This window comes from Rhamphochromis sp. 'chilingali' (genome assembly GCF_963969265.1).
Source record: "Rhamphochromis sp. 'chilingali' genome assembly, chromosome: 7".
NCBI classification, from domain to species: Eukaryota; Metazoa; Chordata; class Actinopteri; order Cichliformes; family Cichlidae; genus Rhamphochromis; species Rhamphochromis sp. 'chilingali'.
This window is the reverse complement of record NC_137934.1, coordinates 38,963,980-39,225,358: the sequence shown is the minus strand read 5'-3', so window position 1 is coordinate 39,225,358 and position 261,379 is coordinate 38,963,980. Positions and strand designations below refer to the sequence as shown.

Sequence of the window (261,379 nt, the reverse complement as noted above, 5' to 3'; positions counted from 1 at the left end):
TACTCACCATGACATTTTTCTGGTGGCTGTGGAGGTCAGTCATGCATGACACAAGATGATTTCCTAATGAAAATAACCAATAGAAGCTGGGTAAAACATAAAGGCATTGATTAGTATTTGGTGCAAAACTGGTCATCCACCACATGATTAGAACTCCATCCACTAACTGAACTATTCGTACAGCACAAATTAAGATGTATCAGACCAGGCTGGTACATTTGTCCAGTCTTCCATTATCTGGTGTTGCTGACTTTATAGCAACTGTACCTTCAGTTTCCTGTTCATATCTGACAGGAGTGGCACCTGCTGCTGTTGCCTACCTCCTTAAGGGTTAAATGTGTTGTACATCCAGGTAGGCTCATTGGCATCAATTGACTGTAATGAGTGTAGCCTTTCTGTCAGCATAAATGTGTCTCACCATTCCTCTTTCACCTCCACCACCAACAAAGAGAACCACCACTCAGTGGATATTAATCTGTAAGCCTTAAGTCCACTAAATGCATGCTGATTGGCTGTTTAAATATTTGCTGCCACAAGTAATTAATAAACTGTCTGGTGCAAGCATATTTCATTTAAAACATTTTTAACTCATTGCAATTATCTGAGATCTGTAGTTACTTTAAATGATTAGTTCAAGTACAAAACTTCTGCATTAGATTACCCAAACAGCACAGAGACCGTTTAACTGTGCTTACACTCATTCTCATGGACACAGGTGTATAAAAATCAAGCAAACTGTTTAGCAAATATCTGTGAAAGAACGGGTCGCTGTCAGGAACTCAGTGAATTCCAGTGTTATAGGATGCCACCTGTGCAACAAGTCCATTCATGACTTCTTTTGGACTCCCAAATTTGTGGGAACAGTGTGGGGCTGGCCCCTTCCTCTTCCAATATGTTCCTAATACACATCAGTGTAAAAAGCAAATGTCCTTAAAGACATGGATAAGAGAGTTTGGTGTGATGTGGAAGAACTTGACTGGTCTGCACAGAGTCCTTGTCCTAAATCCGATACAGAATAACTTTGGGGATGAATTAGAGCAGAGACTGTAAGCCAGGCTTTTTTTGTCCTCATAACTTCATTATTTAAAGTTTCTGGATGCCTTCTTGACCTCATTAATAGGCTTCTGGATGAATGGTCAAAGATTCCCACAAACACACTCCTAAACCTTGTGGAAAGCTTTCCCAGAATACTAGAACCTGTTATAGCTACAAAGGGTGGCTGGCATCATGCTAAACATTATGGATTAACAATGGGACTCAAATTCTGCCACAAGCACACTTAAAATATAGAACTTGGGCTATTACTCGAATCTAGAGGAAGATAGTACAAAAGCACTGTCATAGCCTGGCTGTAGTGCAGCTTTATAATATATTTATTAATGCTAATTAGATGACATCATTATCAGAGGCAGAATTTGTAATTGTGTCCAAAGTGCAGCCTGATATTAACCTCTCAGACTAAACATTGTTCCCAAATGCTAACTGTGAAGGCTTCATCAGGAGGAGAAATGCCATCAACTTCTCAAGGTCACCTGGTAGAGCAGCGCAGGAACGCACCCCATGGCCATCAGACTGCAAATTGCCACGAAAAGTCTCCTGTCCGCATAGCAAGGCTTCCTAATGGGCTGTTTAATGAGACCATCAAATGCAAATGGGACCTTAGTTGTGAGTCTTGAGCACCCAGGCAAAGCATTCTGCTTGAGAGTGTGTGGGGGTGAATATTCCACCTCTGCAATTTTCCATTCAGCTAGTAGACATAACACTTGGCTCCAGAGTGATTACTGTGGGAAGCACAGACTGGTGTTATTGCACAATGATAAGCACTGCTGTCACAGTAATCATAAAGGAAGACTCAAATCCCAGCTGATCAATAGATAGCATCTTTCTCAGTAGCCTATTTGCGAGAGTGTGTGTGTGTTGACTCTCATTTGTAATATTTAGCAGTGCTAATTCTTGACACAGTAATCCACCATCTGCTCACAGTCTGTTTAGAGTCAGCCTTCTATTTTTCTTACCTGGGGAAAAAATGCCTCATCGAGTCTGTATAGATAACCTCCCCACTGGAAGCTTTGCCAGGCCAGAAGCACTTGTTCACTTCCATCATGTATGAAGACACAGACATGTATATTAATTTATTATGTTAATTATTTTTATGTTCATTATATCACTGTATATAGTGAGAGATGGCAACAACTGCTGTTCATAAAAATCAAACAAATAAAATAAAAGTTTGATTTTATTAATCTGCTGAGATGATGGTCTGTACTTGTCATGATGCCTTAGACCATGGGGGCCCCGGCAGTACCCATCTAGTACTGAAGGTTGCCTCTTGGTGTACTGGCATGCTAACACTTGCTTATTAGCTCTATTAACCCAATGTTCAATTCCATTAAATAACATTTTATCTATACAGCACCAAATCACAACAACAATTGGCTCAATGACCTTTATATTGTAAGGTAGACCCTAAAATAATACATACAGAGAAAAACCCAACAATCATATGACCCCCTATGAGCAAGCACTTTGGCGACAGTGGGAAGGAAAAACTCCCTTTTAACAGGAAGAAACCTCCGGCAGAACCAGGCTCAGGGAGGGGCGGGGCCATCTGCTGTGATTGGTTGGGGGGAGAGAAGGAAGACAGGATAAAGACATGCCGTGGAAGCATACACGTGTACAGATGATAAAGCTCAGAAGATCTCTTGACGTTAGGTAAATGGGTAAAATAACACAATAACAGCTATATCCATTAAATATCGAAGCAATATTATCTTAACCTGACTTGTTATCAGCATTGCTGCTAATAATGACCTCTTATTACTTATTTAGGTCGCTCTAAATGAACAGCAGCTAATGGTTAAAACACAACTCTACTTTACAAATAACTGTGGGCAAATAAACTGATATAAAATGTATGCATTTCCAACATTTCTCCACAGTTTGTAACTATAAGCCAAAAATTGACTTTGTATGCCATGTTTCTGTCTGTATATCGACGTCTTGGCAAGTAGTGAACAAAAATGAGGTATTTGAATTAGGTTTGTACCCAGAAAACAACCTTAACTGCATGTTAATTATTGTTACCATGGCATCAAGGTAAGCTAAGTCCAACATGTTTTAGTGCATTTTCACAATTATAATTTCAGGACGTTTCAGGATACAAACCCTGACACAGGGTTATGCACAGGTCAGTCTTGGTAAACAGAACTTATTTTTAGATGTTGTAATTCTCAGTTTCAATGGTTCTTGGTCTGCAGGATGGAACTGATGACACCACTGTCATCAAGTGCAAAGATGTCACTCGACGTCTTCATGGATGCTGTAAGGAGAGATGGCCTTCGACGAGGCATATTTAAATATTAATGGCAATTAAAAGCTCCCTTTTCCCCAGCTTTCAACGTCCTCTCTTTCCCACAGCAATAATAGATATTACTGGCCTGGTGAAAACCTGTTATTTGCTGAATGAACAAGCAGGAGGTAATGAAGATGGTGCTATGTTATCAGCCTATATCAGCAGCCCTATAGTTCATTAATGGATGCTAAAAAAACAAAAAAAACAAATGGACTCTTGGAAAAATGAAATAGATTTTCTATATAATATCTGGACAAAGTATCTGCAAACTTATTCAGATGGATACCAAAAACCACAAGGCACAGCCAAGCTGACTGAACACTTATCTCATTAAGATGAGTGACAAGCATCCACCACAAGAATTCCACCCACTAAGGGCAGGAAAGGTTGAATTGTAGGACATGCAGATTTTTTATTATATTAAGGTTTGCCTTGAAAACTACATATTGAAATATGTAGATATGGCCAAAGTTGAACTTTTAAAAGCTTCATAGACAATAAATTAACTTCATTTTATTCTTAGTAATTAACTTTATTTGGTTCATTAATGGAGATTAAGACTCAACCTTACAAGTTTAACAATGGAATTGTGCCTGAACTAAAAAACCAACAAAGAAACTTACACACAGATCAGAGTGTGACCACAGGGTGCAGAGGCTCACCTAAAAGGCAACAAGCACATCTCCCCCAAATCCAAAATCTCAACAATAGCAGGGTGGTATCACAGTCTAAAACCTAAAAACGACATAATTTGGTAGTGTTATAATAAGCCAAGAGGTCACCAAAGTCAGAGATAGTTCATCTCAGGACTTCACTAAGTTCTAGAGCTATTAGGACTAGTGATAAAGTGAGTGACAAACTCACTCACTATGTTGGGGTGGGGGTGGATGAATGGGTCAACAAAACATTGAACTTCAACAGAGAAGGTGTTTGGTCTCCCATTTAATCATGAAAGCCTGTAACCTTAACCACATCGTGGTAAATATGACAACACGTGTTCAGTATCTTAACCCAAACCTTGACTGATCCTTCATTTTCTTCCATTTATTTAGGGTTATAAATTGAACAGGTGGAACATATGCCAGCTATCATGAGGCGAAAGGCAGGGTAAACCCTCAACAGGTCAGGAGTCTGTGACAAGCAGGCAACCAGTCACACGTTTATATCTATGGTCAATTTAAACTCCAATTAACCAAACTTTGATCTTTCCTTCATCAGTAACCAGGTTGCTTTTGTGCCTACAGTACTGTGCAAAACTGGACCCATCCCTCATTTTTTGATATTTTGCTAGGAAATGGGAAATACAGGGAGTGCAGAATTATTAGGCAAATGAGTATTTTGTCCACATCATCCTCTTCATGCATGTTGTCTTACTCCAAGCTGTATAGGCTCGAAAGCCTACTACCAATTAAGCATATTAGGTGATGTGCGTCTCTGTAATGAGAAGGGGTGTGGTCTAATGACATCAACACCCTATATCAGGTGTGCATAATTATTAGGCAACGTCCTTTCCTTTGGCAAAATGGGTCAAAAGAAGGACTTGACAGGCTCAGAAAAGTCAAAAATAGTGAGATATCTTGCAGAGGGATGCAGCAGTCTCAAAATTGCAAAGCTTCTGAAGCGTGATCATCGAACAATCAAGCGTTTCATTCAAAATAGTCAACAGGGTCGCAAGAAGCGTGTGGAAAAACCAAGGTGCAAAATAACTGCCCATGAACTGAGAAAAGTCAAGCGTGCAGCTGCCAAGATGCCACTTGCCACCAGTTTGGCCATATTTCAGAGCTGCAACATCACTGGAGTGCCCAAAAGCACAAGGTGTGCAATACTCAGAGACATGGCCAAGGTAAGAAAGGCTGAAAGACGACCACCACTGAACAAGACACACAAGCTGAAACGTCAAGACTGGGCCAAGAAATATCTCAAGACTGGTTTTTCTAAGGTTTTATGGACTGATGAAATGAGAGTGAGTCTTGATGGGCCAGATGGATGGGCCCGTGGCTGGATTGGTAAAGGGCAGAGAGCTCCAGTCCGACTCAGACGCCAGCAAGGTGGAGGTGGAGTACTGGTTTGGGCTGGTATCATCAAAGATGAGCTTGTGGGGCCTTTTCGGGTTGAGGATGGAGTCAAGCTCAACTCCCAGTCCTACTGCCAGTTTCTGGAAGACACCTTCTTCAAGCAGTGGTACAGGAAGAAGTCTGCATCCTTCAAGAAAAACATGATTTTCATGCAGGACAATGCTCCATCACACGTGTCCAAGTACTCCACAGCGTGGCTGCAAGAAAGGGTATAAAAGAAGAAAACCTAATGACATGGCCTCCTTGTTCACCTGATCTGAACCCCATTGAGAACCTGTGGTCCATCATCAAATGTGAGATTTACAAGGAGGGAAAACAGTACACCTCTCTGAACAGTGTCTGGGAGGCTGTGGTTGCTGCTGCACGCAATGTTGATGGTGAACAGATCAAAACACTGACAGAATCCATGGATGGCAGGCTTTTGAGTGTCCTTGCAAAGAAAGGTGGCTATATTGGTCGCTGATTTGTTTTTGTTTTGTTTTTGAATGTCAGAAATGTATATTTGTGAATGTGGAGATGTTATATTGGTTTCACTGGTAAAAATAAATAATTGAAATGGGTATATATTTGTTTTTTGTTAAGTTGCCTAATAATTATGCACAGTAATAGTCACCTGCACACACAGATATCCCCCTAAAATAGCTAAAACTACAAACAAACTAAAAACTACTTCCAAAAACATTCAGCTTTGATATTAATGAGTTTTTTGGGTTCATTGAGAACATGGTTGTTGTTCAATAATAACATTATTGAACTTGCCTAATAATTCTGCACTCCCTGTAGGTGGACCTATTTATTGAAACATGTTCAAACATACATGCAAACACAGATTATCAAGCAGAAACTTCATTTAGCAGTTACTTTTCTCGGCTCCCCTAATCACAAACAGGTAGGTCTGCATGTTTCATCTGGCTGCACTTACCCTTCATGGCACAACCCCAAAGTCAACATTTGGTTTGACCACCTTTATTCTTCAACACAGCCTGAACTCTCTTAAGCAAGTAACGTGTAATTCTGTCTTGACTTTACAAAACTCTTCTTTGGATGTTGGCTTTGGTTCTGTTACCTCACAAGATGATCCAATCCTGTTTCAGTAATGTTGAGCCCCGGTCTCTGGGGTGGCCAATCCATGACTGATGTTCCATTATCCAAGTATGTGTTTACTCCATTGCCAGTGTGTTTGGAATCATTGTCAAGCCATGGACAAACAGACACTTTCCAGATGGTATTCCACAGTGGATCAAAATCTGACTGTACTCTGTGTTCCCAACTCTATTTAGAAAGGCAGCCCCAAACCATGATAGAGCCTCTACCATGCTTTACACACAGCTGTAGACTCTAACTGTTGTACCTCTCTTCAGACCTCCTCTGTACATATTGATGATAATTTAAACCAAAAAGTTACATTTGGATTGATCACTTTCTGTTACCACTGATTTTTAGTCCAGTTGCCTTTCTTAACAATTGCTTCTTGACAGCTACTTGACCACTGAGACCATCACTGATGTGGCTTTAGCAAAAAGCAGATGGATGAGTGGAAGGGCCAGAATCATCTCTTAGGTCCTGTGTCAGGTCTTTGCTGTTTTTTTCCTATTTCTCTCAGATATTGTTCTTCTGCTATAGATGTTTTATTACAGCTATCTGTTCTTCACACTGAAGACCGTGTTGACATACATTAGGTTTTCAAATAAATACTATTTAGTGGCTGTCAGACTGTGGTATCGTTGGCATATTTTATAGATACAATGAAAGAAATGGGAAACATTAGAAATTCTATTTATTTATTTATTTATTGGCAGGCTGCTAGTAACAATGTTCCTAAAGATAGTAGACAGAACATTGGTCCATCCCTTGATTAAGGTGCCCTTTTAAATACTTGAATCAAGGTGGAGGGGTGGTCTTAAACCAAGTAAAGAAGGTGTTTAGCTTCTCAGTGAGTTTGAGGCTGCTTTGGAGGATGCATGGCTTTGGCCTTTGCAGTTGGTGAATGCTTGGATGCCACTCCACACTTGGTGGGGGTTGTTATCAGTGAAGAACCCCCCTGTCCTCCTCCTGTAGGCTTCCTTTGCCTGTTTAATGCCCTCCTCAGGTTGGTTCTGGAAGTGCTATACAGAGAAGTACAGTGTTTTTGCAAATAAATGTGGCATGACTCAAAACTTGCACAGTAATGTGCTAGATGAATTATAGCCACATCATTCTCCAATAGTCTTATTTTGCAGGTACGGACACACAGTCGTTCATGATTACCTAATTCTGATTGATGCACAGAGGTATGAGAGTTATAAAGTGAGTGAAAACACTGAGTAGAGCCTTAAACTAGCCCATTAACAACTTAGTTCTGTTTTTTTTCTCTTCTTTGGTCAACCAGGCTGCCCACATCTTTACAAGACAGTTTTAATTCCTCTACAAATGCTCCTATAGGACAACCTTAGTCCTCACCTTGCTCATACTGCATCAATAAGACAAAGCCGAACCCTGGGGATGAGTTTTACCTTCTCACTCACTGCTCTGCCCCTTCTCCAAATGGCTCTGCTGACAGGACTTGTGATGGGTATAATCCACTGATCTCTTGACAGACTGGATCCTGGCCTGCTCTCCCCATCTACCACCACAGAGCACAATGGGAATTTCAGTTTGATCTGCCAGCCGAGATTTTCATCACAAACCAGCGCTATAAAAACCACCTTGACTTGTGGCAGCAGAGGAGCTCAATCACTACTTGTTAGATTTTCTGTCTCGGCTTCTACTTGTCCCGTGGTGATTTACAGCTGGGCTTAAGCTCACATTATGAGGAACGTGGCACATCCCTCAGAGGATGGCAGGTTAAAGTTATGATGCTGCAGCAGAATCAAGCATTATCATGATATATCACATCTTGAGTTCAACACATGCGGCGGCACACACCGCAGCTGAATTGGAAGATCTGGTGGTGACATCTGGGTATCCTGTAAACACACACATAGTCAGCAAATAAGAAGAAAAATAGATCGAGCTTGGCAGGAGATATAGAAGAGAGAGAAGCAACTGGCAGGTGCATGCCATCCGGAGCTTACACAAGAAGCTTGATAAATACTTAACTAGCTTGTAGCACATGGCATAAACCCCTGTTGGGTAACAATCAGTGAATAAGGCACGGGAGGCTGACAGCATGGTGCAGGTCAGGGACGAGGAAGAGGGGGTAATGTTCTGAGAGGTTACATCTACTGTGTCACATCCTCTGCCTGTTTGTGTCTGTGCAGAGCTTCCAGCTGTGATCTTCAGGACATTATTCTGATGTTGCATCACAGCCTCATGCCTGCACCACGATAATCACCAGATTCTCTGCAGCAGCACAAACAAACCTAACAGGTACAGAAACTAAATAAGAAAAGCCACATGTAATGATCATGTAATGTCCACTTAAAACCAAATTCCCAAAAGTATCTATCTATCTATCTATCTATCTATCTATCTATCTATCTATCTATCTATCTATCTATCTATCTATCTATCTATCTATCTATCTATCTATCTATCTATCTATCTATCTATCTATCTGATCATGAGGCCTGTTGGAAATCACACATCACTCATGTGAGGGGAAAGTTAGCTCGGGGCATTGCTGTCTTGGGGAAAGCAAAACAATTCCTGGATAGGAAAACATTGTACATGTGATATTGTGCTTTACTATTACCATACATGAGTTATTGTGTAGAGGTTTGGGGAAATACATATAAAAGTAATATTCAGACTATAATCATAATGCAGAAAAGGGCTATTAGAATAAATCAGGAGGGGTATAGGGCTCACACAAATGCACTCTTTCTTAAGACGCAAGCTACAAAATTCCAGGATCTGGTGAAGTTTAAAACAGTGCAAATAATATATAAGGCAAGGAAAGGGATGCTCCCAATCGAAATAAGTAAATGGTTCTTAGAGTGAGAAGGGTGGTATAATTTAAGAGTGAAGTGGAATTTAAAACTACAAAGAGTAAGAACAACATTGAAAAGGATGTCTGTTTCAATAGCGGGAGTTAAATTCTGGAACGAGTTAGAAGAAGAAATAAAGGTCAGTAGTGATATAAACTAGTTTAAAATAAAACTCAAAAAAGAAATTTCAAATAAGTATAAGAATGAAGAAAATGCAATTAACGCAACACAGCAGTCAAAGTGATGTTTATTTTCTTTTGCAAATCAGTAAATCAAACATATTTTTATTTGAATATGAGGAAATATTTTTGTGATGTTATGTTCTAAGTTGAAACCATTGTTTTAGTTTTGTTGTTCAAATTTAGATGATGAGGAAATAATTAAGATGTAAACAGGAAGTAGGGCTAAACACTTCTGCCTTTTCAAACAACTGCATGGAATGATATTATGAAATGTTGGTGAATGTATATGTTTGAAATAAAAATGAACTCTGTCAGGGGCTGGATCTGTGACCCAGTGTTTTGTGTTATTTTGTGTTGTTGATCTCTTGTGTTAATATTATGTTAAAATCATGTGCTAGTATTCTTATTCCTATTATTAGTTTGTCTTGGCTGAGTTTTAGACTGGTTTGTTTTTTCTATGCTTCCTCATCTATATAGGTTCCCCTTGTGCCGCTCTCCTGTGTCCCTCTGTCTCTTGTGTCAAGCTTGCGTGTCCCAGTTCATGTCTCTTCATGTTTCCTGTTTTATTTTGAAAGTCTTGTTTCTATGTTCTTTGTGCTTAGTTTTACTTTTCCCTGTGACGTCATGATTATTTGTGTCAGCTGTGTTTTCCCAGGTGTTTCCACTTCCCTTATTACCCTTCGGTGTATTTAAGTCCTCTGTCTTCCTCTGTTCAGTGTTGGTCTGTCTGCTTATCTCAGGTCACAGTAGGTTTCAGGATTGTTTTCATGCGTTTGTTCAAGTGTCATGGTCCTGGGCCATGGTGGCCCAGTATTCTTAGTTTTCATGTATTTGTGTATTGTTCCTTATTTAGGCCATGCTTCCTGGGTTTCTCTGTTACGTTGTTCCTTATGTGTTTTCCCCTTGTGACTCTTACCCCCTGTGTGCCCCTCTGTGTATATGTGAGCCCTCGTCTCTCCTTGTGTTTTATTCCATGTTTTCCCCAGCCCGTTATGTCTGTGTTCTCCCCGTGCTCTCTCCTCCTGTCTGAACCTGTGTACTTCCTGTTTTACTTTGACAGTCTCCCGTCAGTGTTGCATTTACTCCTGCCGTGTCTTGTTATGATTATAAGTGTCACCTGTGTTCCCCGTGTGTTCCCACTTCCCTCGTTAACCCTCTGTGTATTTATGTCTGCGTCTCCCTCAGTTCGGTGTCGCGTTCTCCCTCATGACTGTGTGCCCCTCCGTGTGTTTCCTCGTAAGTCAGTTCCTTAGTACATCCCAGTTTAGTTTCATGTTATTTTGTATCGCTGTCATCTTTTGTCAGCAATAAAGCTGTATTTTGAGTTCAGTCCCGTTTTCCCGTGAGTTTGCGTTTGGGTCCTATTTCCTGCCTGCCACACAGCCTGATCATGACATCAAGTCCTTGCTCATATTTCGAATCACAGTTTTCATAGGTGCCCGTTCAGATTGACATCACGGTCATGTCAATGTGTTCATGTTGAGTTTAGTTTATCCCAGTTCAGGTTTTAGTCTTGCCTTTGCTTTAAACTTCAGTTCATCTTTCTAGTGTCTGCTTTTGGGTCTGTATCACAAACACACCGGTGTACCCCACCGTGACAAATTCAGTCTATGATCTATATTTCTTGTGTATACTACTGCTTCCAAGGAAACTGACTTTCTTGTGTTTCATGTTTACAGTGGTGTTGAGCAATAGTTCTCCAGGCTTTTATTGGCTTCTTTTTCACTCATTTTCAGTGAAAAAGTGTTTGTTTGTGTGCTTGTTTACTAAAGTGCTTAACACTGACATATGAATCATTGAAGCATTAAAAAAAATCCACTTAACTAAAATGATAAACCAGTGTTATATCTACATGCACTACAAGGATGACAGCTTAACACAGAAACAAATTGTGTCACAAAACACATCTTTTGGTTGTTGTTTTGTGGTTTTTGTTTAGCTGAATCTATAACAAATGCTGAGGGTAACACAGTTTGACAGGCAACTAACGTTTTTGCACCAACGGTGTTATTCATACATTATTGTTGTTGTATAAAGCACTTCGAATGCTCAGAGTAGAAAAGCGTTACATAAGAACTGGTCCTTTTACCACTTTTCTCCCCAAAAGCGTCTTATAACCCCACTGAGACACCGAAATAGCAGTAAAGATAATGACTAACTGATGAACATAGTCTAACATTTAGCAGCTAAAGACCTAAATTCTTTCAGGGGTTAAAAGGAAATAAAATATTGATCTACCTAGAAGCCTTACCTTCTGTATACTACATCTCCAGCACTGAAATATATGCAGAAAGTTAACAATTACTGAATGAATAATAAAGAAATTAGCATTTAATTAGAATCTGTTGTTGGCAACAGGTAATAAACTTCACAGTATAGGTCAGAGCTGTAGTACATTTGATGATTGTACCGGACACAAGTGCAAGAAATGCTGATGTTGCTTTGTTCCTGCCTAACGATAATAAGCAAATGTTGGCTGATATTATCTGCTAACACTGTACCAGTTTGATCTCACTGCTCTTTTGTGCATACTGGCATGACTTTATCAGACACTAGATGCCATTATGTCCAATGTTTCCAATCCAATGTTTCTGAGTTTATAAGAAAGAAAAATTGACTAATGGCAACAGAAAAAATCCCTTTTTTTTCACTGTCATCTCTACAAAAACACAGCTTTCATAATCATCAAAGGACTGCGCTCTTTGCAGGCAGGTTTGACAACACTTAAAAATAGCTCTTCAGTGAAATGAAAAAGCCTCTCTTCCAGAGCTCTGGTTTGTGCCATGAAGCTCCTCTGTAATCCCATTCACCACTGTCACTACAATAAGTTGCCACCATCATCGCTGGCCAGCGGAATAAGAGGCCGGCGTCACTCCTGTAAGCCCTGCTCCACTGACATTAATCTGTGAAGCCGACAAGGATGACTGAGAATATTAAAATGACCTTATGGATGTTGCTATTTTAAAATGTCAAGCTATGATTGAAGTGTGTGTGCGTGTGTGTGTGCGCGCGCATATGCATATTATGTACTTGAGAAGGGTTTAAGCCATTTCAGCTCGGTTATTTTCAGCTGCAGTGTGAAGACAGACAAACCAGTAAGAAGAAAACATGATTGATTTGAAAAGCAATGGAGGGTGTGGTGACTGATACTTGCTAAAAGCCCTCATATATCAGTGTAAATAATAAAAGAAGACAGTAAAGCGAAGAATCATTTGATGATGGCAAAATGTATCTGGCATTTTTAACAAGAACATGAAAATACTTTGGACAAAAATCTAAATATTTTTTAACTCTTATATAAACATTAAAAGTTCTGCCTCTTTACTTCTTCAAAAGCAGTGTTTCAGTAAAAACCTTGAAGCCGGAAGTCATTTTTGAATCTACCTCCATGCATTATTCATGGCCTGGCTGCTGCCATTGGACTGCTCGTGTGCCATGGCCTATTTAGAGCCACTCGTGAATCCATTAGCCGTGAACGGTGAAGTGCCAAGGCTCATCTATAAGCCGCCTCACAGGCACATGAATCCATTCATAGCCTCTTACACAATAACAACAATGAAGAACAGCTGGGCTTTTTTTAACCTGGCTGTGGCTGATTAATGGATCGTGTAATTATAGTGTTGATAAAAATATAAGCAAAACTCATACCAAGATTAGATCATTACATTTGGATTGCTTTTTAACAAGCAATAACCTCGGGATGAAGAAAACGTCAGTGAAACTGTAGTTCCTCAACAATTAAAACAAAACTGACACAAAAAATATAAAATTTATGCTAAAGTTTGTTCCCACAGCCAAGATGTTAAAATAATCTTTACAGTAAAAGAACAACAAAAAAAACAAAACAAAATATGCAATCTGATACAAAACCTAAAAAATCTATTTTCCCCTTCTTACAAACTGTATGTAAAATTAAGTGTAGCTGCTGCTTTTAGTCACACGTCAGCTACCCAGAACTAGCGCTACTTGATACCATCTTATCCAAATATAGTCACATTTGGTTATAAAAAACAAACAAGCATGAAAAATAACCCCAAAAAACGATGGCAGCTCCCAAAGCAGCAAGCTGAACAATAGTAGTAGTAGTAGTAGTAGTAGTAGTGTATATACATAGATATATATGTGTGTGTGTGTGTAAATTTCCCACTCGCCCTGTGGACGCTCGTTATCCTTCAAGCGTGTGCACTACCAGAAGCCTAATTTTATGCATACACTACCAGTCAAAAGTTTGGACACACATTCTCATTTAATGGCTTTTCTTTATTTTCATGATTATTTACATTGCAGATTCTCACTGCAATTCTTCAAAACTATGAGCAGATATGAAAGTATGTAGTAAGCAAAAAAGTGTGAAATCACGCAAAACATTTTTATATTGATATCTGTATCACACAAAGACACCTCAGGTGGAACCAAAGATCTCAAATTTGGACTCATCAGACCAAAGCACAGATTTCCACCAATCTAAACAAATCTCTTCTGCTTGTTGCTTTTCCTTAGTATTTAGCAGCTATTTGACCATGAAGACCACATTCGTCTCCTCTGAACAGTTGGTGTAGAGATGTGTCTGCTACTGGAACTGTGTGTGGCATTTATCTGGACTCTAATCTGAGGTGCAGATATGGAAAGATGGAGCGCCCCTTCCAGTTCGGGAACTAATTGCTATCCAAAGCGGAAAAGTTAAAGTATATTGAGGTCTTGTTCAAGGAATGAGGGGAAAGTGAAAAAAGAGTTTGACAGATAGAACCTGCCATTTCTGAGGCTGGTGACTTGGATGAATTTATCCTCAGCAGGAAAGGTCGACTCTTGGTCGTCCTTTCCTGGAGCGGTCCTCGTGTGAGCCAGTTTGATGGTTTTTGCAACTTCACATGAGGACACGTTCAAAGTTGTAGCAATTTTCCGACTGACTGACCTTCAGTTCTTAAAGTAATGATGGACTGTCGTTTGTCTTGACTTAGCTGACTGGTTCTAGGTCATCATATGAATTCTAACAGTTGTCAAATAGGACTGTCAGCTGTTTACCAACCTGACTTCTGCACAACACAACTGATGGTCCCAACCCCATTAAGAAGACAAGAAATGCCACAAATGAACCCTGACAGGTGACTACAACATGAAGCTCATTGAGAGAAGGCCGAAGGTTTGCAGCACTATCAACAAAGCAAAGAGTCGCTACCTTGTGGAATCTAAAATATAAGACTTAGAGTTATTTATGAATTTGTTTTTGCTACATAATTCCATATATCTTGCTTTATATATTTGATGATATATTGTTAGCGAATTGTAAATATTCTAACTACAATTCTTGAGCCCAGAAGGTGCGGAAAAAATGAAGATATCCATGCAGTGCAGCACAAAATCAGGACAAGTTTTGTTTTCATCTGGTCCAGTTTGTCTTGTTAATCAGTGGAGGAAGATTTGTTTTTCTTCTTCTGCAGCAGAAAATCCAATCTCTGCATGCTACTACTGCACTACTACTACATTAATACTGGGATGTTAACTTGTTAGCAAGCATTTAGCTGTACCTAATACTACACACAATTCTGTCACAATAGAAGGAACAGAAATATATCCAAACATTCTGACTTGGAAGTCAATTTTACCCTCTTTAGAAACGTTAAGCCAAATAAAATACACAGCAACACTGTATCCGTCTACGGCTTTTCCACTGATCTTATGTGATGTTATGTGTGTTGTGTGAGTTGGATGGGCCTCTGAGGAAGCGAGGGACCACTGGATTCTAATCCTCATGTTCAATGAAAAGCGCTTCATCGGCTGGTTCGGGCAGAGCGATGTCATTGTCAGTGGCATGTGGGTTGTGGTTGGTTGGGAGAGAGTATTCTCACGCTACATCCAGAGCTGCTGCTGAACACTGCAAACATGCAGGCCGTTGTGTGCGCCATCAGGCTAAGTAAAGTACACAAAAAGGCTCCTGAAAAAGGATCTGAAAAATGCATAAGTATAGGTGCAATTTTTGAATCAACACAAAAAAGAATAAACTTCAAGGCAAAGTATAAAGCTGTGTAATGCAGGAAGTGAGTGAGGTCAGTGTCAAACAGGGAAAAATGAGTCACTGTTTTCACACAGATGGCACAGCTGCCCACCAAGGCCTTTTCTTTTATGAAAAACATCACTTATCGTTTCAGAGATAACACCTGAGAGCACATTTATCACTGTTATTACTGCTACAAACAAAGGCTAATGATGTTCTCTGATATATTCAACGTTCAACAAAGCAGCTTGCAACATGTGCTCTCACTGACACGTGATGCCCATGGTTTGTTTTTCACTTTTAGCCATCACTGTGGTGTAAATATTGTACGAAATGGCAGTGAGTGGTGGAGGCTGTTGTGCTTACATGTCCACAATGACCGATTCAGACTGGCCTAAAGTACAGAATTCTTGTGGACTACATTTTTGACCTGAGAAAGACCAGGATCCTGTGTCTGCTTTTTTGAGGATAGTGTGGTTCTGTTGGGTTCATCTAGCCACAATGTCCAGCTGCGTGAGAAGTGTTTGGGATAAGAATTAGCACCTGGCTTGGAGATAGCGAGAGAAGCTGCGTCATTTATAAGGAACTCAGAGTCATTTCTCCACATCCAAGGTAGGTAGTTCAGGCATCTTACTTGGATGCCTTCTGGGACCTCCTAGGGTGAGGTGTTTCAGGGATGTCCTACCAGGAGAAAGTCCAGGTCAGACCCAAGCCACACTGGAAAGATTATATCTCTTGACTAGTGTTACGCCCCTCTGCAGCCCCTAATCTCCTCAGTGTGTTCAGATGGTGCTAATTGATCACACCTAGTCAGGTGTGGATAAAAGCATACCTGAAGCAGGCTTTCAAGAAGGCTCGCTGGTCTTTGCCTTGGTGGGACCAGCCATTTTAGCCAACCTGCTATGCATTTTAAGATAAAACCTCTTCTCACAGATACGCTGGTATTCGTCTCCTTATTTGTGTTGCAGCTTTTGAGCCAGGTTGTAACAACTAGCTTGGAAATGCTTAAGTGTTCCCCCAGAAGAGACTGATGAGGTGGCCTGCGTTTCTGCTTAGACTGCTGCTCCCGCAAACTAGACCCAGATAAACAGCAGCAGATGGATGAAAGTGTATTATAGTGTCCTTTAAAAGAAATCTTTTGGGATAAAATGATTCTTCTTCCCTGTATATGTACTATACACAGCAGTAATATGTGGTGCTGATATTTCAGTAATGCGAAGTTGTTAAATTTATTTTTGCAGCCTTTAAGCCAAGCACCTACATATTCAGCTGCTAACGATGGATTTGTATCTGTTTCCACAACACCCACCACGTTAAAAATAGTTCCTGCTATTCCAAACCAACACTTCTTTTTTCCCTTCTTTTAGAGTTGCTGTTATCTTTCCCTCAACCTGTGAGATAAGTGCCCATCATCAGTCACCACATACTGCATAGCGTACCACCCAAACGAGACACACGGATAGTTTAGGGGTCTGGAACTTCTCTCTATTGTATCGACACCCACCTTCTGAAACTCTCTGCCCTCCACTGCCTAAAAAAGGCTAAAATTAATCAAAAATAATATTCAGATTCTTAAATTCTAACACTGATACTGCTGAAACATGCTGCTGTTTGCTGCAGGACTGTAGAAGCGTCTGGAGCTTTGGTAATGAAAAGCTTCCCTGGTCCACAAGCTCTCAGGAGTGTCCTCTCCCAACCTTTCCTCCCACATGGATTTCCTCCACTCTGACTGAGTCATCCTGCCATTGAGCTTACAGTGTTCCACCTACAATGGCAGATCTCTATATCTTTTTAATGCAAGTAACAAACATACACTCATTCAACTGAGAATTCTGCAAAGAAAACTGTTAAAAATGGTGGGAAAATGTATAGGTTCTTGTTAATCAAGGTAACAGATGCCATAACTGTGCATAGTGCATATGTGCATAGTCAACCACCAAAGGCCCATTTTGAGCCAGGAAAAGCCTGAACACGATGTGTTGGGAAATGACCACCAGGAAACACAAAAAGACCAAAAGAGATTCACAACCTTTCAAGTGCATGCTGTGATTAATCTGCACAGATCCTATCAGCTTTTTCATCACGAGATGTAATCACAAACCTAGACTTTAAACATGGGAATCTATGCAGACTCACTTGGTTTTGGCCTTCTTGAAATCAGAACTGGATTGGCTGGATGATCCTGCGAGCCTGTGCTCTGAGGGAAGTGGTGCAAAGTACAGAAAATACAGTGGGGTTAGTTTAACTGGTAATTTTGAGTTGTGCATAAGTGTGAATGTGGGTGCGAGTGGTTGTCTGTCTCTCTGTAGACCTGCGACAGACTGGTAACCTGTCCCGGGTGTACCCCACCTCTCACCCTATGGAAGCTGGGATGGGCTTGAGCCTATCTGGAGGAGTGGAACAAAAGGAGGGATGGATGGATAGAAAAGTATGTTTGCTAAATTCGCTATATTCTGGTTCAGACAGCAGAGTCACTCAGAGTGTCACTTTAAATTTGCATTCTCTCTTTTGTGTCTTAATCTCACCACTACACCTTACAGGTCACTGTCTCAGGTGTTTTCATCATTTGTGGAAAAGGACCTTGTGGTCAGAGTGCAAAAATTGCATTTGTTGAACCCACTTCTAATGTAATCCAAATTTTAATCAAAGAAAAGTTAACTGAACACTTGTGTCTTACACCTGGGACATTCCTGGTGTAGCACTGTCTGGCTCCTTGCTGTCAGCACCTCCCTCATGGACACCTGTACAGTAGTTTCATGGAATTCTACCACCTGCATTGTGCCTGTCGTTAACAGGCACAAAAAAACACCATTCTTGCAACAAGTCCACGTCTTTAGCAGTCTTTTCTCTCCTTGTATCAAACATGAAGTAATAATGATTTCACAGCCTGACAGGTGGCACCTCGCTGTTGAATATCTTAGACAGGAGAGTAGACTGAAAAGCTCACACCATCTTCTTCTTTCACAGGTTGTCAGCTTGGTGAGAAAAAGAAAGGTGGTTATGTAAACATAACTCTGTTAGTAACCATGGCACCTGGGAAATAACACTGTGCACAGAAAATATGCTCTGTGTGTATGATATGTGATATTTTTCATTCTGAAGCCAGCCAAAGCAGAACCTAAATATAAAAACATAGATACTGCATACACAGACATTGTAGTGGAATCTGGATTACATAACTGATCATAGTTCATGTTTCCGTTAAATAGACTCAAATGAAAGGAAAACACATGTTGTATATGAAGGCGTCAATTACTTTGTAGCTACTATGAGGATATTAAATACTATGAGGAGTACTACACTGCATTTCTACTGACATTTCTGCTAAAACAAGATGTTTTGCCAGTGTAGTGGGTCAGACAAAACCTTTAAGTTAAAACTTTAACTTTATTGTGTTGTGTTGGAAGTAAATTAATTCCAAAGAACAAGAAATACTTGAAACAATTACTTGAAAAGTAAGTACTTGAAAAGATTATCCATGTAATTATTAAATAAAAAGCTAAGTTTAGCATTTCATGCAAGGCACACAGCTCTGGCTGTGAGCACAGAAACCCAACCCACCTGTTGTTTAAATCTTCTGTTTCCGAGGAGTGACTTAAGCCAACTTTCGTATTAGATGAAAGTTGGCTTAAGTCAGCAATTAATTCCTCAGGCAAAACTCACCCACAGTTTGCATGGGAGACGCTAACTTGTTGGCACACTCTCCAAGCTGTAGTGAAATTTGTAAAAGTGTGACAAAAACAGAAATCGAGCAAGTTCGCCTTCAAAGTAAAGCTTGTGCCTTACCATTACAACCAAAACATTTCAAAAGGTACAAGCTTTATTTTGAAGGTTCCCTGTTTCTGGTTTATGCCACACTTTTCACAGTTTCAGTACCAATTGGGGATTAATTAGTGAGTATCTGCAGACAATTCATTGTCTTGCATGCATTCTGCTGGTGACCAAAGGAATCACAAGGAAGTTTTCTGTGCACCACTGTATACTTTTTTGGAACCAATTTCATCCAAGCAAATGGAAGTCTCAGTTAACTGCAGGTTTCCCCAATCTTATAAAAAGTACATTTGCATAATGATTGAAACTAGCACTGCTGAAGGAACAGTGTACTGGGAGGTCAGTTCCTTGATCATTAATATGCAAATTCTCTGAAAACGCTACATCCAGATGAACAGAATCAACTTTTGAGCATTTACTTACCTGGATGATTGAGCGTGCATCAAGACGTTTGTAAGGAAGCTGGAGCATCCAAAGGAAACTCTCGCAGAATGGCCACAGGCAAAGAGGAGGTTAGAACCCAGAAGCTTCACATGCCAAGGTCACAGTGCTAACCCCTGCACCACTGTGCTGGTCCAGTTTAAGTTTATATAATATGGATTATTTTCAATGGTACATAATGAAGAGAATAAAAAGTTCAGACCTCTAAAGTTGACCACCTGCAGTTCTTTCAAACTTCCCAGGACTGAGTGTTTAAAAGATAGGTCATGAAAGAACACTTTGATATTTTCACCACCCCGCTGAGGATTCCTTAAAAAGATCAATACCACTCTAGAAAAAAAGTAGAAAGACAGGGTATGTTAGCATAAAAAGCATAATGGAGTAGCCTGGCCTTATTACCACATTAGTGAACATTTACATTGTACAAAATGCCAGTATGTGATTTTGTCCCCACAGCATTTCTTAGCTGATGACAAACAGTCATTTTTAGTGTTAGTGTTAGTGTGTGAGTTATACACAGAAGACTCAGTGTTTGAAATAGCGAGTTTAAAGGTGCTAGCAGGTGTACTGTTGATCTATGGAAAAGCCAAGCTAGCTGTTCCTAGCTAGCTCCGTTTATTATGCTAAGATAAGCTAAGATAATTACCTTAAAGATCCATCTCTTTGTGCTTAGATGGGAGAGCAATCTTTTCATCTAACTTACTGCAAGAAATGTAATCACATTGTTTTTTACAAAAGGAACTTAAATATTGCTAGCCTAACAATGTTTGACACCAAACTAAACACACAGATAGATGCACCGATACTTAATGATAACATGCTGTGTAATGTCTGGACAGCAGTGACAGATGTAGCTTAGAAATTTCCTTTTAGGGTCAGCCTAAACTTTATATGAGCATATGCAGACGATAACATACATCATATATTCCTGTATTTATAGCAACACAGTTGGCCCCTAAATTGGTCCAAAATGTGAGCATGCAAGAAAGGACTGTCTGGGTCGGGACAGAGCGTAACCAAACCGAGCCGAGACCAACCAGGGTATCCGATAAGGTGGCGAGGAGTCAGCATATTGTCAGCCACACAGACAGGCAGGCTGGCAACCAGAGAAGGCTGCGCTTCAAAATCTCTGAGTCATCGCCTGGCCTCCTTTGATTGCCACCCCATACACACACAGACACACACACTTCCAAACAGTACCACCACCTCCCCTCCTCCCGATCCCTCTCTGTTGTGTCAGCCATCAGTCTCACTGACAGCGCATGCAGATAGAGCTGTTAGGAGTCAGGCAGCAGCCATGAACATCAGCTAACTGGGAGAAGATTTCAGCGCGCATGAGTAGAGGAGAGGAACAGAGACAACTCTGACAGTTCAGGCAGTTCATTAGCAAGTGCAGAGTGGGCACGGGGTGAGAGGTTTGAAAGGGCACAGCAAGGATTTAACGGGCGCAAGCGTGTAGTGATCTTTATATCCTTGGTCATATGAGAGAACAGCACTCTGCAGAGAAAAGAAAGTCCAAAAGTACAGTGGAAAAATACTTGAAGCTGAATGGGAATCAGAATATTGGTGAAAAAGAGCAAGCTGACCTTTCTGTCATTAAGTAGTTCTCGACAGGTCTGCATTAAGAAATGATATGGGAGATACAAATCTGAGCAGATTCCACTTTTCTCACAGGCTGGGGCAGAAACGATGTGCAAACCCACACAAAATATGTCAACAACTCAAACACAGACGAAATCACCAGCGACGTGAAAGCGATTGGTCTATTTATAGCAGCATGCTCCATTAATGCAGCCACTGACTGCCAGCCAGGAGAAAGACGAGATAAAGAGGGAGACAAAGAAAGTGTTTACTTGGGCTAAGATTTCCCCTGTGAGAGAGTCAGACTCATATTTGTATAAGGCAAGAACCTCCAGCTTACATACCATGGAATACTTTTTATCACAGGAAATTACACATAGTTGTCAAAAGGAATGTTGCAGACGATGACAAAGCATTTGATTTTAGTGTTGTGTGACATTATGTTGCATTATGGGAATTGTCGGAGCCAGTGTTTTGGGGGGGGGAAACGAAATTCAGGATATCGTGATCTCTAATGATTTGATTTCTGACACTTTTTTTACTCCAATGAGCTTCATTCCAAATGTGTTTGCAAACAGTAGCAAAGTAATCTTTCTTTTCACTCATCACAGTCACATGTTTAATATTAGACAAACGCGACACGAGTAAATGATGTTTTCAAACTATCCAAATCTGCCCGGCGCTGTGTGAAAAAGCAATTGAGCATCTGTGTCTTTATGCATTCTCCAGCATCCTCAGAGGTTAAAATTCACCAGCCAGGCAAAATCCCATCCCGGTTGTGGACATGCAGATCAGGTGTAACACACCGTCCAAGGCCTCTGCTAAAATGCTGGAGCAGTGAAACCCAATCTGAGCAAACTGTGCAGCGTTGATGATCTCTGCCTTTACGCCAACATTAAGTCAGCTTTTGTTCTTATGCAAAGCTAAATGATGGAAACCTGAGAAAGGAGCCAGGAGTCTATTAATGAAACAGAGAGGATGACGATGTATGCAAAGATTTTGTCTTCGGTGATGTTTCTGTTTCAGCACAGGAATGACAGATGTAGTTCACGACACAATAATTATAGATTCCCTGCCGAAATGGAAGTAAAATGTCAGTTTCCAAATAGATGGCCGTTTGGCAGTGCTAGCAGCATTGATCTAGGCCTGATTAAATTCTAATAACTTGGGCATCCCTTCACTTCTTAACCATCACAACCAACAGGTCAATGCTGAACGTTTAGAGACCTATAACTTGATGGATTAGCACAGAATTAAATTCATTTTTACGCACTAATGCCCAAGACCATGGAGTTGGTGATGGGTTATAAATTTACTTCAGCTTTTTAAAGAAGTACATTGACCAGGGTTCCTGTGTCGCTGACCCAGTGTTTTCAGTTTAGTCATGTTCAGTTTATTTCTCACTCATTCACATTTCCTGTTTTGCTGTTCCAGTTGCTTCCATGTGTCATTTCATGTCAAGTTCAGCTGTTCACTCACTGGTCTCTAAACACCAATCATTCTGTGTATTTAAGTTCCTCGGTTTCATCAGTTCATTGTCTTGTCATTGATGTCGTTGTTGCCGTCGTCTCTCCTGCATGTGTGCTCTCAGTTCATTGTGTCATTATAATAAATTAAATAATGTTACATTGAAGTGTAATGAATGAATGATAATCAAATACTGTAATGCAGGTAAGTAATTTATTTATATAGCACATTTCAAATAGAACAGTCACAGTGTTTCGCATTATAAAATAAGATTTTAAGCAATTAAAAAAGTTTAAATATAATCTTACATATGAATCTGCGTAATATCTATATCATTCTTTGCCATTTCTCACCAGTGTATTTACTGTGTGTACTATTTCCATCATCTGCTATTTTGCAGACAAACTTTTTTTGTGAGCAGCGTAATGTTTTGCAGCTTCACAGCAGCTGGTGTGTGTTCATCAGCAGCCCTGTGCCAAGCAGAAACGTCTGAGTAACTTATTAGCCCGACAGCTTTCTCAGCTACTGTCAGTCCAACACGTCCCTTTCAGCAGGATAAACCTCGTCTGTGCTTTGGAGCAGACGGTCCTCAGGTGATGCATATGTTTCGCCAAACATTGTACAGTGTTGCCAAATGTCAAAGAATACATTGCATTTTGCAGGTTTAACAAACCTTTTTATTAGGTGGTGTGAGCTTAGTATGTTTTTTATGCTGCATAAAGTAAGAAATCCCAGGAAGGGTTTTGCTCGAGAGTATACTTTGTGTTCAGGGAGGGAGAGGGGAGACAGAGAGGAAGGCAGCTGTACTTACAGGGGTTCCCCAAAGCAATTCCTCTTTCTAAAAATAGCTGCAGCTCTGCCAACCTGGACAAGAGGGGGGAAATCATCATCCGAAGCATGCATTCAAATGAGAGAGAGAGGGACAGAAGCAGGACCTGAACTCAGCTTTCATAATATTTGTCAATGAAAAATGTATATATAATATTAATCTACAAAAAAGTTCTACAAAAATGACTTTCAAACATACATATATATATATTTTTTTATATATATGTATATATATTTGGAATGTCACATTTTCTTATCTTTGCCCCAGATGTTACAGGAGGAGATGTGAAAGCTGGGATGGAGCATACAGAGGTGGTGTTATGGACAGCACTGCCTCTAGTTGCCTAGGTCACTCATGTATTCATCTGTGTGCTGTCAAGGCACGCAGGGTAAAGAAAAAAAAGAAAGAAGGAAAAAATCATAATAAAAAGACGACTAAACGCTCCACTAATCCGGCCGTGAATGAGAGCGGCTCGCTGCAGCAGTTCTTTTATGCTCTGTCGACAGCACAGGGGGATAAACACAACGCTGAGCCAGCACCCATCGCAACCTCACCAACCCCGCTGCACTGCAAACACTGCAGATTACCTCATTTTATGTCTGTTAACCCATTTAAGCCTACTGACTAGTACAGCTGCCAAAGTGGGCAGAGGGGGCTCGGGTGATGGAAAACACCCTCTGGCGGCCATGCTTGATGTCTCCCACCGCTCACCGCTTTTATTTTAGCCGTTTACACTAACTGCCTGTGTGCTGTGATACAGAGCACATCTTGTTCCAGAATGACATGAGAAAGCTGCATAAAGACTACAACTACAACTTTTTAATACTATTATTTGTGGTGTTCTTGTATTTTGAATTCTTAGTTAACTCATGAGCTTTGAGTTTCTGTTGGTTCCAGTATTATTTTTGAATTGTGCTTCTATTAGGCTTCTGCTCTTACTATTATATTATATAGATTTTTGAAATACAGTATTGGGGCAAAGACGTCTTGCTCTTGATTCCACAACACTCCAGTCGCTTATCAGCTAGCTACTAAGCTTCTTTTCATTTCTAATTTGCACTGATACTATTTGCTGAACAGGTGTTTAGAGAGTTTCTACCTCCGTGCTTGACTGTGTTGTACTGTGTCATTCTCAGCATTTTTCTTCCTCCAAACAGGAGGAGTTGCTGACATCAAAGACCTCAAATTTAGTTTCATTTGACCAGAACAGATCAACGCCTTCCCTGAATCATTAAATGCTTACTGTCAAACTTAAGATGGGCTTGTAGATGGGTCTTTTTGAGCATGAGGACCGTGCAGTCCAATGCGGTGAAATGTGTTACCAATGTGGTTCCATCTGCCATCAGATCATTAACCATTTCCTCCTATGTAGTTCTCATGATCTTTCTCACCTCACGAGAGAAGATCTTGCATGTTGCTCCATACCAAGAGCATGATTTCTAAATAATTGTACCAGCAGTTGTGACCTTCTCACCAATAATCTTGCTTGGTCATGTAGCCCATTCTAGCCTTGTGCAGGTCTGCAGTCTTGTCCCTGTTGTCCATGGACAGCTCTTTGGTCTTGTCCTGTGGTGTGGAGAGTCTACAGTGGGAGAAATAGATTCTGTTGACAGGTTTGATTTAAATACATAATGGGCTGAGATCAGGAATGTCTGTAATTGATTGACGGGTTGATTGTAATCAGTAGTTCTTTCTCAGTGGCGTGTCCAACCAGACTGGCCACCCCAGGTGCCACCCCGAAGCTAAAACAATAAAATTCAATCAAATATCAAATGTACGATCATGTTTTCACAGCGATGCTCAGATATCCGAGTGTAAGTGAATGCAGCATCGGCTTCTGCACTATGAGCATCACCTTAGCAAAGGTAGGAGAGCCAAGCACGAAAGACGGTGTTCTGGGAATCCATCCTACCTGGCAAACCATCCTACCTGTGGTTTCTGCGCATGCGCACAACACGAAATTCAGTGGCAAACCATCCTACCTTTGTGAATATTAGCTAGAAAAATACTCTGACGGGTAAAATTAACTGCCAAACCATCCTACCTTTGTGAATGTCACCTACAAGCAAACTTAAACGGCTAAAATTTATTGGCAAATCGTCCTACTTTTGTTAATCTGAGCTAGAAGCATACTTTAATAGCTACATTTAAGTGGCGAACCATCCTACCTTTGTGAATATGAGCTACAAGCATACTTTAACAGCTAAAATTCAGTGGCAAATCATCCTACCTTTGTTAATAACAGCTAGACACATACTCTGACGGGTAAAATTAAGTGCCAAACCATGCTGGCTGTATGAATATGAGCTACAAGTATACTCTGATGGGCAAAGTTAGGTGACAAACCGTCATACCTCCTTAGTTGAGTTATAAGATATAATCTAAGTCGTAACATTGCTGTATGGAGCTGCAGATTTGGTTGCAGGTTAACATAGCTGGACTGACCATCGGGCATACCGGTGGGCTGATGACTTTTTTTTTTTTGTAACGGCATGAACAATGAGAGGTGGTGGATTGGCCAGATGCAGGTTGATGTGTAAAAATAACTCAGTTGTTTGGTGGTGGCATCACGGAGCTTCCACAGAGGCCAGCAGGTGGATGAGGGAAGGGGAGGCAGGAGGAGAGACCCGAGGCGGCCACCAGTCCGAGTGTCAGGTGAACTGAACTTCAGGTAAGAAGTTATGACCTGCAGTCTATCTGGGTCAGATATAAACCAAGTTTAGGTGGAGTTTATTTTCATGTTGCTGACTTTTTACAGTCAGTTACAACAACTCGTACTGCTACTAGCTAGCATGACGGAGTTTCTATACAGCTGGGTGGTGCTATGACGTTACTGATAGTGAACTTTATTCATAAGGTTAGTTAGTAGAGTTGCCAACGGCTCCTTAAAAATGGAATGGTCCCTCATTCAGAGAAAATAGGACTTCAGCTACAATGAAAAAGACACAAAGCTGGATTTATTCTGTCGTTACGCTTCAGCTGCTTCTTCTCTCATTCTCTCCCCCTCTATCTCCTGTTGCTACTTCAATCATGAAACTGATCAGTGATCAGCTGATCGGCTTTTCTCTCTTGTTTGTTTATCGCCTACTTTAGCCCTGCAGGTTAATACTGGCAGTGTCACCATGCCAGCTGACTGGATTTCATCATCAGCCAGTGTTGTTCTTTATACATCAATATTACCAAAGTTTACCATAAGGCAGCATAGAAAGTATTTACTTTTCTTTCAGGTTTCATTCAAATGTTAGTCTTTTCAGTTGTTTCCCCACTTTTTTCCTGTTTCAAAATCAAACACCAGTTTGTGAGAAGATTATCTTCTTTTTTAAATAGGCAGATAAAGTTAACATAATAGTAAACACTGACAAAGCACTGATTGTATCTCTTGTACTTTATCAACGCAGTATCTAAAAACTTTGCACCGTAGTGGTTAAAATCTCATTCTAATAAGAGTTAAAAGCGCATTTGGTTATCAGGTTTATAGGATTATTGAATTATGGTTAACGGTTGGTAGATTTTTTTTTTTTAACATTATCTGCCAATTACATCTGCCACCCTTCTCCAAATCTGTGCCCCTACCTGGCCCCCCCAACAAAAATTTTCTAGACACACCACTGTTCTTTCTAGGTTAAAATACTGGGTTCTCATACTTAATGAGATGCAAATCAATATCTGACTTTTATGCAATGTGTTTTTTCAAGATTGTTGGACCCCAGTAGGACCCCAGTAACCCTATCCTGGGCGGGGTGAACTGCTCCTTTGGTGTTCTACTCATTGGGGTATTCTGAATCGCTCTTTGTCTGTTCCCTCACTCAGGACCAGTTTGCCATGGGAAACCCTACACGAAACAACGTAACCAATGGAATTCCTGGGACAAGAAAACCCTTTCACCACGATAAGGAAGCGAATTGCAGAGGGGATGAGTCGGGCATCTCACAAGGATGCCTCCTGGGTGAGGTGTTCTGGGCATGTCCCACTGGGAGGAGGCCCAAGGGCAGACCCAGGACACATGGAGAGATTATATCTCTCGGCTGTTCTGGAAATTACTTAGTGTTCCCCAAACTGGAGGAAGTGGCTGGGGAGAGGGAGGTCTGGGCTTCTGTTCTCTTAGGCTGCTGCCCCCGCGACCCGGCCCCGGAAAAGCTGAAGAAGATGGATGGATGGATTTCTTTGTAAGTAAGAAAATTTACACATTCATTACAGCATCAATTAATTCTTTTCCCCGCTGTACCTATTTTAGTGGTATTCTAATCTCAATCCAGCTAGCCAGCATTTCTACCTGACCTGTTTCACAGCACTTAGCAATGCAAAATATTACTGTTGAGTCACTCTCAGCAGCATCAGTCTGACAGCCAGTTGCCAGGAAAATGCCAAAGGGGAGGATTCTGTGCAAAGGACAAGGATGATGACTACACAAAGGCAGATTGCATAATGATAAAACAAACACAAGTTGTTTCCATTATTATTTATCACATCCCCCTCTTTCCACTTTGTTCTTTTCCCTGCTTCTGATATCACTTTACTATTTAATCACTCCTTTTTTTCCCTCCTTCTCTTTTTTGTCCTTTTGTCCTGCTCCACCTCTTACCTCTCACTCTCAAACAGGTGATGCCAAAGCATCATAATGCACGTGCTTTTTAAGACTCTTTATGCCCTCCTTCCTTTCCGATTACTCCTTCTGTTAGGTCATTTGTTCTTTCCCACGATCTTCCTTACTTTCTCTTTGTTGCTTTTACCCCTCATCTCCTTTAAACAATTATTTTTACTGCTGTCCTCCTTGCTTCTTTTCCGCCTGCAATCATTATCTGCCCTTTCTTATTCCCTCCTCTCTTATTCCTCTGAGCCTCCAAGGAAAGCACCCAGTTGCCAGAATGATGTATCCTAGCAACAGTGACATCCCACCCATTCAGCATCAAGATGAGACGAATTTAATTTTTGGATGAAGAGGGAAGAGATTGTGATTGGACAGAGTGGAAAGGAGAGTAGAGGAGGGGGGTGAAGGGATACCCATCAGCTGATAATGGATCAGCTTTTAATGTCAGTACCCCATCTTCAATCTTAGCATTCAACAGCACTGCATGGGTGGCAGCTTTACTCAGATGCTTTCATTAAACCTAGTCCATGAATCCCTTGTTCAGTATTTTGCATAAGACAGTAACCACTAAGCAAAGAAATAATTAGCTCAGAAGCATAATACCCAAAGATACTTTTTGTTTGTTTGGTTTTGCATGAACAGGAACTCCTACTGGCAAATAAACAGCTCTTTCCAAAGATGCTGAAAAGAAATTCTCACTAGCTTGAATGAGCATTAAAAATGTCCCCTGGTTGGGAAGAAAACAGAAAGGCTGTGCTAATAGAGACTGAAAGCAGTGGTGGTTCCTTACTCTAGGACTACTCTGTAGTCCAGATGTCAGTGTACTGGTAAAAGTAAAATCCATTTGAAGAAGGTCAGCAGCTTGTTTGTACATATGTGATTGTCAGTTTGTTCAATCCTAGAACAAAGAACTCTCCTTAAAAATATACAGTATATCAAACTTAACACAACATAAACATGAGCAGCAGAACTTTAGTTAGTGGTGAAGGAGGGCTTTCCTTGTTTTCCCATATAAAAAATATAGTTGGTAGGATCCAAAGACCACTACAATGCTTATTCTCTTTTTTATTTCAATTGCTAGACTCGTAAATGTATTTTGATACATGAAAAGGATAAGCGGAAGCGAATGGATGGATGGATGGATGGATATTGATATTATCCAGACACATAAAGGATTTATGCATTTAAAAAACAAAAGCAAGGTCTGCCTCACAAAGCACTGGATCATCAGTGTCTGGTGTGAGTTAGTTATAACTGTCTATCTGCTCTCAGACATGGGCTTTTGGGCGACCGTGGCTCAGGGGGTTGGGAATCGCATCTGTAACCGGAAGGTCGCCGGTTCGATCCCTGGGCTCTCCGTCCTGGTCGTTGTGTCCTTGGGCAAGACACTTTACCCTACTTGCCTACTGGTGTTGGCCAGAGGGGCCGATGGCGCGATATGGCAGCCTCGCCTCTGTCAGTCTGCCCCAGGGCAGCTGTGGCTACAACTGTAGCTGCCTCCACCAGTGTGTGAATGTGAGAGTGAATGAATAGTGGTGTTGTAAAGCGCTTTGGGTGCCTTGAAAAGCGCTATATAAATCCAATCCATTATTATTATTATTTTGGGTCCTGTTGAGAACTTTGAAAATGGTAAATGGACTAGTTCTTATACAGCGCTTTTCCACTCTTCTGAGCACTCAAAGCGCTTTACACAACTTGTGCATTCACCCATTCACACAAGCACAACTGACATTCACACACATTCATACTCCGATGGATGCATCGGAGAGCAATTTGGGGTTAGTATCTTGCCCAAGGATATTTGGCATGCAGACTAGGGGAAGCCGGGAATCGAACCACCAACCTTCCGATCAGTAGATGACCTGCTCTACCACCTGAGCTACAGCCACCCAAGAAAGCACAAGAAGAAAAGTAAGAAGCACATCCCATCTTTGCTTTGAAAGATGAGGTAAAGAAGAAACTTAAGAATTTGAGGAGAAAACCGTTAAAATTCAGTAGATCCTGAAGAGAAGAGAAGAGAAGAGAAGAGTGTTCTGGAGGTACTTCCTAGAATATATAAACACAGTGTGCAGAAGGTAAATTTTTAAGGTAAATTGTAAATGGACTGTTACTTATATAATGCCTTTTTGCTCTAACAGAGCATGCAAAGTGCTTTTCCCCACTAGCCTCATACAACCAAACACACACACACACATTTATGCAGGTGCTTGTTTCTACCCCTCAGCCCCTTGTCTAACATTTGTGCACAGATTCACACTCCGACTCTGGGTTTAGTATCTTGCCCAAGGATACTATGGCATGCAGCTAGAAGACTCAATCCACTGACCGGGGTCAGAAGGTAAAACAGGCTGACACTGGCTCTTTTGTTGCATGTAAAAAACATAACTCCTCTAATTATCTCTGCCAATAACAATACATAGCTGGCTAATGTGTCGATCTCTTGAAGGACAGATCAAGATGCCAGAAATAATTACTTTGATAGTATTCAATATAACTTGATCAAATACGCCAAGAGGAGAGCCTTATTATGTAAAAAGTGAAGATACTGGTTGTGGTCTAATCTTGAGTCGTATTGTATCATTATATCAAGAAGCCTGTAGCTTTGTTCCACAACAGGAAGTTAGCATGGTGCTAGTAAAGCTTGGACACAAGCCTCTGATTTTAAAAGGGTGCGTCTGTTTTGCATATGTTAACAGGGAGATTGGGCTGGACAGCTGAGCATTGCAGTGAAGACTGAAGGCAGGAGGAGGGGAGCTGTGACACTGAAATGCCAAAGCCATGAATGAATGAAAGAGCTAAAGATTAGGGAAACAGTACAGATTCCATCTTCAGCTTAATATAGGTTCATATATAATATATATTGTAGAACTGATCTCAACCAGGGTTTTTTTTTTTTTGTTTCATTGCCTGATTTTGACCCAAAACATTTGATTGTTTGGTTGCTTCGTTTATTGTCTCGTTCTCTATATTCTTGTCTTTTGGGTAAGAAGACAACTCAAAATCTACAGCTAGGAGTGAGAAACTCCTGGTGCTGGCAGCAGGGCTGTTATGTAATTCATCTGAAATAATATTATTCACATTGTGTCAAAGAGCACTATGTCTTTAAAATGATGACAGTTTACCTGCAGTGAGAGGCGGAGCTTCACTGGAAAGAAGGAAACATGAGAACATGACTGAAGCAAAAATGAAAGTAAACACAAGACTCATCTGAACCCAAGGTGAGGCTGATCCTTACAACTCTCTGAAAAACTTCCAGCAAAGTGTCGCTGACACGACTAAATCTTCGACAAGTACGCGCAAGTAGAGATTTTTTTTAATCCAAAGAGCTGTTTAAACAGCCAGCATTCACACATATTCAGCATATTACAAGATGTGAATCTGTCTCCTGAATAGTTTTGCTTTTAAATAATTTCCCCCAGGGATAAATAAAGTATTCTGATTCTGATTCTGATTTCATTCTTAATTCAAAGAAATAAACTCATAGAATTCTTTGAAAATTATTCAACAAAATGTTGGTGCATACTTTAAAACGTTTTAAATTTACTGCTGCCAGTCACACTTTCACTTTTGCTCTCAGCGTGACACCATGGCAACCAGCTATCTGTCTGAAGATCAGTTTCTGTGCTCCATCTGTCTGGAGGTCTTCACTGATCCAGTCACCATCCCGTGTGGACACAACTTCTGCAAGACCTGCATCACAGAAAACTGGAATATTAGTCTCTGCTGTCAGTGTCCACTGTGTGTTAAGGTTTTCCACAGCAGACCAGAGCTGTGCGTCAACACCATCTTATCTGAGATGGTGGATATGTTCAAACAGTCCACCGTAAAGAAAAATGGCAGAGCAGAGGAACAGCAAGCCGAATCAGGAGAAGTTTCATGTGAGGTGTGCAGTGAAACCAAGATGAAGGCTGTGAAGTCCTGCCTGCAGTGTCTGACTTCCTACTGTAGGACTCACCTGGAGCCTCATCACAGAGTCACAGGCCTGAAAAGGCATCAGCTGATTGATCCTGTAAAGAACCTTGAAGACAGAATGTGTAAGGAGCATAACAGACCTTTAGAGCTCTTCTGCAAGACTGACCGGATGCCAGTGTGTGAATTTTGCAAGCAGTCCAATCACAAGGGACATCTCACCATTCCTTTGAAAACAGAATATGAGCAAAAGAAGGCCGAAGTGGAAGCAAGAGAGGGTAAAATTCATCAGATGATCAGAGAAAGACAAAAGAAAATAAACAACTTCAGAGAATTGTTAACATGCAGCAAGGAAGCTGCAGAGAGAGAGAAAACAGTAAGTGAGCAAATATTTGACAGTCTGATCAAGTGTATAGAAGAAAGTCGGAATCAGCTCGATGGTGTGATCGAAGGGATGCAGAAAACAACAGAGAGCCAGGCTCAAGGCTTCATCAAAGAGCTGGAGAAAGAAGTGTCTGAGCTGAGGATGAACATCTCTGAGCTGGAGCAGCTCTCACACACTGGAGACCACCTCCAGTTTCTCCAGAGTTTACCATCCCTGAACCCTGTTCCACCCACCAAAGACTGGACCGAGGTCACAGTTCACTCGTCATACGAGGGGACTGTGAAGAAAGCTGTTGCTCAGCTGGAGCAGACACTCAGTAAAGAGATGAAGAAGCTGCACGATGATGTGGAGCTGAAGAGGGTTCAGCAGTACGCAGTGGATGTGACTCTGGATCCCGACACAGCACATCCTAACCTCGTCCTGTCCGATGATGGGAAACAAGTATCTAGTTGTAACAAAAGGCAGAATTTCCCCGAGACCCCCAAGAGATGCATTTATTATGCAAATGTTCTGGGAAAGCAGGGGTTTTCCTCAGGAAGATTTTACTATGAAGTTCAGGTCAATGAAAAAACTCAGTGGGATTTAGGAGTGGCCAACGAGTCAATAAACAGGAAAGAGAAAAAGCCACTGTGTCCCAAAAATGGCTACTGGACCATTCGGCTGAGAAATGGAAATCAGTACAAAGTTGTTGTTGGCCCCTCAATCTGTCTCAGTCTGCAAGCAGAACCACAGAAAGTGGGCGTGTTTGTGGACTATGAAGAGGGTCTGGTGTCTTTTTATGATGTAGGAGCAGCAGCTCTCATCTACTCCTTTACTGGCTGTAACTTCACTGAGAAACTCTACCCATTATTCAGTCCTTGTTTTGATGAAGGTGGTGCAAACTCCACCCCTCTGATTATCTCTTCTGTTCTTCCAAAACATTAGACGCAGTATTTATTTCTTTTTAGACAAACTACTGGTCAAAATATGTTCGTATGGCAAAAGAAGTCTGTGTGAATGAAATGACTTGGTGTGGTGGTGGGAATGTTGTGTTTGCTTCAGTGGAGTGGGCAACTTTAAATTCTGTGTTCTGTGTTTGTTTTAAAGCTGAAGCTGAACTCTTAAGTTCTGTACTAACTTATTTGTTTTCATATATTTTTGTTCAATAAATTATTCAAATATACAGTTTGCTTATCCTTGTCAGTATGCAGTATTTCAACTCAAAATGGGGAAAAGAAAAATCAACTTGTAGATCAGACAATTGAAGACACGAGAAAAGAAAAGTGTCATGGTCCGTTGGAGTGTCTGGAGGTTTTCCATCTGTGGCTGCGGGTCCTCCCCTTTTGGATGGGACCTCCCCTGCCTCACCTGCAATCCAATCTGCAAGCAATCAGCGGGAGAGCGATTTAAACCTGTGCAACCTGCCTTTCCTCGCCAGTTTATTATGCTCACTAAGGCAGTTTTAAGTTAGCACTCATAAGCCGGGAGGTCTCTTTAGCCTGGAGGCTGTAGTATCCATGTTTTCCAAGAGCAATTTTACATTTGAATTACTCTGAGCACATAACGATTTTTCACTTTGCCTCAGTCCATTTTTAAATTAACTCTGACCCAGTTAAGACATCCTACATTTTTTACCCAAATCATAAAATATGTTTCATAAAATGTGAGAATGTCTCAGTTTAAGCTTTTGATATGATTTCTATGTTGTACTTTGAAAACAAATGTTTTATAAAATCAGTGCATTCTTCTTTTATTTACATTTGACATTGCCTCCCAGCATTTTCTCACTTAGGTCTCTAACGCGATGCTTGGAAGGAAAAGTTATCTGCAACTTAGTCTATCAGTCTGGGAAGGTTTTAAAGCCATTTTCTTATAATTTAAAGTCCATCATACAGGGACAAAGATACAAGTGGAGAAGCATGTTAAATGTTAGAACTGACAACAAAATACATCTTCATACCTCCACAGGTATGTTATGTGGACCAAATGCCTTTTTCTCTAGATCCTCTATATAGCTGTTCTCACTTCCTCCTTCTAATTTCCTGCACTTCCTGATTCACCATCCTCCATCTGTCCTCTCATTTTCATCTTTTACCAGCCTCTCAAAGTACTCCTCCCACCTTCCCAGCACACACTCTCCACTCGTTAGTGCATTTCCATCTCCATCCTTGATCATCCTAACCTGCTGGACATCCTTTCCAGCCTGATCTCTATCAATGCAAGTTCCGTTCTCCTCCCTTATGGTCCAGCCTCACATATAACTCGCTTTTCTTTGCCTCCTCTCTTTGCAGAACACCTAGCCTTCCAGTACTCCCCTCTATCCTTTCCCATCTCTTTGCTTATCCTTCATATTCTTTGGCAACCTTTCTTTGAATGCTTTTCTGTTCTTCCCCATTGCCCCACCATGTCTCCTTGCCTTCTTTCCTCTGTCCAGAGGATACATCTTGGCAGTTTACCTCTCACCTTTGTGAGGAGATTTAAATCTTCATTCCTTTTTAAAATCTGAACTCCTTTTAGTCCCGGTTTCTTAGTGACTCCCTGCTTCACTCTGACCTCCCTCCTTCCCTTCATCGACTGATCAGTGATGATGCAAAAGAACAGAGCAGAGCAGCACAGGTACAGGTTGGGGATTGATATCAGATGTTTTGCCGTTATCTGAGAGGGACAGGAAGGACAGCCCTTCTCTGTCAACCCTCACCAACGTCCTTGGAAGAGGAAATGATAGAACGGATGACTACTCAATGGAAGCGTGCAACTTGGAAGTCACTTTCAAAGATGAGGCATCTTTTTAATGAACTAAAATAAGTAGCAATCTCACACACCATTACAGAAACTTGCAAAAAGGCTTAATATAAAGCTGCTGCGTTATTCACAAGCTGTCATCACAGGAAGCAGATCTGCATTTTGGTTTGGCAGCTGACGCAAACCCCAATGATGCGCTTCATCTCTCAGAAATGAACCGAGGACCTTTCGCTTGTTAGGCGAACGTGTAAACCACTACAGTAAAAACCCAAAACACTGCAATGAAATGACTGTTATATGTTTATGTGCCCTGTGACACATGTAGTGGCATACAGGTGCAATAGTGTAATCATCGTGATTCATTTGTTATAGCCGTGGCTTATGTTCTTTGTGATGAAATGAAACAGCCCGGTGTCAGTTCATACCTTAAAACTACTGTTGGGTAGGTGGGGTGGTTGGCTTAGGGGTTGGAGTTATGCTGGAAGGCTTTACACTGCCCTCTAATGGAAGTCCAGCTGACTTACACTGAACTAAATGCTTTCAAATCACTCATGGTAGTTTTATAGTGGCATTGTAAAGCGCTTTGGGTGCCTTGAAAAGCGCTATATAAATCCAATCCATTATTATTATTATTATTATTATTTATATTATTATCAGCTGAAATATAAACCTGTGCAGACAAATCAAATAACCAGGGGATGATTTAAAAATGGGAATAAACAGAATGAATGAGGGCTGCATTCACAAATATTTATTCGTAATATTTGGACATTGTTGTCCTCGGGTGTGTGGATGAAAGGAGCATGACAGCTGAAATGACAGACTTTATTGGGCTTGTCCAGACTGGAGTCACTCAGTCCATCATGACCATATAAAAATACATGTAAACCAGTCCTCTTTGGTTTTTTTTTTGCTTTGCTGATGTTATTTCGATTATTTTCTCTAAGCTAGCCGCTCAGCATCGGCCTGCATTTGGATGTCTTCGACCACACCTTCACTTCGGAGCGTTCTACATGACACATTATTCCCATTGTGAACTTCTATGCAGTAACCAAAACACACACAACATGTGATGATCTCATTAAATTCAGTATAAACACGTAAACGTCACAACATTCGGTTTTGATAATAATGTGTCTTTGCAGCAAATACAAACACCTTACGTCACTTGTCCATTTGTCTTTATTTTGTGTTATGTTACATGTGAACATAAACTTCCAAGAAGTTATAGTTGCCATGGAGAAACAGTAAATATATTCAGGTACTCGGATATGAAAAAAAACAAAACAACCCAAAGTGTGTGAGTATTCGGGGTGAGGAACAGTGGGAGCTGACCATGTGTACGCTGATGTAACGAAGAGTAAAACAAAACCAACTGTGTGTGAATTTAAAATCAATCAAAAAAAACAAAAACATCATAGAACAAGGAAGAAGAACAGTGACCTAAAGCTATGAGCAAGAAAAAAAGGTAAACATGAATCCAAATATAAAAGAGGAATAAATAAAATGTATTAATTTACAGACACGGCGACAACAACTGACAGCACAGATGTTTATTTCCCTCTGAATTTGGTGCGTTACAGAGCGAGAGAGACGAGGACGACAGTGAAGAGGAGGGCTCTCGCTCCCTCGCTCCCTCTCTCTCCTGTGGCAGGAATCGGCATCCGGAAACTGAAAGGGTGCGTTTCTATGGCAACGCTTCAGGAGGGGAGGCAGGAGAAGCCAGGTGGGGTGGCGACCTGTGGAGCTCATTTCTAAGGCTAAGTATGGCACATCCACTCAAACAACAGAGTCCCATTTCACCCCAACTGCACCGCTCCCTTCATTATTACATCACCTTAAAGGGGACCTATTACACCTCCTCCCAATAACAGACGCTCATTTTAAACACGACCAATGTTTACGTAAGTGTGAGTCCACAGCTCAGACTTGAGACTGCTCTGAACACTCCCAAGTTTTCTTGAGGAGGAGGTGGGGCTTACAAACACAATGTTAGTCTGTAGAAGACAGGCGTAGCCAATCAGAATTAAATGGATGTTCAGGGAAAGTCCCAAGAGCTAAAACCAGCAGTTTCACACACACAGCAGGAAGTGAGGGACAGAGTTAAGTAGGAATTATGAAATAATTCCATTAATAATTACTAAATGTAACTATAAAATACCAGAATAGGTCCCCTTTAATACTCTGGCTATATCTGTGCCCCTTCCCCCCCAAAAAACCCCCACTGCTTATCCTCTTTTACCTCCACTGCCTACACTTAATCCCCCCTCCACAGTCCCACTCTAAAAGGCACTGGTATATACTTATTTCTCCAAACTCTAACATCTAGATTCTCGATTTAAGATGAGCGATTGAGGCAATGACGATGCACAAAAACACAGATACGCACACGGGCCAGCCGGGTAACTCGGGGGGGGGGGGGGGGGGGGGGGGGGGGGTAGCTGGCTCTTGCCAATGCTACCATTCCTTCTTCATACCTGTGTGGGAGTTACAAAGTTTAAATCGCTTAACAGTCTGCTGACGGCGGAGGCAATCAAATATGTAAACTTCAACAAGGCTAACATCATGACAGGCGAAGAGATTTACAAAATGTTCAGCTATGGTCCACAAAGCGGTCTGGATCTTTCTGAATGGCCTAGACTGGTCTTACTTACTAGCACCTGATACGCTGTTTGTCAGAAGGTCAGGTAGCAGGGTTCTTCATCCTCGAATCAATCACATATGACTACACCACTGCTACTGCTAGCAGATTGCTGGGAGTTGTTTTTATGTGCGGTAATGCTAAACGCAGTCCTCACAGGGCTGTAACTTTTTAAACTGTAAAGCTGGATGAGTGCGGGGGTCATTCGAACCATCTCTGAGACTAATTTCAGCATCCGCACGTCCAAAGACAAAGGCAACAGACTAGAACCGCAATGTAACTTCTACACCTCTGTAACATCGAGGTCCCTGGGATCCTTTTCTCTCTCTCTTTTTTTAAATGGGAGTTCTAATTGTGCATCCCAATATTAACTTCTTTTTTGTATCGACCTACATGCCTGTGTATCTACAGAGCAGTGGAGAGACTGACACACAAGGTTAAAAGCAATGGTTTGTGCACAGAGCGAGTGTCTGTATTGCAAACCTCGGTGTTGAAATGCCGTCAGATATTTACACAGTGAAAAGGATCGACTCCTACGCTACACACTGAGCTTGGCTGGTACTTGCGTACGTTTGGAATGGTTTACTATGAAGACGGTTTAGGAGTCTACATCCTCCTCTTACTAGTAACTTACTAAAGAGTCTACTGTAGTTGTCCTGGTTAGTATTTGGGGCTCAAAAGCACTGGAACGAGGTGACTGATGTTCTCAACTGGACTCGTCATGAAGGCGCTGCACGAAGTGGCAACTTTGCTCAACTGTAGCCTGATCTGGAGGCTGTATTCACATATAGAGACCATTAGGCCAGCTCATGTATGCAATTTTAATATTTTCTCTGAAGGAGTAGTCCCAGCTCAGTTTGGGAAATATACCCGCTCAGTTTTTTGCTGTATGTTAGATAAGAAGATCAAATACCACCAAAGGGGGCTCTAAAGAGCTGACCAGCTCTTTGAAGGCTGGTGGATTATTACCAATTCTGAGCCACAGAAGGGAACCGCTCAGGTCCCCTGCTGGTTTTATGGACTCTTATACACTTTGGTTTTTGTGCAAAAGCAATAAGATAAAACATGTTGACTAGTGAGCTTTTCTGGTCAGACCATTACCCACGCTAGCTCTTTTTACCAAGCAGCTGCTGGCCAATCCCGTCGCTTATCTCGGCAAAGAAAGTCAAGTTAATTCCTGCGCTCTTCCATTGAGAGGAGCGACTACATCATTCAGCCTGGCTGACTCATTAGAGTTGCTAAATCCAGCTTCTTACAGTGAGCTCTCAGATAAAAACATGTCACCTGCTTTTACCTGAAATCTAGGGCAGTGATCACTGAAACGGCCAAAAGAAATGCATCTTTTTTTCCTCCTGTTGATGAGAAAGAAGTGTAAAAGCATTTTCATGTCCACAGATAAAAAGTGTATAAATCATACAAACATCTGACATTTCCAGTGCATTTGTGCCTTAAAACAAAATACAAAATACATAGGGCTAGTGTCCTAACCTTGCTCCTGTCTGTACATGCTACCTACAGTATACAATGACATTGTGTCAAATGTCTGACTTTTCTTTTAAACACTGACTTTGTATGCAAAATGTGGAGTTTTATTATACAGCAGAAATTATAGCTTTAATTCCTTACGACAATGTCCCTTGTGAGTTTTCTGTCGCGGTTGCCACTTCCGCGTGTGGAATCTCCAGCCGTTACAATAAAAAAAGTCCCACAGACTGGACTGCGTCCCCCAGCCCCGTCACCCTCATCGCTAGTTTTCTGCTCTGAGCAGACATCAACTCACAAAGGATACGCGAAGTGAAGACGCAAAAGAATAAAAACAAAAACATTAAAATCAGAGATCTATTTGTCCTCTGTTACGATCTGAGTTGTGGTCCTTGATTGTGTGGTAAACGATTACCTGTTTGAGGTGAAATGTGAACCGACAGAGTGATTTCACTCCATCAGAAAAACAAACAAACAACAGGTTAAAAATGGCTGCTGTCTCTGCCGCTTACATCAAGGCAAATCAACACGCCTCCAGGTGGCAGTCAACATTTATTCACACCAAACTCTCGCCTTTGACTTCTCCTTACCGCTGCTCCTCTCCACTTTGAAATCTGAGGATCTCTCCAGATTTTCCAAAAGACTGGTTCCAAATAAATATGTTTTTAAAAAGTCTCTCTTTGTGTTGAAGAGTCTGCTTTTCTGGATACATGTAAGTGAGTCTAATAAAGACAGAGGAGAAGAGAGTTGGAGAGGACTGTTGAAGTCACTAACTGTGAGAGGTCAAAGTCTGAGTCCGCCCCCATGAAGCTCAGAGGGCGTGTTTGTGTGAGGACATCACTGTCTCTGGGGGTATGGCTGCTACTTGAAGATGTAGTTGATCAGGACCTGAAGGAAGATGAGAAAAATGATGATGATGTAGTCACGCTGCTGGAGGAAGGAGCTGCCCTCCACCCGACTCGCGGCACGACTCCGCAGCACGGTGATGGTCCTGCAAACACACAGATGCTACGTGTGAGTGCTAAAAGGTCCAGCGTATTACCACAGTCGCCTCACAGTGTGACTTATACTTCCCACCTGTTAATGTCCTCCTGCGTCTGCTTTATGGATTCAATGGCACTTTGAAGTTCGCTGAGGTCTGCTCCTTTTTTCCTCAGCCGATTGTTATGCTTGCTTTTGTGTCCTGCGATAAAGTAGAGCAAAACAAGTTTAAAACCATAGACGCATGGGCACTTACATAATGCAGATGTATGTATTTAAGTCAGACTGCTTCTAAGCATTTGTACACATGAGTCATATGATTCATGGGTGTGTCACAAAGTCTAATTTCTCATCAGTAGCAACATCTACATATGCAAAGCTGTTGTCATCAAGACCCTTTATTACCTGTATCACAAATTCCTCATCTAACAAGAGCAACAACAGACATTTAGATGAATAAATTCACAGCTGTAGGTATAAATTTTGTCAATGAACATTGTTGACTGACTATATTGACTGTTCAGCCTGCGTATGTGCGTATTGAGATGTGAGTTTTAGTGTGTGTGGCTCACGTTCGCTGCCGGATGAGTCCTGGTGGTCGGGTTCAGGTGAGGAGCAGCCGCTCTCTGGACTCTTGGGCTTGTCACTCTTGTGTTTCCTCTTTGGCACCGTTACCTGTCGGCACATGTGTGGATAAATACACAAGCGTGTCAGAAAAGAAGGCAAATTTCAGCATCTTGGACTGACAAATCCAAAATAAACACACAGACAAACATGCTATTTAGTGTTGATGCAAACGGCGGTTGTGCGAGGCATGCTGTTAGGCTAATTTCAACTGGTCAACAAAAAACACATACTCAGCATCCCAAATGAACAAACCTGCCTTGAGCTTGTTTATTCAAATCATTTCTTCCACAGATGTTTAACTCTGCCAGGTAAAGATCTGGGCCATAGAAAAGCATGTCAAAGTTTGCCTAACAGAAGCGTGACTGACTCCAACCGGGGGACAGCGTCAGCCCTGTTGGACAACATTTGGCAACAGTTAAGCAAAAGCCTGAAAGCACTGATGGTGACTGATTTATCCACCAGGGACAAACTTCAGATCCTGGCAGGTGGTTACTCTGAACACATGTGGATGCAAAGAGGCCAGACTGACTGGTCCACAGAAACCTTTAGCCTCTTCTTACGACTAACTAGCGAATTTAAGAGTCCAACAAACACTGCACAAAAACAGAATGGAGTTGGGTGAGGAAGGCGTGACGATCAGGATTAGACTGATGAGGGTGAAATGGTTCTTGCTTTTGGGTGTAATGTAGGAAATGACCACTTTCACGTTTTGCAAATTTTAGAAAACTAAAAAAGTTTTTTCTCCTTTTATCTCTGTTTTGGTCTCCTCCACATCCTAAAATAAATAATTAGCCACGAATTATTACGTTAAGTTAAATGAGATTCTAACTTTTTGAGTGTTATTTGGTGCTGATAGGTTGTGCACAACGTAGCTATCAGGAGAAGTAGCCACCTACTGAAACAAAACAAAGAGCTAAATAACAGTAAAAGTTCCAGTCTGAGCTCCAGCAGTGATGTTTTGTTCATGTGGAAGAATTTTGCTGCTTTCTGTTGAACTTTTTAATACTATTCTGAAATTTCACAACGTGTGGAAGAGCCTGCAGCCAAACAATGTTTCCAAATACTGCTCGTGCACTCCTTCATGCTGAACAATGCTCGTCTCTTCAGAGTGAACAAAGGAAGAATGCCTTGTCATCCAGTTACTACAGCATGCAGTCTGACAAGACCTTCCGTCGCATTGAGAGCGAACAGCAAGAAAGGTAAAAATAAAGGTGGTGGCACTAAGAAAAAAAACATCACAATAAAGTGGAGCAGAAGCGACGATGGTGGTGGCAGCACCGCGAAGACAACACAGAGAAGTCACAATGAAGGTGGTGCGCAGGGTGCTTTGAGATGCATGGATGGAAGATGGCTGAGACGGCGAGATGCATTGCTTCACAGCGGTTTTCGATTTGGACAACCTACCTGGCATTTGCAATTGTCCCTCCGCGGCCCCTGGTTACTCAGACTAATAAGACTGCCAGAACGTACCATAGGGGTGCGGTGTCGGACCTTGGTCTGGATACAGCCATCTTTCTCGAACTGGATCAGGTCATTGAGTGGATCCCAAGGCCTTGTGCTGAGGAAGAAAAGGATGATAGAGACGAAGAAACACAGTAAGGATGAAAAAGAAGAGGGACAAATATAACTTTTCTGATATAAATACCGCTCACAGTTTTTCTCTTTCTCATCTAGCATACTGTATCTTACACACAAAAACATTCTCATTATAACAGTAAATAACTGTAAACTGGACATCATCTATGCATATAGGGGATCACCACTAGATGGCAGCCTGCCACACTAAAAAATTCTGAGACTGAGGCAAAAAATAAAATGTGCCTTTAGAGGGAAATCTATTTAAAACCAGCTGACTGCAAATACGCTTGTAAAAGACTTCCGGAAGTGACGTCCAGTGCATGCAAATTCTGTCTCCAATGACGCCAGCAGAAGGTGAACACATCAGAACACAAGCTTAACTGTTTTTTGTCATTTTTACTACAGTTTCACCAGCTCTGCTTTGTCGGTATCTCCCAGCAGAGACATGCATGAAGCTCATACCTCAGCGCTTTCTTATCTCCATTAAACACACAGTTGAATTTAATGTGATTTCAAACCACACCCGCTTACGAGCAACAGAGGAGTCACTCACTCGGCATATTTGTAATGCCACTCTCCGGTGATGGGGTCCTGCTCGAACAGGGCAGGACTCCACTCCTCACATTTGGCTTTCCGCTCACGCGCCGACTTCCTCTGAGCTTCCTCCAGCATGAACTTCTCATTGGTGGCTTCGGTCTGGTCCTTGTTGTTGATGGCTCGTGTCACGTGTTGCCACAGTCTGCCGGATTGAGAAGGAAAAACAAAGCATTAATGAAAGACTAAAAGATAAGACTCTTTGTTTCAATCAGGACCACTACAGCTGAAACAAAGCTACAGTTCCATGTGCAGTAACATGGATTTGGCTATGTAGCTCTGATCCAGAAGCAGCAGCAATACTCCGGCAAAAGGGGTTGCAAAGTGGTTTGCAGAAGCATCAAACCTTTGCACAATGTAGTAAGTGCATTTCAGATAATCTATTACATTTGACAGTCAATACTCTGATAATAGTCGAATCAAAGCTCACCTTTCTGACTCAGACTCTCCCTGCTCCTCTAGTGGGACGGTGCAACGAGTCAGTCGGCTCTGCCTCAGCTCCGTCGTGGGGTTCCAGAAAGTGTCCACTATCCCAGTCTTCTTATCATTAATGAAGATCTCACTATCCTGAGGGGGAAAGTACAAAAATAGCTTTTAACATGGTAGTTTTGAAACATTACCCAACTAACAAAGGGAAGGTTTTACTAAGAAGTTAATTTTTTCTGTGGGTATAAAGTCGTGTCTAGTTTGATAAAATCTGCCAGCTTTTCTTAAACCAGAAGAAAACACAGCAACTTGTATTACTGGTTATATATTTCATTTCTGTATAAGGAATTAATATTAGCAAAATGTCAACACATCAATCCAATAATGATTTTAAAGACACAATACAAAATATACACAGATACATGTTGTATCTGTGTTTTTTATGAAACAGGCAGTGATTACAGTAACACAGACACACGTCTTACCCAGTGTCCTTCTAGTGTAGCTAACACCTCCTTTCCCAGCTTGATCTTTCCAGAGATTTGATTAACACAGTCACTGCTGCCCAGGAAAGGCTGCAGGAAAAACGGAAACAACAGGGCGGGAAATGGAGGAATGAGAAGGAAGAGGAGGCAGAGAGGAAGGGATGGGAGAGGAGAGAGGAGAAGAAATAGGAAAGGATATAAAGCAGTTTACTTGCTGCAGTTACTGTACGAGAAAAAGATCCTGTGACTTACTATTACTCAGAGAATTTACTAATACGACCGCTTTTCATTGAAGACCAATTAAAAGAAAACAACATTGTAGAAACTGCCAATGGCAATCGCTTACATGTTTAAGGTACCAGAAGGTACACAAAACCCAAGGTTCTGTTTGCCTACTTTAGGGATATAAAACTGAGGGGCAGCAATTACTAAATAAATGGATTTCTTAAACTTTTACTATCTTTACAAATTCGCTACCCTGTTTGCTTTATCATAAAAGTACCTGTCGCTAGTTGGTAAATGATGATGGAGCGAGGCGTGGTTGGAGGGGGTGGGATGTTTTTTCAGGAAGGGTGGAGGAGATATTCAGAAAAATCATGTGAGTCTGAGTTTTTTTCAAAGTCTTAAACAGTTACTACAAAATCTAGGACTTCACAAGCCTAAAGGCCTCCCCTTACACACTATTTACTACTATTAAATAAGTACTTTAGTTAAGTATTTTTTAAGTTTTTTAAACTACAGAACAAAGCCATACCTTCAGTTTGAACTCCAGCTGTGCACTGTAGCCTGTTTTCTCACAAGCAATGGTGACATGACCACCCAGCTCCAGAGTCATGGTTCCATATAGGATACCTAGCAGATTGTTTTTATAAAAGAACGCACAGGTTACAGGTAAACTCAAACATATCTAAAATAGATCAGCACCTACAAAGCAAAGTTAATTTGGCAGGTTTTTGCAAGCTAATGTGGTAAATGGACTGATTCTTATATAGCGCCTTTCTACTCTCCCGGAGTACTCAAAGCGCTCTATACAACACGCCACATTCACCCAGTCACACCCATTCTCACAAGCACTACCTCTATACTGAGCGCTTTCTAACTACACTCACACACATTCATACTCCGATGGATGCATCGGAGAGCAACTTGGAGTTAGTATCTTGCCCAAGGATACTTGGCATGCTGGAGGAGCCTGGGATCGAACCTCCAACCTTCCGATCAGCAGGTGACCTGCTCTACCTCCTGAGCTACAGCCACCCCTGTGCTTTGGATGTCCAACAGAACAGTGATGTTACAGCACTGTTCACACAGCATGAGTGACATGTGAAAGGAAAAAGATTCATTCGAACCTTTACAGTGAGCATAGGGCATGTTCATCACATAGTCCTCCCCTCGGTTGAGAAAAGTGAGGCGAGCCTCCCCGTCCAGTATAGCCGACAGAGAGTTTCCTAAAACAATGAAACAGTACTGATAGTCAAAAGTAGATAATAGACCAAAGAGCTAAAATGTCAAAGTAATATTAGAGCAGCACTAAACAGTGAGTGTGCTGTGCGTGTTTGTACCATAGAACTTGGACTTGGCGAGGATGCTTCCACTGAGGCAGAATCCGTCCTTCCTGTTACTGACATAGAAGGCCGATACTGGAGGGTGATGAGATACCTATAAAATAAATAATGTAAACTGTCAGTCATCGATTTACCCTGTCAACATTATCTGATATGTACTCCTCATATAGCCAAATTCAGTGTAACAGATGAACCTATCAGGCAGCTCTCGGTAGCAGTATTGTTGTTACCTGTTCTGCCATGTAGAAGGTCTTGCTATTGGTCTTCTGATGGAGCCACATGCAGCGGAACGTCTCTCCAATAATGGGATTGTAGGGCTTCTTCAACCCCTGTGAATTCAAAAGCACCATAAAACATGATTTTAGGGTCATGTACATACAAAACATGTGACCAACAGCTGACGCAGAAAAGCTATGCTGACCTTTGGCTTTTTGTAAAATCCAGAGATGTACCACTTTACCACCTTCTTCATCCGGTTATAGGCATTCTCTTCAATTGCAGCCCTGAGAATGAAGCAAAAGCTTGAACTGATGCTCCTCCATCACACAAACACTCTTTTTTCTCTCTTTTGAAAGTCAAAGCCAGGCCAACTTGTTTACAGTCTAATGCCACTATCTGCAGGCTGAAGTCCGATTACCATTGATTCACATCAAATTACTCCCAATTGATAAGCCTGTTTCACAAAGGTCAAGGTAAATGGAATGTCTTACTCTGACAGGAAGTCTGCATGGAAGTAGTAATCAGAGAGTTTGTCCAGAAAGGATCTTGGCTCCAGGATAAAAGTGGGTAACACAACCTTGGACAGGTCCATGCCAGGTCGAACCTGCTTCAGCAGGGTCCAGATCAGAGACTTGTTCTCCTCTGATACGGTTTCTGTCTGAGCAGCTTCACCAGCCTGAGGACACAGTCAGAAAACAGCAGACAGGTTAAGTAATTGCACGTGTCCTGTTGTAACATATATGACAGATTGACACTTGTCACTTTTTTTTTACTTTTGTTAACGCTACTTTCAAATTTTATGCATGTCCACAAGCTTCAAAGTTCACATGGCTTTTTGTGCAAATGGTGCTTTCATTAGCTCGAGTGTAAACATTTTGCTTCAGTCAGTGTTTAATTATTGAGTTGTCTCGTTTAGATTTCATCAGGACGGAAATCTGTGTTTTCACTCTCACACTTATCCTCACATCCCTCGCAGACACCCACGCACACTGCGATCAAAGCTCGTCCATGTTACAGGCTGAATAGCCCTGCAGAGGAACATGCTAATTTCTCCTCATTATGTGAGAAACTTTATTAAAAACAAGCCTTCAGATGAAGTTTTAAAGATGAAAATTGCTGCTACAAATCCTAGGAGATTGTATCCTAGTGGTACAATCACATCTCATCTGCAATGCTTTTTCTTGTTGACGTTCAAAGGAGAGCAAAATTGCAGCCTCCCACCCCCACCCCCTGTTCCATACCTCTCCTAACTCTTCCTGGGACTGTTCCAGGTATGGGGTTTCCCGCAGATGCTCATTTGGGTCCAGGTCAATGTACGAGTCGTCCTGACGCTCTGATGTGTCGCTGTCACTCTCCTCACTTTTCTCCAGCCCCTCTGGATCTGACTCCTCGTGGTCCTGCTCTCCTTCCCGATCTGACTTGTCTGAGTACAGGTCCGGGTCTTTCAAATGGTCGCTGTCATTGAACCTGTAAGAAGCAGGGGAATATCATAGAAATAATTTTTAAATCCATAAAATCAGTAATAGCTGAGCTCTACAATCTAATGTAAATGACATTTCCTACTCACTGGAAACCGTGTATGTTGTGGGCTCTGAGGAGGCTGTAGAAATTAATGGAGTGTTCCCCACCAGTGCCTACAGTGCTCATGTCATCCTTCCCCTCACGGATCATGGTCCTCTTCAGCAGGCTGGAGCACTTCAGGGCCAGCTCCAAGGCATCCATCCAGCATCGGCCTGGAAACAGGAATTAAGCTGATAAACAAGACGCAGAAACCATTTTGTGAATTATTGTTTTCATGAAATCTATTCATGGTGAATCACAACAGCCCCTCACCACACATCAGAATCAACTCTGGGTGAGTTAAAAAGCTTTTTCACTTTGGAAGTCTTCCTAAAACAGGAGTTATTTCAGCACCATGGAGAGGGACCGAGTGGATGATGGAGAAGCTGGAATGGATGTTTCAGCACCACGGACAGAGACACAGAGGACACGCTTGCTGTGTCTCCGAACAGCCTTCGATTTATCACAAAGTCTCCTTACTGAGATTCACATATACACACATCCGCCCTCATAACAAACAGCCATTCCAGCCTTTCCACATCCCACCTTATTCAACGTTCAACCCGCAGTTAAAGTCTCCTATGTTGGCATTAAAGCAAACAGAGCATTTAACCATATTTCTTATTGCTTCTTTATCACTACCTGGAAACTACATTACAAATTATTCTAACAGCCTGATTCAGATAATAAAGGTTAATGTACCTTTGATTAGATTGTGGCCAGAAACGCTAACGTTGTTAGGCCACGATTGCCCGGTTCCTGTTTAAAGTGGGCCCATTATGCTTTTCCTTTCTGTCACATGTACACACATTTAAATGTTGTTTTATGTTAAACTTTTTAAATAACAAAGTGAGTGTATGTACAAGAAATCACTGTAAGCTGAAAAGAGTAAAAGGAATAAAATTCTGTCTACCAGCACATAAGCCTTTCCCACCTTTTAAGAACAAAACAATGACGAAAGATCACAGGACTCGAAGGCAAACAGCTACAGACGCTTGTTTCAGACAGAGGCACCTTGACCCAATATAAGATAAATAATGATTCATTTGCACTGTGAGTCATACACATCTACTGTAGTTAAGACAAAAAGAAATATGAGGCTGGAAATGAGCAGAACAGGTCTCCTTTATCAGCGTGCCGGAGACAAAACATAGCAGATGGTTTATAAAACAAAGATGATCAGTGCCTCTTCCAATGAAGGCCACTCACTGTCAGATCATCTGCTATTCATCTGATACTAATACAGCTTTGTTAATGCCAATATTATGCAAATTGATAGTTTATCTCAATCAGTCAGTGTAAGCGGCTGCTGACAAAAGTCAGAGAAATGGCTTTAAATGACAGCCTGTCTCCTACCATCAGACTCAGAGGCAGCACGGAAAATGAGGTGGCTGCTGGGTAACGGCTGCGTGATGGAGCCGACTGCTTCTCCTTTAGGACCCTGATAACAATAAGACACAAAGAAAGGACGGGAATGCACGTTAAAAACATTCACCTAGTTACTCAGTTTCTTGATCTGTGTTTTACTTCTTCTTTTAAAAAGTCTTTCATTGTGATTTCTTTATTTTATCTCAAGTTTTTTATATTTTCTCTTTTCGTTTTACATCATTTCATGCGCAAACAGAAACAATCCAGCATTACAGATATGTAATTATGCAAATGAGAGAGCATAGAGGGCACAGAAACAGAGCCGGTGAAGTGCTTATTTCAATAGTGGAGAGCAGGAACGCTGTAATGCAAAACAAACTGGTAATTTTGATTCAAGGTTTTGTTTTTTTATAATACAAACAAACGAAAAATGAGGCTTGAAATGCAAGGTCAGCGATGAATACTAAATTACTGGAGTGGACCGAAAGCAGGGCGAGCTGAAAACGGGGACAATGGAAAATGAGAACTGCCAAAACTGAAATAGGCTGGCTGGAGGTATAATTTTCTCTGTGTGTGTCCTAAATGAAACAAAGACATGGCTTTCATTATACAGTTAACATCCACATCTGCTTCGCTATTGTAACTGCAGGGGACAAATGAGTGTTTTTAACTGAAGGGCCCTTTCAGTCCTAATTATGTGTAAGAGTTTATTCTGCTTTGCTCATCGATGGACAGCAAGCAAAACTCTGTCTGCATAATGAACCAGTCTGGCTTTGCATTCATGATTACACTGTTATAAACAATGCGAAACAATTTCTAAGAAAATTAAGCCAAAACCAGCAGACACTGGTTTAAAAACACAAGTGTGCTGTAGTGGCACTGCTGTGGTACCACTTTCTAAGGTAAAATGATCATATGCCTGCTGTTTGACATGATAGAAAGTAGCTTATGAACTCGCTAGATGCCTGAAAATACCAGCAATTGATGACTAGCAAACAAACACATGCAGGCTTCTATGTAAAAATATATATTGAGAAAAATCATGTCATAATCAAATGCTATATGTCAACTGTTTTCATGGTGATTTTTTCATTGAGTACACGAATCCCTGTAGACCTCCATATGAAGTAGAATGCAGTCTAAGAGATGATTCCAAACGGAGCCATTTTTGAGCAAATAACTGTTTTGTAGCGTTTTTGTTAACTGTGCACTTGCTGCATACTTTAAACTAATTGTTACAATGTGTTTAACAGTGAACATGCGCTGTCAGTCTTGCCTGCTGCACAATAACATTCAATATTTAGTGTTTACTATTATTTACACTTAGCTAGATTATTGTGATGGTGTTGCGTTTATTATGTTGCTCTCTTAGTTATTTGTTAGTTTTCTAAAAAGGTGTCTGAAAATCATAATTTAATTAAAAAGATGCTACATTAGGATCATTTACATAACTGACTTAATGCTTTTTAAAGGTCCACTCTGACCTTGACAGCCCAGATGGACTGCTCCAGGGGGTGAAAGAGTTTGAAGCAGAAGCCGTCTTTCTTGGAGGGCCTCTCGATGAGCTCGCAGGCATTGAGCAGCACCGTTCCCACCCACTGCCCGTTTTTGTGAGTTTTGTAGATGAGCAGGACGCCCGGCTTCAGCACACACCACAGCTTGGTCCAGCTTTTCAGAGTGCCACGGATCTGCAGACAGTTGCAGGAAAAAGTCAGGTACTCAAAAACGCTACCAAAACCTGAAGGGATTCTTTTATTCTTTGTCTTACTGTTACAGCTGGGAACACTATTTTTCCTAATGCAAAAGTAATGTTATATTTTATGCCGGCCTAAGGGCAAGTTGTCAATGCAAATATATAGAGCACAAGGCAGACACTGAATGTGGGATGCGCCACCTTTAGCCAGTCGGCCATGACGATGACAGAAGGATCAGTGATGGTGCTGAGCAGCTCCTTGGTTGCCCTCTTCTTTTCTTCCCTGTAGTTCTTCTTCTGCACCTACAGGGAACGCAGAGGGCGGGACAATGCAAAGACATCATTATGTGGACATGGCTTCCCACTGAATTCCATTTGGCAACAAAAACTATGAGTGAAATCACACTCCTCTGTGTCCCTGTCACATTAACACCAGGGTGCTGTTCGACTGTCGAGTACACTCTTTTACATTTAATGGCTCCCTTTAAGCCTGCACATGTGCATGACACCAGTGCACCACAGGTTTAAAAATCTGTGTTTTCTATACATCATCAGGTAGAGTGTGGCCCAACATACACAACTTCCCGAAAGAAAACATTTGTACCGACTGGATTTTGATTAAAACAAACAAACCCCCCAAAAATGAAATTGATTAGAAATATTCGTCGGAAAGAAATCAATTATTAGGATCTAAAGCATCATCTTAAAAGACTGATTCTAATTAGACTGTATTTTTCCAATTAAATTAGTGCTGCAGTACACTACTGAGTAAAGAAAAAAAGACCAAGCACACATACTTTGCAATATGTTCTCACAAAATTCAGTTCCAAGCAATAATTCCTAAAGCACTTTTGCAAAAGCAATGTTTTTATGATTAAAGAAGCAATCCGTCTGACTAATGTCTACAGCTCAGCTTACAGGGAAGTAATCCGTTTCCAGAAATGAAAGCTACTACAGGTCTTTAAAGGTAGAGTTTGAGTTGCATCCACTCCATTTTCCAGTGTTGTGCTATAATCCTGTGGATAACCGATATTCTGTGTGCCAGAACAGTCAGCTGATCTCAACCGTATTGGCCTGTTGTGAGTACAGCTGTAACCTCCTAGGACCTGGCGTCCACATATGTGGACATCACATTTTTGGGTTATTTAGACCAAAATACTCAATTTTGCTCTACAAGGGCCTGATATCCACTCACGAGGACATTATGCTGCTACTGTTCTATTGAAATTTCAAACGAATATGTGGCTCTCATTATTGTTAGAAACAAAAATTAGGTAAAAAAAATAACTAAATAAAAAAATCTGGTAAATCTTTATTTTTACATTCATCAGGTCCCAATCAGCCCAAATATCAAAGAGAAATTAAAAATGCATGCCGTGGAAGAGTTCGGGTCTTAGGAGGTTAAAGTGTGGAAAAAGCGCACATCAAATTAATGCAAGCTGTGGGAGCTGAAACGCATTTATATTCGGAGGTCTGCAAGACTGTGCCTGCGGCAGGTGGACTAAAGTAAAGTTTGAAGGACAAAATCATCACCTCTGAGTTTTTTTCAACATGTTTGACTACACTGTGTCCTACTCACTCTAACATTTGTTACATGAAGAAAAGTATGAGCTTTTAACGAAAAACATGACCTCTAATGGCACGCAGTTTGAATACAAACACTTTAAATCGTCATGTTGACAAGCATCAGTGATTGAGCTATACGTAACACTCTCCATGAAAGAGCCTCATTAAGACTCGTTATGCCTGCCCTTAGAATTAAGCGTCTGGATATGCAAGACTTAAGCCGCTTTGAGCTCACTTACCTTGAGGGACTCCTTTTTGGTGAGCTTCCCCCCAGACGCCGACACATCCTTGTCTGAACCATTGTACAGCTTTGTTTCAGACTGAGAACACAGGAGAGAAAAGGCAGATCTTGGAGATGTCACATCAAGATCTTTATTCTTCATTTTTATACTCAAATGAGAAAAATCTGTTCTTAAGCCACATGTTTGTTCATTCTAACGGTTAACACACCCTTGAAAGGTTGGAGACTTCAAAGGGGTCACCTTAAAGACCCTTAGTAATACTAATGCTGGTAATCTGGGAATTTCTGTTCCAGGCAACTAAAAGAAAAATCGGTAAAATGCCTAATGTAGTCTGTAAAGTGCAAACGTAAATGTCAGCAAAGTTTTGCCTCTTAATGACAAATTGGTTACCTGAAATCACACAACCAACACAGTCTACTAAAACACGGGGACATTATTTGAGGTTAGCAGATCTTTTTCCGACCAAGCTCATGCGTTTCCATGGTAGAACCCAACTTAGCTCTGCTACTAGGACAAAGCTTAAAATTGCTGGTGTGTCTCTGCCAGATCCCGTCACATGCCAGCCGGAGCGACCTATAGTGGCCACATAGGTGTGTGTGTGTGAGCTATTTAAAGCTGTAAACACACACACAAGCAGTGTAGGTGACAGGATGGAGGTTACGTGATAGTAAGCAACAAAGCTAAAACCCTCCTTCCAAATCTTTTGTACTTTTCACAAACGTTCAGATTTATTTTGCTGAGAGTACGACTCCTGTGAGGACTGCTGTAAACCACAGCTTGGGCTTGATTCTGCATCTGAACTAGTCATCTAAGATGTCATCTGGATGTTTTTAATACACACACACATTATTTTAACTCTTGTTTTCCTCCTGGCAAGCCTCTGTGAGAGATTCTTTTAATCTCTAAATTAACCATCATGCATGGATCATCATCTCTTCATACTTCATGAAAACAATTTCATAGTGTCTGTGCAGTGACTCAGAGGAAGTCTCGAGACACCCACGTTTGCACTGACATATTTGATGAGGACCTCGACAGATAAACTAGACGAGCCTCCACGCTGAGCTCGCTTGAAAGACGGGTCGAGTCCGAATTTTAGTTGATAAATGTTTGATGTTTAGCAGCGTATGCGATGTATGATTCATCTCAATGTAGGCTCTCTCACGCCTTAGGCTAGACTCGGAAAAGGAAAGGAGATGTGCAGTAATTCCCTTATTCTCTGGTCTCATTACACACTGAAGCAACCCATCATTCCTTCTTAGCCTTTACGGTGCATCAGCTCAGTGGAGTGAGTTTTCTTACCTTGCTCTTAGATATGGAATGAGAGTCCTCTTTCAAAGGCAGTGGCAAGAGGTCCTCCTTCCCTCTCTCAAAACCTGTAACCATAAAGAAAGTCCTAAGTTCATCTGGTTCCAGCAGCACCTCCTTATTCTCTATTCCTGTTATTTTAAAACACTATCCAGGTGCACGAACCGTGGGCAGGTATGCTTGATTGCTGTCATATGAATGAATACTGAAGACTTCTCCAAATCTTATAAGGGGCTTCTGATTCCCAAAAAAGAACCAATCTAATAGTAAATACTACCAATGCCTATCAAATCACTTTCATACACATGATATCAAAATGACAAAGTCAGAATTATAGCCATGATGATGTTGTGATACAGAAATTCTGTCACAGACTTGCAGTCAGTCATCAACAATACGTCCAGTTCCAGTTGGCTTCACTCTGTATGGCATTTTCCAAATCTGTCATGTATGTTGTGCTGGTTCTTTCGGAGCATTGTTGGTGCAGCTATCTAACAAATAATATCACTTTCTTAGTGGTTAATATTCTAACAGTGTGTTCAATAAGTCTGTGCTTCAGTTCTGCTGAGTGCAGTTTTAGTGTTTTATGTGTATAATATTAGAGTTTGACAGTACTGACCGCGATTTGCCTAAAATTCCAAAATTTTGGAAATCTGTTTATGTGTAGTTATCCATTGGCTGGTGGATTATGGCATTCAAAAGATGTCACGACAACAGGACAAGCTGCACTCTGGTGGACAAACTATGCAACGTCAACATTGATAACATGGAAGGCTGATTCTCCCATCCTCTTCATTTACCAGCAAATAATAAGTCTATAATATCAGCCCGCTGATAAATGTGTTGGACTCTACTTAGTACAAATTAACAGTTGTTTGTGTCTCACACTGCATGTCTACAGTTTACGGATGATTATAACCTGGCACTCAGCCCTCTCATCCCAGTATGGTCACTACTGGCTCCAAAGAAACAACATGACAGCAGACAAAACGCTAACAGTGAAAATAAGCTAAACAAGCTGTCGTAAAACACTGTGAGTAACACAAATCTCTAAATACACTGATAGAAATAAGTTTGGTTCAACTAATCGCTGGACGAATCAATTTAGAGCCTGTATGTTCAGACAAAGTACTGATATCGAGTGTGTTAATGACGTATCACAATAAGAGGCATTAATCTTTATCCTCTATCCAGAATGTGCTTCTTATTCAAAAACAGACGTTTAAAGTATTTGTTACACTGCTTGTTTTAGAAATCCTAACTAACCAACAAACTTGTCTTAGCTAATAATTATGAGTTGCAGCTCTTTTTGCTCTCTTTTCCAGTTTTGTGACATGGTGACGATTTCAAGTCCAAATGTCTGCCTTCCTAACTGGAATCCCATTACATAATGTCACAGGAGCACACTGTCCTTTGAAGCCACTGGAGGAAAGCCAGAGAAGCTGGATGGCAACAAGCTAGCACCGGTGACAAGAGCTTAATCTGAACTGAGCTCAAATCTGCAATAAATTAGTTGCTGAAAGGAGCTAAAAGGAGGTTCCCCGTTTCAGTCTCAGACAGTGTAGCTTTGAAAAGTGGACACAGAAAAAGTAGTAAGTTGTTGAAAGGAATGTGAGTTCACTACAGAGCTAGTGTGTCTTAAACCTACGCAGAAGGAAATTTTCTGTTTTTTATTTCAGCTCTGCTTTAGCATTTCTAATCCTAATTGCTGAGCCAGCTTCTAAACAATAAGCCAAACCTCATCAACAGATTCCCCACTAAGATCACTGCAGTGTGTGGCACACGAGGTCTCAAGGTGACAGTGAGCCTGTAAATATTTTATGCTTTCCTATCTTCAGGTCATCAGTATTCAGCTGTGAGAAGGAACAACTGCAGAGCTTCATTTCTAAGTGAGACATTCATCATGTGAACAGAAGTCAGATTCTATTTGAGCATCCATTCCCTTTAATAAAAAAAAAAGTGGGCGCGTGTCTTGCTGCAGCGAAACAGGACTGTATTCTTACTGCATGCCTCATAAGGTTTTTGTCAAACCTACTTTTTATCAGCCAGCTTTATTTGCTCTGTGTCTTCCATTTCCAGTAAAGCTTTTTAGCAGCTGCTTCCATGCTGCTGGTGCTTTTACGTGGACATAGAATACTCATGACAGCAGCAGCAGGCAAACTCCAAACCAGCATGTACCTTGAGATGGAACGTGCAGGAGTGCCTTTGTGTCTTGGGGGTGGGGAAGGGGGGTCTACTTAGAAATGTATGGCTTGGAAGGCTTTTTCTCAAACAATACATTCAGGGTACGGAAAAGGGTACATCCACAGGTCAACAAGCATGCTGCTTGTGTAAGATTAATTCAGAATCAGCAATCACAAGCAAAATTTCCCTGCATAAATCATATCCATTCAACTTGATCTCCAGTTTTCTCCTGCATTAGACATCCAGACTGAGAACCTGCAAACATGACAGGTTGTACTTGCCTTCTCTCTCAGCCTGCGGACATGAACTGAAAACTAAACTACAAACATAAATCTTTTAGCTTATTTGTTTCGATCGGTGCAGTACCAGCAGAAGATGCGGCTGAGAGGAAAGTGGAAGATGATGAAAGAATGATAAAAGGGATTCAAACAGTGAAGTTTGAATGAGGATGTTAGTCACTCAATTTGCAATCACTGATGAACAGAATCACCGTGGGCCACTGGGATGAAGTGCCTAATTTCAATTTAAGACACCTTAATGTGCCACTTCTCCACTCACACAACTGCGTCACCATGGAGCAGCAGCAAACAGAAAGCAGAGAGGATGATTTCATTGTATTACGGCAGCTTATTTAACGATTGTGACTAAAGACAAATTAAATATTAGAGGGAAATGTGTGAAGTTTACTCCATTTTTACCTGAAAATCAGACTTTCATTTTTGAAACTTGACACTTTGAGTTAAAAAAGCAAAGATCAGCCGGAAAACAGTTGACATGCTTGTTACCATGTCACAAATGTGACAGTGACACTGCTGACAGTGAGCTCATGTAAAATCAACACCTTCCAGTGTTTGTGTGTTTCTTCATTAATGTCATATCATGAAGGCACGGAGCGTTGTCTGTGACATGTCCTCTGCTTTTAATCTAGACAATCTCAGAAATAGAAATTCACCCTTGGGGGAAAGGTTTTAGCCTTTTTAAAATAAACTCAGATGAGCTTTATTTTAATATAAGACACTGCAAGAAGAAAAACCTCATGATAGTCAAAACTTTTTCAAGCAGATTGCTTCAAAAGAGCTCATAAACAAAACGACTACAAATGAGAAACATGTAGAATTGATTACAGAAGTGAGATGCAAAGACAATAACATGGGAATCCCTGTTATGTATGTGGCTGGAAATCAGTGACTGTGTGTTTGTGTGTCTGGCTGAGAGTGTTGGAGACTAACACACCACTGCAGACTGAAAGGAGCTCCAAAGATCTCAGTGTGCATCAAACATCATAGACTGAAGAGATAAAGAGACAGAGCGAGTGAGAGAAAAGGGAATTAAACAGCAAAGAGACAGAAAGAGCTGCATCCTGCTAAATCCAAAGCCTTTACACTTTTCTAAAATCCCTCACTGAATGAAATGAGACTGCATCATTAGAAGCACAGTGTACGTCAGACAGCAGACGCATTAGTAAAGGGTGAGCACGACAAAAACACAGTACTTTAACCTCCCTGGTTTTGTAGTTTGCTGCTTAAATGAGGCGTTACGTCAGCATTCTTTGATATCCTCCAACCTATAAAAAGTCACTAGGAATTTGACATAAGCAAACCACTCATTTTCAACTTACATCCATAGAGATACAGGTCTGGCCCTGAAAGGTCCCTTCACTTCTAAGAATCATCTGCAGTGTTGGTATTCAGCACCTCAACTTGGAGCTACACCTCTGTTTAATGCAACCCTGAAGCTGCTTCTCCCACCAGAAGATGTTTTTATTGCAAGCACTTGGATTCCTACAACGTCACATTCATTAAATCAAGTTCATTTAAAGCTCATAAAACCAGATTGATCCAGGGAGTTAATCAATGCAGTCTCTAGGTTTCTTCAAAATCGGCTTACGCGCAGCTTTCTATGATGCTGCTCTATTATTCTGGTAGGAAATATGAACGCTGCCATGGCAACAGGTGAGCTAAGAACAACAAATCGAGAGGGGGGGGGGGGGGGGGAGCCTGTGAGCAGAGTGACTTTTCAATTTCAGGGAAGCAAACTGCCTGAGTGTTTGCTACTGTGGGAAACCTGCCATAGCAACAGCATCTCTATGGTACTGGTGACACATCATAAAAAATTGAAAGACGTCTGGTTCACTGAAAGGGAAAGAAACACCAGCTGGAAAAAGTCATGGATACTGTTTTAGTGTAATTTAGTATGCGTGGACAAATCTGTAGAGTAGCTCAAAGCAGTGCATGAATTCACGTAACTGGCAAGGTGCTTTCAGCTGCTCCCTTATTTCCCAAGGGGTCACCACAGCAGATGGATGCACAACTTTGATTTGGCACAGATTTTACTTCCTGACGCAACACTCCCATTTGTCCGAGCTTGGGACTGGGACTAGGAGCACACTAAGGTTGTGACCTCTTGATTTCTTTCCTGATCTTAGACATGTAAGGCAAATGTGTTAACCACTACAAATTTAATTTCAAATGCTCTCTGTTCCTCCACAAAGACGTTTTTGCTGCATGTAGCTGCAATTGCTTTGCGAGGAGAGGTGAGGATGATATGCAGAACCAGCTAGCGTGGATTTGAATCACTCGATGCGTGCATTCATTCAGGTTGTGTTTGATGTTGACAGAAACTGTTTTATTCCCACAGTTACTGGACCACAGATGACATTGTTCAAATGTTTTCTTAGGCCAGGTCATCTTTCCCGTGACAACTGAACTAATCCCTTCATGTTTCGAAAGGAACTCCCGTTTAAACTAAAACAAATCGGCATAACTATGCATAGACACTGTAATGTGCCACTTCCTCTTGATAATCTAAAAAGAGTATCCTATCCACCATACAATGTGCTAGGTCATGCTGACCTGAAGATGAGCAGGGACTATCTAATTATGGACCGCAGGCATCCAGCTTTTTCCACTCTCTTATTAGTTTTGCCAAAGCCAAGTTTCAACCTCTAAATCAATTTCCGCTGCACTCAATCTCTGACTACCGAGGAACTAAGGGCGTGCTCTCTCACTTAGTGATGGGCTGATGAACAATACAACGTTTCAATACAAGGTTAGAGCATTAGGTGCAGCTGAGCCCAGGTTTCTTTTAAATCTCCAGGCCTGGTTGGTGGCCTTCAAACCTGCTTATTATGCAGCCTTAGCTTACCACTGCAAAAGCAGGCACATAAACCTCTGATCCACAGTGCTGTACTTTTATCCTGATGTGAGGAGACAACAGCATATTATCTTTTAAAAAAGGTTGGTATTTCAAACAGGATGTGTATGGATGACAGAGAGGGCATTAGGCTGGTTGTATTACCACAGCTGCTGTTTTTTGTCTTGGTCTATTTATATTTCACCTGAGCTTATGTACACTGGCAGATGCTGGTACTGTTCCCCAGACCGCAGGTAATGACATTTTGGCTTGTCAGCTGATAAAGTGGGAGGAAGGTTTAGGCAGATCCAAATGTGGAACTCAGGATGGTGTCACAACTTCTAGTTTTATTTTTACTTTTTTATTTTATTTATTTTTGGGTTTTTTTTCGAGGCTTCCAAAACAACCAGTGGATATCTGACCCAAGATTTCCTGTTCCACCCACTAGCCATCGTTTACAAATAGAGATACATTAAGGAAGATAAGAAAAGTTGAAGGTTTTCTCTTAGTCACTATTCAGAGAGTTTACCTTCAGTTTCAATGAATCTATCGCCCCTTTTTAAGGTCGTGTTCTTTTCTGCTTCTAGGAAACTTCCAGAGTGTTTTTATGCTTGCCATGCATGCTGGGTTCCTCCCAGTCTGCCTCTTTCATTTTGTTTCAATTAGTGGAAGAGGACACAAAATTACAAGTATTCTCCGGATCTTCGTCCTCGCCTCAGGCACTGTGGACACCTCCACTTATAACTGCTGCTTGGTGACTCTGCCTTCATCAGCACTGATTGCCTTCAGAGTTTTGGGACAGCAGCTAACTATTTGTTTTAGCACCTGTTGTGTCTCACAAACACAAGTGTAAAGACAAAGCAGAGAAGAAAAATCTTCTATTTGACAGATTGAAACAAAGAAAGAATATTCATTAGTAATTTCGCCCTTATCGGTTTTGTTAAACAAAGTGTTTGTCATTGAAGTGGTACGGCTGCTCCTAGTAATGAAAATACAGAGCCCCAACCTCAAAAGGAAGTGAAAAGACTAAAAACACCAAGTCAGCTGGCAAGCATGTATTTCAGTGTACAAGGAATAACACACAACAAGGAAAAGTGTCTCAGAGGGTCATGTCAACTGGCAACTGGAGGAATGTGGGTGTAAAAAACAAAACAAAAAAAACATGTAGATATATTAAGAGATTGTCAAAAACACAGAAAATGAATGAGTCTACCCGTCTGCACCACATGTCTCCTGCAGCAGAATGTCTAAAATAAAGATGAATGGAGCTAAGGCTGGGAGCTGACTGTGAGAAACAGAGTATGACTCAGACGATGTCTCGTAGCTCCAAATATACACGTAGCTGCAGAAGCTGCTGTTTTAAAGGGGAAAGAAGCAGACACAGAGCGACCGAGGAGAGCAAGACCACCACTGTGACCATGGTACTGACATGGCTCAAAGTGCTGAACTGCGAGAGCTGCACACTAAAAAAAAACAGTAGAGGACTGAGGTCGTTGTGAAAGTCTGAATCACAGTATGATGCTGAAAAGAGTTTGTGCACAGTAGGGCCGGGCTATATCGTACCGTTCACGGTAATACCGGTGTAATTTTGGGCAACGATAGGAAAATGAAATATCGCGATAGAATATGTGCAGTGCCTATGTTTACATACGCACATGGCGGCGACTGAGAAGAGCGAAAGCGGATCGTTGAATGAAACGGATGAACCAGAACTGGTTTGTAAAAATGCTGCAGCTTCACTGGTGTGGAACTGGTTTAGCTTTCGTCCATCAGATACACAACAAAGCACTATTTTTGGTAGCGCATGCTAGCGGGCCGTCGTTATTACCGTGTTGTTTGGAAAATACGGCACACTTCAAATCAATCCTTTGATTTTTCTGAAAGTCGACAGAGCCCCTTATAATCCCGTGTGCCTTATGTATGAACTCTGGTTGTGTTACTGACCTCGAAATGATTTTATGTGCACGGCACTCGAAAATCTGTCAAATGTTTCAGTACGACTTTGCTAAGCTACGAAGCCGCACCGCTTGATGGATTGTTGGAGCATTACGGCTATCGTAGGCGGAGCCTCGCGGAGTGATACGTACTGTGCTTCAACATAATGTTACCGTATTGTGTGTGTAGAACCTCTTTTTAAGTTTTGTGGATATTATACAAGGTTATGCTGAGGATATGTCGGCCAGTTTCCACTGGAAATGCCTTTTGGTTAAACTGTCAGCGAGGAATTTGCATTTGCACTGTTACATTTTTATATAACTTTAATGCACATAAAAAACAGCTGCTTGTTTCAGTGAAAATACATTGATGGGGTTTTTTGCACTAATAAAGTTGTGGAGTTGTAAAGTATTTTGTCTAGCGTCAATTATATCATCAGTTATATCGTCATCGCAAATTTTCAAATGTATATAGTGATAAATATTTTTGGTCATATCGCCCTGCTCTAGTGCACAGTCAGCCTTTCCTGAATTCATAAAGGTTAAAACGGTTACTTGTGAAAGTGGAACAGAGGACGTTCACTCTCTGAAAGCTCTTGCGCCTGCCAGCTGTCTGCCTCCAGGTTTACATCATTTTCAGCAGGATAAACAAAAGGAAGTGAACACAAAACTGATTTAATCCTAAATGTTCTCTGGGATTAAGTGTACTTTCAAAAATAAGGATTATCACTGCACTCTAATAGAGGTATCACAGGAACCCGCGTAAAGCTAAACCAGTTGAAGGGAAGGCTATCTCCTGACTCTGTAAATGGTTGTGTGTGTGGCTCTGAAAGAGGGGAGAGCAGGAAAAGTCCTCTAAGACAAGCATCATCTCTCAACAATGACCAAGCAAAAAAGAAATGCATACGTAGGATAAAGCCCAGTGCTGCACTCTTCAAAGAGAAACAATGCCTGTTGCGTTGCCTCTAATCTTTTGACAGCTCTGTTGTTGACAGCAACAGTGTCCTCTGCTCTCGTTGCTAGTTGATTCAATGTGCCTCAGAGCTGAGGCAAGTTTAAGTTACAAGCAATCAAAGTGAGTGGCATGGTGTTTGATAATGACTTATCTTTCAACTTTGTAATCCCCTGCTTTGAACATGAAGCAGAATGATTTGAGTCTTCATATGTTTCAATTCATGTATTTGCTGAATGTTAAAAATGACTTTTTCACTGAGTCAACTGACACACTTATGCAGTGATTGTCTGGGTGTGAGAATAAAAGCAGTCGACACTATAAATGCCTTTGAGGAAAACCTAAAAGCATCAAATAATGTACCCATTTTAAGAATTCTGGTGTTTTACCCCATCCAAAAGTTTGTCTCTGCCTTCACACGTATCCCTTCGAAACACCTACAAACAAATCCTTTTTTGATGCAGTCGACAGAATCGGTTCCTTTCATGAATACATCCCATTGCACAGAATTTAAGGTGGTTCTCGAAACTCTCAGGACCACAGTAAACCAATACCAACAGTACAACTACTGTATTTAGGACACAAGGCCAAAAAGTAGCAGAGGTCAGAAGTCAATCATCTGCAAACCTACTAATAAGCCTGCATCACTTCCCAGCGTTGAGCTTTGCGAGACGTTCCACGCCATTGTGCACCCACCTGGCAGCGAGATGGGTGACAGCTCGTTATAGCCCCCGAACGAGGCATTGCGGATGAGTTTGCGTCCGTCCGGGTGTGGAGGTCGAAGCGATGCCGTCCCGCCGCACGTGGAGAAACGGCGACGACTAAGCAGGCCTTCCTCCTTCATCATGGGGCCGGCAGGAGCTCCCCCGACGGGAGGGGAGGAGTGAGGGGTGGGTAAGGAAAACTTAAAGGTGGAAGGTCGAAGGGTATCGGGATACAATCCGATCTTCCCCACACAGCTAGTGTGCAAGCGAATATCCCAACCAGCAACACATACACACACAAACAGAAACACAGAGCGGTTCAGATAGCAGGCATTGGACCGGTGCAGTCGCTGCTTTCCTTTACGCTTCCTTCAGCCGACTGCTTTCTTCCTCCCTCTCTCTCTCTGCCTCCCTCTCTCTCACTCAATCTGTGCCCTGTGAGTGTGTATGAAAGCAGCAGCCTGTAAGTACTTAATAACGAATAAGCTGAGCCCCTCCCACTCCCTCTCCTCGGGATGGGTAGGGGAGCCGCATCTTAGCTTGAAAACAGCCCTTATGTTCCGCATCTCATCTTTCACTTCAGCTCAATCTCTTGCTGCGTCTCTTAGTCATTATTTCAGATTCAAAGGGACACTTCACCGCTTTTCAACCTTACTCTGGATTAGTCACTGGGGTGGCATGTCTCTGACGTCTACCATACTTATTATTGTCAAAATATTTCTCCAGCTGAATTTAGTGTCGTCGTTCAATCCTTTGACATCAGCAGATGACGGTAAATTACAGGAAGAAATATGAGGATAAGGATCCCTTCATGCCCTCACAACAACTAATGAAGACACAGAAACAAATTAAAAGGATTAAAAATAAATGTAGTTAACATGGCAAATAATAGACTTTTATAAGGCACAGATGCCAGATGATAAGCTCAACCTCTTACCAATACTCCTGGCTAACGCAGCAAAGTAGAAAGTCTTGCTGTGGAAGCAGCTGTGGCATCACTGCTGTTAGCCAGCATGACAGCCACTGCGAATGAAAAGGTGGGATTGCCAGATAATAGTTTGATTCATCTACTCTGCCAGCACTGAGGCAGGGTTGGGAAAATATTTAAACTGTTGAGTGTTTATGTTTGCCAAATTCTGAGAAGGTCAAAGCTGCATTAAAACATTTAACAGTAATTTAGAAAATTTGGGTATAAACATAGGACTCATATTCAGCTTCAGTCCATTATAAACGTATTACATGATTGCCACGTGGTCAGCAGACATCTTAGTCTGAACGTTAGAAAGTAAGAAATCAATCAGTAGCTGTTATTTTTTCAGCAAATGTCGATTAGCCAGTTATCAAAGTTTTAATTTTTGATTTTCCTTTTGCACTGAAGCAAGTTTTGTTCACAAATGTATAAGGTCTAGAGTTTGTTCATGACCTTCAGAATAAAAAGTAAAAAAATGATGACCACGTTACTTAATCAAACTCTCCTGAAGCTGCTGCAGAGTCAGTGGCTTCTAGGATGGTTTTTTTCACCATTGCCCTTTTCTGTTTACATTTAATATGATGGGCAAATGTGAATCCAAAAAATATCTTCTTTGTTAATACTGTGATTATTCAGGCTGATTAATCATTATTCAGATGTTCTAATTCACTAACTGACCTAGCTGTGTTCCCCCCCCCCCGATCCATGGGGGGGCTAACGATTACTAAGTCACTCAGGGTACAACAGTGATGTTTTAATCACTCAGTTCTTGGTTGTTTTGATGGAGACACATGCTGAACCATTCTTTGAATGCTCCGCTATGCTGGTCTTCAAAGATTAGTAAAAGAATATTCAATTCCCTTCTCCATAGCCATCAGAGAAGAGGCAGTGTTAGACTGAAGATGGGAACGGTGATAATTCAGTCCAGCATCGAGCTAATGACTTCAAATTACTCGAAGCATTCACAGCAGTAAGCAGGCAGGGTTAATAAGAGCATGTCTGTACAGTCGATGTACACCGTGTTGTCCGGATTTGTTTAGTATGACTGAGTCAGAAAAGCTTCCTTGCTGGCTGCTGCTGCTTTAAATGGCCAAATTAATTTGCAGTGAAATGTCCCTTTTTCATTCCCTATTCTGTCTGACAACACAAATAACTACAGCTTGTAAACCATACCTGCTATGCTATAACGAGTCATCAGATTGCAAATATGTACACACACACACACACACACACACACACACACACACACACACACACACACACACACACCAGATGCTCTGAGGACAGAAGGAAGTTTGTTGTCACACCACTGCTCAGACCACCCTTTTATTCCCACATTGCACAGGGAAATAAGAAAGCCTGTCAGCACTGCCGGGTTAAGCTTTAGTGTTCAAAGGCACAGAAGGCTCCGGGCTGCAGCGCGGCCACTGAATGCCGCATTGAAACATGTGCTTCTCCTGGACACAGGTACAGTAAATAGAGCTAAAACCAGGTGCATTGTCTGTGCCTGTAGGTGACACTGACTGTGAAGTGCTTTGTTGGCACACATCTGTGACACACTGAGCACTTTCTATAAATGGTACCTCTGCACCATGAATCTAGCTGACCTCTGGTCTCGTCTGAAATCCGACAGAAGCTGATACATGTGGATTATTTTAGATTTAGTTCTCTTATACACGCAGTGAATGTGTTCAGGATTTTTTAAAGGATAAACTTTTTAGGTTCAAAGCTGAAGGCCAATGAAAGATAAGTGTCATCAGTATGGTTCATATAAACACAGTCACTGATAACTCGTTTATTTATGTAAGAGCGAAGGAACACATTTGGCCTGGTCTTAGATTTGAAACCCAACACTGAAGAACATTATCAGCTCTTGTTCCTTGCAGTCTTCTGCCACATTTAATCTCACCCGTCCTATTCATTCTTTCATTCTAGACCTTTGCAAGGAATCTAGAAATCTGCTGGCATCTCGCAAAGCCTTGCCTGCCAGCTGTCCATGGACATTTCAGCCGAGATAACTTGTGAAGTACTTGTGAGTGTAATCCCTTCCAAAACATCTGTCCCCAACGTAGCTAATCAATCTACAGCTGATAAATGTGAGCGCTGCCTGCCTCAACCGTGCTTTAATTAATACAGCTAATTAGATGGTCTGCGTGTATAATTCACATCCTAGACCTCATTAACCTGCTTGCAGAGGAGGAAATGCCCATTTTGGTTACTCCAAAGGCATTCTGAGTCACATGATAGTCTTTTTCTAAATTTAGTCATCATCTGGGTCATTTTCCCAGCTATATCCAGGCTACCCAGGGCGGACTCTTCATACATTCAAAAGAAAAGAACAAAAGCCCCACCTTTAATTAACAAGATGTTTCTGTTTTATAATCACATGACAGCCTGGGCTATTAGCTAACAGAAGCTTTTCAGTAATTTTACACATTTGTTTCTTATAATTTAAGCCTGACACTACACTTCTGTTTCCTTAAATATCTAACGGATTAAATGTGTATTTAAACTTCTTTATGTCTGTGAAGGTTCTCAGTCATCCAGGTCATCGTAGTCAAAGGAGCTTGCAAAGACTTCTTTAAGTTGCTTGAAGACGTTTCACCTCTCATCCGAGAAGCTTCTTCAGTTCTAAGGTCAAATGGTGGAGAGTCCCAGATATAAACCTAGTGGGAGTGACCCCCCACAGAGGGACAAAAGGACCCCCTGATGATCCTCTAATCGCCTGAGCCAAGGTGGGAAACTGGGCGTGGGTCCCAATCAGCCAGAGTTTCGGGTGTGTTCATTGTGAAACCTGGCCCCACCTTATCATGTGAATTCCTGAGGTCAGATGGCCCAGGATGTGAGTGGGCGTTAAGGCGTCTGGGGAGGGATCTCAAAACTGGATTATAGATGGCAGACAGTTGGTGTCGTAAACCACCGCCTCTGTTCAAAGATGGTTGCTCACAGTGGACATAGATGCTTCTTTCACTCCTCTTTCAAACCATCTGTCCTCTCTGTCCAAAATGTGAACATTGGCATCCTCGAAAGAGTGACCTTTATCCTTAAGATGCAGATGGACTGCTGAGTCTTGTCCTGTGGAGGTGGCTCTTCTGTGTTGTGCCATGCGCTTGTGAAGTGGCTGTTTGGTCTCTCCAATGTAGAGGTCTGAGCATTCCTCGCTGCACTGTACAGCATACACCACATTGTTAAGTCTGTGTTTTGGCGTTTTGTCTTCTAAACTTCTTTACACTGACAAAGAGGAGTTTCACTGGTAAGGCCTACTCACACTTTTGCACTGAGGTGACAGCTGCTTTTGAGTTAGTGCTATACAAGTGACACTGAATTGAATGAAGATCAAAGTGTTCATGACACTGTACGTGGCCCACAACGTAAAATCGGTATGATGTCCTTGTTCTGTTTCGTCATCAGGAGAACTGAACATAAACCGTCTTGAAAGCCACTGAATGCTGCTTTAAATTTGGAGATAAGGATCCAGTGCAACCAATACAACCATGTATGTGACATTTACTTAAAAAAAAACAGAAAAGATATTCTTGTCACGCTCTGGGATGTTTTTGATGATTACTTGGCACGTTATGATAGGCCATCATTGAGGCACAACTTTACATTTGATCAATACTGTTTCTATTAGCTGCACATGAACTTCAGCTGAAGATGGTGAATATTCTGCATTGTGATGATAGCAATAGCACACCACTGTTAGCATGTCAGCTCGAGATGTTCCTATGGCTAAATATGGCCTCAAAGAGCCACTAAGACTCTTAGTCTTATTTGTCCAGAGCAAAGTTGCTATTACATTAAGTTGATCTGACCACTGTTGATGCTTTACATGGTGTCACGGTTCAAAACAAAGCAAAGTTCATTAACTCTCCTGTTATTCTTCACTATGTTTGCAATAAATACAGCTGTTTGTTGAGTTATTGAAAAAATAAAAGTCAGAAGTTATTATCATGTTTTGTAGTCAATCACAAAAGTGAACAAAAACCTATTGATAGAATAGTAAGACTCAAACACCTTCAAGAGTCACACGCAGTAAAACGTCTATAGTCTTAGACCCTGTAAGCCTGAGATTAGCTGTGGAGCACGGAGGCTTTTTAAATCATTCTTCTGCTGTACTCCTCCTTCCTACAGTAGATCAAACAACATGCATATCTCTTGTTTCAGTCCACATTCATACTCTGATGAGTAAAAGTGGTTTTATGTTGGTGTGAGCTCCCTTCTGTCCTCGTGAGAGCAACCTTACATGGAGTATATAAGCACAAAAGCACACAAGACAGCACAAATCACTAAACAGGCTAGCGCTGGAAGTCAGGTGAGCGGCTTCAAACTACGTTACTCTTCTGCCTTCACTGTCTCCAATTCCACCAAGCACTACTTCAACTGCTGTGACAGCTTGTACTACTTAATACTATACCTTGGACTCCTTAAGGTTAAGTCTTAAAAGAAAATGTTCCAACGTTAAGTACTGCCGGCAGTTTAAGATCCCAAATCATGCTTTACACCCAAGTCATGTCAGTCCAGACAAGCCTTCAGCCGTCCGAGCAGAGCTCAGGCTGCAAGCAGACATATTCTCCATCATGTCTTCGTGTCCTCCAGCTCTCTACAGACAAACCTTGGTCAAACTCGCTCAGTGCTCTTGCCTTTCAGGGTCAGGCACTCATTGGATGAGAGCGTAGGCGGAAGAAGGGACACTGGATTGGCAGTGGCTGTTAACCCTGTCTGACGCCATAATCCCTGCGGCTGAGCTTAAATCCGCACCGACTCCACCTGCTCTGGCACTGTAGCTTAACTTCCTGCCTTTCCTCTTTTTTCCTTCTTCTACAATTCCTCTTCATTTCTTTATCAAATCTTTATCAAATTCTCTCACCATCTTATCCTCTTCATTATCCGCCCCCTCGTATGATTCACACATGCATCTCTTTCAAACTTTCCCAGTAGCAGTCTGGCAAGAGGAGCAAGTGAAAGTGGCTGTGTGAAGTTTCCTTTAGTGATGAGTTTATTTCTTTAGGGAACACACCGAGTTTGTGCGCCTGTTTTTATGCTCTGTCTCTCACTAATTAAACTAAATAATCCAAACAGCACACAGAGTCATGAAAGCAATCTGAACTAAACACAAAATTAAAACTTGCAGGTATAGTTGGATTTTTTGTCCATCTTTCTTCGATCAACAAGATTGTTGAGGTGACCCTGAATCCTCCCTTAGTTATGCTGCAATAGGTGTAGGCTGCTGAGGGATTCCCATGATGCATTGAGTGTTTCTTCTTCAGTCACCTTTCTCACTCACTATGTGTTAAGAGACCTCTGCACTGAATCACACTTGTTATTAACCTCTGTCTCTCTTCCACAGCATGTCTTTATCCTGTGTTCCTTCTCTCACCCCAACCAATCACAGCAGATGGCCCCGCCCCTCCCTGAGCCTGGTTCTGCTGGAGGTTTCTTCCTGTTAAAAGGGAGTTTTTCCTTCCCACTGTCGCCAAAGTGCTTGCTCATAGGGGGTCATATGATTGTTGGGTTTTTCTCTATTTGTAGTGTTGTAGGGTCTACATCACAATATAAAGTGTCTTAAGGCGACTGTTGTTGTGATTTGGTGCTGTGTAAATAAAATTGAACTGAACTGACTTGAAAGATTATTACAATCTATAAAGTCAAAAATCATCCTTTGAAAATTCAAAATTTTAGAATTCATATTTAGAGAGCACACATGATAGTTTATGGGAAAATCCCACTTTCAAAGTGAGCTGAAACTATCCAATCAGTGATAGGAAATACATACTCTAGGTGGTAAATCAAACATCTAGTCACTTTTTCTGCAGATGCTGCAGTAATCTGGTTACCTCCAACCGTTCTAGCAGTAATTAGATTTCCAAAAAGTCAATTTTGCAGTCAAATTGGATTCCCTTTGTGTAGAAATGTAAATACACTACATGCTCACGCATATATTTGGATCAATTCATGCATCTACAACTAAATGTGGGGATAGCCGTTTAAGCACTGATCTCCCCAGCCACCTGCTCCAACACCTCCATGGGGACACCATTATGTTCCCAGATATAATCCCTCCAGTGTGTCCAGCATCTGTCCCAGGCAGGACAGAAATGCAGAACTGCGTGATCAATTACAATACAATACACTTAATTAACTTCAATGATGAAAGGTTGACAAAAGCAATGAGGAGGAGGAGCAGAAGACAGCAAAGAAGATGTAGAAGAAGATTATTGACTAGGTTGTAGCATCTAAGCAACGTATGAGGACCAATTTAATCTAGACATTCTCTGCTTTCAGATAATGTGGATATGCATGGACTGCTTTCAGTGCTGCATATCTACAGTTTTAGTAAGGAAATCAACTTCAGTGTCAAACTGACCCAATTGTTTTCAGGATCTTCACCAGTGATGAAAATCAAGCCTCAAGCTCCATACCAGAGATCTGAAAGTGGTGCATCACATCAGGAGATCAAGCACATAAGCTTTCGACAACAGAGGGGACTTCAACTAAAAACTAGAAGCCACACTGAAACGCTGAAACTTCCAGGACTATGCAAGGAGGTGCTTTTGTGCACATTTCTTTATAAAAACAATCAAATGGTTGCTAATGAGGTCAGAATCTGCTATGAGGAGGATAAGAGGGATTTCATCCATCATGAACATGTAAACATGGAGCTTTAAGCTCTAGCCTTTTAAAACGATTACTATGTATGCAAATGTATCACGAGGGTTAGTCAGCACATCGCAGCTGGGGTACAATCAAATGTGATTATGTTTCAACACAAGTTGTTATCCTCCAGAAATCCTGCTCTGCAGCAGCGACACACCAACACAGCAATTCAAAATCACATTCCATCTTCACACCTTAGATGTGAATGTTCTCACAACTCCTACAGAATATTCTTCCAGAAAGATCTGTACCACAGCAGCAGTCGTGCCCTCGTGTATGGGGTGGATTCATTCCTGAACTCCAATATTAAGAAACTGCCTATTTTAACCCAAGGACATCAGGCAGAATCTATGTTAACACTGGCAAGAGAAAACACGTCAAAGCAAACACTGTCATCACTTTGACACAAGACCATCGGCTAGACGTTGAAGTCAAATCGGTTGCCATGGATACCCATTCTGGACTGCAGGGACTTGAGGGTCATATTGGGTATATATTCTTACAGACTCTTGTTTCTCTGAAGCAGTGAGGACTAGAATGTGAAGTAAGTTGACTGCTTTTATTCTGTATGCTTACACCAGGAAATGAGAAATATTAGCCAAGGGCTGACTAAGCACTTCTTACTCCAGTATGTATACTAATACATTTCAGCTATACCATAAACACAAAACATGTATCTCATTGAACGTCTGACAAAGATTTTAATGGACCGATCCCAAAAGGCTGCTGATGTGTTGAGCCTATATCCACACAGCAACACACAGATCACACTCTTCAGCGATCACTGCATACACCTAGGCTGATAAGCCTGACACAGAGAGCGTTTCTGCAATAACAACACAGTCATTAGATTCTCTGTACCGCTTGCTCTCTCTTGTGGTAAGAAAGTGAGTTCCACCCTAGAATAATGTAGGAAACACTGACACAGAGATTCAGTTTTTCTTGTATACTATAAGCAAGATTTGCCAGAAAATATTTTTCATTTAAAAATAAAAATCCCACATTGGAACATTTTTCACTCACAGCAATAAAAACAAAGGATCTGTCACAGTTTACAGTCTCAAAATCAAAACTATCAGCTTCCGCTTCTTTGTCCTTCATGCTCTCTGTGATCTTAAGAGGAATCAAACTAAATTTTCTGATACTAAGAACACACACTGAGAACAAGGAAATCTAACAACACTCTAGTAATTTTCTAATCACAGTAAGGTGTCCACAAGAGGGCGCTGTAATACAAGAATAAGGCATGAGCAATGATGTAAGACCAATTTCCTCAAAGCTATAGAACCCCCTCTTTGATTTGTTCCTATTCTGCTGCATGGGAACTTCCATCCCTGAGCCCATCAACAGTCCTGAATGAGATGGTTTCCAGAAAGGAAGCTCAAATCTCGAGTGGAACAGGATGAGCAGGTTTGAAGTTGGGATCTCCTAAAAAGGTCTGCAGTTGGCTGGAGAGAAAAAAGAGAGAGACTAAGCAAAACCCTGATAGCTATCCTGAGGCTACAAATGGCCATTGCTTCAATGTCTTAAAGTGTCAACATAACACGCAACAGAATAAAAGAAGACAAAGGAAACAGGATTATAAGAGTTAAGAGGCTCAGCGTGTACAGTATGCAGCTCTATTTAGAACTCAACAGCAACTACAATGATTGTAATGGTCAGAGTGTGTGTGTGTGTGTGTGTGTGTGTGTGTGTGTGTGTGTGTGTGTGTGTGTGTGTGTGTGTGTGTGTGTGTGTGTGTTTGGACCTATAGTGTACAGTATATGAAGTATATGGTGTTTTTCAAGCATGTTGTGTAGCGATTGAGCCGGTGATATTTTAACGCTCCCGTCTGGGACAGCCATTCTGGATATCTAACAAACAATTAATAGGCTACGTTCACACTGCAGGTCTTAATGCTCAATTCTGATTTTTTGATCAAATCCGATTTTTTTGTCTCCTCGTTCACACTACAAATAAAATGCGACAGCAAACGCGCTCTAGTGTGAACGCTCAAAGCGGCCCGCATGCGCAAAAGAAGATGTCACACACAACGCGCTCTGTTTAGACCAAGAACAAACAGTATTGTTTGACTGATGGCCGTTAATATAAAGACTTCGGACTTTACGTTTCCCAATTTTTGCTTTAAGTTATTTTGTTATTTACATAATAATGTAGATAACCTAATAATGATCCTTATTGCTGTTTAAGAGAGGAGCGGTGCTTCAAAGGATAGCTGCAGATTTCTGTCAGAATCTGCAGATTATACAGTACAAATAAAATGTTTACGTTGTCTTCCCAACAGTTTCACTGACATCTACACTGGATGGCTAGGAAGCGTTCGCGATGTCTTCTCGGGTGCTGATAATTGGCTTCAGTCTTGTGTCGGTGACGTAAAAGGCGGATTTAATGCGACTTGACCGTTCAAACAGCAGTCGCTTTCTAAAACATCGGATATGTATCGGATTCAGTACCACATACGAAAGTGACCCAGATCAGATTTGAAAATATCGGATTTGCGCCGTTCACACTGTCATAGCATGATCGGATATGGGTCGCATAGGGTCAAAAAAATCGGATTTGATGCGCTTTCGCCTGCAGTGTGAACGTAGCCATAGTCATGTGCTTTATCAGAGCAACTGCTGCAGAGGAGCTCAGTTCTGCATTCAGCCTCATTACACAGAGCTGGTTAGTGAAGAAAATGGTCAAATTTGAGGAATCACATGAAAGACATCTTATCATTTCATGCCATGTGATGCTGCCCAGAAACAAACCTCCTCTCTTTGACTTGCTGGTTGATTTTCAAAGAAATTCTTTGCTCCATCTGTTAAACAGGCGCATCAGACGGCAATCACGAGCGCCACCGCACAGTCAAAACCACGACACAATGTTTGCTACTTTGCTAATATTATCACAGGCAATATGTCATGTCAGGAGCACAAAAGTCCTGGTTGTACTGAAGAGCATATTTTATCCCTTATAGACACGATTTCTAAAAATACTGGAGAGAGAGGAATGCGTCTGATTAGTATAACTTTTCATTTAAAGGAAACAGAGAGCTGATTTTTCCAATTATAAACATGTACTTCCAAACAAATCTGAATAACTTAAACCAAAGACACACAAATGAAAAGGTCTGCTATAAACAGATATGACTAAAAACCTGCTCAATATACTGGTTAGTCAGTAGGAGTTACCATCTTTCCTGTGATGGATCTCTTATTTTTGGAATTAAACTTCTCTTATTGGTTCTTTCCTGCAGTAAAAACACATGTAGGAAAATGATAATATACTTGAACACATACACCAGACTTTAAAATGTACTTATTAGGGTGGTACAGTGACGCAGTGCTTACAGGCACACTAAGATAACTGCTGTTTTTAACTTGGCAGTGGATGTAACATTTGACGTAATCTATTTAAATGAAAATGACTTGATTGGTATAGTTTCAGTTTATATAATGCACACCTTTGAATTCATATATTTCAGTTGTATTTCTCTCAGAACCGTTGCTTAATGTGATTATTGAGGGTAAAGAATCTTCTGTTTGAGTCAGTCTTTAGTTAGTTTCGAGTTTGTAAGTTCGCTTGCTTCTTTTTTCCAGGTGAGCGTGCAGTTCAGCATTTGTTATGATGGCTGTTCTCCCCCTTGGAGACCGCGGGAGTCTCCAAAAATGTTTTTAAGATTAAATAATATACCATGTTCTGACTGAGGGATTTCTGAAAAATTAAAACGTACAGCTCTGTTATCACTTCCAACATAAATGAAGACAGAAAACTAAACAGCAGTGACTTTTGCAGGGTTACTGAAGTTGGGCTAGCTGGTATATAATGATGTGCTACATGACTGGGCTGGGCTGTAGTTACATCGTAAGGGTTTAAAAACTGAGCTTTAAAATGAACTCAGAGAAGATACAAAACATTAAAACATGTTAAAAACACAAAAGCCTTATTAAATGCAGAGTAGTTTTTTTCATATGTAATCAGTTAAAGATTGGATATCCCACCTGCTGTGAATGTTTTAATGCAGAACAGTTGTTATTATTATCACTCGTCACATCCTGTTTATGACAGTTAAAATTAATAAGAGTGCCTCATGTAAACTGTGTGTAGTGTTAAATAGGCCTATACTACTGTACTTTAATGTCGGTCATAAGGGTGGTACTTCAAGAGTATTTTATGTATTTTATGCTACAGGCTACAGGAGGTCTAAGACAGAATTTCACTACAGAAATCCCACAAAGACTGGAGGAAGCACTGATTTTAGAAACTGATGTAAAGTTACTGTGGATTCCTGTGATGGCTGAAAAACAAATTTATATAAAAAAAAAACATTTAGAAGCACAAAGCAGAACATGTTTGTGCAGGATTAACTGTCTGCCAGTCGTTATCAAATTTCTTGGCATAACACATCTGCTTAGAAAGTACATGTAGCAATGCATCAACAATCTGCTCAGAGTTTAAATTCAGTATTATACAGATATTTACTGCACTAGCATTAAGTACAACAGCAATAATCAGGAAAGTGCTGCATGATGACTCTGAGAGGCTGAATGGGAAAAAAAATCATGACTTGTTCAAATAGGCAGCACAGGTTGCTTTTATTATGATTGAGGACATGTAGTGATGTGAGGGGGTGTGGAGTGGGGGTGGTGTTAGTAATTTACTTTATCCTGTCATTACCATAGCAGCCAAAAAATAAGGAGGAGGTCAAACGTTTGCATAAACAGTGAGCAGCATGAAGGGGTTAGGGTTTGAAAAGTACACGTTTCTGCACTTTTACAACATTTGAACCAACTAAAATATCCTGACTAATTTTTTAGTGTGAATGTGATCTGAGAGCACGTCATAAAGCACTTTTTGGGAGAATGCGTTACTACTATGACATAACGTACAGTAATGGAGACACGCTAAATCATGACCGAACGCGCTGATCTATAATAACCATGATGGACATGATTTCATTTCAGCTGCGTGCCATAACCCTCTCTCTCTCGCTCACTGTGCACTCAGCTCTCGAACAAGAACAAAGTGCAAACTAATGACAATAATAACAAACCAGTGTTTTGGAAAGCAGATCTTACCGTGGCTGTAGCTGACTCCTGGGCTGAGGGTAGAGGGGCTGGCAAGCTGCTCCCTGTTGGGTGTTTGGAGGCCTACTTCCTTCTCCCTCTCCTTGTCCCGCTCCTTCACCTGGCGCTGGCTCATCCTGCTCGGGGTCTGTGTCAGAAGGACGGTGTCATCACCGCACACTATGGCAGCTACATAAAAGGAGAAGGAAGAAGAGGTGAGAGATGAAAAGGGAAGACATCAGAAGAAAAATCTGACATGTTGCCACCTTTCTTGAAATCAGAGCACATCCACACACAACCCTCTTGTGGAGCATCTGATAGCTGCAGCCTTCTGTTTCATAACCTATTTTGATAACTTACATAATATTTGTTTTCAACATTATCATCATGACGGTTTTCATGAGAGCTGATAACCTGAAGATGTGAGCCTCTCCCCTATTACTCCACCTTGTTTACTGAGCCCTAATGAAGCAGGCAGGCAAGTTATTGCTTAGCAATGGGAGCCCATCTCGGATGAAGTGTGACCAATCCCATTGCATTAAAAAAAACAAAACAGGACTCATGCATAAGTATGAAAACACTTCTACCATTTATGGTTCTAAAAATATTTGTAACAAGAAAAAACAACAACTGCTCTGGTCTTACTGGGGTCAGCAGCTAAATGTCTCTTGTTATCCCATCTCTATTTAAATAATGTGTTTACTCATTTATCTTTACACACACCATCTTGCAACAGCAGAAGTTATTGTTTTAGTTAAAATGGTTTCAGTTGCCAGTCTTGGGCAAGATATTAAACACCTAATGGCTCCACAATTCATTCATCAGAGTAGGAAGGTGTGGGAATGTTACACAGAAAGCACCTGGGTGTAGACAAAAGTGCTTTATGGGACATTTTGTATAAAGCTCTTCGAGTTCTCAAGAAGAGTAGAAAAGCACAATATGTGAACCAGTCCATATGGCTCTGTGCTATATTTGAAAGTGGAATTTACATATTAGACAAAGGAAAGAGCAACACAATCACATCGTTTTGCTTTAACATCTGAAGTTAAGGGTGAGCGTTCTTAATATCAGTTTATATACTACATAGAAAAAGTTCATCTTTGCACTCTGTTCAAAAGAATGGACTTTGTTTGCTTTTCCAAATGCAGATACATTTTGTTGTGAAGCCATATATGAAGTGGACAGTGACACACTTTCCCAAAATACATAATTAACTAACCACTAAAACTGACTTTAAATGCTCAATACTTGGGAAAAGCAAGAGCACATGCATTCTTTTCTAATCAATTTCAGCCTAAATATCAGTCCTGGCCAGTTTGCTGACTGGGTACACTGGCCTTAGCCCTTCGTCTGAAAGGTCACTGGCTTACCGGAGGTGGCATGCTGCTCTCTCAACTCTGCGTGTTGCTAGCAGGGCGAAAGGGTGGAGATGAGGGGGAAGGGCAAGACAGTGATAGCAGATAAAAACAGAGGGAAAGACAGAAAATGAAAGGGATTGGAAAATGTGTCAGAGGATTTTGGATAGAGATTAAAGGGGACGAAGGGGTGTCCGCCATGTGTTGTTCACCAGATGTTGGCAGTGGTGGGTTTGCGGGCAGTGGGGTTGGTGTATAGTGGGCAGCATCAGCATCAGCAGCAGCATCAGCAGCAACAGCAGCAGGTGAAGCCGCAGCCGCACAGGACGACAACACACACACACACACACACACACACACACACACACACACACACACACACACACACACACACACACACACACACACACACACACCAAAAAACAGAGGAGACAAGAGACAGAAAAAAAACACATTAGTTTAACCAAAATGTGGATGGAAGACAACTTAACATAAATCTGTTGGGTGATGGAGGCAGTGGGAGGGAGACTTGGTGATACACAGCAATGGATAAAGTTACAGCGCACACACAAACATGATGGAGAATAAATGGTCACATTCCCAATGACTACCAATCAGCGGCCCATTAATTACAACAGCTGCTGCCGGAGAATCCCAAAATAATAATTAAGGGCCATCTCAGTGGTTGATCCCACACTGCAACTAACAACTGCTTTGCATTTAAAATGTCACTGAACGGTTGTAGCTCTTTAACATTTCCCAGAGGTCGTGTCTACCAATTAGTCAAACTCAAAAGACACAGTTTTATTGATCATCTGGGTTTCAGTTAGTGTCACATCTGATATTGACTATATACCTCAAGGCAACGTGACAGTGGGAACTGATTTTGATTAATGATGAATGAAACTGGTTTTACAAGATGAGTTTAGAAATCTTCAGCAAACCGAGTGAGTGCACATTCATTTTGAAAACTTAAAAATCAAATGTAAAATTAAAAAAAAAACATGATTTTAATAAACCCAACGCTGCTTTGTGCAATGTGATAATGTCCTCATGCTAACCTGCTCTTAGAAATATTATGCACCAGCTTATTCTTACAGATTATAGTTAGCAGCTTCTGTCATTGCTAGGATATGCTAGCTGGCTAGCTATATGACTAAACCACACATCATATAAGGAGGAGACCTGACTCCTGAGCAGAAATCTATAGGAGATGGGGCAAAGAAGACAACTGTCATGTCTAAGCTCCCCAAAGAGCCAAACAACAGCCAAAGAAGCTATGTTAGCAAACATTGCGCATGCATAGTAGAAGTATAGAGCTGTGATCAGATGTTTACATACACTTATCATGAGCATGTTATGGTAATTTGAGCTTTGAGCTGCTCTTTTTCCAGGGTTGAATGATTGATTTAGCACCATACAACTTTAATAAGTGGTGCTGAAGGTTCTTCGATGTCTTTTAAGGGACAAACTCCAAACTCCAAAATTAATTCAAACTTGTGCACCCAATTCTTCAAAGAAATCATTAAAAGCCACAAATTATTTAATTAAGCAGGAACGTCTAAATAAGTGCTGGAGTAGTTTCAAAGGTTCCTGCCAAGTGACAAGAATCACTTTTAAAAGAACTTTGGCCAAATGAAACTTTCGGGATTATTCACTGGTTGCATGACATGTCATCCCTGCAGCATCAGCCTCAGAATAGCACAGGAGAAAAATATTAATGATTTGTGGATGCATCCTCTGGGTACAATAAATATCCATGTAACAGCACAACCACTTTGTTACTCAAGTGTTTTATATTTTCAGTACAGTACACCATTTACTTTGCAGGTAGTTATTAATGTAATGTCTCATAAACAGGAAGTTAATCATTACAATCAACTTAAATATTTCAACCATTGGTTTATATTTCTTATTAAGTCCTATCCGCAGAGCAATAAACATTACAGTGTAATTGGTAAGCAGCTCTGACCACAAACAACAGACACTCACCCACATGACTCCCTCCACCTGTGCACAGCGGAGAGTGGAAGCATTTAACAGCTGACCAAAAGCAACAAACAGGCTCTGATTAGGTTTGCTCACCATGGCCTCTCTTTATCTTAAAAGTAACAGCTCTGCAACAGTAAGGGCGCTGTTTCTGTTCAGTCATAACTCTGACACAGCAAATATCAACACGACTGCAGAAGATTCTTAATTTCACTACCTCCAAGATACCGTCTGGCTCAGGTTTACAGAAACCCATCATATTAGTCCAGGCAGCTGCAGTGAATAGATCTGGTGTCATGGTCACCGCCGGAGTGAAGCAGGATCCTATATAATCTCTAGTCAGACAAAACAACCATAGGCAGCTCAGTGAGAAGGAAGACGGGGAAAACAGGGCCACTGATTGGTTATTGCTCAGATAATCCTACAGATGAAATCAAATCACAAAGTTCTGATTGGTTAGAACCCAGAGACCTACTGGCTGAGAGGGCAGACGATACTGAGAGCTGCTCACAACAATAAGGGATTAGCAAACTGTCACTGAACGCCAGAGATCTATTAACGAGGCTTTGTGAAGAGGCACCAACAGAGTGCTTTCCTAATTTAATCTTGGCTCAGTGTGCTGTCTTACCATTACACTGAGGCCACTCCCACCAAGTTGCAAACAGATGACCCTCAGTCATTGGGGCAAAGAGGTCAGAGGAATTTGTTCCTGGAAGGCTGGTAGTTTTCTCTAAATACAGCACACAGTCTGATCCCAAAATAAACCACTTTTCCTCAAACTGTCTGTTCAATAAACTCACAGCAACTGTCAGCAGCTTCCGTGACTGACAGTCTTTGTGAACCCGGGGTGAATGCTGTTTATAACAACCTCACCTGGTGATTAGTGCTGATTAATTATGCAGATGAGAGTGTGGGTGGTGGTGAAGAGGCTGACAGAGACACAAAGTGAAGGGCCAGCAACAATCTCCAAGTGATACTAATAGAAAACAGAAACTGCGACAGGCAGCCCGAGAAAGAGTTTTAACAATAAAGCGCACTTGCTGGACCACAGCAAGTGGCAAGAGCACATTAGCATTTGAAAAGCTTTTGTCACTATAAATTGATCATCAAAAAAAGGGTGGTGGGAGGTTTGCATGCACTAAGCTGACCTAAAGCATGAATCATTCAAACTCAAACTTTTTGTGACCAGGTTTTAATATTCTATAAATCCTCAAAAATAATGTCTGTTGTCAAGTTGTCTGTGAGATTTGTACAGTCTGCTGTTTTCCCAGCACAAACATTTGTGTGGAGAATGAGAATCAACAGTGTACAACCCACATCCTCACAGCTGAACTTTTAGTGTCATGAATAATCTAACACGTTCATCTTTTTGGGGTTTCTACATGGAAAACAAAGTGAGGTAGAGATGGAGGAGCACTGACTCAAGTTCAGAGAGATAAAGGATGGAGGGGATTTCACCACACATGAGCCCATTCTGAAAACTCGCAGTTTTAAAGCCAGCAGGATTTTTAGCATTTGTCTGTATTTTGCAGTGCACTGCAATTATTTTACAGATAATCCTCTGTAAAATAATATTCTCACAATCATCATAATTAATATTACACTATTACACTGCTCAAAAAACATCCCAAAACTAAAGGGACACGTTAAAACCACATCAGATCTCAATGGCGACGTGCTGAATACTGATTTGGACTGAGTAATGTGAGTAATCTTGAGACTACGGTGAGAAGCAACAAATCCTCCAGCCATGGCACATTCTGATGTGCCTGGAGGAGTTGGACTACCTGTGCTGGAGTCCAGGTATCACCTCATGCTGCCAGTAGTAACACTGATATGATCCAAATGCAAAACTGATGAGGAGGGAAAAATGTCCTCCACCTGTGAAACCGTTAGTGCTTTGGGAGTAATCTCGTTGTTGCTCCTCTAGTGCCCCTGCTGTTCATTTCTTTAACACCACAAAGCAGCTTTTTTTTTCTACAGTGTATATTAGCAACCTAAAAATCACCTTCAGTGAAGCTATGAGTGACTGTAGTTGCTGAAACACACACACACGCACACACACGCACACGCACAACTTGTATTAGACTTTGGGAAAGCTAGCAGCTGACAACCATGTTTGGTTTGGAAACTTTTGATACTAAATTCCATTCCCAGTCTCGTACACGTACTGTGCTCTAATGCAGCGACCCCCAACCTTTTTTTTGCACCACGGACCGTGTGTCCGACAATATTTTCACAGACCGGCCTTTAAGGAGTTGCAGATTAATACAAGAAAATAAAACCAATACCGGTATCAAAAAAAGAAGATTTATTCATAACACACGGGAAAAGACCCAGGGAAATGGAGTTAACGATTAAAAAAATAACGCTAAAAAACCGATAAAAACCCTAAATTTCACACCCAAGCCTCAACTCTCGCGGTCCGGTACCAAACGACTCACGGACCTGTACCGATCCGTGGCCCGGGGGTTGGGGACCGCTGCTCTAATGCACATTGGATTTTTGAAGCTCATACAGATATCTACATTTGTATGCTGGATATATATCATACCATATCATATATAGCCAGCAATATTTCCTCAACATAAACTTACATTAATGTAAAAAAATATATAATAAAACAATGCATACTATCCAGCTATTTACAGGAGCTCCAGTAAGAGCTCTCTGATGAGCAAACCAAGCAATGTCTGCTGCACCTCCACTGCAGTGACTCTACTCACAGGCCTGAGGAGGAACGTACTGCATATCCACTGACAACAAGATCTGCAATGAGCCTGTGCTGGTGTATTAATGTATGCATTAACATGTGCATCATAAGATGTCTAAAATCCTTCACTAAAGTAGATGGATCTTAAAAGCATGGACATAGATATGTGTACATTTTACTGTCAGTGATATTTCCCATCATTAGAGAGAATAAGTTTCGAACCCATCAGCCTTATATTGCAAGAGAAAAATCATCATCATAATATTTTCATGCGGGTAGTGTTTCAGTTTCCACTGACAGGTTAATCAAAACAGATCTCAGATGAGTTGAGCAATCACAATTTTGTGTGCACGACCGCAGACGCACATGTAATACTGTAAGAATCTGAAGAGTTCTCACAGTCTGAAAATAAAGAAAACATTGGCAGCTATTGCTGCAACAGCTTACTGTGTTTGATTAAGGCAGATGCAAATAAAAAGGTAAACTCCCTGTGACAGCTCACCTAGTTTGATCCCACTGTGGTCTGTTCAGACCTGCAGGCCCAAACACAATAGATGTGCAAGTCAAGCCTGTACTTCAACCTCAGCCGCCGACATAACTGGATGACACCAGACAACCTTGTTTGAATTAATGAAGGAAACAAAGACGGGGGCAACGTTCAAGGTGTCCAGCTCCCTTTTAGAGGGGGTGAAAAGCAAGGTGACATTTTACTGTCTGACTCTTTTCAACTCGTTTTCATTTCAAAGCCAGCAGCTTGCTGTGCCGATGACATGACAAACAAGGACACTGCAGCAGATGCTGTGAGAGAAAACTGAAATACATTTTAACCACAGACACAGAGCAAAGCATCTGGGCTTAGCAAGAAACGATTTTGAGATTATTAGTCTTTAATAAATTAAATCAACTTTCAGATAACAGTAACAGTATGTGGTTAAAGTCTGTATAGCCAAATATCCAACATTTAAGGCCTTGCGTCTGGGGAAGAGGCACAAACTTAGAGACAACCCTAATTTTGTCCATTTCCACATTTATTCAGAACAAACCCAACTCCTACATAAACGGAGGCAGTGCATTAAGAACACTCAGGCTTATCTACACAACGCTGGGAAACAAATGCTCATCCATATTCATACAGCTATAAAAGGTGATGATGTAACTACCTAAACAGATTCCACCCAATCAGAACGCACCAAACCTAGACAGGAAACATGGCCCCAAACCCCGTCTCTGCCTGTGAAAGGATGGAGTGCTAATTCAGGATAAAATGCCATGGCATATTACATAATGTTAAAACATGACTCGCAGCAAGTTCTGACCCAGTTTCTTTTTAGCAGCAAGGAGAAAAAAATACCAACAGTTTTTTCCCCTATATCTGAAAGGCACCTTTAGTTACTAGAATCAAAATACAGCCTAAAACTCTTCTATATAATCTATATAATGAAAAAAATCCACAGCCTGTATGTTAGACGCCACAAAGGTGTTTGTCACTGAAGAAAGACACAATTACAGAGGCTAAAAATCTCAATAGGGAGCGACAGAGACAGAGCTGCAGGTTTCCAGGTGCTAGACTGCTGCTGGATGGCTGAGTCATCACTGGCAGCTATTTTTAAAGCTCCACATAGCCACTGTTACTGTATGAAACTTTGTTTATTTTGTATAAAAGCTGATATTTTGAAATGTCACATGCACAACTCATGTCTGTCGATGTGTAGCCTTTATATTGCATTTATGTAATATATATTTATATTGCAAGTGTAACGTGTGGCTCTAAAATCTCTTATGTTCCACTGTGTTGTGATATAGTTGTGATATGAGGCCATGGCAGGGTATTTACATAAACTTGTCCCGTTCATACTATACTTAACAATTCCTCTTTATACAAATATGCTGGTTTAGCTCAATAACACAATCCAGAATTCTATTCCTCTTGATTCAGCTAATATGTTATCAGACAGAGGCTTAGAATTAAACAGCACAGCACTGATTTATAATTGTGTCAGCAGGAATAATATTGTTACGATTTTAAAAGTACTGGAGATTACTAAAACTAAAACATCTCTGAGCGTTTCATAAATTCAATTGCACCATTAACATACATACACATTTTATTCAATTAAGAACGAGCTTAGCAATCGAAACTGTGAGTTTCTCCATTTGAATGTTATGCTTTTGTTTTTTCCAACAGCATTGTGCATGCTATTGCAGTGCACACACGCACACACTCCCACACAGATAGGATTTCTCTAACCCCGATAGCAGGACCGAGCAGAGACTGTCCTTCTAGCTCCTTTTTGCTGTCCACTGCTCTCCACTCACCAGCTGCCTCATATCCTCAAACCCAAACAGTAAAGCTGTGGGCTGTAAAAGCAAAACAACAAGCTGAAAGACATCAAAACAACTGATTACTAAATAATTACTAAGCACGCCAAACCTGAAGAGCTGCAAACAAAACTCATTATTTAATTTTCAGGAAAACCACTGCATGCTTAAGACATGAAGTGAAGAAAAACCTTTCATATTAGCCATCACAGCTAATATGGAACAGCAGCTGTTGTGACTCTGGCTTAATCACTACTGTTAGATTAGAAGCTTTGCCAGCTGTGTATCAAACTAATGGTCGCGTTCACACTTATACTACCCATAGTGTATATCAGCAAAGGAGTTTCGAAATGCATGTGCTAATGTGCTTTCAGCAATTCAAATAGTTTACTAACTGAAGAGTTCCTCATAAAAAACACCTCACCCTCTTTTCCCAGAACTGTGCTGTCTATAAAAACCCTCCCTCAGCCAATAAACTGCAAATAAAACTCATCATTTATTATCAGGAAAACCACTGTATGGTTATCACATTTCTTATTTGTAGACTCTGCAACTGAACAAAACTAAACAGTCTGGTTCTTAGTTCACTGGTTAGTTTCTTTAGCCAGTAAGAACCAAGTCTTAAAATGATTCGATTTTTATTCCAATGTAACAGCACTTTGTGTCACCTGTGGTTGTTTTAATGTGCTTTATAAGTAAAGATGGATGGATGCAGTATATCAGCAGAGCGAACAGTTCAAATTTTGTTGCAATGTGCCAGTCATCATAGATAAACTTTACCAATAAAATGCTAAGTCATCACCAGACAATAGGCAGTGGTTTCAAAATTTCTGCTCTCCACACAGACAGCATGCAAACCAGTTTTTACATAATGACATTAAGATATGCATTTTTAAAAGATTAACCTCATACAAGCTGGTTCGTGCCAAGTCCTATCCATCATAGACTGCTGTATGAAAGAATGTAAATTCAATTAAAACCTAATTCCTGACGTGATAAGCACTAACTGAAACCTCCTGACGTTCAAACACAGAGGACAGCAGGAACAGCACTGGAGCCATTTAGACTTCAGGTTCTGGGAAAGTAGAAAAACACTCCAACTGTATTTTGCTTAACAAATGACCAATTTGTTGATTAGCAAATTATATTTTTTTAATGAATTAATTAACTGCTCTAAAGTAAAACTCCCTGAAGGGAACAACCTAACAGGTTCAGGGGTTTTCTAGTAGACGTCCTGATGGACGGTAGAAAGAGTCCTGTTACATTAAACATCAAAGCAACACAGAAGCACTTATTCTAATAACAGGTTTGTTTTGTCTCATAAAATGATTTCAAAAGTGACTTTTTTTTCAGAATGCAAAGCCAATTTCACTGGATAGTTACAAAGTTAGAAAGTGCGTTCATTAGATCTGCTTACACTTAGTTTGCTCCTCGTTTACAATAAAGAGGTTTCTGGGCTGCCTCAAGTGATTGATGGAAGAAATATCTGCATAAAGAGGAGCAGTACAATAAAATGTTACATCATAACAGAGTACTTCACATCTCATTTGTGCAATACACTGTTTAATCATGTAAAATATTCTAAGCTGCAATCTAATGAAACTCAAATATCCCTTCTGCAGCAGTCTTAGTGTGAAACCACTGCAGGCCAGCACGCAGTCCTGTCAGAGTATCTTCAAAGTCTGGCACATCTGTCAGAAAGTCCCTGGCTAAAGGCCGACTTCAGAGGTAGAGAGCTGCAGTATGGGATGGTGCTCATGGGTGCTGACCAAAGGGTGGCTTATTTACAACTGGAGTGGAACTACAGCAGGCATCACAAATGAAACGTCTAATGGTATGGGCTCACAGAGATCTGTATGCACTGGCCAAGATACTGCCAAAGTAAGGCAAGAGCCAAGCCCATAACCTGAATTTACAGGGTGAGCCAAGGTATTTATTTCAGTAAAGAGGGAGCAACCATCATGCAAGTCTGTTAAAAAGTGAATGGCAAATGTTTTATTGTTTCATCTGTGTCAATTCCACAGAATAACCAAAAGCAATTGGGCAGAATGAATGATGACCGTGCAGAATTTCCTTCCTGGTCAATGATGTAATTGGAACATCGCTGCTAAAACTAGTCCGTTTTTGTTTACTGCACTTGATTTCCACATGCTCAAACACAGGTGTATAATCCTTCTGTTTAATGTTTTGGGAGAGCTGTAGGTGTTAGGCTTACATACTAGAAAGAAAGGTGTGGACAAAATGATGAACACTGCGTGCTGGGATACAGTACCAATGCAGTTTGAAACCTGTTTAAGTCGGTAGCTTTTCAACCCTGTGATAGGGAGCAGGTGTGGAGACCCACAGGGCTGCCTGACAGTGAGGCTGCTCCTGTTAATTACCCTGTTGAAACCAAGCCGTGTCATTATGCCGTCTTTAAGTACATCTCTGTGCCCTGGAAATTCTGATATAGCTCAGAATGAAATACATGCTCCTCTAATGCCTTGCCTGATGCTAATCATGTAGTGGAGCCAAGCTTTCAGACAGATGTAACAGAAGCTGCTTAGAATGGCTGTTGTTAAAGTCTGAAACTGTGGACTACAGCAGACGGTGTGTAAAAGAGACCCAAAAAACAAAACTGGGGATAAAAGTTCTTTGCATTTGGCACTTTGAGGAATGTAAATATTAAGCACAATACTGCTATACAGTGGGGCAAAAAAGTATTTAGTCAGCCACCGATTGTGCAAGTTCCCCCACTTAAAATGATGACAGAGGTCAGTAATTTGCACCAGAGGTACACTTCAACTGTGAGAGACAGAATGTGAAAAAAAAATCCATGAATCCACATGGTAGGATTTGTAAAGAATTTATTCGTAAATTAGGGTGGAAAATAACTATTTGGTCACCTCAAACAAGGAAAATCTCTGGCTCTCACAGACCTGTAACGTCTTCTGTAAGAAGCTTTTCTGTCCCCCACTCGTTACCTGTATGAATGGCACCTGTTTGAACTCATCATCTGTATAAAAGACACCTGTCCACAGCCTCAAACAGTCAGACTCCAAACTCCGCCATGGCCAAGACCAAAGAGCTTTCGAAGGACACCAGGAAAAGTATTGTAGACCTGCACCAGGCTGGGAAGAGTGAATCTACAATAGGCAAGCACCTTGGTGTGAAAAAATCAACTGTGGGAGCAATCATCAGAAAATGGAAGACATACAAGACCACTGATGATCTCCCTCGATCTGGGGCTCCACGCAAGATCTCATCCCGTGGGGTCAAAATGATCATGAGAACGGTGAGCAAAGATCCCAGAACCACACGGGGGGACCTGGTGAATGACCTGCAGAGAGCTGGGACCAAAGTAACAAAGGTCACCATCAGTAACACACTACAACGGCAGGGAATCAAATCCCGCAGTGCCAGACGTGTTCCGCTGCTGAAGCCAGTGCATGTCCAGGCCCGTCTGAAGTTTGCCAGAGAGCACATGGATGATACAGCAGAGGATTGGGAGAATGTCATGTGGTCAGATGAAACCAAAGTAGAACTTTTTGGTATAAACTCAACTCGTCGTGTTTGGAGGAAGAAGAATACTGAGTTGCATCCCAAGAACACCATACCTACTGTGAAGCATGGGGGTGGAAACATCATGCTATGGGGCTGTTTTTCTGCCAAGGGGACAGGACGACTGATCCGTGTTAAGGACAGAATGAATGGGGCCATGTATCGAGAGATTTTGAGCCAAAACCTCCTTCCATCAGTGAGAACTTTGAAGATGAAACGAGGCTGGGTCTTCCAACATGACAATGATCCAAAACACACCGCCCGGGCAACAAAGGAGTGGCTCCGTAAGAAGCATTTGAAAGTCCTGGAGTGGCCTAGCCAGTCTCCAGACCTCAACCCCATAGAAAATCTGTGGCGGGAGTTGAAAGTCCGTGTTGCTCGGCGACAGCCCCAAAACATCACTGCTCTCGAGAAGATCTGCATGGAGGAATGGGCCAAAATACCAGCTACTGTGTGTGCAAACCTGGTAAAGACCTATAGTAAACGTTTGACCTCTGTTATTGCCAACAAAGGTTATGTTACAAAGTATTGAGTTGTATTTTTGTTATTGACCAAATACTTATTTTCCACCCTGATTTACGAATAAATTCTTTACAAATCCTACCATGTGGATTCATGGATTTTTTTTTCACATTCTGTCTCTCACAGTTGAAGTGTACCTCTGGTGCAAATTACTGACCTCTGTCATCATTTTAGGTGGGGGAACTTGCACAATCGGTGGCTGACTAAATACTTTTTTGCCCCACTGTAGATACAGTGAGGAACACTGGAACTCACGTTTTGATTTTCTATTGATGCTACTGAAAGTATTCAAATTAGCTACTAGCAGTTCCTCTTTGCAATGGCTCCACGAATATAGAGAGAACCACTGCAGGAAGTTCAATTTTGAGACTTGAGTTATTCTGATTCTAAAAACATCATTAAGTCCGTGTCTTAAGATGTGACTGTGTTATGATTCAGAATGAGTCTGACTTTTGACTCAGTCTTCCCCTCGCCTCAAAATCTTTCCGTCCACTTACAAGCTACAGTTACTGCCTCATATTATATGAACTCAGTGATGTAAAATAACAATTGTACGCCAAACAAATGCTTGGATCAGTGCAAACCTGACAGCTTTACGTAGTTTAAGTAGTGACAGTGTTGCAGAACGAGTCTCTTAAATGTTTGCCATTTTTAGTATTTTCTCAATATTCCATTTAAAACACTTAAATTGATACTTAGCAGGCAATGGCTTTAAATATTACTTGATAGACAGTAATTTCCAGATGGGCAGAAAACAACAACTGGCTGATCAACATAGCTTTAAGTGCTGCTTCACTCTAAATGTTGTTTATGATAAAGCAGAGTTTACAGTGTAGACTGCTGAATATATTCAGCACACCACTGGATTTTCAACATTTTTTTAGGGTCAAAATTCGATTTCCACACAAAATAGCATGCCTTGGAAGATGCTCAATTGCAATTAAATGTAAGCTTTAACTTCTACTCGAGATAAACTGAAGTAGTGTGTGACACAATGGAAATTGGAAGCAATGCAGGGTCAGACAGGAAATCCATACAGAGATAATTCTAAGCAGAAACACTGGAGCAAACAGGAAGAATCCCAGTGCGTTTCTGTTCATCATCCTGTCTCTCCATTCCTAACTCTAAGTCTGATAACAACCCCTTGTAGGTGTCGCAGAAGTAAGTAGATTAAAAAAAATATCGGTTTTACAATATAAAGGAGTTTATACAATCATGTTGGGAGATGGGGGAGAAATGTGAAACCTGATACAGGTGATCAACAGCATTTCATGAAATTGTAGCATTTCATCACGCAAGTCTTTAAAACTGGGAAAGTGGGGGTGACTGGGTGGATTTCACACAGAATGGAATCTCAGTTTTATCAAGCCCAGAGCAGCAGGGAGGTGAAAGGGAGTTCTTATGATAGACCGACATAACCAGCACCAATTGATTAGTTAAGTCCTGTCATTGAACACCTAGTTCTTCACTACCTCAGCATCTTAAAAATCAGTTGTTCCAAACACAGGGTAAATTATTGAAGTTATTAAAAAAACAGCACATCACAAACCTGAAGGAGGGTGAGGCGGACATAACTTCATAGGCCTGTTGAAAGTTGACTTAGGTAAAACTGCATTTCTGAAATTGACCCAGTTCCCCTTCGTCACAACAAACGTCCAGCACATTTCTACTAGCAACCACTAACACTACCTGCTTCTTTGTAAAATGAAAACGCCCCAGGACAAAAATGTAAATACAGTTTGGTAAAGCGCCTTACAATGTGAACAATGTAAATATCAATATTTATGTTACTGTATCAGGCACCATGGAGCCCAACTGGCATTAGCCATATAATACTAGAATTAGCAGCTCCACCAGTAGCGTCCTGTGTTTTTCACAGACGAGAGCAACATCATTCGGCATGACCAGTTTGGTGGTACGTCAGTGATTGTCTGGGGAAGCATATCCATGGAGGGACAGCACCCTGACTGCAGCTATCGGGATGAAATCTTGAACGCACTGTCACACAATACACTGGGCAGTGTGTTCTGAGTTACTCCTGGACAATGCCTGACCTCATGTGGCTAGAGTTCCTGGCAGTTCCTGGAGAATGATGGAATTGATACTACTGACTGGCCCCCATTAATGCCTGACCTAAATCCAACAGAACACCGGGACGTTATGTTTCAGTCCATCTGATGCTGCAAGGCTGCACCTCAGACTAGGGCTGTTCGATATAACGATATATATCGGATGACGATATAAAAACATCTATCGTTTCATTTTACGCTATCGTTTGTTTCGTGGTGTCGCAAAATAAACTGTTTACGGCGATATTTTTTCATGGTTCTGATGGACACTGTAGTGGCTATATTAATTAGTTAAAGTTCTCTCTTTCTCTTATATTTAATATAACCACACTACAGATGGACAAGCGCCTGTTTTTATGCGTTGTCGTTAGCAACAACGACGGTAAAACCATCGCGTGTCCGCTTGTTTATGTTCCACATAAACCTTTCACAATAAAGCTCAAGATCCTGTTGAGACTTTTCAAAATAAACTGAATCATGTGAAAGAGCAGATTATTTACGGATGAGAAGTAAAAAAGAGCCGCCAGGTGCTAAAAAAATAAACCTTAGACTCAAACGTTAGAACAGGCTTCTCCCCGCAGCACGCCGTGTAATAAATACTCACAAAGAAAACGGCGCCGTTACAACTTATGTCTAAAAATGTATCGTTTCATGCATCGGCTAAAACACTCGACTCCAGGTCCACGACGTCCAGCTGGAAACACTTCACGCAAGTCGAGCTGCCTGAGATTCACAGATTTTACAGAAAATGTAACATTGTTGTGATTTATATCGTTATCGGACGATAGATGTCTTATATCGGGATATGAGATTTTGGTCAAATCGCACAGCCCTACCTCAGACTGTTCAGGAGTTCAGCCCTGGTCCAGATCTGGAAGGAGATCCCACCAGACACCATCCATCGACTCATTAGGAGCATCCCCAAATTTTGTCAGGCATGCATACAAGCACGTGGGAGCCATACAAACTAGTGAGTACTATTTGTTGTTGTGGCCCACTGAATTTTCATTCCCATCAAACGATGTGGCATCCTTTAGTTCCTCAAACATTACACTGTCCCATTGAGAATGGGGGGGAAAAAAATCAGCGTTTTCCAAGAGTTTCTTTAATTTTTTTGATCAGTGTATTTATCTGATAACGCTAGAATTTGAGTGATTTTGGAATTGGAAAGTCACTTAAGACCTCTGTGTAATACTCGCTAAATGCGCGTTCACAATTCATTCTTTATCCTGTTTCTTTATTCTAAGATCTGGCTCCAGACGCCAGCAGCTGTTCAGAATGAACAAGCTCAGGGCTTGGCCAGTACTGTCAATCTGATTACACTCACTCCAGTCCTAGCTGCCTGCAGCCCTTGGATAGCTCCAAAACTCCCACAGGGTTTCTTTTGCAGGAGGGGAATATAATTAAACAGAAACACAATCATTCCTGGAAAACACTGCTGTTACATAACTCTAGTGCACCAATACATAATTGGGTAATTTGCCTTTAAATGAGACACACACATGGTCAGACAATTAAGAATCTGGTCTGCCGTTTCTGCTGTTAATTGATCTGACTTAAAGAAAAAAATGCTTCATTGTGATCTCATTGTAGGCCTCATTAGGGTTTTAATTGGACTTGAGAGGGTTGCATTAAGGAGCTATTATGCTGTTATAATGTAGTTGTATTCCTGCCTGTGGCTTGCTTGCAAGCAACTAGAGTCAGCCCCCCTCCCATCATTAGGCTTGAGTGGATCCATGCTTCAGCTGCAGCAGCCTTCCTTATTCTTACACTTGAGAAGAAATCTGTGAAGACACATACTGAGCCATCTAACTCTTCATTACAGCTCCAACAGAAGCAATACAATCTGAGTTGGCTGTACCCACAGCCCTTGAGCAAAGCACGCAGTGAGAGTTGGCCTTCATTCAGTGACAACACACTAAGTAAACAAACAGAGTGGAAACAACAAGGCAGGCTCTTTGTTTTTGTGTGAAACCTTATCACAAACAGTTACATGTAGAGCTTCAAATTACTTACTCTTACTGCAGCAGTAGTTCAAAGAAACAAAGCATCTTCTAGATCAAAGCTCTTCTAAAGCGACACTGTGATCAACTGTAACTGCAACCAACCCAGCAGACACACATGCAGTGTTAAGGTTCACTTACAGAAACAAAGGAAATGCGTACCATGTGTCAGTCAGCAGAGGGATGTGAGCTTGTCGCTGCTACCACGTCTTGATCGGACTAAACCTGGTACAACAAGCCACTGAGCACAGCCCGTCTCTGTCTCCCACACACACACACACACACAAACCAAACACTAAAGGGAGGAGACAAGGCAGCACCGAGAACAAGCATGCAAGAGAATTTAAGCCTCTCTATGATGAACGCCGTTTCCTCTCTTGGCCAGTCCTTTTCTTCCTCTTCTCATCACTCACAGCCTTCAGTAAAATTCTTATTGTCCCACTCAAGCATTACATCGCAGGCATTTATTTACTGTGTCATGAGTGCTTTTATCTATCCTCAAAAGCACTCATGACTGTCTCTCTTGATATCTCACCTTCCATCTTCACAAAAAAACATGAAACAATGTTTTTACTCTCCGTTTTACAACAACGCAAACATGTTTTTCAGCCCAACATCATCTGACTGACACGCAAAGCAGCAAAGCACCCGCACAACTGCAAAAACAAGGAAGTAGGCTGTCTTCTGTTTATAAAGGACTGAACTGGCAGCCACAATTAAAACGTAGTGCGCTGAAGCAGTTATTGCAGAAAGGCATGCATCCCCTCGAGCGTGGCTACTGTAACCACACGGCTCTTCTGCACCAATAAACCAAAGTGCCGATTTCCGAAGCCATCGTGGAAAATAACCCCAAAGGAGGACGCACACGCGCACGCATGCACGCACGCGCACACTCCAGTTTCAGTCTGATTGCTGTGGCATCTTCAGTAAGCGCAAATAATCTGCAAAACAAGACTCAGCCAAACAGCTTCCACGCCAGTCTCATCAGCAAACGCATTTAGACTTGTCCAGTGTCTCATGAGGTCTGCAGCGTTTACTTCATAAATACTTCGACATCTTTGCAAGTAGCCTAGAAGAAGGTTTCAAAGGTTGAGCGATGGGGGGGGGGGGGGGGGGGGGCAAGTACAGTCAGCAGTAGCTGCTGAACAGAGCCTGTTGTGGTTCTCATCTAATCTGTTGCTAGCTAGCATGTAAACCTTACTGGTGACAGGACAATATAACATGGGAAAAAACAAACTTAATGTGGGTGGAAACTTAGATGTGCCAACAGTTTTTCCCCACCCTCTTCTCTTTGGCAAGTCACAGTGCTCACAGGCACATTTTTATTTACAGTTATTTACAGATATACCAATGTATCTGTTACATATAATATAATACATACAGTGGGGCAAAAAAGTATTTAGTCAGCCACCGATTGTGCAAGTTCCCCCACTTAAAATGATGACAGAGGTCAGTAATTTGCACCAGAGGTACACTTCAACTGTGAGAGACAGAATGTGAAAAAAAATCCATGAATCCACATGGTAGGATTTGTAAAGAATTTATTCGTAAATCAGGGTGGAAAATAAGTATTTGGTCACCTCAAACAAGGAAAATCTCTGGCTCTCACAGACCTGTAACGTCTTCTGTAAGAAGCTTTTCTGTCCCCCACTCGTTACCTGTATGAATGGCACCTGTTTGAACTCATCATCTGTATAAAAGACACCTGTCCACAGCCTCAAACAGTCAGACTCCAAACTCCGCCATGGCCAAGACCAAAGAGCTTTCGAAGGACACCAGGAAAAGTATTGTAGACCTGCACCAGACTGGGAAGAGTGAATCTACAATAGGCAAGCAGCTTGGTGTGAAAAAATCAACTGTGGGAGCAATCATCAGAAAATGGAAGACATACAAGACCACTGATAATCTCCCTCGATCTGGGGCTCCACGCAAGATCTCATCCCGTGGGGTCAAAATGATCATGAGAACGGTGAGCAAAGATCCCAGAACCACACGGGGGGACCTGGTGAATGACCTGCAGAGAGCTGGGACCAAAGTAACAAAGGTCACCATCAGTAACACACTACAACGGCAGGGAATCAAATCCCGCAGTGCCAGACGTGTTCCGCTGCTGAAGCCAGTGCATGTCCAGGCCCGTCTGAAGTTTGCCAGAGAGCACATGGATGATACAGCAGAGGATTGGGAGAATGTCATGTGGTCAGATGAAACCAAAGTAGAACTTTTTGGTATAAACTCAACTCGTCGTGTTTGGAGGAAGAAGAATACTGAGTTGCATCCCAAGAACACCATACCTACTGTGAAGCGTGGGGGTGGAAACATCATGCTATGGGGCTGTTTTTCTGCCAAGGGGACAGGACGACTGATCCGTGTTAAGGACAGAATGAATGGGGCCATGTATCGTGAGATTTTGAGCCAAAACCTCCTTCCATCAGTGAGAACTTTGAAGATGAAACGAGGCTGGGTCTTCCAACATGACAATGATCCAAAACACACCGCCCGGGCAACAAAGGAGTGGCTCCGTAAGAAGCATTTGAAAGTCCTGGAGTGGCCTAGCCAGTCTCCAGACCTCAACCCCATAGAAAATCTGTGGCGGGAGTTGAAAGTCCGTGTTGCTCGGCGACAGCCCCAAAACATCACTGCTCTCGAGAAGATCTGCATGGAGGAATGGGCCAAAATACCAGCTACTGTGTGTGCAAACCTGGTAAAGACCTATAGTAAATGTTTGACCTCTGTTATTGCCAACAAAGGTTATGTTACAAAGTATTGAGTTGTATTTTTGTTATTGACCAAATACTTATTTTCCACCCTAATTTACAAATAAATTCTTTACAAATCCTACCATGTGGATTCATGGATTTTTTTTTCACATTCTGTCTCTCACAGTTGAAGTGTACCTCTGGTGCAAATTACTGACCTCTGTCATCATTTTAGGTGGGGGAACTTGCACAATCGGTGGCTGACTAAATACTTTTTTGCCCCACTGTATAATATGCTGAATAAACCTAATTTCTGTTTACTTAAATATATTAAAAATAACATAAAATTGAATTACTTTTGATTATCTTGAATTTATTATTAATTATTTACAAATTAAGTTAACAGGACTTCAGAGTACTTGTGTTACAACCCCAGGTACTACTACTTTACAGTCATCAGTACAGTCCACTCCCCCCTCTAAAAACGTTTATAACTTTCTATTTTAACAGTTCAAACACCAAATATATCTTAAACGATCATCCTAATGAAAATAATTATCAAACATTTTAGCTCTATGAAAATTTAAAAAAAAAAAAAAAAAAATCAGCAAATAGGCGAATTATCCGAGTTATGTTCCACAGAAAAATCCAGGAATAGGTGAATTCACGAATACTGAACCGCAAATCGATGGAGGTCGCTGTACAATTAAAGAAAAAAGAAAAAAGATGGCTTCTTCCTTTTTCTGTACTCTCTGTACCTCTACAAACTTAATGCATGGATGCTACATACACATGTTAACACAGTGTGCAGAGCATCATTCTTGTGCTTTTAGAATAAAAGACAGCGTTGCTTACTAGTGTTAAGATAGTATCAATAACTACCAGCCTGTCAGGACCCAACTCTCAAAGACTGGTTGGATCGGTGGTTGAAATTCTCCCCATTCCTCCCCATACCTCTCTGAGGGAAGATAAGTGAGTCTGTGTCTAAGCATTTCTGAATTAACACCAGCCCAATACGGTGATCGGTCACCTACGTGGAACTGAAAAGCAACCAAGGACTGAACTTTTTCTTCACATTTGATACAGCACTATTTAGGGCACATTCTATGTGAAAGACCAGATGCCACACTGTGAATGTCTTCCAGGAGAGAGAGACGTGCAACTTATTAACCCAAAGATGTGAGGAACTGAAAAAGACTAAATTAGAGTAAGAATACATCTGCTCCGAAATCTGGAAATAACCTTTCAAAGAAAAGTGGTGCACATGAATAAAAAAAAATTAAAAAAAAGCTCTGTCATAACAGAGGTAGCTGATTGTATATGTTGGTAGTCTTAAGGAGGCAGTCAGCATGTAGCCTGCTGGGAGAGATGACTGTGATTCATAAGTCAGGGTTCAAAGTTATTTTCAGCTTCACAAAAAACGCCTGTTTCTCTCACTTTGCAGTTCAAATAGTGGAAGCAACCAGAGTCTTACGCAAAGAGCATGAACAAAGTCAACCAGCTCTATCGAACACACTCAGACACGTAAAACTCATTTGCTGCACTGGCCATTAAAATTAGACCAAAAAGTTCATCTGCAGACAGCGTTTTCTCAAAGAAGAAACAAAGCACTCTTTATACTAGAGACACGAGCTGCACTGTTAACCCATTAATATCATTTAAGAAATCTGGTTTTACAGGGTTTTTTTACTCATTTTTTTTCTTAAGAAATGTTCAGAGATCGTTTTTAAAAGAAGCAGAGCTTTCTAATGACAATTTTAAAAACTTTTTTTAAAAACTCACACACATTAGTTTTATGGGTAAAGACACGATTGTTATCGGTTTGAATGTAAATCAGGTTTCCCATTGGTGATGACTCTATATGTGGCACTTGTAGAAATCAAACATTTCAATGTTTCTCTTAGCGAAACTTCTTTATGGAGCCTTTAATGTAAATAGTAGTGACAATTCAAATATTAAATGTTTGGGTTTTTCCCACAGTGAAACTGTGAAGTTAGCTTTACTGTTTCAGTCTACTCCTTAACATGAAATGCAAGCAAGCCTGTAATTATTACTTGTTTTTGTTTTTTTGTTTGTTTTTTTGTTTTGTTTTTCTTTTTTTTTGGGGGGGGGGGGGTTCTGTAACCTGTCAGAACACTACATTACTTCATGCTAACAAAGCTACTTCTTACCTGACAGTTTGCATCAAAAATAGAAAACGTTTGAACAGGATTAAGGAGTAATAGTAGCTCCAAAACTACATGCAGTCTGTGGTATATGTTCAGCGGTGTTATCAAAATTCAGATCTTAGACAAACACAGACACAAACCACTCGCTAAAGAACTCAGGAAATGACTATATAGGAAATAACAGCCCTCAGTACAACTTACTACTTACTGCTAAACTCTGCTGAAAAGCTCTGTTTGTCAGCAAACTGCGTAAGAAGGCCTGACATAGTGAAAAATACTCAACTCAGTATAAAAACAGACTGGTTAATGCTTCACATAAAACTATGCGAAAAAAATGTCTTCAAACACCGATATGACACACGAGAAACTGAAAAAAAGGGTATAATTGTTAGAGTGAATTGTTAAATGTTGTCATTTTATGCTTGCCAACTCTGATGAAAGGAATTCCACTGTCCTTCCCCCCAGATTCTCAAGGTTCTGGGTGGGGGGGGCTGTAATGTTTTATTGCAGATGCATCCTATCTGGAAGATCTGCTTCTTGTGATGTTGCTCCTGCTTTTATGACCCTTTGGTCAGCAGGAGGTAACACACACACATTCTTACACACACACACAAGCACACACACATTCTCACATAACACACACACACACACACATTCGTACAGAAGTTCACACATATACATACAATGCCTCGTCTTAGAACCATGCGGCCGTTGCTTTGCTGTGATGTGTTTTGTGTGAACTGTCTCTCAATAAAAGGCAGTGAGAGAAGGCCGCCGTCGGGGTCATTTTCGTGGTGGACACAGACGAGGCCTCCCTTGCGCAAGTAATCGATCGATCGACTGTCTTGTTTTCTTCATGATGAATAAGTCACTAGCATTAGCGGGGCTTGTGGAAACACAGACCCAAAAATAATGTATTCATTTAACTCTAATGAACTCTGTGAATCTACTGCTAACAAATTTTAAGCCCAAGCATTGATTCAGCATCTAGAATACTCAATAGGGAGATATTTTTTCTTTGCATGGGTCGTCTACCAATGGGAAGGTCGGCAGATCGATCAACGGCCCTTATACGATTTGCCCTGATGCATCCATTGGAGTGTGAGTGTGTGTGAATGTTAGATAAAAGTGCTTATGTATATATATAAATATATATGCACTTTGAGTGCTCAGAATTGAGTAGAAGGCTGCTATACCAGTAGCAGACCACTTATTTATAAGTAACCTTCAGTTCCTCTGATTGTTTTTCCACTTCACTTGTTCTTTGTCTGTTGAAAACAAAGGCTATAATTTGCACTTCAGTGGTCATAACAACAACGATCTGTAAAAGTGCCATGTATCATATGTGACACTACACAGGACTCCGAGGACAGCTGCCACTCTTCTAGCATCATAACTACAGCTCATGAGCAGACAATCAAGTTGAGGAAGTCGATACTCCAACAGTGGTGTTCACCTGTTTGTCAGTGTGCACACCAGCAAAGAGGAAGGGAAGCTTTATCAGTTTAGAAATCAGCTACAGCTGCCACATCATCTTTTCAAAGTTACTGTTTTTTTCTAGCTTTCAGTTTCAGTTTCTGAGGTCAACGCTGTGAAAGATGAGCTCGCTTTTCCTGTTTACTTTAACCAGTTTGTTTTAGTGGTGACAATGTGTTTAATCAGCCCACGCTGTCACCTCTGCTCTGTCAACACCACCCTCATCTACACAGTGATGCTTACAAAGTAAGGCAGCCTCAGTTCCTCACTCCCCAAGAGGAGCCTGAAGCCAATTTTCACCTCTGGTTCCTTGAAGCCTCCTGTTGCTTCTTCCTCCTGTGACATTATGTGGCATTTTGGATTTCGGTACAAAGAGTCTCTATAAGCTCTGCTAGTTGAAATCTTTTCATCAGAGCCGCTCTGTTTATTTTGCCGATACCTGGGGCAAAATAAATATTCCTGACTATTAGTCTGAACAGTGTTCTGAACGAAGCATAATCTGACTTTGAACTTGCATTTGAAGTCAGGGCTGTGGTGGGCAACTTTCACAGCTGAAAGTTTAAACAACTGAAGGTGCTGTTTACATAGGTGCTCATTCCCTTAACTTACCAAAAGGCTTTTTTTTTTCCGACTGGTAGGAAATTTAATCAGTCAAAAGCTTCAGGATAACCTAGAACTGGAAATCTGAACGTATACATACATATAGAAACAGCTGGAAAGTGTTTCCATTGTGCAGCTAGTATCGGTACACTAATGTTCACTAATTGCAGTCAGTTACTATCTGTTCATGATAAGAGACGCATACTTGCTGGTGCAACATAATGTGCCACACAGTATATGTGACAGCGCTAGTGCTATGTTAACCAAGTTCTCCCCTGAACACCCTGCTCCCTCAAAAGTAGATCAAAGTGGTTCAGCGACTGTGCAGGGCTTCCTGACATGCATGAGAAGAGTTCACTAAGGGCTTACAGCATCTGCAGACTTTTATTATCAAAGTAAGAAACAGGGTGGAAGCAATTTTGACCGCAGTTATATCCATACATATTCACGTTGATACAGGCAATTTACTATTTATGTAGAGAAGAGGAGCAGACACTTTTGTAACTGCGCTGTAAAGGGTTAATGTTACTCTCTCCCCGTGTAAACCACTGATGGTGACTGAAAAGATGAGTCCAGGGGGTACACTGCCCCTTACCCAGTGTCAGTTAAAGAGAGTCTCCAAAATTTAATTGTTCATAATTCAAACATCTTTGCTTATTACCTTACAAAATGGTGAGATGGTTTTTTCTTTAAACATTCATGTTGGAGTTGGCCTAAATTTCTAAATTGTGCATTCTCATTGGCAACTAAGAGGCTCAGTTGTGGGGGAGGATTGGGGAGTGGTGCCATGCAAAAGGCCATGAAATAAATGAGCTTTTTCTCATTCATTTCAAATACCTTAGCTGGTGATCTCTGAGCCACAGACTCTCTTCTTCTACCTCTGAGCTACCTCAAACCCATTGTTCAACTGCATAATGGTTGTTGTGCCTTTTCACTGCTGCCTATTATGACCAGCAGGTCACCAGTGCTTTCATTTCAGTATGTACAATGTAAATGACAGCAGACTGGATGACGGTGGATGTTTGAAACAGGAGGGGGTGGGCTGCCATAAACATTCCTGAAGTGTCTCCTGACTGTGAGGATGTCAGAGTTAAGGGAGAAGCGGCAGACACCCGGCATGCTTCCCAGAGCCTTTCATCTGGGGTTGGGAGGCACCCTTTTCAAGCAACAGCGGGATGAGCCTGCAGCAAAGTACATCCCACAGTTTAAGTCTCACACCATTCTGGCACTGTAGTCACTTATAATGTGTGATGAAGTGATAACACGCAGCCCCAGAAGCTCAACAAAGCAAGTTTATGCCTAAATCCCAGAGTAGTACAGATTCATTAAATAAAATTCACTTTTTAAAGAACAGCAGTTCAAAGCCAATATTAAAACATGGCTTTCAAACTAATTTATGCATCAGCAGTTTTATTATGCAGTCCCTAAAACAGGCTGTGAGAAATTAGCTTGGGCTACTAACAGCGACTGAAGGTTATCAGAGCTCACTCCCACTCTTTGCAAGAATCAGAGAAGTAAGGCAGGGCTTTTAGCTCCGCTCCCATTCAGTGGCATTGTGTTTCACTGTATGTGGAGGCCTGTGGGAGAGATAGCCTCCACTCTTGTCACCCCAGTTATCTGCAATCATAATTGCCCTCCTACTGGCTGCAAAAATGGCTGCTCAGGATTATGACTAAGGTGAAATGAAAGGGCAGAATGAGAACAGAGGATAGAAGGGGTGTTTTATGAGAGCGGGGGGGGGGGGGGGGGGGGCGCTAGCTACCTGACACTATTATGGAGATACAATTTTCATTGATTTTTACTGTCTCTATCAACAATGATCTTATCCTAATACACCAAACAAAAATATGTTTATGCATATGACACAAATGTATATGCATATATTTCTTCAGGCTGTGACTGGATTTCACCCTGCTTTCAAAATAGTTACTAGGAAGTTAATAGATTACCGGACTGTGATGATCTAACATCTGTCCGTTAACTAAAGCTGCAGTTTTAAAAGGCCCAGCAAATAGCATGATAATGTTTCAAGGCACACATGCATTAATATACACACAACGTATCGTGGACGATGATGTGTTCTGAGCGCTTCATGACTGTATCCTCAGATGAGAGCACGTTTGATCTTCAACATCTGCACCCAGCACACCACCTGTAGGCTCTGTTTTTTTTGTAATGAAAGCGTGTCAGCACTCCATGCCTTGTCACCCTTGCCATATTTGAGTCCAATCATCAAGAACAAATGGACTGGGGTTCCCCTTTGACACGATTGTATATGAATTGAGTTTCACACTGCAATAACAGAGTGTGGCTGTCACAGCTTCCCACAGTACAAAAGAACTTGCCTCATCTTAAACATTTCAGAAACTATTGGAACTGGATTCAATTTCATGCAGCTCACCATAAATAACACAATTACTGTGTAACATATAAAATATAATAGAATTACTGCTTAGTGCGCAACATCTTTGGGGGAAAAATATCTAAAAAACAGCTGTTTGCCAACCAAACAGCTTAAATCCTTTGGCACTTGACAAGCAAACACAGTGCTGGCTTTCATGTGCTTTGAACCACACACATTTTACAAAGAACTTAAACTTAACGTCTCCCTGGATGCATTTATACTTTAACATCTAATGTTTAGATGAACCTGATGATGTGTGGCTCGTAGTACTTTTCTAATGTCCTAAAATCTCTCCTCCAAAGAACATCTAACTTGAAGTTTATATGTTACACGCTGCCACTGCTTTCCAGCTTTTTATTTTATTAACTACATTTCTGAATGTAGACCCGCTGTGTGCTCTGTTAGGAGTAGAACAAATGAAACTATAGACATAAACATCTTTTCTTCTCAACTTTAAAGCTGGATTTTTACTTTGCTACTTTCAACAAGGAACGCCCAACAGGAAGTTGCAACAGCTTTACATTGCAGCACACAACAAAGAACAAGAACTGCAGATGACCGTACCCTTTTCCTTTTCAGTAGCTGAAATCATGATTTCTGTTTGTTGAGGACATTTTAATGACTCATATCTGTGTGACCTTTAATCAAGTGTCAGTTTTGTTGAGCCTGAAAAGTCTGTGGCAGGCTGGTAATATTAGCACCTTATGCTAAGTGTAAATTGTACTTTCTGTCACATAGGCCAAAAAAACAGTGAAGCTTAAAGTTAAGGTCACTTGCCAGATTTGTAATCTTGGGTGTGTCAGTTGCTTGCCACAATGTCTGAAAATATAGCACTTTTACATACTTTATTGTCCTTATTTATATTTTTGGATAATAAATCACATTAGAAATTTCGCTTAAAATGTTAAAAACACATGCCTACCCAGAAAAGTACCCACTTATGCATTATGACTTACCAAAGTTTTCTCAGGTTCCTGCTGGGACTCAGAGGAGGACTCCATGGTTGTGTCAAACCAGAGTTAGGCCTGTCAGTGCTGCTCTGAAGACTGCATATCTGTGAAGAAGAAGATGAGATCAGAGACAGGAGGACTAATGTGGACATGTGACTAAAATTCATTTGGGAGTTTAAAAAGTTATTTCTTTCCTTCATTTGCATGTTTCTCAAAGTGTCCTTTCACCTTATGTGGGAAGTCTAGTTTCAAGATTGGACTTATTTTCCGCATTATGCCTACTCATTTTTTTACAAGTGAGAAAAACCTGGTTGTGATGGCCATATAGAAGCAGAACAAAGGCTCTCTCTTATTTTTGCCATTGTATTCTAATGAATCAGAAACCTCCTCACCATCCACCATTGCCCTTTCCACCCAAACAAGGGTGCTATATCTCCAGGCCTTCAATAAACAGCCCGTTTCCAACGCACGTGGGGGAGGATGGAGGATTAGCTTTTCTTTCAGTTCCCTTCCCCAGAGAGCCCTGAAAAATTCATCCTTTCAATACGTCTTTTTCTGTCTGCCTTGAGCTTGTTTTCCCTATAGAAGTGTTGGAGCGTGGCATTGTTTTTAATCTTAATCTATCCAGGGGAAGGTTGTGCTGGTTACCACTTAGCTGCTCCACTGGACCAGATGGGGATTTACTCAAGGGTACATCAGTAGAGTAAGTGTTGTAATGTACTCTTTGGATTTACAGAAACTTGCTACTGCTTATATATTTGTCAAGGAGTGGGGCAAAATATTGATTTGGCAAAATATTGTGAAATGTTACAAATAACAGTGGCACATGATTTGAATAGATTTGCTGGAACGTATGAGTGTTTCTAAATTTCTAGACCACGTCTCTACATCAACCCTTCTTATGAAATTAATGAGGATGTGAATAGAAGTTAGCTAACTTGCACAGACATTATTTACGTAAAAAAAACTGATATCAAACTGTGTGAATAATGTATGATTCTGTTGTTTATTTGTAGGGTTATTTATTCTTGTTCATTCCACAATTAGTGTACTGCATCGTGCATGATTGACTTGCTTTGTATTGCACATTGCAGAATAGTAGTATCATGACAACATTGTTATCATTGATTTCTATGACACCCAATCCTGATATTTAAAGTGGTGGGAGTGGGTTAAAGTGTTTGTGTGGGTGGTTTTATTTTTTTTTATATTTTTTTAGCATTTAACTCATTTAGAGGTAAAAAGTATCAACAATAAGTATCTATACTTATCCACCCAAAATAAATATGCGATTGATGAGGTCAACAACTGCTGTAGCAGTGAAATATTTTTCAGAAATTGTTGTAGTAGATCACATGACTAGATGCAACACTGACATTTTTAATGACATTAATAAAAAAAATGTAATTAATATGGACTTGTCTAACTAACTCTTATCTGCAATTCATCCCTAAATGGAAAACCTTGATATCGGTTTGCTTTCCACTTTGTCACTGTATCCATGCAAAATATTTAAAAACAATAATAATAAAGTCTTGCTCCATTGTATTCAGCTGTGATGCTACTGTTCGTTAAATCCTGAACATCAGTTCCTGAACAAGCGAGACCATCTGGTTAATTACACCACGCTTTTGGGGAGATGATTTTTTTTTCTTTTTTTTTTAAAATATCAGTCACTTACACCGATTGCCGTTTTATGTTGATATGTTAATGTTATGAATCTGTTGGCCCCACCTGAAAGAACACCTGAACACACTATGGCCAGTGGGACACACGTTTTTCTGAAGCATAGCCCTCTTTATAGGCTGATGGTCATTTTAGAAATGATTCCTTCGTTAATAAGAACTGATAGAGTTTTCACAAAGTTTGCTTCATTATCTGTTTACTTTTTGGCATATTTCAGACCAGAATACAGAACAAAATGACTGAGTTTGTATCAGAGGTTAGTGAGGGTGGTCTCTGCCTATGCAGCAACCTATGGAAAGATGCCAAAACTATTTTAATGATTATCAAACCACATTTTATTGATATATACTGAGGTATCAGTATATAGGGAAGAGGTCATCAAAATATAGGGGGAAAAGACTCAAATATATTTTATTCATAAAATTTCCCCCCAAAATGACATATGACAGAATTTTTAATTAAATCTCCATATGTGGACATCTGCAGTCAAATCCATTTTGTACAGGATGTACTGCAGATTTTTAGCAGCAGCACATGAAACGTCATCGCACACACCCGCTATTCAGAATGTCCCAGGACAGACAGCACCAACCATCTCTTACAATTCTGGGTTTTATATTGTTCCAATAGCCAGTGGGTGACATCATCCATAGTTACAACCAGTTATACAGTCTGTGAGTGCTTTATTTATTTATTGAGAAAACTGTCTGATCACATTCTTAACTGGATATATAAAGGTTAAAGATTACAATTTGATGTGTCCCTGCCTGAGAACAGTAATCAGACCATTCATCAAGAACAATCAAAGCTCAAAAGTGTGGAACAAATGCCTTCTGAGGACATAAAAGGACAGTTTCAAGCCCAATGTTAGTGAGCCAGATTAGTGAGAAACAGAATTGTGTGTAGGAAATGTTCAGGAAATCCCAAAGGCTTTCAAAAGGTGGTGCACTGCTTCATTACAGGTAATATCATAAGCATAGAATACAATTTTATTTGACCCAATTAACCACTTCCCCACATAAGCCAGCAGTTTTAGATAAATAATCACAGACTAAAAAAAGTGCTTTTTCCTACTAACATTTTGGCAAAGTCAAGTGAGCGGCTGCCAATTTTAAACCACGTTTCCTTATGAAGGTGCCAAGAGGAGAGATGAAAAAAGTACCAGGAAGGAAGGAGTCAAGGAAACGCAAATAGTACCCAATATCAGACCGAGGACAAGAAAACAGCCAGAGTACAACACGGTCATTAAATCCCACCACCAGTCGTTCAACCAATGAGACGCTCCAATGCTTCGACAGCCTCAGTTCCAGCCAGCACACACACTTCATGTGGCCTCAATTCTCAAGGACCCATCAAGCTGAGACAGATGCTTTCCACTCGTTGTCAAAGTCAGCTTTAGAAATCAGCACATGACTCAGCTGGGAGCAGCAGAGGTAGGAAGAATTATTAGAAATATCAGAATGTTCTATAGCAGTGTGTAGGAGGGTTTTTTCTCTATTGTGATGATTGCTAACACTTACTGCTATTACATAGTCTGAAGCAGTAACAGGAATGGTGACAAAATTTCCCTCTGGGGTACATAAAATGTCAAATACAGTTGGCATTTTGACACTGACTTACATTTTCAGTTGATACATTCTCAATTCAACATACGCCTAGCCCATCTTGGGATTATTAAATAAACAATAGCTTTTTATTTGCCCTAGATTTGTTCATGTTGGGCCACGTAATACATCATTATACTAACTACTTTTTGTTTTGTTTTTTTATATGGTGAGTTTGCTGGAATAAGGAAGCCATATTGTTAAATATGAGCAAGTCCCTGTACCTAGAGTAACCTGGTGAAAGTGGACAACGGGAGACTTTGCACTGTGGCACTCAGTGCATGGCTACTCATGGCTATGTAAAAGCTGGCACTATAAAGAATCCCCATCCAATTTCAACTTTGCATTAGTATTCTTTCTGCTAACAATACTTGTTAACAGTATTACTTACTGCCTGATAATTATTATTATCTTCAGTTAACAGCATGTCAAATTGCAGATTTATTAGAGTCAATTAATAAAACAGAAGGCACGCCAATGACAGGAACTTAATCTTCTGCTTCTATTTTCTGGACTTCAGAATCAGAATCAGAATCAGAATACTTTATTGATCCCTGGGGGAAATTATTTTTTGTTACAGTGCTCCATTTTAAACCAACATTAAGACAAGACAGACAATACGCTAACTAAGAATAGTACAATATATACATATATATACATACATACATACATAAGTCACTTATAAATAAATATTTGGAAAAGAAACATGTGTAGTTGTAGCAGCAAACAGTGTGTTAAGTGGATGCGTTGTACAGGGAGATGGCCACAGGCAGGAATGATTTCCTGTGTCGTTCAGTGGTGCTTTTCGGTAATCTCAGTCTCTCACTGAACGAGCTCCTGTGACTGACCAACATGTCATGGAGTGGGTGGGAGGTGTTATCCAACATTGTCTTTATCTTGGACAGCATCCGCCTCTCCGACACCACCTTGAGGGAGTCCAGCTCCATCCCCACAACATTGCTGGCCTTACGGATCAGTTTATTAAGTCTGTTGGCATCTGCGACCCTCAGCCTGCTCCCCCAGCATGCAACAGCATAGAGGATCGCACTGGCCACCACAGACTCATAGAAAATCCTCAGCATTTTCTGGCAGATGTTGAAGGACCTCAGTCGCCTCAAAAAATAGAGACGACTCTGGCCCTTCCTGTAAAGTGCTGTGGTGTTTTTAGCCCAGTCCAGTTTATTGTCAATGTGTACTCCAAGGTATTTATAGTCCTCCACAATGTCAACACTGACCGTCATATCGTTTGCTGGCACTTGTTTCAGTTGGACCACAGCAGTCTGTGAGCAAGGAGCTATGCATCATTGCCAAAGATAGAGGGCAAACACAGAGGGAATCCTAAAATTGTGGCTTGGCAGCGGGCCCCAAAACAAAGCCAGAAATACAAGCAGGGTTGGGCTTTTTTTCCCCACAGACCCCCCAAAAATGATAGTGTTGCATATTTTCAAACACTACAGAGGCTAACTGTTGGTTTTACAAGGTACTTCCAATATGATGAGGTTCTTAAAGAAAATCACTAGGATGAAATACCACTGATGTCCTTCATAGTTGGATGTGTCCCTCATACAGTTGATATGACGGTACAGTCATGGGAAAAAGAACATTTTCAAAAGACTATGCAGTCCTGTTCTTGAATCGTTTCTTTCCTAGTTCTTATCTTGTAGATTTGCTGCTGTGTTTGCATGATAGTCTCATTTGACTCTAGAATACTAGAGTTCATGGTAAACTCAATAACTGCAAGGTGCCCTGGTCCTGTGGCTGCAAAACAAATCCCAATCATTACCCATGGTCAACATGCTAGGCAGTTGGCATCAGACATTTGTGCTGATGTGCTGTGTTCAGTTTTTGCTGTGGTGGCAAAACATCTCTACTCATCTCGTCTGGTTGTCCAGATTCAACCTTGCAAACCTAAGCAGTGCTGCCATCTTCGTTTTAGAGAGCAGAGGCTTTCGTCTAGCAGTTCTTCCAAACAAGTCATATTTTTCACTACCGCTTCTTTTGCTTCTTTAATTTCTAAACATTGCACCGTGTGACCTTTGGTGTAAATTTCCAATCCCAATGTCCCAAAGCTAAGCTGGTTGTATTGATGTTGCTGTCCACTGTCCAAAGGTGAGACAGCTCTCTGACATCTGGGGAGGCACATTTACACTGCTGTCACTGCTGAATACTTGGAAAATGAATGCCAATGGTTAAGTGACTCATACAAGTCTACCATGCTAGCTGAGAGAAACCATGTGACTATGTCATAAGTTGGGTGCTGATATTTCAGAATTCAAACAGCAAACCACAGAACAAAAAGTTTTCATATTTTAATTTTCTTTACTTATGCTTTTAGCATGTACAGCACTTTGTGAACTCTGGTTTTATGTTAAAGTGCTTTATAAATAAAGGTGGTATGGTATGGTATATTCAGTTTTTTGATGATGGGTTTAATCGCTCCATTATTTAAAAAAAAAAATTGGATTCACCGTTTGTTCATGATAGTAATGCTTTATCAAAACCTTATTATTTAAATGCTCAAAGATTAAATTATTCAGAATATAAAATACATATAAAAAGGAAAAATACTAATCCATGAAAAAAGGAGGAGGAAAATAAGAAAAATGGCAGATGTCATTTCTGGGATGGCAAATATTGTCATCTGCCATCCCAGAAAGTGATGAGGCCTGTGTAACATCGTAGACTCAGCTGTTAACTCATATTGCACAATAATAAATCTGAATAATTAAACCAGTTATAGTATTTCTGGACCAGACTGGGGAGGCTGTCAACCTTTATTTTTAAGAAAGACATTTTTGAGCAATAACTGAGCAAACAAATCGATATCGAGCTGCAAAACATATTTCAGCTTTACAATAAAGCCTAATTTAGCAGAAATACAACAATAAAATACAAATTAGTCTAACATTACGAATAGGGGTAAATAATTAAAATCTTTTACTACAATACTGTTATTGCCAACAAAATGGTATAATTGTGAAATGGAGAGGGTGGGGGGGGGGCAACGATTTAGGAGAGTCCAATTTACCCGCACAATCCACCAATATTAAACCAGTCTGTCGGTATTGGAATTTATCAACCAGTAAATGAAAATCGGAAAACTACATTACTGACAGCAAAAACAGTGTTGATACACAGTTTGGTCTGTAGGTCTCCTGTAGACGAGACCTATGCTCGAAACTCTACAAACACAACAACAGAGTTGGGCAAAGACTAAATAAGTAAGTAAAGAATGGCGCACAATAAATGTCAGGGGAGTTTACATTTCTTGAATATGGAAGGGAAAAAAGATATCTGCAAATATACTGTTAAACCACCAAATATCGGTATCGGGATTAAAAACCCTATATCGGTTAGACTGCAATAGCGCGAGTCTTAGTATCATAGGTTGATAAGAAATGAAACCTCTAGCAGGCTACCAGCTTTGAGTAAAGTACAATTTCTTATTGTTTAGATGTTTCCTGTACGAATCCTGTGTATGCACCGAAATCACCGATTCATCTAAATAAACTACTGGCACCTGCACCGACTCCACAGGTGCCATGTACATCATTTGGCTAAGGCATCCAAACAACCAGCAATTGCTAATAAAAGTCATCCAGCTGCTCAACTGTTATTGGATCCAGTGTCTTAATCTCAGTGAACCTATATTATTATATTATACTATATAAATTTGAATGCACCCTTTATTACAATATTACACACTAATTGCTGCTTCACAGTAGTAGAAGGACTCCACACTACTGAGAAATCATTCAGTACAGACATGTTGAACTCTGCACACATCAGCTTTTTAAAGCTAAAATAGCCCAAGTCTGTGTCAGACTGAAAGAGAATAAAATCATGTAGGCCAAAGAGTGACTAACATTAAACATGTAGGCACAGGCAAATGAGAATCCAGCACTTCACTCTGTCATTGTTCTTCCCCTTAGTGAGAACAGAAATACTTAAAATTCTGACAGTGTACCTGTGAAAATACAGAGAATGAAAGATAAAAAGCAGCATCTGTATTGGGCTATGAAACTAATAGTAACTTTGCACCAATAAATATCTGTCAGCCTTTCCTGTAGCACAGATTAAATCTTATCCATAAACAAAACCAATCTTATAAATATAAGAAGCCTTTAAATAGCACCTCTGTGTCCACATTTGAGTAGTTTAAACTCTTTTAAAGGTTCGACTCTAAAGGATGCGCAAGCTGATCTAACAACGAAGAAAAAGACAGGAAAATGGTGTTTACACCTCAGGTTGACACACTAGGAAGACCTGGCTAAAAATATTCTTCAGTTTATTTCAGATTTTAGATCACCCTCCCCTCAGACAGCTCAAAATAATATGATGCGTGTCGAGTAACTACTTGTCTTTAAAGAGTCTCGGTATGCACTTTCAGTTTCTGTTAAACAGTTTGTGTCACCGATGTCAACTTTAATACCCATTTGTCTGACACAGTCTGCGTTTGTCCCTCAAAAGGACAAGTTCTGAGTTTGCAGTAGCAGCACTACTGAGTTATAAGGTCCATTAAGTTAATTTGCATTTGCTTTACCTTTATGTTAAGATAGTAGTCTGTGATACCATGGGTGCAGTGGGTTGCATGTTAGGACAGACAAATGTGCAAAGAGAGGATGCTCTCTAGATTGTTAAAATAAATATCTTTAAAGCCAACCTGAATCTTTCAATAGATGAACAGACATAATCCGATTTATGCCAAAGTGCCTCACACACACAGACTCATGAGGTGAAAATACCAGCCACTCCATCACAGCTAGTATTCAGAGCATCCAGAGCTGTAACTTCACTCCAGACTTTTTTTCTTTCTATAATCATCGCAATTACTCGTGGGAGAAAAACGTGAAGCACCATCATCAAGTGTGTGTCCTTGCATGAATAAAAGGCTTCTGGATACAACAAGGAGACTCAGCATCAGTAGTATAGATTTATCTGCTCTGTAACAGCAGCATGTGGATGGGAATGCTAAAGAATGCTCCTAGAGTGTCAAGGAGACTGTGGTGACCTCACAGCGTTAAGTGTGATTATGGGAGAAACACTGCGGCTGCCTCAGTCTGGCTCATAATAGGCAGAATAAACCATCCCTGCTACAGAGACAGGGAGAAAAATCACAGAGAGAACAGAGCCACGAATCCACTACTGAGCTGCACAAAAAATGTGTATGACGCATGCAGCTTCAGTCAAATAATGTGTGTCTGTTTGTGTGCGATACCTCTTGCATAACAGAAACAGGAGAGATGATATGAGGCAGAGATGCCGGCACATTCAGCTTAAGGTTGCAATCATTCTACAGTATATATGGAAGGATCACTAGGGAACAGACATCACTGGGGAAGTGCAGAGGCTACAGAGATGAGTGATAACCTTGTGACCCTAGAATAACCTTTAAAGAAGAAAAAAAAAAAGTGCAACCTGAAGATCCTAATCATTGTTTCTGCACGATCGCTGCTATCAGCAGCTTCATCTAAACGTGGAAAATCATCAGCTACCTCTATTCTGAAACTGGACAAATTCTGAGAAACTAGCTGGTATCAGACCACGTCATCAAGCTGTAGTGAGATGTGACCTCAGTACATCAGAATCTGATTTTAACAGAGCCATTCTACATATACAGAGATAACGAGATGAGGTTAATACACGCAGGAACATAACAGAATACATTTATCCTCGTGACATGCAGGTAAACTGAAACGGACAATCGGTGTGCTTGTTCTGAATCTGAATTCTGAACAAGCACACAGGGAACCACACCGATGCAGCATGCACGTGTGCTACACGACAACAGCGGAGCTGAATGGAGGACCTACCTCATGCGGCTCGCGCAGCAGAAAGCACCATCGCATTCACAACACAGCTTCTCAGAGACGGAGAGAGAGAGGCAGAGAGAGAGAGACATGGAGGTGACATCACCATATTTCTCTCCGTCTTGCTCTGAAATGTAGGCTAGTGCTGCAGGGCTGCCGGTGTCAGCAGCAGAGCAGCAGTGAGAGCTTCCTCTGTGCGTGCGAGTGCAATGACAGAGAAGAAGAGTCCGCTCTACGGAAGCTACGACTGCTGCATGTGACTTAAATATACTCAAGGGTCACAATACTTAATACCAAAGTATTAAAAATACCTGTGTAAGAAGTGCATCTGAATCAACTGAAAAGCAAATACACAAAATCACAGGTACACCCAGTCTGACTCATGAACATTCACTATCCAGCAGGTGGCTTCTACGTTTATTATTATTATTATTATTATTATTATTATTAGGGCCGTTCGATATAACGATATATATCGGATGACGATATAAAAACATCTATCGTATCATTTTACGCTATCATTTGTTTCGTGGTGTCATAAAATAAACTGTTTACGGCAATCATGGTTTTGATGGTCACTGTAGTGGCTATATTAATTTCTTAAAGTTCTCTCTTTCTCTTATATTTAATATAACCACACTATATTAAGCGGACAGACAAGCACCTGTTTTTATGCGTTGTCGTTAGCAACAACGACGGTAACACCATCGCCTGTCCGCTTGTTTAATTTCCACATAAACCTTTCACAATAAAGCTCAAGATCCTGTTGAGACTTTTCAAAATAAACTGAATCACGTGAAAGAGTATGCAGTGTTTATGGATGAGAAGCAAAAAAGAGCCGTCAGGTGCTAAAAAATAAACCTTAGACTCAAACGTTAGAACAGGCTTCTCCCCGCAGCACGCTGTGTAATAAATACTCACAAAGAAAACGGCGTCCGTTACAACTTATGTCTAAAAATGCATCGTTTTATGGATCGGTTGAAACACTCGACTCCAGCTACACGACGTCCAGCTGGAAACACTTCATCAAGTCGAGCTGCCCGAGATTCACAGAATTTACAGAAAATGTTACATTTTTGTGATTTATTGGGACGATATATCGGGAGATGAGATTTTGGTCATATCGCACAGCCCTAATCATCATTATCATTATTATTATATATGCTCTTCATATGAAAAACCTTGCTACACACATTAGATAGCACCATGTACCCCTACAGTAAAGCTGCCAAGTGAAAAAGTCAACAGAATCAGAATATTGTATTCATCACTAAGGAAATTATCTAAAGCAACAAATGCTAGAATTAGAAGAAGATGCAGCTTCAAATTGTTCAGTAATTTCTCCCTGTTCCTGAAGCCACGAGTGACATTATTTATAATAACTTGTATTGGTGTTATTACAGCTGTGTTATTGAAAATAGCAAATTCTGAAAAAAGAAAGTCACCTACAAACAGCAAAGGAAAAGGACCCGGACAGCAGCATTTTAAAAAATGTTCCTCTTGGGGAAGATGCCAAGAAATCATTTTATAGGTTTCATAGTTCTATACTTACGAATAAAAAGAAACCCAGCAGTTAACAAATCATAGTGGTTGAAAATATTTTTCGTTATCCACATCAACATCTGCTGCCCCATGTGTGAGTGACAAGAGAAGCTCAAACCTCCGGTAAAGTGATACTCCTATTACCAAGCCTTTCACTTTGGGTAAGCAGTGTTGAGGTAAGTCAACAACTCCACTGTGTAATCTAATGTTACCAACAGCCACCGTGAAGGACATGTTGACAGGGGTGATTAACTTAGTAATATCAAGTGACTGGTGTACACAAGCCAGAATTTCATTCTAATATCCTTTCATTTTACCACAACACTGAAATAGGTGAGTGTCATAGTGATGAAAGATGTCAGTAATATTCACCATTAGTTGTTCAAGTTGAGCTTGATCTTTAGACGAAAAGATTCACAGTTGCATTTATTTTGAGCTGATATTGTTCAGCTTTGGTAGAGTGTATGTGTGACAACAATAATAGGAAAAATGCATTAATTCAACATCTAACATCTTTCTTTTGTTACCAGATATTTCAATATTTTAAACTTTAAAAGAAAACTACACTTTGGGTAAACGTTCAGGTTTCTCCTGTCCCCCTGTGTTATATGTGGCTACTTTTTACCTGCATTTTGACACCAGTCTCATCTTCACGTTGATACTTTGGGTGTCAGGTCATTTTTGAACATGCCATTTGTCGAATGGAGAAACAACATTGGTGTTCATGTTCTTTAGTTGTACTCATGTGCTAGGTGCATTTTTGTCTTTAGCAATTGATAACACCCTTTGGAAATAAAAAAAAAAAAGAGCATTATGGTTAACAATAAACACTCATTCATATTTGACTGGGTATTTCCAGAGCAAAACTACACTACAAAAGACCCACACGGATCACCAGAGCTGGCTATAATGACTTCACAATTGTTCTTCTAATTTCCTGGCTAAGTGGATTCAGCTTTCACCCAGAAGCCCCTCACAGGTAATACAATCTTGTGTCTCATCGCATTAAAATAAATCTTCCCAGTCTTGCCCTTATGTTGTGTTTATACACCAGCCTTTCATATGTCTGAACCCCAAAAGCTCTGCCCTGGTGTTTGCTAATTTTGGAAGAATTCTGTGGGAATCTCGTGGACACAGAGAAATAACACAGTTGGTTTGGATATTTTAAGATTAACGTCTCAGTGCTCTGGGTACTAAAAGTGTATGCACAGCATGCAGGATGTGTGTGTGTTTGAGTGTACTGGTCCAGCTGTGGGGGGAACAAGCTGCTCACAAAAGCACCCAGCTGTGTGCTTCCTGAGGGAAGAACAGTCAGGTCAGAGCTGAGGTCATGACGATTCTACATGTGCAAAAACCATACCTCAGCCCTGTAGATGAAATGTCAACAGACAACAGATCAAATGGTAAACTGTAAGAGGAAATTTGATTATTTTATCCATAGCACCTGAGAGCATCCTGAGGGCACCAGCTATTTTTAGCAAACAGAGCCATTCAGCATTGTTGACCTCTGTAGCCCTGTGACACATTTTTCAGTGAATTTACATAATTAAGTCGGAGCAACTTCATGACCTGTATTGTTCTTATGCTTGTCTGAGTGTTGTTTCCCTGAAGGGGTAAACAGTCTGGCTTCTATAACATTACACAAATTCTCTGGAAACTTTATCAAATACCATTAAAGGGCCAGAATTTTCATCAGTTATTACAAAAAATAAATTAAGAAAAAAAATTAAAACCTCCTTAAATAGGAGGAATTAATGAGCTGAATTACACAACTGTGTGGAGCAACAGTAACAGAAATTCGAGGGAATCTTCAGGACCTGATTTGACGCACAAATACTTTTATCAGATTCACAACTAAATATTCCACAAAAGTTCAAAATGAAATTAACCTGAACAATTTCCTGATGTATTAAAACCTTAACACACAATTAACTCTCATTCTGAAAGGATGTAAAAATTAAAAACATAAAAGCACATGACAATCACGTTTTTTCCTACACAGACACTTTCACTGGGTCCAGATAATGGTCACTCAACTCCATTCAGTGACTCGTTTTAATTCATTTTTTTAATATGGTGCCAAATTACAACAGTCCCTTCAATGCGCTTTATATTATAAGGACCCTACAATAACAAAAGAGAAAAGCCCAATATTGAAACAACCCTATATGACCAACCACTTGGCGATAGTGGGAAAGAAAAACACCCTTTAACAGGAAAAAGACCTCCATCAGAGGTTCAGGGGGTGGCAGCCATCTTCTGCGACTGACTGGGGGTGAGGGGAGGGAGACTGAACAAAGGAAAATGAACACTACCTTGACAGCTTAGCTATTACCAATCACATTTACCCAGCCTTTCCAGTCTTGTGTTTCCCTATTGACACAGTGGGCGGGTCGCTGTTGCAAGGGCCCTCGATATCAGTGAGTCTTTTTTTATTTCACAGCCAAACCAAATCAAACTCCAGCTACAGTTCTTGGTCTACTCCAGAGGTCGGCTGTGAGATCTGCTGAGTTAACCAGTCTAAAGGGAATAGCATGGTTGTGCACTCGTGCTGCACACTGTTTTGCAGAATGTCTTTCACATGTTGTAACTGTTACGCTCACCAGGGTGAAGTGTCAAAATATGTGGGACTACATTTAGTGAGCTATTCCAACCAAAGCTATAACATACGGACCTGAGTGTCAGTAAAAACTCATACTCTGTCCAATACAGCCACTGTGTATGTTTCTCATGCTGCTTTTTTTTTTTTTTTTAATCTTTGATGTTTACTTCTTCCCATTCTTGAACCGCTTCCATTGCTTTCTTTCCTGTCCACTTTCAATCATTCAGCAATCTGCACCCTTTGTGTTTAATTCACACCAAAAATCTACCATGTGTAAACAAACACAAACACAACTATGAACTAGGGCTGCCACAAACGATTATTTTGATAGTCGACTAGTCAGATTATTTTTGCGATTAGTCGACTAATCAGATCATCATCCATTGGACGTACAGCGTACAGCTTATTGCACCAGCAGCATCTGCTCTTATATAACTATCATTAGCTTACAGCCTATTAGTGTTTAAGGTGCTAACTAAAAATAAAGACAAGATGATAGTTTATTAAATTTTAATGAAATTTTCAGATTGTTTTGGTGAAGTTTAATAAACTCCTTGCTATCTAAAATATAACAGGACACCGGAGTAAATTCTGGAGCATCTCACACTTCTGATAATCAGCTGTCTGCTTGACGTTTATTCAGCTGTGTAAAAACTATAACTTTAATCTCAGCCAAACCGAACAAATAAAATACTAAAAAAAGCCAAACAATAACATTTTTAAGTTATCTAAGTGACTTATATATCATGTTTAATCTGAGTAGTGAAAGACGGCGGTGGGTTTGAAAACGACTTGATAAACTGAGCAGATATTTGAGGTTTACACAGCTACATTCCTGCCTGAAAATATGTTAAATGTTTATTTTGTGACCCAGAAAGATAACAGGAGTAATATTAAAACTAATTAAAGCTGCAAGCAGCGTTATGAGGGCCCTCGCACCCCCGGCGCGTCGAGCCACGCCCAACACCTAAAACCAGCACCTCCGATCTCATGTCACATTGATGGAATTCATGCATTTAACCACCAGCTAACATTTCAACTCATTCATTCATGATTTGTTAGTCGTTCCACTAGGTGGCGCTCTAACCCTTATGCACAAATGGCATAACAAACATTTCCGAGCTCGAGTCTCATCACGCCTATGAGCTTTGGGAGAGATTGGACATTGTGTTTTTGAGAGACAGCAGATTACTGCTTTTTGGCGAGTGATTCAAACTCTAAGTGCCACCATAACCACCCCGTTTCACTGAACGTAAAAAGCTTCGCAATTTAACATCACAAAGGTCTTTAGATTCCACACACTGGAGATTGGTTCAATATGATGAAATCCCTTGGAGGAGTTCGTCAAAGAACGGTGCCTGGAAAGAGGGGAAAATGTTGCCAAAATTGCACATTAATTTTAAAATGGCTGACTTCCTGTTGGATTTTGGATATTGCTCCAAGAGACTTTTTTGTACATCTTGATATCTCCTATAAGCTTACCAGGTTTCAGACTCATACATAAAACACAGAGCTGGGGCTGTGGTTTTGAAATTTTGTAGGGGGCGCTGTGGAGCCATTTCGCGCTATTCAATAAAAATGATCACATGACAACAAAGCCTTCATCCATTTGGAGGGGTGTGCTAAATTTAAAGCCTCTATATACTATCGAAGCCCCTCAAAAGCCACTTCATCTTTCATGGTGGACCGCGTTGCCACCAGGGTGCGCCGTTCAGTTTAAAGTCACAATTTTTGCACTGAAGCATCACGAGGGACTGATGTTGATATTCACCGCTTTTGAGGTGGCCACGATGAACCTGTGAAAATCAGTACAACAAAATTAAAGCCATGACATTTCCTGTTGCCACTAGATGGCGCTGTACGTATTCCCGACAATGGGCACATCAATCTGTTCAGGGCGGGTCTGACATCATGCCTGTAAAGTCTGGTACTGAACAGACTGGATTTCATTGAGTTATACTAATTTGTTTCTTCATGGCGTGACATCAAAGTTCGCCATGCTGCTGGGGTCACACCCTTTTGCGAAAAGTCACAGTTTTCACTGTAACCCAAGACCAACTCCTTAAGGCTTTCCTGGAGAAATTTGAGGCTGCAGGTGTCACCCATCACTATACTGTACCCCAAAGTGTAAAACATGACATTTCCTGTTCCCACTAGGTGGCGCTGTCCCTGGTGTCAAATATGGCAGTTGAAATATGTTCAGGGGTGGAGCCTTATCATATGTGTTCACTTTGGTCAAGGTCAGAAAATGTATGACAAAATGAGAGGCAATAAGATTTTCATGGCGAGTCATCGAAATTCGCCATGGCGCCACGGCCTCATAGTATTGTGAAAACTCAAAAGCTCCGCAATTTAACATGGCCCAGGTGTGTAGTTGACACTGACCAAAGATGAAGCTTATACAACCAAATCCCAAGGAGGAGTTCGCAAAAGTTCGAGGCATGGAAATGGCAAAATTAGAGCCAAAATGTCACCTTCTCTTCCAAATGGCGGACTTCCTGTTGGGTTTGCATCAATGGGCCCACAGACTTTTTTGTTCGACTCGGCATGATACACATGTGTGCCAAATTTCATACATGTAGCTGAAACGATATGGTCGTAGGGCTGCATTTAACAAGGCATAGGTGGCGCTGTAGAGCCATTTCCCAGTGCTCATATGTAAAACCATTAAAATACAAAATTTTTCACCAGACCTGGCATGTGTGCAAAATTTCATGAGTTTTTGAGCATGTTTAGGCCCTCAAAAAGGCCCTTGTTTTGCCTGAATAATAATAATAATAATAATTAAAGCTGCAAGCAGCGTTATGAGGGCCCTCGCACCCTGGCGTGTCGAGCCACGCCCAACACCTAAAACCAGCACGTCCGATCTCATGTCACATTGATGGAATTCATGCATTTAACCACCAGCTAACATTTCATTTGGTTCAACCATGAGTATAGTCGTCCCACTAGGTGGCGCTCTAACCATTATAGACAAAGGGCATAACAAACATTTCCGAGCTCGAGTCTCATCACGCCTGCGACCTTTGGGAGAGATTGGACTTTGTGTCTTTGAGTGACAGCAGATTACTGCTTTTTGGCCAGTGATTGAAACTCCACGTGCCGCCATGACCACCCCGTTTCCTTGAACGTAAAAAGCTTCGCAATTTAACATCACAAAGGTCTTTAGATTCCACACACTGGAGAATGGTTCAATATGATGAAATCCCTTGGAGGAGTTCGTCAAAGTATGAAGCCTGAAAAGAGGGGAAAATGTCGCCAAAATTGCACATTAATTTTAAAATGGCTGACTTCCTGTTGGATTTGGGATATTGCACCAAGAGACTTTTTTGTACATCTTGATATTTTCCATAAGCTTACCAGGTTTCAGACTCATAGATGAAACACAGAGCAGGGGCTGTTGTTTTGAAATTTTGTAGGGGGCGCTGTGGAGCAATTTCGCGCTATTCAATGAAAATGATCACATGACAACAAAGCCTTCATCCATTTGGAGGTGTGGGCCAAATTTCAAGCCTCTATAAACTTGCAAGCCCCTCAAAAGCCACTTCATCTTTCATGTTGAACAGCGTTGCCACCAGGGTGCGCCGTTCAGTTTAAAGTCACAATTTTTGCACTGAAGCATCACGAGGGACTGATGTTGATATTCACCGCTTTTGAGGTGGCCACGATGAACCTGTGAAAATCAGTACAACAAAATTAAAGCCATGACATTTCCTGTTGCCACTAGGTGGCGCTGTACGTATTCCCGACAATGGGCACATCAATCTGTTCAGGGCGGGTCTGACATCATGCCTGTAAAGTCTGGTACTGAACAGACTGGATTTCATTGAGTTATACTAATTTGTTTCTTCATGGCGTGACATCAAAGTTCGCCATGCTGCTGGGGTCACACCCTTTTGCGAAAAGTCACAGTTTTCACTGTAACCCAAGACCAACTCCTTACGCCTTTCCTGGAGAAATTTGAGGCTGCAGGTGTCACCCATCACTATACTGTACCCCAAAGTGTAAAACATGACATTTCCTGTTCCCACTAGGTGGCGCTGTCCCTGGTGTCAAATATGGCAGTTGAAATATGTTCAGGGGTGGAGCCTTATCATATGTGTTCACTTTGGTCAAGGTCAGAAAATGTATGACAAAATGAGAGGCAATAAGATTTTCATGGCGAGTCATCGAAATTCGCCATGGCGCCACGGCCTCATAGTATTGTGAAAACTCAAAAGCTCCGCAATTTAACATGGCACAAGGGTGTAGTTGGCACTGACCAAATATGAAGGTTATGAAATCAAACCCCAAGGAGGAGTTCGTCAAAGTTCGAGGCATGGAAATGGTAAAATCAGAGCCAAAATGTCACCTTCAATCCAAAATGGCGGACTTCCTGTTGGGTTTAGGACATTGCCATAATAGACTTTTTTGTTCGACTCTGAACATTATATAGGTGTACCGACTTTCAAACTTGTAGGCCATACCCATACCGGGGGCTCGCGTTTTTCATTTTTCTAGGTGGCGCTACTGAGCTAATTTTCCCTGGCCATGTCTGAGAACATTAAAATACGTAAATTTTCACCAGACCTGACGCGTGTGCAAAATTTCATGAGTTTTCGAGCATGTTTAGGCCCTCAAACGGCCAATTCATTTGCCGAAATAATAATAATAATAATAATAATAATAATAATAAACAGAGCAATTACAATAGGGCCTTCGCACTATCAGTGCTCGGGCCCTAATTAAAGCTGCAAGCAGCGTTATGAGGGCCCTCGCACCCCATCGCGTCGAGCTACGCCCAACACCTACAACCAGCACGTCCGATCTGATGTCACATTGATGGAATTCATGCATTTAACCACCAGCTAACATTTCAACTCATTCATTCATGATTAGTTAGTCGTTCCACTAGGTGGCGCTCTAACCATTATGTACAAATGACATAATAAACATTTCTGAGCTCGAGTCTCATCACTCCTATGAGCTTTGGGAGAGATTGGACATTGTGTCTTTGAGTGACAGCAGATTACTGCTTTTTGGCGAGTGATTGAAACTCCACGTGCCGCCATGACAACCCCGTTTCCCTGAACGTAAAAACCTTCGCAATTTAACATCACAAAGGTCTTTAGATTCCTCACACTGGAGATTGGTTCAATCTGATGAAATCCCTTGGAGGAGTTCGTCAAAGAAGGGTGCCTGGAAAGAGGGCAAAATGTTGCCAAAATTGCACATTCATTTTAAAATGGCTGACTTCCTGTTGGATTTGGGATATTGCTCCAAGAGACTTTTTTGTACATCTTGATATCTCCTATAAGCTTACCAGGTTTCAGACTCATACATAAAACACAGAGCAGGGGCTGTGGTTTTGAAAGTTTGTAGGGGGCGCTGTGGAGCCATTTTGCGCTATTCAAGGAAAATGATCACATGACAACAAAGCCTTCATCCATTTGGAGGTGTGTGCTAAATTTAAAGCCTCTATATTCTTTCCAAGCCCCTCAAAAGCCACTTCATCTTTCATGTTGAACAGCGTTGCCACCAGGGTGCGCCGTTCAGTTTAAAGTCACAATTTTTGCACTGAAGCATCACGAGGGACTGATGGGGATATTCACCGCTTTTGAGGTGGCCACGATGAACCTGTGAAAATCAGTACAACAAAATTAAAGCCATGACATTTCCTGTTGCCACTAGGTGGCGCTGTCCGTATTTCCGACAATGGGCACATCAATCTGTTCAGGGTGGGTCTGACATCATGCCTGTAAAGTCTGGTACTGATCAGACTGGATTTCATTGAGTTATACTAATTTGTTTCTTCATGGCGTGACATCAAAGTTCGCCATGCTGCTGGGGTCACACCCTTTCGCAAAAACTCACAGTTTTCACTGTAACCCAAGACCAACTCCTTAAGGCTTTCCTGGAGAAATTTGAGGCTGCAGATGTCACCCATCACTATACTGTACCCCAAAGTGTAAAACATGACATTTCCTGTTCCCACTAGGTGGCGCTGTCCTTGATGTCAAATATGGCAGTTGAAATATGTTCAGGGGTGGAGCCTTATCATATGTGTTCACTTTGGTCAAGGTCAGAAAATGTATGACAAAATGAGAGGCAATAAGATTTTCATGGCGAGTCATCGAAATTCGCCATGGCGCCACGGCCTCATAGTATTGTGAAAACTCAAAAGCTCCGCAATTTAACATGGCACAAGGGTGTAGTTGACACTGACCAAATATGAAGGTTATGAAATCAAACCCCAAGGAGGAGTTCGCAAAAGTTCGAGGCATGGAAATGGCAAAATTAGAGCCAAAATGTCACCTTCTCTTCCAAATGGCGGACTTCCTGTTGGGTTTGCGTCAATGGGCCCACAGACTTTTTTGTTCGTCTTGGCATGATACACATGTGTGCCAAATTTCATACATGTAGCTCAAACGATGTGGTCGTAGGGCTGCATTTAACAAGGCATAGGTGGCGCTGTAGAGCCATTTCCCAGTGCTCATATGTAAAACCATTAAAATACAAAATTTTTCACCAAACCTGGCATGTGTGCAAAATTTCATGAGTTTTTGAGCATGTTTAGGCCCTCAAAAAGGCCCTTGTTTGGGGTGAATAATAATAATAAAAAGAAACGGAGCAGATACAATAGGGCCTTCGCACTCTCGGTGCTCGGGCCCTAATTAAAGCTGCAAGCAGCGTTATGAGGGCCCTCGCACCCCGGCGTGTCGAGCCACGCCCAACACCTAAAACCAGCACGTCCGATGTGATGTCACATTGATGGAATTCATGCATTTAACCACCAGCTAACATTTCATCTCATTGAACCATGATTATAGTCGTCCCACTAGGTGGCGCTCTAATTATTACCGACAAATGGCATACCAAACATTTCCGAGCTCCAGTCTCATCACACCTGAGATGTTTGGGAGAGATTGGACTTTGTGTTTTTGAGTGACAGCAGATTACTGCTTTGTGGCGAGTTATTCAAACTCTAAGTGCCGCCATAACCACCCCGTTTCGCTGAACGTAAAAAGCTTCGCAATTTAACATCACAAAGGTCTTTAGATTCCACAAGCTGCAGATCGGTCCAATCTGATGAAATCCCTTGGAGGAGTTCGTCAAACTACGGTGCCTGAAAAGACGGGAAAATGTTGCCAAAATTACACATTAATTTTAAAATGGCTGACTTCCTGTTGGATTTGGGATATTGCTCCAAGAGACTTTTTTGTACATCTTGATATCTCCTATAAGCTTACCAGGTTTCAGATTCATACATAAAACACAGAGCTGGGGCTGTGGTTTTGAAATTTTGTAGGGGGCGCTGTGGAGCCATTTTGGGATATTCAATGAAAATGATCACATGACAACAAAGCCTTCATCACATTGGAGGTGTGTGCCAAATTTCAAGCCTCTATAAACTTGCCAAGACCCTCAAAAGCCACTTCATCTTTCATGGTGAACAGCGTTGCCACCAGGGTGCGCCGTTCAGTTTAAAGTCACAATGTTTGCACTGAAGCATCACGAGGGACTGATGGTGATATTCACCGCTTTTGAGGTGGCCACGATGAACCTGTGAAAATCAGTACAACAAAATTAAAGCCATGACATTTCCTGTTGCCACTAGGTGGCGCTGTCCGTATTTCTGACAATGGGCACATCAATCTGTTCAGGGCGGGTCTGACATCATGCCTGTAAAGTCTGGTACTGATCAGGCTGGATTTCATTGAGTTATACTAATTTGTTTCTTCATGGCGTGACATCAAAGTTCGCCATGCTGCTGGGGTCACACCCTTTTGCAAAAAGTCACAGTTTTCACTGTAACCCAAGACCAACTCCTTAAGGCTTTCCTGGAGAAATTTGAGGCTGCAGATGTCACCCATCACAATACTGTACCCCAAAGTGTAAAACATGACATTTCCTGTTCCCACTAGGTGGCGCTGTCCTTGATTTTAAATATGGCAGTTGAAATATGTTCAGGGGTGGAGCCTTATCATATGTGTTCACTTTGGTCAAGGTCAGAAAATGTATGACAAAATGAGAGGCAATGAGATTTTCATGGCGAGTCATCGAAATTCGCCATGGCGCCACGGCCTCATAGTATTGTGAAAACTCAAAAGCTCCGCAATTTAACATGGCACAAGGGTGTAGTTGACACTGACCAAATATGAAGGTTATGAAATCAAACCCCAAGGAGGAGTTCGCAAAAGTTCGAGGCATGGAAATGGCAAAATTAGAGCCAAAATGTCACCTTCTCTTCCAAATGGCGGACTTCCTGTTGGGTTTGCGTCAATGGGCCCACAGACTTTTTTGTTCGTCTTGGCATGATACACATGTGTGCCAAATTTCATACATGTAGCTCAAACGATGTGGTCGTAGGGCTGCATTTAACAAGGCATAGGTGGCGCTGTAGAGCCATTTCCCAGTGCTCATATGTAAAACCATTAAAATACAAAATTTTTCACCAGACCTGGCATGTGTGCAAAATTTCATGAGTTTTTGAGCATGTTTAGGCCCTCAAAAAGGCCCTTGTTTCGCCTGAATAATAATAATAATAATTAAAGCTGCAAGCAGCGTTATGAGGGCCCTCGCACCCCCGGCGCGTCGAGCCACGCCCAACACCTAAAACCAGCACGTCCGATCTGATGTCACATTGATGGAATTCATGCATTTAACCACCAGCTAACATTTCAACTCATTCATTCATGATTAGTTAGTCGTTCCACTAGGTGGCGCTCTAACCATTATGTACAAATGGCATAACAAACATTTCCGAGCTCGAGTCTCATCACACCTGAGACGTTTGGGAGAGATTGGACATTGTGTTTTTGAGTGACAGCAGATTACTGCTTTTTGGCGAGTGATTCAAACTCTAAGTGCCGCCATAACCACCCCGTTTCCCTGGACGTAAAAAGCTTCGCAATTTAACATCACAAAGGTCTTTAGATTCCACACACTGGAGATTGGTTCAATATGATGAAATCCCTTGGAGGAGTTCGTCAAAGAACGGTGCCTGGAAAGAGGGGAAAATGTCACAAAAATTACACATTAATTTTAAAATGGCTGACTTCCTGTTAGATTTGGGATATTGCTCCAAGAGACTTTTTTGTACATCTTGATATCTCCTATAAGCTTACCAGGTTTCAGACTCATACATAAAACACAGAGCTGGGGCTGATGTTTTGAAATTTTGTAGGGGGCGCTGTGGAGCCATTTTGCGCTATTCAATGAAAATGATCACATAACAACAAAGCCTTAAGCACAATGGAGGTGTGCGCCAAATTTCAAGCCTCTATAAACTTTCCAAGCCCCTCAAAAGCCACTTCATTTTTCACGGTGAACAGCGTTGCCACCAGGGTGCGCCGTTCAGTTTAAAGTCACAATTTTTGCACTAAAGCATCATCAAGGACTGATGGTGATATTCACCGCTTTTGAGGTGGCCACTATGAACCTGTGAAAATCAGTACAACAAAGTGTAAGACATGACATTTCCTGTTCCCACTAGGTGGCGCTCTTCATATTCCTGACAATGGGCACATCAATCTGTTCAGGGCGGGTGTGACATCATGCCTGTAAAGTCTGGTACTAATCAGACTGGATTTCATGGAGTTATACTAATTTGTTTCTTCATGGCAAGATATCAAAGTTCGCCATGCTGCTGAGGTCACACCCTTTCGTGAAAAGCCACAGTTTTCACTGTACCCCAAGACCAACTCCTTAAGGCTTTCCTGGAGAAATTTGAGGCTGCAGATGTCACCCATCACTATACTGTACCCCAAAGTGTAAAACATGACATTTCCTGTTCCCACTAGGTGGCGCTGTCCTTGATGTCAAATATGGCAGCTGAAATATGTTCAGGGGTGGAGCCTTATCATATGTGTTCACTTTGGTCAAGGTCAGAAAATGTATGACAAAATGAGAGGCAATAAGATTTTCATGGCGAGTCATCGAAATTCGCCGTGGCGCCACGGCCTCATGGTATTGTGAAAACTCAAAAGCTCCGCAATTTAACATGGCACAAGGGTGTAGTTGGCACTGACCAAATATGAAGGTTATGAAATCAAACCCCAAGGAGGAGTTCGTTAAAGTTCGAGGCATGGAAACGGTAAAATCAGAGCCAAAATGTCACCTTCAATCCAAAATGGCGGACTTCCTGTTGGGTTTAGGACATTGCCATAATAGACTTTTTTGTTCGACTCTGAACGTTATATAGGTGTACCGACTTTCAAATGTGTAGGTCATACCCATACCGGGGGCTCGCGTTTTTCATTTTTCTAGGTGGCGCTACTGAGCTAATTTTCCCTGGCCATGTCTGGGAACATTAAAATACGTAAATTTTCACCAGACCTGACGCGTGTGCAAAATTTCATGAGTTTTCGAGCATGTTTAGGCCCTCAAACGGCCAATTCATTTGCCGAAATAATAATAATAATAATAATAATAAACAGAGCAATTACAATAGGGCCTTCGCACTGTCAGTGCTCGGGCCCTAATAATAAGAAACGGAGCAGATACAATAGGGCCTTCGCACTCTCAGTGCTCGGGCCCTAATTAAAGCTGCAAGCAGCGTTATGAGGGCCCTCGCACCCCCGGCGTGTCGAGCCATGCCCAACACCTGAAACCAGCATGTCCGATCTGATGTCACATTGATGGAATTCATGCATTTAACCACCAGTTAACATTTCATTTGGTTCAACCATGAGTATAGTCGTCCCACTAGGTGGCTCTCTAACCATTATAGACAAAGGGCATAACAAACATTTCCGAGCTCGAGTCTCATCACGCCTGTGACCTTTGGGAGAGATTGGACTTTGTGTCTTTGAGTGACAGCATATTACTGCTTTTTGGCGAGTGATTGAAACTCCACGTGCCGCCATGACCACCCCGTTTCCTTGAACGTAAAAAGCTTCGCAATTTAACATCACAAAGGTCTTTAGATTCCACACACTGGAGAATGGTTCAATATGATGAAATCCCTTGGAGGAGTTCGTCAAAGTATGAAGCCTGAAAAGAGGGGAAAATGTCGCCAAAATTACACATTAATTTTAAAATGGCTGACTTCCTGTTGGATTTGGGATATTGCTCCAAGAGACTTTTTTGTACATCTTGATATTTTCCATAAGCTTACCAGGTTTCAGACTCATAGATGAAACACAGAGCAGGGGCTGTTGTTTTGAAATTTTGTAGGGGGCGCTGTGGAGCCATTTTGCGCTATTCAATGAAAATGATCACATAACAACAAAGCCTTATGCACATTGGAGGTGTGCGCCAAATTTCAAGCCTCTATAAACTTTCCAAGCCCCTTAAAAGCCACTTCATTTTTCATGGTGAACAGCGTTGCCACCAGGGTGCGCCGTTCAGTTTAAAGTCACAATTTTCGCACTGCAGCATCAAGAAGGACTGATGGTGATATTCATCGCTTTTGAGGTGGCCACAATGAACCTGTGAAAATCAGTACAACAAAGTGTAAGACATAACATTTCCTGTTGCCACTAGGTGGCGCTCTTCATATTCCTGACAATGGGCACATCAATCTGTTCAGGGTGGGTCTGACATCATGCCTGTAAAGTCTGGTACTGATCAGACTGGATTTCATTGAGTTATACTAATTTGTTTCTTCATGGCGTGACATCAAAGTTCGCCATGCCGCTGGGGTCACACCCTTTTGCGAAAAGTCACAGTTTTCACTGTAACCCAAGACCAACTCCTTAAGGCTTTCCTGGAGAAATTTGAGGCTGCAGGTGTCACCCATCACTATACTGTACCCCAAAGTGTAAAACATGACATTTCCTGTTCCCACTAGGTGGCGCTGTCCTTGATGTCAAATATGGCAGTTGAAATATGTTCAGGGGTGGAGCCTTATCATATGTGTGCTCTTTGGTCCAGATCAGAACATGTATGACAAAATGAGAGGCAATAAGATTTTCATGGCGAGTCATCGAAATTCGCCATGGCGCCACGGCCTCATAGTATTGTGAAAACTCAAAAGCTCCGCAATTTAACATGGCACAAGGGTGTAGTTGGCACTGACCAAATATGAAGGTTATGAAATCAAACCCCAAGGAGGAGTTCGTCAAAGTTCGAGGCATGGAAATGGTAAAATCAGAGCCAAAATGTCACCTTCAATCCAAAATGGCGGACTTCCTGTTGGGTTTAGGACATTGCCATAATAGACTTTTTTGTTCGACTCTGAACATTATATAGGTGTACCGACTTTCAAACATGTAGGTCATACCCATACCGGGGGCTCGCGTTTTTCATTTTTCTAGGTGGCGCTACTGAGCTAATTTTCCCTGGCCATGTCTGAGAACATTAAAATACGTAAATTTTCACCAGACCTGACGCGTGTGCAAAATTTCATGAGTTTTCGAGCATGTTTAGGCCCTCAAACGGCCAATTCATTTGCCGAAATAATAATAATAATAATAATTAAAGCTGCAAGCAGCGTTATGAGGGCCCTCGCACCCTGGCGTGTCGAGCCACGCCCAACACCTAAAACCAGCACGTCCGATGTGATGTCACATTGATGGAATTCATGCATTTAACCACCAGCTAACATTTCATTTGGTTCAACCATGAGTATAGTCGTCCCACTAGGTGGCGCTCTAACCATTATAGACAAAGGGCATAACAAACATTTCCGAGCTCGAGTCTCATCACGCCTGCGACCTTTGGGAGAGATTGGACTTTGTGTCTTTGAGTGACAGCATATTACTGCTTTTTGGCCAGTGATTGAAACTCCACGTGCCGCCATGACCACCCCGTTTCCTTGAACGTAAAAAGCTTCGCAATTTAACATCACAAAGGTCTTTAGATTCCACACACTGGAGAATGGTTCAATATGATGAAATCCCTTGGAGGAGTTCGTCAAAGTATGAAGCCTGAAAAGAGGGGAAAATGTCGCCAAAATTGCACATTAATTTTAAAATGGCTGACTTCCTGTTGGATTTGGGATATTGCTCCAAGAGACTTTTTTGTACATCTTGATATTTTCCATAAGCTTACCAGGTTTCAGACTCATAGATGAAACACAGAGCAGGGGCTGTTGTTTTGAAATTTTGTAGGGGGCGCTGTGGAGCAATTTCGCGCTATTCAATGAAAATGATCACATGACAACAAAGCCTTCATCCATTTGGAGGTGTGGGCCAAATTTCAAGCCTCTATAAACTTGCAAGCCCCTCAAAAGCCACTTCATCTTTCATGTTGAACAGCGTTGCCACCAGGGTGCGCCGTTCAGTTTAAAGTCACAATTTTTGCACTGAAGCATCACGAGGGACTGATGTTGATATTCACCGCTTTTGAGGTGGCCACGATGAACCTGTGAAAATCAGTACAACAAAATTAAAGCCATGACATTTCCTGTTGCCACTAGGTGGCGCTGTACGTATTCCCGACAATGGGCACATCAATCTGTTCAGGGCGGGTCTGACATCATGCCTGTAAAGTCTGGTACTGAACAGACTGGATTTCATTGAGTTATACTAATTTGTTTCTTCATGGCGTGACATCAAAGTTCGCCATGCTGCTGGGGTCACACCCTTTCGCGAAAACTCACAGTTTTCACTGTAACCCAAGACCAACTCCTTAAGGCTTTCCTGGAGAAATTTGAGGCTGCAGGTGTCACCCATCACTATACTGTACCCCAAAGTGTAAAACATGACATTTCCTGTTCCCACTAGGTGGCGCTGTCCCTGGTGTCAAATATGGCAGTTGAAATATGTTCAGGGGTGGAGCCTTATCATATGTGTTCACTTTGGTCAAGGTCAGAAAATGTATGACAAAATGAGAGGCAATAAGATTTTCATGGCGAGTCATCGAAATTCGCCATGGCGCCACGGCCTCATAGTATTGTGAAAACTCAAAAGCTCCGCAATTTAACATGGCACAAGGGTGTAGTTGACACTGTCCAAATTTGAAGGTTATGAAATGAAACCCCAAGGAGGAGTTCGCAAAAGTTCGAGGCATGGAAATGGCAAAATTAGAGCCAAAATGTCACCTTCTCTTCCAAATGGCGGACTTCCTGTTGGGTTTGCGTCAATGGGCCCACAGACTTTTTTGTTCGTCTTGGCATGATACACATGTGTGCCAAATTTCATACATGTAGCTCAAACGATGTGGTCGTAGGGCTGCATTTAACAAGGCATAGGTGGCGCTCTAGAGCCATTTCCCAGTGCTCATATGTAAAACCATTAAAATACAAAATTTTTCACCAGACCTGGCATGTGTGCAAAATTTCATGAGTTTTTGAGCATGTTTAGGCCCTCAAAAAGGCCCTTGTTTCGCCTGAATAATAATAATAATAATAATAAGAAACGGAGCAGATACAATAGGGCCTTCGCACTCTCAGTGCTCGGGCCCTAATTAAAGCTGCAAGCAGCGTTATGAGGGCCCTCGCACCCCCGGCGTGTCGAGCCACGCCCAACACCTAAAACCAGCACGTCCGATCTGATGTCACATTGATGGAATTCATGCATTTAACCACCAGCTAACATTTCATTTGGTTCAACCATGAGTATAGTCGTCCCACTAGGTGGCGCTCTAACCATTATAGACAAAGGGCATAACAAACATTTCCGAGCTCGAGTCTCATCACGCCTGCGACCTTTGGGAGAGATTAGACTTTGTGTCTTTGAGTGACAGCATATTACTGCTTTTTGGCCAGTGATTGAAACTCCACGTGCCGCCATGACCACCCCGTTTCCTTGAACGTAAAAAGCTTCGCAATTTAACATCACAAAGGTCTTTAGATTCCACACACTGGAGAATGGTTCAATATGATGAAATCCCTTGGAGGAGTTCGTCAAAGAATGAAGCCTGAAAAGAGGGGAAAATGTCGCCAAAATTACACATTAATTTTAAAATGGCTGACTTCCTGTTGGATTTGGGATATTGCTCCAAGAGACTTTTTTGTACATCTTGATATTTTCCATAAGCTTACCAGGTTTCAGACTCATAGATGAAACACAGAGCAGGGGCTGTTGTTTTGAAATTTTGTAGGGGGCGCTGTGGAGCCATTTTGGGATATTCAATGAAAATGATCACATAACAACAAAGCCTTGGTCACATTGGAGGTGTGTGCCAAATTTCAAGCCTCTATAAACTTTCCAAGCCCCTCAAAAGACACTTCATCTTTCATCGTGAACAGCGTTGCCACCAGGGTGCGCCGTTCAGTTTAAAGTCACAATTTTTGCACTGAAGCATCACGAGGGACTGATGGTGATATTCACCGCTTTTGAGGTGGCCACGATGAACCTGTGAAAATCAGTACAACAAAATGAAAGCCATGACATTTCCTGTTGCCACTAGGTGGCGCTGTCCGTATTTCCGACAATGGGCACATCAATCTGTTCAGGGCGGGTCTGACATCATGCCTGTAAAGTCTGGTACTGATCAGACTGGATTTCATTGAGTTATACTAATTTGTTTCTTCATGGCGTGACATCAAAGTTCGCCATACTGCTGGGGTCACACCCTTTGGCGAAAAGTCACAGTTTTCACTGTAACCCAAGACCAACTCCTTAAGGCTTTCCTGGAGAAATTTGAGGCTGCAGATGTCACCCATCACTATACTGTACCCCAAAGTGTAAAACATGACATTTCCTGTTCCCACTAGGTGGCGCTGTCCCTGGTGTCAAATATGGCAGTTGAAATATGTTCAGGGGTGGAGCCTTATCATATGTGTTCACTTTGGTCAAGGTCAGAAAATCTATGACAGAATGAGAGGCAATAAGATTTTCATGGCGAGTCATCGAAATTCGCCGTGGCGCCACGGCCTCATGGTATTGTGAAAACTCAAAAGCTCCGCAATTTAACATGGCCCAGGTGTGTAGTTGACACTGACCAAAGATGAAGCTTATACGACCAAATCCCAAGGAGGAGTTCGCAAAAGTTCGAGGCATGGAAATGGCAAAATTAGAGCCAAAATGTCACCTTCTCTTCCAAATGGCGGACTTCCTGTTGGGTTTGCGTCAATGGGCCCACAGACTTTTTTGTTCGTCTTGGCATGATACACATGTGTGCCAAATTTCATACATGTAGCTCAAACGATGTGGTCGTAGGGCTGCATTTAACAAGGCATAGGTGGCGCTCTAGAGCCATTTCCCAGTGCTCATATGTAAAACCATTAAAATACAAAATTTTTCACCAGACCTGGCATGTGTGCAAAATTTCATGAGTTTTTGAGCATGTTTAGGCCCTCAAAAAGGCCCTTGTTTCGCCTGAATAATAATAATAATAATAATAATAATAATAAGAAACGGAGCAGATACAATAGGGCCTTCGCACTCTCGGTGCTCGGGCCCTAATAATAATAATAAACAGAGCAATTACAATAGGGCCTTCGCACTATCAGTGCTCGGGCCCTAATTAAAGCTGCAAGCAGCGTTATGAGGGCCCTCGCACCCCCGGCGCGTCGAGCCACGCCCAACACCTAAAACCAGCACGTCCGATCTCATGTCACATTGATGGAATTCATGCATTTAACCACCAGCTAACATTTCAACTCATTCATTCATGATTTGTTAGTCGTTCCACTAGGTGGCGCTCTAACCCTTATGCACAAATGGCATAACAAACATTTCCGAGCTCGAGTCTCATCACGCCTATGAGCTTTGGGAGAGATTGGACATTGTGTTTTTGAGTGACAGCAGATTACTGCTTTTTGGCGAGTGATTGAAACTCCACGTGCCGCCATGACCACCCCGTTTCCCTGAATGTAAAAAGCTTCGCAATTTAACATCACAAAGGTCTTTAGATTCCACACACAGGAGATCGCATCAATCTGATGAAATCCCTTGCAGGAGTACGTCAAAGAACGATGCCTGGAAAGAGGGGAAAATGTTGCCAAAATTAAACATTAATTTTAAAATGGCTGACTTCCTGTTGGATTTTGGATATTGCTCCAAGAGACTTTTTTGTACATCTTGATATCTCCTATAAGCTTACCAGGTTTCAGACTCATACATAAAACACAGAGCTGGGGCTGTGGTTTTGAAATTTTGTAGGGGGCGCTGTGGAGCCATTTCGCGCTATTCAATAAAAATGATCACATGACAACAAAGCCTTCATCCATTTGGAGGGGTGTGCTAAATTTAAAGCCTCTATATACTTTCCAAGCCCCTCAAAAGCCACTTCATCTTTCCTGGTGGACCGCGTTGCCACCAGGGTGCGCCGTTCAGTTTAAAGTCACAATTTTTGCACTGAAGCATCACGAGGGACTGATGTTGATATTCACTGCTTTTGAGGTGGCCACGATGAACCTGTGAAAATCAGTACAACAAAATTAAAGCCATGACATTTCCTGTTGCCACTAGGTGGCGCTGTACGTATTCCCGACAATGGGCACATCAATCTGTTCAGGGCGGGTCTGACATCATGCCTGTAAAGTCTGGTACTGAACAGACTGGATTTCATTGAGTTATACTAATTTGTTTCTTCATGGCGTGACATCAAAGTTCGCCATGCCGCTGGGGTCACACCCTTTTGCGAAAAGTCACAGTTTTCACTGTAACCCAAGACCAACTCCTTAAGGCTTTCCTGGAGAAATTTGAGGCTGCAGATGTCACCCATCACAATACTGTACCCCAAAGTGTAAAACATGACATTTCCTGTTCCCACTAGGTGGCGCTGTCCTTGATGTCAAATATGGCAGTTGAAATATGTTCAGGGGTGGAGCCTTATCATATGTGTGCTCTTTGGTCCAGATCGGAACATGTATGACAGAATGAGAGGCAATAAGATTTTCATGGCGAGTCATCAAAATTCGCCATGGCGCCACGGCCTCATACTATTGTGAAAACTCAAAAGCTCCGCAATTTAACATGGCACAAGGGTGTAGTTGACACTGTCCAAATTTGAAGGTTATGAAATGAAACCCCAAGGAGGAGTTCGCAAAAGTTCGAGGCATGGAAATGGCAAAATTAGAGCCAAAATGTCACCTTCTCTTCCAAATGGCGGACTTCCTGTTGGGTTTGCGTCAATGGGCCCACAGACTTTTTTGTTCGTCTTGGCATGATACACATGTGTGCCAAATTTCATACATGTAGCTCAAACGATGTGGTCGTAGGGCTGCATTTAACAAGGCATAGGTGGCGCTGTAGAGCCACTTCCCAGTGCTCATATGTAAAACCATTAAAATACAAAATTTTTCACCAGACCTGGCATGTGTGCAAAATTTCATGAGTTTTTGAGCATGTTTAGGCCCTCAAAAAGGCCCTTGTTTGGGGTGAATAATAATAATAATAATTAAAGCTGCAAGCAGCGTTATGAGGGCCCTCGCACCCCCGGCACGTCGAGCCACTGCCAACACCTCAAACCGGCACGTCCGATGTGATGTCACATTGATGGATTTCATGCTTTTAATCACCAGCTAACATTTCATCTTATTCAACCAGGATTATAGTCATGCCACTAGGTGGCGCTCTAACCATTATTGACAAATAGCATAACAAACATTTCCAAGCTCGAGTCTCATCACACCTGCGACCTTTGGGAGAGATTGGACATTGTGTTTTTTAGTGACAGCAGATTACTGCTTTTTGCGAGTGATTGAAACTCTACGTGCCGCCATGACCACCCCGTTTCCCTTAACGGAAAAAGCTTCGCAATTTAACATCACAAAGGTCTTTAGATTCTACACACTGAAGAATGCTTCAATATGATGAAATCCCTTGGAGGAGTTCGTCAAAGTATGAGGCCTGAAAAGGGGGGAAAATGTCATCAAAATTACACATTAATTTTAAAATGGCTGACTTCCTGTTGGATTTGGGATATTGCTCCAAGAGACTTTTTTGTACATCTTGATATCTTACACAAGCTTACCAAGTGTCAGACTCATAGATGAAACACAGAGCAGGGGCTGATGTTTTGAAATATTGTAGGGGGCGCTGTGGAGCCATTTTGCGCTATTCAAGGAAAATGGTTACATAACAACAATGCCTTCATCCATTTGGAGGTGTGTGCCAAATTTCAAGCCTCTATAAACTTTCCAAGCCCCTCAAAAGCCACTTCATCTTTCATGGTGAACCGCGTTGCCACCAGGGTGCGCCGTTCAGTTTAAAGTCACAATTTTTGCACTGAAGCATCACGAGGGACTGATGTTGATATTCACCGCTTTTGAGGTGGCCACGATGAACCTGTGAAAATCAGTACAACAAAATTAAAGCCATGACATTTCCTGTTGCCATTAGGTGGCGCTGTCCGTATTTCCGACAATGGGCACATCAATCTGTTCAGGGCGGGTCTGCCATCATGCCTGTAAAGTCTGGTACTGATCAGACTGGATTTCATTGAGTTATACTAATTTGTTTATTCATGGCGTGACATCAAAGTTCGCCATGCTGCTGGGGTCACACCCTTTTGCGAAAACTCACAGTTTTCACTGTAACCCAAGACCAACTCCTTAAGGCTTTCCTGGAGAAATTTGAGGCTGCAGATGTCACCCATCACTATACTGTACCCCAAAGTGTAAAACATGACATTTCCTGTTCCCACTAGGTGGCGCTGTCCTTGATGTCAAATATGGCAGTTGAAATATGTTCAGGGGTGGAGCCTTATCATATGTGTGCTGTTTGGTCCAGATAGGAACATGTATGACAAAATGAGAGGCAATAAGATTTTCATGGCGAGTCATCGAAATTCGCCATGGCGCCACGGCCTCATAGTATTGTGAAAACTCAAAAGCTCCGCAATTTAACATGGCACAAGGGTGTAGTTGGCACTGACCAAATATGAAGGTTATGAAATCAAACCCCAAGGAGGAGTTCGTCAAAGTTCGAGGCATGGAAATGGTAAAATCAGAGCCAAAATGTCACCTTCAATCCAAAATGGCGGACTTCCTGTTGGGTTTAGGACATTGCCATAATAGACTTTTTTGTTCGACTCTGAACATTATATAGGTGTACCGACTTTCAAACATGTAGGTCATACCCATACCGGGGGCTCGCGTTTTTCATTTTTCTAGGTGGCGCTACTGAGCTAATTTTCCCTGGCCATGTCTGAGAACATTAAAATACGTAAATTTTCACCAGACCTGACGCGTGTGCAAAATTTCATGAGTTTTCGAGCATGTTTAGGCCCTCAAACGGCCAATTCATTTGCCGAAATAATAATAATAATAATAATAATAATAATAAACAGAGCAATTACAATAGGGCCTTCGCACTATCAGTGCTCGGGCCCTAATTAAAGCTGCAAGCAGCGTTATGAGGGCCCTCGCACCCCCGGCGCGTCGAGCCACGCCCAACACCTAAAACCAGCACGTCCGATCTGATGTCACATTGATGGAATTCATGCATTTAACCACCAGCTAACATTTCAACTCATTCATTCATGATTAGTTAGTCGTTCCACTAGGTGGCGCTCTAACCATTATGTACAAATGGCATAACAAATACTTCCAAGCTCGAGTCTCATCACACCTGAGACGTTTGGGAGAGATTGGACATTGTGTTTTTGAGTGACAGCAGATTACTGCTTTTTGGCGAGTGATTGAAACTCTAAGTGCCGCCATGACCACCCCGTTTCCCTGAATGTACAAAGCTTCGCAATTTAACATCACAAAGGTCTTTAGATTCCACAAACTTCAGATCGGTCCAATCTGATGAAATCCCTTGGAGGAGTTCGTCAAAGTAGGAAGCCTGAAAAGAGGGGAAAATGTCGCCAAAATTGCACATTAATTTTAAAATGGCTGACTTCCTGTTGGATTTGGGATATTGCTCCAAGAGACTTTTTTGTACATCTTGATATATCCTATAAGCCTACCAGGGTTCAGATTCATACATAAAACACAGAGCAGGGGCTGATGTTTTGAAATTTTGTAGGGGGCGCTGTGGAGCCATTTTGCGCTATTCAATGAAAATGATCACATAACAACAAAGCCTTAAGCACAATGGAGGTGTGCGCCAAATTTCAAGCCTCTATATTCTTTCCAAGCCCCTCAAAAGCCACTTCATTTTTCATGGTGAACAGCGTTGCCACCAGGGTGCGCCGTTCAGTTTAAAGTCACAATTTTTGCACTAAAGCATCATCAAGGACTGATGGTGATATTCACCGCTTTTGAGGTGGCCACTATGAACCTGTGAAAATCAGTACAACAAAGTGTAAGCCATGACATTTCCTGTTGCCACTAGGTGGCGCTGTCCGTATTTCCGACAATGGGCACATCAATCTGTTCAGGGTGGATCTGACATCATGCCTGTAAAGTCTGGTACTGATCAGACTGGATTTCATTGAGTTATACTAATTTGTTTCTTCATGGCGTGACATCAAAGTTCGCCATGCTGCTGGGGTCACACCCTTTCGCGAAAAGTCACAGTTTTCACTGTAACCCAAGACCAACTCCTTAAGGCTTTCCTGGAGAAATTTGAGGCTGCAGATGTCACCCATCACTATACTGTACCCCAAAGTGTAAAACATGACATTTCCTGTTCCCACTAGGTGGCGCTATCCCTGGTGTCAAATATGGCAGTTGAAATATGTTCAGGGGTGGAGCCTTATCATATGTGTTCACTTTGGTCAAGGACAGAAAATCTAAGACAAAATGAGAGGCAATAAGATTTTCATGGCGAGTCATCGAAATTCGCCATGGCGCCACGGCCTCATGGTATTGTGAAAACTCAAAAGCTCCGCAATTTAACATGGCATAAGGGTGTAGTTGGCACTGACCAAATATGAAGGTTATGAAATCAAACCCCAAGGAGGAGTTCGTCAAAGTTCGAGGCATGGAAATGGTAAAATCAGAGCCAAAATGTCACCTTCAATCCAAAATGGCGGACTTCCTGTTGGGTTTAGGACATTGCCATAATAGACTTTTTTGTTCGACTCTGAACATTATATAGGTGTACCGACTTTCAAACATGTAGGTCATACCCATACCGGGGGCTCGCGTTTTTCATTTTTCTAGGTGGCGCTACTGAGCTAATTTTCCCTGGCCATGTCTGAGAACATTAAAATACGTAAATTTTCACCAGACCTGACGCGTGTGCAAAATTTCATGAGTTTTCGAGCATGTTTAGGCTCTCAAACGGCCAATTCATTTGCCGAAATAATAATAATAATAATAATAATAATTAAAGCTGCAAGCAGCGTTATGAGGGCCCTCGCACCCCCGGCGTGTCGAGCCACGCCCAACACCTAAAACCAGCACGTCCGATCTGATGTCACATTGATGGAATTCATGCATTTAACCACCAGCTAACATTTCAACTCATTCATTCATGATTAGTTAGTCGTTCCACTAGGTGGCGCTCTAACCATTATGTACAAATGGCATAACAAACACTTCCAAGCTCGAGTCTCATCACACCTGAGACGTTTGGGAGAGATTGGACATTGTGTTTTTGAGTGACAGCAGATTACTGCTTTTTGGCGAGTGATTCAAACTCTAAGTGCCGCCATAACCACCCCGTTTCCCTGGACGTAAAAAGCTTCGCAATTTAACATCACAAAGGTCTTTAGATTCCACAAACTGCAGATCGGTCCAATCTGATGAAATCCCTTGGAGGAGTTCGTCAAACTATGAAGCCTGAAAAGAGGGGAAAATGTCGCCAAAATTACACATTAATTTTAAAATGGCTGACTTCCTGTTGGATTTGGGATATTGCTCCAAGAGACTTTTTTGTACATCTTGATATCTCCTATAAGCCTACCAGGTTTCAGATTCATAGATGAAACACAGAGCTGGGGCTGATGTTTTGAAATTTTGTAGGGGGCGCTGTGGAGCCATTTTGGGATATTCAATGAAAATGGTCACATGACAACAAAGCCTTCGTCACATTGGAGGTGTGTGCTAAATTTCAAGACTCTATAAACTTGCCAAGACCCTCAAAAGCCACTTCATCTTTCATGGTGAACAGCGTTGCCACCAGGGTGCGCCGTTCAGTTTAAAGTCACAATTTTTGCACTGAAGCATCACGAGGGACTGATGGTGATATTCACCGCTTTTGAGGTGGCCACGATGAACCTGTGAAAATCAGTACAACAAAATTAAAGCCATGACATTTCCTGTTGCCACTAGGTGGCGCTGTCCGTATTTCCGACAATGGGCACATCAATCTGTTCAGGGCGGGTCTGACATCATGCCTGTAAAGCCTGGTACTGATCAGACTGGATTTCATTGAGTTATACTAATTTGTTTCTTCATGGCGTGACATCAAAGTTCGCCATGCTGCTGGGGTCACACCCTTTCGCGAAAACTCACAGTTTTCACTGTAACCCAAGACCAACTCCTTAAGGCTTTCCTGGAGAAATTTGAGGCTGCAGATGTCACCCATCACTATACTGTACCCCAAAGTGTAAAACATGACATTTCCTGTTCCCACTAGGTGGCGCTGTCCTTGATGTCAAATATGGCAGTTGAAATATGTTCAGGGGTGGAGCCTTATCATATGTGTTCACTTTGGTCAAGGTCAGAAAATGTATGACAAAATGAGAGGCAATAAGATTTTCATGGCGAGTCATCGAAATTCGCCATGGCGCCACGGCCTCATAGTATTGTGAAAACTCAAAAGCTCCGCAATTTAACATGGCACAAGGGTGTAGTTGACACTGTCCAAATTTGAAGGTTATGAAATGAAACCCCAAGGAGGAGTTCGCAAAAGTTCGAGGCATGGAAATGGCAAAATTAGAGCCAAAATGTCACCTTCTCTTCCAAATGGCGGACTTCCTGTTGGGTTTAGGACATTGCCATAATAGACTTTTTTGTTCGACTCTGAACGTTATATAGGTGTACCGACTTTCAAAGTTGTAGGCCATACCCATACCGGGGGCTCGCGTTTTTCATTTTTCTAGGTGGCGCTACTGAGCTAATTTTCCCTGGCCATGTCTGAGAACATTAAAATACGTAAATTTTCACCAGACCTGACGCGTGTGCAAAATTTCATGAGTTTTCGAGCATGTTTAGGCCCTCAAACGGCCAATTCATTTGCCGAAATAATAATAATAATAATAATAATAATAATAATAATAATAATAAACAGAGCAATTACAATAGGGCCTTCGCACTATCAGTGCTCGGGCCCTAATTAAAGCTGCAAGCAGCGTTATGAGGGCCCTCGCACCCCCGGCGTGTCGAGCCATGCCCAACACCTGAAACCAGCATGTCCGATCTGATGTCACATTGATGGAATTCATGCATTTAACCACCAGTTAACATTTCATTTGGTTCAACCATGAGTATAGTCGTCCCACTAGGTGGCTCTCTAACCATTATAGACAAAGGGCATAACAAACATTTCCGAGCTCGAGTCTCATCACGCCTGTGACCTTTGGGAGAGATTGGACTTTGTGTCTTTGAGTGACAGCATATTACTGCTTTTTGGCGAGTGATTGAAACTCCACGTGCCGCCATGACCACCCCGTTTCCTTGAACGTAAAAAGCTTCGCAATTTAACATCACAAAGGTCTTTAGATTCCACACACTGGAGAATGGTTCAATATGATGAAATCCCTTGGAGGAGTTCGTCAAAGTATGAAGCCTGAAAAGAGGGGAAAATGTCGCCAAAATTACACATTAATTTTAAAATGGCTGACTTCCTGTTGGATTTGGGATATTGCTCCAAGAGACTTTTTTGTACATCTTGATATTTTCCATAAGCTTACCAGGTTTCAGACTCATAGATGAAACACAGAGCAGGGGCTGTTGTTTTGAAATTTTGTAGGGGGCGCTGTGGAGCCATTTTGCGCTATTCAATGAAAATGATCACATAACAACAAAGCCTTATGCACATTGGAGGTGTGCGCCAAATTTCAAGCCTCTATAAACTTTCCAAGCCCCTTAAAAGCCACTTCATTTTTCATGGTGAACAGCGTTGCCACCAGGGTGCGCCGTTCAGTTTAAAGTCACAATTTTCGCACTGCAGCATCAAGAAGGACTGATGGTGATATTCATCGCTTTTGAGGTGGCCACAATGAACCTGTGAAAATCAGTACAACAAAGTGTAAGACATAACATTTCCTGTTGCCACTAGGTGGCGCTCTTCATATTCCTGACAATGGGCACATCAATCTGTTCAGGGTGGGTCTGACATCATGCCTGTAAAGTCTGGTACTGATCAGACTGGATTTCATTGAGTTATACTAATTTGTTTCTTCATGGCGTGACATCAAAGTTCGCCATGCCGCTGGGGTCACACCCTTTTGCGAAAAGTCACAGTTTTCACTGTAACCCAAGACCAACTCCTTAAGGCTTTCCTGGAGAAATTTGAGGCTGCAGGTGTCACCCATCACTATACTGTACCCCAAAGTGTAAAACATGACATTTCCTGTTCCCACTAGGTGGCGCTGTCCTTGATGTCAAATATGGCAGTTGAAATATGTTCAGGGGTGGAGCCTTATCATATGTGTGCTCTTTGGTCCAGATCAGAACATGTATGACAAAATGAGAGGCAATAAGATTTTCATGGCGAGTCATCGAAATTCGCCATGGCGCCACGGCCTCATAGTATTGTGAAAACTCAAAAGCTCCGCAATTTAACATGGCACAAGGGTGTAGTTGGCACTGACCAAATATGAAGGTTATGAAATCAAACCCCAAGGAGGAGTTCGTCAAAGTTCGAGGCATGGAAATGGTAAAATCAGAGCCAAAATGTCACCTTCAATCCAAAATGGCGGACTTCCTGTTGGGTTTAGGACATTGCCATAATAGACTTTTTTGTTCGACTCTGAACATTATATAGGTGTACCGACTTTCAAACATGTAGGTCATACCCATACCGGGGGCTCGCGTTTTTCATTTTTCTAGGTGGCGCTACTGAGCTAATTTTCCCTGGCCATGTCTGAGAACATTAAAATACGTAAATTTTCACCAGACCTGACGCGTGTGCAAAATTTCATGAGTTTTCGAGCATGTTTAGGCCCTCAAACGGCCAATTCATTTGCCGAAATAATAATAATAATAATAATTAAAGCTGCAAGCAGCGTTATGAGGGCCCTCGCACCCCCGGCGTGTCGAGCCATGCCCAACACCTGAAACCAGCATGTCCGATCTGATGTCACATTGATGGAATTCATGCATTTAACCACCAGTTAACATTTCATTTGGTTCAACCATGAGTATAGTCGTCCCACTAGGTGGCTCTCTAACCATTATAGACAAAGGGCATAACAAACATTTCCGAGCTCGAGTCTCATCACGCCTGTGACCTTTGGGAGAGATTGGACTTTGTGTCTTTGAGTGACAGCATATTACTGCTTTTTGGCGAGTGATTGAAACTCCACGTGCCGCCATGACCACCCCGTTTCCTTGAACGTAAAAAGCTTCGCAATTTAACATCACAAAGGTCTTTAGATTCCACACACTGGAGAATGGTTCAATATGATGAAATCCCTTGGAGGAGTTCGTCAAAGTATGAAGCCTGAAAAGAGGGGAAAATGTTGCCAAAATTACACATTAATTTTAAAATGGCTGACTTCCTGTTGGATTTGGGATATTGCTCCAAGAGACTTTTTTGTACATCTTGATATCTCCTATAAGCCTACCAGGTTTCAGATTCATACATAAAACACAGAGCAGGGGCTGTGGTTTTGAAATTTTGTAGGGGGCGCTGTGGAGCAATTTCGCGCTATTCAATGAAAATGATCACATGCCAACAAAGCCTTCATCCATTTGGAGGTGTGTGCCAAATTTCAAGCCTCTATAAACTTGCCAAGACCCTCAAAAGCCACTTCATCTTTCATGTTGAACAGCGTTGCCACCAGGGTGCGCCGTTCAGTTTAAACTCACAATTTTTGCACTGAAGCATCACGAGGGACTGATGGTGATATTCACCGCTTTTGAGGTGGCCAAGATGAACCTGTGAAAATCAGTACAACAAAATTAAAGCCATGACATTTCCTGTTGCCACTAGGTGGCGCTGTCCGTATTTCCGACAATGGGCACATCAATCTGTTCAGGGCGGGTCTGACATCATGCCTGTAAAGTCTGGTACTGATCAGACTGGATTTCATTGAGTTATACTAATTTGTTTCTTCATGGCGTGACATCAAAGTTCGCCATGCTGCTGGGGTCACACCCTTTCGCGAAAACTCACAGTTTTCACTGTTACCCAAGACCAACTCCTTAAGGCTTTCCTGGAGAAATTTGAGGCTGCAGATGTCACCCTTCACTATACTGTACCCCAAAGTGTAAAACATGACATTTCCTGTTCCCACTAGGTGGCGCTGTCCTTGAGGTCAAATATGGCAGTTGAAATATGTTCAGGGGTGGAGCCTTATCATATGTGTGCTCTTTGGTCCAGATTGGAACATGTATGACAGAATGAGAGGCAATAAGATTTTCATGGCGAGTCATCGAAATTCGCCATGGCGCCACGGCCTCATAGTATTGTGAAAACTCAAAAGCTCCGCAATTTAACATGGCACAAGGGTGTAGTTGACACTGTCCAAATTTGAAGCTTATACGACCAAATCCCAAGGAGGAGTTCGTTAAAGTACAAGGCATGGAAACGGTAAAATCAGAGCCAAAATGTCACCTTCAATCCAAAATGGCGGACTTCCTGTTGGGTTTGCGTCAATGGGCCCACAGACTTTTTTGTTCGTCTTGGCATGATACACATGTGTGCCAAATTTCATACATGTAGCTGAAACGATGTGGTCGTAGGGCTGCATTTAACAAGGCATAGGTGGCGCTCTAGAGCCATTTCCCAGTGCTCATATGTAAAACCATTAAAATACGTAAATTTTCACCAGACCTGACGCGTGCGCAAAATTTCCAGAGTTTTCGAGCATGTTTAGGCCCTCAAAAGGCCGATTCATTTGCCGAAATAATAATAATAATAATAATAAACAGAGCAATTACAATAGGGCCTTCGCACTGTCAGTGCTCGGGCCCTAATAATAATTAAAGCTGCAAGCAGCGTTATGAGGGCCCTCGCACCCCCGGCGCGTCGAGCCACGCCCAACACCTAAAACCAGCACGTCCGATCTGATGTCACATTGATGGAATTCATGCATTTAACCACCAGCTAACATTTCAACTCATTCATTCGTGATTAGTTAGTCGTTCCACTAGGTGGCGCTCTCACCATTATGTACAAATGGCATAACAAACATTTCCGAGCTCGAGTCTCATCACGCCTATGAGCTTTGGGAAAGATTGGACATTGTGTTTTTGAGTAACAGCAGATTACTGCTTTTTGGCGAGTGACTGAAACTCTACGTGCCGCCATGACCACCCCGTTTCCCTGACTGTAAAAAGCTTCGCAATTTAACATCACAAAGGTCTTTAGATTCCACACACAGGAGATTGCATCAATCTGATGAAATCCCTTGGAGGAGTACGTCAAAGCACGGTGCCTGAAAAGAGGGGTAAAATGTTGCCAAAATTGCACATTAATTTTAAAATGGCTGACTTCCTGTTGGATTTGGGATATTGCTCCAAGAGACTTTTTTGTACATCTTGATATCTCCTATAAGCCTACCAGGTTTCAGATTCATACATAAAACACAGAGCTGGGGCTGTGGTTTTGAAATTTTGTAGGGGGCGCTGTGGAGCCATTTTGGGATATTCAATGAAAATGATCACATGACAACAAAGCCTTCGTCACATTGGAGGTGTGTGCCAAATTTCAAGCCTCTATAAACTTGCCAAGACCCTCAAAAGCCACTTCATCTTTCATGGTGAACAGCGTTGCCACCAGGGTGCGCCGTTCAGTTTAAAGTCACAATTTTTGCACTGAAACATCACGAGGGACTGATGTTGATATTCACCGCTTTTGAGGTGGCCACGATGAACCTGTGAAAATCAGTACAACAAAGTGTAAGACATGACATTTCCTGTTCCCACTAGGTGGCGCTCTTCATATTCCTGACAATGGGCACATCAATCTGTTCAGGGCGGGTCTGACATCACGCCTGTAAAGTCTGGTACTGATCAGACTGGATTTCATTGAGTTATACTAATTTGTTTCTTCATGGCGAGACATCAAAGTTCGCCATGCTGCTGGGGTCACACCCTTTCGCGAAAACTCACAGTTTTCACTGTACCCCAAGACCAACTCCTTAAGGCTTTCCTGGAGAAATATGAGGCTGCAGATGTCACCCATCACAATACTGTACCCCAAAGTGTAAAACATGACATTTCCTGTTCCCACTAGGTGGCGCTGGCCCTTATGTCAAATATGGCAGTTGAAATATGTTCAGGGGTGGAGCCTTATCATATGTGTGCTCTTTGGTCAAGGTCAGAAAATGTATGACAAAATGAGAGGCAATAAGATTTTCTTGGCGAGTCATCGAAATTCGCCATGGCGCCACGGCCTCATGGTATTGTGAAAACTCAAAAGCTCCGCAATTTAACATGGCACAAGGGTGTAGTTGACACTGTCCAAATTTGAAGTTTATAGGACCAAATCCCAAGGAGGAGTTCGTTAAAGTTCGAGGCATGGAAATGGCAAAATTAGAGCCAAAATGTCACCTTCTCTTCCAAATGGCGGACTTCCTGTTGGGTTTGCGTCAATGGGCCCACAGACTTTTTTGTTTGTCTTGGAATGATACACATGTGTGCCAAATTTCATACATGTAGCTCAAACCATGTGGTCGTAGGGCTGCATTTAACAAGGCATAGGTGGCGCTCTAGAGCCATTTCCCAGTGCTCATATGTAAAACCATTAAAATACAAAATTTTTCACCAAACCTGGCATGTGTGCAAAATTTCATGAGTTTTTGAGCATGTTTAGGCCCTCAAAAAGGCCCTTGTTTGGGGTGAATAATAATAATAATAATAATTAAAGCTGCAAGCAGCGTTACGAGGGCCCTCGCACCCCCGGCGCGTCGAGCCAAGCCCAACACCTAAAACCAGCACCTCCGATCTGACGTTTGGGAGAGATTGGACATTGTGTTTTTGAGTGACAGCAGATTACTGCTTTTTGGCGAGTGATTCAAACTCTAAGTGCCACCATAACCACCCCGTTTCACTGAACGTAAAAAGCTTCGCAATTTAACATCACAAAGGTCTTTAGATTCCACACACTGGAGATTGGTTCAATATGATGAAATCCCTTGGAGGAGTTCGTCAAAGAACGGTGCCTGGAAAGAGGGGAAAATGTTGCCAAAATTACACATTAATTTTAAAATGGCTGACTTCCTGTTGGATTTGGGATATTGCTCCAAGAGACTTTTTTGTACATCTTGATATCTCCTATAAGCTTACCAGGTTTCAGAATCATACATAGAACACAGAGCAGGGGCTGTGGTTTTGAAATTTTGTAGGGGGCGCTGTGGAGCAATTTCGCGCTATTCAATGAAAATGATCACATGCCAACAAAGCCTTCATCCATTTGGAGGTGTGTGCCAAATTTCAAGCCTCTATAAACTTGCCAAGACCCTCAAAAGCCACTTCATCTTTCATGTTGAACAGCGTTGCCACCAGGGTGCGCCGTTCAGTTTAAAGTCACAATTTTTGCACTGAAGCATCACGAGGGACTGATGGTGATATTCACCGCTTTTGAGGTGGCCACGATGAACCTGTGAAAATCAGTACAACAAAATTAAAGCCATGACATTTCCTGTTGCCATTAGGTGGCGCTGTCCGTATTTCCGACAATGGGCACATCAATCTGTTCAGGGCGGGTCTGCCATCATGCCTGTAAAGTCTGGTACTGATCAGACTGGATTTCATTGAGTTATACTAATTTGTTTATTCATGGCGTGACATCAAAGTTCGCCATGCTGCTGGGGTCACACCCTTTTGCGAAAAGTCACAGTTTTCACTGTAACCCAAGACCAACTCCTTAAGGCTTTCCTGGAGAAATTTGAGGCTGCAGATGTCACCCATCACTATACTGTACCCCAAAGTGTAAAACATGACATTTCCTGTTCCCACTAGGTGGCGCTGTCCTTGATGTCAAATATGGCAGTTGAAATATGTTCAGGGGTGGAGCCTTATCATATGTGTGCTCTTTGGTCCAGATCGGAACATGTATGACAAAATGAGAGGCAATAAGATTTTCATGGCGAGTCATCGAAATTCGCCATGGCGCCACGGCCTCATAGTATTGTGAAAACTCAAAAGCTCCGCAATTTAACATGGCACAAGGGTGTAGTTGGCACTGACCAAATATGAAGGTTATGAAATCAAACCCCAAGGAGGAGTTCGTCAAAGTTCGAGGCATGGAAATGGTAAAATCAGAGCCAAAATGTCACCTTCAATCCAAAATGGCGGACTTCCTGTTGGGTTTAGGACATTGCCATAATAGACTTTTTTGTTCGACTCTGAACATTATATAGGTGTACCGACTTTCAAACATGTAGGTCATACCCATACCGGGGGCTCGCGTTTTTCATTTTTCTAGGTGGCGCTACTGAGCTAATTTTCCCTGGCCATGTCTGAGAACATTAAAATACGTAAATTTTCACCAGACCTGACGCGTGTGCAAAATTTCATGAGTTTTCGAGCATGTTTAGGCCCTCAAACGGCCAATTCATTTGCCGGAATAATAATAATAATAATTAAAGCTGCAAGCAGCGTTATGAGGGCCCTCGCACCCCCGGCGCGTCGAGCCACGCCCAACACCTAAAACCAGCACGTCCGATCTGATGTCACATTGATGGAATTCATGCATTTAACCACCAGCTAACATTTCAACTCATTCATTCATGATTAGTTAGTCGTTCCACTAGGTGGCGCTCTAACCATTATGTACAAATGGCATAACAAACACTTCCAAGCTCGAGTCTCATCACACCTGACACGTTTGGGAGAGATTGGACATTGTGTTTTTGAGTGACAGCAGATTACTGCTTTTTGGCGAGTGATTGAAACTCTAAGTGCCGCCATAACCACCCCGTTTCCCTGGACGTAAAAAGCTTCGCAATTTAACATCACAAAGGTCTTTAGATTCCACACACTGGAGAATGGTTCAATATGATGAAATCCCTTGGAGGAGTTCGTCAAAGTATGAAGCCTGAAAAGAGGGGAAAATGTCGCCAAAATTACACATTAACTTTAAAATGGCTGACTTCCTGTTGGATTTGGGATATTGCTCCAAGAGACTTTTTTGTACATCTTGATATTTTCCATAAGCTTACCAGGTTTCAGACTCATAGATGAAACACAGAGCAGGGGCTGTTGTTTTGAAATTTTGTAGGGGGCGCTGTGGAGCAATTTCGAGCTATTCAATGAAAATGATCACATGACAACAAAGCCTACATCCATTTGGAGGTGTGTGCCAAATTTCAAGCCTCTATAAACTTTCCAAGTCCCTCAAAAGCCACTTCATCTTTCATGGTGAACCGCGTTGCCACCAGGGTGCGCCGTTCAGTTTAAAGTCACAATTTTCGCACTGAAGCATCACGAGGGACTGATGTTGATATTCACCGCTTTTGAGGTGGCCACGATGAACCTGTGAAAATCAGTACAACAAAATTAAAGCCATGACATTTCCTGTTGCCACTAGGTGGCGCTGTCCGTATTTCCGACAATGGGCACATCAATCTGTTCAGGGTGGGTCTGATATCATGCCTGTAAAGTCTGGTACTGATCAGACTGGATTTCATTGAGTTATACTAATTTGTTTCTTCATGGCGTGACATCAAAGTTCGCCATGCTGCTGGGGTCACACCCTTTTGCGAAAAGTCACAGTTTTCACTGTAACCCAAGACCAACTCCTTAAGGCTTTCCTGGAGAAATTTGAGGCTGCAGATGTCACCCATCACTATACTGTACCCCAAAGTGTAAAACATGACATTTCCTGTTCCCACTAGGTGGCGCTGTCCTTGATGTCAAATATGGCAGTTGAAATATGTTCAGGGGTGGAGCCTTATCATATGTGTGCTCTTTGGTCCAGATCGGAACATGTATGACAGAATGAGAGGCAATAAGATTTTGATGGCGAGTCATCGAAATTCGCCATGGCGCCACGGCCTCATAGTATTGTGAAAACTCAAAAGCTCCGCAATTTAACATGGCACAACGGTGTAGTTGACACTGTCCAAATTTGAAGTTTATAGGACCAAATCCCAAGGAGGAGTTCGTTAAAGTACAAGGCATGGAAACGGTAAAATCAGACCCAAAATGTCACCTTCAATCCAAAATGGCGGACTTCCTGTTGGGTTTAGGACATTGCCATAATAGACTTTTTTGTTCGACTCTGAACGTTATATAGGTGTACCGACTTTCAAACGTGTAGGTCATACCCATACCGGGGGCTCGCGTTTTTCATTTTTCTAGGTGGCGCTACTGAGCTAATTTTCCCTGGCCATGTCTGAGAACATTAAAATACGTAAATTTTCACCAGACCTGACGCGTGTGCAAAATTTCATGAGTTTTCGAGCATGTTTAGGCTCTCAAACGGCCAATCCATTTGCCGAAATAATAATAATAATAATAATAATAATAATAATAATAATAAACAGAGCAATTACAATAGGGCCTTCGCACTGTCAGTGCTCGGGCCCTAATAATAATAATAATAATAATAAACAGAGCAATTACAATAGGGCCTTCGCACTGTCAGTGCTCGGGCCCTAATAATAAACAGAGCAATTACAATAGGGCCTTCGCACTGTCAGTGCTCGGGCCCTAATTAAAGCTGCAAGCAGCGTTATGAGGGCCCTCGCACCCCATCGCGTCGAGCTACGCCCAACACCTACAACCAGCACGTCCGATCTGATGTCACATTGATGGAATTCATGCATTTAACCACCAGCTAACATTTCAACTCATTCATTCATGATTAGTTAGTCGTTCCACTAGGTGGCGCTCTAACCATTATGTACAAATGACATAATAAACATTTCTGAGCTCGAGTCTCATCACTCCTATGAGCTTTGGGAGAGATTGGACATTGTGTCTTTGAGTGACAGCAGATTACTGCTTTTTGGCGAGTGATTGAAACTCCACGTGCCGCCATGACAACCCCGTTTCCCTGAACGTAAAAACCTTCGCAATTTAACATCACAAAGGTCTTTAGATTCCTCACACTGGAGATTGGTTCAATCTGATGAAATCCCTTGGAGGAGTTCGTCAAAGAAGGGTGCCTGGAAAGAGGGCAAAATGTTGCCAAAATTGCACATTCATTTTAAAATGGCTGACTTCCTGTTGGATTTGGGATATTGCTCCAAGAGACTTTTTTGTACATCTTGATATCTCCTATAAGCTTACCAGGTTTCAGACTCATACATAAAACACAGAGCAGGGGCTGTGGTTTTGAAAGTTTGTAGGGGGCGCTGTGGAGCCATTTTGCGCTATTCAAGGAAAATGATCACATGACAACAAAGCCTTCATCCATTTGGAGGTGTGTGCTAAATTTAAAGCCTCTATATTCTTTCCAAGCCCCTCAAAAGCCACTTCATCTTTCATGTTGAACAGCGTTGCCACCAGGGTGCGCCGTTCAGTTTAAAGTCACAATTTTTGCACTGAAGCATCACGAGGGACTGATGGGGATATTCACCGCTTTTGAGGTGGCCACGATGAACCTGTGAAAATCAGTACAACAAAATTAAAGCCATGACATTTCCTGTTGCCACTAGGTGGCGCTGTCCGTATTTCCGACAATGGGCACATCAATCTGTTCAGGGTGGGTCTGACATCATGCCTGTAAAGTCTGGTACTGATCAGACTGGATTTCATTGAGTTATACTAATTTGTTTCTTCATGGCGTGACATCAAAGTTCGCCATGCTGCTGGGGTCACACCCTTTCGCGAAAACTCACAGTTTTCACTGTAACCCAAGACCAACTCCTTAAGGCTTTCCTGGAGAAATTTGAGGCTGCAGATGTCACCCATCACTATACTGTACCCCAAAGTGTAAAACATGACATTTCCTGTTCCCACTAGGTGGCGCTGTCCTTGATGTCAAATATGGCAGTTGAAATATGTTCAGGGGTGGAGCCTTATCATATGTGTTCACTTTGGTCAAGGTCAGAAAATGTATGACAAAATGAGAGGCAATAAGATTTTCATGGCGAGTCATCGAAATTCGCCATGGCGCCACGGCCTCATAGTATTGTGAAAACTCAAAAGCTCCGCAATTTAACATGGCACAAGGGTGTAGTTGACACTGACCAAATATGAAGGTTATGAAATCAAACCCCAAGGAGGAGTTCGCAAAAGTTCGAGGCATGGAAATGGCAAAATTAGAGCCAAAATGTCACCTTCTCTTCCAAATGGCGGACTTCCTGTTGGGTTTGCGTCAATGGGCCCACAGACTTTTTTGTTCGTCTTGGCATGATACACATGTGTGCCAAATTTCATACATGTAGCCCAAACGATGTGGTCGTAGGGCTGCATTTAACAAGGCATAGGTGGCGCTCTAGAGCCATTTCCCAGTGCTCATATGTAAAACCATTAAAAAACAAAATTTTTCACCAGACCTGGCATGTGTGCAAAATTTCATGAGTTTTTGAGCATGTTTAGGCCCTCAAAAAGGCCCTTGTTTGGGGTGAATAATAATAATAAAAAGAAACGGAGCAGATACAATAGGGCCTTCGCACTCTCGGTGCTCGGGCCCTAATTAAAGCTGCAAGCAGCGTTATGAGGGCCCTCGCACCCCCGGCACGTCGAGCCACTGCCAACACCTCAAACCGGCACGTCCGATGTGATGTCACATTGATGGATTTCATGCTTTTAATCACCAGCTAACATTTCATCTTATTCAACCAGGATTATAGTCATGCCACTAGGTGGCGCTCTAACCATTATTGACAAATAGCATAACAAACATTTCCAAGCTCGAGTCTCATCACACCTGCGACCTTTGGGAGAGATTGGACATTGTGTTTTTTAGTGACAGCAGATTACTGCTTTTTGCGAGTGATTGAAACTCTACGTGCCGCCATGACCACCCCGTTTCCCTTAACGGAAAAAGCTTCGCAATTTAACATCACAAAGGTCTTTAGATTCTACACACTGAAGAATGCTTCAATATGATGAAATCCCTTGGAGGAGTTCGTCAAAGTATGAGGCCTGAAAAGGGGGGAAAATGTCATCAAAATTACACATTAATTTTAAAATGGCTGACTTCCTGTTGGATTTGGGATATTGCTCCAAGAGACTTTTTTGTACATCTTGATATCTTACACAAGCTTACCAAGTGTCAGACTCATAGATAAAACACAGAGCAGGGGCTGATGTTTTGAAATATTGTAGGGGGCGCTGTGGAGCCATTTTGCGCTATTCAAGGAAAATGGTTACATAACAACAATGCCTTCATCCATTTGGAGGTGTGTGCCAAATTTCAAGCCTCTATAAACTTTCCAAGCCCCTCAAAAGCCACTTCATCTTTCATGGTGAACCGCGTTGCCACCAGGGTGCGCCGTTCAGTTTAAAGTCACAATTTTTGCACTGAAGCATCACGAGGGACTGATGTTGATATTCACCGCTTTTGAGGTGGCCACGATGAACCTGTGAAAATCAGTACAACAAAATTAAAGCCATGACATTTCCTGTTGCCATTAGGTGGCGCTGTCCGTATTTCCGACAATGGGCACATCAATCTGTTCAGGGCGGGTCTGCCATCATGCCTGTAAAGTCTGGTACTGATCAGACTGGATTTCATTGAGTTATACTAATTTGTTTATTCATGGCGTGACATCAAAGTTCGCCATGCTGCTGGGGTCACACCCTTTTGCGAAAAGTCAGTTTTCACTGTAACCCAAGACCAACTCCTTAAGGCTTTCCTGGAGAAATTTGAGGCTGCAGATGTCACCCATCACTATACTGTACCCCAAAGTGTAAAACATGACATTTCCTGTTCCCACTAGGTGGCGCTGTCCTTGATGTCAAATATGGCAGTTGAAATATGTTCAGGGGTGGAGCCTTATCATATGTGTGCTGTTTGGTCCAGATAGGAACATGTATGACAAAATGAGAGGCAATAAGATTTTCATGGCGAGTCATCGAAATTCGCCATGGCGCCACGGCCTCATAGTATTGTGAAAACTCAAAAGCTCCGCAATTTAACATGGCACAAGGGTGTAGTTGGCACTGACCAAATATGAAGGTTATGAAATCAAACCCCAAGGAGGAGTTCGTCAAAGTTCGAGGCATGGAAATGGTAAAATCAGAGCCAAAATGTCACCTTCAATCCAAAATGGCGGACTTCCTGTTGGGTTTAGGACATTGCCATAATAGACTTTTTTGTTCGACTCTGAACATTATATAGGTGTACCGACTTTCAAACATGTAGGTCATACCCATACCGGGGGCTCGCGTTTTTCATTTTTCTAGGTGGCGCTACTGAGCTAATTTTCCCTGGCCATGTCTGAGAACATTAAAATACGTAAATTTTCACCAGACCTGACGCGTGTGCAAAATTTCATGAGTTTTCGAGCATGTTTAGGCCCTCAAACGGCCAATTCATTTGCCGAAATAATAATAATAATAATAATTAAAGCTGCAAGCAGCGTTATGAGGGCCCTCGCACCCCCGGCGCGTCGAGCCACGCCCAACACCTAAAACCAGCACCTCCGATCTGATGTCACATTGATGGAATTCATGCATTTAACCACCAGCTAACATTTCAACTCATTCATTCATGATTAGTTAGTCGTTCCACTAGGTGGCGCTCTAACCATTATGTACAAATGGCATAACAAACACTTCCGAGCTGGAGTCTCATCACACCTGAGACGTTTGGGAGAGATTGGACATTGTGTTTTTGAGTGACAGCAGATTACTGCTTTTTGGCGAGTGATTCAAACTCTAAGATCCACCATAACCACCCCGTTTCACTGAACGTAAAAAGCTTCGCAATTTAACATCACAAAGGTCTTTAGATTCCACACACTGGAGATTGGTTCAATATGATGAAATCCCTTGGAGGAGTTCGTCAAAGAACGGTGCCTGGAAAGAGGGGAAAATGTTGCCAAAATTACACATTAATATTAAAATGGCTGACTTCCTGTTGGATTTGGGATATTGCACCAGGAGACTTTTTTGTACATCTTGATATCTCCTATAAGCTTACCAGGTTTCAGAATCATACATAGAACACAGAGCAGGGGCTGTGGTTTTGAAATTTTGTAGGGGGCGCTGTGGAGCAATTTCGCGCTATTCAATGAAAATGATCACATGCCAACAAAGCCTTCATCCATTTGGAGGTGTGTGCCAAATTTCAAGCCTCTATAAACTTGCCAAGACCCTCAAAAGCCACTTCATCTTTCATGTTGAACAGCGTTGCCACCAGGGTGCGCCGTTCAGTTTAAACTCACAATTTTTGCACTGAAGCATCACGAGGGACTGATGGTGATATTCACCGCTTTTGAGGTGACCAAGATGAACCTGGAAAAATCAGTACAACAAAATTAAAGCCATGACATTTCCTGTTGCCACTAGGTGGCGCTGTCCGTATTTCCGACAATGGGCACATCAATCTGTTCAGGGCGGGTCTGACATCATGCCTGTAAAGTCTGGTACTGATCAGACTGGATTTCATTGAGTTATACTAATTTGTTTCTTCATGGCGTGACATCAAAGTTCGCCACGCCGCTGGGGTCACACCCTTTTGCGAAAAGTCACAGTTTTCACTGTAACCCAAGACCAACTCCTTAAGGCTTTCCTGGAGAAATTTGAGGCTGCAGATGTCACCCATCACTATACTGTACCCCAAAGTGTAAAACATGACATTTCCTGTTCCCACTAGGTGGCGCTGTCCTTGATGTCAAATATGGCAGTTGAAATATGTTCAGGGGTGGAGCCTTATCATATGTGTGCTCTTTGGTCCAGATCGGAACATGTATGACAGAATGAGAGGCAATAAGATTTTCATGGCGAGTCATCAAAATTCGCCATGGCGCCACGGCCTCATACTATTGTGAAAACTCAAAAGCTCCGCAATTTAACATGGCACAAGGGTGTAGTTGACACTGTCCAAATTTGAAGTTTATAGGACCAAATCCCAAGGAGGAGTTCGTTAAAGTACAAGGCATGGAAACGGTAAAATCAGACCCAAAATGTCACCTTCAATCCAAAATGGCGGACTTCCTGTTGGGTTTAGGACATTGCCATAATAGACTTTTTTGTTCGACTCTGTACGTTATATAGGTGTACCGACTTTCAAACATGTAGGTCATACCCATACCGGGGGCTCGCGTTTTTCATTTTTCTAGGTGGCGCTACTGAGCTAATTTTCCCTGGCCATGTCTGAGAACATTAAAATACGTAAATTTTCACCAGACCTGACGCGTGTGCAAAATTTCATGAGTTTTCGAGCATGTTTAGGCCCTCAAACGGCCAATTCATTTGCCGAAATAATAATAATAATAATAATAATAAACAGAGCAATTACAATAGGGCCTTCGCACTGTCAGTGCTCGGGCCCTAATTAAAGCTGCAAGCAGCGTTATGAGGGCCCTCGCACCCCCGGCACGTCGAGCCACTGCCAACACCTACAACCAGCACCTCCGATCTGATGTCACATTGATGGAATTCATGCATTTAACCATCAGCTAACATTTCAACTCATTCATTCATGATTAGTTAGTCGTTCCACTAGGTGGCGCTCTAACCATTATGTACAAATGGCATAACAAACACTTCCAAGCTCGAGTCTCATCACACCTGAGACGTTTGGGAGAGATTGGACATTGTGTTTTTGAGTGACAGCAGATTACTGCTTTTTGGCCAGTGATTGAAACTCCACGTGCCGCCATAACCACCCCGTTTCCCTGGACGTAAAAAGCTTCGCAATTTAACATCACAAAGGTCTTTAGATTCCACAAACTGCAGATCGGTCCAATCTGATGAAATCCCTTGGAGGAGTTCGTCAAAGAACGGTGCCTGGAAAGAGGGGAAAATGTTGCCAAAATTGCACATTAATTTTAAAATGGCTGACTTCCTGTTGGATTTTGGATATTGCTCCAAGAGACTTTTTTGTACATCTTGATATCTCCTATAAGCTTACCAGGTTTCAGACTCATACATAAAACACAGAGCTGGGGCTGTGGTTTTGAAATTTTGTAGGGGGCGCTGTGGAGCCATTTTGGGATATTCAATGAAAATGATCACATAACAACAAAGCCTTCGTCACATTGGAGGTGTGGGCCAAATTTCAAGACTTTTTAAACTTTCCAAGCCCCTCAAAAACCACTTCATTTTTCATGGTGAACAGCGTTGCCACCAGGGTGCACCGTTCAGTATAAAGTCACAATTTTCGCACTGCAGCATCATGAAGAACTGACGGTGACATTCACCGCTTTTGAGGTATCCACAATGAACCTGTGAAAATCAGTACAACAAAGTGTAAGACATGACATTTCCTGTTCCCACTAGGTGGCGCTGTTCATATTCCTGACAATGGGCACATCAATTTGTTCAGGGCGGGTCTGATATCATGCCTGTAAAGTCTGGTACTAATCAGACTGGATTTCATGGAGTTATACTAATTTGTTTCTTCATGGCGAGATATCAAAGTTCGCCATGCTGCTGAGGTCACACCCTTTCGTGAAAAGTCACAGTTTTCACTGTACCCCAAGACCAACTCCTTACGCCTTTCCTGGAGAAATTTGAGGCTGCAGATGTCACCCATCACAATACTGTACCCCAAAGTGTAAAACATGACATTTCCTGTTCCCACTAGGTGGCGCTGTCGCTCACGTCAAATATGGCAGTTGAAATATGTTCAGGGCTGGAGCCTTATCATATGTGTGCTCTTTGGTCCAGATCGGACAATGTATGACAGAATGAGAGGCAATAAGATTTTCATGGCGAGTCATCGAAATTCGCCGTGGCGCCACGGCCTCATGGTATTGTGAAAACTCAAAAGCTCCGCAATTTAACATGGCACAAGGGTGTAGTTGGCACTGACCAAATATGAAGCTTATACGACCAATTTCCAAGGAGGAGTTCGTTAAAGTTCGAGGCATGGAAACGACAAAATTAGAGCCAAAATGTCACCTTCACTTCTAAATTGCGGACTTCCTGTTAGGTTTGCGTCAATGGGCCCACAGACTTTTTTGTTCGGCTCGTCATGATACACATGTGTGCCAAATTTCATACATGTAGCTCAAACTATGTGGTCGTAGGGCTGCATTTAACAAGGCATAGGTGGCGCTCTAGAGCCATTTCCCAGTGCTCATAAGTAAAACCATTAAAATACAAAATTTTTCACCAGACCTGGCATGTCTGCAAAATTTCATGAGTTTTTGAGCATGTTTAGGCCCTCAAAAAGGCCCTTGTTTGGGGTGAATAATAATAATAATAAGAAACGGAGCAGATACAATAGGGCCTTCGCACTCTCAGTGCTCGGGCCCTAATTAAAGCTGCAAGCAGCGTTATGAGGGCCCTCGCACCCCCGGCGCGTCGAGCCACGCCCAACACCTAAAACCAGCACCTCCGATCTGATGTCACATTGATGGAATTCATGCATTTAACCACCAGCTAACATTTCAACTCATTCATTTATGATTAGTTAGTCGTTCCACTAGGTGGCGCTCAAACCATTATGCACAAATGGCATAACAAACATTTCCGAGCTCGAGTCTCATCACGCCTATGAGCTTTGGGAGAGATTGGACATTGTGTTTTTGAGTGACAGCAGATTACTGCTTTTTGGCGAGTGATTGAAACTCTATGTGCCGCCATGACCACCCCGTTTCCCTGAATGTAAAAAGCTTCGCAATTTAACATCACAAAGGTCTTTAGATTCCACACACAGGAGATCGCATCAATGTGATGAAATCCCTTGGAGGAGTTCGTCAAAGAACGGTGCCTGAAAAGCGGGGAAAATGTTGCCAAAATTGCACATTAATTTTAAAATGGCTGACTTCCTGTTGGATTTGGGATATTGCTCCAAGAGACTTTTTTGTACATCTTGATATCTCCTATAAGCTTACCAGGTTTCAGACTCATACATAAAACACAGAGCTGGGGCTGTGGTTTTGAAATTTTGTAGGGGGCGCTGTGGAGCAATTTCGCGCTATTCAATGAAAATGATCACATGACAACAAAGCCTTCCTCCATTTGGGGGTGTGTGCCAAATTCCAAGCCTCTATAAACTTTCCAAGCCCCTCAAAAGCCACTTCATCTTTCATGTTGAACCGTGTTGCCACCAGGGTGCGCCGTTCAGTTTAAAGTCACAATTTTTGCACTGAAGCATCACGAAGGACTGATGGTGATATTCACCGCTTTTGAGGTGGCCACGATGAACCTGTGAAAATCAGTACAACAAAATTAAAGCCATGACATTTCCTCTTGCCACTAGGTGGCGCTGTCCGTATTTCCGACAATGGGCACATCAATCTGTTCAGGGCGGGTCTGACATCATGCCTGTAAAGTCTGGTACTGATCAGACTGGATTTCATTGAGTTATACTAATTTGTTTCTTCATGGCGTGACATCAAAGTTCGCCATGCTGCTGGGGTCACACCCTTTTGCGAAAACTCACAGTTTTCACTGTAACCCAAGACCAACTCCTTAAGGCTTTTCTGGAGAAATTTGAGGCTGCAGATGTCACCCATCACTATACTGTACCCCAAAGTGTAAAACATAACATTTCCTGTTCCCACTAGGTGGCGCTGTCCTTGAGGTCAAATATGGCAGTTGAAATATGTTCAGGGGTGGAGCCTTATCATATGTATTCACTTTGGTCAAGGTCAGAAAATGTATGACAAAATGAGAGGCAATAAGATTTTCATGGCGAGTCATCGAAATTCGCCATGGCGCCACGGCCTCATAGTATTGTGAAAACTCAAAAGCTCCGCAATTTAACATGGCACAAGGGTGTAGTTGACACTGTCCAAATTTGAAGTTTATAGGACCAAATCCCAAGGAGGAGTTCGATAAAGTTCGAGGCATGGAAATGGTAAAATCAGAGCCAAAATGTCACCTTCAATCCAAAATGGCGGACTTCCTGTTGGGTTTAGGACATTGCCATAATAGACTTTTTTGTTCGACTCTGAACATTTTATAGGTGTACCGACTTTCAAACATGTAGGTCATACCCATACCGGGGGCTCGCGTTTTTCATTTTTCTAGGTGGCGCTACTGAGCTAATTTTCCCTGGCCATGTCTGAGAACATTAAAATACGTAAATTTTCACCAGACCTGACGCGTGTGCAAAATTTCATGAGTTTTCGAGCATGTTTAGGCCCTCAAACGGCCAATTCATTTGCCGAAATAATAATAATAATAATAATTAAAGCTGCAAGCAGCGTTATGAGGGCCCTCGCACCCCCGGCGCGTCAAGCCACGCCCAACACCTAAAACCAGCACGTCCGATGTGATGTCACATTGATGGAATTCATGCATTTAACCACCAGCTAACAATTCATCTCATTCAATCATGATTATAGTTGTCCCACTAGGTGGAGCTCTAACCATTACTGACAAATGGCATAACAAACATTTCCTAGCTCGAGTCTCATCACACCTGAGACGTTTGGGAGAGATTGGACATTGTGTTTTTGAGTGACAGCAGATTACTGCTTTTTGGCGAGTGATTCAAACTCTAGGTGCCACCATAACCACCCCGTTTCACTGAATGTAAAAAGCTTCGCAATTTAACATCACAAAGGTCTTTAGATTCCACACACTGGAGATTGGTTCAATATGATGAAATCCCTTGGAGGAGTTCGTCAAAGAACGGTGCCTGGAAAGAGGGGAAAATGTTGCCAAAATTACACATTAATATTAAAATGGCTGACTTCCTGTTGGATTTGGGATATTGCACCAAGAGACTTTTTTGTACATCTTGATATCTCCTATAAGCTTACCAGGTTTCAGAATCATACATAGAACACAGAGCAGGGGCTGTGGTTTTGAAATTTTGTAGGGGGCGCTGTGGAGCAATTTCGCGCTATTCAATGAAAATGATCACATGCCAACAAAGCCTTCATCCATTTGGAGGTGTGTGCCAAATTTCAAGCCTCTATAAACTTTCCAAGACCCTCAAAAGCCACTTCATCTTTCATGTTGAACAGCGTTGCCACCAGGGTGCGCCGTTCAGTTTAAACTCACAATTTTTGCACTGAAGCATCACGAGGGACTGATGGTGATATTCACCGCTTTTGAGGTGGCCAAGATGAACCTGTGAAAATCAGTACAACAAAATTAAAGCCATGACATTTCCTGTTGCCACTAGGTGGCGCTGTCCGTATTTCCGACAATGGGCACATCAATCTGTTCAGGGCGGGTCTGACATCATGCCTGTAAAGTCTGGTACTGATCAGACTGGATTTCATTGAGTTATACTAATTTCTTTCTTCATGGCGTGACATCAAAGTTCGCCATGCTGCTGGGGTCACACCCTTTCGCGAAAACTCACAGTTTTCACTGTAACCCAAGACCAACTCCTTAAGGCTTTCCTGGAGAAATTTGAGGCTGCAGATGTCACCCTTCACTATACTGTACCCCAAAGTGTAAAACATGACATTTCCTGTTCCCACTAGGTGGCGCTGTCCTTGATGTCAAATATGGCAGTTGAAATATGTTCAGGGGTGGAGCCTTATCATATGTGTGCTCTTTGGTCCAGATCGGAACATGTATGACAGAATGAGAGGCAATAAGATTTTCATGGCGAGTCATCGAAATTCGCCATGGCGCCACGGCCTCATAGTATTGTGAAAACTCAAAAGCTCCGCAATTTAACATGGCCCAGGTGTGTAGTTGACACTGACCAAAGATGAAGCTTATACAACCAAATCCCAAGGAGGAGTTCGCAAAAGTTCGAGGCATGGAAATGGCAAAATTAGAGCCAAAATGTCACCTTCTCTTCCAAATGGCGGACTTCCTGTTGGGTTTGCGTCAATGGGCCCACAGACTTTTTTGTTTGTCGTGGCATGATACACATGTGTGCCGAATTTCATACATGTAGCTGAAACGATGTGGTCGTAGGGCTGCATTTAACAAGGCATAGGTGGCGCTGTAGAGCCATTTCCCAGTGCTCATGAGTAAAACCATTAAAATACAAAATTTTTCACCAGACCTGGCATGTCTGCAAAATTTCATGAGTTTTTGAGCATGTTTAGGCCCTCAAAAAGCCAATTCATTTGCCGAAATAATAATAATAATAATAAGAAACAGAGCAATTACAATAGGGCCTTCGCACTGTCAGTGCTCGGGCCCTAATAATAATAATAATAATAATAATAATAAACAGAGCAATTACAATAGGGCCTTCGCACTGTCAGTGCTCGGGCCCTAATAATAATAATAAACAGAGCAATTACAATAGGGCCTTCGCACTGTCAGTGCTCGGGCCCTAATAATTAAAGCTGCAAGCAGCGTTATGAGGGCCCTCGCACCCCCGGCGCATCGAGCCAAGCCCAACACCTAAAACCAGCACCTCCGATCTGACGTTTGGGAGAGACTGGACATTGTGTTTTTGAGTGACAGCAGATTACTGCTTTTTGGCGAGTGATTCAAACTCTAAGTGCCACCATAACCACCCCGTTTCACTGAACGTAAAAAGCTTCGCAATTTAACATCACAAAGGTCTTTAGATTCCACACACTGGAGATTGGTTCAATATGATGAAATCCCTTGGAGGAGTTCGTCAAAGAACGGTGCCTGGAAAGAGGGGAAAATGTTGCCAAAATTACACATTAATTTTAAAATGGCTGACTTCCTGTTGGATTTGGGATATTGCACCAAGAGACTTTTTTGTACATCTTGATATCTCCTATAAGCTTACCAGGTTTCAGACTCATACATAGAACACAGAGCAGGGGCTGTGGTTTTGAAATTTTGTAGGGGGCGCTGTGGAGCAATTTTGCGCTATTCAATGAAAATGATCACATGCCAACAAAGCCTTCATCCATTTGGAGGTGTGTGCCAAATTTCAAGCCTTTATAACCTTGCCAAGACCCTCAAAAGCCACTTCATCTTTCATGTTGAACAGCGTTGCCACCAGGGTGCGCCGTTCAGTTTAAACTCACAATTTTTGCACTGAAGCATCACGAGGGACTGATGGTGATATTCACCGCTTTTGAGGTGGCCACGATGAACCTGTGAAAATCAGTACAACAAAATTAAAGCCATGACATTTCCTGTTGCCACTAGGTGGCGCTCTTCATATTCCTGACAATGGGCACATCAATCTGTTCAGGGCGGGTCTGACATCATGCCTGTAAAGTCTGGTACTCATCAGACTGGATTTCATTGAGTTATACTAATTTGTTTCTTCATGGCGTGACATCAAAGTTCGCCACGCCGCTGGGGTCACACCCTTTTGCGAAAAGTCACAGTTTTCACTGTAACCCAAGACCAACTCCTTAAGGCTTTCCTGGAGAAATTTGAGGCTGCAGATGTCACCCATCACTATACTGTACCCCAAAGTGTAAAACATGACATTTCCTGTTCCCACTAGGTGGCGCTGTCCTTGATGTCAAATATGGCAGTTGAAATATGTTCAGGGGTGGAGCCTTATCATATGTGTGCTCTTTGGTCCAGATCGGAACATGTATGACAGAATGAGAGGCAATAAGATTTTCATGGCGAGTCATCAAAATTCGCCATGGCGCCACGGCCTCATAGTATTGTGAAAACTCAAAAGCTCCGCAATTTAACATGGCACAAGGGTGTAGTTGACACTGTCCAAATTTGAAGTTTATAGGACCAAATCCCAAGGAGGAGTTCGTTAAAGTACAAGGCATGGAAATGGTAAAATCAGACCCAAAATGTCACCTTCAATCCAAAATGGCGGACTTCCTGTTGGGTTTAGGACATTGCCATAATAGACTTTTTTGTTCGACTCTGAACGTTATATAGGTGTACCGACTTTCAAACGATGTGGTCATACCCATACCGGGGGCTCGCGTTTTTCATTTTTCTAGGTGGCGCTACTGAGCTAATTTTCCCTGGCCATGTCTGAGAACATTAAAATACGTAAATTTTCACCAGACCTGACGCGTGTGCAAAATTTCATGAGTTTTCGAGCATGTTTAGGCCCTCAAACGGCCAATTCATTTGCCGGAATAATAATAATAATTAAAGCTGCAAGCAGCGTTATGAGGGCCCTCGCACCCCCGGCGTGTCGAGCCACGCCCAACACCTAAAACCAGCACATCCGATGTGATGTCACATTGATGGAATTCATGCATTTAACCACCAGCTAACATTTCAACTCATTCATTCATGATTTGTTAGTCGTTCCACTAGGTGGCGCTCTAACCCTTATGCACAAATGGCATAACAAACATTTCCGAGCTCGAGTCTCATCACGCCTGCGACCTTTGGGAGAGATTGGACTTTGTGTCTTTGAGTGACAGCAGATTACTGCTTTTTGGCGAGTGATTGAAACTCCACGTGCCGCCATGACCACCCCGTTTCCTTGAACGTAAAAAGCTTCGCAATTTAACATCACAAAGGTCTTTAGATTCCACACACTGGAGAATGGTTCAATATGATGAAATCCCTTGGAGGAGTTCGTCAAAGTATGAAGCCTGAAAAGAGGGGAAAATGTCGCCAAAATTGCACATTAATTTTAAAATGGCTGACTTCCTGTTGGATTTTGGATATTGCTCCAAGAGACTTTTTTGTACATCTTGATATCTCCTATAAGCTTACCAGGTTTCAGACTCATACATAAAACACAGAGCTGGGGCTGTGGTTTTGAAATTTTGTAGGGGGCGCTGTGGAGCCATTTCGCGCTATTCAATAAAAATGATCACATGACAACAAAGCCTTCATCCATTTGGAGGGGTGTGCTAAATTTAAAGCCTCTATATACTTTCCAAGCCCCTCAAAAGCCACTTCATCTTTCATGGTGGACCGCGTTGCCACCAGGGTGCGCCGTTCAGTTTAAAGTCACAATTTTTGCACTGAAGCATCACGAGGGACTGATGTTGATATTCACCGCTTTTGAGGTGGCCACGATGAACCTGTGAAAATCAGTACAACAAAATTAAAGCCATGACATTTCCTGTTGCCACTAGGTGGCGCTGTACGTATTCCCGACAATGGGCACATCAATCTGTTCAGGGCAGGTCTGACATCATGCCTGTAAAGTCTGGTACTGAACAGACTGGATTTCATTGAGTTATACTAATTTGTTTCTTCATGGCGTGACATTAAAGTTCGCCATGCTGCTGGGGTCACACCCTTTTGCGAAAAGTCACAGTTTTCACTGTAACCCAAGACCAACTCCTTAAGGCTTTCCTGGAGAAATTTGAGGCTGCAGGTGTCACCCATCACAATACTGTACCCCAAAGTGTAAAACATGACATTTCCTGTTCCCACTAGGTGGCGCTGTCCCTGGTGTCAAATATGGCAGTTGAAATATGTTCAGGGGTGGAGCCTTATCATATGTGTTCACTTTGGTCAAGGTCAGAAAATGTATGACAAAATGAGAGGCAATAAGATTTTCATGGCGAGTCATCGAAATTCGCCATGGCGCCACGGCCTCATAGTATTGTGAAAACTCAAAAGCTCCGCAATTTAACATGGCCCAGGTGTGTAGTTGACACTGACCAAAGATGAAGCTTATACAACCAAATCCCAAGGAGGAGTTCGCAAAAGTTCGAGGCATGGAAATGGCAAAATTAGAGCCAAAATGTCACCTTCTCTTCCAAATGGCGGACTTCCTGTTGGGTTTGCATCAATGGGCCCACAGACTTTTTTGTTCGACTCGGCATGATACACATGTGTGCCAAATTTCATACATGTAGCTGAAACGATGTGGTCGTAGGGCTGCATTTAACAAGGCATAGGTGGCGCTGTAGAGCCATTTCCCAGTGCTCATATGTAAAACCATTAAAATACAAAATTTTTCACCAGACCTGGCATGTGTGCAAAATTTCATGAGTTTTCGAGCATGTTTAGGCCCTCAAACGGCCAATTCATTTGCCGAAATAATAATAATAATAATAATAAACAGAGCAATTACAATAGGGCCTTCGCACTGTCAGTGCTCGGGCCCTAATAATAATTAAAGCTGCAAGCAGCGTTATGAGGGCCCTCGCACCCCCGGCGCGTCGAGCCACGCCCAACACCTAAAACCAGCACCTCCGATCTCATGTCACATTGATGGAATTCATGCATTTAACCACCAGCTAACATTTCAACTCATTCATTCATGATTTGTTAGTCGTTCCACTAGGTGGCGCTCTAACCCTTATGCACAAATGGCATAACAAACATTTCCGAGCTCGAGTCTCATCACGCCTATGAGCTTTGGGAGAGATTGGACATTGTGTTTTTGAGTGACAGCAGATTACTGCTTTTTGGCGAGTGATTCAAACTCTAAGTGCCACCATAACCACCCCGTTTCACTGAACGTAAAAAGCTTCGCAATTTAACATCACAAAGGTCTTTAGATTCCACACACTGGAGATTGGTTCAATATGATGAAATCCCTTGGAGGAGTTCGTCAAAGAACGGTGCCTGGAAAGAGGGGAAAATGTTGCCAAAATTGCACATTAATTTTAAAATGGCTGACTTCCTGTTGGATTTTGGATATTGCTCCAAGAGACTTTTTTGTACATCTTGATATCTCCTATAAGCTTACCAGGTTTCAGACTCATACATAAAACACAGAGCTGGGGCTGTGGTTTTGAAATTTTGTAGGGGGCGCTGTGGAGCCATTTCGCGCTATTCAATATAAATGATCACATGACAACAAAGCCTTCATCCATTTGGAGGGGTGTGCTAAATTTAAAGCCTCTATATACTATCCAAGCCCCTCAAAAGCCACTTCATCTTTCATGGTGGACCGCGTTGCCACCAGGGTGCGCCGTTCAGTTTAAAGTCACAATTTTTGCACTGAAGCATCACGAGGGACTGATGGTGATATTCACCGCTTTTGAGGTGGCCACGATGAACCTGTGAAAATCAGTACAACAAAATTAAAGCCATGACATTTCCTGTTGCCACTAGGTGGCGCTGTACGTATTCCCGACAATGGGCACATCAATCTGTTCAGGGCGGGTCTGACATCATGCCTGTAAAGTCTGGTACTGAACAGACTGGATTTCATTGAGTTATACTAATTTGTTTCTTCATGGCGTGACATCAAAGTTCGCCATGCTGCTGGGGTCACACCCTTTTGCGAAAACTCACAGTTTTCACTGTAACCCAAGACCAACTCCTTAAGGCTTTCCTGGAGAAATTTGAGGCTGCAGGTGTCACCCATCACTATACTGTACCCCAAAGTGTAAAACATGACATTTCCTGTTCCCACTAGGTGGCGCTGTCCCTGGTGTCAAATATGGCAGTTGAAATATGTTCAGGGGTGGAGCCTTATCATATGTGTTCACTTTGGTCAAGGTCAGAAAATGTATGACAAAATGAGAGGCAATAAGATTTTCATGGCGAGTCATCGAAATTCGCCATGGCGCCACGGCCTCATAGTGTTGTGAAAACTCAAAAGCTCCGCAATTTAACATGGCCCAGGTGTGTAGTTGACACTGACCAAAGATGAAGCTTATACAACCAAATCCCAAGGAGGAGTTCGCAAAAGTTCGAGGCATGGAAATGGCAAAATTAGAGCCAAAATGTCACCTTCTCTTCCAAATGGCGGACTTCCTGTTGGGTTTGCATCAATGGGCCCACAGACTTTTTTGTTCGACTCGGCATGATACACATGTGTGCCAAATTTCATACATGTAGCTGAAACGATATGGTCGTAGGGCTGCATTTAACAAGGCATAGGTGGCGCTGTAGAGCCATTTCCCAGTGCTCATATGTAAAACCATTAAAATACAAAATTTTTCACCAGACCTGGCATGTGTGCAAAATTTCATGAGTTTTTGAGCATGTTTAGGCCCTCAAAAAGGCCCTTGTTTCGCCTGAATAATAATAATAATAATAATTAAAGCTGCAAGCAGCGTTATGAGGGCCCTCGCACCCCCGGCACGTCGAGCCACGCCCAACACCTAAAACCGGCACGTCCGATGTGATGTCACATTGATGGATTTCATGCTTTTAATCACCAGCTAACATTTCATCTTATTCAACCAGGATTATAGTCATGCCACTAGGTGGCGCTCTAACCATTATTGACAAATAGCATAACAAACATTTCCAAGCTCGAGTCTCATCACACCTGCGACCTTTGGGAGAGATTGGACATTGTGTTTTTTAGTGACAGCAGATTACTGCTTTTTGCGAGTGATTGAAACTCTACGTGCCGCCATGACCACCCCGTTTCCCTGAACGGAAAAAGCTTCACAATTTAACATCACAAAGGTCTTTAGATTCTACACACTGAAGAATGCTTCAATATGATGAAATCCCTTGGAGGAGTTCGTCAAAGTATGAGGCCTGAAAAGGGGGGAAAATGTCATCAAAATTACACATTAATTTTAAAATGGCTGACTTCCTGTTGGATTTGGGATATTGCTCCAAGAGACTTTTTTGTACATCTTGATATCTTACACAAGCTTACCAAGTGTCAGACTCATAGATGAAACACAGAGCAGGGGCTGATGTTTTGAAATATTGTAGGGGGCGCTGTGGAGCCATTTTGCGCTATTCAAGGAAAATGGTTACATAACAACAATGCCTTCATCCATTTGGAGGTGTGTGCCAAATTTCAAGCCTCTATAAACTTTCCAAGCCCCTCAAAAGCCACTTCATCTTTCATGATGAACCGCGTTGCCACCAGGGTGCGCCGTTCAGTTTAAAGTCACAATTTTTGCACTGAAGCATCACGAGGGACTGATGGTGATATTCACCGCTTTTGAGGTGGCCACGATCAACCTGTGAAAATCAGTACAACAAAGTTAAAGCCATGACATTTCCTGTTCCCACTAGGTGGCGCTGTCCGTATTTCCGACAATGGGCACATCAATCTGTTCAGGGCGGGTCTGACATCATGCCTGTAAAGTCTGGTACTGATCAGACTGGATTTCATTGAGTTATACTAATTTGTTTCTTCATGGCGTGACATCAAAGTTCGCCATGCTGCTGGGGTCACACCCTTTCGTGAAAAGTCACAGTTTTCACTGTAACCCAAGACCAACTCCTTAAGGCTTTCCTGGAGAAATTTGAGGCTGCAGATGTCACCCATCACAATACTGTACCCCAAAGTGTAAAACATGACATTTCCTGTTCCCACTAGGTGGCGCTGTCCCTGGTGTCAAATATGGCAGTTGAAATATGTTCAGGGGCGGAGCCTTATCATATGTGTTCACTTTGGTCAAGGTCAGAAAATGTATGACAAAATGAGAGGCAATAAGATTTTCATGGCGAGTCATCGAAATTCGCCATGGCGCCACGGCCTCATAGTATTGTGAAAACTCAAAAGCTCCGCAATTTAACATGGCACAAGGGTGTAGTTGACACTGTCCAAATTTGAAGGTTATGAAATGAAACCCCAAGGAGGAGTTCGCAAAAGTTCGAGGCATGGAAATGGCAAAATTAGAGCCAAAATGTCACCTTCTCTTCCAAATGGCGGACTTCCTGTTGGGTTTGCGTCAATGGGCCCACAGACTTTTTTGTTCGTCTTGGCATGATACACATGTGTGCCAAATTTCATACATGTAGCTCAAACGATGTGGTCGTAGGGCTGCATTTAACAAGGCATAGGTGGCGCTCTAGAGCCATTTCCCAGTGCTCATATGTAAAACCATTAAAATACAAAATTTTTCACCAGACCTGGCATGTGTGCAAAATTTCATGAGTTTTTGAGCATGTTTAGGCCCTCAAAAAGGCCCTTGTTTCGCCTGAATAATAATAATAATAATAATAAGAAACGGAGCAGATACAATAGGGCCTTCGCACTCTCAGTGCTCGGGCCCTAATTAAAGCTGCAAGCAGCGTTATGAGGGCCCTCGCACCCCCGGCGTGTCGAGCCATGCCCAACACCTGAAACCAGCACGTCCGATCTGATGTCACATTGATGGAATTCATGCATTTAACCACCAGTTAACATTTCATTTGGTTCAACCATGAGTATAGTCGTCCCACTAGGTGGCGCTCTAACCATTATAGACAAAGGGCATAACAAACATTTCCGAGCTCGAGTCTCATCACGCCTGCGACCTTTGGGAGAGATTGGACTTTGTGTCTTTGAGTGACAGCAGATTACTGCTTTTTGGCCAGTGATTGAAACTCCACGTGCCGCCATGACCACCCCGTTTCCTTGAACGTAAAAAGCTTCGCAATTTAACATCACAAAGGTCTTTAGATTCCACACACTGGAGAATGGTTCAATATGATGAAATCCCTTGGAGGAGTTCGTCAAAGTATGAAGCCTGAAAAGAGGGGAAAATGTCGCCAAAATTACACATTAATTTTAAAATGGCTGACTTCCTGTTGGATTTGGGATATTGCTCCAAGAGACTTTTTTGTACATCTTGATATTTTCCATAAGCTTACCAGGTTTCAGACTCATAGATGAAACACAGAGCAGGGGCTGTTGTTTTGAAATTTTGTAGGGGGCGCTGTGGAGCAATTTCGAGCTATTCAATGAAAATGATCACATGACAACAAAGCCTACATCCATTTGGAGGTGTGTGCCAAATTTCAAGCCTCTATAAACTTTCCAAGTCCCTCAAAAGCCACTTCATCTTTCATGGTGAACCGCGTTGCCACCAGGGTGCGCCGTTCAGTTTGAAGTCACAATTTTTGCACTGAAGCATCACGAGGGACTGATGTTGATATTCACCGCTTTTGAGGTGGCCACGATGAACCTGTGAAAATCAGTACAACAAAATTAAAGCCATGACATTTCCTGTTGCCACTAGGTGGCGCTGTCCGTATTTCCGACAATGGGCACATCAATCTGTTCAGGGTGGGTCTGACATCATGCCTGTACAGTCTGGTACTGAACAGACTGGATTTCATTGAGTTATACTAATTTGTTTCTTCATGGCGTGACATCAAAGTTCGCCATGCTGCTGGGGTCACACCCTTTTGCGAAAAGTCACAGTTTTCACTGTAACCCAAGACCAACTCCTTAAGGCTTTCCTGGAGAAATTTGAGGCTGCAGGTGTCACCCATCACAATACTGTACCCCAAAGTGTAAAACATGACATTTCCTGTTCCCACTAGGTGGCGCTGTCCTTGATGTCAAATATGGCAGTTGAAATATGTTCAGGGGTGGAGTCTTATCATATGTGTTCACTTTGGTCAAGGTCAGAAAATGTATGACAAAATGAGAGGCAATAAGATTTTCATGGCGAGTCATCGAAATTCGCCATGGCGCCACGGCGTCACCGTATTGTGAAAACTCAAAAGCTCCGCAATTTAACATGGCACAAGGGTGTAGTTGACACTGACCAAATATGAAGGTTATGAAATCAAACCCCAAGGAGGAGTTCGCAAAAGTTCGAGGCATGGAAATGGCAAAATTAGAGCCAAAATGTCACCTTCTCTTCCAAATGGCGGACTTCCTGTTGGGTTTGCGTCAATGGGCCCACTGACTTTTTTGTTCGTCTTGGCATGATACACATGTGTGCCAAATTTCATACATGTAGCTCAAACGATGTGGTCGTAGGGCTGCATTTAACAAGGCATAGGTGGCGCTCTAGAGCCATTTCCCAGTGCTCATATGTAAAACCATTAAAATACAAAATTTTTCACCAGACCTGGCATGTGTGCAAAATTTCATGAGTTTTTGAGCATGTTTAGGCCCTCAAAAAGGCCCTTGTTTCGCCTGAATAATAATAATAATAATAATAATAATAATAATAATAATAATAATAAGAAACGGAGCAGATACAATAGGGCCTTCGCACTCTCGGTGCTCGGGCCCTAATAATAATAATAATAATAATAATAATAATAAGAAACGGAGCAGATACAATAGGGCCTTCGCACTCTCAGTGCTCGGGCCCTAATAATAATAATAATAATAATAATAATAATAATAATAATAATAATAAACAGAGCAATTACAATAGGGCCTTCGCACTGTCAGTGCTCGGGCCCTAATAATAATAATAATAATTAAAGCTGCAAGCAGCGTTATGAGGGCCCTCGCACCCCATCGCGTCGAGCTACACCCAACACCTACAACCAGCACCTCCGATCTGATGTCACATTGATGGAATTCATGCATTCAACCACCAGCTAACATTTCATCTCATTCAATCATGATTATAGTAGTCCCACTAGATGGCGCTCTAACCATTACTGACAAATGGCATAACAAACATTTCCGAGCTCGAGTCTCATCACGCCTGCGACCTTTGGGACATATTGGACATTTTGATTTTGAGTGACAGCAGATTACTGCTTTTTGGCGAGTGACTGAAACTCCACATGCCGCCATGACCACCCCGTTTCCTGGATGTAAAAACCTTTGCAATTTAACATCACAAAGGTCTTTAGATTCCACACACAGGAGATTGCATCAATCTGATGAAATCCCTTGCAGGAGTACGTCAAAGCACGGTGCCTGAAAAGAGGGGAAAATGTTGCCAAAATTGCACATTAATTTTAAAATGGCTGACTTCCTGTTGGATTTGGGATATTGCTCCAAGAGACTTTTTTGTACATCTTGATATCTCCTATAAGCCTACCAGGTTTCAGATTCATACATAAAACACAGAGCTGGGGCTGTGGTTTTGAAATTTTGTAGGGGGCGCTGTGGAGCCATTTTGGGATATTCAATGAAAATGATCACATGACAACAAAGCCTTAATCCATTTGGAGGTGTGTGCCAAATTTCAAGCCTCTATAAACTTGCCAAGACCCTCAAAAGCCACTTCATCTTTCATGGTGAACAGCGTTGCCACCAGGGTGCGCCGTTCAGTTTAAAGTCACAATGTTTGCACTGAAGCATCACGAGGGACTGATGGTGATATTCACCGCTTTTGAGGTGGCCACGATGAACCTGTGAAAATCAGTACAACAAAATTAAAGCCATGACATTTCCTGTTGCCACTAGGTGGCGCTGTCCGTATTTCTGACAATGGGCACATCAATCTGTTCAGGGCGAGTCTGACATCATGCCTGTAAAGTCTGGTACTGATCAGGCTGGATTTCATTGAGTTATACTAATTTGTTTCTTCATGGCGTGACATCAAAGTTCGCCATGCTGCTGGGGTCACACCCTTTTGCGAAAAGTCACAGTTTTCACTGTAACCCAAGACCAACTCCTTAAGGCTTTCCTTGAGAAATTTGAGGCTGCAGATGTCACCCATCACAATACTGTACCCCAAAGTGTAAAACATGACATTTCCTGTTCCCACTAGGTGGCGCTGTCCTTGATGTCAAATATGGCAGTTGAAATATGTTCAGGGGTGGAGCCTTATCATATGTGTTCACTTTGGTCAAGGTCAGAAAATGTATGACAAAATGAGAGGCAATAAGATTTTCATGGCGAGTCATCGAAATTCGCCATGGCGCCACGGCCTCATAGTATTGTGAAAACTCAAAAGCTCCGCAATTTAACATGGCACAAGGGTGTAGTTGACACTGACCAAATATGAAGGTTATGAAATCAAACCCCAAGGAGGAGTTCGCAAAAGTTCGAGGCATGGAAATGGCAAAATTAGAGCCAAAATGTCACCTTCTCTTCCAAATGGCGGACTTCCTGTTGGGTTTGCGTCAATGGGCCCACAGACTTTTTTGTTCGTCTTGGCATGATACACATGTGTGCCAAATTTCATACATGTAGCTCAAACGATGTGGTCATAGGGCTGCATTTAACAAGGCATAGGTGGCGCTCTAGAGCCATTTCCCAGTGCTCATATGTAAAACCATTAAAATACAAAATTTTTCACCAGACCTGGCATGTGTGCAAAATTTCATGAGTTTTTGAGCATGTTTAGGCCCTCAAAAAGGCCCTTGTTTCGCCTGAATAATAATAATAATAATAATAATAATAATTAAAGCTGCAAGCAGCGTTATGAGGGCCCTCGCACCCCCGGCGTGTCGAGCCACGCCCAACACCTGAAACCAGCACGTCCGATCTGATGTCACATTGATGGAATTCATGCATTTAACCACCAGCTAACATTTCAACTCATTCAGTCATCATTATAGTCGTCCCACTAGGTGGCGCTCTAACCATTATAGACAAAGGGAATAACAAACATTTCCGAGCTCGAGTCTCATCACGCCTGCGACCTTTGGGAGAGATTGGACTTTGTGTCTTTGAGTGACAGCATATTACTGCTTTTTGGCCAGTGATTGAAACTCCACGTGCCGCCATGACCACCCCGTTTCCTTGAACGTAAAAAGCTTCGCAATTTAACATCACAAAGGTCTTTAGATTCCACACCCTGGAGAATGGTTCAATATGATGAAATCCCTTGGAGGAGTTCGTCAAAGTATGAAGCCTGAAAAGAGGGGAAAATGTCGCCAAAATTACACATTAATTTTAAAATGGCTGACTTCCTGTTGGATTTGGGATATTGCTCCAAGAGACTTTTTTGTACATCTTGATATTTTCCATAAGCTTACCAGGTTTCAGACTCATAGATGAAACACAGAGCAGGGGCTGTTGTTTTGAAATTTTGTAGGGGGCGCTGTGGAGCAATTTCGCGCTATTCAATGAAAATGATCACATGACAACAAAGCCTACATCCATTTGGAGGTGTGTGCCAAATTTCAAGCCTCTATAAACTTTCCAAGCCCCTCAAAAGCCACTTCATCTTTCATGGTGAACCGCGTTGCCACCAGGGTGCGCCGTTCAGTTTAAAGTCACAATTTTTGCACTGAAGCATCACGAGGGACTGATGTTGATATTCACCGCTTTTGAGGTGGTCACGATGAACCTGTGAAAATCAGTACAACAAAATTAAAGCCATGACATTTCCTGTTGCCACTAGGTGGCGCTGTCCGTATTTCCGACAATGGACACATCAATCTGTTCAGGGTGGGTCTGACATCATGCCTGTAAAGTCTGGTACTGATCAGACTGGATTTCATTGAGTTATACTAATTTGTTTCTTCATGGCGTGACATCAAAGTTCGCCATGCTGCTGGGGTCACACCCTTTCGCGAAAACTCACAGTTTTCACTGTAACCCAAGACCAACTCCTTAAGGCTTTCCTGGAGAAATTTGAGGCTGCAGATGTCACCCATCACTATACTGTACCCCAAAGTGTAAAACATGACATTTCCTGTTCCCACTAGGTGGCGCTGTCCTTGATGTCAAATATGGCAGTTGAAATATGTTCAGGGGTGGAGCCTTATCATATGTGTGCTCTTTGGTCCAGATCGGAACATGTATGACAAAATGAGAGGCAATAAGATTTTCATGGCGAGTCATCGAAATTCGCCATGGCGCCACGGCCTCATAGTATTGTGAAAACTCAAAAGCTCCGCAATTTAACATGGCACAAGGGTGTAGTTGACACTGTCCAAATTTGAAGGTTATGAAATGAAACCCCAAGGAGGAGTTCGCAAAAGTTCGAGGCATGGAAATGGCAAAATTAGAGCCAAAATGTCACCTTCTCTTCCAAATGGCGGACTTCCTGTTGGGTTTGCGTCAATGGGCCCACAGACTTTTTTGTTCGTCTTGGCATGATACACATGTGTGCCAAATTTCATACATGTAGCTCAAACGATGTGGTCGTAGGGCTGCATTTAACAAGGCATAGGTGGCGCTGTAGAGCCATTTCCCAGTGCTCATATGTAAAACCATTAAAATACAAAATTTTTCACCAGACCTGGCATGTGTGCAAAATTTCATGAGTTTTTGAGCATGTTTAGGCCCTCAAAAAGGCCCTTGTTTCGCCTGAATAATAATAATAATAATAATAAGAAACGGAGCAGATACAATAGGGCCTTCGCACTCTCAGTGCTCGGGCCCTAATAATAATAAGAAACGGAGCAGATACAATAGGGCCTTCGCACTCTCGGTGCTCGGGCCCTAATAAACAGAGCAATTACAATAGGGCCTTCGCACTGTCAGTGCTCGGGCCCTAATAATAAACAGAGCAATTACAATAGGGCCTTCGCACTATCAGTGCTCGGGCCCTAATAATAATAATAATAATAATAAGAAACGGAGCAGATACAATAGGGCCTTCGCACTCTCGGTGCTCGGGCCCTAACTAGCTGCCCCCATTGTTGGAAACTGAGCTGGGCTGCCTATGAATTCTGGGACAGAGCTACTTCTTCTTCTTCGGGGTTTATCGGCAGCTGGCATCCTTGTACATGCAGTGCTGCCATCTTCTGTTTCAGTCCGTTATTACACTCTTAAATCCTGCTACTTATTCCTGCGTTTTTTGGGATCTTAGAAAGCTTCAAACGACGCGTCAACTATTAAACCAGTCGTTGACGATTTTGATAGTCGACGTAATCGTGACTAGTCGACTAATCGTTGCAGCCCTACTATGAACCCCTCTTTAGAGGGTCAGAGTTCAGAAACTTGATTCTTAAAAGTATCGGCAGAGGAGCAACAGTCTGGAGTTGCCCCTGGTGAAAGGCGGCGGGCTACGGTATGTTGGGGTTTCTCCCAGTGGACGAGACGGTTTGTTCCCTTCGCCTTTGGGTCAAGGAACGGGTCTTGACCGTTGTCTGCGCTTATGCGCCAAGCGGCAGTTCAGCGTACCCAGCCTTCTTTGAGTCTCTGGGTGGGGGCACTGGAGGGTGCTCCTCCTGAGGACTCTGTTGTCCTATTGGGAGACTTCAGTGCTCACGTGGGCAATGACAGCGAGACCTGGAAAGGCGTGATTGGGAGGAACAGCCTCCCAGATCTGAACCCGAGTGGTGTTTTGTTATTGGACTTCTGTGCAAACCACAGTTTGAGGCGACTCAGGAGGGGAAAGCGGTGCTCTACCTGGAGTGCTGCCGACTTTGACTGAGAAAATTGGCGGGCGGTCGAAGGAATACTTCGAGGACCTTAATCCCACTGGCACGTCTTCTGTGGCAGAAGCAGAGTCTGGGGACGAAGGGGATGACCCGCCAATCTCTGTGGGCGAAGTCACTGAGGCAGTTAAACAACTCCTTGGTGGCAGAGCCCCTGGGGTTGATGAGGTCCGCCCCGAGATCCTGAAGGGTCTGGATGTTGTAAGGCTGTCTTGGTTAACACGTCTCTACAATGTTGCGTGGAGATCAGGGGCAGTACCCCTGGACTGGCAGACCAGGGTGGTGCTCCCCATCTTTAAGAAACCTCAGATGCAGGAGAAACAATGCGGTTTTTGTCCTGGTCGTGGAGCACTGGATCAGCTCTTTATCCTCTCGAGGATACTTGAGGGTGCATGGGAGTTTGCTTGGAACGGTTCGCAGCTGAGTGTGAAGCGGTGGGAATGAGAATCAGCACCTCCAAATCTGAGGCCATGGTCTTCAGCCGGAAAAGGGTGGAGTGCCCACTCCAGGTCAGGGACAAGTTCATGCCCCAAGTGGAGGAGTTTAAGAATCTTAGGGTCTTGTTCACGAGTGATGGGAGAAGAGAGCGGGGGATCGACAGACAGATTGGTGCAGCGGCCGCAGTGATGCAGACGCTGCACCGGTCTGTTGTGGTGAAGAGAGAGCTGAGTGTAAAAGCGAAGCTCTAAATTTACCAGTCGATCTACACCCCTACCCTAACCTATGGCCACGCACAGTGGGTAGTGACTGAAAGAATGAGATTGCGAATTCAATTCAATTTTATTTATATAGCACGAATACAAGCGGCTGAAATGGGCTTCCTCCGAAGGGTGGCTGGCCTCTCCCTTAGAGATAGGGTGAGAAGTTCAGCCATTCAGGAGGGGCTCAGAGTAGAGCCGCTGCTCCTCCACATTGAAAGGAGCCAGTTGAGGTGGTTTGGGCATCTGACAAGGATGCCCCCTGGGCGCCTCCTGGGTGAGGTTTTCCAGGCGTGTCCCACCAGGAGGAGACCCCGGGGCAGACCCAGGACGCGCTGGAGAGATTATATCTCTCGGCTGGCCTGGAAACGGCTTGGTGTTCCCCCGGACAAGCTAGAGGAGGCGGCTGGGGAGATGGAGGATTGGGCTTCTCTGCTTGGGCTCCTGCCCCCGCGACCCGGCCCAGGATGCATGCATGCAGTCGCACACCCCCCCCCCCCCCCCCCCACACCTTTTCCACAGATTGAATCTAAACCTGTAGGAAACACTTCAGATTTTATACTTGCAGTCTATAACCTGATAATCTATTACTCGTGGCATCCATTAAAAGTACGTCTCATTGTCAAGGGTGACCTGACTGCATTAATTAGAAGACCACTACAGTCAAGTTCTCCCTCAACACTTCCCTAAATCTTTGCTAAATAAGCTTTGCAATGAGAGGCTATCTGAATACATCTGACCTTGGTGGATGGTGCAAAAGTCATAGCCATGTAAGAAGATTACACCACTGTAATAGAAAGCCTTTGAAGGGTGTTAATAAGAATGCAGGCATTTTAAGAAAGAACAAAAAATGTATAAAGCAGAGTCGGTTTTCCTCCCTTTAAGCTCAGCTAGAACACTGTAACCAAAGTCTAATCAAGAACAGAGCACAGTCAAAGGCTTAACCATCCAACAATACCTCAGTTCAACTTCTCATTGTTATTGTTGCTGGCGACTTCAACCACACCAACTTAAAGTCAGTCCTCCCCAGATTCCACCAACATGTCTCCTGCCACACCAGAGGAGACAAGACTTTAGACCATGTGTATTCCAACCTGGCTGGAGCCTACAAAGCCACACCCCTCCCCCACATTGGACAATCGGACCATCTCTCCCTGTTCCTTACACCTAGGTATTCACCACTCATCCAACGTGTGAAACCTGCTGTGAGGACAATTAAAGTGTGGCCAGAGGGGACAGAGGCAGTGCTCCAGGACAGATTTAAAAACACAGACTGGAATATGTTCACCCACACAGACCTGGACCAGTACGCCTCATCTGTACTGGATTACATCTCCGAAACCACAGACAGTGTCACCACCCAGAAACGGATCACCATGTACCCCAACCAGAAGCCTTTGATGAACCGGGATGTTCGTCTCCTCCTGAAGGCCCGCAACACTGCCTTTAGGTCAGGAGATGCACACGCCTACAGCACAGCCAGGGCTAATCTAAAGAAGGGCATCAAAAAAGCCAAACACCATTACAAAAACTCAATTTCAGGAGTTAAATTATGGAACAGTCTAACAGAAGAAATAAAAGACAGTCAAAACATAAAACAGTTTAAAGTAAAATATAAAAACCTAATTTTAAATAAGTATAAGAATGAAGAAAACGGGGTTAACCCAGGATGGTAATGTTGCTGGTAATGGTGTTGCGGTTCTTTTTTGGTTGTTTTTTTGTTTTTTTGTTTTGTTTTGGTTTGTTGTTTTTCCATAACTTGTGTATCTGCAAATATACACATTCTGTATTTTTCATATGAAAGAAACTATACTGTGGTGGGGCTTGCTAATTTCTTGTTTTTGATTTATGTATGTTATGTTTTGTTTTACTTCATATGTTTATATGTTTCATATGTTGTTTGTTTAATTTAAGACAAAAAAAAAATTAAATGAATGAGAGGTAAAACTTGAGGGGGTAGGGACAAATAAGTAAATACTTCAGCCTACTCCTTTTCAAACAAATAATGGAATGATATTTTGTAATGATTGTGAAGGCACATGTTTGAAATGTTTGAAATAAAAATGAACTGAACTGAACTGAACTGAACAAAAAGAAGGTAGAAGAACACTTCTCCAACTCCAACCCCCGACGAATGTGGCAAGGACTCCAGACCATTACAGACTACAGGACCACCAAACCCTCCCCCGCATCCTCTGATGTCTCCTTCCTCAACGAGCTCAACAACTTTTATGCTCGTTTTGAGCGAGGGAACCCCACAACCACAACCAAAGCAGACATGACGCCAGACCACCAACCTCTGACTCTCTCCCCCACCGATGTAGGAGCGGTGCTGAGCAGGATCAATGTCCACAAGGCTGCAGGTCCTGATGGCATCCCCGGGCGTGTTCTCAGAGCGTGTTCTGGGGAGCTTGCAGGAGTGCTCACAGACATATTCAATCTGTCCTTGGCCCACGCTGTGGTACCGGCCTGCTTCAAATCCACCTCCATCGTCCCGATACCCAAAAACTCCAACCCATCTTGCCTCAATGACTACCGCCCAGTAGCACTCACCCCCATCATCACTAAGTGCTTAGAGCAGCTGGTCCTAGCACACTTCAAATCCTGTCTCCCCCCCACCCTGGACCCCCACCAATTCGCATACCGCCAGAACAGGAGCACAGAGGATGCAGTCTCCATCGCACTGCACTCTGTCCTCTCACACCTGGACAACAACAACACCTACGCCAGAATGCTGTTTATAGACTTCAGTTCAGCGTTCAATACAATCCACCCCTCACAACTCATCAGGAAACTGACAGACCTGGGCATCAGTTCCCTCATCTGCAAATGGTTACTGGACTTCCTGACCAACCGCCCCCAACATGTCCGGCTGGATAACCACTGCTCATCTACCATCACAATGAACACCGGTGTACCACAAGGCTGTGTGATGAGCCCTTTCCTCTACTCCCTCTTCACCCACGACTGCAGACCTGCTGATGGTTCCAACACCATCATTAAGTTTGCAGATGACACCACGGTGATTGGCCTCATCAGTGACAACGATGAGGCCGCCTACAGGGAGGAGGTGGATCGTCTGGCTGAGTGGTGCGACACAAACAACCTGCTGCTTAACACTGAGAAGACCAAGGAGCTCATCGTGGACTACAGGAGGAATGCTGACCCACATCCAACCATCCACATTAAGGGGACGGCTGTGGAGCGTGTGAGCAGCTTCAAGTTCCTGGGAGTCCACATCTCCGAGGATCTCACCTGGACGACCAACTGCTCCAAGCTGGTCAAGAAGGCTCACCAGCGCCTCTTCTTCTTGAGGACTCTGAGGAAGAACCACCTGTCCTCAGACATCCTGGTGAACTTCTATCGTTGCACCATCGAGAGCATCCTGACCAACTGTATAACAGTCTGGTACAGGAACTGCTCTGCCTCGGACCGGAAGGTGTTGCAGAGGGTCGTGAAAACTGCCCAGCGCATCGCCGGAGCACCACTTCCTGCCATAAAAGACATCTACAGGAAGCGGTGTCTGAAAAGGGCTGGGAAAATCATCAAAGACCCCAGTCACCCATCACATGGACTCTTCACCCTCCTGCCCTCTGGGAGGCGCTACAGGAGACCACCAGGTACCGGAACAGCTTCTTCCCCACAGCTGTCAGACTCCTGAACTCTGCCTCCTGACATCTGACCCACGTTAAACTCATGGACTGAACATACACACACACAATGGACAACTGTACCCTCAAACACACAATAATAACATGGACTGAACCACCACTCACAACCACTAGCACTTTATATAGCCTCTGTAGAAACTATCTACACCCTCACTTATCATAACTGCACTACTGTATAGCTCTGTGTAAATAATCATTCTGTACATTCAATAATCTTTAATCCTACAACTGTTTACAACTTGCATAGTTCCCATTTCTGTATAGCTGTATATCTCAGATTTCTGTAAAGTTATTTATTTCATATTCTGTATAGTTTTTCATATTTATATCCTGTTCATAGCTTGTACTCACTACAGCCTGTACATACTTAGTTATAGAATATTCACAACATACTTCATACCGTGTACATTATAACATACCATAATAGACCCATTTCTGTAATATACTTACATATCTATACTATTGCTAATATATATTGTAATATACCTATATCACTAAAGCACTTCTGGATGGATGCAAACTGCATTTCGTTGCCCTGTACCTGTGCATGTGCAATGACAATAAAGTTGAATTCTATTCTATTCTATTCTATTCATTGTTGAAGAAATAACTACAATCGTCCCCCCAAAGCCTTGAAAAGAGACTCAGTAAAGGCTGCCTAATCTGGAACAAAGGTGGACGATGCCCCCACAAAGCAGCAGTTAAAGGACTGTTGAGAAGACAGACAAGCTGCACAACAAAATATTGACAATAAATAACAAACTTGACATGTAAAAATACTGACTTTATTAAGTTTCTTTGTTAAGGCCTGTTTTTTTCTTTTGTCATCACTGCATTTCAGGGAAGTCAGTGCATCTTTATTACAGCTACATTATGATGATTATGACACACTGGGGATCCAGTGCAGATGAATGACCTCTTAATAAGTTGCTCTGGATGACAGTATCAGCTAAGTTTAGCTCCTTTCTTCCTCACTGGCCTATCATGAATAGCTGTGATCACTGGTGCCGCGAAACATTAGTAAGAAAAAGCTTATAGATGTGACACTCCAAGTGGAAAATCCATGTGATGTATTTGTATGTGAGTTTACGTCACAGCCACAACCTTTTTCTCTCAGGTCACGGCTTAGCCCGGACGGATTACTGCAGCCGGACTTGTGGAGATTTCCGAAGTGCTTCTGCCAACAGCACGAAGGAGATGCAGAGGACTCAGTGATTGATATAAATGTTTGGCAAAAGCTTAAAATAGGTAAGATTTTGTTAACTACAATAATGGGTTCCAGGATTCTGGTGTAATATAAAATTTGATATTTGGTGAACATTGTACACTCTCTGTGAACATGAGCTCAGCAAAACAATGCCTTCCCGTCCTGCTGTATCAAACAGCAACATCAAAAGCGATGCATTGTGCATCCCTCAAAGAGCTGCAGCTGTCTGCAGGACTCAAGAGTTCGGAATGTGTGAAGCAGGACACCGGAAAGCAGAGCATGCACAACACCTGTAACTCCTTCAGCTCAGTAAGAGAGATTCAACTGAGCAGACTATAACTGTGTGCACCAATAGATCATGACTGGGTTGTAAATTGTGAAACCAGCCCACTGAAGGGACAATGGGCTGGGAGGAATAATTATGATTCAGAACTGACCTCCCAGCCCATTGTCCCTTCAGTGGGCTGGTTTCAGTCATTATGCAAATGTACTGTTTATAAGATTGGGGAAATCTGCAGTCAGCTGAGACTGAAGAAGTCACTTGGATGAGTGACGAAACGTTTCTCCCACAAAACGCTACGTCCAGATGAACAGAATCAACCTTTGGAGATTCAATGAGAAGGAATCTCCTTGTGGGGTGAGCTCAGTCACACAGGTTTGATCTGACCCTGGAAACAGAACCGCCAACTTCCATGCTCTCTGTTTCTCATGAAAACGAGACACAGTGTCAACACTTGGAAGAAAGAGAAGAGAAGATGTATGGACATATTTCATGTTTAATGTCAAGGAAAATAAAACACTTTGTAAACCATGTGGAGTAACTCTCATCGGTAGAAATGCGGAAAAAAATGTACACGTTATATTTTACTCAACTGAATCATTAGTCTGTTATAATCTTATGATATTTTCTCAGCTAAAACTGAAAGCTTAGCTGCCTAAATGATGACTAAAAGTAACTGACGTTTTGGTCAAAAGACTGTGACTGCTGTAAAAATGAACACTGATTATGAATCACTATATTTTTAAGTACTATTTGTAATATCAGTGTGTACCAATTGCAGGGTTTTCCTGGTTCAAAATAAGCTTTTGGGCTGATTACATATGCATGATTGATCTGCATATAATTAAGACAAAGACTCTGTTAACAATAACATAACAAAAGCCAATAATATTTTCACACATTCGACAGGGGAAAAACATTTCCAACTTGAATACATTAAACCCTACTTACAATAAGTAAATAAAGAAATCACAGTCCTGGTGATTTTCAATTGTTGAAAGACCAGAACCTCTTCGGTCGGCACCAGTTTCTCTTTCTTTTTTTATATCATGAAAAATTGTGGTAAAGGCAATAAGAACATATAGCTATATGCATCTTTTTTCATAATTCTTGCTATAATTTTCCTATTCTGGTAAATCCCAGCAGTCTAACACTAGTGTCTGCTAAGTTGGATGAAGAGCCTTGCAACTGAGCTGTGAGACGCTGGAGACTTCAGAGGTGTGGATGTCTGTGTATGCTACAGATGAAATGTCATGCTTTCAGTTGAGGACAGAAAAATTCAACGTCATCAAGGACTGCTCATATGCATCCATCTAACAGATCCTTGATGAAAAATCATGACTTTTGTTTTTGCTAATAAGAACAAGGCAATTTTGGCCTTCTTTTTTGCCTTGGTATTTTAAAAACACATCATAGCTGCATCACATTTTAAAATAGAAGAATGGAAAAGAAGAAACACCAGAAAATATGAAGTAACAACATGGAATTTAGCTTCCCGGTGGGGTTGTAAGTAAAACATGAAGAACACTGGGAACTAGGGCTGCCACAATTAGTCGACTAGTCACGATTACTTCAACTATCAAAAATTTAATAGTCGACGCGTCGTTTGAAGCTTTGTAAGACCCCAAAAGATGCAGGAATAAGTAGTAGGATTTAAGAGTGTAATAACGGACTGAAACAGAAGATGGCAGCACTGCAGTGCACAAGGATACCAGCTGCCATTAAACCCCGAAGAAGAAGCTGTGTCCCAGAATTCATAGCGCAGCCCTGCTCAGTTTTCAACAATGGCGGCAGCTAGTTAGTTTGAATATTACTCTTATTATTCTTTCTGGGTCACAAAATAAACATTTAACATTTTTTCATGCGAGAATGTAGCTGTGTAAACCTCAAATATCTGCTCCGTTTATCAAGACACCGCATATTTTCAAAAGCGCTCCGACGTTTTCGGAGACGTCTGTTACCCACTAGCTCGATAGCGAGCCGGGGGCTAGGCTAACTAGAGCCGTGAGAACACCGGACTCCCGGCAAACCATCGCCGTCTTTCGCTACTCAGGTTAAACATATATAAGTCACTTAGATAACTTAAAAATGTTATTGTTTGGCTTTTTTTTTAGTATTTTATTTGTTCCTGAGTAAATCGGTTTGGCTGAGATTAAAGTTATAGTTTTTACACAGCTGAATAAACATCAAGCAGATTATCAGAAGTGTGAGATGCTCGAGAATGTACTCCAGTGTCCTGTTATATTTTAGATAGTGTAGAATGTTTAGCTTATTTTAGAGTTTAGAAATGTGTTATCATAGAATGTAGAACTATTGTAGAGACATTGATACTGCCCTTAAAGTAATAAAGGCCTCACTGTGTCGTGAACTTAGGAGTAGAGTGTAGGAGGCCTCTCCCCCACTGAGTGGAAATTCCCCAGAGGATATTTTAGGGTGGGGGTCTCAACATTTGTAACTGGATAACTGGTCTGGAAGGGAGAGGGGTTTTATGACCTCTAGGGAGTTACCTACACCGATCAAAACACACACATCCACACGCACACTCACTCATGTGCACTCACACATACACACAGGTATGCGTACACAGTCACACACGAGCACTCACATAGACACGAGGGAACGAGCACATGTAGGCATTCATGTGCTCGTGCACATAGACATAGTTTGCAGCACACCGTGGGGGGTTTTATGATGGGGTCACCTCTATAAAGCTGGCTGTAACTAACAAAGGGGTGAAGATTTAGAGAGGGACACCGGCCTCGTCTTCCCTTCTAGAAGTGCATGCTTAAATGAAGATGAATAAAGATTTTGTGAAAATGACTACTGAGTCCGGTGCCATCTCTGGATGTTCGAGGAATAAAAAGAACTGGGGTAAAACTGATTTCCCAACAATAGCAAGGAGTTTATTAAACTTCACCGAAACAATTTGCAAATGTCATTTAAATTTAATAAACTATCATCTTGTCTTTATTTTTAGTTAGCACATACCTTAAACACTTAAAGCTGTAAGCTAATGATAGTTATATAAGAGCAGATGCTGCTGGTGCAATAAGCTGTACGCCCAATGGATGCATGATCTGATAAAATCATTTTTCTCTTTGTTAGCCACTACACGTGAAAAATGTTCCAAACATTTTGCCCAAAGAGTATAAGAACAATACACCCATAGCAGTAGCAGAGGTCAATTATATAACACGTTACTGACATATAACACAGATCCCTTCTTACAGCTTTACCAGAGGATCGCTGTCATTCAAGCTGAATGTTAAAAACAGGATTCACAGGTAATCACATGTGCCTCCTGTCAACTGTTTTATCCTGAACTTTTTTTTTTAAACACAGCTAAAACATTGTCTGTATAATGTCAGGTGTGGTCACTGGTTACACACACCTACAGCTCCACTCCCTGTGCTAAGACGAGCTTTATGCCATTCATGAGTCAACCTATGAGCTCAGACAGGGCATGTTTTTTGGAGGAAGATTTGAAGCACTAACTTGTAGATGCCAAGAAGCTGGTAGTGACAGTTCTGAAGGACATCAAGGTTCCACGGTGATCACAGTCTCACTCACTTTAATAATAATTTAACTAACAATTTTGAAATGACGCTTTATTGTCGAACACGTGGAAGTAGGGCTGGGCGATATGGCTTAAAAAATTCATATCGCGATATAATTTGAAGCATGTGCGGTAACGATATATATCATGATATATTCTTTTCTTCTGTATAACATATTTTCCACACTAAAAATCCTTTAATTTTCTCAAAATCGACAGTGTGACTTATGTATGAATTCTGATTGTGCTTACTGACCTCGAACCGATTTCTGCGGAAATCTGTTAAAAAAATGTTTTAGTACAACTTTGGTAAGCCGCACAGCTTGATGGATTGTCAGAGCATTACGGCTGCCGTAGTGAGGAGCTTCGCGGAGTAATCTGGGTCCAAAACTCCGTCAACTTCAGGTCCCAAAGTCAAACGAATACTGAGAGTTAAAAACGGTCCAAATTCTTTCATCTTTAATAAAATCATCAGCGTTGCTGCTTTATCGGGTGTAACAATGAAGTTTAACATCCAGGCATCCATGAAAACAGAATTTATTAAATTTAACGGAGTTAGAAGTTAGCAGGAAGTTAGCTCGCTAGTTTCCACCTAAACATTTCATACCATGTTCTGACAGAGATTTTTGAAACTAATTCAAACGTACAGCTCTGCTACCACTTCCAACATAAATGAAGACAGAAAACTAAACAGCAGTGGCGTTTGCAGGGTTACTGAAGTTGGGCTACCTGGTATATAATGATGTGCTACGTGATTGCTAGCGACACAGCGATGTTAGCATAACATTAGCACAGTGAAGCTGGAGGATGAACGCCAACTTTTTTTCCACTCGATAAAAGTTAACGTGAGGGATTCTGGTGGTCAGGGACAAATGCAGTCGCATAGCAGGATGCTGTACACGGGCCAAACGTCAGTCAGGAGAACAACTGAGATCATTCATCCACAATACGAGGTTAGTTATTAATATACTGCAACAACATGGGAACAGAGTAGCTGCGAGAGAATTCAACATTAATGAATCAACGTTATGGAAGTGGAGGAAATGCAGTTTTCGGCTTTCCCCATATTTCAACAGTGCTTCATCTCCTTGCTATGACTGTCGCCCGCCATAATTTGCAGATGATAATTGTTTTAGCCGCTGCGATGCTTTCAACCAAAACAGGCGCAGCTTGATGACATCATCAACATGCGCTATCGCGAAAGAGCGATACAGTCAAAATCTCTATCGTTGGCCAAATTTATATCATTTCTATCGTATATCGTTTATATCACCCACCCCTACGTGGAAGTTCCAACTGTACCCTTTTTAATGATGTTTCTCATGTTTTGCAAGAAAAAACTAACTCAATTTAAACTATGCACAAGGCTTCACCCATCACGTGTCTAACAAAACAAGAAGCAAATCTTTATGGTAAATGGCCTGTATTTGTATAGCGCTTAACTAGTCCCTAAGGACCCCAAAGCGCTTTACACAACCAGTCATCCACCCATTCACACACATTCACACAAGCGACATTATAGCCACAGCCACTGACAGAGGCGAGGCTGCCGGACACTGGCGCCACCGGGCACTCTGACCCCCACCAGTAGGCAACGGGTGAAGTGTCTTGCCCAAGGACACAACAACTGAGACTGTCCAACCCGGGACTCGAACCGGCAACCTTCCGATTACAAGGCGAACTCCCAACTCTTGAGCCACGATCTCCCCAGCAACACAATCAGGTGGACATTTATGAGGTCTCCCTACTTCCAAAGCTCTGCTCAAAGCCCCAGTGAGGGTGGACACTGAATTTAATTGGCTGGGACACTTAAAAAGATCTCCACAGTCCCGCTCTCTTTTGGTCAAATGACAAATCTGGCTTGGCATTGGACTTGAAGCAAGGCTGATACAAGAAACCACACAGATCTGAATCCTTTCATCACCAGAGACTAGGGCTGTGCGATATGACCAAAATCCCATATCCCGATATAAGAATTCTATCGTCCTGATAACGATATAAATCACAAAAATGTAACAAGTGTTTCCAGCTGGACGTCGTGTAGCTGAGTCGAGTGTTTTAGCCGATGCATGAAACGATACATTTTTAGACATAAGTTGTAACGGCCGCCGTTTTCTTTGTGAGTATTTATTACACGGCGTGCTGCGGTGAAAAGCCTGTTCTAACGTTTGAGTCTAAGGTTTATTTTTTAGCACCTGACGGCTCTTTTTTGCTTCTCATCCGTAAATACTCTGCATACTCTTTCACGTGATTCAGTTTATTTTGAAAAGTCTCAACAGGATCTTGAGCTTTATTGTGAAAGGTTTATGTGGAAAACAAGCGGACAGGCGATGGTGTTACCGTCGTTGTTGCTAACGACAACGCACAAAAACAGGCCCTTGTCCGTCCGTAGTGTGGTTATATTAAATATAAGAGAAAGAGAGAACTTTAAGAAATTAATATAGCCACTACAGTGACCATCAAAATGATGAAAAAATATTGCTGTAAACAGTTTATTTTGCGACACCACGAAACAAACGATAGCGTAAAATGAAACGATAGATGTTTTTATATCGTCATCCGATATATATCGTTATATCGAACAGCCCTACCAGAGACAGCACAAATTAAACAAATTGAAGGTGCGTTTGTTCACTTCTGTTTGATGTCTGAGCCCAATGGCAGTCAGGCAACAATGAAAGGTCCACACAGTTATGTGGTTTCACTGGAATTAAAACAGCTGTTTGTTCATGTTTTTTTTTTTTTTTATTGGTGAGCCTCAGATAACCTTCTTACAGATGGCAATAAAGGCTGCTGAGCTACACCCTAGGGAGAAGTATGCCAGAATGTAATCTTATTTTTGTACCGCTGATGGATAAATCCACGACAAAAAAATGAGGGCCCACTATCTCACTCTGAGCACATCTGGTATTTGTCAGAGCCAATGCATCGAATCAGCCAAACCGCATCCAGTTGCCCGGACATCCCAGCTGGGGAGATTACTCCGCTCTGATGCACTTATCCTGGCATTTCAATAACTTGAGAATCAAAGCATCATTAGTTAGAGCTCCTAACACTGTTCAAATAGTGATGCAACAATCACATATTTATATTAGACATTCATCCTTTGATAGCCACAGTGACCTTATTCAATTCTTTTATGAAACTGATCAGGTCAGTAGTTTGTAACATTACAGCTATTTAATTACAAACACCAGTCAAATAGGCCGATGATGAAAAAATTGCCATGGGTGGTGCTTTTCATGACCACATTCTCACTTTTTTAATTTTGCTGGCTAGTTTGCAAAACTGTTGGAAAACTCTTATTGCATTTAAATGTTTTTGTTATTTTGATTTGCATCTTCTGTCTGCCGCACTCTGCATGCTCACACGGTGAAACAACGAGCACAGGAAGAGAGGAGAAACAAAGCACTGAAATGAAATCTAAAGAAAAGTAAGCCTGGGACAAAGTAATATCACTATTAGCTGAATTATTTTGACTTTTGTTTATTTGGGTTTCTTTGCTCACACATAACAGACACTTTTGTCTATCAAATGGTCAGAAATAAGGAAATCTAGATTTCATATACATATTGTGGTTACTTGTGTATTCATTCCCAAAGGAGCTTTCTGAGCTAGAAAAACTGCACAGTCTCTTCCGCACAGTGTGGAACCACGTTTATTAATTCAATACTAGTATCCAATGAGTCTTTGGTACCGGCCAACACCCAAAGCCAAGGTATCTGTATCAGGACTGAAAGTCAGATGAGTGCATCCCTACTTGTTTTCAGGTGAGTCTGTGCCTGTGAGCAGGGGAGGCTGTCGGTGATGTTGTTGCTGTGATTCCCTTTAAAGACAGTAAATATGATTAGAGCCTATAAAAGCATACTTTATTTCCCCAGGCTCTAGGCTTATATCCGGTATCAGCTGAGATAAGCACCACCTGTTCTCGGTCTACGTTACAAACACACATAGCAGCAATTTTTAACTATTTCAATTTCAAAGTTTCAAGCTGTACATTTCACTCATTCATGTGTTCACTGATTTCCTTCCTTATCCGCTTCAGGGTCAGGGGCTTGATGTCTATCCCTGCTATCATAGCATGAGAGGCAGGGTACACCCTGGACAGGTCACCAGTCTGTCACAGGGCATTTGTCTAGAAAATGTTAGCACTGCACAGCAGTATAATTTAGGAGATATGACGGGTGGGAAGCAAACATGCTATGAGTGTCATTATTTAACTGGAAAGCAATATGCTTTTCAGAGAAGTGCTTCAACAGCAAACACTAATAACAACTACAGAATGTTTGTAGCAGATGAAACGTCTGAAAAAAATAATAATTTTAGTGCATCCATAGAGTTGGCAGCTGGCTATTGGTACTACTATTCTGTGGGTGACAATGACAATGTCAGCATCAAGTCAAATATACAGCAGAACCACTGACAGTTTCCTCCGTTTCCTATGGAGACTGTAGAAATGAAATAACAATAGGTGACAAAATTATGAGCCTACACTTCACAGCTCCACAGAGAACAGCTGTACAGGCGCCCTGTCCCACAAATAAAGGCTGATTTGCTTAGAATTTTTAAGCATAGCTAATTTACCTATGTATTTGAATTGTGTGGAGTAGGGCTGCCACGATTAGTCGACTAGTCACGATTATGTCGACTATTAAAATCGTCGACGACTAATTTAATAGTCGACGCATCGTTTGAAGCTTTGTAAGACCACAAAGGATGCAGGAATGCGTAGTAGGATTTAAGAGTGTAATAACGGACTGAAACAGAAGATGGCAGCACTACATGTACAAGGATGCCAGCTGCCGTTAAACCCCGAAGAAGAAGAAGCTGTGTCCCAGAATTCATAGCGCAGCTGTCAACAATGGCGGCAGCTAGTTAGTTTTAACTTTACTCTTATTATTCTTTCTGGGTCACAAAATAAACGTTTAACATATTTTCAGGCAGGAATGTAGCTGTGTAAACCTCAAATATCTGCTCAGTTTATCAAGACACCACATATTTTCAAAAGCGCTCCGACGTTTTCGGAGACGTCTGTTACCCACTAGCTCGTTAGCTAGGCGGGGGCTAGGCTAACTAGAGCCGTGAGAACACCGGACTCCCGGCAAATCGTTTTCAAACCCACCGCCGTCTTTTGCTAGTCAGGTTAAACATATATATAAGTCACTTAGATAACTTAAAAATGTTATTGTTTGGCTTTCTTTAGTATTTTATTTGTTCCTGAGTAAATCGGTTTGGCTGAGATTAAAGTTATAGTTTTTGCACAGCTAAATAAACTTCAAGCAGACAGCTGATTATCAGAAGTGTGAGACGCTGGAGAATATACTCTGGTGTCCTGTTATATTTTTGAAAGCAAGGAGTTTATTAAACTTCACCGAAACAATCTGCAAATTTCATTAAAAATTAATAAACTATCATCTTGTCTTTATTTTTAGTTAGCACAGACCTTAAACACTTAAAGCTGTAAGCTAATGATAGTTATATAAGAGCAGATGCTGCTGGTGCAATAAGCTGTACGTCCAATGGATGATGATCTGATTAGTCGACTAATCGCAAAAATAATGGGTGACTAATGACTATCAAAATAATCGTTTGTGGCAGCCCTAGTGTGGAGCATAAACATACAACCAGATAACCACCTTGGTAAATAATATGCAAAAAAGCCTCTCTCATTGCAGAGCTCAAAATAATTAACCAGCTTCAGTAACACAAGGTGAATGTTTAACTACAGCCCGCATGTATCCAAAAAAAAAAAAAAAAAGCTATTAAATTTAAAATTACATCGCCATGGTAACTTATGCCGTAGATGTTTAGGTTCCAGATTAGAGATTAACAGACGTGAAATCACTACTGACCAGTATATTCTCTACAGAACATCTACCCTAAACTAAGCTTATGTTAAAATTGTGAGTTTAGATTTTATCTTTACTTCCAAACCCTTAAACAGCACCGAGTCTGCAGTGAGAGAATCAAAACTAAAACTGTCAGGAACAGGTTATGTTCCCCATTTTTAAAACACCATTTAATGCCTAACCCTTCCAAACTACACTGAAATATTTCAATTTATGTAAGCTTAGCTATAACACTTTTTCCCTTTATGGATGAAACTTTACCTTCATTAGATTTGGAAAGCTGCCCTCTATTTTTTTTTAAGTTAGATGTTAAACAGTTACAATTGCTCAACTCTTAGTATTAACAGTAACTCAGTAAAACATCTCTACTGTGGCTTTAAAACAGCCATATTGACTAATATTAGTCAGTGAAGTCTAATATTAGCAATTACACATGGTTAAAGTCAGGAACATTAAAGCAAAGTTTTTTCTGTAAATGTCATTACTCATTTTTATCCAGCGAAATTTTTTTTTTTTTTTACAAAGTTAAATTACTGGGAAAAAAAACACTTTTTATTTAATAAAAAAACTTGCTTGGGGGCAGATCTGGAGCTTTGAAAATTAACTGTCAAATCAAGATTCAAGCTTAATCTAATGAAAATTCAGGTTGAGTAAATAATGACCCCAAATTAGATGCTTTATAACAAATTTTTATACTCTCACAGATGATGACAGTGTGGACAAAGCTAATAAAATAACTCCCCCCCCCAAATTTTTGAGATAAGTATCATGGTCGGGCATGTGTTCATTTACTCGCTCCGCTGGATTAAAAAAAAAAAAAAAAAAGGAGATTCTGTTCTTTATCTGCCCGTTGCCATGGTGAGTCGTGGTAGCAGATTCCACTGAAGATCGCTTGCTTTCGCTACTTTACGTACACACTTAACTCAAGGTGAGCAAACTCAAGAGCTGATTGAAATAACTCTGATCAGTCTTCCCAGAACAAGAAAAATCAACCCGGCATTTATTATTAGACTCACAGAGTTTGCTGAACCTGCTTCCTGGTCTCCACCCCAGAACAACATGGGTCAGAATCACACCAGACAAAAAACTACATGCTCTGACTTGAGACCACAAATATACACTGAAATGTAATAAATTAGTCAAATCAAAAATAAATGAAGGCTGCGATAACTGACAGATACACTTTTTAAGTTAAAAAACAAACTGTGAGGTCGACTTATTGCAGGGATGTCAAAGTCATTTTACACCGTGGTACATACAGCCCTACACTTGGCTCTTAAGTTCACCAGACCACTGAACCTATGTGATAAATGTGTAAAATTACAGTCACTTTTGGTAGTTCAATGCCCAAACTGTCCAATAATATCAATAATGTCCTGTAAAAAAATAATCTATATCATAATGGAAAAACAGGAACTTTTTGTCATGTTTATCTATTACTTAATTACTTTGGTGTAGTGTGAATGGTAATGGAGTGGTGTGTGTGTGTGTGTGTGTGTGTGTGTGTGTGTGTGTGTGTGTGTGTGTGTGTGTGTGTGTGTGTGTGTGTGTTGGGGCGAGATGGTCTTTATCAATAGGAAAAGCTGTAAAACTTCTAAAAAATATATGGTTACAAATCTATGTACTTGTTCACAATTTCTAAGGCTGTCCACTGGGCTGGAATCCTTGCCTGGCCGATTCTGGCTTCTAGGCTTCATTTTTGACATGTCTGACTTATTGAGGAAGAAACAACCACTTATTTTTTCACGCACGGAAATACACCTGTGGGAAATCATCTCGGCTTCCTTTTTTCCAGGCACTGCTGACGCTTATATCACCGTACAAACAAACAAAAGTGAAATGAGTTCTCTATTTTTTCCTCTGCATGTCAGCATTAATATCATGCCTGCGCTCTCAAAGTAGAACTAGCATTCAAACTGAAAGCCATATGTGTGCAGGGAACAAGCAGTGCTTCAAAAAAGGTCTGAGTGGAAACTCCTTTTGACTGGCAAATGAGCTGGTTACTCCCGTGACCTTGGACTGCACACCTCAATAAAGGTTTGCCATGGAAAGTGTGGGATTGCCCTTATTTACATGCACACTGGCACAGGACGGAAATATGGAAATATTGCAAATATAAATTTATGAGTGCCAGATGCCAAGTCTGGTCCCAAGATTTAGTTCCCAACATAATTTCACCATCTCACTGCATATTTTGAGTAGCAAGAAAAAAAGGAGTATGGCATAGAAAACACTGTTAAATCGCAGGTGGACACCATGACATGGTAATATCAGATATCAGACACCACGCCAGGATCCACCGGATGCATTGCTTGTCTGACACAGTTAGCAAGAGCTGCTGCTACCCTGTGATTCTCCTGTTTCAGTGCTTGTCTCCTGTCAAGTGAAAGTGGAAACAGAGCTGCAGACATCCAACACTGCAGCGAGATATGACTGAAAGGCAGCATGGGTGGGGTGGGGTGGGGGTTAGAAAAGCAACAACATTATCAGCACTAGACCCGCTGAAGTGGCAAAGGCTGGTGTGGTTTATAATCCACAGCTTCTCCCATACATCACCCGGATACAGCGGGCGGCAGGAAATCCAAATTTAGCCAGCCTCATCACTCAGCGCGTTGCCCTGGGGTGCATTCGCGTTGAATTAACTAACACCAACAGGCTAAATGTGGAGTTTTATTTGGGACAGATGCCGGGGGCACAAGTGCAGCGCATGAAGATGCGGGAGCTGCTACGGTCCCTACCTCTAATCCTGATTTATTACACAATAATACGCACAAACCGTCTGTAGTCACGGCTGTCAGTCAACCACAAACACAATTAGCAATTATGCTAGCCGCCTGTAATCAACAGCAGGCAGTGGGGTTAGCTTTCATTTCGGTGTTTTTCTTTGCTTGTTTGAGCTTACCTTGGCTCCACCGGAGGTCTCCTGTTATGCTGTGCCACGAAAGGAAAAGGCTGTCTGTAAATATTTAAAAGCAGTCCTCCGGGGCGTGTGTCGGTCTGCTAACAGTTAGCTTTAGATGTGTTAATGTTTACGGGTGGTACTCGTCTTTGGGCAGCGTCAGCGAGTGATGACTCGCGGTTTCCTCAGCCCGCTGGCTTCACGTAGGTCCAGTTTTAATGTCTGAAATGTTTAAAATCAACTTTGACAATGCTAACACACTTTCTAATATTTATTTACCAGCAGTCCGCGGTCTATTTGTTAGCCACCAGCGTGCCTGCACGATTCTATCAGGACTGTTTTTGTGGTAAATGAAGTAATGTAACCGGAAAATGCACGACTTCCGGACGCTGATTTCAAACTAAAAGGTATTTAAAATTTTTAAGACGTCCGCGTTATGTATTTATGTATTACGTATTTCAGTCAAAATTATCCAAATAAGACAGTTTGGGGTCTCCTATCTGTTTGATTTAATTCATGAAATCTACTTCAGTGTGGGCTTTGCTTCAATTTTTTAACTTTCACATGGCAAATAAAAGTTTATGTCTTGTCTTTATCGTATTTGTCCAGTTTTTCTTTCTAAATCACCTTCTCCTATAATGTTTTATATGTGAATAAAATATAATTTTTTTTATAAAACAGTTATAGTTTATTTTCATCAAGAGTTGATCGTTTTACGTTTGCCCTGGCTCTCTTTGGGACTTTATTTTGAAGAGCCAACAGCTAATATCCCGTGTACGGGTTGTTACTGGATAACTTGACCCGTCAGCTCGAAAATTCCCCTCTGCTCGGGTAACGTCTGATTTCCCCTTGCAAACGTGTCAAACGTGTAATCGCTTTGGTGCACTTTCAAACAGCTGACAGTTACAGGTGCCTCTGGTAACACTACTTATTGGAATTCGTATATATAACTCATCAGGTTATTATTATATAGTCATGCTTTTTTGCTGAGATTAAATTTGTTAAGGAGACGTGCACATTAATTAATTGTGATCAATTCAAACTTTACCTCTGCCGGGTTTTCGTGAGTCACAACTACCATGAGCACCCCTGTGTGTTTTTGGTCGACCTTATTTTTAATGTAGCTGATCATTTTTCTGCCCCCAGTAATAACTACAATGATTATTGCAGCTGCTGCAATTGAGGAGCCGCAAGTATCCATGCCTGGGTGTGCGGTGACATCTAGTGGTGGTTGGAGTTTTGGGTTCGGTAAAGGTGCACGTGACAGGTAACATCTACAGGCGCAAAGCGGTATAACGGTAGTGTCATCGATGGTTTCACATAAAAATTCGACCATCAATCAGTTTTGTCATCATGGATTTTCCCCTAAACCAAATAGTACTGGACCATTTACAACCCGGAAATTTTTTTATCTCGATTTATTAAGAATTATGTATTCTTAATAAATCACCTTTGCTGGCATGATGCCAGATCTCTCTTGGAAATTAGATTTTTAATCTCGGTGACATTTTTACCAGGATAAGCAAAGGATTCATTAAAAAATGAAATTAATAAATAACTATCTCTCTCTCTTTATACGACTGTTATGTTATAAAAATGCTGAAAACTACAATGCTCATGAGATACTGTGAGTATACCAGCTGGGTGGATATATATACTTAACTCATACAGTTGCTCAGATTTTAGATCTGATTCAAAACTAATAAGATGTTACATTGTTGGTAATATTGTAATGGCAAAAACTGAATTAATCAAACTGCAAATCAAATAAGTGGAACTAGAAAGAGTTTTCTATTTAATTAGCTGAGTCTGCAAAATCAGATTTTGCCCTAGAAGGAAACCCCCAGGGAGTTCCTTGTATTTGAACTCACCTTTCCGGAGGATGGCTTATTTACACTAGTGTGTAATTACAAATGCCAAAAATAAAGACTGTATATCCTAAAACCTGTTTTCAAATTTGAAAAGCTAACTTTCACTTCAATATACACTGCTCAAAAAAATGAAAGTGACACTTTGAAAACAGAGCGCACTGGGCGCCAGCGTTGGACTGCCAGTATCCTATAGCAAACACCAGTCTGACTGCCTGGTGAGCACACAGCCCACTAAAGGTCACTGGGCCTCAGGCCACCCTCACGAAGTCTGTTCCTGATGGTTTGTTCAGAGACATTCACACCAGTGACTTGCTGGAGGTCATTTTGTAGAGGTCACTCTGGGAGTGCTCATCATGTTCCTCCATGCACTGCTCCACTGCTGATCAGAATGAAGGGCAACCAGATGTCCCACATGCTACGGAAATGTCTCCGTCATTTGCAAGCATTACAGAAACCTGGGGATCACAAAGACCTGTGCCAGTTGATGGGTACAGATGACAACAGTTAACAGTAAGTTCAAATGTTACTGTTATGTAAAAAGAAACCACATAAAAGTAAAAGGACTGCAGTGTCACCACTGTTTAACATCCTTCCCCCTGTTGGGCCACCAGACCAGTACATTAGACATTTTACTGGCTGCTTGTATAATTTTAGTAGCCCACAAAAAAAAAATCCAATTTAATAAATTTTTATCCTACTATACAAATATATATTTTACATTGTAAACCTATCTCAGAAAAAATAGTAACTAAAACATACAAAATCAATGTGGCAGTCAATCACGTGCTACTCTGCTGCAGGTACTGCTGCTGGTTTTTCCAGCAACCCTGAAAAAGATGAGAGGATGGATGGATGGAAAACAAACCATCATCCTTACACTTCCCACCCCCAGAACGGGGTACTAACACAAAAACCCCCGAATAATTTTATAGGAAACATAATAAATCACAGTAAATATATTTTTGCTGTACAACTTTAGACATCCTTTCTATTATGTGCTGTGACCTGTACATCACCAGTGTTTCTGACAGATCCTCTCTTCTCTTCCTCCCCTCCTCCTCGACTGTTCCCCCCTGCACTGCCTCCTGTTTCCCACAATGCTCAGCGAGCATCACCACCAAGATGGCCGACGCTATGGAGGAATATGAGAAAGAAGCTGGCTGCGTCCCTATTCTCCATCCTGAGGTATGGTCACTTGGGTTCACGCCTTCGGACGAACACATGAACGCAAAGTAAAGGCGTCACCTCGCCCTACGTGCCGGTGGCTCTGTGTTTTCCCCTTTCTTTCTTTTTTTGGAAAACCCGATGCCCCCTGCAAAACCACCGGTGGGGGGGTGACAGCCAGCTAACGATGCTAAAGGTGCTAGCGCTAGCCCCCTCTCGCTGCTGCATAGCCTTTAACGCTGGGCAGATGTTCGTGTCATTGGTAACAAGCCAGGTTGTGTTTTCCCTGGAAGTGATCGTACAGCGAGTAAACAAGCCTGTAGTCTCCGTTTCAGTTCATGTGGGAAGAAGTAAGGTTACTGATTAATCTTGTACGACGTTAGCTTTGTAGCTAAACTGACAGGACTCACGCTAGCTGCTGTGATGTATATGTAGTATAGGTGGGTATGAAGCTGTTGTGTACTGTCGGTTGTTATAATAATAATATTAATATTAATAAAGTGTGAACAGCTAAAAATGGAGATTTAAAAACTGCACTCTGTGCATACAACCAGTTAGCTAACACAGAGGTAACAGTTGTCAGTAATGGTGTTTGTGTAGGAGCCGACCACCCGGGTCACAATGCTTTCTGTCACCTAATATCATTAGACATGGTAAGTTATTACTGGGCTGGTTGTAACTCCCTATATTACCGTAAATACTGTACCTCAGTAGAGATGTGAGGTGTTCCAGTGTTTCCTTTCTGTTAATATTCCACAACAATTCAGAGGGAAATGGCACGTTTCACTTCACTACATTTATCTGACAGCTTTTCTAATGGACGAGTTTTCTTTACACAGAACATATTAAGACTTGTTGTTGTTTTATTAACTAGAGATGTCCTAATATGTGAGGCAAACACTGGTGTTGCCCTGTTGGTCAGTGTTTATTGTGTCACATAAGTTGTGCATTGATTAGTTTTTAGGAGCTATTGTATCCAGAGCCAAAACAATTATTTGACTAGTCAAACAGCTGGTTCCAAACATTTGCTGGTTCCAGCTGTCATGTTCAAAAGTTGTAGTCGAATGTCAGTTTTTGAACTGAACAGTCAGCTAATGCAGAAAGCAATTAAAAACACTTAAAATTATTAAAAAGATATATATAGTCTGCATTGAGTAATTGTTGCTCTTTGTAAGCTGTTTTTTTGGTTAATGCTTACATTTACAAGCACAGAACTATTAAATTTGTCCTTTTACTTAAAGAATCTGAATACTTCATCCGCCTATGTATTTTTGTAATATATCAAGATGAACTAATTATTATTATTTTTGTTAATAATAGAGGATAATTTGTGACATACTTGTCTAACTGAAGAAGTATTAAAGTGTTAACTAATTAGCTAGCCTGAATGCAGCATATTTGTAGAAAGTTTGTCCATTTACCTAGATCTTTAAGTTGCAAATCTATTCAAGGCCAAGGTGACCAGCTTACCATTATTTAGCATTGTAGAAAGTCACGTTTAAGGAGTGCTATATAACAATTTAACATTTCATACCTCAGGGTAGTGGTATATTTTGTTAGGTTAGCTATTGAACACAGCCTGTCATTAGTTGCCATCTGTGCTTGGCAGGTAATCTAATCATCAGGGAGAGTTTTGTTTGAATGTAATGCAGTCTGGTAATGCTTCAGTGACGGATGGCTTGCTTTTCACTCTCAACAGTTCTTTTTTCCTTTTTTTGCTGGCCAGCAGGTCAAGCAGGCTTGTTTACCCTCAACCATGCTCAGTAACTGTCAAAGCTGGCAGTGAAAAGACTTCATATCTTAAATGTCTCCAAGATGCTGGCAGGATGAGTTGATGTACTTGGGCTGGTGATCCAAATAGTAAAATTCAAGCTCTGAATTTACGAATCTTCTTCAGATATTGGGCCAGTTAGAGCTCAAATAGTAATATTGCATGAACAGGCAAGTGGCCACTTTTGAATGGGTTTGCATGAAGGAGTCAGTGTTCTGCTGTCTTTTGACTGATCCTAGGTTCTTTACAATATTAAAGACTATTTTGCCGTACACCCAGCAGTGAACTATAATACCACTTTCAGTAGTAAGAGCAGGAATGATGGCAGACTTGCAGTTTAATAAAACCATGTGGTTAATAAACTGCTTTTGGAGCTTGAAGAGTTCAACAGTGGTCTAGTTCATCTTTATCATTGGAACATAATCCCAAACTGGGGCAGAGACAGTTTTCTGGTGTACTAGTCCCATCACATTGTCCCCAGCAACTGCGGTTGCTGTCTTTCTCAGCTGTCCTGCCTGTTTCAATAGTAGAGATTGACCTATAAGGGCCCTATCATACAGTAGTATGCAAAAGTTTGGGCACCCCTGATAATTTCCATGATTTTTCTTCAGAAATCATTGGTTGTTTGGATCAGCAATTTCAGTTAAATATATCATATAGCAGACAAACACAATGATATTTGAGAAGTGAAATGAAGTTTATAGGATTTACAGAAAGTGTGCAATTGTTACTTAAACAAAATTAGGCAGGTGCAAAAATTTGGGCACCCCTTCCATTTTATTGATTTGAATGCTTTTAGCACTAATTATTGGAACACAACATTTGTTTAGTAAACTCATTGACCCTTGACCTACATACACAGGTGAATCCAATCATGATCAGTCAAAGAGTATTTAAGGTAACCAATTGCAAGTTTTCCTCCTCTTTGAATCTTCTCTGAAGAGTGGCAACATGGGAGTCTCAAAACAACTCTCAAATGACCTGAAAAAAAAGTTCAACTATTCAGCGCAATTTGCACAAGGAGATGCTGTGTGGGAGAGTAATGCAGAAGAAGCCTTTACTGCGCACATGCCACAAACACAGTCGTTTGAAGTATGCTAGAGCACATTTGGACTAGCCACTTTCATTTTGGAATAAGGTGCTGTGTGGACTGATGAAACTAAAATTGAGTTATTTGGACATAAGAAGAGGCGGTGTGCATTGTGGAAACATAACACAGCATTCCAAGAGAAACACTTGCTACCCACAGTAAAATTTGGTGGCAGTCCATCATGCTGTGGGGCTCTGTGTCCAGTGCAGGTACTGGGAATCTTGTTAAAGTTGATGGTCACATGGATTCCAGTCAATACCAGCAGATTCTTGAAAACAATGTTCAAGAATCAGTGACGAAGTTGAAATTGTGCCGGGGTTGGATATTTCACCAAGACAACAACCCTAAAAACTGCTCAAAATCTACTAGGGCTGCCACAAACGATTATTTTGATAGTCGACTAGTCACCGATTATTTTTGCGATTAGTCGACTAATCAGATCATCGTCCACTGAACGTAAAACGTACAGCTTATTGCACCAGCAGCATCTGCTCTTATATAACTATCATTAGCTTACAGCTTTAAGTGTTTAAGTTCTTCTACTGTCTCCAAAAGGAAGTCATTTAAAATACCCAACTTTAGAGCAGTAAAAAGCATGTTTACTGCTTGTTGCAAAAATGCTTTTGCCTTAAGGATAGTTCCCCTCTTTGAGCTGTTTGGACTGACAGCTGCCCAGACACAGGTAGCTCTATCACTTTCTGCTAGGCTTTATCTCTGCTTGAATTTGGGTGAGTCACTGAGCTGGACTTCACCCCTGTGTTTCTGTGTGTGAAATTCTCATGTTTTACTTGTCTGATAATTAACAGTAATTAGCCGTGCATTACACTTTATGGATACAGCTTGCTAAGCAAGCTAGCATTTCCTCATAAGTCAACATTCCATCTTTTTGTCCAAGTATGGTTACTTTTGGCTTAAAAAAAACCAACAACATTAATGCTGAGCCCAGAACTGATAGGTGATGTCACAGTGGCCAATCATGGATGCTTTCCGTGCTCTAAATGTTGCATTTCAGACAGCTTGTTAACGCTGGATCTGTATGTTGCCATCAAGTCCAGATATCTTTAATATACCGCTCTCAGGCACACAGGTGGGGAAGAGAAATTAAATTGGCTTGGTTTGAGTGGTGGCACAAAGGACCAGTATAAGATAAATAAAGATTATTTTGAATTTAATTGGAAGCAAAGCAAAGCATAAGTATATTTGACAGTACTGAAACTCATCTGGATGTTTAATATCTCAGTGTTCTTTCACTGTTCTGTCAGACCCTATCAGATGCATTCATTGTGTATGAAAGCTGTATGGACTGGAGAGTTTATTTTAAAACTCACTAAACTGACTCAAGTATGAGCCTCCAACTCATAATTTGCAGTCTGGAGACTGCATTTATAGACATTTAAGTGATAATAGACAAAAACATCCCTTGAAAAGGTGAAGGGCAAGTGGTTTTCTCACACAAAGCAGGTGGTCTTTCTGTGTTGTCAGGATTATGTGCATCCACACCCACTGGTTCCTCCATTTAAATACATAAACAGAGTACTGCTTTTCTCCTCTTTTCCTTTCTTGTGTGATAGATTGAATGCTTCCTCTCTGTGATGGTGTAACAGTGAGCTGTACAATGCCATAATGAGCTTGCTGTTACTATTATTGCAGATTATACTTGGTAAAGATAAGATTTAAAAAATTAAAGACTCTCCTCATTAATGGAAATGAAATGAGGAGAACCCTCGTCTTATTTTCTCCCCTAACACAGTCCTTCCTGCGTGTTTGTGTGGAGTTGCCACTTTCAGACTAACTTAGTGAATAATCATTCTGTGCTCACTGCAAGTAAGCTAGCACTTTTATTATATGCAGGAAGAGAAGGCCAGCTAAAGTTCAAACCAACCAATAGAAGAGATTGCGATAGGTAAAAATGTGCTCATTACTTTTATATATTAAAGCTGATAAAGTTTTCCATTCAATAATAAAGGCAAGAACACAGCTGGGTCTCTCTTTGTCTAAACGTGGTCTTTCTCAATTCTGTGTGCCATGAATTCTGTGTTGTTTCCTGCTGCATCATTGCTCAGGAGCTGTCACAAAATGACCTTTGGCTTCACATCTACATGTCACCAGTAGTAACTCATCATAAACTGTGTTTTTCCTGTATACATAAGTAGGCTTGGCTTGAATTTGCTCCTCTCTTTAGCACAATCTGAGTCATTCTGTAGATCATGAAGAGCCGAGCAAGTCTAAATGTGTGAGACACCTGAAATCAAGCATCAAGTTTAGTTGTATACTTAGAAAGTCCTCTATTTTGCTTTTATTTTGCTTTGAACCAGCTCAGCCTGCCACTTGGAAATTTCCTCTCTTGAGGAATGTAAACAATAAAGGGTTATCTTATTTGGAAATTCAAATTAGTGTTGTTTTGTCCATAAAGCACTCATAAAGGTTGATGACATGCTCAGCTACTTGCAGTGGTAACTTGGAAAATGCTTGGAGCCTTCTTATTATTTCTCTCATAAAAATGGTGTTTCTCCTCTGCCCCGCTTCCTGATCCATGCATTCAAACTGTGTCTTGAATATTAAATTAACTCCTTGAAATAGCTCTAATTGCAGACGAAACCCAATTGTGATCTATGGCTATAGCCAGACAGAACTCCGGTCTTGGCAAACTAGGCGTTGCAGATGCGATACAATTTTTGCCTAATGCACTTCAGATTAAAATCAAATTGCTGGCCTCATACTTTGATTTGATTCCCTTTATTGAAGTATTACTACAGTTATGTCAACTGATTTTGTTGATTCTACTGTCATAATACCTGCTTATTTTTAATAGTGATACTGTCCAAGGCACATGATCACCACCACCCCCTGTAGAACTGTTGCCATATGTCCTACCAACCAGCTCCACTAACAGAAGCCAAGTGTCCGCCCTCAAAGGATAAGGTTTCAACCTTAAATCAATGGCATTAGTGAAGTAGATGCTGTTTAACTGGTAATGTTATCCCGCCTTCCTCCTACCTAACTGTTGTATTCATCACAAGTCAGCAGGTACACAATGAGGAAGCTTAAAGAGGCACAGGCTGCAATTATCACTAGAGTCACAAATGTCATCCTCGGCTTTTTTTTTTCTGATGCCAGGAGAGACAGAGATGGTGGGGGTGGCCACAGAGACATGCGAGGGGTCAAAGGTTACTCACAAAGAAAGAGATGGTGCTGGAGAAAGTGATGTAACATCTGGTGTCTGTGAGTCTATAGATGAGCCCGCTCTTCCCGCTTCCCTCCGCTAACAGGAAAGCAGATTCCTTAACAGAATTGCACACAACTGAATATTCAGGCTTTGAGTTTCACATTTAGTATCCGGCTTCTGTTTGTCAGCCAAACAGAAAAAAAAAAAGTTCAGTGCAGTCATGATCATATTTAAATAATTTTCAGCAGCTCTTTACTCCCACTTTTTTATTTCCTCCCCTTGGCAGTTGGACTAAACTGAGGAACACATGGGGTTATGTGGATTTGTCAAATGACTAAACCTTGGCAGTGAAAGTACAAATGAATTTTGGCAGCTTTGATGCTCCTAAAATAGAAAGAAAAAAGCAGCAAGTAGTCACCTTCATATCTCTGCTCCACCCTCGTCTTCTATCCTCTCCCTCAACCTGATTTACCATGTAAAACAAAGTTATAGGTTGTAGCTTGTTTTTCCTTCCCTCATCACTGTTTGAATGGTGGTCTCTCTGATGATTTGCAGTGCCTGAGATTTAGGAACCATAGAGAACTGCCTCAATCTAAAGAAAGCAACATGATTTCCTTTCCGAAACCCTAGACTTAGTTGTATTTGTTTTTAGTGCTACGTTTTTTGCACTTGATACGTATGGCTGATGTTAATATTGCTAATACTGGTTTTTGAGGCCTGGTTCGAAAAGCAGACAATGCCATATTGCTGTATGTTAAGCCAGACAAAGTAAATAATACCATTTACTGTAACAGGGCTAGAAGAAGAAGGTTCCGAGTGTTTGGAGTTTACATTTACTCGTCCTAGTTTCCTGCCACAGTCCAGAGGCACATGTGTTTGGTTAATTGCTGATTACAAATGTGAGTGAGAATGATGATCTGCCTCTTTGTGTTAGCCCTGTGATGGACTGTTGACCTATCCAGTGTGTACCCCACCTCTCACCCTGTGACAGCTGGGCTAGACTCCAGGCGCCCCTGCTACCATGAACTAGATAAAAAGCAAAGAGGTTGGATGGTTGCATTTATGCTTTATTTTCTGAAAGCCATAAGTAGGCTTGGATACTACTATGGTATACCAGGGTATTTAGAAATTTTGATGGTAAAGTTTTTAATACCATCAAAAAACACAAGTAGGGCTGCCACAAACGATTATTTTGATAGTCGACTAGTCACCGATTATTTTTGCGATTAGTCGACTAATCAGATCATCATCCAGCAATAAGCTGTACGTTTTACAATAAGCTGTAAAACGTACAGCTTATTGCACCAGCAGCATCTGCTCTTATATAACTATCATTAGCTTACAGCTTTAAGTGTTTAAGGTCTGTGCTAACTAAAAATAAAGACAAGATGATAGTTTATTGAATTTTAATGACATTTGCAGATTGTTTCGGTGAAGTTTAATAAACTCTTGCCATCTAAAATATAACAGGACACCGGAGTAAATTCTCGAGCATCTCAAAAAAAGCCAAACAATAACATTTTTAAGTTATCTAAGTCAGTGGTCCCCAACCCCTGGGCCTCGGACCGGTACCGGTCCGTGAGTCGTTTGGTACCGGGCCGCGAGAGTTGAGGCTCAGGTGTGAAATGTATGGTTTTCAGGGTCTTTATCGGTATTCAGCGTCATTTTGTTATCGTTTTTATCGTTAACTCTGGTCTTTTCACGTGTGTTATGAATAAATCTTCTTTTTTTCGGTACCGGTACTAGTTTTATTTTGTTGTATTTATCCGCGACACCTTAAAGGCCGGTCCGTGAAAATATTGTCGGGCATAAACCGGTCCGTGGTGCAAAAAAGGTTGGAGACCGCTGCTCTAAGTGACTTATGTATCATGTTTAACCTGAGTAGCGAAAGACGGCGGTGGGTTTGAAAACGATTTGCCGGGAGTCTGGTGTTCTCACCGGCTCTAGTGAGCCTTGAACCCCGGCTAGCTATCGAGCTAGTGGGTAACAGACGTCTCCGAAAACGTCGGAGCGCTTTTGAAAATATGCGGTGTCTTGATAAACTGAGCAGATATTTGAGGTTTACACAGCTACATTCTTGCCTGAAAATATGTTAAATGTTTATTTTGTGACCCAGAAAGAATAATAAGAGTAATATTACAACTAACTAGCTGCCGCCATTGTTGGAAACTGAGCAGGGCTGCGCTATGAATTCTGGGACACAGTTTCTTCTTCTTCGGGGTTTAATGGCAGCTGGCATCCTTGTACATGCAGTGCTGCCATCTTCTGTTTCAGTCCGTTATTACACTCTTAAACCCTACTACTTATTCCTGCGTCTTTTGGGATCTCAAAGCTTCAAACGACGCGTCGACTATTAAATTCGTCGACGACGATTTTGATAGTCGACGTAATCGTGTCTAGTCGACTAATCGTGGCAACCCTAAACACAAGTGCTTCTTATTTTATTAAACAGATGTGAAGATGCCATGTTGAGGTCATGTGTTGTAGTGCGCTTCATAAAAATGCCATTACCATCAACTCTACTTTGTCAAACAGTCATCTGAGCTCTTTGGGCTTTAAAGGATGGACACAGTGATCACTCAACCAAGTGCTCTGGTTGATTGGTTTTATAAGACTATCCCACCATATGTTTCATAAATGTCTGGAAGATATAAATAAATAGATAGCACTGAGTGCTAACACAGGAAAATATGTTTATTGCTCATGCAGTTCAACAAAAAGATTCAGAGAATGCTGTTCAAAAGACGATCACGTGTGGACACTTTGTACATATTTTTTGTATTAATTATACGTCGCTGCTCAGTAGTGTTTAGGGCGACCGCTGGCAGGCTGCAGTCACAGCTGTCACTGGCAGATTTACTCAGCTCTGATGCATCTAACTCTGTGGGCTAATCAAAATAAAGTAAATTGTGATTTTTGTCTTGTAGCTCAGCATGCTACTGTTTGTACAGATGGCTCTATGGGAAAAGAAGCATCTCACTGAGCTGTGTATTCTTTTTTAAATTGTTATAAACTAGTGAAGTTCTTATATTCTTGTTAAACAAACCTGTCTGTATTGCTTTTTCCTGTGCACTTTTCTCCTTTTCCCGAAGGTGGGAGACACACGGGTTCCACAGATAGATCCCTGTGACTCTGTAGGGAAGTTAAAGCTAAACACTGAACATAATCATGAGCTTGTAGTCCCTGTGGCCACTGAGATCTCACCTCAAGCTACCTAGCAGCTCTACACAGGTCTGTCGTATCCTCAGCCACCTCCCCAGAGGATGCCTCATTATTTCTCAATCTTAAGTGCGTGGCAGCAGCAGCACAGCCAAAAAGACATGAAAGGCTGTGTAAAAGTCAAACCATGGGATTTTAAGGTGGTAATGTTGCTGGAATACTGTAAGGTTGGTATCTCTTCCTGAGACATGATCGCAGTTTAGACTCTAAATTTCATACATAATTTGTTTCTCTCTCTGCCTTGTGTTTATGTCCTTTTTCATTTTAAAAGGTCTTAAAAGCAATGAAGAAGAAGCAGCTTACCCCAGTTTAACATTGGGCTCAGTGCCCACTCTCAAAGTTACGAGTCTCACTGGCTAAAGGCAGAGTGGAAGCCTCTGTGTTTACCAGATGCAGCTCTCATTTCCGGGTGATCGAGGCTAATTGTGGTTTCTGAGGCGTTACCATGGAGGCTAATTGAATGTGAGTAGCACAGTCACCACATCCATGTGACAGAAGAGATCCTCAGCAGCTGCAGGACACAACAAGCTGGTCTCCTGCTGCTTTTATTCTCTTTTTATAATTGAATACTGTGATTAGCTATTTATATAAAAGCTGAAGTGTTCTGGAGCACTACACTGTGTGTCTGCATTTCCAGGAGCCTGTCCCCTGCAGTGCACTGCGTCCTAAACTTGTTTCTGTCACAGTGGTCTTTTCAAAGCCTTTTTGGCCTTTATGGGCCAGATATGCTTGCTGCATTGGTCACGGTGCATGCAATCAGTGACATTGCTGCAGCTCCTCAGTGTCAGTGCTGAGGGTGCAAGTAAGTTTAGAAAATGTGTTCAAATGAAGGCCCATGCAGACACATTTTCTCCTTAAGTCATCTGTTTTCATCTCTTGTTGAAACAAATTTATGAAATGAATCTTGACTGACGTCTTTATCATGTAGTTCTGTTGCAAATGTCTACAGAACAGTTGTTGTCCTCGCTGATCTTACATGCTTACTTCATAGCATTTGGTTATAGTCATCTAATTCCCCGTCCAAGTTTTTACTCCACTGCAAGTTTTGTTCTATATGTATTTTGTCACTTGTGCCCTTGTTGACCCTGCTGTTGTCGGATAATGACCATCTGTTTATGTTTTTGCAGCTTGAACCAAGCCAAACCAAAACTGCATCTAAGAATCAGTAAACAACTGTTTATGTGTGGTGTGGTATCTTGAACGTTTTCCCAGTATTCCAACCCAGTGGGGATATTTTCTTCTTCTTTTTTTGCCTTTACGTTGTTGGTGGCAATATCTGGACTTACTTGGACTCAAACATGAACAGAAGTTTGGTGTGACTGGCAGATCACCTTTTTGGTCGTTATGACCACATTTCAAACAAATGTCCAAAGAAAATACAGTGAAGTGATGTCATTTCATTTCCAAAAAAGGCAAGTCTGGTAGTAATTCTAGATAATATTGTCAGGGTTGCAGTACACTTGATGGCCTGTGTCCTCTCATCTTTTGACAGTTATGAATTTGACACAGTTTGTTGTCAACTTTCGTCAAACAAGTCTGTGCACAAACAATAACATGAGGCAAAATGGATCCATGCTTTCATACTCTTTACAGCTAATTCTGCTCCTGCTCTCCAAATGTTGTTCTCCGAATGTAGTCTCAGTTTACTGATCTTAGGAGTAGCACCTGATGTGTCTTCATCTGCTTCAAGGTTCATCCTGTTGTTCATTCAGAGATGCACTTCTCCATTCCTTGGTTTAACAAGTGGTTTTTTTTGAGTTACTGTTGCCGTCCTATTGGCTCAAAGAAGTCTGGCCTGCTCTGCCCTCTGATTTCTGATATTTACAAGTCTTTTTCGCCTTTACAAATACCATCATGCTACCTAGTTACTCGACTCCATGCTGTCCAAGTCCAACTTCTTAGAGGGACAAATGGCGCTCAGCCCCGCGAGATTGAGAAACGGGTGGCTGTGGCTCTGGAGAGCAGGTCGTCTACTGTTCGGAGGGTTGGTGGTTCGATCCCTGGCTCCCCCTAGTCTGCATGCCAAATATCCTTGGGCAAAGTATTAACCTCAAGTTGCTGTCCAGTGCATCCATCGAAGTATGAATATGTCTGAATGGTAGTTAGTAAAACTTAAAAGCATAGAAGACAGTGCTTGTGTGAGTAGGTGATGGGTGGTATGAGCGCTTTGAGTACTCCGGAGATTAGAAAAGCACTATGTAAGAATCAGTCCATTTACCAGTTTGAGCAAACAAGTTCAAGACGATCTGTCTGTAGTCATTGATTTTTGTCAGATTCTTTTATTGCTACTGTATTGACGGTGCTTACGGTCTTTAGCTCCTTTTTAGCATGATAAGAAGAGTCACATGTTATTCTGCAGCCTTGCTTAATAGCATTGTTTTACTCCCAGAGATTCTAAACTCTTCAGCTTTTTGCTATAAAATTGTCAGTATCGTGATGTGAGCTCTGATCCCTGGACTTGCTTTTTTTTATTAATTGGAAATTTACAATTTTAGTACAAAAATCCTGTGATGTCACCTCAAACATAGGCAGGAACTTAACTGTCTTTTGTCCTCCCTGTTTACTTGTAGGAAATCAAACCCCAGAGTCATTACAATCACGGCTACAGTGAGAATGTCAGCCGTAAAAACCACGTGGATGACTACAGCACCTGGGACATTGTCAAAGCCACACAGTAAGTGGATTGTGTGTGTTACTGTTATCACACCAGTGTGACTTATGAAGGTGACATTGTTGTCTAGTTACCAGCTGGTCTAATAGGAGCCCGCATCTTTGCGTGTTTGTTTCTGTGTTTTTGTGTTGTCAACATACCGCAGGTTTTAAATCTGAAGCCCACCATGTTTTCATCTGTGGTTTTCTGATTCACTGTATGTAAAGAAAGTCATTTGCAAGGTCAGGACATGAGATGACTTATTGTTGGGAAGAGACGAAGCTTGAAAATATGTTCCTGATGGAAAAAAAGATATATATAGCTCTGAGTGGCTGTAACACTGGATACTAGATTTATGTTATTTTGATTTGAGGTTGAGATTATTCACTTGCCATTTTATGCCACAGTGTGGGTGTCTTGTTTGGGTGTTTGCTTTTTTTTATTTTCCAGTTTTGTGTGCAGATTTTCTCAGCATCTCTTAGTTTTATGTATTTCACGCTGTGTTTGTTTATGTTTGTGCATTTGTATATCTGGCATTTGTACATACTTTAATCCTCCCCCCTCTGCCTTAGGTACGGCATCTTCGAGCGCTGCAGGGAGTTGGTGGAGGCAGGTTTCGATGTTCGGCAGCCAGACAAAGAAAACGTAACGCTCCTTCACTGGGCCGCCATCAACAACAGGATAGACTTGGTCAAGTGAGTTAATTCAGATCATGTGTTGAGGTTGTCAGGTAGTCAGAGATTACAGTGTAGCTCTTTGGTCAACTCAACAAAATGTACAAGACATCTTCTGGTTTCATATAAAGAACTGAATTGAAGAAACCAAAACCAAGTTAGTCTTACACATTTCAATATTTTTGTAAAACTGTAATACTTCGCACCCAGTGAGTCAAACAATGGCATTGTTTCTATTTGTGTTGATCTCCATTCGTTCATTTACGTTTTCATCTTGCTTTTCATTTTATTGACTTCCACTTCCTTTTTAATAGTTTATGTTGATGCAGTAAAATATGTGGATATTCATTACCTGCGGTGCCATTTACAGGATTATAAACTACAACTATAATTAGTTTCAGGTATGGAGGCAGCCTTTCACAGTATATCCCATCACATTGCCATTGACCTCTGTAATATACTTCTACGCTTATTTGTCAGCTGCTTTATGAGTCTTCCTTTTTAGGTAAACTGGCATTAAAATGACAGGGAATTGTACTGGTGCACTTCCATGGACAGATGAGGCACAGATGTTGGGTTTAATGTAACTGCTCTTGACTCGGTGGCTGTGTTTGTGGTTGTGAACAGCAGGTCTCTTTCAAACTTGGCTCACCTGGTTTTCAGAGAACCCAGGTTACACCAGTAACCAAACTTTCAACTAAGAAAAATCTTTTTGATTATACTACACTGACAAACTTACAGTGTAATCAGATTAAATGCAGCATTTCTGCTTACAACAATGTGAAATACCTGCATATCTAGCAGGCTATGTAGCTTATAGACTTAAATATTTAAAGAATGACCTTTTCCTAAATGAATATAAATCTGATATTAAAATCTGATTTTATTTTTTGAAGCTTTAAAATGTGGTTGAACAGCCTTATAAATTAGCTTGTTTCTTATGAAAATTGTTTCTTTTTCAATCTTTTCGTTTAAGTGACACAATTTAAAAGTTTACGTTCAGTTTAAAACCTCACAAAAACATGTTTCAACTTGATTCTTAATAATGGAGAGATTGTCAAGATGCCAAATCTTGCCAAGTTGGTCGAGCATTTCGAGTGCCAGGTTGTAAATAAAAATAGTGAAAGAACTGTGTTGAGCAACCATAAAAGACTGAAGAGGGGATTTATATTTCTTATACAGCCACACCTATTAATAGGAGGTCCATATCACAGGTATACAAAGTGTAATGCTTCACCTGGTGATTGTGTTTGTGTGTGCAGGTACTACATATCAAAGGGAGCTATAGTTGACCAACTGGGAGGAGACCTCAACTCCACACCTCTGCACTGGGCTACCAGGTGACACGCTGATATATGCTACTCAGTGGCCTGAAATCGTCCACAGATCAGTGTTTTTATGTTTCGTCATTATGTTTTAATTAGAAAGTGACTAAATCTGACAGACACATTTTAGCTTCTCTGTGTTACGTTCAACAATGCTAGAGCTTCACTCGAACAAACATTTGTGAACTTGAGCCAAATCTATTGTTTATTCTTTTTTCTTTTTAAACCTTAGTGTTTGACAGTTAAATATCGATTTCCTTTGTAATGACCACTAATAACAGGGAAGAGCTCACATGACATCCACACCTCCTTTTCGCATGTAGACAGGGGGCTGAAGCTGTCTCCTCATGAATTATTGATACATTTAACGACAGGCATCTGCACCGTCACTGATACACTGACACCAAGGAGTCGTGTGTCACCCTCTGCTTTGACCCCCAAACCACCCCCATAGCCTCCTCTCCAGCGCCCAGTAACCTTAAAAAGCCCCCAGCCTCCTCAATCTGGATGACCTCAGAATAATAAGCAAATAACAGTCACGCTTTTGTGCAGGGAAACCGATACACACTTTAACTCTCTCAGGCAATAAAGTTAAACTGAAGCTGTGAATTTCTGTCTTTTTCACCTGTAGTTTCTCAAATCTTTATTGCCCTTTCTGGGACGTTTATATTGTAGACAGTGTTGGTCATAAAAAGCCAGTTTTAAGATCCAATATACTGTATGCAGTAAAAGCATGCAGCCACCATAGAAATAAAATGATAAGAAGAGCCAGGCAGTCAGCCTCAAGGCTTCATCAATCATGTGAGGGCCATTTGAGACTGTAGATGTTTACCTTGGTCACCAACTCAAAGCAAGTAAGGAAGCCGGGGCCTCTAAAAGACACATCGTTTTATCTTGTGCATGCTAACAGCTGTTTTTATTTGTTACTTTCTCTAGCTGTGGAGTAAAACTTCAAGATCAGTTTGTGCGTCTTTTAAATGATCCCTTTATTGTGTGTTTATCTTTTCTAGACAAGGCCATCTATCTATGGTGGTGCAGCTCATGAAATATGGTGCTGACCCGTCTTTGATCGATGGCGAGGGCTGCAGCTGCGTCCATTTGGCCGCCCAGTTCGGCCACACTTCCATCGTGGCCTACCTCATTGCCAAAGGACAGGTAGAGAACGCTGCAGCTCAGTATTTTCACAAGAGCGAATGTGCTTATGTGGATTTTTCTGGCATATGTTTAAAAGTCTTGTTGCTGCCAGTGTGAGATACAGTAACATATATCCCTCCGCTGGTTTGCTTTCTGGTTGTTTGTTTGTTTGTTTTAAAGCCACTCTGAGAGTAGTCTGTATTTTAATAATGCCAGTTCTCTCCATCAGGGGGAGCCTTATTGCCTCTCTTTTGCCTCTCCATGGCTTTTTCAGCTTCTTCAGATGTGGTCATTTGTCTTCCCTCTGTAACAGGATGTGGACATGATGGATCAGAATGGCATGACTCCACTAATGTGGGCGGCTTACAGGACACACAGGTGTGTTTGTTTTAAATGTCTGTTTTTACTTTGCATCTTTAAATTTGTCCCATCGTTATTTAATCCACAATTATGTCCAAACAGTTTATTTTAACTGGCAACACTTCACTGGTTTGTATTCCCAAATTTATTGAGGTCTTTTACAAGATGATGTCAGGGAAGCTCTGTAGCAGGACAATGGCCCTAAACATCAAACTAAATCCACCACAGAATGAATCCAGACTGAGAAAATGTGTCTTTTGGAGAGGGCCCCATTAGGAAGAGAGTCATCTCGGAGAGCTGTTGACATCAGACGTCCTTAGAATTCGCTCCCAGAGATGCTAGTGTGCTGTTATTGCTGCTGAAGGAGGTCTGCAGAGTTATTAAATCCAAGACTTTCCACCAGCAATGCAATAAAGTTCAGTAAAACCACAGAAGATTCTAATTGTTTCTGTGTTTTCTTGTGTACTTGTGGCTTATATTAAGATCAGGTCCCGTTTTACAACCAATCAATTGAGGAAAAAAACAGGAAATTCCATTGGGATTGCATACTTTCCCTTACCGCTGTAATTTACCACTGACAAGATATGTTAATTCTATAGTAGAACTTAGAGTTAGATATAGTATTTAATAATTATATACACACTGGTCACACACAGGCGGGTTCTTCATGTTGCTACTCAGCTTCATATGAATATTCCCTAATCAGCTGTTTTTCTGGGATTTTGCATTTTAACTTCGTGGTTCATATAGAAGGAAATGGTCGCAATGTAACAGCGCGAAGCTTTCACGATTAGGAAGTGTGTAAATAAAACCATTTTTTTATGAAGAGCCTGTTTGTAAGATGCCCTTTACTTTAGTTTGACTCATCTTGCCTGGATCTCCTCCTCTGTGTGACAGTGTGGATCCCACCAGGCTGCTACTCACCTTCAACGTGTCTGTCAACCTGGGTGACAAATATCACAAGAACACGGCGCTGCACTGGGCCGTGCTGGCCGGCAACACCACCGTCATCAGCCTGCTGCTGGACGCCAACGCTAACGTCGATGCACAGAACATCAAGGTAAGCCACGGTTCTCTGTGAACCAGCGTCTCCCTGTAAGCATGCCAGGCTGTTAGCCAGGATGGCAGCCTCTTCTGGATCTTCTTTCAGTGCGCACACAGCTAAAATATGTCTTTTAAATGTATGCAGCAGCTGTTCTTTTTATTATTTTTCAGGGGGAAACACCACTGGATCTTGCCAAGCAAAGGAAGAACGTTTGGATGATCAATCACTTACAGGAAGCACGGCAGGCCAAAGGCTACGACAGCCCGTCCTACCTGAAGAGACTGAAGATGGACAAGGTAGAAACAGACATGGTTACGCTAGCCAGAAACCAAGCGCAGAGGCTTTGTAAATAAGTGAAAGGCACAACATCAATGCTACACAAAAAACGATTATCATTATGTAGCAGTCCAAGTCGCATTTGAAGAATAAAATCAGGTCCAGCTGTCTAAACTTTGCCATTAAAGCTCTTTCATCTTTTCATTTCCAACAGACATGCTCAGACCAGCCTGCTCAGGCTTAGCCTCTTTCTGCACTGCCACAGCATGTCTGCAGTTGCCAGAGAGTCAGATCTGTTATGATGCGTCATCATGGTCATTCACTTCCATCGTGATAAAGAACCTTTTTCTGATCAAAGTCTGAGCTTGACTGAGCCTGAATGCTTGAATGTGGGATGTGTTAAGTGGGCGTTAAAGCCAGAGTGACCTATGTCTGTGGTTAATAATTCCCACTCTCATAGAAGATACAGACTTTTTTCCCCTTTCTCTCAAGAGATTTTTTAGAACAGTAGTTATTAACAGTGCTTAAAATTCTGTTTGAACTCTGCTTTCATTTTTCTGTTTCCATCTTTCTGTCTGTCTCCCTGGATACTCTTAGCTAATTAAGGTAAATTAGACAGAAATCTAGAACACAAACAAACTGAATATGTTTATAGATTTGAGAAGTAGAAGATAAACTCACCATCCCATTTTGGGGTGTCCACATTAGTGCAGCCTTTAGTTTCAGGCTGTGTGCTGTAGTGAGCTTTAGTTGTAGGTTTAGTTGTGGAATGCAGCTAAATTGATTAAATTGCTGCTTGAAATTGAGATATTTGCCATGGAAACCTTTTTTTTTTTTTACCTTCTGGTCTAAAAAGCTTTAAACTTATGGAAAATATCAATGGAGATTAAAAAAATCTGGTCAGGCTATCAATATGGATTCATTACGCAACCCAGGATCAAAAGGTCTTGTGCATTTTTGTCAACATCAACTATCAAGGAGAGGGTCAAAGGACTTACAGCTTTGAGTGGTATAAACAGACAGTTAATTGAAAAATACACTTTGAAATCATGGCATCTGTCAGAAAAGTCAAACTTACCATTTCTCCCTCCCCCTCATTGTCCTGTCCACGTGTCTCTGCTCCTCCAGGAGTTCAGGCAGAAGGTGATGCTGGGAACGCCCTTCGTGGTCATCTGGTTAGTTGGTTTCATCGCTGACCTGGACATCGACTCCTGGCTGATAAAGGGCGTCATGTACGCCGGTGTCTGGGTTGCAGTGCAGTTCCTCTCCAAGTATGTCTCAATCACAACAGTACAGAGATTACTAAAGAGATTATTACATCATATTTAGCACATTTGTTATCATTAGGTAATTTTGTGCATTTAAATGTTGGTTGATTAGATCTCAAGTGTAGCAGTTGAACTGGAGTTCACATGAGGTGGATTTAAGAGAAAAAGTCTAACTGGTTTTTTTTTTGCTCATAAATGTTTCTGTTGTGCTTTTAGTTTTTCACACCACAGGAAACATTGTTAGCTGCCAAAAGATTCGCACTCAGTCAAACACCTGACAAGGATGTGTCATTTTTAATAATCAGATAGAAATGTGTGTTGCACTAGGATGAGGAAAAATCTGTCTGTAGAGTTTAGTGTGACCATCGCGCACACCCAAGTGTCGTCACACTGCACATGAACAGAACAGAATCACAACTTGACACAGATTCATCTTTGTCTCATCCTTTTTCAAACGCTCGGCCCCTTCTCCGTACACACAGACACTATGTTACTCATTGTTTGATCCCCATTACCACCACCATCTGGGCCTGTTGGTAGGATTCACTGTGCCTTGCAGTTAGCTCTCTGGCTACAATAACATTCATCATCCATGGTGTCAGCTTCATATTTACTGACAATCTTGGAATTCTTACTTGGTTTAACAAATAGTCGTGTGAGTAAATGCTGTTGAGTCAAGCTGCAGTTTGTCATCAGCTAATGGCTTCGTGTATTTTTGCAGCTGTTTGACTGCAGCACAGAGAGATGAAGCGTCATACTTCCTTGAGTCCATATGTGGTCAAAAGAGCAGGGTTAAATGTGTCATTCAGTCTAGCAACAGTGAATGCATCACGCTGATGTGTTAAAAGTTTGCACAAATAGCATTCATGGAAAGTGTAGTGAGGTAGTGCCGCCTACTGCTAAACAGCTTCTCTTCTCTCTCTGTAGGGCTTTTTTTGACCACTCCATGCACAGCGCTCTCCCTCTGGGAATCTACCTGGCGACCAAGTTTTGGATGTACACCACCTGGTTTTATTGGTTCTGGAATGATATCCTTTTGGTTTTTCGTGGACTCCACACTACCCAATGCACAAAATATCAAAGGAACTGAAATTAGAGCACCAAGACAGCCTGCCTTTACAGGTCATGCTCACTGAGAACATATTCAGGAAGATGAAATTAGCAATTTTTGTAAGAAGGGTAAAAACAAAGCTCAGTAAAACTGGAAACCTGATAGGTCATCACTGTGACATTGTTGACAGTGACAAAAGAGGAGTAAATGGGAGTGATTCAAACAGCTGTCTAAAGCCAAAAAACAGAAATGTAATAAAATAATGTCGATGCTTTCATGGTCTGGAGTTAAAAACACTTCTAGAAACACTTTCTGTGATGAGCCGCTGTGCGAGGACATCAGTCTTTACTCTCTCTGAGGAAAATTTAGTATCACTCACAATATCCGTGCAAAAAAAGTGTAAAAACTGTTTTCGGAGCAGAAAGCTGTGATATTATTTGGAGATGGTCTCAAACAGAAAACTTTCCATGAACGGTTATGTTGAATTAACTCGTGTGTAGTTTTGGACTTTAGCTGATTTAAGAGTCTTTTGCAGAGAGAGAGACTTGCAATGTGGGGATTCAGTGTTTGACTCTGCTTTATTATCAGCACTGTGGCTGCTGCTTTGAACAAGCACTAAAAGATTTAAAAAATTGTCTCTGAGGATTCAGCTTGACGAATTCCTCAGCATCAACTGCTGATCTATTTGTTAAAAAAGGCGATCAGTTAGCTTCTTGTGAAGCTCTTTTCAGCCCACCGCTGTCATATTTTTCTTGGACTTGTGTGTGTGAAACATCATTTAACTGTAAAAATTATTGTCCACATTTTTGGGGTTAGTTCACTTATATGTTAAAGCAGTATCTTTAATCTTGATTTACGGATAAGTCATGCTACAAAGACCCTTTCATGAATCAGTCATAAATACGAGTACATGTTTTGTAAATGTGATTGCTGGGTGTGGAGAATCTTGTACAGGGTGGGCCATTTGTATGGATACACCATAATAAAATGGGAATGGTTGGTGATATTAAAGTCCTGTTTGTGGCACATTAGTATATGTGAGGGGGCAAACTCCTCAAGATGGGCGGTGACCATGGTGGCCATTTAGAAGTCGGCCATCTTGGATACAACTTTTGTTTCTTCAATAGGAAGAGGGCCATGTGACACATCAAACTTATTGGTAATGTCAGAAGAAAAACAATGGTGTGCTTGCTTTCAACGTAACTTTATTCTTTCATGAGTTATTTACAAGTTTCTGACCACTTATAAAATGTGTTCAATGTGCTGCCCATTGTGTTGGATTGTCAGTGCAACCCTCTTCTCCCACTCTTCACACACTGATAGTAACACTGCAGGAGAAATGCCAGCACAGGCATCCAGTATCCGTAGTTTCAGGTGCTGCACATCTCGTATCTTCACACCATAGACAATTGCCTTCAGCTGACCCCAAAGATAAAAGTCTAAGTGGGTCAGATCTGGAGACCTTGGGGCCATTCAACTGGCCCACGACGACCAATCCACTTTCCAGGAAACTGTTCATCTAGGAATGCTCGGACCTGCACCCATAATGTGGTGGTGCACCATCTTGCTGGAAAAACTCAGGGAACGTGCCAGCTTCAGTGCAGAAAGAGGGAAACACATCATCATGTAGCAATTTCAAACATCCAGTGGCCTTGAGGTTTCCATTGATGAAGAATGGACCCACTATCGTTGTACCCCATATACCACACCAAACCATCACTTTTGTTGTTCCAACAGTCTTGGAGGGATCCATCCAATGTGGGTTAGTGTCAGACCAATAGCGGTGGTTTTGTTTGTTAACTTCACCATTCACATAAAAGTTTGCCTCATCACTGAACAAAATCTGATGTTTCTTCATTAGTGACAGTTTTCTTGCGTCCACATTTTGGCAAATCCAACACTGAACCAGTTTCACGAAACTTAGCAAGCAGTTTGCTGACTGTAGCATGGGAGGTGGGTGGTCTCGTAGGGTGTCTTGCATTGAAATCTGCTGCAATGACCCGGTTACTGCGTTCACCGGATATCAACACGATTTCGGTCCGCTCCTCACGTGTTAACCTCTTCGACATGTCAATGGCTGTGAACAAAGAGTAACCTGTAAATAAATCATTAAAGAATAAAGTTACGTTGAAACCAAGCACACCATTGTTTTTCTTGTGACATTACCAATAAGTTTGATGTGTCACATGGCCCTCTACCTATTGAAAAAACAAAAGTTGTATCCAAGATGGCCGACTTCTAAATGGCCACCATGGTCACCACCCATCTTGAGGAGTTTGCCCCCTCACATATACTAATGTGCCACAAACAGGACTTTAATATCACCAACCATTCCCATGTTATTACGGTGTATCCATACAAATGGCCCACCCTGTAGAATAAAGCTTATACTTTTGGCAGACGCTAACTAAAGATTAGCAGGAAAATTGCTTGTGTGAGCAGGTTACAGAGCAGTAAGTTGGAATAAAGGTGCGGTCAGAGGAGAGAGATGTTTATGCAAAGAGCAGAAGGAGCTGATTGAAAATACATGAAACAAGTGGAACCATAAAGCTCGAGCGTGTCTAAATGAAGGAGCTCTTTAGTTTTCTGCAGCTGTGTTAATATTTGTGAGAGCGTGTAGTGTAGCAGCTGGTAGGTGAAGGCTAACAGAGCGAGTGCCTGTTGCTCCCAGCACTGCTGCTTTTTTTTTTAAATCAGTGAAAGAATTGGCTTTCTGTTCCGAAGCTGCTAATTACAGGAAATGAAAGCAGAGGTCTCGTTTGTGGACGGCATTTAATTTTCTGCCTCGTTGCTCCCCTAATGGGAAGCGAGAGCAGGATACCTTTGGCCTGAGTTTGTTGAAAAAGATAACGCTACTCTGAAGATCGTTTTGGTTATTTTTTTTAAATGCTGCTGGTGTCCTCGGCAGATTTCTCACGCATGTTTGGTGCACTTCGATTGCATTGACCATATATTGCTGAGACAGCTCTATTAGAGCAGCAGACAAGCTCTTGAGCTGCCAGCTTAGCATGTGTGCATTCATCTTGAAAAAGAGCAAAGGTTTGCTGGTGATACATTGTGTTTGCACATGAATCATTTACCAAAATAAGCCCTTTGAAAGATTTCAGATTTAACCATAAATCTGCATGCAGTGAGAGGTCTCTTCTGCTTATTCAGTTGAAGGGCATGCTGATTCATGTCCCAGAGTGTGTAGGCAGGTCAGCTTTTCTTGTGCAGCGCTGCAGAGTGTGGCATGTCTGCTGGAAACCGGTCAGCCTGTCACCCAGTTGTCAAGTCGACTGCTTGTTTTATACATTAGTACTCAGAATGTTTCTAATCTCATTTATGGAAATGAAGTGGTGTGCTCTCGACAACACTGGGTGGCTGTAGCTCAGGTGGTAGAGCAGATCAGCTACTAACCGGAAGGCTGGTGGTTCGATCCCAAATATCCTTGGGCAAGATACTAACCCCATGTTGCTCTGTGTATGAATGTTAGACAGTAAGCACTTAACAGTTTAGAAAAAGTGCTTGTGTGAATGGGTGTGATTGGGTGAAGGAATTGTATAAAGTTGTATGAAGCGCTTTGAGTGCTCAGAGTAGATGAGCGCTATATAAGAACAAGTCCATTTACCATCATTTATAACTAGAACTTAATGATAAATGTAATGTCACTGTTTACACTCCTGCATAGCAACAGCAGGAGACACAGAAAGGTTTTAAGTAAGCATTTCTCTGATGCTGTTAGCTAAAAGAAAATTAAGATTAAGGATGAGCTGGATGTATTGTTTGCCCACATGTGTAAAAGTGTTTAAAGCTACTCAAAGCATCTCTCGAATGTTTTCTCTAAAGCTTGCCATAAGCGCTTGCTGCTATAAGAGACTAACAGCCACAGTTTTAGCCACTCTTTCCTGGACTTTCTAACAATTTCATTGTGTTCAGTCTTTTTAATGCACAAAAAGGGGTACAAGTAGACATTCATCTCCATATTTGAGGAAGAAAGTTTAATGAAAGCAGGCTTCAAAATAAACCAGATCAACCATAAAGTCCATTTAGTGTGACATTTTTGTGTTGCTAGAGGCAGAAAATAGCAGCTGATATACAGTATATCAATGTGAAAATGTCATATTTCCATCATGTCTTCACTCCACTGACTGCATGTCTTGCTTCACCCAGCTCTTATTCCTGTTATTTATGCAACTGTGGTGGACAGAGATCAATTCAGATTTTCCAAAAAATGAGTTTAACATCGATGGGTGACTCATCTCGTCCCTCACCCATATGCTTGTCAGAAAGTTGTTCCAGCTCTATCTAGCACTTTGTTTAAGGCATACTCGAATGTCCTCTTTGTATTCTCCAGACTGTGCTGTCAGGGGAGGCATTGGCTTACCCTCTCTGACCCTGCAGGGCCCGGTTAAACAAATTGCGCACTGAGGCCCTGCACTGGAGGTTGGACGACTCCCCAGCTTCATGCATGCCTGCAGCTCAGATGAACTTGTTTTGAACTTTGACGTCCCACCACCCCCACCCACCTGATGCTGTGGGGAAATCCACAGATTCACACAGACTTGTAATAAGCAGGCAGTCAAAATATTAATGCACAGAATTGGACAGAAAGAGTTTGACAGACACGTTGCACACCTTTCTTCTTCCTCCCAGGTTTAAACTAAGAGTTCTGACCCACTTTCTGCCGTTGTGAGTCCATTATTGTTCTCAGGCCTGCTGTTGAAATGGGATCAAGTGACGTGGGTGGAGCTCTGTAAGAGCACGTTTAAGTCTTTTCCAGACTTGGATCATATTTCCCTCAGTACTAAGAAGGAAAAGAAGGGAAGACGTTTCTCCTAAGTGGGTTTCAAGCAGGTGAATGTCTGAAAATGGTTCAAATATGGCATTGAAATGGAAGGAGAGTATAGAGACTTCATGCAGATTCTTGTTTAATCAGTATGACTATGCACCATTTATCCTGCACTTGCTTAATTATACATCCTCTGCATGCTGTCATTAGTGACATGTATGACTCTGTGTCAGCTGCCTTTCCACCGCCGACGCCTTCTAAAGAAAAATGGCTGCTGTGGGGACATGCTGACCATCACTCCCCAAGGAAGCATTGAGACCCATTTGTCTGAGGATTGGCATTGATCACCGGCCCTTCTTCAGCATCTCCACTAGTCATTGAGTTAGTAGACCAATTATATGGTTCAGGGAGTGTTTAACTTAGCGGGTCATCTGAGCGGGCGCAGTATCAGCACCCAGGTCTTTACAGAGACACTTATGAAGATCAATGTGCTCTAAGGGATGTATAGGCCTCTATCACTTAGTCAGTGCAGTCATGAAGGTGCTGGAGGGTTTTTCTCACCAACAAAAACCACAGTGGTCATAGTGCTTCTTCATAGCTGCTTACAATAGTGATTTGCTGCTGATCTCTGTTATCCTGAACCCTTATTGCCGCTTCAGTGTTGTCAGTTAGGAGGTTTGGTGTAACCTGTCACGTCTCTTTTTTTACATGCAGCTTTTTTTGACAGAAGATTCCAGAGTTAAGCATGAAATGTTTGTGTGCATCCTCTGTGTCCAACACTTAATTTTTAAAAAAAAGGATCAGGTTGTGCAACTGTAGCCACTATTTGAGTCAGAAGATGATACAGCTTAGATGGTTACAATAAACATGTGCTTTTTTTGAAGGCCAGTAAAAAGGCCAAGCTCTCTCTTCTGGTTAAAAGGCCTAGCTTGTGGCTAGAACTGCTGTTCTCTGTTCGGTCCATATTTCATGTACCAACTTTTGGATCAATTGCAAATTAAATTATTGTTTTTCAGTCAAGTTTGAGATTTTGAAATAGGGGATTCTGACCAAGCCAGGGGGTAGTTCTGACTGAGAAACTGAGCAATGCTCGCACAGCGGTGAATTTTCACCCACAGCATGTCAGCTGAAAATTCACCGCTACTTTATTGCTTTAGTGTAAACAGAAAATGATTTGGACCATAAACTATTTAGGAAAATCTTTATTAAGGTCATAAGGTCATTCTCTGCACTTAAGTATGTTTTTACAGCCAGAAGAGTCGCCCCCTGCTGGCCTCTAGAAAGAATGTAGGCACTTTTGAAAGTGCAATAGTTCTGTGATGTATCCTGGCGACTTTGCTGATGCTTTGACTTTTCCGGGCATCAGTGTGAGGCTCACATGAAATCCTTGATACATATTAAATATCCTTCAGGCGTTCAGGCTCCTCTCTGCTCATTTTCAGGTTCAGATCTTGGTAGATGGCTACATACCTGCACAACTCCAAGTGTTCCCATCAGCCTCAGTGCAGCTGTGGTCATGAAGTTAACTAATTTTACCAGATATTAGTGGCGCCATCATATAGTAGTATACACCTTAACCCAACAACCAAACGATCCTGTGTTTGGTCCCGGGTGGTGACAGATCTCTTGGAGGTTATGGCAGGAAGGGCATCTGCCAAATCAAACACGGTGGTCCACCCTCTGTGGTGACCCCCTGTGAATAAAGGAACAGCCAAAAGAAGCTTTCTTTCTAGTCAGCAGTTACTGTAAACTAAGATGTTGAACAAATAGTTAGCAAAACTATGTTATTGGTTATAGAATCTCTTCTTTCTGGATGCCTTAACAGACTGATACTTTATTGTGGAAATCAGCTAAATACCAAATCTAGGATCCCTGTACGTTTGGATTATAGTACACTTGAGTTAGAATCAGTTCAGATGTTTCAATTTCCCGAATATGATCTCAGCACATAAATGCAACACATTTGCCACCTTTTAGAAGGATCACCGTGATGTTGAGCACAGTTAATGTGCTGTTGATGGGCATCACAGTCACTAGTGTGAGGCCAGTTACACCAATTAAACCAGCTGCTATGAAAGAGTGTTTATATCTATAGACTGAAAATCACGTGGCTGTAGTTTGTTGAATCACTTTCTGCTTCATGCTTTAGTGTTGGTCTGAATTTTCTGGTACTTTTTCACATCTGCATGTCACTCCAGGTTTTTCTCAGACACAGAGGTGAGTATTTGGCAGTTTGGACTTCACAGTGTGACTCTGCTGTTTTCTCTGGGATTCAGCTGAGTCATGCACACCTGCAAAGCTGACTTAGACTGCAGCCAAAAGCTGGCACAGCGCACACTGTCTACGGGTAAACACAGGACCGTGAAACAGGCTGCTGATTTGCGTATTCGCCGAGGAATAGAGCATCTCTGTTATGATGAACTGGCCTTACATGCTCTTAGATGGATGTGTTAACTCAGTTATGTAATAACTCTGATTCTCTGTGAAATACATTAACTGTTTAAATCAGAAGCTGCTACGAGCTGCTTTGACAGGCTGACGCTCCCTCTTTAGCTTGGGTGGGTGGAGATGAGACAGAGCTGCTCCCTGCGTCACAGTTCACCTCGTAGTCAAGCTGCTATGACGAGAGAAAGTCTAACTCAAGCTGCCGTCAGTGTAGTAACACTTCCTGAAGCAACAGATCGGGCCGGGTGTTTCTATTCTCTTGCACAATAATGCAGTAGTTTCCAGGGAAAGTAAATTCCACGCTGCTTCTCTTATAACTCAGGAATGTGAAACATTCCCAGCTTAGAATGGGTTTCAAACAGTTTGCTGATAAAGTGTTACATCTCCAACAAGATAAATGTGTCTAGACGTGGCTGAAGCACGATGCTGTTTCTTATCGCCTTGCATCGGCCACCGGGGCTGTTACACTGGTTTAAACCGAGGAGCTCACCGTTAAAGTAACAAATGGAATCCTGTCTTCTTCCTTGACCTCATGCACATCTCCCCTTTGCCACCGTCCACGTGCCCTTCCTCATTAACACCCTGGCTCTGTTCTACAACTTTGGTAAATCCTGGAAGTCTGATCCAGGAATCATCAAAGCATCCGAGGAGCAGAAGAAAAAGGTAAAACCTGTTAATTTTTCGGGGGTGTATTTCACAGAGAGGCTGTTCTTGTTTTGACGTGTTGGTGTATGCTGGCATGAGGGCTAATGTCTCTCTTCCTCTCATTATCACACACTAATAGGAGACAACAGAGGCTCTTCTTGTTATCGGGCCCCACATCCCCATCCTGTGATTGATGAGAGCTAAATTTACCCTGCATTGTTAGCACAGTGCAGCGGCTGGGCAGTCACCTCAGAACAAAGGCTACGGAGCCCTCTGTTCCCTGTGGAGGATCCCCGTCCAACTCTTGCTGTCCTTTGATGTCGAATTTTGGATTTATTTACTTTGAGATTTGTTGTTAAAGCAAGCTGATAAAACACAAGAGAAACAACATTAGCTAACGCAGGAACTGGGCCGTAAAAAGAAAGGCATTGAAATTGAATTGAGATCTTCAATTCATACAAGCCTTTGTCCCAATTCACTGTGAGTCAGCCAAGCTTCCAGTGTGAGCTTTCAGCCTCAGCTTGGTCTTGTGTTGCAATGCCAAAGATGAATTTCTAGGGTTTTCATTCTCTCTCTCTTTCTCTTTTTTTTTTAACCTCCCCAGACAATTGTGGAGCTTGCAGAGACAGGCAGCCTGGATCTGAGCATATTCTGCAGCACCTGTTTGGTAAAACTCTTTTGTTTGTTTGTTTTTGCCCCCAAGCATCTGTAACTTCCAGCAAAACAGATAACGCTAAAGACGTATCATTTGTTTTTCCCCGCAGATACGGAAGCCCATTCGGTCCAAACACTGCGCCGTGTGCAACCGCTGCATTGCCAAGTTTGACCACCACTGTCCCTGGGTGGGGAACTGTGTGGGTACGTTAAGAACCAGCACTGCAGATTTACGAGGATCACAACAGCACACGCACTTCCAAAGAGCTCATGTTTTTCCTCCCCACATTCACAGCTGTCTTTTTTCATTGTGTTTTATAAAAGCTACAGCGAAGCTGTTCTGACTGAAGGCTCTGCTTTCAATTTACTCTGCTGCCGCACAACAGAGAGGCAAATTAGTGTATATAGGTTTTTACTGCCACGTCGGGGAACACTAGCAGGGCCGTAGTGTAGATCGCCTTAAGGTTAGAGTTAATGCACAGCCACTAAGACAAATAAACAAGCAGGTAATAATTTGTCATAGAAAGTAAAGAACCTGTAAAAACAAAGAGTCGAGGCAACAATGACGAATGGTTTAATGACAGGGTGCAGGAAATGAAGAGGAGCACAAAGCAAACCAGCCTTAAAATGAAGTGCTAATGGGAAGTATGTGTGCTGAGGATTGTGGTGTGAAAGCAGTGTGTAGATAATAGGGGAAGGAAGGCGTGGCAGAGGGCTTGTAACACTTTGAAAGCATGCGGTCAGAATGAAGCTTTGAAAGTGAGGAAACAGTCTGAACAAACAGCAGGTCCCTCCTCCTGACAGTCCTCTCAGCCTGCTGGCACCACAGAGCTCATAAACCCAGTCAATACAATTATATACACTGAACTGAATATTACTAATATTAAAATATTGTATTTTTACCCAGAAACTGCTGCGCAACTGTAGCGTAACAAATCATACAACATGCCTGCATACCCCCAAGTTAATGAATGTTTTCCTGCACAATAAAACTGGGTCCTTAAATCCTGAAGTGAAAGAATTCAATATTTTGATTAAACAAATGTAACCAGTAATGTCAAGCTCTGCTTTTGGCCCCATCTCTCTGAACACTGGAATAGTTATTTAAGGTTATTTTAAAGCCTGTCCTACTCAAATATGTGATTCTCATGGACATTTCATGCACAGACACTCAGGATGGTATACATGTAGGTTGAAAATGTATAAAAGCAATCAGATGATGCACCGTGTCTCTGCTGGTCCATCCATCCACATTTTAAAGTTGTTAAGAAGTATTTTGACAACATTTAACTTGTTAAAACCTGCAGATATGTGTGCAAAACCTTCAGTAAAAATGTAGCTGAACTTCAAGAGAAAAGGATGAACAGCTGATATTTTTTGTGTAGCACATGCCAAAGTTTCCTTGATCTCTGTAGAGAGTCAGAGTCCAGTATTTGGCAAAAGTCTGGGTTAGAGTTGATGTCAAGACTGTTATCTACAGAGATACAGTCCATCTTCATTTCAGAGAGAGTCAAGTGGATCAGAATGCTCTTTATTGTCCAGCACAGCACGAGTCCAACCAGGAACTTGATGCTCGGAGAAGAAAGAGAGCTTAACCTGGAGCACAGGAAGTGCGGGTGAAAGTAAAGGTGCAGGTTTGGGGAAGAACAGAGCCACGTGTGCATGAGCAGCGATTATTCGAGTGACAGGGCAGAGTTTTAAGGGAGAAGCTCAAATCAAGTAATCATGTTCTTAACTTGAAGCACTGCATTAATGAATGATGGGAATTACTTCTGCATTTCTCTGTTGTCTAACCTTCAGTTCTGTTCAAACAATTAAACTGAGAACTGGACGTGTATCGCTGTGACATTAGGACACTTGCTTCTTGTGTACAGGAAGTGGGAATCACCGCTACTTCATGGGTTACCTCTTCTTCCTGCTCTGCATGATCTGCTGGATGATGTACGGCTGTATCTCCTGTAAGCAGAACATACCGCTTTTAAAAATGTTGCTCATTTCTCACGCCGCTCCTGTTTCTCTGCTAACGCCTTTGATTCTCCCTTGCTCCTCCCCCAATCAGACTGGAGGATCCACTGCGCCACCAGTTACGCCAAGGATGGTTTCTGGCTCTATCTGACACAGATCGCCTCCTGCTCCCCTTGGATGTTCTGGATGTTCCTCAACAGTGTCTTCCACTTCATGTGGGTGGCCGTGCTCATCATGTGTCAGCTCTATCAGGTACGAGTTTACGCCAAGTTTACATCGGAAAAAGCAGAGAGGTGTTGTTGTGATATAAGTGAGAACAGCTGTAATCGCTTTGACTCTCAGTAGCGAGTTACGTGCTACATTGCGGCTCACCTCTTTGCTCTGACATCTTGTAGATCGCCGCTCTCGGAATCACCACCAACGAGAGGATGAACGCTCGGAGATACAAGCACTTTAAAGTTACAGCCACCTCCATCGAGAGCCCCTTTAAGTAAGCGACCTTCATTCTCACCAGCTCACTGAAGCTGCAGCTGAGGTTAAACCATTGTCTCATCCAGCTTTGGAGCAGAGGATGCTTCTGCACAGTGAGGGGAAAAGGGAGTTTGTGGTTTTCTTACATTCTTAAAAGTTTAACGACACCAACTTCTCCCAGCGGTGTTGTCTTTTTTAAACTCACTTCAGTGTAAGCATCATTTTAAATATTATTTCCAAAGAAACTATTGAGGGTGAGAAACACAAAATTTTTTAAGTCAAAAAGTGAAAAACAAGAAAACAGAAGCAGGTTTTTTCTATTTAGTGATTTCTTTCTAAAATGGAATATTAGCAGCTGTTCAGGTCAGTTTCTCGGCTTTGAATTTCCTCAAAAAAGTGAAAGATTTTTGGTTGTTAGTTGGTACCATAACAGGAAAATGCATCAATTTGAAATAAGGCTAAATAGATTCAGGACCTTTACTGAACTGATTAAGTTTAGGGGGAAAAACATTTCTAAACAGTACTGGCATATAGTCGAACACTAGATATTAGTACTAGATAGTGCAGGTAATTTCACTCAGATGTATCATTGTATTAAATTCGGAGGGTTGAATTTCTGATGTATAGATTTCTTTGGCCTGTATTTGTACACAGAGAAAGAATTAAGCTCTGTTTTTGTCTCAGTGTACTTAACACAGCAGTATAGCATTTTTATACGTGCAATGGTGCAGAGTGCAAAGACGTTTGAATAAATTAATGAATAAATAGAGGGCAGATAACAGGCTGCTATATGTGTATGTATAGAATGCTTAAGCTTGCAGCATTAATTCCCCTCTCATGTCTCTCTGTAGTCACGGCTGCATCAGAAACCTCATAGATTTCTTTGAAATCCGCTGCTGCGGCCTGATCCGGCCCGTCACGGTGGACTGGACCACACAGTACACAATAGAATACGACCAGACGTCTGGCTCGGGCTACCAGCTGGTGTAGAGGAGGAGGAGTAAGATGAAGAAGAGGGAAGGGGAGTGTGAGCAGAGCGTGGATGGATAAATGGACGACCCTCACTCTCCCTCTCCACCCCTCCTCTGGCGAGCATATCTGAGTGATGGCGTTCTTGTGAGCACCTGCTTTTTGGACCATCTCTCCCTCACCGATCAAACAACAACAAAAAGAATCAGCCAGGACTAGCATGCTGTTACGGGGCAACACCACACCCACCCCCTCCCCCTGGCCTTCACCACCACCACCTTTACTACTATTACTACTACTATTACTCTACCTTTGCCGCTGACCAACTCTCTTCCTCTCTTCTCCTGAGCTCTTTGGACGGTGCGTTGCTGCCAGGCACAAATGCCGAGGAGAGAGGAATTACAAAACTTAAAAGCTCTTCTATCCGGAGACTCGACACTGCAGAAAAAGTAGAGCCACGAAGAGGCGACGCTGTTCTTTCCCCGTCCCCCACTCGATATCTTATTTATGGTGTCCCTGTCCGTGTGCCCCGTACATGTCTGTTTCTGATTGGTCCGGGCGCTCTGCCGTTCCTGTCACAACTAACTGTGGTGAAAGATAAAAGAAAGTTGTTTTTTTTTAAAATATATACGTGTATATGAAAAAAAGCAAGAAATCGTTTTAAAGTATGATAGAAATAAGGGAATGTCTTTTAAGGTCTTGTTTTTTGTTTTTATTCTGCACCGTGATGAGTTTCCAGCGCAGCTGATGATTTGCCAACCAGTGCTGAACTTGTCATAGGAGAGAGTTTGGTTAGAGGGAGCCGCTGCAGAAGTCCCACTTCTCACCTGCTCGAGTTAAAGCTGCTTTCCTCTCGAGACACAGGCTTAGTGCGAATAGGAGGGGTTTAACCCCAGAGTAGTTGCTGTGCAGTAAGAACGCAGGATTGGGAGCGCACGGAGAACGACTCCTTCAGCGGCGACCGCTCTAGAAACGTGACAGAAACGATCCTACAGACAATGTGATACTATGTGAGGTATATTTATTTTCAAGCTATTTATAGAGAAAGTAACTATGTTCTAGCAACATCATCTTTACATTTCAGATCAACTTAGCTGAGTAGGTTTTATGAGTTAAAAAAGGCGTGCGTACGTGTAGCTGTAGAAGATGGAGGGCAGAGAAGCTTGCCTGCAAACCCCTGTAGGCGGCTACAGCAAGTGTATTTATTACCTGCAGAGTTTAAGAGAAGGCAGCGGGAGGACAGATGAGTTTACAAGGGTTTCATTCCGTGTTTTTCTTCAGAAGCTGTACAGTCTTATTTGTTTGTCGTGTCATTTGTCTGCCTACATTATTGCACTGATATTTTTTTTTTTCAAGTTTGAATTTTTTTTTAATTTTGGCCATTACTGAACAGAAGCAGAGCTTCACGCCGACGCTTCCATTGTTTACACAGAAGGAAAAGGACGGGCCGCCTCACATCGCTTTCTGTCCGGACCCCCGCACACGCAGCCTGCTCCACAGCAGCAGGAGGATGACCTGAGATGTCAAGAATGTGCATCTGTACATAAACATCATCTCCCTCTGCTTTTTCTTTTCATCAGTGTTAGCCCAACAGTGCTCCTGGACCTTTTTTTTCTTTTCTCGCGTTTGGGGGATTTCTTCCAAACAAGCCGAAAAAGGAGAAACTCGAGTGACTATACTCCAAGTGTATGACTGTAGCTTTTAGTGATGTCCGTCACTGCTGTCTATAGGCGTTTTAACTCTTACGAAGCTCCACTGCATGTATGATGCTTGGGACAGCCGGGCTGTCGCCGCCCCTGTCGTCGTCGTCTTCTTCATGGTGGCAGCCAAGCGAGCCCTGTATCTGTATATAGTGAATGTTAAGTATTTGCAAGTACTTTTCTGCATTTTGTTCATTTGTCCTTTTTTAGTTTTCTTTCTCTCAAATCCAGTGTATTTAGTGAAAGTTGTCCTTCAGGTCGCCAGCTTTCCAGTGGGACCCTCCCTGTGCAAGCGTGTAATATATTTGAATGTTCCATTTTTTGTTTGTTTTATTTCTACCTTATATACCGCTGGGTTTGTTATTACCACTGGATGTACAAATTGTAAAGCAAAGACACTAGAGAACTAAGGCAGATGCCATTTTTGTTTTATTTTGGTTCTGTTTTTTAAAAGCTGAAATGTGATCATGCAATAGTTTTAAGGATAGAGGGAGGTTATATTATATAAAAGGCCTCCGAAACTTTTGAGCCTAGTGTTTGCATCATCAGAAGGGGACGGTTATGTCATCATTACATGTTTCAAGCCTCCATCTTTACTAACCACTGATGTCACTGCTGCCCTAAGAACATGACACACAGCAGCTTTGTTTTGTGTGCTTTAATGGTCAGAAGGCCCTGACCCAGCTGTACATTTCATATCAGTAACTAGCCTCTTGTGTTCTAATAATGCCTTTTAAGTGAACATAGATATATGCAGGCTAGTTTTGTTTTTTGTTTTTCTTTAGGGCGGTTCACCACTTCAGGCTCACACAGGACATGAATTCAAAGCCATCTCAGTCCTCACTAGTTCTTCCAGCAGCCTAAAAAGTCTCTTCTGTCTCCCCCCTCCCCCGCCTCTCTCACCTTCACCATGTGGGATAGTAAAAGCAGAAAAAAAGAAAGCACATAATCATATCCAGTGCCTCTCTGCCCACCTCCAGACATCACTGTTACTCCGCTTCAGATGTAAACATATGGGCATGGTTCAGTTTTAATGGCTTTAATAATAAAATACAGTCAAATGTGACCCGTTGGTTTGTTCATGTTTTTTATTTTATTTGTATCAACAGCACCTTTTAAGCATCAAAGCATAGAGGATGAAATGTGTTCATGTTGGGCAGAGTGACTGTGGTCCCACCGAGCCATCACTGAGCGTGAACCAGAGCACCGGCTCCTTGGCCATAACCGAACCCTTTGGGGCCAAAGTTCTTGGCATAACATGCTGTGGAGGGAAAGAAGAAACATCAACAAACCTCTCTACTTCTAATTGTCATTCTATTTGAAAGCTTCTTAAATCACTGCTACCAGTAAATTATTTATTGTTGTGTAAACCTGAAATGACACACAACACAAGCTAACAATACTGTGTCATGTTAGGTTGGAGCTGCTTTTCCTTGCACAACTTGATTCTTGGTGGCACAGGTTCAACAAAGTGCTGGAAACTTTCCTCCGAACGTTGATCCATATTGTTTCACAGCATCACAGTTTGCTTGGTTGCACATCCAGGTTGTGAATCTCCCATTGCACTACATCTCAGAGGTGCTCTACTGGGTTGAGATCTAGTGACTGTCAAGGCTGTTACATGCAATGAAATTATTCATATTCAAGAAACTATTTGGAGATGGTGTGTCATCCTGCTGGAAGCAGCCATCCACTGTATTCACATAGGCAGGGTCGCGGTGAACAAAGCTCATTTGATACTAATGTGCCAAGAAAATCCAAACTATTACCCCACTATGACCAGCATGAAGCGGGGATAAAAAGCAGGCTGGATCCATGTTTTCATGGTGCTTATGCCAAGCGCAGAGCCTACTGTGCAGAAATCAAGATTATCAGACCAGGGAATGTTTTTCCACGCTTCCGTTGCTCAATTTTGGTGAGCTCATGACAACTGTAGCCTCATCTCCAAAAGTTGTGTCTGTTCATCAGGACGTAGCGTTTTGTGGGAGAAACGTTTCATCACTCATCTCAGCTGACTGCAGGTTTCCAATCTTATAAACAGTACATTTGCATAATGACTGAAACCAGCCCACTGAAGGAACAAACAGCTGGGAGGTCAGTTCCTTCATCATGATTATGCAAATTCTCATGAAACGTGTCTCCCACTGAAAACGCTACGTCCAGATGAACAGAATCAACTGTTGGAGATTTACTTACCTGGATGATTGAGCACGCATCACGACGAAACTGTAGCCTCAGACTCCTGTTGTCAGCTGACAGGAGTGGTACATGATGCTTCTGCATACCTTGGCTGTAATGAGTTGTTATTTGAGTTGCTGTTGCCTTCCTATCAGCTTAAAGCAGTCGGGCTATTCTCTTCTTTTTGGACCCTTCGCTGATGAACTCTAGAGATGGCTGTGTGGGGAAAATCCAAGCAGATCAGCAGTTTCTGAAATGCTCAGACCAGCCTGTCTGGCACCAACAACAATGCAACGTTCAAACTCACTTAAAATCGCCTTTCTTCACCATTCGTTTGGTCCATTAACCAACCAATATCATGAACCAACAGGACCTCCGTAGGTGGATTTAACCATTAACACAACTGTGTCAAGATGTCTGCTGTGAAAGCAGTTTGTTTTCCTGTCGCTTGCACTTACAGTTTTGACCTCTATGACCCAGTGACTGAGCAGATCTAATCACTGCAACAGAAACCTCCTGTGTGTACGTGTTTCCAGTCCTTTCAGTAGCAGCAGCGCCTGCTTTCCCAGCTTTAGCTGTTTATTTAACATGCACGTGTTAAGGTTCAATACCCCCGCTCTTTGGATTGTGGTAAAACAAAGACCTGCAGAATTTCCATTCTCTGTGTAGCATTCCTAGATTTCATTCAATAAACCGCAGCGTTTCCTTGAGCTCTGTCTACAAACATCGGATCTGCTGTCCACATCTGTCTTTGAAACACTCAGGCGGGGCACCGTAACAACATCCAGATGTTGCTGAAACAGAGAGCGGACATGTCTGTTAGAGGACAGCGAGCTGTCAGATTGATTGATAGCGGCAGCAGAGCTGAGGGTGTTTGTCTTTAGAGCCGAGTTGCAACATTCCTGCCCATCAGTGCACGGTTTCCTTGTGACGTACAGCAAACAAGATCTGCTGACAGTTGTGTTTACGACTGTTTCTGCCAGCGTGTATCACTCTTCTGTTCAAGCAAAGCATCCCATTGTGCTGAGAGGAGAGAGCTTGTTGTGGAGGTCAAATTGGTGAGGCTCTGTTAATATGACAGAGCCAAACCCACAGAAAACATGCGACACAACACCAGCTACAGCATGTTTCACTTCAGAAAGTCCATCCCATTTGACTTTTTGCTAATATGGTCACATTCACTGGCACAGGAGCAGAGAATAATTTGCATAATGCCGTTACTGATCTAATTAGCTGACTTTGTGTTTGTGAGTAACAAGTCAACCGTTCTGTCTCTTTTATGCGAAGGCATCATCCCTTGTGCAAGTCACAAGACTAACAGGACACACAGCACAATCTTAAAAGTGAGCAGCTTTAAATGTTCCCCTGGCTCAGTCCTGAGACTGATGTATGTAAATGCAATGGCATTAGCATGCTGCCAATGAACATGCTAACATACTAGCATGCTAAAAAGCGTTTAACCAAATGTACATCAGAGACAGATGGAATGTTATCTGCTTTGCAGGTATTTGGTCACAAGCTGTACTGTTTCAATAATGCTGATGGCAGCAGAAAGTTAAAGGAACACACACATTTACCCCAAAGAGGCTCTGAAACCCTGTACCAAATGTCATTGCACTCCAATACCACTTGTCAGTCTTCCTGGTTAGATATTTGAGGACATGGGGAGTCCAAACAAACCTGACTCCAGTTTCTGCATTAAAGCAAATCTACCACAATCATTTCCAGCTCCATATTTTTATTGTTATTCCTGGACTTTACTCAACTTTACTCTGTGTTATTTACTTAACACGGAGCCTTGGTGCAGCTGTGTGGAAAATAAAAACAGTTTTAGTTCTCCTCCTTTTGGATTACGAGGAGGTCCTTTTAAGCAAACTTTAATCTGACCGGTTCCCTCACACAAACAGGTTTGAACAGCAGTGTTCTCCAACATACATTTTCAATCTGACTTTCGAGCCATGAAGTGTGGTATGCCACACATTTCCTTCTCTCACCCCAACTGGTCGTGGCAGATGGCCCCGCCCCTCCCTGATCCTGTGAGAGGTTTCTTCCTGTTAAAAGGGAGTTTTTCCTTCCCACTGTTGCCAAGCGCTTGTTCATAGAGGGTCGTCTGATTGGTGGGGCTTTCTCTGTATCATTGTAAGGTCTGGGCAACTGAACTGAATTACTGAATTAAAACTGAACTCAGTTAAAATTGAATTGAATATTATTCATTAACTGATTAATGGAGTGTCGATCTATCCAGTGGGAAAATGCGCTGGTGCTGGGATTGCTTTGTAGAAGCTGTAAGTAATCTCTCTTAATTCCTGGGTGGAGTTATTATGGTAGCGGAGACGTTTCTGGAAACCTTTTCAGGAAATCTAAATTGTGTCTGAAGCACTCTGTTGTAATGCTGGAATGAAGCATTGCAAATTATTTAGATTTGTCTCACCTTTGCAGTAGATTTCTCCATCTTTCTCAGTCTGGGTGGTCGACTCCAGGCTCTTGCCACATTTTGCACAGCGGAAACAGTTCTTATGCCATGGCTGCAACGAAAAGCAGGAAGATTTGATCTCATTTGATCAGCTATTATGCTTTTATGCCACAGCTAGATTAAACTGCAAGGCTCGTACAATGTCAGGTCAATTCTATAACAGCTGATACCTGCACAGGCTTCTTGGATCATGTATCATCAGTGCTTTTATTAAATCCAATTAAAGCAACTTGGCTTTCCCACGGCCTGGGGCGTTTTCATTACACAGAAAATTACAGGTCATGTCTTAGCCAATGAGAAGAGCCTCTCCTCCCATTAGGAAACACATTAACAGCTCTGATAACGTCACCAGCTGTTACTCAGCTCATGCATGAAGCCACAAGTGATCACTGACAGGAAATGATCCACTCCTCCCACTTTGAGAGGCAACAGAAATCCAGCACACAAATCGTTTGTCCTCCATGGACAGCTTTTCATATGAGCAACTGCTCTGAGAGTTATTGATTTCTGAAAACATCCTGCCGATACGTCCCTAGACGTAAATCAGAGCACTGACAATAGCAGGCTTAGTCCGATTAACACCAGCTGTCCGGAAGCTCCCATCCAGACTCTGTGGAACGGCTTCAATCAGAAAAACAGCATTCGCGTTCTCTCATTAGGAGAAACCGCAGCAAACCTCCAGCGTGTGGTTCAGCACAGGCAAGACCATGTGTGTTCAATCCAGTCAAACCAGTCTCACCCCTGTGGTTTGCAGACTGTGATCCAGTGGAGTTCAAGGACCTCATTTGTGCCGGGACTGTTCATGCTAAAGCTGTGTTTGATGAGAGTTGTGTAGCGCTGAGTGGAGTCTGCACACTAGAAAAGTGTTTTCTGAATAACATTAAATCACACTGCAGATTGCCATCGATCAAACTGATTTAAAGGTGTCTACAGTGCAAAGAGAACAAAAACAGCACAAAGGTGCAGTTGTGTGTTCTTGAAGCAAGTCCACATTAACGTAATAATAAATTCATAACATTTTTGAAACTTGGCTGAACTAGTGAAAGTTAAATAGCTGACTTGGACAATGTCTTGAGCAGATGCCTCAATTCAAAGTTCATATTGGATTCATATTCAGAGATGCATCTTTCTCGTTTAAAGGGCAGCTAATATGCTGATTTCAACTCTGTTTGTTGTCATCTCAGACACTTCGACTGTAGCTTTGCATGAGCCACAGTAATCCTTGTTGCAGATCTGCCGTAAGCACTCTCTGATTGGCTGCCTATCACAAACCAGAGTTTAGTGCCTGACACGACCATATTAGGCATATCCAATGTCAGCTGAAGCCGAAGCTTTTGATTCACTGGATTGCTTGTGACTTCAGTATTGTGAACCTTGAGCAACCAACTATAAATGACGCAAAGTAACACGTCCCTGCTGTTGTGTTTTTATGTCCAAGACTGGATCGATCAGCATTCAGTGATGTGCCAGCTCATGGGGGTCACGATCCATCAAACCACACAAAACTTTAGTTCTCGTCACTACTGAGAACGACAAACGTGTCCTTGACATGAAGCATTTGTGTGATTTTGGTGAAGCCCTACAAAGTGGACACTGTGTGCCAGTTTCACTAAAGCCTGAAAAGCAGAGAGACTGAAGGTCTGTGGTGTGATCTTTAAACACACTTCAGGTAAAACTCTCACCTTGCCTGCCCCCATGATCTTCTCGGCTGCGTAAACCGAGTCTCCACACCGGGCGCATTTCTCCGAACCGCCAAACTTCTGAGCAAATTTGGATGGGTTGGGGTTGGTCGTGGGTCTGTGAGTCTGGGTCCTTGGGTGGGAAAGGGCAAATAAATATACGGCAAATTATTTCAGAGGAAAAGTTAATTTATTGTTCACATGTTCAACTCTCATTTCAGTCAGACTGACATTGGCCTGTAAATTCAAAGAGTCCTAAACTCAACATATCAGACTATTTGTGGTGCTAGTATTGAACAAAGTAGGATCCAAAACATTAAGATCCAGAAAACAACCTGACTGCTCTGCTGTCTGTTCTCTGCCAATGGTGGGAAAATGAGCAGGGCACCATGGGGCCCGGAGCAATGCTTATCGAAGGGTGACTGCCAGCCTCAGTGGCCCCTGAATGAAGGTCTTTGTGATGGAGGATACAGCAGGGTGAGCGAGATCCTTCTGGTTGCATAATAACTCTTTCATAATCGAATCACCTGACGTCTGAGGCAGGGTAATAATTATGCAGTGTAACAAAACCTCGGATGCAATTTTGCCTTAGGAGCGTCCAGAAAATATCCCCAACCCATTCCCGGGCTGCAGGCTGGAAGCTTGATGGAAAGCAACGATCCTGTTCGGTTAGATGATGTTTTTCACTCTTAGATCTTTACTTTGAATTTCAGACTTGCCTCATCTTGTACTCTGGGTCCCTTTTAAAATGACACCATTTCCAAGATTCATGTCTGCAGACTTCATGGCAGATGAATCAGATCTTATCAGACCTCAAAGGACAAACATGTTTCTCATGTAAAGGAATGGATTTAAACCCACTGTTACAATGTACTGTGTTGTGAGTTACTGTACATGCAAACTGTACTAACATTATAACCCAAAAAGGTTAGCGCATGGCATTTTACTGTAGCTAATGGTCGACAGTGAGAAGCCTGTATCCTCTTCAAAGACAGGTCCCAGTCTCACAGTTTTAAAGCAACCCAGCTCTGCACCAAAACCTGTTGAATCAAATGATTATTATTGGAGGTAAACACTGGTTATAGAATCTATTTCCAGAAATTCTCATTTTTAAAGACAATATTCGCATTAGTGTAAAAACAAAAATATGTTTCCATACTCTTTTTTTGTCTCTTTATCCAGATCCAAATTCTATACTACTCCTTCCATACTGTGTAGGAATCTTGTGGATCTACATCTGGGAATTGACTTAGCCAAGCTGGATTTGATAAAGAAGTGGAGTTTTGCCAGTATTCCTGTAAGGTTTCTTTCCTCTCTCAAAGCGCTGTGGTTCTTGCAGAAAAGGGCCGGGACTGTGAAGCGCAGAGGCTTGTTCATGGTTATGAAATCTTTACTCTGAACGACACTACTCGGGCAAGCTGATCTGTATGCAAACATACAGATTGTCTTGTTATTGCCATTTGTACGCATTTAAATTGCATCTGGTGATATTTTCAAATCAGGCAGAGATTCATTTTACAGGACAGCGCTCACCTACATAGCTACATAATAACCTCTATTTCTGGTTTTTGTGTGAAGTAGTTTGTGTATTTGGGATCAGCTTCAACCTCAGTTCCATAAGTACGTGCTGACAATGGCACTGTGACAGTCAGCAGCCACAGCTTATAAAGATCATTACAAATAATGCAACACTACACAGTGGCCTCGACAACCACACCACAGCATTACATCTGTGCAATTATAACTGATGAATGATGCTTTGTTAAGATATTATAGTTTCATAGTTACTGGCAACACTGTTGGGAATTTACACAAAGTTAACACTTTTTAAACTCCCACAGAAACAATAAACATCACCAGAACTCAGACGAGAGCCAGTATACAGCAAAGTTACATCACTGCATACAGTAGTGATGTCATGAAATACCATGTGCACATGTTAACTGCAATAACCATTGTGATCACAGTTAGTCAGAGTTACGCTTTAATCATTATGTAAAGGGAGTGTTTCCCTGACTGTCGCCAAAGTGCTTGCTCATGGGGTCATTTGATTGTTGGGTTTTTCTCTGTATGCATTATTGTAGGGTCTACCTTACAATATAAAGCACCTTGAGGTGACTGTTGCTGTGATTTGGCACTCTATGAATGAAACATTCATTGAAGTCCAGCTTACTCTTCAGGCTTGATTCCCAGCCGTTCTCCCCGATCCATGTTGAGTGTTCCTGCTCCCTGTCCATAGCCATAGCCTTTAGGACCGTATTTTTTTCCATAGCACGATTTGCAGTAGATCTCCTGGTCATGACTGGCCAGAGTGGTGCTGTCCAAACCCTTCCTGCAGACCACTGTGGACACACACACAGCAGCAGTTAATTGAGAGGAAAGGTCTTCTAAATTCTTTTCACTTGGTTACATTTACATGTATTTACTGCCTAAATGTAGCACATGACATGTCTGAAATACTATAAAGATTTTAAGTACTAGATGAAATTCTAATATTTATTATTAGACTCCTTTAGAGTAGCACAGATCCATCCATATTCAATCTTTTACTGGCTTTTAGTGCGGCCCCTCAGTTCCTCCTCCTTGTTTCTTTCCCTTTACAGTCATTCTTCCCTTAAAGTCAGTGTTCTAAAAACTGCGTCCCTCTCACAAGCAGCACACAAAGTGCAGGTGAGTTGTGTGTCTGTGGTCACCTATTATGCTAACTTCTAACTCTGTATTCTTTGGGATTTCCTAAATTAGCCATGCAGGGCTCAAATTCATTTTTTGAGTACTCCACCCAGTGTCCGAAACATGGCCCTCCAGCTCCCCTCGTAACTAACTTTGTTCTGAATGGCTAAATTGACATAATGTACCTGGAAGGGTAATTTACAGTGTCAGCTGAAAGCAGTCCACTTTCTGTCAACAACAACTGTGGGAATGAAAAGAAGATTGTTTGTAGTTTCTGTTTTATCCTCCCGTGTAACTTTAATGACCAGTTTTGACACCTCAGTATACATCAATAAAGACGCGGCTTGACGAACATTAGAATATCTCTCCCACTGAAAACGCTACGTCCAGATGAACGATATGACAGAAACAAGGGTTACTCCTAGTAGGTGTCCAAGGGGGGAAAGTAAAATATCTGATAGCCACAAAGGTCTGAAGAGCCAGTTCAAGAATGTGAACCAGCTGCTAAGAATGAGAGGTTCAAAGACCTCTGGCATTTAAAGTTCACATCTACAATAATCAACAAAACAAGAACAGATTCTTCAAATTCCAGTGTTTTCTCTTATGACTTTAACACCATTTTGATTGCAACTGCAGGTATTTAAATAACATAAAGTAAGAGGTTAAAGAAAATCAATTCCAGCTTGAGTCTGGCTGTATACCAAAGGTGTTGGAAAAATTGACAGCATCTTGGCAGGTTTGTCTTAGCAGAGAAAGCAGCGTCTGTAAAAACAAAGGCTCCACGGGTGCTTTAGGCTGCACGCTTGTGCCCACGCTGGCTGCTGGGATTAGCTGAATTCTTTACACAATGGCCTTCGCTACGAGACTGTCTGAATCTGGTTTCAGATTTCACACAACCGGCAGGAAAAATGTCTCCATTCACGTCTGCACGTCTCCCAGCCAACACTGTCAAAACAAGACTTGCATGTCCCATTGAATGGCACCTAAATCCTGACTTGCCCTCCTCAGTTTGTGATGCACTTTTAGGTTTTTTGACAGTACTTCCTCTTTGCTTCAACTACATGTACACTAGTATTCCCCATGTGTTGCCACAGGCACTGACTGTGAATAAATAGGTGAGACAAAGACACAGATAGTGTACACAGAGTCATATGAGGCTGTGTGACTTCTCTGTCAGCATAAAGCTATCTTTCTTAAAAATCAGTGAATGTCGGAAAACAGAGAATTTGGACAAAAAAGTGCCCTTGCTCATCACCTCCTGGGTCAGACAAAGCTGTCTTTGTAATAGAGCTGCTCAAAAAGAAGAAACCCGCCTTTTGTGGCTCACACTGTTTTGCTCTTTTCTTGACAGCAGCTCTATGGAGAAATATCCTGATGTCTTCGCGAGGTCTTCACTGGAACATTTTCACTGACATTTTGAGGCTGGTTTGGGGTGAGGATTAGTGAGCGAAATGTCAGAGCAAGCTTTCTTAGGTGACCCGAGGAGGCGAAACAGAGTTCAAGCGCCGTCCTGCTTCGGCGGGGTCTACGCTGATGACAGGAACGTTGCTCAGTCTTATTCCAGATAAAGTTATATTTGCATTTTGATGCATTTGATGTACTTACTGCAGAGAAAACAGCATTTATGGAAGCTCTTGCCATCACACTGCACTTCCTCCGCGTGGTAAACCGTCCCGTGGCATGCTGCACACTTGTTGCCTCCGCCCCAGTTTGGCATGGTGTTTCTGACAAGACACAGAGATGATGAGAAAGGTTAAACATCTCGTCTGTTCCTCCTCTGAACTTCCAAACACGAGTGAGTAAAAAAAAGGACAGCTGTGTTTTCTGTCATATTAAAGCACTGCAGGATTTATATCACAATAGCAATGATTCGACTGAAAATTACAGCTACAGGCCACAACGTCTATCCCAACTGCATAAACAAAGTCAGCCTTGACAAAAGGGCAGACTAATACCCAGAGGAATGCTTGCGGGCGCCATGCCTCAGAGCTTTTGTTTCCTGATGAGCTGTGGCTGAAGGATGCAAACATTAACTGCACAGAAGAAGTGAGAAATAAACAGTGTCTTGTCACACCATGCGTCTCCCTAACGTTTGTCCATTTGCCTGTAATTACAGATTAAATCCCACTAAATACAAATGCAACATTTTAAGTTTCCCCTCACATGTCAGCACAAAACAAACCTGCTATGATATCATAGTTTGGAAATTAAACTTGAAAATGGCTGTGATTGTTCATTACACTCGAGACTATTAATCTTTTCTGTCACAGGTCTCCTCCCTGTTGGATTAGAGACTGCAGCACAGGCCCCCAGCATGAGAAGGGATCAAAGCCCACTAATGCTATACTTCAGCAGCTGATGAGAAAGTCGGTGTGGAAGTGCACAGGCCAACAAGTCTGCTGGTACTGGCTGTGGAAGTGTATTCCAGTCTATCTGAGAAAGAGTCTGAGCTTTGAGATCATGGCTGGACACGAAATCTTCCAGTGAAGCAAGACTAATGAAGCTGCATGGAGCTCCTCAAGAAAGATTCACTGAACCCTTTTCAAGAGAGGAAATCTGAAACTTATTATAAAATAAGAAATTAAGTGTTTTTTCCTGCCATTTCTCGCATAGACTACAGACTGCATTGGGACAACTGAAACAATAAGGCGACTCCATAACATATCAGTGAATGGTAATGACCTTATTTTATATTATTCTGGAATATGAACATATTGAAAAAAGACAGGAGTTAAATTCTCATTCTGTCAGCCACGAGCTGTAACGTTTTTGTTTTCATTTTTACAGTGAATTTATATTATTAATAATATTGTCACCCTTACAAAAAAGCTGCAGTTAAAGTTAAAGTTAAAATCACAAAGATGCATTTGTCTGCTGGCTTTGCCCTTAAGGCACAGTTTGACCAGTTTGTGCGATACTTGATTACAACTGGCTAATGAACAGCTGAACACCGAGCAAAGAGTTTTGTATTAACGTTAGCTCACTGCTGTTTCTGGCATTGAACCTCGTTTCTTAAGTATATCTAAGTTATCAGTGAAACGCACAAAACAGTCTGCGCAAAAGTTGCCCGATAACTAGTCTACAAACATTTTGCACCAAAGACCAACAAGATTAATTCAATAATTTCTGTAATTCAAAAGTAATCTTTTTATCTTATCTTGTCACTGGAACAGTGAGTAATTCACACCGCGAACCCAAACCGGTTAAACAAAAAATTACCTTAAAATATTTTTTAAAAAGAAGAAAAAACAGCCAATATCCAAAACTGGTTGAGCTCGACCTCAGAGTCTGAATGGTATATCCAGAAACCTCCGTGGTACCTCCAGCACACACACGCCGTACTACCACACAGCGCTCTGCTCCGCACATTTACAGAGAGAGGAGGGGTTTCACCCAGGGGCGTGAACTCAGCACTGCTGCTTTCCCGTGCGGTCGGAAGAGTAACGACTTATGTTGACACTGAAGGTAGACTGATTAAAACAAACAAACAAACAAAACGTGGGTTCAGTGACAAGCCAGCTGATAATAGTTTCCCTTCGAGTAACCAAGTTGGAAGAGGTTGTGAAAAGTGTTTAATTTGTCTTTTGTGTGGGATAATTATGGTGGCAGTAGGATTGTATAATGATGGTGGATTATTCCTATAACAAAACCCCAAAAGACTTATTGTTTTATTTTATGTCATGTCACGTACCAGTGGCTCGGATTTCAAATATAGAATTATTGTCTTATCCATTTATACTGGATCATGTGGTTGAATATATTACTACAGAGAGCATGCAGAACCACCAGCTGTGTGCCTGAGTGCAGTCTGTCTTAAAACTCATGGATTTGTGCAGGAAAAAGGAAGCTGGTCTTCCTGTTAGGATTACAGGAAAGGAGACAGAGACAATAGACTTTAGTACAATAGACAATATTATATCTCTGCATTTGCGCATGCATCCATTTACAGGGAAATCATTTGCAGTATCCCAGAAAATTTGTCAGGGCTTAAATCACCACTGCTGTAAAATTTGCTGTAATCTTGCACCCTGCTGGACACAGAATGTAAAAACCACTACCAGAAAATTGTTGTTGTTGTTTTTGTTTTGTATCACTCAGGCAAGATAAAGAAAGAAATCCGTTATATCAGACACTACAGCTCTGGAGACAATGGCAGTGATGCGGCACTCGCCAGTACAACACTCTTCGATGACTACATCATAAACCTCAAACATAAAGGACCGACGATTCTTATAAATAGATACCAAACTATATATGAAAGCTAAAACTGATACAAAGCCGTATTCTAAGTGAAAGATTGACTTCAGCACAGTTCAATAAGACACACAACAGTAATTAATTAAAAAGTCAAATCACAGAAAGAATCGCTCTTGAGTGGACTTGAGTTATGCCCTTCAAAGAGGACCTGTTATCGTTTCCTGTTCTGTATTTTTTTCATCCTTATACAGTGGCTTTGCATGACTCAGTTCAAAATAATCCTCATTTATCTTGATGCAGTCTTATCTGCCTTCCCATTCCCTTATAGCATCCTTGTGATTGGCTGCCTCATGCAAACTGAAGATTTGAACTGCAGGTAAGCGGGACTGTGCTCACAACCAGCATCTGAAACAAAGCAAGGAGGGGGAACTGGAATTTTTTATGGCGTGTTATAAATGAAGTGCGTACTGGGACACCTGAAAACAGAAATCAGCTATAATTATAAAGTTGCTATTTTCACATTTCATTTATGTTCCAAGTTATACTGTCGATTGTGTGAAAATAAAAAGGTATAGTCAAAGCTACAGTTTCAACACAAAAATACATTTTACTGCTGATGTTGCCCTTTAGGCACCGAGTAGTTTTTGTGAAACTTGGTTACACTTGGCTAACAAACAGCTGAGCACTGAGCAAAGTGAGGAGTTTGACATGAATGTTAGCTAATCGCTATTCTGTGACATTTCCCTGTGTCGTTAATGAAACATCACTACTACAGTAAAGAGAACATTCTGGTAGAGCCTGCAGATAAGGTAAATGCAGAAAAGCTTACAAACCGACGAGATAAATTCCAGCTTGATTGCTTCCAGCTATACCTTACCATTAGCCCACCACAAACTTGCTACAAATAAAAAAATCCCTCCATTAAAATTTAAAGTAAATGGGAAAAACTGTTGTATCTCATTAAAAAGGCATTTCTGAAAGCTGGACAGAACTACTCGGGGCATGCTGTAATAACTAAATGAATTTTCAGAAAGTATTCAGGAATCTCAAGCTTTAGCTATAAGGTCAGGGTACCTTGCTCCACTATAAGAAACATTCTGGGTAAAAATAAAATTAGTTAGAAAGAGGAAGGCTGGAACTATGAGTAACCAAAGGAACTAACAGGATGTGCTCCCCGAGGCTTCTGGGACAATTTTCCATGATTGCATATAGTGATAGGAGAAAAATCAAGACCCAGAATATACACAAAAGAAAGAAATGCATTGATATTATAGACTATATTGTTAAAAAACAACAACAATAAACTTAGTGAGCTGGAGGAAAGTGTACATGGAGTATGAATGATGTAAACACCTGATGTAAAACTACAAAAAGTAGCAACGTTAGTTTAAAAAATGAATTCAATAAAGAGCTCTCTGTTGTTTTGTGACAGTTTTAGGAATGTGGCAGCACACCTGGGTTTAATAAGCCTCGTGTTCAGAAAGAATTTCTAAAAGCAGAAACTAAGGCGCAATAATAAAGAACAGATTTAGGCAGGTAGAGCTGCTGCTAATATGGTCACAAGTATTTGAGAGGAGAAAAGCCATGCCCTCATAAACGGAAATGAAATGTGTTTTTCACAGCGTTAAATGTTGAGCATTCAGAGAAGAAGCAGAGAAACTTGCCTAACCCTAACCCCCTAACCCTCTCTGGAGTGGAGTGGAAAAAACAAATAACTGGCCATTAAGCTTAAGCTGGACAAGTACTTTAAAGTCAATACTATAGTAATGTATTACTACACTTTTTTGGTGGCTATACTTCCAGAGACAGAATAAAACAGGTTCAGGAATAAAACTATATGTTTCTGATTTTAAGAAAAATGCAAGAGTTAAATCCATAAATACAAATCAATAAAAACCAATGCTGATGTTACTGTGTAGCAATTTCCTGTTAAAAATGTTCAAGAAGCATTCAACTGTTTGGCGCTTTCATCTTTTAATATTTAATGTGCTCATGTACTGTGAATGGAACCTGGCATTAAGATGGGATCCAGGGGGTACGTTCTTATTAGATTTTGCCCCCTGATAGCATCCAGACAAAGAGCAATTCAGACGACCTCTTTGAAAAAGAAAAAATCAAGGGTCCAGTGTCCCCTGCCTGGACCCCACCCTGAAGCCAGCCTGGGGAGCGAGCTTGAGTGCCCCAACCTGGCAACATGGGCCTGCCTTTGTTTGGGTCCACCACCCGCAGGAGGTGGTGAAGTGGTTGGCTGCAATGTGTGTCAGGTAGCACTTAAGGAGGCCCTGGCGGTGGGCAGAGCGGGTATGCTTGTATCATCTTGCTGCCTGCATGTTTTTTTTTCCCAGTAGACAAGAACGTTGCTTCCTTGTACCTTCACATTGTGGATTGAGTCCTGATGTTGTTTACACATATGTGCCAAATGACAGTTCAGGGTGCCCAGCCTTCTTGGAGTTACTGGGTGCAGTGCTGTGGGGGTACCTCACCTCAGAGGCTTCTAAGCTCACAAGAAGAACAAAAGTAAGAATAGGAGGGGTGTGGGAGATTACCCAACTAGTCTACGTGTATTTTTTTGACTATGTTCTGTGGGGGATCCTGCGAGAAGTTCTCAGATGATCTGAGAAGATCTCAGATGATCAGCCATCAGAAGATGGGTACACTGTACTGTAGGGAGATGGTCAGCAAGAGTACTCAGGTAGGTTTTGGTCTTTAAGTAATGCTCATTTAGTACCAAGGGGCTTAAAGTGTAAAAGAAAAATCCCCCTAACCATCCCACCACCAGCAACTTGAACCGTTGACAAAAGGCAGGATAGCTCCATGCTTTCATGTTGTTTACCCCAAATTCTGACCCCCACCATCCGAGTCATCAGACCAGGCAGATTCCAATCTTCTAATGTCCGGCCTGTGTGAGTGTTGTGAGATTATTACACTGTCTTATGTTACATTATACCTCTGATTTAAGCTTATGAAATCATTATGTAGTTTTAGGTTGCATTATACTCCTGAGTTAGAAGGTGAAATTATTAGATTGCTTAGGCTGATTTGTATTACATTAAACTGCTGATTTACTGTGAATGAATCACACTGTTCTATGGTACTTCATACTGCTGATTTATAAAGAGAATACTGTTTGCAGAGAATCATGGCCGTGCTTTTCTGATTGTAGAAAGAACAAAACATACTGCACAAGAAGCCAAGGCCGTAACCTAGGCTCACTGAGAGAGAAAGAATGTGAATGCTTAGTTCTGAGGGGGCTGAAGCTATAAGAATGTGAGAAACGGTCAGACACTTCGAGATTTAGCCGGACACCCTCCCGTTCACATCTCCCGTCCGGACGTTGGTAATGCTGAGTGTTGTATGGAATAAAGAGAATTGTATTGATTAAAGAGGTTGTTGATTGAGCATTTATACACCGAGTGTTGTTCTTCCTTCAGCCCAAAGATCAAAGAATTGGGATATTTAACAGTGGGTGTGATTGTAGCCTCGATATTCAGTTCTTATGCGGGGCACCTGGTGTGGTCTTCTGCTGCTGCAGCCCATCTGCTGCAAGGTTTGACCTGTTGTTCATTCATAGATGCTCTTCTGCATCCCATGACTTAGCAAGTAGTTATTTTAGTTACTAGTGTCTTGCTACAACTTCAAAGCAGTCTGGACTCATTAAGACTCATCAGAGCAGGAAATGTCATTTCAGTCTTGCATCATCTAATTGTGGTCAGCCTGTGAGAACTGAAGCCTCAGATTTCCTGTTCTTAGCTGACAGAAATGGCACCCACTCTGCTGCAAGCTTTGACATTTGTGCTTTCAGAGATGTTCCTCTCACCGACTGACTGTTGCCTTCTGATCAGGTTGAAGTAATCTGGCTATTCTCCTGATTTCTGGTATCAACAAGGCATTTTTTATCTTGACGACCACCGCTCATTAGATATTTCCCCTTTTCCAGACCATTCTATGTAATAAACCCTTGGGATGGTTGTGTGGGACAATCCCAGTAGATCAGCAGTTTCTGAAATACTCCAATAACCATGCTACATTCAGAGTCTTCCAGATCTTTCTGCCCCATCCTGATCCTACATTGAGGTTGTAGATAAATGCAATAAGTTGCTGCTGTGTGATTAGCTGCTGGATATTTGTGTTAATGAGCAGTTGAGCAGGTGTACTGAATAAAGAGTCATGTGAGTGTAACAATATTACCTCTTCGAGTGGAAGTAATAATTTCTCTTTTTTGTAGTGGTAATGGTCGGGTGGTACTAACAGTAATGCATATTTAAATGCCAATTTCTTGCTTTTCCCTCTGTTTCCGGTGTTTTTGGTCAAAGCAGACACTTGGCTAAACTGTCTGTCTATTTAAAGTTAATTGTTCCATCTGCTGAGTTTTAGTGTCATAAATGCCTCACAGGGGCCAAAGAGATCCATCGAGCGCTCACTCGGCTCACTTTTACTGCTGATATAAAAAGGCTTTGATAGCTACATGTTTGTATCCACAGATGGTATGTTTTCTAATTGCTACGCACTCAGCCCGATCTGACCCTGAGATCACACTTGATGTGTTAAATGTGTTGTCCAGCATTGAAACTCCAATTCATCGCAGATAAGAATCAAAACGCCAGGTTTTTTTTTTCCTACATGTGCAGCCTGAATGTTAATAGTCTGCACTGCCTCTGCTAGACATGTGAACCATTACACATATTTGGCTTTATCATACTGATTATCACATGGATCATATGTGACTGTTTAATACACAAATCAGTACAGTTTGCACCAACAGGAGTTGTGTTACAGATGAAGCGTCATCTGTCTACACTAGCATCGCTTGTTTCCATCTGCTGGGCCACTATGAATTTGAATTATTAGTGGCATCTGCACATTCCCAAATTGGTAAACTGAAGCCATCTGTAATTGTATTAACATTGGGATTCTTGTGTTAGTTTATTTCCTGCCCCTTTTGATTGTAGATTAGAAAAACAAAGCGTTTAAATCATTTTTTTTCTTCTTTGACATCCTCACGATAAAATGGAGCTGTTAGAAATACAGACAAAGACTGTAAAGCTGGTCTGAATCATTTATTTTGTTTCAAGTCACACAGAAATGTTTGGCTCTGAACTACATCGTGTGTGCAGAGTTACAATGAAAGAACAGCAATGAGTTTCCAGCTGTTGCAGCTCCTAAAAGAACCGTGCAATAACCATTATTTTTAAAATCAGGACAAAGACAAACACTGTAAATGACACTATGGATAAGTCATTAAAAATATTGACATAAACGACACACCCACTGGTTAGAGTGGATTATCTGTACAGCCTTTGGCGTGACATAGCTAAGCTCTCCTGAATAACTCCTACTATTGGGTTGTCTGGGCCTCGTTCACTGACAACCTGAGAAAATCTGTTTTGAGGCAACAACGATGTTCTCTTAGCAACATGCCCCGTTAACTAAGGCACTAGTTTCCCTGTATAAACAAAGGAGGAAAAACACTTTACAGTACTCTGATACTTTTCCCAATCCAACTGTAGCACAGTCACTAGTATTCAAGTACCTGAGAGAATTGCCACATTGTCTTTCAGCACTCAGTAACAGTGGTTACACATAAGAATGCACATAGCACCAGCCGGGTACGTCTTCCTGACGAGAACACGAAACCACCCGTAAGCATCGAGAAATATAACAACTGTTCCTTCAGATACTTGTCTGGCTGTAAACGTTTAAGGCTTTAGTGATCATTTTCTTAATGTCTAGAATGGAAGGATTGTCCAACCACCGTCATTGTAAACCGGCGTTCAGCAGCTCACACGTGTCCTTTTACACCTGTTTTCGTGTATCTAAATCTGAATGGGCCGATTACTACAAAATTACGGGTACATTCTTCAAATACTTAGTGCTAAAAACTTAATGTTTCATTACAGACCCTGTAATCGACATATTTTCACTAAGATATAAATAGCAACTGGGCTACAACAAAGGGTGAAGAATTAGCAAGGGTGTAACGATTACAAAGCAAAACTCGAAACAGTGATCGAATCATCGGCGATGCCGTGTTGCATGCCCGTTTTCCTGTGCTGTGATACCCATGCAGAGAAGTTAATGCCTGAAGTGTGGCAGTGTGGTGAAAGCTGTAACATTAAAAGACTGTTTCTGGTTATTTGTCCCCTTTAAAATATTATGTATGTATGTATGTATGTATGTATGTATGTATGTATGTATGTATGTATGAAAAGCATAAAATGAAATGTGCTTTTGGATAATCGTTACAGCCCTTGTAAATAGGTAGCTTGATCATTCTAGGAGGAAACATAAAATGCAGCTGTGACCGGCTCCCATCACAGGAGGGCACTGTTGCATTGGTAATACTGCCTTACTCTTAAACCTAACCTTGAGGACGTCTCGATAGTTTTGAGTGTCTGATTTCACAGTGTGACACCCCTTTCATAAAACTCAGTCAATTAGCAAAATATGAGACTCTCCAGGATTTACAAGAAAACATTCGATACTCTTGGAAAGTTCTTAATTTATCTTTAGAAACATAGCACCAAAGGTTTAAAACCATATTCTTTGTTTCATTTTCGGTTCACCGCCCTCAATTTTTAAGACGGCGCGTTCAACACAAGCTCCCGTCTCTTCAGCTGGTTGGATGGTGGCCAATGTCGAGTCTCCTCTGTGCTGATCCCCTTTTTCGGACAGCTGGCGCAGCACTGACTACACTTCCCAGAGTGCCCGGGGTCTGAAAGAAAGCCTTTGAAGAAGATGCTGGGGTTTCCTTGGGCGTATGTGGAGTCTGTAAAGAGACAGAATGCATTTAGGGAACATTTAGACAACCCAACGCATAAACAGCAGCCACTGCCAGCAGTAGATGCAAGCTCACTTGCTGAAAGGTCAGTGGAAGTCAGTAGACTGAATATTATCTAAGAAAATGGGTGGGTAGACGTGACTCTACACACTGAAAGTGAGAGTGGGATTAATGCATCATTACAACGTGGTCATTAACTTGTCCTATTGTTTATAACGTCGCGTGAATTTGCTGCCCAGTAACTCTATCAGAGCTAAACCAGCATCACTACACTGGTCTTTGCAGGCAGTAAAGTTCATTCCCATTTAACAAGCTGGAGATTAATCAGTCTTAACTGCTGTGACACAAAGTGTCCAGATGAGTAAATGAGGGTAAACCTTCCACAAAACAGATGCTGCACTTGCTCTCGTGTCAAGCTGTGTTGTGACATTTTCCAGTGCCTGATACGAGAAAGGTCATGTTTCATTATGAAGGCTAATGTATGAAGGCTTGATGTATTTTAGGGCAGACAGCTGTGTGTGAGAGAGAGCAGGGTTACAGCAGTACAGTCAGTTCTTACCAGTGGTTCTGGCGTGTTGATGCTGATGGTCTGTCGTGGTCTCGAGGGAGAATGTGGCGTGCCAGCTGACGACCTGTAAAGCCCGCTCTGTTCTGGAGTGGACGGCGGTGGAACCGGCACCACACTATACGGCGCCCCCCCCACCATGAAGTGGGCAGGTGACATCATGGCAGGCAGACCAAAGCTCAGTTTTGTGTGAGCATCAGAGCCTTGCTGCTGTAGACTGCCGGCCACCAGGGGGTAATGGGAGAGGGCAGCAGATGGTACCAGGACATAGGGCAGTGCCAAGGTGGGAACACTGCTGGGAGGAAGTGCTAGACTGGCCGCTGGTTGTCCAGCTGAGAGCAGGAAGTTGAGGCCATTTAATCCTAGAAAAGAGGACAGGAGACCGATTAAAAGGTTTGAAGGATTTCTTTTTCTTCTTTTTTTTTTTTTTTTTTTTTTTTTTTTTTTTTTACACAAAGCAAAGATAAATAAAATTCAGTTCCCAAATCCTGGGAATAAAGCGCTCTGGATTTCCAGCACTGAAAGGACCTGCTGCAGGGAATATTCTCAGTAAAAGAGTGAAAGGGTGCAAATCATAGTGGCCCTCTACTATCACAACAAATCATAGTTAACATCTTGCTCTGCGTGCTGCTAAAACAGTGCATTACCTGCATTGTTGGGGACATAAAGGTAGTGCGACGGCTGAGCGTGCTCACTGCTGGTGTTGCCACCCCCACTCTCGCCGATCACCTGCTCTCTGCAGAGGCCTGCTGCTGCTGCACCAGCTTGCGAGCACTCTGCTGTTTCCCTGCAAGCTTCAGCTCGAGTCTGGAAAGAGCAGGAATGACATCTGATGTTACAGCCTTATGATCTGCATTTGTTACAGTCCTTAAAACTCAGACTATAACACGTCTCCCCTTCTAGTAACAAAGTCAAGTCATGTTCCTGGCTTACGGTTTATTTTCTCAGGCAACCTTTTAAAAAGACCAACCTAGCATGTGACACTGAACCATCCAGTTACTTTGATTTTATGTATCCTGATTAACTGCACCAGGTTTTCAAATGATCAATTATCTTATACTCTACTGAGATGAGAAGTCTTTAATTACACCACACAAGACTTATCCTGATCAGTGAGCATGGCACATTTTCCATTTTCAGTTTAACTGTCTGCCGTGGTGAATTACTAACAGTATTTTCTGACTGTCAGAATTACGGCACCGAACCGAATAATTAGCTCGGAGTTAGTTTTTAACTGGAACAAGAATAGCAATTAGCAGCAGAAATTAAAATCCACATCGCCACAGAATACCATCTCACCTTTTCACATTTCTCTAACGCAGAATTTCCCTTCTTTTTAAGTACCATCTCCTCCTCCTCTCTTTCTTCCTTCTTCCTCTTCGTTGCCTCCAACCTGGGTGAGGTGTGACCTTCAAGCATCTGGTTTGGCGTTTCTGGCGGTCTGTACAGCATGACCACGGAGGGTTGGGACAGGCTGGGCAAGTAGGCCAAGCAATGGGAAGACGGGGAAGCAACAAACAGGTGCTCCGGGTGGGGGAGTGGTGCCAGAAGGGTGGAGGAGGGGGAAAGGGCAGTACTGCTGTTGTGCATGAGCCGAGTCTGCGGTGGTGTGCCGGGTCGGTTGCTGAAAAAGGGGGGGGGGGGGAAGAAAAGTAAGCTATATTTCTCCTGCTACTTGTAGACTGAGTTTTTGCCAAGAATCTGATTGAGAAACATTTGTTTATGACTACAAGCATTAGATACTGCAGTGTTCGACTAAAGTGGAACACTGCTTCTCAAGCCTTAGCTTCTAAACATTTTGACCAAATTGTTCCTGATACAGAGGAACCACAGAAAGTTAAGTCACAAATCAGTCTCTTGCACACGTCAGTAGCCCCCTATCTATCTCAGATAGCAGGCTTACATGTGCTTAGGCTTAAAACTTTCCTTTTAGATAAAGCATATAGTTAAGCTGGATCAGGTGACCCCGAATCCTCCCTTAGTGACCCTGCAATAGGCCTAGGCTGCTGTGGACTTCCCATGATGCACTGATGTGTATTATGGGAAGCCCATGGGAAGATGTGTTGGTTATGATCAATGTGTTTTGTTTTGGTCCCATCTTCCTGCCATCACCCTCAAGTGCTCACAGCGGTTGGCTGCCCCTCGCTGGTTCTGCTGGTTTCTTCTTGTTAAAAGGGAGTTTTTCCTTCCCACTGTCACCATGAGCTTGCTCAAAGTGGGTTGTCTGACTATTGGGGTTTCTCTCCATTATTGTGAGGTCTTTACCGATATTAAGCGCCTTGAGGCAACTGTTCTGATTTGACGCTATATAAATAAAAGTAACTTAAATTGAAGGTGAAGGCATATTTGTAATGGAGCATGAGCTTTACGCACATGACTAGATATTTGAAGTTAAAGGGTAAAGTGTGCAGGATGCAGACATAACAAGATGAAATAAAGTTTTTTTCTTAAAACTTTGCTCTCGCATCAGAACACTTTTTTTTGTTAAATAGCATAACATTACAGGGTCCTGGCCATAACAAAGCCTCCAGTGGCAATGAGTGAGTAAATGACAAATAAGCAGGTTTCAGCAAACTGTACAAACTGTGCAGTTTTTTTAAGCACAAGCTTTATGGTCCTGAATCCTGCTTTCCATGGTTTGAAATGCAGGTAAAAAAATTCCTGACCTGATCAAAAGGTTACTGTGTTAGAGCTGGGTCTGTGTGCCCCTACAATATCTCAGCTGAAACGCAGACTTGAAACTGGCCACAGGCATAAACTTCTAGCTCTCATCCTGTGGGCTATCACTGCCCCCGGTGCACTTTTGCCTAACTTCATTTTTAAAATATTCCTTTTCAACACACACTTCCATGTCTTATTATCTTACTCCCCCACAAAACACTTAACAGCCACAGCCTTGAGGCAGCTGTGGTTTGGCCACGAGTAGTTTAGTTAATAATAGGAAACAACATGAACTACTGTGTACTCCATGTATGCCGCCAACTTATACACTCATAGGAGACAAAAACTATTAATGTCCACAGAGTCAGCTCCTGTTACATGTAGCCTTGAGCGAAACACATCAGCCAAATCAAACACTGGCACTGAATGTAAAACATAACGAATAAGAGAAGGTTGCAAAATAGACTCTGTAAGGGAGAGGGCAGCATCTTTTAACCTGACAACAGAGATGACTTTGAATGTGTCATGTATAAAACTCAAACAAAAAACTTTTGGTTTAATAGTAACACTTCAGATGGAGAAAGCTGATCTTTGAGATGACCCAAGTATCTGTGTGTTAGCGTTTACTCACTCAGCATTACTTCCAAACTGCAGCTGACACGCTGCACTGTTGCTTGTAGTCCTTCTGGAATAATCCACAGGCTGGTTTTGCAGGGCTGCAGCATAGAGACAACAAACAGACAGGATATTGAAAAAGCTCTATGCCAGTGGTTCTTAACCTTGTTGGAGGTACCGAACCCCACCAGCTTCATATGCGCATTCACTGAACCCCTCTTTAGTGAAAAATAAAATGTGATTTTTTTACTGGTGCACAAAATGAGCCATGCATGTCATGGCGAAGGCTCTGCCGAATCCCTGAGACCGACTCACCGAACCCCTAGGGTTCGATCGAACCCAGGTTAAGAACCACTGCTCTATGCTGTTCCGCAGAGTCAAAGCGCACGACTTGCAGATTTAAAAAAAGGCTCGGGGACGCTTGGCCGTCTCCCGCCACCCGATTGGAAACAAACAACTCCCCCAAAAATAAAATCTCTTACCGGTTACTTCACGTCTCGGGCTGCTGGGTGCGGAGCTGACCTGCCGCTGGACTGCAACAGATGTTGGCGTGATGCTGAAGGAGGCATGACGTGCCATTTTTGCTTTTCTGAGCTCCTGTCCTGGCTGTGCAGACTCAGATGAAGCGATGGCTGCTACATTCAAAGTGTTTCCTACAGGTAGATGGATGACGACTGATTTAGGGTAAGAGCAATGATGACAAACGCAGTTCTTAGATTGACAAAGGTCTGGACTGTCTTATATTTTCAAGTTACTCTAGCAGAGTTCACTGAAGTCATCTTTAACTCTCACCAGCATTCACAGAGCTGCTGAATTCAACCGGGCCGAGCCACTTGAAGGCCGGCTTTCTGCCCCTCTCCTCTCTGACATGAACCTTCTTTATGAGGCTGAGGCTGGTCAGCACGTTGGCAATATCATACAGACGCCGCACCTTAGCTGGAGATCACACAGACACAGTGTTTAGTTTGGTGAAATACTGTTTCCTGGAATCTATACACGTCACTATACACGTTGCAGCACTTCTGGATTTCTTACTTTTGTACTTGCTGTGACTTGATGAGTCCTGACTCTCCTCGATGAGGACCTTTGCTGCTGCATCCAGGGTAACAGTCTGAGTTTTGGACACCAGGAAAAGCATGACAAACTTCTGGCTCATGATGCGCAGAGATTTGTCTTTCCTGTTGCTACCGGCTGCAAAGACAAGCAGAAGAAACGGACAGTGTAAAAAGCTACTGCTTTCTTAATTAGCAGTGAAAATCAGCCCACTAAAAACCAGTGAATCGTATGTTTAATTACATTTTATTCATTAATAACAGGCACCAAAACTCCAAACAGAAATTCAAAGTACTTGTCAACATAAACTTGTTTCTTCTGTACATCCTCAGTCTGAATGAAAACATTTCAGAGACGTGAAATCAAACCTGAAACCTCAGTACAACTTTTACAAACTAGATCTTTATTAGAATCCAGCCACATTATAAGTCTGCAAACGTACAACCTCTTAATGACAAGCTGTGAGCAGACAGAGGCAGCGTCGCTACGGTAACCAGGCTTGAATCCATTCCTGTGGGTTTAAGGCCTTATTCAGCTTTAGTGTTAAGCATTTGCCCGTGAAAATAAGCCTACACCTAAACTGTTACATGCAGGCAACTGAAGTGATACTTAGTCTAATGAAGACTACGGTTAACGTCTAATCTTTATTTGGAGCCAATATGGAAGAAAAGGCACACTCTCCTTATAGTGTTCATTTTAAACACTCAAAACTCTTCATCTCCAGTCTTATTTTTCAGTTTATTACCGCTTCCAGCATCTCCTTCCCCCCCGTCATCCTCTCGGCCTGGTCCGGTCTCCCTGGCCTCGTTGGCCTGCTCCATCTGGAGGTGGTAGCCCTGCTGTCGGCCCTCACACTGCAGCTCCTCCAGGGTGGCTTCCAGCCGCTGACGACCGTACCAGGTGTAGCTGTTTTTGGCTATCCGCCCCACAATCGTCAGGGACTCCAACACATTCACGATGTCGTAGATCCGCCGCCGTTCCACCCCTGACAGGATTACAGCAACATTTCTCTAAAACATGTGCACGATTTGAGCAGCAGTCATTCCCAAATTCAATAGCAGTGTTTTCCTGGCCCCATGAAGAGTTTACAGTGAGACAAATTGTAGTCATATCCTTCTCCTGTGTCCAACTGCTGCTGCTGCTCTCAAATTACTGGTTCTTACCCAGATTGGCTGCCACTTCATCCAGCGAGATCCAGATGGGGCTGTGAAGCGGTGGGTAATCAGGATAAAGGGCAAGGAACTTCTGGCAAAGCAGACCCAGACTTTTCTGCTTTCTGCTCGGCTTTTTCTCTGCATCGTCCTCTTCATCAGCGGCTTCAAACTGGACAGAGATCAATGCCGTTGTCTTTTGGATTAGTCAACCAATCCAACAATCCACAGCTTAAATGACTAGTCTTTAAACAGGACTTCAATAAAATATATTTTTCGGAGAATATTAATTTAAACTACAACACAATAAATCCAATCTGTGTTAAAATGTCCTTTTAAAACAAACAAACAAAAACAAAACACCACACCTGACAAGAATCTTCCACCTCTGGATCCTCCACCACATTATCTGGGCTCGCTGGCTGGTCTTTATCATTCTCTATTGGTCTAAACAGCACCTTTTTCATCTCTCTGTCCCGGATGTCTGGGCTCGCCGCGCTGATCAGCATCTTCAGGTTAGCCGTTGGTGTCCAGGGTTCGGTCAGAGACGTGTGTTTGATGGGGGTAATGTGGGCGAGCTCAGAGGGAGCACCTTTTCTGTTGATCAGCAAAGTAGGAAGGGTGGACTCTGCAGATTTTAGCGGTGTTGATTTTCTCTTCTCTGCACACATGTTCTCCTGTGATGGAGACAGTTATGTGATCGAATTAGTGCAGGTTTGCCTTAATAAAGGCTCAAATATCCTCTCATACAGAATGAATTGCAAAGGGGTCATTTTATAGCAAAGAATGATGAAAGAAAAACATGTAATCCTGGTTGAATTTATTCATACCAACTCATCCACTATATAAACACACATCTCCAAAGATCCGAATAAGCCATCCATATGCTGAATCTGAGACCGGAGGCCTGCTCCTGAATCTGGAGGAATCAAGCAACTCACACTGATTTGTACAACCCTCAAGATCTTATTTAGCACTGTAGCCCACAGCCCTTGCTGCTGAAAGCCAAAAGCAATAAGCTCTCACGTGACTGAACACAGCGCTCTGATTGCGCTGATTTCAAAGCTTTCTTTCAGATGAATCTTATAAAACCTGCCTCACCTGATTTAAAGCAGGGTGCCACCTTAGCCTACCTTTTGTTCCCCGCGAGCCCCATCCTCCTCCTCCGGCCCCACCGTTGAACTCTTCCTTGGACTTGAGAGGTCTTTCAGTGCGAGGCATTGAACCTCCATCTGGGAAAAATGCGTTCCAAAGTAAAGACAAATATTGAGAATGGGAATTGTAAAGTTACACTTAAAAGTAAACCCAGATCCGTGGTCAGCTGAATTTGGCGCAAAGAGCATCGGCTAACTAGCCTTCATAAAGCTAACTGCGCTGCTCTTCCTCAACCCTGTAACTTTACAGCTGAAGTGCCGCATTAACTTTTTAGCTGACAGTAATTAGTTTACAGCTACAGGTATTAATATACAACGTTAGTAGAATGTTATTTCTAAGTTGCAACACGAGTTGCGGCCGTAAATTATTTTATGCAAATGGGTCCACAGCTTTAGCCGTTGCTGAGCCTGTGAATAGAGGTAAATGCGTTTCTGATGGATGTTATAAGTCAGTAAGACTTAGCATTAATTAGTTACCTAGCCAGGGACACTGTTATAGCTGTGTTGCAGAAACCCTCCGGAGGGAAATCACCACTCTTTACCTTCGCTGTTGAATGAATGAAATCGTCAAGTGTGGCTCTGCGTCCCCGTTTTACACACTTGTCAGGGCGCCGCTCCTTCAGACCGACATAGCAGTTTATTTCCCTCTTCAGAAAGAAGCAGGCAGTCCTTCTCAAATCCTTTCTTCAGACTCCTGTTCAGCTATACTACTCCTTGGAGAATCCAACATCACCCGCTCAAGCTTGTTTTCTGGCGCTCTCCTACAGCTGGGTCACTCAGCCAATCAGCGGTCAGCTGACTGACTCCGTCATACGGCTCCAGCCACTCAGTGCTATTGTACTCGGGTGCGCGCCTCAGATAATGCCAATGAGGGACCGGACGTCCACGCCTCCAGATCTGTGTTGGCGGGGCAACCGGCGCGTTTATGTTCACGAAGATGGTCATAAGAAGATGTCTCATTCTAGTGATTTTATTTTCCTACATGGAACCTGAAGTTCTGGCTGATTAAATTTGAAGGTGTTTGATGTATCCTAAAAGTTTTTGTTAGGTTTTTAATTAAAAGAATTTACACGACTCGAAGTTTAGACAGCGAGTAAATTTGATGGGGAAAGTACAAAAGAACAACAACAATAATAATAATAACAATAAAAAGCCCAGCCTTCTCACTACAGTGTGGAAATTCGTGGGTACCCTGTGCTCATGGTTTGCGATTTCTTTAGTAAGTATTTGGTAATACCTAAAATTTATTTAAAATAAAAACTGACATTTATTTCAGAGCCTGTTCCTTTTAGGCATACTGTGAGTAGCCGACACTTGAGAGGTCAAGGAGTTACTTCTATAGACGATCTTTGTTTCTCAGCTGAGAAGTTTGGCTTGTCTGCGTCTTCTCCCACGGTCCTAGCAGCGGCAAGTAGAACTTTTTTTGCGCCTACAAAGGCGCTTTTAATATGTTCAGCTTAATAACTCCGGCGCTAGTCTCTGTGGACGGCTGTAATTAGCTGATCAGCTGCTGAAACAGACAGATGGGAGGCGGCGGAAGGGGGAGGAGCGCGAGTGGCGCTAACAGTACCTGGGCCATAGCGGGAAAAGCGGCGGTGGGAAAGTGGGCTCACTTTCTAGCAGCCGGGATCCCGCCCTGTATGCAAACTGGTATGCAAACTGGCAGAGGACGAGCTCTCAGTCACGAACCCCAAATGCTTGCATAATAGCCCCCAATACACACAGCATGCCGCCAGCTCCCAGTCAGATGTGAGCTACAGCAGAAAACGTGTAACCTCAAAGGTGTTTATCTCAAAGCGCAGGAAACGTGCCTGTATTTCAAGACTGTAGGGTTGCTAAATTTGAGTTATGTCTATCACAGAAAAGGTCAATGACAGTGGCTTGCAAATAATGACTGTAGCAGACTGCTTTTCTCAAGTTTGAAGAGATGAAGAGATAAAACAAATAATTTAATTACTAAACTACATGGTACATCTGGGGACAAAAATGTCGGTGTCCAATAATTTTGCTGGATTTCTAGTGCAGTGCAAGAATTTGTGCTTTTTATGCATCAATTTACAATTTGTTTTCTCGCTTTTTAAGGGAAAACATAAACCAGGTAACAATTCAAATGAATGTAACATATCGATCTCAGGCATTCTGTGGTTTCTCAAATAGTTGTTAGTTACTACTTTCACTGTCACTCACAGACAGCATGCTGTCACCAAAAAACAAAGAAGAAAATCTTGCTGTCATTCAAATTCACGTCATTCATGCATAAAAACTCGCTTTTCCTCCCCCGAGAGGCTCTAGGGCAGAGATTATATCTCTTGGGTTGGCTTGTTAACACACTGGTGTTCCCCCTAAAAAGCTGGATGAAGTGGCTGGGGAGAGGGAGGTCTGGGTGTTTCTGCTTAGACTGCTAACTCCTATCACAGGGACCTGGGTAAACTTCAGATAATGGACGGATGGATAGTTACTTGTGACAAAATGACTACTGCACACTCTGTTAATCATTTTCTTTGCAAAATGACACAACGATGATTACCTTTATTTATCCTGGTGCTACTCTGATAAACCTATTCCCTCATTTTGACTGTAGCAATGAATTGAAGGCCAACAGTAAAAAAAGCAACCAGTGTTTCTAACTGATCCAGTTGCATTCAAGCCTTTTGTTCTGCTGGTGTTTGGCTTGATTTGAGGTCAGCAAGTTCAGGCATGTTCTGTGGTGGTTGTTAATGCAATATAGTCAGAGAATTGTTTAAATTCAGTAAACGAAACAGCCCCACTCAGGACAGCATATACATTTACTATGGGAACACAGTAACCATTAGACTGAGAGTAAACAACAGGCTAGTGGTGGAGATTTCCTTTAAAGCTCAAAGGTAAAATCCGTTCTGTCGGACTCCCTCCACTTCTGTTTCTGCCCTTTATTACCTTCCTCTGACTTGTTGTCACTCTGACAGACTTGTTTTCTTGTCCCAGCTTTGCTGCTCTGACCTTTTATTAAACTACTCCCCTGGAAAACTTGTTACAGTTCACACTGATCTCAGTAAAGACATCTGACACTGGCATTTAGGAAAGGTTTCAGACATAATCCTAAAAAAGCATCACCAGTAAACACACAAGAAATAATTTTGGAGAATGTTACTAATAATGGAGGGAATCACAACCTGACATGACAGGAACAACATACAGTCATGTGAAAAAAATGTTTTCACAGCATTCTGCAGTCCTGTGATAAACTAAGTACAGCTTGTTATTTAATAGCTCGTAGAACCACATTTAGCAGCAATAACCTGAAGTAACTGTTTTCTGTATGACTCTATCGGCCTCTTCAACGAGGTTTGTAGGTGTCCGTTTGTGTTCAGCTCTCTTAGACTTTGACTGGATTATTGCTTCCCCTTAATTCTTTTCTTTTTCTGACATTCTGTTTTAGGTTTGCTGCTATGCTTGGAGTCATTGTCCCGCAGCATGACCCAGTTTCAGCCAAGCTTTGGCTTCACATTTGACTCTAGAATACTTTTTAATAAAGAGCAGTTTGCGATTGATGTAATGACTTCACAGTGTCCTGTTCCTGTGGCTGTAAAACAAGCCTGAATCCTCCCTTAGTTATGCTACTATAGGTCTAAGCTGCTGTTCCCATGATGCATGACGAGTGTTTCTTCTTCACTCACCTTTTTTCACACACTGTTTTTATACACCACTCTGCATTCATTCATTAGTTATTATTAATCTCTGGCTGTCTTCCACAGCATGTCTCTTTCCTGTCTTTCTCACCTCAACCCCAGCTGGTTGTGGCAGATGGCCGCCCCTCCCTGAGCCTGGTTCTCCCAGAGGTTTCTTCTTTTTATAAGGGAGTTTTCTCTTCCCACTCTCACCAGTGCTTGCCCATCAGATGATTGGGGTTTTCTCTATTTTCTCTGTATTATGGTAGTGTCTATACCTCACAATATAAGGTGCGTGGAGGTAACAGTTGTTGTGATTTGTGCTATATAAATAAAATTTAATTGAAAGTTGGTGATTTGATCGTTGGTTGCTCCAGTATGTATACCAAATTAATCTTGAGCAAACCCAAGTTGCTCTCCAGTGTGTTGCAATCTAACAGGGTGTTAATGTTAGATAGAAAGCACTTAGGCATAGAAAAACGTGCTATATACAAACCAGTCTTTTTCTAATTGTACTGTCATAACTCTAACATTGTTGTGTGTTGTGTTGGCAGCGAGCTTTTTAAAAGCAGCCTGCAAACTAAAACAAACCACAACACCCATGTAACACATTATTTTCTGACACTCTCATTAACTGATGACTGACTAGATAAATCATTAATCATCATTGCCTGAAATGGCAATGAGATACTGCTAAGATGTATTCTTTACATTAATGAAGAACATTTCACCCATGGACTCCAACAAAGAGCACATTTTATTTCAATTCAATTCAATTTATACAGCACCAAATCTCAGCAACAGTCGCCTCACAATAATACATACAGAGAAAAACCCAACAATCACATGACCCCCTATGAGCACTTTGGTGACAGTGGGAAGGAAAAATTGGTCTTTAGCCAGAACGTGATGTTTCTCAAACCTTTCTGTCGAATTCTCACAAATTGTTCCTTACACACACAAATCTGGCATTCATCAGTATTTGGTTAGCTGAATTCAAGAGCAATGCAAACAAATTAAGAAGTGCTTTACTCCATGCAGTACATGCAAATGTTGAAATTCCCGATGTCTTAGGAAATGGAAACCGCATTTTTAAACATTTAAAAAAAAAAACCACGTATATTTCATTCACTGCTTACATTTTTCTAAGATGCCAACAAAAATCCCCAAAGTGTTAAATAAGAATATGGAATTAGGAATAAACTCAAAGAACATAAAATGTAGTAGTACACTTAATTTATCCTTACAAATCGTCATGGCAACACTAACTTTTTTTGAAACACTTGATAGCATCAAATTTAGAACAAAGAAACTTTGCACTTTCTTCGTTTCAACATTTCAGTGCTATTGTTACAATATACTGAGAAAATGTGTGTTTAAGGAGTTGGATCCTTCTGTGTTTGTGTTTTCAGCTGAGCAGGCTGTGATTTGTCCGTATTAGGCTGTCGTCAGTTGAGTTTGTTGGGTCTGTAGCGGCCCAGCGTTTCTCTCTCCATTTGCCTTCGCCGATCTCTATGATAAGGCTCACAGTGCAGTTTACCATGCTGAATTTCTCCAAAACGGAACTGGGAAATTTGGATTTGAGGTCAGGGGTTTTAGTTTCCCTTTTCATGAATATTAGGATATCATTGTTTCTATATTATAGGTAAAACGGCTGACATCCCCCCCTTTTGTTTAAAGTTCAAGTTTGAGAGTTTAAAGTAGTTTGTCCACCAGAGGGCACTCTGCAGCTTCCCTGTTGGCAACGCACCTGTTTGGACTACAAATACAACAACCAGCTGATCGGAGCAGAGTCGGGCACAGCATAAAGGAGTAATCCAAGACTTGACATTGACATTGTTGTATTGTCTTAACAAGGACCCATAAATAACTACGCATAACAAATTCTATGGAAATTTTATGCATCTGAAAGAAAAATTAAACAGATATCTCCAGACACACTGGACATTTGAATTAACCAGTCGGGGCATTGGGATGACTGTTGCATCCCAAAATCTTAGA

At 41.9% G+C, this 261,379-nt stretch overlaps 5 protein-coding genes across 11 annotated transcripts; 2 read left to right on the top strand and 3 right to left on the bottom strand.

Moving 5' to 3' along the window:
- Positions 1 to 31,772: 31,772 nt before the first annotated feature.
- On the top strand, positions 31,773 to 33,404 carry LOC308399642 (E3 ubiquitin-protein ligase TRIM39-like; the record flags this gene model as incomplete). Its single annotated transcript, XM_080887005.1, has 1 exon — positions 31,773 to 33,404. The coding sequence occupies one exon, from the start codon at positions 31,773 to 31,775 to the stop codon at positions 33,402 to 33,404; it is 1,632 nt and encodes a 543-aa protein (XP_080743131.1).
- Positions 33,405 to 36,508: 3,104 nt separating this feature from the next.
- Positions 36,509 to 193,231, bottom strand: osbpl8 (oxysterol binding protein-like 8). Of its 7 annotated transcripts, XM_080887500.1 has the most exons (25): positions 192,877 to 193,231; positions 176,710 to 176,901; positions 101,931 to 102,028; positions 76,491 to 76,527; positions 75,133 to 75,309; positions 53,531 to 53,604; positions 52,226 to 52,306; positions 50,622 to 50,723; positions 50,212 to 50,415; positions 48,716 to 48,800; positions 47,367 to 47,532; positions 47,041 to 47,266; positions 46,291 to 46,475; positions 46,002 to 46,083; positions 45,811 to 45,909; positions 45,578 to 45,674; positions 45,365 to 45,463; positions 44,770 to 44,867; positions 44,016 to 44,105; positions 43,535 to 43,671; positions 43,064 to 43,249; positions 42,337 to 42,490; positions 40,878 to 40,980; positions 40,402 to 40,507; positions 36,509 to 40,315 (listed from the first exon to the last, which is right to left on the bottom strand). In XM_080887500.1, exons 3-25 carry the CDS (start codon positions 101,973 to 101,975, stop codon positions 40,186 to 40,188), a joined length of 2,763 nt encoding a protein of 920 aa, XP_080743626.1. In that variant the 5' UTR covers positions 101,976 to 102,028; positions 176,710 to 176,901; positions 192,877 to 193,231; the 3' UTR covers positions 36,509 to 40,185. The 7 variants fall into 7 exon arrangements, with proteins under 7 accessions (XP_080743626.1, XP_080743624.1, XP_080743629.1 ...); XM_080887498.1 differs by lacking the exon at positions 176,710 to 176,901; XM_080887503.1 differs by lacking the exon at positions 176,710 to 176,901 and having other exon boundaries at positions 42,403 to 42,490.
- A 2,618-nt stretch (positions 193,232 to 195,849) lies between these two features.
- Positions 195,850 to 227,136, top strand: zdhhc17 (zDHHC palmitoyltransferase 17). The gene is made up of 17 exons (XM_080887506.1): positions 195,850 to 195,929; positions 207,725 to 207,828; positions 208,377 to 208,499; positions 209,741 to 209,818; positions 210,814 to 210,958; positions 211,251 to 211,315; positions 212,195 to 212,357; positions 212,513 to 212,638; positions 213,747 to 213,889; positions 214,814 to 214,916; positions 222,694 to 222,816; positions 223,403 to 223,465; positions 223,563 to 223,656; positions 225,327 to 225,410; positions 225,512 to 225,669; positions 225,813 to 225,907; positions 226,740 to 227,136. The coding sequence occupies exons 1-17, from the start codon at positions 195,867 to 195,869 to the stop codon at positions 226,876 to 226,878; spliced, it is 1,869 nt and encodes a 622-aa protein (XP_080743632.1). The 5' UTR covers positions 195,850 to 195,866; the 3' UTR covers positions 226,879 to 227,136.
- Positions 227,137 to 228,198: 1,062 nt separating this feature from the next.
- On the bottom strand, positions 228,199 to 240,935 carry csrp2 (cysteine and glycine-rich protein 2). The gene is made up of 6 exons (XM_080887510.1): positions 240,777 to 240,935; positions 239,163 to 239,281; positions 237,061 to 237,229; positions 234,891 to 235,020; positions 233,167 to 233,260; positions 228,199 to 229,818 (listed from the first exon to the last, which is right to left on the bottom strand). Exons 2-6 carry the CDS (start codon positions 239,272 to 239,274, stop codon positions 229,742 to 229,744), a joined length of 582 nt encoding a protein of 193 aa, XP_080743636.1. The 5' UTR covers positions 239,275 to 239,281; positions 240,777 to 240,935; the 3' UTR covers positions 228,199 to 229,741.
- Positions 240,936 to 246,802: 5,867 nt separating this feature from the next.
- e2f7 (E2F transcription factor 7) lies at positions 246,803 to 256,495 on the bottom strand. Its single transcript, XM_080886163.1, has 13 exons — positions 256,274 to 256,495; positions 255,711 to 255,809; positions 254,946 to 255,254; positions 254,590 to 254,749; positions 254,172 to 254,411; positions 253,409 to 253,564; positions 253,166 to 253,309; positions 252,856 to 253,026; positions 252,390 to 252,474; positions 250,397 to 250,721; positions 249,745 to 249,904; positions 249,092 to 249,459; positions 246,803 to 248,520 (listed from the first exon to the last, which is right to left on the bottom strand). The coding sequence occupies exons 2-13, from the start codon at positions 255,807 to 255,809 to the stop codon at positions 248,365 to 248,367; spliced, it is 2,373 nt and encodes a 790-aa protein (XP_080742289.1). The 5' UTR covers positions 256,274 to 256,495; the 3' UTR covers positions 246,803 to 248,364.
- Positions 256,496 to 261,379: the final 4,884 nt, after the last annotated feature.

Bases quoted from the DNA above. Each gene is read 5' to 3' on its own strand.
- e2f7 (XM_080886163.1), bottom strand. From the start codon at position 255,809: ATGGAGGTTCAATGCCTCGCACTGAAAGACCTCTCAAGTCCAAGGAAG. The intron at 255,255-255,710 runs GTAGGCTAAGGT...TCTCCATCACAG, and splicing joins GGGCTCGCGGGGAACAAAAG to GAGAACATGTGTGCAGAGAA. The intron at 253,565-254,171 runs GTAATAAACTGA...TTGTCTTTGCAG, and splicing joins GGAAGGAGATGCTGGAAGCG to CCGGTAGCAACAGGAAAGAC.
- zdhhc17 (XM_080887506.1), top strand. From the start codon at position 195,867: ATGGCCGACGCTATGGAGGAATATGAGAAAGAAGCTGGCTGCGTCCCT. The intron at 211,316-212,194 runs GTGTGTTTGTTT...TCTGTGTGACAG, and splicing joins GCGGCTTACAGGACACACAG to TGTGGATCCCACCAGGCTGC. The intron at 222,817-223,402 runs GTAAAACCTGTT...TAACCTCCCCAG, and splicing joins CCGAGGAGCAGAAGAAAAAG to ACAATTGTGGAGCTTGCAGA.
- osbpl8 (XM_080887500.1), bottom strand. From the start codon at position 101,975: ATGGAGTCCTCCTCTGAGTCCCAGCAGGAACCTGAGAAAACTTTG. The intron at 76,528-101,930 runs GTAAGTCATAAT...TCGCCCTGCTAG, and splicing joins AGGAACCTGAGAAAACTTTG to CAACACGCAGAGTTGAGAGA. The intron at 53,605-75,132 runs GTAAGATCTGCT...TTATGGTTACAG, and splicing joins AGGAGTCAGCTACAGCCACG to GTTTTGAGAGAGGGAAGGAG.
- csrp2 (XM_080887510.1), bottom strand. From the start codon at position 239,274: ATGCCAAACTGGGGCGGAGGCAACAAGTGTGCAGCATGCCACGGGACG. The intron at 235,021-237,060 runs GTAAGCTGGACT...TTCCCACCCAAG, and splicing joins CTGGGAATCAAGCCTGAAGA to GACCCAGACTCACAGACCCA. The intron at 229,819-233,166 runs GTGAGACAAATC...TTCCCTCCACAG, and splicing joins TGGAGAAATCTACTGCAAAG to CATGTTATGCCAAGAACTTT.